Raw genomic sequence first — 243,793 nt, forward strand, 5'->3', positions numbered from 1 at the left:
TGGGTGCTATGAGAAAAGGGTTTAAATCCTCAATATTTCCTCCAGTATCCCTCCACCTAGTCTAGAAAGAAGAGAAGGAAAGGAGAGAAAAGTCAGCCAAAGTAAGTGGCAATGTACTTTGGAGACATCATCAAGCTCAGTAGACAAAGAGAGGATAAGACAGAATAACTTTGGCAAGACATGACTTGCTGATAAAGCTAACAAAATCACTTTGCTTAATGTTAAGTCATAGGAAGAAAAAGCTAAGAGGAGCCACTCAGCCTGCGTTCTCTTCCTCTCACCCTTCCCGAAGGAAAGGAACAACAATCATCAATGGTAAGTAACAACTGCCGACAAGCAGCGTCACAAACCAGCTTCATGCTCAGAAAAGAACACTGCAGCTCCTCCTCGTGGTTACCTCCATGATACACTTTCAGCCACAATTCTCTAGCAACATACTATAGAAACGATCCCTGAAATCTCCCAGACCACAACACTCCTTGTTCCCTGGCTCGGGAAGATGCAGCAACTCTCAAGTACTGCCAGTATTAAGTACCAACTCCCGTCTTTGGCACATCTAGCACGACATGAACAATCCTGCCTAAGCCTCCCTTTCCAGCCTGATTGCAGAAGGCTTGCCCCCATGCTCTCCACAATCAAGAGAAAACAAACTTCACAAAACTCCATCTCTCTCTGCCTTTGCAAATGTCCCCTCCTCATCTCCTGCAATGAAATGCTGTCCCTCTTGATTGCAGCCAGCCTGAAAGTGACTCTGTGTGTGTGTGTGTGTGTGTGTGTGTGTGTGTGTGTGTGTGAATTTCATGGTCGTTTTGGACTGTGCACCTCCACCTAGGTTCTACACACATAGTAGGCACTTACCAATACTTGCTGATATATTGATTGTGGTAGGTTTAGACTGTGTACTTTCACCCAGGTTCTCCTTTGACCTTGTCAAAGGTCAGGGTGTGTGTCTGAATAAATCAATTTCTCAACTTCCTAAGGTGACTGGCTGGAGGGAGGGAGTATGTAAATGAGGAAGAGTGTGGCTTGAAGGATTCAGACAGAGGTCTTCCCGTTGGGAGAATGGGGCTGCCATTGACCCTTGGCTGTGTGTGCAGGGGTTGGGGATGCCTGTGGTGTGGATTGGCTGGTGCTGGGTGTCCTTTGGGTCAAGGCAGTCGAGTATGTCCAGGTGGGCGTGAGTGGAAGGGTGGTGGGCTTGGCAGCGATGGGGTGAGGTTGGCTTAGGTGGTTAAGACTATACTTTCAGGGATCATTTCTATAGTATGTTACTAGAGAATTGTGGCTGAAAGTGTATCACGGAGGTAACCACGAGGAGGAGCTGTAGTGTTCTCTTCTGAGCGTGAAGCTGGTTTGTGACTCTGCTTGTTGGCAGGTGTTACTTACCATTGATGATCGTTCTTCCCTTCCTTCGGGAAGGGTGAGAGGAAGAGAACGCAGGCTGAGTGGCTCCTCTTTGCTTTCACCTGGTGACATGAATTTTAGACAAATGGCTTTATGGGATCTGAGAGGTGAGGTCTTGTCATAGTTCTTCCGGTCCTTTTTTTTTTTTTTTGGTGTGCTGTGCTCTGTAATGTCTCCAAGCTGCTACTGCAGTTTTGCTTTCATTGACTTTCTCTACTTTTTCTCTGGTCCAGATGGAGTGATGCTAGGGAAAATGTTGAGGAAACCCTTTCTCAGACTCAACACCCAGTCAAAAAATGTTAGTCACATACAGAAATCTCTGTGAGCTGCATGAAGGAAGGAAGTTCAGAACCACATGTGTTCTTGACTGTCTTATCGAGAAAATGTTGCCCTTGGTTCTGTTTATAGGCAAAATATCGTCATGCAGATTTCTGTTTTGTTGATTTTAGTTCTGTGGGGTGGGTTTAAATCAGTATCCTTCTACCTGCTATAGAGAGGAAGGAAAGATAATCACACACATCCCCACTCCACAGTGACGGTTGTGTTGGAGAGGAACAAAGGGCTTTAGACAAGGAGGAGGGACTGTTTAAGGCATTGGGAGCAGTGGCTGCATCTAGGACAGTGTCAAAGAGCTGGGGCCCACTGAGGCTATAAGCTCCCTTCACTGACTGACCAGAAGAGAGGCTGAAGGGTTTAGAGCCCTAACTGGCCCACCGCACTTCTAGCAAATAGGGATGATGGGAGGATCAGAGCGGTCAAAACACCAGATGGTCTCCCCCCTGTCATCCTGAATTTCAACAGAACCCTTTTACTCGTTTTGGACAAGCTCTACTGTAGGTGAGAGAGGGCTAGAAAGCCAAAACCAAACTCTCCTCTTCCTCAGGAACATCATAAACATACACATAGATACAAACATACACACACGTTACAGCCAAATGCAGACATACATAGATGTATATGCTTCCCTTCAGGTTCCAGCCCTGCTTCTCTACCTCACCCACTGTGAACCTTTGTAGGAAAAGAAAAAACTGGTTCGTCCACTGAACACTGTGGACTTGTTGAGGTTAGGGATTCTGGGGACCCCCAAAATACCAACGTGCCGGGTCCTGCTGGAATTCATTCGAGACAAACCTTAAAACCAAAGAACAACAAAGTTTATTAAAGATTCTCCATAGTGGGTTGACTCTTAAGGAGCTTAACCATTGGTAAAGCTCATATTGATAAGCGGGCCAGATAGAATCTCAGCCAGACAGAGTCTGTGCTGGATTCTATCTGAGCCCCTTCCTGGAGGCGAGATGGAACTTCATTATAGAGAAAGACTGAGGGAAGAATCCAGGTGTGGCCAAGTAGTCTGGGGCCCCAAGGATGGTCTTGATAGGGAAAGTCAAGGTGGAATGTAGATCAAGTCCAGGGAGGATCCTGATGGGAGTGGTCAGTAGTCCAGACAATCAGGACTGGGCCATATGGACCTCATGAGAATGCTAAATCAAATAAGGGGAATCCAAGGAGCCCCCCAAAGGCCAGACTCTCTGGGGCCCTTCAGACAAATGGGACCAAAACCCTCCTGGTCCAAGGGACAAAGGTCTCGGTTTGGGCTAGTACACCATCAGGCTCACTGTCCTCCAGCTCTCCAAAGAAAGGGAAGAGGTCACCTCTCCCCATCTCCCAAGCAGACATTGGTCATCTCAATGATGGACAATCCTGATCTTTAAGAAGCACTTTTGGAGAACCCACTCTGCACAGGGCACTGGTTAGAACCCAGGAAGAGATACACAATCCAAAACTGACACAAACACGAACACACGCACACACACACACACACACACACGCACCATCCTGTGTCTTTGAGAAACTTCACTTGTATGAGGAAAAATACAAACCAATGGAATAAAGTGTCTGGCTTTGTCTCCCCCATCCTTTCATTCACCTGGATCTAAACATGATGGGCCCCCTTTTCCTACCCCTGCTTCCCTCACTTCCCATCCCCTCCCTCACACAGCTCCCCTCATACTCCTCCCCTGCCAACCACACAGTGCATCTTTACCATGATGTTAGGGCAAAATGCCATCTGGGCCCTCCCCTTAAACCCTCCCCCTTCCCATGCTCTTCTCCATTTACAGCAGGACTATTAGGGTAGGCTTCTGTTTAGTCCTTCTGCCCCACTGATCACTCCAAGAGGCCTCCTGTCACTCCCCTCCCATAGTATGGGGTACTGTCCAGTGGAAGCAAGGCCCCTGCCTCCCAAATTGGCCTCAGGGGCTAAAAGATAGCAATGGTTTCTTCCAAAAAGGAAATGAAAAGAAGGAAATGACTGTGATGAGAGTTTGACTCTGACTGGCCAGCACCTTGCCCCACTGCATCCCTGTATATGTGCTTCTACATGTACTGGGAGTGAGGTGTGTGTGTCTGGGGAAGTGGCAATGGGGAGAAAGTGAGTGGCAGCCTGGAGCAAAAGGGGACAGAGTAGATGATGGAGCCTTGAAGGTATTGGGAAAGGGACTCCATCTGAGGTGCTGAATGACTTCCTAGGCTTGCTTAGGATCAAAGCAGGTGTTGGAGAAAGAAACCTAGTAGCTGTGAAAGATGAGAATAGTAAGAAAGCACAAGATTTTCTCCTGATATGACTGACAATCAAGAGGCACTCTTGCTCCAGAGTTCGTACCTGAAACCAGAAAGCCCTGTTTCTCAAGCTCTAGTACAGTCTGCCACATGGCAGAAAAAGAAGGTAGCTGATGGGCAGAAGAACTTGGTCTGATCTTTATACACAATATGAAAAGAGAAGGAGTCACTCAGCCTGTGTCCTCTTCCTCTCACCCTTCCCGAAGGAAGGGAAGAACGATCATCGATGGTAAGTAACACCTGCCAACAAGCAGAGTCACAAACCAGCTTCACGCTCAGAAGAGAACACTACAGCTCCTCCTCGTGGTTACCTCCGTGATACACTTTCAGCCACAATTCTCTAGTAACATACTATAGAAATGATCCCTGAAAGTATAGTCTTAACCACCTAAGCCAACCTCACCCCATCGCTGCCAAGCCCACCACCCTTCCACTCACGCCCACCTGGACACACTCCACTGCCTTGACCCAAAGGACACCCAGCACCAGCCAATCCACACCACAGGCATCCCCAACCCCTGCACACACAGCCAAGGGTCAATGGCAGCCCCATTCCCCCAAGTGGAAGACCAAGTCACACCCTTCCTCATTTACATACACCCTCCTTTCAAGTAGTCACCTTCAGGAGTTGAGGAATTGATGAATTCAGATTCACACCCTGACCTTTGACAAGTAGAACCTGGGTGAAAGTACACAGTCCAAAACCACCACAATCAATCAATTAATCAATCAACATTGTTAAGTGCCTACTATGTGTCTAGAATGTAGGTAGAAATGCACAACTCAAAACCACCATGAAACACACACACACACACACACACACACACACACACTGCTGCGTCATTGGAAATCCTCCCTTCTACAAAGGGGAAAATGGAAAGCCATAGATCACTGAGAATCAAAGCACAAAGAAGAGAAGAGAGCTCAGGTTTACTCCCATGGGGAAAATGGGGAAAGGCCTCTTGTGAACCTTGCACTTGGGCTGAGCCTTTGTGCGAGCTTGGGGTTCCAAGTTGGCCCTAATCAAGAGGGGTAGCATTGAAGGAGATGAGGAGGGACCATGTGCAAAGGCAGGGGGAGATGGAGTTTTGTGATCAGGGAAGGTCAGGCAGGTAGTTTGTTTTGTCTGGAGTGTGGAGAACATGAAGGGAAGCCTTGTGCAATCAGACTAGAAAGGGAAGCTGAGGTAAGATTGTTCATGTCATGCTAGATGTGGATGAGAAAAGGCTGGAGTTGGTACTTGATACTGGCAGTAGTTGGGAGTTGCTGCATCTTCTTCAGCTAGGGAGAAAGGAGTGGTAGGACCTGGGAGCTTTCAGTTATCATTTCTATAGTATATTGGTTGGTTGGTCGGTTGGTTGTTGTCCTTCGTCTTTGAAGAGGACCAAAATGACATCACCACTGTAAAATGAAATTTCCGTGTATCTGAGTGCGGCTGATCAGACCAATATGAGCTTGGAATGCTCTACCACAGGTTGGGCACAGATAGTTCATGTGAATATTTGGGTTGAATATCCCAAATTTGTGCATCCTGTGTTTACTTTGTGCTGTCTCAATTCTGCTTTGCTCAAACAGCACAGTACCATTTCTTATGTGGGCATGCCATGCTGAGCGGTCCTGTGCCAGTATCTCCCATGTTGCACAGTCAAATCCAAAGTTCTTGAGAGAGACCTTGAGAGTGTCCTTGTATTATTTCTTCTGGCCACCATGTGATCGCCTGCTGCATGCAAGTTCTCCATAAAATAGTCTTTTTGGCAGGCATACATGTGGCATTTAAACAATGTGGCCAGCCCATGAGAGTTGCTCTCTCTGAAGCATAGTTTGAATACTTGGTAGTTCAGCTCAAGCATGGACTTCAGTGTCTGGTACCTTATCCTGCCAGGTGATCTTCAGAATCTTCCTAAGACAGTTCAAATAGAAACGATTCAGTTTCCATGTCACTGGTAGACTGTCCATGTTTCACAGGCATGCAATGAGGTCAACACAACAGCTCTGTAGACCTTCAATTTGGTAGTCGGTCTAATATCTCTTCTCTCCCAAACTTTTCTTCAGAGCCTCCCAAACACTGAACTAGCTCTGGTAATGCGTACATCAACCTCATTGTCATTGTGTACATCCCTGGAAAGTTCTCTATCAAGGTAAATTAACTTATTCATAGTATTCAAAACTTCTCCATTGTTGTAATTGATGGTTCCACATATGGATGGTGTGGTGGTGGCTGATGGAGCACCTGTGTTTTTTTGGTGTTAATTATTAGGTCAAAATTAGCACAGGCAGCAGAGAATTGATCCATACTTTGTTGCATTTCAGCTCCAGAGGCTGCATTGAGTGCACAATCATCTGCAAACAGGAAATCAAGCACCAGCACTCCTTCCACTTTGGTCTTGGCTTGTAGCCTTTTCAAATTGAAGAACTTGCCATCGTTATGGTACCTTCATGCCATGTTCATCCTCATTGAAAGCATTTGTCAACATGGCTGAAAACAACATGCTAAAAAGCATGGGAACAAGAACACAGTCCTGTTTCACTCCTTTGGTGACTGGGAAGGCATGAGAGCTTTGTTCATTATCCAGAATCTGGGCAAACATGCCATCATGAAATTGACATACAATATTGATGAACTTCTCCAGGCAACCAAATTTTGACATAATTTTCCATAAGCCCTCACGACTAACAGTGTCAAAGACCTTGGTCAGATCTACAAACATTGTATACAGACCTCTGTTCTGCTCCTGGCATTTCTCCTGGAGTTGTCAGGCAGCAAACACCATATCAACTATTCCTCGGCCCTTTCTGAAGCCACACTGGCTCTCAGGTATATGACCATCTTCCAGGTGAAGGATCAGCCTATTAAGGAGGACTCTAGGAAGAATTTTGCCAGTAGTGACTAAGAGAGAGATCTCCCTGTGATTGTTGCAGGACAACCTATTTCCTTTACCCTTATAGAGATGGACAATGGAGGCATCCTTGAACTCCTGGGGGATAACCTCCTCTTGCCATAAAACCTGGAAAATTTCAGTCAGCTTTTGTATGAGCAATGGTCCCCCTACCTTGTAAATCTCAGCTGGAATAGAATCAGCATGAGGTGCTTTGCCACATGAAAGGAACCTAATGGCCCTCAAAACCTCTTCTTCAGTTGGAAGTTCAGCTAAGGAAGGACTGACTTCAACCTGAGGTAAATAGTCAATGGCCTCAGCACTGATTGATGATGGTCTGTTGAGAACACTATGGAAGTGTTCAGTTCTCTAGGATCATATCTTTATCACTAATCAATGTGGCTCCATCAGCACTGAGTAGTTGTGATGCATCATAGGTTTTTGGTCCATAAATAGCTTTCAGGGAATCATAAGAGTGCTTTGGATTGTTACAATTAGCATAAAACTGAATTTCATCTGCCTTCTTACTGAGGCAAGAATCCTGCATCTCTCTAAGCTTTCCTTGTACTTTGCTTTTGATGGAATTAAATGCTGCCCTCTTAGAGGTAGATGAACTATCCTGCTGGTAAATCCTGTGGAATTCTTTTTTCATTTAGCAGCTTCTGAATTTCCCCATCATTTCCATCAAACCAGTCTTGATATTTGCGAGTGTTCTGACCCAGATGAGCAAATGCAGGGCTGTACACCAAATCTCTGAATGCTGCCCACTCCTTTTCTGCTCCACTGTTGCCAACTATGTGTTGGCTCAACTTTCCCTCCAAGTCAGCAGCAAACTGCTGCTCTAGTATATTACTAGAGAATTGTATCATGGAGGTAGCCACGAGGAGGAGCTATAGTGTTCTCTTCTGAGCGTGAAGCAGGTTTGTGACGCTGCTTGTCGGCAGTTGTCACCTACCATTGATGACTGTTCTTCCTTCCCTTTGGGAAGGGTGAGAGGAAGAGGATGCAGACTGAGTGGCTCCTTTTTTCATATTGGGAACAAAAATTACATCTTATCCTTTTACCAACTATTTTTCTTCTTTTTCAACCATGTTTGAGATTGTCTTTGATTTGAACTTGAGAAGTAACTCTTTGATTTCAGGCATGAGTACTTCCAGCACCACCTGACTTTCAGTTGTGTAAGCAGAGAATTCTGTCCTTTCTCATAGATCTTAATCTACTAAGTTTTTCTTGCTCCAAAACCTGTTTTTCCACTTGATTCTAAGATAGCTAGGAAGTCATTCAGCCCTTCAGAGAAAGTCCCTTTCCCGATGTCTTCAGGGCTCCATGCTCTACTCTGCCTTCCTTCTTTACTTTAATAGCTCTTTTCTTCACCCCCTTTCTCCATGGTGCCACTCATGCCTATTGCCACTTCCTTGGAGACACTCACCTCACTACACCTAGTGACAGTCCCCAATATACACAGAACCCATTGGGGACAGAGATGCAGGGACAAAGTGGTGACCAATTGTAGCCAAAATATAATCATGGTCATTTCCATCTTTGAATTTCCTTTTTGGAATAAACCTTTGTTATCTTTTGGATTTTTTTCACATCAGTTAAGTGTCTGGAAATTGGACATCTCCTCCCCGTAAAGGCCCAAATGATGATTTATTGAGTAGTTTGCTCTCTAGCTACAAGGAAAAGGGCAACATGCCTACCCAGTTGCTAGAAAAGGCTCTCTAATTGTTTAAATTTTTTTTCCTCCCCCAAAAAGTCTTCTCAGAAACAGGGAAATCCTGACTGGTTGGACACAGGAAACTAAGTGTTTAGCCTTGGTGGTGAAAGCTCTTTTTTTGACTCCTAGATCAGGGTGCAGCAACATAATTTTCTGATTGTAACCTTATTACAGAACACCCTGACCTGTAAAGAGGCTCAGCAATGACAAGAATTATTGAGGGCTGATGGGCTCTGTTACCCCTAACCTAGTACCCCCCCTCCACTGTCTGTTCCCTCCAGACTCCTCGCTTCTTCCCACTCTTGATCCTATCTAGACCCCATTCTCCCTTGGTCACATGGTCCAGGTCCCTAGCATTCCTGGCCCTTCTCTGTTACCTCCCACTCACCCCAGCCTACTAGTCGCTTCTACCAAGATCCTCCCTAGACCCCTTCTCACACATCTTTTTCCTACAAGACCCACAGAGTTTTAGAATCATGCCCACCCAGTACTGGTGTTTTAATAAACCCTGTCTTTGGCTGAAAGAAGGCTTGGGCTGAATTCATTCAGGCAGGACCTATGTATTATTATTTTGGGGTTCCAGCACCCCTCAACCTCAACAGTATCATCATCTTCAAGGCAGCCCAGTTTCTCTTGCTCCTGCTCACCTTTTCACATCAAGATTCCTAAATTTAAAATCTTACCATATTCAAGGGTCTCTTTTCACTTTCTTCGGCAGCCTCTCCCTAACTTCATCCTTTGGACAGTACTGCTCTATCAACCACTGGTTCTTAGTAGACTTCAGATTAGAAGAGGAGAAGGAACTGTCTTGACCCCAACCTGACCTCCCAGGAGTTACAAGTAGGACATTAGATTTTTTTTTCTTTAAATGATCAAGGTACCTCCAACTACAAATTTACAAACACTTTTGTTGAGTAATTCTACAGATATAATGCAGGTTATCCTAGCAAATTAACATTCTTCAAAGTCAAAGTCACACACAGATGATTTAATTATGGCACAGGAGCTCTTGGGGCTAAATTTGTAAAGACTATTTGTATGAACTATTAGAAAATGGTTATGGCGATTTTTATTCAACTCTTCCTTTAGAGTTTGCTCCTCTAACTTGGGGAGACAGCATGCCTCTACTCCACCCACTGTCCTACATGTGCTCCATGGGCTATATCTTCACAACTCGCCATAGTACTGAAAAATCTAAAAACCACTCTGCCATTTTGATTGCTCTGCCTCTTGGGCAAGTCTTGATTTGCATGCCTGGCCTGCACCAGGAGGCCAAGAGCTGCCCTGCCACTGCAGGCCATAGGTCCCCAAAGTGGGCAATGCTGCCCCCTGGAGGGGGCTAGAATGACCCAGTGGTATCGTAGTTGCCTCAGGTGCAATTGGTGGGGCATTGAATAAAAATAAGGGGGCTAAGGGAGCAGTGGAAGCATAAAAAAAAAAGAGAAGAAAATTTTGAAAAGCCGTTTGTTTGTATTCCATCTGTTCTGCAACAGTTAAAGGGGGAGTGATTACCTTCTTTTCCAAATAAACACACAAAACACAAATTATGGACCATCAGTGGTCAAGGCCCCACTTAACAAGCAAGTGTTGGCAGGCAAGCATTTCCCGCATTTCTGGAAAGTACAGCATGCATTAGCAGGAATATCTGGTTCAATGACTTGTTTACTATAAGATTCTATTGGCTACATGACGCAACAGTGCATCATCAAAATTTCAATGCAGAAAAAACCTCCATAAGTCTAAATTAAAGATTTATCATTTTAAAAATTTTATATTTTTTTGAAAATGACACAAATTTTAAAAAAACTGTTAAAGGGTTCAAGAAAGTAGATTTCCAGGGGGAGTGTTAATTTTTTTTTTAAAGAGGATAGTAGGCCAAATAAGTTTGGGAACCTCTGCTTAGGGTTTCCTCATCTTCATTCCTAGCTAGATAGGGGGAGAAGGACTCAGATGCCAGAGACTTGCTCATCTTTTCTCTTCATGGGTATGGAAGCACAAGGCTCTAGCTTCCACTTCCTCAGGGCCACAAGAAAAAGAAAAGACTGGAGAGGAAAAGAGTGAGGATACAGTATGGCTAAGATAGCTGCTCAGAAGTAGAAATTGGTGGAGAGGAGGTGTGGGTCCGAAAATATCTGGGAAGTCAATGACAACAGGCTTCAATGAAAATCTTTATAATTATCCTAATTATACCTATAAACAAGGCTAGTTTATAATGAAAACACGTCTTTGCCCTGTCTTTCCTTCTGCCCTCTCCAGGGAACCAAGGCTAAGGAGCTTTCTTTTCCAGCTCACTAAAGGCTCTTTCCTGGATTTCATGCTCTAAGAAATCGAGTCTCTCTGTTAGTAGGATCCAGCTTGATTTCTTCATTTTCTCTCCTGCCACAAGTGCATTCAAGAAGCCATTAGTCTACTCTATTCTAGGGAGTGAATGGGGTGTTCAAGGAGGACTAGAATCTCTGGTGTAAGGGCAACTTGCCTTTTTCACAGCTGCTCATCCACCTCTGGTGTCTACCTGGCACTTGACTCTCACCTGTGGCTCCAAGAAGCTGGAGTATGCACAGAGGTCACACCATAGTAAATCAGCAGAAGCCAAACCAGTTTAAGAGTAACTAAGGAGCCTCAAACCCATCAGTGAATTGGAGGGGTGGAGTGTCTATCCCAAGTGAAGACTTCTCCTGGTAGAATGGACCAATGGTCATGAACGTGGCTAAAGCAGGTAGTATGGAGCTCTTAGAACGTGGTCAGACATGGAAGATGTCAAAGTCATCCACTGCCTCATAAGCTATGGCCAGTCAACCTGACTTTTGTCTTGTCACTGGACTTTGATGCCTGGAAGAGAGAGGTTGACAACTTCATGAAATTCTGCTTCTCTTAAATCCAATTCATCCCCGAGTTGAGACATCACTCTGTGATGACATTGATCCTCTCCTAAAGGAAGGACAAACAATGATCTGTGAAAAATTGGGCAGGATATGCAAATCAGGTATTGACCAAGAGGTATAACAAACCCAGTTACTGTTTCTAGGTCCAGGTAGCACTGGAATTGAGGAGGGAATCCATTTAATTTGTATTAGCTGGAAATCTTAATGTGCTCTGGTACAGAAATTAGCATCAAGAGAAGTAGAAGAAACAGTAGAAGGTGTTATGGGAGACTTCTCCTTTTTAATCACCCTGTCTTATAGAAGAGGCTTGATTCAATCTTCTTTCTTAAACTGAACTATTAAGATTTAAGCAGTTCCAGGTGTTTTAAATTATTTAGTTTACATTTAAGAAGTATCAGCTGTTTTACCTGGAGTTTAGAGTGTTTTGACTTCTGTAAGCATTCTACAAAATGAAGTTGGAGCCATTTTACACAGACTCTCTTGTGAAGAGCAGATTTGATCTTGGAAGCAGTCAGGCCTAAGGTCTTGCCAAAGTTTCTTAAGCTGTGGAAGGAAGGAAGTAACAGGTTCTGGGGCCAACTTGTGAGGTATGGGCCTTTCCTTATGGAGCAGTTGCCTTCTGGAAGACAGCATTACCAGGTACCTCCCAGGGTGTATCGTGAGGAAAATGCCCTGCTCTCCTTGTTAGTGGCAACAGGCAATACCTAGGAGGCTAAGGAAAGATTGTATAGGCTTTGAAATGTCAAATAAGGCTTTGTATTTGACCATCCAAGCAGACAGGAGCCAAGGCTGAAGTTTCTTTTCAATTCATTTTTTAAAATTTCTCTTTTCTTTCCCTCTCATCTTCCCCTCCCTGCCTCCCCGAGAAAGGAAAACAAAACAAAACAAAAAACTGTTACAAATGTTTATAGCCAAGAAAAGCAAATTCCCATGTTGGCTGAGTTAAAAAAGCTGCCGCCTCAGTTTGTCATCTATCCATCTGGAGGTAGGTAATATGTTTCAACATGAGTCCTCAGTCCTCAATTAAAACTTTGTAGAGACTCTTTGTCTCTGCAAAACCAACCCATCCAACATTCATGATTGGAAGTATGCTGGACAAGCAAGTGTCCATGTGTTGTTTTGGTAACAGAACAGAATATCGGGAATGCTCCGTATAATTCCCCTGTAACAAGAAATTCTCTCACACCCTTAAACCCTAGACTCTCACTAGTCAGTTCCCCCATTACATTAACACACCAAAGCTCAACTAAGCATTAACATACAAACTACTATCATTGTCAGTACTGTCAAAATCCATATTTTATATATGAGATTTTATATGAGAAATATCTATAGAAAAATGAAAAAAAAACCTCCCATAAACATGTCTCCAATGTCCTCAGTGTTGAGAAGAAGTATTAGCTAAATAAACTGATGGGGTCTGGGCATGTGCCAGACCCCCATTACATACATATGTACAGATATACAAATATATTTATATATATATATATATATATATACGTACATAATGTATTTTCAATACTTAAGCATTTTATTGCTTGAGTGTATTTTACACAAGTCATTTAACATTACTGAAAAATTTATGATGTTTTTCTGATGGACTGATTTTTATTAATATTGATTAAGATTTTTAAAAATTAGAGCCTTACCACTGTGGTAATTTTAATCTGCTATGTGGTAGAATTCCTACCATGGTACTGTCAGATTATGCTTTCTTAGCTATGATTTAGTCATTATTTTCAAAATGTGTTACAAAAGTCATAAATAGATTAATTCATAACAGTTTGATATGATATCTCTATCTCTGGACAATAATGGATTTTAGGAACAGAGATGTAGAATAAGAATTTGCTTCGTACCATTTAGCTATTCATCTGTCTGTCCAGTGGAAGCAGGGTAGCATTTTTAGCATAAGCATTTATACCTTGGAAATTGACAAATGCTACAGATCAAGGCTCAGTTGGCTGCTTTGTTGAATTCTAGACTTAAGAAAGTGATGGAGAAAATGTCAATAATGAGAATTATACTTAAAAGTATGTCGTATACACCCTTTCTCCCAAGAGCTGGCTGTTAAACATTTACCAGCGCACCACTGGATATGGAAGTTATCTATATAAAACTGTGTATTGGCAAGCATGCTAGCACACCCAGGATGGCCAGCTAGCACAGCTTCTTAGATCTACTTTGCTAAAGGAAAGCCAACTTTGAAAGGGAACAACAACCTTACTTTAATTACATTCACCAGTTCAGGGGAAAGATCAGCACCTTGACCGTGAAGAAAATACAAACAGAGAAAATACAAGTGGAGAAATTAGCACAAAGATCAACAGACAGGGTTCCTACTGTCTGAACAAAGTAGTACAAGCACATACATGCCCCACTGGTCTTGGAGAGCACAAACCTCTGTGGGGGTTGGGGGTGGCTCAGAGTCCAATCCAGGGAATCAAAAGGTCCTTCTCATAAGCAAATCTCCAAAGCAAAATGCCAACCTCCTGGAAAATGTAACGAAGACTTGACCCTTGATTAGTTCAGAGTCAGTAGGCGTGAATCTACATGATTCAGGACAGTTATGAATTATCAGAGTTCAAAGGAGATCAATCCTTCCAATGTTTTCAATGAGCCTGGGAAACTGAACTCCAGAAAGAAAACAAACAAACAAAAAATCCCACTTGAGTTTACAAACTGCTAACTGGATCCATGAGAATTGATGAAATCATACCGAGCAAGGGTTATCAACCTTTTTTTTTTTTTTTTAATATATCATGGACCCTTTTGGCAGGCTGGCAAAGTCTGTAGTGAAGTCTGTCCTTAGAATGATGTTTTTAAATACTGTGATTGAAGGAAATATTAAATTTCAGTTAGAGGTTACTGAAAATAAAAAGAATTTTTCTTTTTCATTCAAGTTCACAGGCCCTTTGGAATCTCTCCCTAGATTAAGAATCCCTGACCTAGAAAAAGAGTAGAGGAGTGAGAAGAGGTGCCAGGACAGAGCCTTGGGCTATACCCACACTTTCTGGCAAAGATAATGATCCAGCAAAGGGATGGGGCAGCTGGGTGCAAATTAGATAGAGTGCTGGGCCTGGAGTTAGGAAAACTCATCTTCCTGAGTTCAAATCCAGCGCAGTGACCCTGGGCAGGTCACTTAGCCCTGTTTGCCTCAGTTTCTTCATCTGGAGAAGGAAATGGAGAACCACTCCAGTCTCTGTGCCAAGAAAACCCCAAATAGGACATGAAGAGTTGGATACCACTAGGGGAAAAGGAGTAGTCAGACCAGTAAGATGAGAAACAGGAAAAAAAAGCAGCGCCCTGAAAATTTTTGGAGTACAGAAGTCAAATACTGTGGAGAGGTCAGACATATATCGGCTTGAATAGATCTGTGCTTTAGGAAAATCATACTGACAGCTGTGCAGCAAATGGATTGAAGAGGGTATGGAAAATCATTAACTGCTGCTGCAAAAGTCCAAGAGATAACCATTGGGGGTAGATAGCTCTAATTAGGGTTCAATTAGAGCTATGCCAAGAGAATCATAGGATGTTAGGGTTGGCAGAGACTTTACTGACCTTCTGTATCAACCTCTCTATTTTATATAACAGGTCAAACTACTGCCCAAAGAGGTCATAGAATCATAGAATTTGGAAGGGCAAATCATTTTGTTCGTATCTCTTATTTTATAGAACAAACTAAGAGTTTGGAATTGGGATTGAGTTTGTTATTATCAATACTGTTCTGGTTTAGGGTTAGTGTTGGGATTCTAATTAAGGTTATCCTGAAAATGCAGGCATGAGTGAAATCTACTATCTAGGTTAGGCTAGATTTTCCTTAAAAGTTACTGAAATTGTCCGGAAGACTTTAACTCAGTATTAAGGCTCTTGCTTGAACCTTATGTCACTTTCCTGTGGCCTAAATCTAAGTCAGCCTGGGAGGAGGCAGGAAGTTGCTTCTCTCTCTCTGTCTCTCTTTCTCTGTGTCTCTGCGTCTGTCTGTCTAATCCTCACATTGTGGGCAACAAAGAGGCAAGGAACCTGAGGTCAACCAAATCAATGCTGTGTCCTTGCCGAGTATCCTTTCTATGACATAACTAAGAAAAACTCTGAACCCAAAGAACAGACCAGCCTGAAATGGGTTTATGACAGCACCTATTTTACAGATGAGGAAAGCAAGACTAAATTTCCCCAAGTCTACAGAAGCCACAACTTGTAGTTCATGTTCCACTTCTCATCTCCTACTCTCCTCCAGGTAGGTAGGCAGGTCATGTAATTTAATTTCAACTAGCCTTAGTTTCCTCATCTGTAAAATGAGGATGATAGCAATATCTACTTTAGAAGGTTGTTGTGAACATCCAATAAGATACACACACACACACACACACACGCAATCTCTTACCTCCTGCTTCCTCACCCACCTTGGATTTTGGATGGGGTTACAATTAGTATTAGGGTTGGGGCTGAGTTTGAGGTCAGGATTCACTATGGAGTTATCCTTAGGTTTGAAGTTAGGATTATAAGGGTTAATATCAGGGTTAATGCCAAGTTTAGGGATGTTTTTGGGTTAGGACTGAGGTTGGAGCTGAGACTGTGTTTTTGGTTGATGCTGTCCCCAGAGGCAAACAGTGCAAATAAAAATTATGTACATTTTAAAGCTCACAAACCTTATTGCCTATAGCCTACCTCCTATCCTTTACCTCCACCCCCCCCATTCCATCTCCCATAACACTTTGCAACTCTGCTCCATTTTGATGTTTATTTTTATCATATTTATATGTATATGCATGCTATCTCCATGTAATAGAATGAAATAAGAATATGCTCCAAGCAGCATATTAGCGTGCCTGACTTCTTCCTATAGCCTCACCAGAACTGATGGTTGTATATTTTATCATCTTGGCCAACTTGATGTGAAACCTCAGCGCTAATGTAATTTACAAACTGAAGTTGTGAACCTGCTTTTTACTGAGACTGAAACTGCAGAGCTGGGAAATGAGTCACAAAGAAAACTGAGAAATTACACACACACACACACAGAGTCCAAAATGAAACTCAGTCCAGGTAAGTTAGCGACTGGGAGAGCAGAAAGTCAGCTTCAGAAGTGGCTGACGGACTGAACAGAGTGCTGCCCCCGGAGTGTGGAAGCCCAGGGCTCAAGTCCTTCCTGCCTTATCTTCTTAGTATCTTGGCCAAGTGTGTAAAAGTATAAGTTGTAAATGGATTGGGAGAGGGAGAGGGAGAGGGAGAGGGAGAGGGAGAGGGAGGGGGAGGGGGAGGGGGAGGGGGAGGGAGAGGGAGAGGGAGAGGGAGGGGGAGGGGGAGGGGAGGGAGAGGGGGAGGGGGAGGGAGAGGGAGGGGGAGGGGGAGGGAGAGGGAGGGGGAGGGGGAGGGAGAGGGAGAGGGAGGGGAAGGGAGAGGGAGAGGGAGGGAGAGGGAGAGGGAGAGGGAGAGGGAGAGGGAGGGAGGGGGAGGGGGAGGGGGAGGGAGGGGGAGGGGGAGGGGGAGGGAGGGGGAGGGGGAGGGGGAGGGAGGGGGAGGGGGAGGGGGAGGGAGAGGGAGGGAGAGGGAGAGGGGGAGGGAGAGGGAGGGAGAGGGAGAGGGGGAGGGAGAGGGAGAGGGAGGGGGAGGGAGAGGGAGGGAGAGGGAGAGGGAGAGGGGGGGAGGGGGAGGGGGAGAGGGAGGGGGAGAGGGAGGGGGAGGGGGAGGGGGAGGGAGAGGGAGAGACAGAGACTGACGCAGAGGGAGTTGCACGCCTCCGAGAAACCACGTGAAACCATGTGATAGGGACCCCCCGAAGTTGCCCACAGTCACGTGAGCGTGTGCGTGAGTGGGGGTGGTGAGGGATCCGGGTGTCTGCGTGTGAACGTGCAGACGTGCGGACGTGTGACGGGGCGCGTCTCTTCTCAGCCCGCGGAGGACCGTACGGGGTCGGGCTCGGAAGCCCCCTGTACTGCCCCGGTCTGGCTGGGCTCCGCCCTCCGCGCCAGGGCTCGCTGGGGCCGGGCTGGAACTGCTTGGTTGCGGGGATTCCCGCCCTTCCCGGTCAGTCTGGCCATGGGCTCCTTGCTCACGCCGCTCCTGCTGCTGCCGTCCCTGGGACTCGTGTTCCTGAGCCTAGGTCCGGAGCCAGGTCAGTGCCGGCTCCCCAGGCTGCGGCAGGCTGGAGGGAGGGCAGGGGGAGGTTTAGAGCCTCTATGCGAGAGGTGCCTGCGGACCCCGGCCCCGCCCTGGACTCCCCAGCTCCTCTCCCGACTCCCCTCAACCCCCAAATTCCAACTCATACGATCCTGAAATTGGGAGAAGCCTTGGATCATAGGATCTTGGGTCTAGAGCTGGAAAGGGACCTTAGAGGTCCTCAAGTCCCACTCCTTCATTTTACAGATGAGGAAACTGAGGCCCAGAGAGGCACAGTCATTTGCCTGAGTCCGCACTAGTTGAGCCAGATTCGAAATCCTAGCCGCAGAGTCCAAATCCAGCCCTTTTCTTCGCTGTGCCTTGGCTGCTTCCCTTGAATTTGCCTGAAACCCTCGTGTAAAGGAGCTCAGCCCAAACCCGAGCTCAGGCACAGCTAGCAGGGTGACTGGCCAGGTCGAGTAACGTCTCAGTTTCTGAGTCTGAGAATGGGGATATTACTAGCGCCTACCTCCCAGGGTGGTTGTGAGGATAAAATGAAATAGATTTGAACCTTAATGTTTGCATGTTCTCCTTTTCTCTCACTTAAAGATACTGTCGCTTTGGATATTGTTACTTTGTATTTAAGAGAGGGACTAGAACATGGAGAGAGTTTAAACTAGGGTTATAGGTGTATATTCAGACTCCTTTGCTTTGGCATTCGAGGTCCTCTACCGAACCCTTCCAGGGACATCTCACCTTACTCCTCTTCTCCCTAACTGGTTTTTCCATGTCCCCAGAACACTCCCTTTGCTTAAACTGTTCCTTCCTTATGCCTGGAATATCCTTCTTCCTTTCTCCCTACCCCTTTGCATGCTTTAAAGTACATGTCAAGAGCCCCCTCCTCCAGGAAGTTTTTCCTAATTTCCTTTCTCACTTTCACCTTTACTTTCCCCCTATCTCAAATAACATTTTTTTTTGGAAACTCTCAAGGCAATCATATAAATATGATCTATTATAATTATCTGTTTGTGCTTTTTGGGTAGTGAGTTCCCTGGTACATGTCTGATCTACACTGTGTATGTATTTTTCTTCTAAACAACATTTTTTATTGATAATCTCTCATACTCCTGCCTGTCATTTCCCCATGACTCCTTCTTCCATAGAAACATCCTTTGTAACAAATTTTGTTGTTTCAGTTGTGTTTGACTCTCTGTGTGCCCACAAATAAGTACAACTATGTATAATGGATATTATATTGCTTGCCTTCTCAGTGGGTGAGGGAGGTAATGGTTAGAGGGAGGGAATCTGGAACTCAGAATAAAAAAAATGAATGTTAGAAAAATACACAGAATTTTTTTTTAAAAAGTAGGGACAAATAGAATTAAACTTTGTACCTCCCCCAGCACCTAGCACAGTACTCATGTATACTGTAAGCATTGAATAAATGTTTAAGAATGTATGAATGAATAAGTGAATTGCCTCTTGCATTATATTTATTTGATTATAGCCCAGGTTAGCTCTGTCTTTCATCTTGCAGGCAACGGGCAAGATAACAGCATGGTCCACCTGCCAGGTGGGACATTCCAAATGGGGACAAATTCCCCAGATGGCAAAGATGGGGAAGGACCTACTCGGCAAGTAACCGTGAAACCCTTTGCCATTGACAAATACCCCGTCACCAACAGAGATTTCAGGTACGGTGCCCACTCTCCTGGTCAGAGTACTCCTCTCACTAATTCTCCTCTATTTTTTAACCTACACATCTGTCAGCAAAGGACACTTAAGATTTTTTAAAAGCACTTCCACATTTACCATTTTATTTTACCTTTATTTTCATAACAGCATAAGGATGCTCTTGTTTTCCCCTTTTTATGAGACAAAAATATAAACTCAGGAAGGATAAAGCAAAGAAGGAACTATAGACCATTATCATTGATGCCTACAATTCAAAAATTTTAGGATTTGCATAAGGAAGTTGGAAGGTTTAAGGGACTTGAATGAATACATGAATGGAAAAAAGTATTTCTTAAGTGTTTGTTGTACCAAGTGCAGGAAAAAACTTCAAAAGTGAAAATCTTGTCATCTTCCAGCTTACATTCTAATGGGGGAAACGACATAGAAAAGGAAAGGATGATCAGGAAAGGGAGTTTTGATCTGAGGAATGACAGGCATACTAAGTAGAACCACAGGACATAGCCATTTTCAGAAGCAGTGGTGACAACAATTCACTGACTCTTCCTGAGAGCAGGAGATGTGAGAGAGGGCATGTTCCACAGTGGCAAAATAGGTGGCAAGATGTCCCAGATGGATGGCTGGGTGGGATGTGAAATATTGTCTGGTCTGGTGCCTTCTGGGTAGAGTCGGCAAGGTGAGTTTTCACTTATTCACCAATCAACACAGCTTAACCTCCCAAGGTGGAGATTCTGAAACAGTGGATTAACTGCCATAGGGTCTGGAGGTCAATTTGGATTTGCCCACTGTCACGTAGAGAATTCTTAAGAGAGAAGTCAAGTGTCCTGCCTGATTGGCTGGCACTGAGGGACCAGGGCAAAGGACAGTCTGCCAAGCAGAAAGTCCCTGCTAGCCCAGAAGTCAGGTGGATTGAGAAGGAATACCAAGAGAGACTAACTTCTGGACTGAAGGGTTGATGGACTTTGGCTTCATCAGAAGTTTGTCTAGCTTTCGGAAAGCCTCTCTAGGAAGAAGGAAAAAGGTCACCTCAAGATTATACAAAGGATTCAAAGATGGATCAACAGAAGGTAAACCAGTAGCATATTTAATCATAGTAAAAATAAAAATATACAAAATACCCTCATGCTTTCTGTTTCAAATAATACCCCTCCCCACACATATATAGTGCCTAAAGGTTTACTGAATTCTTTCCTCTTCTTCTATTGTCCAGATAATGAAACTGTTTAGCTTAAACAGGGGAAGACACTTGCCAAGGCCAAAAACAGCTTACTAGGTTGGAGCTTGAATCTAGAGTTTTCCTAGTGTTCAGTCTAGCCATTCTGTCCACCAGTAATGTCTTAATGGAGTGCTACTCAGCCTTTGAGAATGAGCTCAAATGTTACCTCCTCCACGGAGCTTTTCCTAATCCCCTTTTCTGTACCCCACCCCTAGCAAACATGACACACAGAGTAATGGAAAAAGAGAATCACAGATACTCCCCCTTCCTCTCAAAAACAGCTTTGTTGTTGTTCAGTTGTATCTAATTCTTTGTGACTCCATACACCATACTGCACCAATACTAGTCCATGGGGTTTTCTTGGCAAAGATACTGGAGTGGTTTGCCAGTTTTTTCTCCAGAGGCAAATGGGTTAAGTGACTTCCCCAGGGTCACAGGTGTGTAAATAAGTGTCAGAGGCCAGATTTGAACTTGGGGCTTCCTGACTCCAGGTCCAGCATTCTATCCACCACAATACCTAGCTGCCTCTAAAAAACAAACAAACCTAGTAAACTTTATGGTCTTTAAAATGTTTTGTACCTCTTATGATTCTTCTGCTGTGTCATACATCTCTTTTGCTCCTATGATCCCTTATATTGTGCTATAATCATTTATGTACATATCTCCTGTACCAGACTATAAGCTACTTGAGGGCAGGAACCAGGTCTTAATCATATTTGGATACTCTCGCCAGATTCAGCACAGTACCTTACATTTAGAAGGCACTCAGGAAATGTTTGTGGAACAAATGAATTCAGGAATGTGGATGATGAGCCAGGCAACATTTCTCCTCCTAGGGAATTTGTGAGGCAGAAGAAGTACCAGACAGAAGCTGAGTCATTTGGGTGGAGTTTTGTCTTTGAAGACTTAGTATCTGATGAGCTGAAAAAGAAAGTGACCCAGAAGCTGGAGGTAAGATGGATTAGTGGTGGTGTGGTGGGTGAGTGGGTGGGAAATGGGGCAGGACTCCATGAGCAGAGCAGGAAGTGGGGAGGAGAATGGCGGCAGGGCTGGGCCTGGAACTAGCCCATCATGAAGTGTCAGATCTTAGAATCAGGTACAGGGGCAGCAGCTGAAACCCTAGGCCTCAGTTCTTCATTTGTGCATCACATCATGGGAGGCCAAAGGTTACAAAGGGAAATCACACGTATACCCAAGAGCTTCCTGAGCCCATCCCTATTTTTTTCAACTTGGAAGGGAGAAAGTAGCTCAGTGAGAAGCAAAGAATTCCTTGGGATTTGAAAATGACAAGGCCTCTTAGTGTCTAGACCCTTTATGTAAACAAGCCTGTCTTTAGGGAAGCCTATACAAATGTAGAGAAGGAGAAGCTGACTTCTTTAAAAGATCTTCAGGAAAGAGGATGCTTAAGCCTTGCTCAGCACCATCAGCACTTTCATATTGAGTTCTCATGATTTTTGCCCCATGTCCTTGGTTTTGAGATAGACAGGGTCAGGGGTGGGGATGGGAGGTGGGAGGCCAGTATGTTGGGAACCAGGTCAGCTCAGCTTAGGAGTGGGACACTTTGTAGCTCAGCTGCTCCTCTTGTCTGCTTGCAGTCTGCACCTTGGTGGCTCCCAGTGGAGAAGGCATTTTGGAGGCAGGTGAGCTTGGTTCCTGAGTTCCCAGCCTTCTAGCCCTTGCCCTTTGTGGTCCCATTCTAGAGGCCTGACTTTCTCCTATCCCTGGAAACAAAAACCAAATGTGGATGACAGAATAATTCAGGGGACGCATTTCAGCCAAAGGATCTGGGTTTGAATCGTAGCAGGTTGTTGATTAGCCATGTGATCTGAGGCAAGGAGGTTGGAGCAGATGGTCTTTACGGTCCCTTCCAGCTTTAAATCCTCTTATTCTCTGCCTGCATAGCCAGAGCTTCCCTGAGACAAACATTATTCTTTCTCATCCTCATCTGGTATCCTAGTTTGGATCCCAGCTGTGCCACTTGGTGCCGGTGTGACTTTGGTGAGTCACTGCGTTTTTCGAGGTCCCACATTCATCATCTGTCAAATGAGAGCACTGCTCTCAGTGTCCCCTAAGTTCTGAAGCTTCAGCGCTGTGATGCTTGCTTTTCTCTGTTTCTTCATCTGCAAAATGGAACAGAATATTCTCATGGCCTGCTAGCAACCGAGAAAGAATATGGAAATGGCTTCTTAGTATCTCCTCTCATCCCCCTTCACTGTTCTCTGGGATAGGGAAGGTCATCCTAGGGATCCTGTCCATCTCTAGGTGTCTCCCCTTCCCCTTCCTGCCTAATCAGCCTGCAGGTCCAGGCTCTGGCATCCGAGAACGACTAGACTTCCCTGTGCTGCATGTGAGCTGGAATGACGCCCAAGCTTTCTGTGCCTGGCGAGGCAAGCGGCTGCCCACAGAGGAGGAATGGGAGTTTGCTGCCCGGGGAGGGCTGAAGGGTATGTCAGTAGTCTCTCCCTATACAGTGACAAGGCCTGACAAGGGATGAGAAGTGATGGAAAGAGGATGGGGTTTGGGTCAGAGTAGCTGTGTAACCTCTCTGCAACTCTTGTCCAGACGATTGTAATAGCCTTCCAATTGCTTCCGTTTGCTCCCTCTCCAAGCAATCACAAACAGCTGGCAAAAATAATCTTCCTAAGGCACCAGTCCGAGCATGTCACTCCCCTACTCAAACACTTTCACTGACACCCCGCTGCCTACAGAAAAAAAAATCTACTGCTTAGCCTGGCAGTGAAGGCTCTCCACAATCTCTAGATGAAGTGAATGAAGAACCAGGACAGATAACATCCTCTCTCCCCTTCCCTCTTTTTCTATTTCTCCCTCTCCTTCCTTTTACCTTCCTGTCTCCCTCCCTCTTCTCCCCATCTTCTCCCCTTACCCCTTCCTTCCCCCACTACTTGCTCATTACTTCCCCTCTGACTCTCACCTTTACTTCTGTTTCCTCTTTCCTTCCCCCCTTTTACCATTTCCTTCTCTTGCCCTCTGCTCTCTTCCTCTCCTGATTTTTTCTTTTGTCCCTTTCCTCATCTCCCTTCTGACAGGTCGAGTGTACCCCTGGGGGAACCAGTTCCAGGTGAACCGCAGCAACCTGTGGCAGGTAAGGCTCCCAATACTCCCCTCTCCTACATCAGAGGCTCCTGCAGCCTGGGGTCAAGAAGGTCTCCCCTTTGGTTCTCCTTGTTCACTCCCAGCACATCAGGGAGGTGGCAGCCAAGGGAGTACTGAGGTGTGAACAGAGGAGTTCTTAGGTCTGAAATCTAAACTTAACCCCCCTCCCAGGGAATGGCCGGCTGACCTGGTCCTAACCTGTCTATTCACTCATGGGAAAGCCCTGATCCTGACTTCTTTCTTCCCAGGGCAAGTTCCCCCAGGCTGATACAGCTGAGGATGGTTTCCATGGAGCCTCGCCTGTGGATGCTTTCCCTCCTCAAAACAACTATGGTAAAGCCAATCATTATGCCACTGCAGATCCTGGCACATTGTACCAGAGAGTCTTAAGCTTTTCTCCCCACATGGGTTAGGCTTACTCTTAATCTTAGGGCCCCCAAGTTATTCCAGGAAGAGAAAATCCTCAAACTTTCTTTCCTTTCCCTTTGTCAGATGGTGGGTTGGGGGTGGTATTGGGCTGTCAGACAGTCTTGACCACTGAGCTGAGTCTGCCACCATTCATCAGGACTCTATGACCTCATGGGCAACGTGTGGGAGTGGACAGCATCAACATATGGATCTCCCATCCCTGGCCAAGACAGGAAGGTTTTGAGGGGAGCATCCTGGATTGACACAGCAGAAGGTTCAGCCAACCACCGGGCCCGAGTCACCACCAGGTAAGAACATGACCCCTCTTCCAGGGAAAGAAGGGGCCAGGAGTTTCTTGTAGGGAGGTAGCGGAAAAGGTGCTAAACTTGGAGACAAGAAACCGAAGTATGAACCTTGGATTAGTCACTTACTACCTGGCTCACCTCTCTGGGCCTTGGTTTCTCTCATTTGCAAATTGAGCGGCCTGTGCTGGATGATAGCTGCTGAGGTCTCTTCCGGCCCCAGAACCATGATCCTGGAGAGCTGGCTTCCCTGGTCAGTCTAGTGGGCACCAAGCTCCCAGTGAAGTTGGGGAGAAAAACAGTTTTACAACCAGCTTAGAACGCAGGGGCTGTAGGTCCTATGTTCATGTTATTCAGCCTTTGGCTTTTTTTTTTTAAATTGACCTTGGTGGATTTTTTTTTTTAATTCCACATCACTGTGAATCAGATAAAATTCACTCTATTGTGATAGTACTCTTGTGCTTAATACCTAAGCAGCCAGCATGTTTGAGAGGGAGGTTTAATTATCCCTATACAATAGTGACACATCAAATGTGGTCAGTGAGAGACAACGAGGTCCTTGGAGTCCATCTTGAGCATTTCACATATGTGTATGGTCAGGACCCCAAGAAAAGCATTCCCCAAAAAGTCCTCCATCCCTAGACCATAAGATTTAAAAAATAGCTTGTCTTTCTTAAATTTGCCATTGGTATTTGGCACTCAATCCAGAATCAGACACCAGTCGGTGGCCCAAACTAGCCCCACGGCACCAAGAGCACCCCATGTGCCTGCTTCCTTGTAGTATGGCTCCAGGAACTTGTTCAGCACTGTTGCCCCACTTGGCTCGGCCTGCTTGTTAGGCTGTCGATGGGTCTGCCTCAGGGTCACCCCTGTCCTCAGCCACAACAGGCTTTGGCTTTTTGTCTTGCCTTCTGATTCTCCACTTTGCTCTTGTACAAGACAAGGGTGAGGGAGGGAAAATCCCACAGCAATATGTTGAGGTAAGTCAGTGGTTCCAGTAAGGGTTTGGTTTGGTTAGTGGTCATAAAACCATCAAAATCAAGGTTAGAAGGAGCCTTAAGAGCATTTAGTTTGACCTCCTCATTTTACAAATGAAACTGAAACCTAGAGAGGTTAATGTGATTTATAGGATCTTACATCTGTAGGGGGAAGGGGAGGGACCTTAGAGGTCATCTAGTCCAACCTCCTTATTTTACAGATAAGGAAATTGAGGCCCAGGGAAGCCAAGGAATTTCCCTAAGGACAGACAGAAGTGGGATTTGTTCCTAGGTCCTCTGACCTGAAGTGATTTGCCCAAAGTCATATGGTTAATTCTCTCTTAATACACTGTGTAATATTTCACACTTTTCTAAGCACTTTTCCACACTTCTATTCTGTGAGGCATTTACTCTTGATCTCATTTTATAAATGAAATGAGTCCTGGAAAGAGGAAAGGGACTAGTCTAAGGTTGCAGTTAGTGATTGAACCATGCTTAGGAACTTGTGGAATCCTGACCAAGGCTCCCACTCCCGATCTCCCAGCTGATGGATTTCCTTTAAGAGTTGACCATTTCTGTGACCCCATTATGTTGAAGTTTTTAAAAATTCCACCTACCAAAAAAAGTCCACAACCTCCACAACTTCCTAGTGGATCTTAACTCTTTCAGCCTGAGCCTGTGGAAGATAGCACTTGTCCCTGGGAGGCCAGAGAGTTGGGTTCTAGGCTTGACCCCACCAAGAACTAACTGGGTGATCTCAGGCAGGGCTTTGGGCTTCTTTATCTATCAAATGGGATGAACATCTGCCTCACAGGGTGGTTGTGTGGGTGTGAAAATATAAAGAGTATTGTTACTATTTCATAGAATATCATACCTCAGATGTTATCTAGTACAACTGAGGGAAAATGAGGCCCAGGGAAAGGGCTTGCTGAAGTCATAGAAAAAGCAGTTGAGTGTGGTTTTTTGAACACCTTGAGCTTAAATGAATTGAATGACAATCTCTCAGTGCAGTCCCTCTTTTCCTGCTCTCACTGTTCAGGTGAGAGGGCAAGTGCTATCTCAGGTCTTGATCCATTGACTCTTCTTCCCACTCTCTCTGGTGGCAGGATGGGCAACACTCCAGACTCTGCCTCGGACAACTTGGGCTTCCGCTGTGCGGCTACCCCAGGCCGGCCTCCTGGGGAACTGTGAACAGAGACCAACAGACAAGGGGGAGAATCCCCTGTGGCCCTGCCCCCGTGGCCAACCGGGACTCTCGACTCAGCCAATGTCTTATCAACAACACATCAGGCTGACAGAGGTTCAGCTGGAATAACTCCAAACTCTACCATGACCACATCAACCATTCTCCCTTTCTTGATCCCCACCCCCCCCAGTCCTCCACTGAGTCCTACTCTGTCAAGAATACTGGCTGAGAAGGTGAGAATAATCAGGACCTAAAGAACAGGACCATCATCAGCTCAGGGAACCAAAGCCCTCAGTATTAATTACAGTCTAGGTGTGGCAAACACACCCACCTGCACATTAGATGGAGAAACAAAGCTTTTACAAGAATTATGGATTGTTGGAAATGGGATGGACTTTCAGTACCACAGAGTATAGAAGTTCACAGAATACTAATTTGAACCTTGAAATGCATTGTTGGAACCCCAAAACACTGGTCCAGAGGATGGGGGTAGGAGGATAGGAGGCTGTGAAATTGCTGTATATTTTAGATACTTTATAGTTTACACTAGTATTTTAGATCAGTATAGCCTATTTCAGAGGGAAGAATAATGCTATTTCTGATGGAACGTCTAATAGCATCGTGTCATTTCTTAGGTTCTAGCATCTACCTCCCAGGGTTGTTGTGAGGACCAAATCAAAGTGCTTAGCACAGTTCCTAGCACGCAGCAGGCACCATATAAACACTCATTCCCTTCCTTTCCCTTTCTGTGGAACCCATTGTGGGAATCACTGGTCTTGTACAAGCTCCTCATTTGATAGGTGTAGAAGCTGAAGCTCAGAAGAAGTGAGTAGCCCAACGCCACACTGTCAGAAGCAGCCAGGACTAAAGCTTGCCTTTTTCATTCACTCCAGGGCAGTTTCCTCTACTAGGCAATAGTTTCGAAGCATTACTGCAGAGACTGGAGGAGGGCAGAGGTTGGCAATGCCTGGGCATACAGAGAGGCCAGGGCAGGAAGCACAGCCCACACTTCCCCTTGCTCACCCTCCATCTGGGACCTCAGGTTGAGCTCCTGATTAGCACAGAGATGACACCCTGCCCCTCCCCTGGAAGACCCAACAAGAGGGTGCCTGGAGTTGTTAACTGAGACAGGGACTTAGAACCACTCTTAGTCTCAAATGTATCTAGCAGTAAAAAGTTCTGCTCTGAAAAACAAACACTTTCCTCTAGGCACGTCCTTAGACTGCAACGTATTGCTATCATTGGGGAGGTAAGAGGCTGCCAGGAGATGCCTCAGAGCCCTTGATAGGTAAGTGGGTAAGTGATGGTTAGAATCACTTTCGAAGTCTAGGCTTGGAGCCAGGAAAACCTGGGTTGAAGCCCTGCCGCTACCATTTTTTGGCTGTGTAACCCAGAACAAGTCACTTAACCTCAGTGCTCTGAGCAACTCTGAGACTGGAAATCACAGAGAAGATGCTGACCTGCATTGGTAGAAGGATTTTCCTTGCCAGAATTCTCAATTCCACTAAAATCACTGATCCAATCTCTCCCTTACCTGAGTTTCTATGATTTCAGGAGCCCTGTGAGTTTGGAGCACTAAGTATCATTATCACTGGTTTACACATGAGGAAGCCAGAAAACTAAGTCGTACATAAGGGAAATAACCTGCTCATATTCACCCAGCTAATATGTCACAACTCTCAAGAGGTGCAAAGGATCCCAGAGGCATCTCTTGTGTTCCAGCTTGTACCTGATCAAGGCAGCAAGCTTGTACCTTGGCAACATCTCTGAGCAACAGGTAAGGCAAATCCAGCCTTCATTCACCTGGAGTTCTCTGGTCTTCCACTGTCACAAATGGGCACAGCCAATTTCACTCTGAGACTGCTCTAACTGGCAAGTTTTTTCCCAGCAAAAACTTAAATTTGCCTCTTGGCAAGTTCCACAGCTCCTGGTGCCATTGTCTAGGGTCCAGTGCGGCCCTACTTCAACAGGTCAGCCCTTTAAGCATTTGCAGACAGCTCTCTTGTCCCTCTTTCTCTGGTTTCAAGGTGCTTCACTATCCTGCATAACATATACCTTGTTGATGGCCTTCCTAAAATGTGTCCAGAAGTCAAACATAATGCACCTACTCTGTGCCAAGCACTGTGCTCAGCACTGGGGATGCAAAGAACAGCACAAACAATCCTTGCCCTGAAGGAGCTAAAGAGCCATGCACAAATAAGAGAGATACTGGATAAGCTGGAGATAATTTCAAGAGGGAAGGCAGTAGTATTAGGGAGACTATGAAAGATGCTTTTTTAAAAAGAAAAAAAAGTGTTTTTTGGTGTTTACATCACCACTTTTTCTCAATACCTTCCTTATCTAAGGGAGCCATTCCACATAACAGTATTTTTTAAAGACAAAAACGGAAAAAAATTCAACAAAACTGATAAATACTGAATAAAACACAGTTAATTTAAAAAGACTTGAAAATAGATGGGCTTCCCATTTCAGTCAAGGGATGGGAGTGTCTTTTTCTATCTTTTCTTTTGAGCCACTTGTTTTTTTCCCTCAACATGCATTTTTTTTCTGGTGAGCTATTTCCATTATTATAGTTGCATATATTGTTTTATTGGCTCTTTATTCCCTCTGCATCAGTACAAGCTGATTTTTCGATGCTTCTCTACACTTTCTTATACCACAAGTAATATTCATCACATTAATGTATCATCATTTTTTGGGCCATTCCTCAAACACAGGGAGTCTGCTTTGTCTCCAATTCTTTGCTATCACAAAAATGCTGCTCTTTACATTTCAGTGTATATGGGCCATTTTTTCTTTTCAGTGGGGGTATGAACCTAATCTCTGGGTAGACTATGGACATTTTAGTCACTTTATCTGCTAATTCCAAATTCTTTTCCAAAATGACTGTTCTGATCTGCAGTTTCACTAACAATGTACTAATACCTTGAACACTGACTATTCCCATTTATCATCTATGCCAATTTGCTGGGTGTAAGAAAAATCCTTGTATTTTTGATTTGTATTTCTCTTCGTGATCTGGAGCATTCTTTTATATAGTTAACAGTTCTTTTGAGAATGATCTGTTCATATTCTCTAACTACTTATTGGGGTTTTGGTCTTATTTACCTACATATCTATGCAGATTGTCTCTCTATACATCCTAATTTTATATCGTATACCAAACTCTTATCAGAAACTGGGTAAAAACATTTTTCAGGAAAGGCTTCTTGCAGAAGTTGTAATTTTAGCTGATAATCAAAGGAAGCCAGATAACTATATAATACAGATGTAATCTGACTGAAGCAAGGGTAGGAAACCTGCAGCCTTGAGACCTTAATAAAAAGGATTTATTCTGTGAAATTGGATTCAGCGAAAGGCTGCAACTTACCTGACCCTGGCTTTTTAGCCCCTCCTGTCTCATAGTCTGTGAAGTTTACTTTTTAGATACTGGTGTAGGATATCATATTTATCTCCATTCCATTTTGCCCTATAGTTGGGCCCATCATTCTCACTTTTTGAAATCATCTATTTCAGCACTCTCACTTTCTAGATGAAGAGAATGGTACCTGAGGAACCCTGAGGGGTTACCTGACTCACCTAAATTCACCCATCTTTTCAGTTCTGTACTTGGGTCCTCTGTTAGCTAGCCTTGACAGTTTCTCATCTGTCTGTAATTTTGACAAGCATAGCATCTATGCCTTTATCCAGCTTATCCAATTAATTGATTTTAAAAGATTGAATAGCACAGGGCCAAGGCTTACAACTGGGATTCAAACTTGTTTGACTCAACCACTGTGTTGTTTTTGATTTGTTTTTCTGTCATTTTCATCCCATTCCCCAAACTTAGTAATAATAATATTCATCACTAACATTTGTATACCACTTACAGGCACTGTGCTAAAGTGCTTAATAAATTAGAGCCTCACAATACCCTTGGGAAGTAGGTGCTATTATCCCCATTTTATAGTTGAGAAAATAAGCAAACCAAGGTTAAGTGATTTGCCCAGTGGTGTCACATAACCATATAACTAGTGAGTGTCTGAGGGAGGATCTGAACTCTTCCTGTCTCCAGGCCCAATGCTTTATATACTTCACTAACTTCCTTCCCCCTAAAATTCATATATCCATCTCCTCATAGTTGGGAGTCAACAAACCTCGTGCAGAGGCAGTTAGAGGAAGGGATGTTAAGGGAAAAAGTCCACAGTTGGGAGAGGTGGAAGAAAGACTTCAGAAACAACATAGTTGGAGCAGAAAGGAAAGGTTGGTCCTGTCTTAGCCAATGACTAACTCCACAGGAGAGTAGGGAGGCAGGAAGCTGATTAGGTAGCTCTGTTCGGAGTAAAAAGGGGAACCTGGGGCCCAGAGGAGTCAAGGGAAGGGTTGTAGGACATTCCTGATTATTGATAATCCTATTCCCTGACATCTCTATCCTTATACCTCACCGTCCTAGACTGTCTGGAATATAATATGTAAAGAAGAGGGAAGGAGGGAATAAACATCTTTGTTAGAGGAAGTTAAAGCTATGACTTCCTTAACAGACCTGACGGTTGTGTAGGTGGGGTGCAATTCCATCTTCAAGTGGGTGGTAGGGGATTTCTGGCTTCTAAAACAGCTGACCTTAATGATAACCCTATTCATTAAGCCTAACCCTATCCATAACCTCAACCTCAGATGTTGTAACTAAGATGGTAACCTTGGTAAATTCCTTATCATGAGAGCTGTGGAACAGGCTTCTTTGAAAGACCAAAGATTCCCTTCATTGGTTGAAGTATCATTTTCTTGGTATGTAGTTGATTCTGTTTCAGGTGTGGGTCAGACTAGCTGGCCAATGAGACCCACTGATTGGTTCTGATTCTTTGGGACATTTTTATGACGTGTACAAAGTGGATTTGTCGTTAATATGTATATTGTTCTCTGGGCTCTACTTCCTTCACTCCCCCTTCTTATTCAAGGAGTAGCTTGCAGGGTTCATAGTCCAAGCCATGGCTCAGAAGGGGCAGACCTTGAAAAGTTTCTGACAATCCTAAGTTAAGGGTCTCTGTCCTTTCCAAAAGAGCTTGTTGGCATTCCAGCCAAAAAGAACTCTGTACTAACACCTTAAAGCTGAAGGCACAAGTTAACATCTAGCTGAGTTTAAGGCCTAGGAAAGGTGGACTGCACTTGTTCACTGTCAATGGACCCCAAAGAGTCCATCAGATCAATACCTTATACTGAGCCCTGGGAGGAGCTAGCAACCCACTACTGATGCCACAACTCACATGAGCTTGATGAGGACTCTCCTGAGGCACTGTAGTCCTAGAGCTGTAAATTGCCTGGGCCGCATGTGTCATGAGACGGTATGTCCCAACATTTTAGGATAGGGCTGGTCATGGTACCTTTTTTTGTGTGTGTGAGTAATTCCCTTTGCTGAATGGTAACTAAGACAACTGGATGACTGTTTATGGAAGCACTCATGGGCCAGTGTTGGGAGGATGTCCCTCAGGGTTACCCTTAGACCTGGAGCTAGCAATCACCTCTGTGGAGACCCAACCTTTCAGTGACAGATGGCTGGGGGAGTATTCCTAGAGGGGATGCTGTACCTCTTTTAGAATATTTCCTGCTTTGTCTTTTTGTTACTAGTACATATCTTTTTCTCTTATGCAAACTTCTCTTTCTGTGAACTTGTTGGGGTCAGGGACTACTTTCTCTCCCCCATGATTCCCCCAGAAGATTCATCAATGTAAGAATGGCCACAAGGCAAAACATTTTGGGGGGTCCCATGAGTGCCTGTTTATGGATTCATGTCTTTAGCTAATGTTCCAATAACACAGCTGTATAACATTACTTGCCTAAAACCCTTCTGTTTATTTGGTACTCTTATAGCTACCGTCTTTGTAGCATCCAAACTTTGGAAATTCTATAAATCTGACCAACTTCACAACTCAGTTGTTATAAGTGAAGTCCCACCACTCTTTCATCAAGACAGTTATCAGGTGGCTATCTAGTCAGTGCTGTTGACAGCTTGTATTCAAACGTAAAGGGGAAGCAAATCAGGAAAATACCATCCTCTAATAACATGTACCCAGGCTAACCTCCCAGAAGGGTGAATTACAATATATGATGGAGATGTTAGCCTTACCCTGCATATCATTCATAAGCTCACTCCTTTGACATCAAACATGAGCTATACAGTGCTGAAATACATAGTCTCACTAAATTTCCTTTTGAGGAGCTTGTACCCTTCCCTGTGAAACTTCTGTCCCCCCACATCCCCATACTCCAGTCTACATATGGAATAACACTGAGCCTTTTTCCTTGTTAAATGGGTATCAACCAGAACTTGAGACAAGCAGTGTGAGAATAGGAGCAATAACTCAAAACAAAAGCGATGTCTCAGTTATAAAATGCTGATTCTCATTTTCTATGTGAGGTAGTGACCAGATATTGTTTTCACTTGACAAGCTCCCAAAATACAAAACAAGTGTTTTCTTTGTGTTGGAGTCCTTGAAAAGTCCAGGTGTTCACTCTTTGGTACCTGGAGTAACTAGCAGGCACAGCAGAGCATCTTACACAACTGAAACCAGACAGATCTAACAAGGAACATTTATTACACATCAACCAACAGTAAATGTTTTATTCATCCCTTCATAATAAAACCATAAGCCACTGGCCAGGCACAGCATTGAAATTACAGACCCACAAGAAAACTTTCATGCTCCAAACTCTTTCACCAGTAAACTGAGACTAAAGAACAAGGCTCTGTGCACCAGTAAATGGATCCAGGCACATCCCTCATGTCTGTTATTATAGTGAAGACAGAAGTCCAAGGACCACCAACTGCAAGAGGATTCGATGAAGGTCGTAAAGATTATGGCCAACCAGTGGCAGGCAGCATGTAACAGGGAGAACACAAGAACATACTTATCTATTATCTAATCCAGGTTAGTCTGAGTTGTTGCTCTGATCCAGAACGATTATCCTGCATTCATTTTTTTTAAGGAGAGAGGGGATTAAAAAAAATAATTACTTTAAAATAACTTACAAATGGAATTTGAGATAAATTCATTTGAGATAAAAAAGAGATGTGCATTATTAGGGAAACTTGGTTGGTGGGGTATACCTGTCTTGTCCTTTGGAGAACATCAAGAGAACTACAATTAAAAGCACTCTCTATGATGCACTTAACCCATGCTGAACTCAACGGTCAATTTTCATTTTTATCAGCCCTCACCACAGAAACTTTAATTATAATACAATGCTGAAATCTCCACCTGTATGCAGGTGATATTTGATATTTCTGTTAATGTTGTGTGAAATTGGGGGAGCTTAACATACAAATGCATCTGATGCCAAATTACCTGGATGGCTGGGTCCAACCCAGGCAATGCCACAAACCAGGTTTCAGTTCTTCCTGATCTGGAACAAAAATCCACAAGTAAATTAGCAGGTAATCCCAGTCAAAGCCCCTAAACATTTCTATATTCAACATAGGGCTATGGCAACTCAGCCTCCCTAGTTTTGAGTCAGATTGTTTAGTTTGTAGTTGGTGCTACAAAAGCTTCCCTCCCTCCACCCGGGAGATATTTTCACTTTTGAACTATAGGGAACGGACTCCAGCCCTTAGTTTTTATGTCTATTTGTAGCTGCTCCATGCTATTTTTAAAGGGCAAAACACTTCAGGGTCTCATATGATGAAAACTAGATCTATATGCATTGACTGAGAAAATATATGATGACAGAAAACTGCTATGAATTCAATACAATTTTAAGTGAATTTGTATTTTATTCACTTCAACAGCAGCTCCACACTTTGGAAAAACTGTAATACTTGTATATGTGAGCCACATCATTTATTCAGTCAACAGAAGGTCTGTTTATTGATTAAACCAATTAAGTAATGAAATAGATCCCTTGCAAAACCTCTTCTGTGCTCCCTGGGGTATCTGAAGCTCACAGGTTGTGGATCCAACAAATTAACTCATAACCCAAACCCAGGCAGACCATTCTTGTTAAGATTCACGAAAATGCTGGTCAGGTCTCTATCCTACACAGTACCTATCATTCCTTTGAAGGAGCATTGGGCTATAAGGAATCATGTGGCCTGAAAAAAATGAACCTGCCTCCAACCAAACAGTTAATATTCTGCCAGGGAGGAATCTATGTATGGAAAGGAGTCATCTGTGAATGCTGTCACAGGCATGCAAAGCTTTCTAAAGCAGTTTTAAAGTCAAAGTTAGTTGAAGACTTCCCTATAACATGTGCCCCCCATTTTAATTCCACAACCAGTTGTTTTGATTGATTCTACAACCCTTTTACGAGCTGCCAGACCACCAAAAAATAAACCTTTGTTTTCTGTCAACTGTCCTTATCCAGATGCAAAAACAACCTAGTAATTTTGGACTGAAAGCTTACTTTAGAAGCAGAACTGGGTGTTAATGACAAGCCTTTACCATAAACTAGAGGGAAAATAATAAGTTAACAAAAGTAACAGAAATGAGTTTGGTTATTGGTAGGTAACCACTTCTGAATAAACTTACCCCTTAAGACACAGGCCTACAAAATAAATATACTGTAGATTCATTAAGTAGGACATATTAAAAGAAAAATACCTTCAGGGCTCCCAGGAAAGCTGTCTGTTTTCCTTTTCTCTGTCTTGGCCCCTTCCCCCTTTTTCTTCTTTTCACCAACTTCTTGAGCTGTTACACTTGTCTCCCTTCAACAACAAGAATTTTGACAGCAGACCATGAGGAGAGGGGTCCAAAGGGCAAAGTATATAATGTCAGGCTATGGGTAGGAGCCAGTTTCTTGTTCACAATCTCATGTTACGTGAATACTTAAGATTCCCTCCTAAGATTCCTTCTAAATAGTTACAGATTAGACTGATAACTAAAGTAAGAATATTGAGGTTAGGGGCTTAGGGGTGCTCAGGGCCCCAAAATACCAATATACTGGGTCCTGCCCAAATGAATTCAACTCAAGCCTTCTTTCAGTCAAAGAAAAACAAAGTTTATTAAAGGTCAGCTATATTGGGTTGAAGCTTGCATTGATAAACAGTGCAGACTGAATCTGAGCTAGTTTGAATTTGAGCACCTTCATGGAGAGGGGAATGGGTCTTATATACAGAAAGAATGTGGGAGGGATTTAGGGGTGGTATAGTAGTCTGGGAGGAGGGGTCCAGGGAGGGCCTTGAGGAGGAGTCTAAGGAGGATCTTGATGGGACTGGGTGACTAGAGGTCAGACTCAAGAGAGTAGAAAGCAGCCTGAGGCAATCAGGAGGTAACAGACAATGCAGGGGTAGGCTAGTTTAAGGGGCATAGATTTGGACATAGATATTTTGATAGAATTAAGGATGGGAAACAGCCAGATCAAGTGGGAAGATTCAAGGAGAGTAACTATGTATGTTCAGGGAGATTGCTATTGACTTAGCTGTTTGCCGACCAGAAGTGTCCATGCTCTCCAGTCTGGTGCTGTGTATAAATATTTGTGTTACTCTGTTAAGCTTTGTTTTTCTATATTTCTATAATGATATTTTATATTGTCCTAGTGTGCAGAATAAATGTTCTGATGATTTAGTTTTGAGTGAAGAGTGCTTATTACACTATGTGATTCAATCCCCAAAACATATATAATAAGAGCAACTGCTCACATGGCATTGGTGATACACACAGCCCTAACACGTTGGCCACTATGGATAATGATAAAGGAACAATGGGCCTCAGCTAAGGAAGGAAGGGCTGCCACTCTGAGGCCTGAGGACCTAGAACAGAATGGAGTCACAGTATATTCTGGCTAAAATTGGCCCTATGTCAAGATTTCACCAAGTATCTACTAATCGCTTACTAACCAGCTACTGCTCACCAACCACACTTTACCAAAAAGCATTTTGTCAGTCACTCTTCCTCTTTTCTCTTATTCTGTTTTTCAGCTTTCCCTCTGACTGGCCAGCTGTAGCCATAGCCAGCTTCTTCTCTGGGACCAGACTGAATACTGACCATGAAATTTGTAGCCAATTGAATCTAACATTAAAGTTTCTCACAGAATCCTTATTCATATCACACAAAATACCACAAAGGTTGAGAAATGCTGTTTTCCCTTTTCCCTCTCACAGAAATTATTTATAACTCTATGAGAATTTCAATTTTTAGACCTTTCCATCCTTCTTAAACCAAATCTATTTTAGTTATAGACAGAATCACAGGATTTAGATCTAAAATGAATATGTATAGTTCATCTAGTCCAATCTCCTCCTTTGATTATGAAATCATACCTAGCTTTTCCCTAAGTCAAAAAGTTTAAGGTTTTAACCAATGGGTCTAGCATTTGCTTCCTTCATCGTTACACACTCCAGGATGACACATCTTTTTTCTCCTAAGATCCACATCACTAACTAGTTATCCCTTTTTGGTCAAAACAATAAAAACATTTAATACTATCACTAATAAACACCACTTTACATCTGTATAGCATTTTCAACTTTTCAAAGTCTTTTTATGCTTATTTATTTGATTTTCATAATGGCCTTGGAAAGTATGTGGGAGGAACAGTATGGTAGAGCAGAAAGAACCTACTGTGACCTGCAGTCAGACAGGTTCCACTACTGGCTATCTGGGCTAGATTACTTAGCAGCCCATTATGAAAGGCTTTACCTGTCCTAAATCTAGGGTCCCTAGGAAGGGGAGGTGAGGACAGTCAAGTCCACTTCACAGAAGTGAAGCATCTTGCCAATATTATCTGTTAGTTGACAAACCAGGACCCGAACTCAATACCACAAACCTTTATTAAACATCTGCTGTGTGAGACACTGTACTCAACTGTACTCAATGGGGAGGGCATAATGACAAAAATAAATAAAAATGATCCTTATTCAAGAGGAGCTCACATTCTACCTGTGACACAACAGGTACCTAGTCAAGGACATGATACCAAAACTGCAAAACCTGATGCCACTAAAATCAGGATTCAGCACACTATTCGACTTCCAAACTTGCCCCCATCATATCCCAATCAAATCTCAAAGACATTCTTATTCTAAATGGCAACTCTGAACTTAATTTAATCTGCTCATTTCTTCTTATCTTCTATAAAATCATTCTGGGGCTGACATCTGCTCACTTGCAACAATGCAACCTTATCACTAGACGAGTTTTCCAAAGATCCCAGATAACCTTAGGTGGAAAATGAAAATCAGACCCACTTCATATAATAAATGAATAATCCCTTAGTGGGGAACAATGACCTTGCAGAGCTCTCTGTAAGGTCTTCTTGAAGCTTCTTCTTCTCAGATGAGTCACACAGCCATCTTTCCAAGTCCTCATCCAGAGTAGAGTGAGCCCTGCCCAGAGATAAAATGACCAAGTTCAGGTTCAACTTTTACATTTTCTTCTGACTTCATAATGGTTCAACTCATTCACTTTATTGATGAAGTGACTAGTCTAAGTCCATATAATTTTAGAGTTCAAAGAAAACTTAAAGTGTCATAGAGCCTAATGTTTCACCTGGTGTAGGGATCACTTCAACATTATTCCTGGTAAGATGGCCATTACTCTCTGAATACCCCCCATGACAAGTTTCCTCATCAGTAAAATGGTAAAAAAAATAAGGGAGAGAACACCAGATCTGAAGTCAAAAGACCTGGGTTCAAATCTTGACCCCTATTATTTGTGATGCTGGGTAAGTCACTTCTCTCTGAGTTTCAGTTTTCAGTTGGGTCATGAAGAGAATCTTCTAATAAAACAGAGAGCCTAACAAGAGGTTTTGATTATTTTAAAAGAAAAATTTTAAAAAATGGAGAGGGAAGAGAAAAGGAATACATACTAGAGGGAAAAATGAAGAGAAAATTATTTTATACAGTATATAAAAGTAGAAAACCAAAGAAGGAAGGAGGAAGGGCAAACTGGCACCCTTGAAGAAAATAAAGCTGGTTAAAGAAATATGTTTCATTCAAAAGAGAAACAGAAGAGAAAGGCGAGATGTGAGTAAGAAGAATAAGAGAGGAGGCAGGTTAAGGAACAGACTAGTCCTAAGTGGTTGGATCTTAAACAGGGTTTTAAAAAAAAAAAGATAAGGACTTGTGATTGGGTTCAAGGTGAAGGAAAGAGAAGGGCAGGGGAGGAGAAGCAGCCTGAAGCAAACCTCTAATACTGGAGCTGAGCTCGCCACCTCTCTCATCACTTTGCTTTTTTTTTTTCTCATTCACATAGAGAAAGAAAAGTATGAGAACAGGATGAAGGGAAATGCACAGTTAAGAATCATAACTATGGATGTGAATGTAATGAACTCATTCGTAAAACAGAAGAGGATAGTATAATGTATTAGAAAGCAAAATCCAAGAAGAAGTTATTTACAAGAAATGCACTTGATCTCAATTGATAAATGGTCAAAGGATATGAACAGGCAATTTTCAGAGGAAGAAATTAAAGATATCTATAGTCATACGAAAAAATGCTCTAAATCACTATTGATTAGAGAGATGCAAATCAAAACAATTCTGAGGTACCACATCACACCTATCAGATTGGCTAACATGACAGAATAGGAAGATGATAAATGTTGGCAAAGATGTGGGAGAGTTGGAACACTAACACACTGTTGGTGGAGCTGTGACCTGATCCAACCATTCTGGAGAGCAATTTGGAACTATGACCAAAGGGCTACAAAAATGTGCATAGCCTTTGACCCAGCAATATCATTTCTAGGACTGTATCCCCAAGAGATCATAAAAATGGAAAAAGGTCCCACATGTACAAAAATATTTATAGCAGCACTCTATAGTGGCCAAAAACTGGAAATCAAGGGGATGCCCATCAACTAGGGAATGGCTGAATAAACTGTGGTATATGAATGTAATGGAATACTATTGTGCTATAAGAAATGATGAACAGGAAGACTTCAGAGAGGCCTGGGAAGACTTATATGAACTGATGCTGAGCGAAAGGAGCAGAACCAGGAGAATTGTGTACACAGCAACGACTGCAGAGTGTGAGAGTTTTTTCTGGTAGACCTGGAACTTCATAGCAATGCAAGGACTTAAAAAAAATTCCCAGTGGTCTTCTAAAGCAAATTACCTTCCATATCCAGAGAAAGAACTATGGAATTCAATCACAGATTATAGCAGATTGTGTGTGTATGTGTATATGTGTGTGTTTTGCTTTCTTAGATGATTTTTCCCACCCATTTTAATTCTTCAACACAGCATGACTATAGTAAAAATGTATTTAATAGGAATGTATGTGTACAACTGATACAAAATTGTATGTTGTCTCGGGGAGGGAGGGAAAAATAATAATCTAAGTTATATGGTAGTGATTGTAGAACACTGAAAATAAATAAAATTAATTTAAAAAAAAAGACAAACACACTTGAAACAAAGACTGACGCAGAGTTAAGATAAGAGGCTGGAGGAAAATCTAACATTTTTCAGCCAAAGAAATGATTCAATGCCTGATCAAGCTAATGACCAACCAGGATCCAGGAGCATTATGATGATAGAGAGGTGGGATATTACCCACCTCCTGAAAGAAAGTACAGAAGAGATGTGTATCTTTGGACAATGTGAGGATTTGCATTGCTTGACTATACGTATGTAATATAAGAGTCTGGTTTTTCCTTTTATTCAATGGGGAGGAAGAAAGTGGAAGGAAGATAAAAGTTAGTATCATTATTATAGCATAATGATAACTGATAGATGATGCTTCAAAGTTTACAAAGTGCCTTCTATATATATTAACTCATTTTACCCTCCCAACAATACAGTAAGATCAGTACTACAGATGTATAGTATAGTATAGTATAGTATAGTATAGTATAGTATAGTATAGTATAGTATAGTATAGTATAGTATAGTATAGTATAGTATAGACTTAATGATGAAAGATGCTGAGGTTCACGATTATAGCCAGACTTCTCATCCACAGCACAAAAGTAGAAGGCAGTGTTCCTTCTCCATGAGTATGTGCTTTAAGACTGCATTCTGCTATGGAATGTAAGCACAAGTACATTGCAAACAGCCCCAAATGGGGCAGACTGGGCACTGGAGTCAAATCACAGAATGTCAGAACTCATTTAGTCCATCCCCCTCATAATACAGATGGGGAAACTGAAGTTTAGAGAAGTGACTTGACATAATAAGAAAGTCATAGTGTTGAAACCAAGTCCCCTGACTCCCAGTTCAACATTTTTTCCATTATATCCATTATATTTTAAATAATCCTCAAAATAGTCTATACGTTCACTTTTGGCCAGTCAACTAGTACCTTCCATTTATTAACTTCTCATATTTTAATTTGACTTATATTTATTACTACCGGGTATACCTGGGAAAATTATTCCCTTCTCCCTTCATATGGGTAGAGTTGTAGAGAATTCTTTGATTCTGTGAGTTCACTCCCCTTCTGGAACACAGCTTTCCTTTAATCTACCTCTATCCCCACCATATAGGCAAGGAAAGTAAAAGCCGCCAACTTGCTCCCTTAACTACTCCATGGTTATTGGCTCACTTATTATGAGCAATTCCTGGAGAATGTTTTCTGGATCTCTCAATTTGGTTTTATGAAATTTCAGTAACTTAGATCTCCTTTCGAAAAGATGTCATTCAAAAAAGTAAAATTGGCAAGAATTTGATATTTGGTTTCAATATAGTTTCAAACACATAAAACAAGCAACTAAAAATACCATTTAAAGAGAGAAAACTTCTAGATGCTCAGTCAAGAGGGGCTTTCTCTCTTTTTAGGAAGGATAAAAAGCTTGAAGTAGATGAAAGCAGATGAAGAAGTAGGTTTCTACTCTAGAATACAGGGAGAATATTCTTAATCTCACCATGAGCCACCCCAGTACCTGAGGTTGGCAGATTGATGCTCTGTACTGTTTCTTCTATACTAACTATATCCCTAGTGCCTGTACTATCTCCCTTAAGAAATTATAATCTCCTCAAAGGTCTATGTCTTAGGCATTTTTGTTTCTCCCTTAGCTAAGAAGACTAAATCACAGAATCTCAAGAGTTTAAAGGGTCCATGGAGGCAAATTAGTTCTAACCTATACTTAAAAAAGAATCTCTTGTATAGTATACTCAATAAGTGGTAATTCAGCCTCTGAATGTTCCAGTGAGGAATAATATAGTTACTACTCCCCCGCCCTTCTCCTTCCCCCAAGCAACCTTTAGAAAAGTTCTAATTGTCAGGGAATTTTCCCTTAAATCAAGCCAAAATTTACTTCTTTGCAGCTTCCATCTACTGTTTCCAGTTCTGTTCTGTGGATTCTACAAAATAAAATTAAACCTTCCATGTGACAGTTTTTCATTTATTTGAAGACAGAAACTCACATTCCCATTAATTATATTCCAGGCTAAATATCCCTAGTTCCTTCAACCAGTCTAATGACTTCAGGTCTGCTCAGAGTCTTTTGCTTTTACATCCAAGTCCCCAGAAGAATGTCTTCACTCCCCAGCTCCATATTCTTATCTCCCACACTCAGTTCTCAGTCTCCAGCAATCTGACATCATTCAGATGGAAGCTACATTCTCTGAAGCTACCAAGATCTCTCTCTCTCTTTTTTTCTTTTTTGATTCTAGATCTGATTTCAGTGGTGTGGTTTTCTATTTGGAAACACCCTTCACGAATACAGATGAGCAACACTTCCAAACCTACAAGACTTAAGAGTTGCCTGGGATCATCAACAATTTATAGCTAGTTCCCAATTAATGAATTCCCTGAAATGATCCCATTATTCAAATGTGGACTATTTCCACTGGATTGACATGGAACTAATTACCATATTTTACAAAATTATAACTTCAAATACTGTAAATCTTCATACATGCAACAACTTCGAGGAATTCATTATTTGCACTAATCAGGACACACCTGCCCAAGGATATACAACTGATGTCAGAGGCATCTTAAACCTAGGATTTCCTGAATCCAAGGCTAGTCTTCTCTTCACTAAATCCTATTGCCTTTGACTACCAATAGATCTCTTAATGGCTAAGGCCAGTGTCTTTTTTTTTTTTAAGTCCTCATTCTTTGTAACCTCCCTCGAGTATTTGATACCGCTGACCCCATCCTCCTTCACACTCTCTTCTCCCTGGATTTTGGTGATACTGCTCACTTCTGGCTCTCGTACTTCACTGGTATTCCTCATCAGTTCACTTTACTAGATCCTCATCTAGATATTATCTCCAACATGTGGGTATATGCCAAGGTCCTATCCTGGGCTTTCTTCCCTTCCTTCTCTGCACCTTCTCCTGGAAATCTCAAAAGGTTCCCACAGTGTAGCAGGGCCAGCAAAACTTTAACTGCTGTGATGATTTCCCTAATGTCTTGCTTGGTAGTTTACAGGAATGTAAATGAATTAATATTGCTTACTCTAGAAAATACACACATTCATACTTAGCTATATTAATAAGGAAGGTCTTTCTCCCTTGTAAACATCTTTGTGTACATAAGTTTATGCCCCCTCCCCTATGGAATGTGAGTTAGCATTTCACACGTATAATCCAAAGAGAGAAAAAAACCATAAGCACATGCAGGGGGACTTGATTTTTTACATCAGAGAATAATCCTAGACCATTCTCTTGGCATTTTCCAAGTATACCCACATATAAGGAAAATGCTTTTTGCTTTCATCCTTAAAGTCAACTGAGAAGGTTTCCATTCTTTTCCCAAAGATAAATTCCATGAATCTTTATTCATCAGTGTGGGTCCAGAACTGGTACCTCCTCACCCCCGTGTTAGGGAACTTGGAGTGAAAGTGAATAGTGAAACATTCAACCCTCATACTCCTAACCCCCTTCACCAAATTGTTCTAGCCCTACTAGCCTACTTGTGGTTTCCCCTATAAATGACATGCCTTTGCCCATGTCTTTCATGTCTGAAATGCACTCCCTCACCACTTCCATCTCTTTAGAATCCCTAACATCCTTCAAGGCAGAATTCAAGTGCCACCTCTTACAGGAAACCTATCTATCTTGATTTTTCCATTTGCTACTACTTTCCTTTCTCTAACCCCCAAATTACTTTGAATTTACTTTTCTGTATATGTATTGTTTTCCTCTGAATGTAACCTCTGAGGAAAGGGATCATTTTTTATCTTTGTATTTCCAATGCCTTGAACAGGGCCCAGTCCTTAATAAGTGACTGTTAAATGAATTAATGAATCCTTGATGACCTCCTCTGGACACTCTCTAGCTTACTGATATCCTTCATAAAATGTGATGTCCAGGATTTAACACAATAGTACAGATGTGTTCTGGGCAAGGCAGAGTAAAAGGACCATCATTATTTCTCTGACCCTGCTTCTAGACATACCTCTCTTAATGTAGCCTAAGACCATATTAGCTTTCTAGGTCCACTTTGTACAGTCTTCTGTCTCTCTAAAATGCATTGAAAGAAGCCCATCAAGCCACTGTACTATAAGGACAGAATATGTGGTGTGTATGTAGTGACAAGGACACAAGTCCTCTGGAAAGTCCAGTTTCTTCACTAACCTGTCTGTCTCTTCTGTTAGGTACAGGGTTTCTTTGGTCCAAAGTATGCTGCCATCTTCTGCTTTATTTGGAATTAGCTTTTCTTCTAAATGCCTCTGATCTAGAGTTAATTAATAAGATTTACTTAAGCAGAATAGCAAAAGATTTAAGAAGACTATTGGAAGACAGGCTAAAAAGACTGAGTTAGTTCAATCTATTGCATTTAACACATTGCTTTCTAATCCTTCTGTCCCAGGAAGGTATTTCTTATTCTTCAATTCAATTTCTAGAAAATCAAACTGTCCTCTTTAAGCTCATTTTCCTGATGGCCTTTTTAAAAAAAAGATATAGGCAATATCAAAACACTTTGGAAGCATGAGAGTTTTGGATCATGTTCAAAGGGTCTTGCAGAAAAAGCACTTGTCACTCACTCACTTGAGTGTTAGTGATGCTTAATACAGCTGGGGCTGCCTCATGCTTTGGCATCTCCTTCTTGAATGTTCCAGGCTGCAAACTCAACTCATTCAAGAAGATGAAGAGCATGTTGCAGAACCCCTTCAGGTATCAATAGTGGCATCAGCCCATGGGGCAAAGACAGCTTTATATTTTAAATACTGATTCTTGAAGTTGTCCTAAGACAACGAAAGACAATGGGGACTGGGAAGGCATTTCAATTTTACTCTCGGTCCCAAGGACACAAAGACCTCTCATACGGTTCACTGATTTTTTGAGAACATAATTTAAGTTCTGGTGACCTTTTAGGGCACAGTTAGTGCAGATGCAATGAGGTCTGATCAGATCACATTTGTGCAGGGCAAGTCTACCCACTGGAACTTCTCTCTCTCAGACTTTTCCAGAGAACATATCATGTGCTATTTGTTCTTAGACTAAAATACTATGAAAACCATGCTGTCTCTCAGTCAAAGGCCAGATTTCTAAGTAGACAGAGTTGGCAGCCCCATCCACAGTGGGACTTTGGGGAAGGTTTCTTTGATCACTCTCCTCAAAATCTCTTCTACAAGTTCAACCATAGTCAAGTAGAAAAGAGAAAAGACTGAAAATACAAATGCCTTTGGGAGAGGGAACACCTTGACTTAAGTTCATACTAAAGTAAAATGACTGAGATTGACTCCTTTCCTGAGAGTATACTTTGACATGGCAGAACTAATGTATCTGAAAGATGGGGGTGGGACAAAGAGAAGAGAACAAAGAAGCTAAGAATTTCAAAAATAAATTTCATGATCACACTTTAGTTTAGGCCACCTTGACTTCACCTGTGAGAGGGCTCCATTGTATAGACTTTTAAAACAGGATCACCATATTGTAGAAAGGTCTTCAGGACAATCCACTTACCATTTAATGTCAGATCACAGTAACTCGACCGGTTCTCATCAAACATTGAGGAAGAAGCACTTTGTTGCTTCAAGTGCTCTGTCAAAACATAAAAGCAAGAAGATTCAAGGCAGTCTGCCTCTCTGTGGCTGTTGTACTACTTTCTAGAAGACCAGGCCCTGAGGAGAGATTCTCTAACCAATCCATTCCACACAGCATCATCTCAAGACAAGTGTGGCCTTCTCTTACCCTAATACATTCCTCATCTTTTCACCTCTGGGTTCTCAGGGGAATGGATTTTCAATTCCTAAATAACTGATTTCTAGACCACTAACTTAATTTGATATGTTACTTCTCATTCAGAAATTTGACACAATTAGTTACTGTAATGGTGAAGTGAATGAAGTAGGGCATCTGTATAGTGATTGCGATTACAGATGCACTATGAGAAATGAATGGAGTACAGGCTAACCCTGCAGGGGAGTCACCATGTGGCATACATAACTAGACCTAGTTCATGAAAAAAATGCCCATCTACCATGAGGTAAAGCCCCCAAAGAGCAAGAAGATCTCCGAGTATATGCTATGATCCAAGACCAAGGAAGAAACTTCACTATCTATATGATCAGTCTTATCAACTATATTTCTGTCCAACTCCTCACACCACTCTATCAACAGCAGCCTTTTCAAACAAAAAGTGGTCTAGACAGAGTCTGCAAGGATGTTATAATTGGAAATATGAATCTTACTATATCTGGTGCTGCCACTTCAGGGCTCAACAATTGTAATATGTGTAGGAAGGACTGTACAGCTGAGCTACAGGGGTGTGAAGGCATCAGTAAGCTCTTTCCCCTGCTGAAGAGGGGGTCTGACTAACAGTCCCACACCATACTCTAGATTCCATTTCCCTTACCTATTTCATCAAGGAATTCCTGGGAAGGTGGAGGTAGTTCATCAGTACATTCTGGTGAAGGAGAATCTCCTATCTCTTAAAGATTAAAAAGAAAGGGAAAGGGGAAAGAGTGATTAATTTAATCTGCTGGTCTGAACAGAGAATGAAGAGTCAAGCTGAAATGATATTCCTATAGGCACTAATCCTTCAAAGACTGGCAGACCTATACTCTATATTCTCCCTCACAATGAATGACCCAACAATGAAATCACGAACAATAGAAAAAGAGTTTCTTTCTCAAGATAGCCTAGCTGAGGCTCAGATAGACCAGGTGGGAGTGGTTATTATACTCCAGAGCAGATACTTTTGCATTGTCAGGGTGTAGTAAAAAGAGTAACAAATGAGAGCCAAGAAACCTGGGTTCTAATCCAGTCTCAACACTTAAATTTTATTGTCTGTGTGATCAAAGCAAAGTAATTTAACCTCCCAAATCCTCACTGTACTCATCAATAAAATGGGGATAATAATACATTCATGATTTAACTTACAGGATTGTCATGAGGAAGGACTTTGTGTTGGGGTTGTGTTTATACAAGTAGTGGGAGGGCCTAGGTCTATTACTTCTTGTAGGAAACTCCTACTAATGCAGATTAGCACTTCCTCTGCAACTTTAAGAGTCACTGGACATTGAAAGGTTAAATGTTGTGGAGGAAATGGACAAAACCTGGATGCTGGGAACTTAGGGAAAAAAATCTTCCAAGAAATAGTAGCCCTGGAGGTCAAAGAACAGTGGCCTGTAGGGCTACATAAGGCAAACTGATTCCATCCTTCATTATCTTAGGCCTCAACCTGGCAAGAGGGTTTGATGAAACTGACTACTGGGAAACACTCATACCCCAATAAATCTGATCTTGGGCAACCTCAAATTTCAGAGTTCTCCCTCTCTTTACCTCCAGTTATCTGACATCTTGTCCTTTTTACTCAGCCTCCCACATAAAGGAAAGCAGTCTCACCTGAAAGCCTGCTTTTGTTGTCTGTCCTAGGGCTGTTAAAATCCTCTATGTGCTTGTATCTCCCTCTGCTCTGCTATCCGCCTGGCAACTGCCCTTCAAATGATGATAATTAACCTTTTTTATCATCTAGTCTTGCCTCTTGATTTATCGACCTCCAGTCCAACAGACCTGGGTAGGAGAAAGTCCTCTGCAGGAGGATCTCAGGATCTCTGGGCTGAGGAACTCTGCTTAGTGTTACCTAGCCAGTATATGTCAGAGGAAGGGCCTTAATCCAGGTCTTTCTGGCTCTGATGTTAGCTCTTTTCACTACATAAACTGCTTCTACAGAAATATGAGTTATTGAAATTTACATGAAGAGTCTTAAAAGAGTGAAACACTGATTATGTGGGAAGAAAGTTCTGTTGTCCACATTCCTAGGTGATAAGCATTGTGACCTAGTATGGACAGGTGAGAGGTCAGAAACTAATGCGCAGGCCCAAGGAGCTGTGTGAGGAAGGGCCTATCAGAGAGGAGAACATGGAGTCACATGGCCAGGGGACAGTATCACAGGACATCCAAAGTTAGCAAAACAGTATAAGAAGCCCCATTTTTCTGCATGTGTTGTAGCCATCCTGTAACCTTACTGGGGAAGCTACCTGTCCATTCAGGGGGAATGGACGTAAAGATTAATAAAAGCTTTCCTGATTTCACAACAGTTATTGTTCTTTGTTTAAGGTGAGCATGTTTCTCACTGTTGGCAGCTTGTTAGATGGGCTCACTTCTAACAGATTATAATTTTAGTGTGATCCTTCTTTAATTTAGTTGCTCAAGAACTTGTATTATTTTTAGGAAGAAGGATCTATTTCCAAAGGAATATTACAGAAGAACTAAACAGAGATGAAGAAACTGAGGCTGAGAGAAGCGAAATGACCTACTCAGGAATACAGAGTGACTATGAGAGATGGGCTAGAAAGAAGATTCTCCTGACTCAGAGTCCAGCACTCTATAAAATACACAAAACTGCCTCTTCACAGAAGTGGAAGGCACAAAACAAGGGAAGAATCTGAATAGTGCTTACTTGAAGTCACAAGAAGAAATAAAACATAAGATGCATACTCATTCAAAACTGGCAAAAATAAAGGAAGTCCATGGATTCTACTTTTCTCTAGGGTCTAACTCATTCCTTTGTAGTAAAATATATGTCTGTAATCATTCAGGTCACTGGGGGTAACAATAATGCTGTAAAATCCTGCAACTATGGATGACTTGTAGTGATTCTAGAAATTATATTGAATTATACGACCCAATCAAAAGATAGAGAATATAAGTAAATTACATTTATTAAATTTATTTAATTTATTAAATTACATAAATTAATGTCTCAACCATATTGAGTCATATGAATAAAATATTTTCTGCTCTTTTCCTCCCTTTTTTAATCTATTTTTTAATCTATTAATCTAATCTATTTTCTCCCTTTTTTAATCTATTTAATCTATTTGAGGAAGATTTTGTTTACAAGAAACATATCACAGATAATGCCAGTCAGTGACATGTTTAATATCTGAGGCCCTAGGAAAAACCTTCGAAAATATGCTAGCCTTCTCACAGATGGTACTTTAATTTCCCTTTTCATGCCTTTAAACTGGTTATTCTAGGTGCCTAGAGAGTTCATTTTTCCTCTTCATCACTGTTCTTAGAATCTCTGGAGTTCTTTAAGACTCAGATCTAATGTCACCTTCAGCAGCAGAACTTTCTCAGTAATCTCACTCCAACCCACTCAGATGCTAGTCTCTTCTCCTATAAGATTACTCTTCTTCTACTCTATACATATATGGTATGTACCTATTAATGTATAGATCATCTCTCTATTAGAATAAAAGTTCCTTGAGGTAAAAAAAGAAAAAGAAATATGAGTTATTGTTGTCATTCCCTCCTTGAGGATGTTCCTCATACACCCAGGTTCTAGGTGCCTCTCCCTCCTGGAAATTCACTCTCAGGGGTTTCAGGGAAAGAGAAAGGAATGTTTGCTTTGAAATTAAGGTTGGATCTGAGGTCAGGACGCTAGAGAAGTAGACTAGCATAAATTGACAAGGGCATCAGCAAGGACTAGCAAATACTTAACAGGTCATTTTTCTATGGGGCAATTCCAATTAAAGCTGACTCACAACAATAATAAAAAAAATCTCTAAAGGTCACAAAAGCCTCATTCTTTCCAGTAAACTTCTAAGCAGCTTTACCAAATACTCTAATCTTTTAAAGCAGAATATTGTTCTAAAGGACATGCAATATGAGAACTCAGTATTCTTTAATACTTTGTCTTGCATTTGTCAGTCAACTAGCATGTGCCAGGCACTGCGCTAGGCATTTCAAGTTTCAGCATAATACCTTTCTGTGGTCTGCTTTGCTGAGTATCAGGAAGTTTCCTAGATTCAGCTTTGGCCTTGGTGATGGAAGAACCAGGTCCACTGAATGTGGACAAACTACTCTGTAAATGATCAAAGAAATACAGCATTGGCTTCATGCATACTAAGCTAAATAAAGTAAAATAAAATAAATAAACTCATGTAGGACACTTCTGAGATTTAACTCATATTACCAGAAGTTTAATAGGATAACCTGGAAGCAGACCAGTCTATCCTTTGTCTCAAAAAGTAGCCTTCTCAATGCCAAAGGACCAGGGACGCATTGGTGACAACACAGTCAATACTGTCCTATCATGTCTGGTTTCCCATAGCGGTGAGTCCCCACAACTCTTATCAAGTACATAAGGATAGTTTTGCCATCTAGCATTTTTAACTTGGCAAGTGCTATCCTTCCTATTTAAATGTAAATAGACACATATTTCTGGTTAAAGAATGAAAGTATGCATACGCATCTATATACAATGAAACTGCCAAATTGAGGTCCCAGTTTCCCTAACAATAGAATATTTGTGAAGTTCCTTCCTCTCCTAATCTAGGTCAATACTCATATATAGACTCTAGGGAAAGTTGCTCCCAACCAAGGAGCAGCCTCCCAGTCAGTTCCTTTGATGAGGGAAAAAATCCATTTGGAAGACAAAGAAAAACATAACATACTCTGAATGGTGTTCCCTCCCCACCCCACTACCCCAAGTGCCTATCCCTATTTTCCCCAAAATTCTAAACTACTGGGAAGATCTCTTACTGGTTCCAAATTATACACAGAACTGATCTCAGGCTGAATGGAACAGCTTTTGATTGCATCCCAGTTCCTAGGGCTAACAGATTTTCAAATGGTTGAGAGAGAAGAAAGATGAATAGTCTCATTCCAGGCTTGCCATGTCATCTAGCCAGTCCCTACTCTAAAATTACTAGGAACAAGAAACCTGAAGCATGACTATAAGCATCTGAGAAGAGGATAATTTTTTATATAGAAAGGGAAAGTTGGTGAGCTTATCTTTGGTGCTAGCACTCTTTCTGAGGTGCTTAGAAGGTACCCTCTGTAGTTCTGCCACTTTATCATTGGTACTGCAACCCCAAAAACCATCTGGGAGTTGACAATTCCTGCAAGACCAACCAAGGGCTTCTGAGCTGCCTAGATAGCTGGTGGAGGAGAACTCAAGTACTAGAGGAACCAAAGCACTCCTGTAGTATCTCCAGCCCTCCCTGAACCTTTGCTACCTGCAAAGAATATCCTTTAACAAGCCTCATTAGGATATGTAAGTTTGATGTCTGCAGTTTATTTCTTTCCTTTTTGTGTATGATGGTTAATTAACCACAAAATCAGTCATTTAGAGAAAGAATGACTGTAAATGTGGGCAGATAGAAGAACTGGATCAATTTCTCTTTTCAGTTCTTTACTATGGACCCCCAAAATAACCCTACCTAATATGGTTTAATAAAATAAGGAATCAATGCTGATTTCTGGAACAATACAGAAATAAATACCCAGTGAAGAAACATGACAAAAGAATGCTTAAACTACCAAGTATAAAGTATATGGCCTATAATTTAATTGGGAGATATGGAAGAATAAGATATGAACTCTGCCTTCAAAGAACTCATAATTTATTGAGGGAGACCCAACTAGAACACATGAATTAGCAGTAAATGACAGAAGTCTATATGACTGTAGCCAATCACCATTTGTGGTTTGTCTTCTGTCTCACATGGTGAGGCAATCTAGCCCCTCTAGCTGTACAAGGCACTCCATTCCATTCTGTCTCTTCCAACAGACTGGCCACTCTGTTATCCCCATTCTTTCACTTATTATCAATCTCTCCCTGTCTACTGGCTCATTTGATAATGTCACAAACATGCCCATCCTTCCCCCCTCCTCAAAAAACTCTCACTCAACCCCTGAATCCCTACTATTACATCTCTTCTTTGCAGCTAAACTCCTTAAAGAGGCTGTCTACAATAGTTGCCTCTGCTATCTTTACTCACTCTCTTCTTAACCCCTTGAAATTTGGTTTCCAACAGAAACTGCTCTCTCCAAAGTAACTAATGATCTTTCAGTTGCCAGCCAAATCCAATGGCTTTTGTTTAGTCCTCATTCTCCATGACCTCTTTGCAGTCTTTGACATTGTTGATCACTTTCTCCTCCTTAATATTCTCTTCTCTCTAGGTTTTTGGGACACCCCAGTCTCCTGCTTTTTCTCTTATCTATGTGACCACTCCTTTTCTCTGTCCTAGGCTGGACTCTCTTCCAGAGCATACCCTCTAACCACAGGTTTCCCTCAGGGTTTGATTCTGGGCCCTCTTCCCTCTCCCCTCTATATTACTTCACTTGGTGATTCATTAGCTCCCATAAACTTAATGACCATCTTTGCACTGAGGATTCTCAAAATCTAACCTGCCTCAAACTCTCCGCTGACCTCCAAACCCACATCTCTAGTCCAAAAGATATCTGGTAGACATTATAAATTTATCAAGTCTAAAATCAAACCCATTAGCATCTCCCCAAATCCTTCCCTATTGCTCCCTTCACAGTTATTGTACAGCCCCTCAGGCTCACACCCTAGAACTCATCCTGGGATTCTTTACTATCTCACACCCTCCACCCACACACCCAGATCCAAGGCCTGTTGATTTCACCTTTGTAAAATCTTGAGTATACACTCCCTTCTAGCCACTGCCACTACCACCAGTCTAGTGAAGCCTCACTCTCATCACCTCACAACTGGATTACTGCAATAGCTTAGTGGGTTTGCCTGCTTCAAGTGCCTTCCTACTCAAATCCATCCTCTAGTCACTAAAGTGATTTTCCTAAAGCACATATGTGAATATGTCATGCACACCTTCCCCTACCCCACAATAAACTCTAGTGGTTCTCTATTGCCTCCAGAAGCAAAAACAAAATGCCCTTCATAACCTAGCCCCCTCCTTACCTTTCCAGTGTCCTTGTTTCCAGTCTACTTTATTCCCAGAAATATACTCCTATGCAGTGACATTGGTCTTTCAGCTATTTCATGAACAAGATAATTCATCTATTGGCTTTGGTGTTTTCTCTTGCCAATTCTTATGCCTAGAACATGCTCCCTCTTCATTTATGCCTAATGGCTTTCCTGGCTTTCTTTATGCCCCAAGTAAAATACCATCTTCTATAGGAAAGACTTCTTAATTCTAGTGCCTTCCCTCAGTTAGCTATTTCTTATTTATCCTGTATATGGTTTGCTTTGTGTATATTTGTTTGCACATTGTCTCCCCCGTTAGAGTGTGAGTTCTATGAGGGCAAAGATTGTTTTTTGCCTTTTTTTATATCCCCAGAGCTTAGCACAGTGCCTGGTACATAGTAGGCACCTAATAAATGTACACTTATTGACAGACCTTTCTAACTAACTTGCAGCTGAAACTTTGGGTATGTCATCTTCCAGGAGAATGTGAGTAAGGCCTGTCTTCCTCTTCTATTAGTATTCCCAGCACTTAGGACACTGCTCTGCAGAGTATTTAATAAATGCTTCATTCATTCATTTCCCTGAGGAAGAATGACTGGCAGATAATTGCTTTATTAATGTTAATTTTACTTAAAGGCAGGATTTCTAATCCCTAATAGGAAAAAAAGCAGGAACCAGGTTTGACTTTGGCATAAGAATGTACAATAAATACACACTCTTCCTACTTACATGGTCTGTCCATCCAAAGGAAGGCATTTCAGAGGGGAAGGAGAAGGAATCAGTTCTCCTGCCCTTTTTATTGCTGGCTCTCGTGAATACATTTGATATTGTCCTAATGGACTTCTGACTGTCCCAGCAAGAGGTCTCCCCTGCTACTGAAAAGGAATCATAAGAGTTAACAGAAGATCTTCTCACAGGAGGTTATGATGGATCTAGAACCCTGGCTAGGGGTTGTTTTTTTTTTTTAAATTAAATATACCAGATAGTTTCCATTTTGTTCGGTATTCAGATCCATTAAGTGTCTAGTCTGAGCCTAAATAACACATTTTAAAACAAGAATCAAGGACTAAGGCCATCAGACTAAAGGAAAATCATCTGATGTATGCTATGCTAAAAATGCAATATTTAGCAAATATTAAAAAGCATCTAACCCTAAATGTTCCTAAATGCAATAACATCACCTTTTGCAAACTATGAAAAAACCTGACATTTTCTCATCACACCAGGCAGGTCTCTATAACTGCATTTGTAAAACTTGCACTGGAAGCTTCATGATCTACTTCCCTCCCCAGAACACATATTTTTTTTATTTACTATAATCATCTCTGCATGCTTTGGCCCAAATGAATACTCAAACATCAGAAACAAGATAGCAACTGAGCTCACTGGCCAGGTATGGTTAACTCTTGACTTTCCATGGGTGAAATGTCTTGTAGTTACCTGGACTGAGTGGAGTGCTGACACTGGTTGGTCCATGGCTTGTTCTAGGTGTTTTGCAGGGGATTTCCTTACAAGGGCTTCCTTGTTCCCATGAAATACTGGACAATTCCTGAATATCTGTCAATGATCTAAAGAATTGAAAAGGAAACAATGAATTAGGAAAGGCTATTAAAAAAAATAATAACAAATCATCAAAAAACTCCTATGATTTTTCTGGAAATTTGAAAGTACATTCATTTACTTATTTATGATACTCTTCACAGTATCATTTTCATCATATTAAAAAGGACCCTCCTCCTAACACTTTCTGATATAATTCCCTAAAGGTGATAGATTCACTATCATATGGTCCAACATCACTTGTAGATAACTAATTCTTTTTTGATTATGTCCTTATGATAATTATTATAACACACATATGAAGATTTATGATTATGGATTACTTTCATTACAAAAACCCTAAGCAGTATGTAGTGTAAACATTATATCCCCATTTCACAGAGAAGAACAATGAGGCACACAAATAGCTAGAAGACATCTGAGCAGAAATTAGGAACTCAGGTTTTCTGGTTCCAATCTCAGAATTCTATTTTACCAGTTGTCAAGGATAATCACAAGAGTAATCACTTGTTCAATAATGCTTCTTAAGCTTAGAAGAGTGGAGTACTTCCCTCTTGTACAGAGGGCTGAACCTTGGGCTTTTGAGTTCCTTCTTCACTTTCTTCTGCAGCCTGGCAGAGTTTGAACCCCCCTCCTTTCCAGCCTGCTTTGTATGCTGTCTTCCCCCATTAGATTGTTTGCTCCTTGAAGGCAGGTATTTTCTCTCATTTGTATTCTCAGCCCTTAGCACAGTGCCTAGTACACAGCAGGTGCTCAATGTAAGTTTATTGAATTACTGAGCTGAGTAATGTTGTTATAACTATTTTAGAGAAAGGAAAATGAAGCTCAAAGAAGTTTAAGTGACTTGAGTGTGGTCAAGCAGATAGGTATATAGGACACTTTATAAAACCTTGAGTTATCAAAATACCACAATCTGTTGAAGAAGTAGCTTAGAATCAGAGAAATTCTAGCACTAAAAATGATCTCCACAAATAAAAACAACTACCTTCCATCACTATCGAGGTCTTCACACCAAAAATAGATTTTACTAAAAATCTTTTCCTACAATTACGCCACACTAAGTTCTTATCTGATCAAAAGTCTTTGAAGTCTTTTTGTCTGTTATATACAGGATAAAGTCACTTAGACAACTGAAGAATGTACATGTGAGAATGCATGAAGTAATTATGTGGCAGTAGAGGCTCCAACTTTCTAAGTGAATAATTGTAAAAATGACTTGCACGAGTGTGATCATGATTCAATGTTTTTTCTTTTCTTAATTTTTATAGACTGCTTTTATTTTTAATATTACCTGTATTTCCCAATGTGTCCTCCCTCCCCTCCCAAAAAGCCATCCTTTACAAACAAAGAATAAAAAAAAGGAAAAAGAAGTTCCATATTATATGCAGTTTGATATTACTGATAATGTTTAATATAAAATTTTGGAATAATCTCTTTGTTCTCTCTGAAGCAAACTCAGAGAACGCCTCTTCCTATGTCAGCAAAAGCCAACCAAGGCTGACTCTACATTCCTTAGGAGACCTTTAACCTAAGACACTATATCTTATTATCTATAGACATATACTATGTTTGTTATGGCATATTAGTGGTAAAGAAAATATAGACATCTTAGGTCGTAATTTCAATTGAAACTTTGTTTACCCTTTCCTGTGTCAGCTATTTCGAGTACCTGTTTAGGACAGGAAGCCTGGTGAGATTTTCTTATTGTATGTCACAGAGACATATGTTTATACAGCCTGGAATCGCAAGGCCCAACCGACATTACTTTGTTAATTGTCTTGTCTTACTGAATTTATGATTTGTTCAACTAGGAGAGTTCCTTTCTCACGGCAAAATGTATATAAGCCAGAAGATTTCTGCACTGAGTAGCCAGAACATTTCTGGCTCCATAATGCATTATGTTACCGTTTTCTTTAATAGGGAATTGATTAATTAATTAATTAAATCATAAAATGTATGCATTTAGCCTGTTGCCTTTTCTTTAACAAAGTTTTCAGGTCAACATTACATACAATGTTTCATAGTGATGGGATTTAATGGTTTTGAGACCATCTTAAGGCTTGACCCTTTATGTTCATATGTTAGAGAACATGGGTTGGAATTAACTATAAAATATTCTCATCTTAATCAAGAATTGAGACTAGTCTCTCTATGGAAAAAAAGTACTCTAACATACATATCCTTTTCTTTCAATTCTTTTAAGAATTCTTTTAATGTTTCTTCTTTTTCTCCAAGACTGAGGAGAAAAGATTACTTGAATTAAATTAAAATTAAATTAAATTAAAAAGCATTAAATTCACTAAATCAAAAGTACTTGGATTTTTTCAGGTTGATCTATCAAAATACAAGATCTCAGAGCATCTTAGTAGTTGTCTATTCCAAATTGTACAAGAATCACCATGTGACACACTAGGCAAGGGGTCAGCTAGTCTTTCCTTGAAGACTTCAGTGAGGGGAAATCTACTGCCTCTTGAGATAACCAATCCCACTTGGATACAATTATAATTGTTAGAAAATTTTTCCTTATATTGAGCCTAACTTTGCCTTTCTGTAACTTCCACCCCTGTTCCTGGTTCTGCTCTCTGGAATTAGACAGAACAAGTCTAATCACCCTTCCATGTGGCAGTCCTTCCAAATCTTGATGACAGCTCCTATTCCTTTTGTTTTCCCCTCAATGGCCTCACTTCTTCCTTAGTTCAGGACATTACACTCGCAGCCTAAGATCACATTAGCTTTTTTTGAATGCCATATCATACTTGTAAAGTTGAGTTTTTAAAACCAAATGTAAGACTCTCCATTTATCCCTAATAAATTTCATCTAATTCTCTATGAAGCCATCATACTAATCTGTGTCGATCCTTCTGGGTCCTAACTTTGTCACCCAAAGCGTTCCTTGTCCCTCCTGGTCCTGTTGGCTCTGGAGAAGAGATGATGCTATAGGAACATGATAGTATGTGAGGGCCATCACGTGGAGAGGGGAATCAAACGTGCTCTGCTTGAGCCAAATAAGAAGCAAAGGGAGGAAGGTGCAAAGTGGTCAATCAAGGCTTGATATCGAGACACACTTCTCAACAATAAGGCTATCCAAAAGTGGAATGGACTGCCTGGAGAGGTGATGGGTCCAAGCAGAGGCTGGAGTATGTGAATATGCTACTGGAGGGAGAGGAGGGCAATCCTCACTTATAGGGTAGACTTCCAAATTCTATGATTCTGACCTGAATGTCCTCTATACCTGTATTTGTCCAAGTCATTAAGAGAAAGTGAGTTTCCCTATGATGTGAATTTCTCTAAAATACAGTTCATCAAATCCCAACCCATTAATACCTTCTCATCTTTTACTGAGCTACCCGTCCTCTTCATTTCTTTTCCCTTCTGACCTGTACAGACATCCATATAGAGGTAGTTAGGTGGCAAGCGGACAGAGTTTGAATCTGGACTCACTTATTAGTGGTATGTCCCTAGGAAAATAAGTCCCTTTATCTGTCTGCCTTGGTTTACTCATCTGCAAAATGGAGATAATAAATAATAGTACCTACCTCCTAGTGTTATTGAGCATAAAAAAAAGTATTTGTAAATCACTTTGCAAACTTTACAGTGCCTTATAAATGTTAGTCATGATAATGATGAGAAAGAAGATATATCCCCTAGGGTTTAGGGTTCAGCCTGTGCTCATGTATGGGGCATAGTGACTGGTAACACTTTCCACACTAGGCACCATAGCCAGAAATCAGTCTATTTCCTAATAATGCATAGTAACTTCCCTTAACATCCAAGGTGAAAGATATCCACAAGCAGAGACAGTAGTAACTAAGACTCCAGAATTGCTAAGGGATTTGCTGACTGTCTGCTCCTTTTTCCTCTGCTCTTCAGGTTGAAAAGCGCCTCTGTTTTAAAGAGGGGGAACACCAAGAATAGATTACTCAACACTCCTTTCCATTCTTATGTGCACAGTATCTAATGGGATGATTGAAATGATATCACTCAGAGGTGGAGACTATACAGGTCTTACAAGTAAGCAGAGTAGACAGTCAATTCTATGAAGGGTGAATTGAGGAACCTTGAACAAAAGCTTACTGAAAAATCTCCCCTTGGCCTGCCTCAGAGGCTGAAATGGTCACCCTCAGGCCTTCATTACTTCTTGGTTAAACTCCTTCACCAGTCACTTGACTGATTTCTGTCTCCTGTCATCACCTACACTCCTTCTAATTTTTCCTATAAACTTCTATCAGAATTCTTTTCTTAAAGTAGGAAGCAGCTCTTAGGCCAGAAGCCAAAGCAGTTTTCTCTGAGATCAGCCATTCCAGGAAAGACCTATCCTCTGTACAGATCTTGGTGCCTCTTTCTGAAAGGAAACTGGAAGGAAGAAATCTGGAGCTTGAAGTGGTGACTGCTATTTCTGGAGCCCCAGACAGGCTTCACTCTATTCCCTACTCTTCGACTACCTCCCTTACTATTTCTTCATAATTGCCTCACCAGCATACCTTTTTCTCTAACCTCCTGGATGGGTTGTGTCATTCATTCACTGTCCAGGTTAACTTTCTGAACCACAGTACCCCTCCCCTGGCCACTACTCCTTTATGTCACTTGTTTCCCCCATTACAATGTAAGCTCAAAAGAGAAAATTATTAATAATGTTGGATGGGTTGTGGGAAACAAGTACCCTGGTGCACTGTTAGCGGAGCTATGAATTCCAGAGCTTCTGGAAAGCAGTTCGGAATCAGGTCCAGAAAGTTACCAAATCATGCATACCCTATAAGCTATTTGTACCACTACTAGGTCTATACCCCAAAGAAATCAAGGAGGAAAAGGATCCATATGTACAAAATTATAGATGGCAGTTCTTTTCGAGGTAGCCAAAACCTAGAAATCAAGGGAATATTTTATTCCAGAATGTTGAAATAAATTGTGCTATATGAATATCACAGAATATTCCTGTGCCAAATAAATGATGAAATGGACAATTTTGGAGGAAACTGGGAAGACATATAAATTGATGCAAGGCAAAGTAAATAGAACTAGGATAACAACTTACACAATTACAACAACATCATAGAGAAAAAAACTTTAAAACTCTAAGGAATACAATGATAAATCAGAGTCCAAAAGAATGAAGATAAAACACTCCACTTCCCAAAAAAGACGATGAACACAATGCACAGAGATATAAAATTTTGGACATGGCTGATGTGAGAATTTGTTTTGCTAGAATATGTTGGTAATTGTTTTTTAATTTGCTTAATGGGGGGAGGAGTGGGAAAGCTAAATGAAAAAGATAAATGAAAAAGCTCTTGCTACTTTAAAAAAAAAAAGAATGGTAAGATACTTGAGAGCAAGTACTATTTTTGCTTTTGTATTTTGTCTCTGAAGCACTTAGCTAGGGATGTAGTGCTTGAGATGTAAGTGCTTAATAAGTAATTTTCATTCATTTACAGATCACTCCACTATTCAAAAACTTTCCATGGTTCCCCACTGCCTTCTGAATAAAGACTACACTTACTACCCTGACAATAAAGGCTCTTTACAATTGGATTTTCACCCAGTCTGACCTTGAAAAAACACCTACACACTCGATGCTCCAGTCATAACGGATCATTTGGTGCTTCCTTAGTGCTTCCATCTCAGTGCCTTTGCTCATGCCATGCCCTATTCCCAGAATGCCCCCTGTATACCCGTTAACATCCTACCCATACTTCAATGTCCAGCTCAAATGACATTTCTTCTAAAAAGTCTTCCCTAAAGAATTTTTTACTAAAGAAGAGATAGAAAGCATTATGAAATGCAAAATGGATAATTTTGATTACATTAAACTGAGAAGTTTTTGCACAACCAAACCCAATGTAACCAAAATCCGGAGGGATGTAGTAAATTGGGAAAGAATTTTTACAGCTAAGCTCGGAGATAAAGGCCTCATTTCTAGAATATATAGAGAACTGACTCAAATGTATAATCATACAAGTCATTCCCCAATTGATAAATGGTCAAAGGATATGAACAGGCCATTTTTGGAAGAAGAAATTAAAGATATCTATAATCATATGAAAAAATGCTCTAAATCACTATTGATTAGAGAGATGCAAATCAAAACAACTCTGAGGTACCACATCACACCTATAAGATTGGCAAACATGACAGAACAAGAAAATGATAAGTGCTGGAGAGGATGTGGGAGAGTTGGAACACTAATTCATTGTTGGTGGAGCTGCGAGCGCATCCAACCATTCTGGAGAGCAATTTGGAACTATGCCCAAAGGGCTACAAAAATGTGCATACCCTTTGACCCAGCAATATCGCTACTAGGACTGTATCCCCAAGAGATCATAAAAATGGGAAAGGGTCCCACATGTACAAAAATATTTATAGCAGCACTCTTTGTAATTGCCAAAAACTGGAAGTCAAGGGGATGTCCATCAATTGGGGAATGGCTGAATAAATTATGGTATATGAATGTAATGGAGTACTATTGTGCCATAAGAAATGATGAACAAGAAGACTTCAGAGAGGCCTGGAAGGACTTATATGACCTGATGCTGAGTGAAAGGAGCAGAACCAGGAGAACTTTGTGCACAGCAACGACCACAGTGTGCGAGAGTTTTTTCTGGTAGACTTGGAATTTCGTAATAACGCAAGAACTTCTTTAAAAAAAAAAAAATCCCAATGGTGGTTCTCTAAGGCAAAATGCCTTCCACACTCAGAGAAAGAAACATGGAAGTCATTCGCAGAATGTAGCAGGTCATGTTTGTGTATGTGTATGTTTTTGTGTATCATGTTTTGATTTGTTATATGATTTCTTCCATTTATTTTAGTCCGACTACATAGCATGACTATAGTGAAAATGTACTCAATAGGAAAGTATATGTAGAACCTATACAGAATTGTATGCAGTCGTGGGGAGGGAGGGGGGTAGTGGGGAGCAGGTGTGGGGGGGATAAAATCTCAATTGTATGGCAGTGATTGTTAAACATTAAAAAAAAAAAAAAAGTCATCCCTAATCCCCTCTAGATTGAAATGATCTGGTTACATTACATTTATGTACTACTATAAAAGAAACAACCAATACACTAGTGTATTAGTATCATATTTAATTGCATATATGTTTTATTATTCCTACTGGATTAAACTTATCAGGGACAGGGGCCAGTCATTTATCTTTGAATCTCCCTCAGTAGTCTTGAACAGGGTTATATATAATATGGCTTAGTATTTGTAGAATGAATGAATGAACTGGGTAAAGCTATTATATCATCTGGGAGGAAAAAAATATACTTGTTATCTAAACAGATCAGCAGATATTTGTTTATATAACACCAACTATGGAGAACAAACCTGTGACCCTGAGGAAATGGGTTAAGTCCTTTACTGTTAGAGACAATAGCTTCAGAAGAATGGAAGGTAAGTATTACTCAAGGTAACTCCTAATGATACTATGTTCTTCTGGGCCAAGTTTTGACTAAGTGGATGGAGAATTCTGAACACAAGCACTTCATCAATGTGGGATATTACTTTTGAACCTAAAGGAACAACTAAGGCATTAATAACTCAAACCTTATGGGTGTGAACTGAAGTTCTGTTACACACTCAAACTTATTTCCAAGGATTTTTTCAATCACTTGATACCTTTCTCCACCTGAAAGAAAAAGAAGTGTTTAATCACTGAACTCTATGAACATAAATTAATATTTTTTTACACTTAATTCTTTTTTTATTTTCAGATCCACATTCTCTACCTCTCATCTCCCCCTTCCCCTTTCATCATGAATTCCCTAGAACTGAGAATGGTCATTGTGTTGATTAGGGTTCCTAAGTCTTTCAGAGTTGACTGCCCTGACAATACTGTTCTTATGATATAAATTATTCTCCTGGTTCTGCTCACATCACTCTGCATCAAAATTCATTCAGGTCTTCCCAGGATTCTCTGAAACTATCCTCTTCACCATTTCTTTTAGTATTCCATCACATTCATATACTATAACCTGTTTGGCATTCTCCAAGTGACTGGCACTCCCTTAGTTTCCAACCCTTTGCTACTACAAAAAAAAGCTGCTCTAAGTTTTTTTGTACACAAGTTTTTGGTTTTTTTTTTCTTGGTTATCTTCCTCTTTCTTTGTTCTTTTTAGGGTACAGACCTATTAGTGGCATCATTGGGTCAATGGCTATATACAAGTTAATACCTTTTGGGGCATAGTTCCTATTTGCTTTCCAGAATGACTGGGGCAGTTCACAATTCTACCACCAGTGTATGTTCCTGTTTTCCCACAGTCCCTGCAACATTTGACATTTTCCTTTCTGTCAGTTTTGCCAATCTGATGGGTGTGAGGCATTATAATTTGCATATTTCTAATTATTACCGATTTAAGGCATTTTTTAATATGGCTATTTAGAGCTTGTATTTCTTCCTCTATAAATTGTCTATTCTTGTCCCTTGACCCTTTATTAATTGGAGAATGGCTTTCTTCTTATAAATTTGAATTAGCTTCCTATGTATTTTAGAAATGAGATCTTTATCAGGAAAACTTGCAGTATATGCTTAAATTATATTATTTTGTAGAAAAACTCCTTGAGCCTGACCCTGAGACAAAGAATAATTTCAACAAGCACTTTTCAGTGTTGAGTAGTTTAAGTGTTAAATAGATTCCATCTGTCTCTGAGGTACTTTCCAGATCTAATATTCTTTGGTTCTAAAATTCTAAGCCAAATACTACCCAGGCCAATGGAGGCAGCAGCACAGTGTAGGACAAAGAACTTTGGATTTGGAATCAAATGACCAGAGTGTAAATCATGGTTCTTTCACACAATTCTATGGGTGATAAAAGTTCTACGCTTCAATTTGCTCCTCTGTACAATGAGGGAAATAGATTAGATGCTGTCTAACGTGTCTTCCACGGCAATCTTATGAAACCAATGAATATTCCAGAAAAAGACTTGAGAGATCATTGATTTTTTACAGATGTAGGAACTGAGAACCAGAGAGAGAAAGTGACTTGCCTAAAGTTATATAAGTAATCAGTATCAAAGCCAAGATCTAAAAGTAGGTCCCTTCACTCCAAATCCACCCTTGTTTCCATTGCACCATGTCTTCACATAAGCATATAACATGCAAAGATAGTTTGGCTGGGTCCAAGTCTAACCCTCTTTTAATTATGCCATGCAGCAGCTGGAGGATCTAAGCAACCCAATATAACAATCTACTCTCATCCTTGGTTATAACTACTTGAAACCAAAATTTTAGGATTTAGAGCCAAAAGAGGTTCTTTTTTCCCCACCCCATGCCCCAATTTTACAGAGGAAGAAAATGAAGCAACAGTACCTTTGTGACTGTCCACTTGTCATATGTTATACCGTACTACTATGCAATTTCTCAGATAAAAGATTTTCAATTAGAAAATCATTTAAAAGCAGACCATTCAAAGATATGTCAGTCAAAGTACGTCATCATTTCTTATGAGTTTGCTTTTTCTGCGATGGTATTTATACTAAGCATGGAGAAGGGGATGATAAATCAAACAATGACTTCTCCCATTTCACATACCGTATTTTAGAATGACTTTGGCATGGATGTCTCCTGAGAAGTATTTAAAGAACATTGAGAATGTTCTTCCTAAAATATCTCCCCTACCCAGGTACTTAAAATTTCATTGCTGGATATTTATTTCTTTGAGTTCTCCTCCTTCAGAACCTATTTTAAAATCCAATTGTGGGGAGGGGAGTTGTTTTTAAAAACTGGTTTACATTAATATATTTAGTGACATCAGAGAAATGGATGCCTGGAAAAGGTAAAGAATGAAAAAAAGAGGAAAAAGACATAAAGGAAGGAGTGGCCCTGGCTTTCTGTTTCTGCTTGCTAGCCTCCTTTGCCTTCCAATCAGCACAAACAAGTGGTGGCCTGTGGAAAGGTATGCAACTCAGGACTAAGGGTCAAAATTTTTAAATGTCTCATTCTGGGATAGAGGTAAGGGAACTGTGGGTGGAAGGAAAAGAGAACAGATTCAAAAACTACATTTTACCTCCTGTTCAGGGCTACTGAAGCATGATCCTGGGTAGTTCTAAGGGTTAGCAAATGGAGACACAAATATACACACACACATACACGTATATATTAGATATATCTAACATATATATTTTTTAGTAGGCAGGGTGCATGCCTTTGAAGGATTTTAATATGTAGTGTTTCAGAACTTGTATTAAAACCAATAATTCATGCATGTGACACAAGTTCCATGCTCTAAGCTGCTGATTGTGGAGTAATTGGAAGCAAATTTCAAATAACCTTTGGAAAGGGAACCAAATATTTGGATACGCAGTTTTGTTCCTAGTTCTCCTAATTGTCCCTGTAGCCTTGGACAAGTCAATGAATCTCACTGAGAGGAGGGTTGGACTAAATAATTCCTAAGTGTGATTTTCCAACCCAAAGACTCAGACATAGAAGTTGATAGAGGGCTGTAGAATTGCGAAAAAAAAATAATGGGCCTGGAGTTGGAGGACCTAGGATCCAACATCAGCTACACAACTGACTAGCTGTGTAACTTTGTGTGCCCTACCCTAGAACTAGGGAACTGGACTTGGATTTTCAAAGTCCCTTTCTGCTCTAAATCCTATGAATCTGGGATATTTCTTTCAAAAATGTTAATTAAAAAGTGTGTTTTCTTTTCATGCAATCTGTATCATCCAGGTATGTTGGTCACTCTTCTAACCTTCCTTTCAGTTCTAACCTTCTAGGATTTTATACAGGAGGAAAGTAAGTGATTTCTGACCTGACCATATATTACCAGATTCTTGTTTTTGGACACCACAGACTTCCTGTGTGATTTCCAAATCACCTTTTTCATGACTTAAAGTCTGCAAAGGAAATAAGACGATTAAAAAACAGCAAATACATGGCACCTAACTCAACTAACTCTAATCCAATTCAGCAAGCATTTAATTCTTCAGTCAATCAAGCATTTATGAAGCACCTCTTCCAGGAATTGTGCCAGGCATTAGAACAAAGACAAAAATGGAACATTCTCTTCCTTTAAGGAGTTTGTATTCTATTTAGAGAAACTAGACATACACATTTTTAAGTATAAACAAATATACTCAGATATGAAAATACATCTGTGAACTTATGGATTTAGGCATTCTTTCCAATAATGCAAATTATGACCCATCCCTGCCAGCTATCTGGCTCAACTCCTGTCCATCTCCAATGATGTTTGCCACAAGGTGTCCACACAAAGTGCTGAAGGCCCCCCACAAAGCCTCTTGACATTGTGAGTAACAGCGGACAGCTGGGATGTCCACTCTTATCCCCCACCCTTGTCATAAACTATCCTATCATTCCCTTCCTTAATGAAATCTTTTATTCTGTTCTTCTCATTTCCTCACTGACTGCTTATATGCACAATATATTTCTCTATTACCATCATACAAAAGATAAGTCATGTGAATGAAGCATGTTTATTGTCTAGATTATGACATGCATTTAGATGGCTACCCTTTATTCATCAGTATGCGTACCTGGGACAGGCAATTTAGGGGAACATGAAAATGGAACAGGAATTGAACTGGAGGAGGAGAGTGAGCTGAATTGCCTTCAGGAAATGGCAAAGCTCTTTTGATTATCTGCAGGCTTCCCACAGGTTGAGTGTTGTTGATAAAAAAAATACCATGCAAATCTGGTTTTCTCACAATTCCTGAGGCAAGGCCAGTGCAGTGGATAAAGCCTCTGGGTTCTAGTCCCACTAAAGTAGCATGACTGAGACAAGCTGCTTACTGCTTTTAGTTCAGTTTCTCCATGGGGTTAAGAAGTGAGATGGGAGTGAAGGAAGAGAGAATTACTTTTCTTTCTTATTTCACAAGATGTCAATAAGGTTGTTGTTGTATTTGTCCTTCATGGATCACAACATCAAGATGATGACATGACTTGCAGTTTACTTTGATTTGAGGGAGGGAGGGCTGTGCAAGGTCACTAGCCTCACTTTCTCCTAACTGGGAGCCATCTGGGTCTAGTGGCCTGATATTCATCAGAACAACTGGAGATAGCCCAGGATACAATGTGGAACCTTGGCCATTTTAGGCTAAAGAGTCTTATTAGACTCTCACTTTGAGTGAGATACACCCATTCAATGAGTAGACCTCTTTAAGTAGTTACTCAAGGGATGGCCCCTTTTAAGAAAAGAAAAAACAATAAAAACAAACAAAAAATTCAACTAGGAGGGGAAGACCCTCAGGGTTCCTGGGTAAAAGAGAAACAAGTTACTATTTAGTCAATAAGAGAATGTACATGAAAGTGAGATATTACTCTTAGAATGGTAAATTTTTGGAGAAAGACTCACAGCCTTCAATTTTCAAAGACTTTTTTTCCCCGAAACATGTACTACCCAGAAGTCATAAATGCAAAAGAAGCTCTAGGGAAACTATGGCTGTAGAATGTCAAAATATACATTACCAGGAACTTAACTTTTACCTTAACTTCTGAATGCTCTTGAACAGTTGGAGTATAAAAGTAATCAGGATCAGGGGTTAGAAATTCATCTGTTACATCTTCAGAAGAATCTATTGAGCAAGGTGATTCCACAGAATGCTCCTATTAAGGTAATGGTGTTAGAAAGGATTTTTCTCAGAAAATTAAAAAAATTGAAAAGTAACAAATATTGCATCATAATCACATGCTTAAGGTAGTTTTGCTTAACTTTTTTTTTTTTAAGAGAAGGCACTTATAAGATAATTGTTTGCTGGGAAATGGCTAACATGTCAAATCAAAACAAAATGTATTAATACAAATTTTTAAAAAGAAATTATTTTACATTGTCATTCGGCAAAAAAGAAGACTATAATGAGAAAGCTTCTGTATTCCTCAGGCTTCTCCTCCCAATCTCCTTCCATACTTGGACCCAGTACTTCTAACAGATGAGAGGAGTTCACCACATCTAAGTTCCCCCAAACTCACTGTGCTGCCCTCCAGTCACTGTAATATACCCCACCCCATTCCCCACCTTCTACCTCTTGCTCTATGAAGAATAAGGTGACTACCATGCCTAGAAAAGACAAGTCAATCAACTGTCTTTGAGTCCACCCACTAGCTCTGTGACTTTTCAGATCAAAATACCACTCTCCCTAAATGTGTCTTCTGAGACTTTTTTTTTGTGGTTTTTGGCATTCTTAGTGCTTACTTGGCACAGTGACTAGCACGCAGTCAGTCCTTAATGTGTTTTCATTCATTCCAGCAAAAGCTACTGTCAAGATGTTATTAAGAGATGCCCTATTTTCCACAGGTAAGGTCAGCAAGTAAACTGTGCCCTGAGCTTGGCATAAAAACAATTCTTTTCACTCACTCTCTGGATGAACACTGTTGCAACACAGAACTGATAATCTCTGAGTTTGGGCAAGCACCAATAGGCCCAGACATGAAGCCTGGCTATGAGTGGACTTTTTTTCTCTAGACAACCTTGCCTCACTGTTACTGCTTTGCCTCACTCCTGTTGCTACATGACACTGTTTGACTCTTTGTCTAGCAACAAATACAAAAATCAAGGCTTAGCCACATTAGAATGGGTTCTTTCATGGCATGGTTGTGGTGGGCATAACATATGTGTCTTGTTCCCTCCCTCTCTCACTTTGAAATTAAACTTCTATTTGATTCCTGACTCTCCTGTCTCTAGCCTGCTCTGTTTGGCTCTGGCCATCCAACAGGTTAGAGGCCAGTTCAGTCCAGTTGTACTCCTCTGATAATGGTGGAAAGTCAAATTTCTCTTCCCTTATTTTTCTTTAAGAAACAGTAAGTATACATTTTAAAAGTATCCTAGTTTAAGCCTCTGCACTAATCTGGAAGAAAAACCTTTATCAGTCTTTCTTTAAGTATCAGTTCTCTATCAGATTACACCAAGAAGGATATCTCCCTTGAAGTTACAGTGGCAGTGAGGGAGGCTTATTAAATGGGGGCAAACAGGTGAGCCTCTAAGTCTTTGGGACCTTGGGTAACTTCTGGTGGGCCATGGATGTTCTGGCTTTTCCCTAAAAGTCATGGAACTTTGGAAAGATGTGGTAAACTTTGGGTTGGTCCCTTCCTGCTCCACTCTCATCAACAGGAGAGGCAAGGGGAACAGGGAAGAGGTACTGCATCAGTTTTAAAAGGGAGTTAACTGTACACTCAATTTGTTTTCCCTTCCTTATTAGGCAGCCAGGTGGCACAGTGGACAGAGTGTTGGACCTGGAATCAGAAAAATTGGAGTTCAAATCCTGTCTCAGATGCTTACTATGTGACCTTGTGTAAGTCACTTAACTTCTCTCTGTCTCAATTTCCTCATCTGTAAAACAAGGATAATAACAGCACTTACCTCCCAGAGTTGTTGTAAGGATAAAATGAAATTATATTTTAAAAATACTTTGCGAACGTTAAAGCACTATATAAATGTTAGCTGCCATTATTATTCCTCTTGCCAGAATATGAAGTATGATATTTACACATGGCAGAATGCCTGTCAGTCAGTGAAAAAACATTTATCCAGAAAACATTTATCAAGTCCCTACTATATGCCAGCCACTGTGTTAATAAATTGAGATACAAAAAGCTCACAATCTAACGAGAGAGGCAACAAGTAAACAAATACGCACAAACAAGCTAGATATAGGAAAAACAGGAAATAATAGAGGGAAGGCACTAGAGGGGTTGGGAGAGGCTTCCTGTAGATGGGATCTCAGTTGGAAGGAAAGAAGCAAGGAATGCCAGTGGTGAAAAGGAGAGAGAACATTCCAGGCATGGGAGATAACCTGAGAAATGAGAGATGGAATGTCTTATTCATGGAACAACAAGGAGGCCAATGTCACTGGATCAAAGACTGTGTGATAAGGAGTAAGGTAAAAGAAGTCTGAAAAGGTAGTAGGCTAGGTTATGAAGGGCTTTGAATCAGAGGATTTCATATTTGAACCTAGAGGTAATAGGGAGCTATTAGAGTTTACTGAGGTGGGGTAGAGAACAAAAAGATGGGGAGTTGGGGGGGAGACAGACACATGGTCAGACTTGTGCTTTAAGAAATTCACTTTGGTGATTAAATGGAGGATGGATTAGAATGGGGAGAGACTTCAGGCAGGCAGGACCACTAGCAAGTTATTGCACTAGTGTATGTAAGAAGTGATAAGGGCCCATATTGGAGGGGTGACAGAGTCAGAGGAAAGAAGGGTGTATCAGAGAGACACTGAAAAGGTAAAAAGGAACGGCTTTAGTAATAGATTTGATATGGGTTGTGAGAGACAATGAGGAGTCAAGGATAACACCTAGGTTGACAGCAGATGCTGTTACTCTGGAGAGTAACAGGCTAGGCAGGAGTTTGGGAGGGTCTAAGGGGAATGATAATGAGTTTGATTTTAGACATAATGAATTTAAGATATTTAAAATCTCACATGGAGATGTGAGATTGGAGGTGAGAACATGAGCTTTGTAATGAGTATTCTGTATGTTAGAACTTCCCTTCTTCCTAGAGGAGCAGAACAATGGAGTCACACAAAAACCAGCCAAGTAGAAGGATTTCTGAGGCTCAAGGCTGTCTGACATACCAGTGATCCTTTGTGAGTGAACTCTAGCCAAATGTGGAGGTGCCTGGAGCTGCCAGAAACCACAAAACAAGCCTTGATCAGCTCAAGCTGCAGACTTGAGACCTTGCTTGGGAGTTTCTAAACATCCTGCTGCCTGGCTTATTGTGTCTACAAAAGACTTCTCCCTTCCCTCCCTCTTCCCTCTCCCCTCCTCTTTTTGCCCCATTTCTCACCTGAAAGCCTCTAGAAACTACAATATCTCACCCCTTTCAGGAGGTGAGAACTCTCTCTCCCTCTCTGCACTCCCTTGTAGGATCTTCTCTCCCCTGCAAGTCTTTTCTCAGACAATGAATGCTTTGTAATCTGTATTGGACTCTGTTTCATTTCAGGTCCCTTTATGGACTTGGCGGGGGGGGGGGGGGCGCCTTTTGTTAATAGAGATCAGCTGAGAGTTAAGGCAGGATACATAGATTTGAGAATCATCAACAAAGAGATAATAATTAAAGTATTATAAAAGAAAAAGAGGGTCCAAGACAGAACCCTGTGTGACAACTATGCTTAAAGGACATGATCTGGATGAGGACTTAAAGGAAGACAAACAAGTAGTGTTCAGATTGCTAGGAAGAGAACCAGAACAGTGGTGTCCTGAAAACTTAGACAGGAGGAGAGGGCAATCCAACAGTGTCAAAGGCTGCAGAGAGGTCAAGGAAAACAGACAGAAAAGGCCACTGGATTTGGCTATTAAGAGATCATTGGTAATGCTAGAGAGAAAAGTTTTGGTGAAATGATACAGTCAGAAATTGGACTGTAAGGGGTTAAAAAACAGAGAGGAGAGATAGTGGAGCCACCTATTGTAGATGACCTTTTCAAGGGATTTAGCTACAAAGGACAGATGAAATATGGAATGATAGCTACTGGGAAAACGGAAGAATCAGGTAAGGATTTTCTGAGGATGGGGGGGGATGAGTATATTTATAAACAGAAGGAAAGGAGCCAGCAGAAAGACAAAAATTGAAAATAAGTGACCTATTGGGATGATGGGGTTGGGGGCAATTTGTGGAAGGAGATGCAACGGAACTGAACAAGCACAGAGGTTAGCTTTGGTAAGGAATAAGGTCATTTCATCATGTGAGACAGAGATGAAGGGGAAGACAGTGGCAGAAGACATCTGAATGACAGAAGATGAAGAAAGGAGCAAAGGGGGCTTGTGGTGAATGGTCTCAATTTTTGTCTATAAAATATAAGGCAAGGTTTTCAGCAGAGAAGGTAAGGATAAGGGTAGTAAGGAGAGTAATTTAGGAAGTTTGAAAGAGCTGACATGAAAAATGGGATAGTGAGTTGATAAGGGGTGAAGAACAACTACTTAGAAGCAGTGGGGTCCCAGCTGAGGTCATTTAATATCATCCAACATAAATCTGTAGTGGACCTAGCCAAAACAGTTACCTACTTTTCTTCATCTTTGTTCAGCACCATGTGTATAATAGGAATGAAGGCAGTAGAGGGTAGAAGTGATCCAAGGTTGAGACTTGGTAGGGTATAATCAGTGAAATAAGGGTCACTAGAAATTCAAGAGAGGAAGATAGTAAATAATTAAATTAGTTCATTAAGGGATCAAGATGGGGAAAAGAAGAAAGAGTGACTAGTGCAAGGAAGATGGCCTGGGAGAGAATTAGGGTCAGATAAGGGGGATCACAGTGTGGAAAAAGAGTAGGGCTTGGTAAGAGAAGGCAGAGGTTGAGGTAGAAAGTCAATGGTTGGACAAGTGGACTATGGAATTCTTGAAGAAGGAAGTGGTACATTTATAGGTGATCATAAGATCAAGGGTATGACTATCTTAGTGTTGTGACTGAGGTAGTTTGAAGTAGTGGATCATAGAAAGTGAGTAGGCTGAGGAACTGAGTAATTAGGGTGTTTGAGGGAGAGGTAATATTTACAATAAGTCCTCTAGTATGAGGGCACAAATTAGGGTGAAGAGAAAAATTGTGAACCATGTACTGAACTCACTGAGGAAGAGAGAGGGGTGACATGCGGGGGACTGCTACAGGGATTCTGACTGGGTATAGAGATGAAAGCATGAAGGAGGAGAGTGAAAGAGGCAGGGTGGGAGTGGCAATCGGGAGCAAGAAGTATTCCGATTCTTTTGCCTTGACCAGTTTGCTGAGGAGAATGAGTGAAGATGTAGCCAATACTGAAAAAGGTAGCCAGGGGAGAATATGTTATCAGGGAGAAGCAGGTTCTAGTAATAGCCAGAAGATGGAAGGACTGGGAAAAGAAAGAATTTAGTAAGGGAAGCTTGTTGTCTATGGAACAAGAATTCCAGAGGGCATAACAGAAATGGAGAGTAGCATTTGGTTGGCACTTTGGGGTAAGAGGGTTAAGGTGGGTAGGAATAAGGAATATAGTGGTGTGGAATGGGGTTTGGAGGATGACCTACAGGGGGAGCCTGAGTCTCAGGTCTCCCACTGCCATTGATGCTTTGTGCTTTCCTTTTTTTAATCACAGACGATCCTGAATAGTGATTCTTAAGATGGCAATTTCCAGTTCTGGAAGAAACCTTGTGAATTCAAAAGACTGGGAGCTCCTGAGTCCCTCAAAGAGTTTTACGAACAGTGTAAAGCTGAGGTGAAGATGAAATTACTGTTTAATAGGTCCTCTAAGGGTTCTATGTTTTAGGTTTAAATGTTGATCTCCTGGGAAAAGTATGATAGCAATTTTAGGTCAATCTTCACGTTTAAGTTTTGTCAATGCACACTTGTGACTATCTGTGTTTTAATCATTTCTTTCAAGTGAAGCAAATAAAGAGCTGCTCTATACTTGACGCTTACTGCAGAGAATATCCTTTTACTCCCCTTTTAGGGAAACCCTAGATGTGAGCTAAACCTAAGCTTTACGTGATTTTCTCTACAGCTCTAGAAGTCAGTGTTGAAAAAACAAAAGCCTACCTCCTCTCTTTAGGGGTTAGGGTCCCCTACTCCAAATACATGGATTTGCAGTTTAGAATCCCTTAGAAAGAGAAGATAAGTGCCTTAGCCTCCCTGGGATTGGTTAGTTATAGAGTAATGTATCATGGGCATGGTTGGTACAGGATAGCTTTGTGATTCTTAGGGGAGATAGAACCATCAAGTTTATTTTCCCTTTAAACTGGAAAGTAGTGTGGCAGAAACTAGGTATTGAACAACATTACACACTATCATATACCAAAACAAGGTCTAAATGGTTATATGATATAGACATAAAGAGTTATATAACTGAACATGTATAACCTATATCCAATTGCTTTGCCATCTTGGAGAGAAAGGATTGGAAGACAGGAAGAAAAATTTGGAACTCAAAATTTTACAAAAAATAAATGTTTAAAGCCATCTTTACATATAAGTAGAAAAAATAGTATTTACTGAAAAAAAAGATACACCATAAAAATATTAGAGGAGCATGGAAGAAATTACCCATCAGATCTATGCATAGGTGAAGAATTCATGACCAAGCAAGAGACAGAGAGAATCATAAGTGGTAATTTGGACAATTTTGATTAAATGAAAATAAAAGAGAAGCAGGTAAGTGGGGTAAAAAATCTTTGGAGCAAGTTTCTCTGATAAAAGTTTCATTTCTAAGATATGCAGGCAACTGAAATTGCTAAGAAAGCCATTCCTCAATTGATAAAATGAACAGGAGGAAAAATGATGTGAATAGGCAGTTTAGAGAGGAAGAAATCCAAGCTATCAATAGCCATGTGAAAAAAATGTTCTACATGACCAATAACTAGAGAAATAGAAATTAAAACAACTCTGAGGTTTAACCTCACGCTCATCAGATTGACAAAGTTGACAAATATGGAAAATATCAAATGCTACTGCGGATATGGGAAAACAGGTACATTTATACACTGTGAATGGATCTGTGAAATGGTCCACTTATTCTGGAAAGCAATTTGGAACTATACATACATCCAAAAAACTATTAAATTGTGCACTTTTGACCCATCTTTATCCAACAAACAGATCAAAGAAAGAGGAAAAGTACCCATATGTACAAAAATATTTCTGTCAGCTCTTTTTGTGGTGGGAAAGACTTGGAAACTGAGGAGTACCCACAAAATGGGGAATGGCTGAACATGTTATTGTATATAAATGTGTTGAAATACCACTGTTGTGTAAGAAATTAAGGAGATGGTTGTCTGGGAAGATTCATATGAAATGATTGGAGTGAAGTGAGCAAAACTAAGAGAAGGATGTATACAATAATAACAATATCATAAAGACAAACAACTCAGAAAGACTTAGGAACTCTAACCAACACAGTAACCAACCATAGTTCCAGAGGACTCGTGCTTAACCCATCTCTTGAAATGGAGGTGACAGATTCAGAGTGAAGATTAAGATGTTTTTTGGACATGGCCAATGAAGGAAAATTTGTTTTGCTTAATTGTAAGTGTTTGTAACAGGAGTTTGTTTATGGGGGAGGAAGGTTAGGTAGCTTGGAGAGAGACAGAGAACTTGAACCTGAAAATAAAATAAAATTGAATTGAGAAAAAAAAAACACCTCCAGAAAAAGGTCTCTTTCTCCCCCATTAGAAAACAGGTGTGATCTACAGACTAAAAGAATGTTCGAAAGGATCTTAGTAAAATCCAACCTCCTCCTAATTTAACACATGAGGAAGTAGAGGCCTAGAAATGTTAAGGGATTTGCCCAAAGTCACAAAGCCATTTGTTAAGATTGTGTACATAAGGAGGGCAAACAAAAGCTTTCTTAGCAAAGTGGGACCTGCTTGATTGCCTTTTCTATGCTACTTACAGTACAGAGCTTCTCAGTTCCTTCAGGAGAGTCAGAATGCTCATGAAAGTCTCCTCCATGTTCTGGATGCTTTTTCTTTCTTGGCAAGTGATGTCTTGTGTCTAAGAAATAAACAGAACATGCTGGAGATCAAACAAAATCATTCATCTAAGGAGCAGACAAGCTTCTCTATGACAAAACTTTTCTGTGCCCCATCAAAGGTAGATTAGAATGGACATCTCAGCCTGGTTGAGATTTTGTAGAGGATAAAGCCATTTTGGACTAGTCTACAAAAAAACGCATCCCTAGGTGTGAGAGAGATGAAACAGTTAAGTTTCCATACTGCAAAATCATCAGTCTTGGGGAAAACAGAAGTTGTTTAGATAAGATAAAAGCTATCAGTCAGTTAGCAGCAAACCAAGGAGGCTCAGAAGTCATACACTTAGGGGTCCTAGGCCAATCAGATCAAGTCAGTTTGGGGTCATGAACAACCAGCCGTTCTCTTACTACACTGCATGCTTAATTAATCTCTTGCATGTAATGGGAAATTCCTCAAATAAAATTAGAGCTTCATTAGAGCATCATGTGACACATGATGGAGGGAATACATGTGAATGGCAAAATGTAAGGGGAAAAAAAATGTAACCCGGAAGGATTAGGACCAATTCTGATCCAGAAGGGAGGAGTTAGGATTATTAACCCTAAAAAGCTTGTTCTCATTTTTTGAACATGACACACTCTCCCTTTACTATGAGGGTAGGTCCACTTCTGGAGAATCAAAGGGGAACGTAATTCAACCTTTCTAATAAACTTTGAGACACCAGTCTTCTGAACTGAATCTAGGGTCATTCTTTATAACATTAGGTAATAGCTTTTTCAACCACCACTGAAGGAAGGATCAGATTCTGAACACCAAAATCCTAAACCTGTGGTTTTTTCTGCATAAGGAGGACAATTTTGAAAATATTCTTCTTTGACTTACAAATGATGATGATGCCACTTTGTATTTCATAGAATAATGGTAGGGAACGTATCTAGGAGGTATTCAGGTGCTTGGGAATTTAGCTTACAAACCTATAAAGAAGAGGTTGTATTCTTAGCCTGAGTTTCACAAGCTTGTTCTTTGTAATCTTTTGTATTTTATTTTATGTATCTACAAACATTTTGAGAAACGGTCCTTAGTCTTCACCAGACTGCCAAAGATGTCTATGACACAAAAAAGGTTAATAATCTCTATAATATAAAGGGAAGACCTTATATTCTGGCCTTAGCTCTGGGAGAATGAATGTGATTTGTTTAGAGAAAGTCAAGACCGTGTGCAAAAATATGAGTGGTCATCTCCTCGGAACATGAAGTGCTTAGGTTCAAGCTGAGTTTAAAGTACAATTCAATTCAATAGACCCGGGGTTATCCAGCTACCCTTTGAATGGAAATGAATGTCAAATCCTACAGCCTCAGAGTTAGAAGCACACTAAAGGTCCTGTCCTCTAAATGTTACACCCCATCTCCTCTACCATATTTCTTGCAGATGGTTATTCATCCTCTGCTTAAGAGTCTTCAGTGACAAAAAACTGATCACCTCAAAAGGCATCCTATTCTATTAAAATAAAAACCCATATTACTGATACCTTGTTTTTACATCACAGTTATTACTACTACCCCACTCCAGACTGAACCTGCCCTTGTAACCAATGAAAACGATTAAGCAAAAATATCTGATATAATGACTGTCCCATCCTGGTTTTTGCAAAACTTGATGGTTAGAAGTTCTCATGTAACACAATTTTCACAGTCCATCATCGTGGCAGTCTTCTCCACAGAATTATATGTAAAATGGAGGAAGGTCAGAAAAAGTGGTGGGATTTGGCCAGTGAGGCCCAGTTCTCAGGAGAACGTACACTATGCACATGGTTGGAGGCTGTCCTATCCCATATCATCATGGAATTCTATAACAAGGGTCCCCAAGGCTCCATGTGGGAACTGTGTCAGGCAAAGCACCATGTGCATGTTCCTGAGGACTAGGTTCCCACTGGCCAGTCTACCCATTACATAATCACAGATCTCAGAGTTGAAAGGGACCTCAAAGGCTACCTAATTGAACTCCTATTTTAATAAGAATTCCCGTAATACATGCAAGAAGAGGTCATACAATCATTGCTTAGAGAACTCCCAAAATGACCCATTATATTTTTGGAAAACTGTCATTGTGAGAAAATTTTTCTTTACATAAACACTAAAATCTGCTTCTCCACAATTTTCATCCATTGCTCCCAATTTTGTCCTTTGGGGACAGGGAGAATAAATCTAATCCCTCTTGAAAAATATTTGAAGTAGACTGATATGTCACTGCTGGCTCTTTTCTTCTTCAGGCTGGTTATATATTCCCAGTTCTTTCAACCAATCCTCAAATGCCATGATCTCAAAGTCCTTCACTATCCTGGCCATTCTCCTTTGGTCAATTTATTGATGTTGTTCCTAAAATGCGACACCTAGAATTGAACCCCACACTCTTGGCTGTATTCTGATTACTGCACGGTACTGCTCTGTCCCAAATTACTAACCCTTCTTTTTTTAAAAAAATAATTCAAATATCTAATTTCCTAAAAGACACAGCACAAGCAGCTGAGGGCCTGGGAGGTAGGCACTCACTGCTCTGCAAGGCTGCAGCCTGGTACTCCCACTGGCAGTCACTGCCCATGATTCTGTGCAAAAGCTGCCCTCCTCCCCCAGGCCTCAATGGTACTTTGCTAAGCCTGGCCCAAGGGGCCTACAGAACTTCCAGGATAATGGCAAGAAATTCTTCTTTCAAGAGGTAAAGGGGTGATTTGGGTTAAGAGTTCAAGGGAAGCAAAGGGAGGGCCAAGGACAACTAGCGTTGTCCTTGCTCTAGCATCCAAAATGGCCCAGCCCTTCTTGGATTTCTTGCCAGTGGGCATCAGGATGGGAAAACTGGCCAAGCTGACTGGGTGGGAGGTAGTAGCTCCATGGATTCTGCTGAGCTGGTGCAGGGTTGGAACCTTTCAAAGAGTGAGAATTTCAGGGGGATAATGGGGACCTGAGGACTGCTGTTGATACATCAAGGGGACCGCAGCTTGGGCTGAAATAAGAAGCCTTCCTTGATGCCCTCTAGGATGGACAGGGCTATGTAGGTGAAGTCCAAGAAAGCCTGGTTAGCACCTTTATTGAGGGCCATGTTATCAGTCCTGTCCACAGGTGTCTGCTTCATGAAATGTGTGTCAAACTGGCTCATGTCCTCTTCAGAGTGCAAGTAGGGCTGGAACGGGGGGTTCTACTTGTCCAGTCAACCCATCTTCCTAATCAATATGGCAGAAAAAAGGGTGTTTCTGCACATCCACTGCATCCCCAGGTCCACCCCCAAGGTGCTGGCTGGGGTTTCTTTTCAGAAACTTCTTGAGGAGGTCTCGAGCATCTGGAGTGAGGTAGGGTGGCAGCACCAGCTTCACCCTAAGGATTCTGTTGATTCTCTTCAGTGAAGGGCAGCATTCCTGTGAGCATGTCATACATCATGGCTCCAAGGCTAGTCCACTGCCTAGTTGTGGCCACTGTGTATGAGGATCTCAGGGGCCATGTATTCAATGGTGTTGCAGAATGTGTGACTGACTGAGCTCTCATGGACAGACTCCTTACACAGGCTGAAATCTGTTAACTTGATGTGGCCTTGGCTGCTCAACACGATGTTTTCAGGCTTAAGGTCCCACTAGATAATGCCCTAGGAGTGGAAGTGGCTCAGGGCCAATGTGATCTCCCTTAGATAGAACAGGCTGTATCCTCCATGAAGATGCCCTCACACTCCAGCTACATGAAGAGTCCTCCCCAACTAAGGCACTCCAGAATGAGACAGAGCTTGCCACAAGTCTGGAAGGCATGTACCAGCTCCATGATGAAGTGGTGCCTCATGGCCTCCAGGATGCTCTGTTCAGCCCATGTGTGCACTGTGTCCTTAGCGTTGCGCAAGATTTTTGCTTTTCTCAACATTTTCATGGCAAATATTTTCCCCGAGTTGGTGCCTTGCACCTCCCAGACCTGGAATACCTTGCCATAGCTTCCTTTGCCCAGGACTCAGAGGAGCTCAAAAGAGCAGGGGCCAATGTGTTTGGGTCCAGGGTTCACATAGGTCTCTGACAATTCCACCTCTTCATAGTGCCCCACAGGCTCCAAACCAACTGTTCTCAAATTCAGATCAACATCGATAGGGCTGAGCTCCCTCTCACCATCGCTCTCACTGCCCTCTTCAGTCTCCAAGTCGATATTGAACACAGCTGCCATGGCGGCCCCAGCCTAGGTGCATCCTGTGTCCCCCCGTCCCCTGTCCCCCCCACCCCCACCTGGCAGGTCTAGCTGAGCATGTACATCTGTCTTACTATCACTTTCTTAAGGAAGTCTGAGATCACAGTTTCGGGGGGTGCGTTGCAACACTGAAAACCTAAAATGAGCCTATAGTTCATTCCAGTTCTAGCCATGCCACTACTTCTCATATTATACTTGTTAAGTTGATTTTTCAATTGAAGTGTAGACTATATTTATCCTTGTTAAATTTCATCTTAATAAGGTGGTAAGATAATGATAAGATAATAAGATATACTTAGTTCATCATTCTGATCTGTCAAGATCTTTGGGTACTCTGATTCTGTCATAAAGTATGTTTGCTCTCTCTCCTACCTTTTGTGTGATGTGAAAGTTACTAGTATAGTAACACCATGTATTCCCTAGAGACAAGATATCCTATTCGCCCAATTTAATTTGCCAAATTGCCCTTTTTCAAATGTACTGCCTAGAAGCATACTCCAGATGTGACCTGACCAGCACAGAGTATAGTGGGACTACTACCTCCCTTATAGATATTAGCCTTCGATTTATGCTTAAGCTTGCTTTAGTTTTGTATGTGGCAATCACATTGATTTTATTTTTTAAGGCTGAGTTTGTGGCTGACTCAAATTCATAAATATTTTTCATATCAGATGCCACTGAGTCAAATGTCTCCAATCCTGTATTTGCATGGGGTAGAAATTACAAAAGTGGGCTCCTTAAGTAAGTACAAAAATTTCCATCTGATAAAATAAAAGACATAATCTCTCAATCTCTCTCCCCTTTCCCTATATAGTTCCTTGCCTGAGGGCAGGACCCTGTGGAAAAGAATCTGCTAGTTCAATCTAGCAGAAGAGGCTCTCAGAGACTTTCCTAGAGTTGAATAACAGGCTGTGTACTTTTCCTTTAATATGTAAATGTGGGTAGAACGCCTGTTTAGATATTATTTTCGCAATCAGACTTACCTCTTACATTTTGGAAGCTAGTCTTGCCCTCACTGTCCTCACTGTCAGAGACACTGTGGATGATTTTCTCACATTCATCCTTTCTTCCTGGATCATCATGATCTCTGGGAGGATCAGCCTGATGGCTGTCAGTGTTCGTTGGTTCCCTAGGAGGAGACTGCTGCACTGATTCAGATTCATTTTCTGTCTCACCATTTGAAGTGAGATGGCTCTGAGGAGACCAAAGAAGACTTCCAAGCTGTCCACTAGCTGCTTTTTCAGCCATTTCTTTCACTTCAGCTAGACCACAGAATAATAAAGTGCAATAAATCTTTTCATCATGAACATAACTTTACATGAAAAGAAAGAGATAAGATCAAAGATTAAGGGCAGCCACCCAGTTGAACTCTCCCAACAATCCCCTCCAAACTACTTTAAAAATAATGTCTCCAATCAAATTTTGGTATGGCAGAATCAACAAAAAGTCATGGTGAGGTATTTTTCTGGTCTAAGAAAACTTAAAGAAGTAGTCAGGAAAAGTCTGTAGCATCACGGTAGAGGGCTATCAGGAACCCATGATGGTGGCAACAGTAGACACTAAAGCAGCAACTTTGGGAGCTCTCAGTCCAGAGTGGTAAGGGGGTTAGACAACTAGTCAGAAAGAGATTACAGAGGATTTTTTACTGGCACTAGGTATAGCTGGTGCTGAATGGCAACTCTATCACCCATATAGACAGAACAAATTATGGTACAAAATTGTGGTGCCATATTATGCTATAAAGAAAAGACATGGGCAGGTGATTTCAGAAAAATGTGGCAAGACTTATATGAAGTGATGCAAAATGAAGTGAGAAGAACCAGTTCATTGTACACAGTGATAGCCATGTTGTAATGATAATCAACTATGAAAGACTTGGTTACTCTGATCAATACAATGATCCAAGACAATTCTAAAGGACTCAAGATGAAACAATGCTATCCATCTCCAGAGCGAACTGGAGAAACTCCACTCTGAGTGCAAACTGAAGTATAATTTTCTCACCTGAATCAAGGTTACAAGTAGAGGGCCTGGCCTTGGTGAGGAGAAAGAATATCTTCATCAGAAACTGGAGTAAAGGAGGAGAGACTAAGGGAGGATGTCAAGGAGTTTTCAGATATAGAGGGGGAGAAAAGAGGGAATTCACAGAAAATGGCTTCTAGTTTCTTAGTGAAGTATGAGGTTGGAAACTGCTGAGAAAGAGGGGTGCAGGAGAATAAAAGGGTCATAGATCTTAGGCTGGAAGAGACCTTAGATGGATTCTAGTTGGATTCTCCCACATTCATTTTTTTCCTAACAGATAAAGAAACTGAGACACAAAGAAGTTATAAGGTATAAGTAAGTTATATAGGTATAAGCATAAGAGGTCATAGTGGAACTCAAGTTTTCTGACTCCAGACCCATTACTCTTTGAAGACTGAGGAGAGAAGAGATTTGGAAACATGTGAGAGAAGAAAACAATAAAAATCTGCCTTGCTACAGTGAGGGTTCAATTGATACTAGACAAGAGAGATCTACATTGTTCCCAGCATGACTGGGTGCCTTCTCTACATTGTTTAGTAATATATGAGTAGGAAGATGGTGAAGGTTTCAGAGAGGAAGGAACAATGGCAAGGCACGAGACGATAAAATGAAGGAACAAGGGCTTTGATAGTAGACAGCAGTGTAAAGCTGAACTATGGAGTTGAAATTGGGAAAGGAATACAAGTGGCATAATACATAATACGCATACAGGCCTATACTTACAAATACATGCACATGTATATCTTTTCTAAATATGCCTATTTCTAAGTTCTAGAATGCAAACACAGGCATTAAACCCTATGTTAGTTTAAAAGACAACACTTCTTTACATTGATATAAAAGAATTAGGACCAGAGTATACCAAAGAGCACACTATATATTATTATTTTTTTTATACACATGAAAATATGTTAAAAACCTGTGATTTTGTTAGCATGGGAAATTCCGGGTATGGGAATACCCCATACCAATGCAGGTGACATTTAGATTCAGATTAGATTTAGATTCAGAAACTGTATTTGAACTCAAGTTTTTCCTAATTCTAAGTCTAGCTCTCTACTAGGCAGTGTTGTCCTGACAACACACACACACACACACGTATGTATATGTATTTGTGTGTGTATATATATATATATATATATATATATATATATATATATATATATACACAGAAGACTGAACATATACATACATATAGACGGTAATAAAATATTATATATTACACATTATGTTATGATACTTGTCCTATGAATTATATTATGTAACATTTTACATAAACAATAAACAAAATATAGAAAAGATATCACCTTTTCCATTTCATTGCCTGTTTATCTAAAAGATGATTTTCTTAAGATGAGATCTGGCATAAGAAAATAGCTTTTGGTCATTCAGAGTAAAGAATGTTGCTATGGTTATAACCATTTTAATACATGCCATGGAATCATATATCCTAAACAGGTATGAAAAAACAGATTGAATTAAATTCTGCATAAATCAGAGCTATGCTTTTGTACTCACTTGTCCATTTTAATCGTGCCTCTCTGTCATCATTTCTTGTTTTTGAATTATAAAATTCAGATGATCTTGATTCCACACCCATCCTAAAGGGGTTTAGAGTTACTGTAGTATGATTTTTAAAAAGAAAAACACCTGTTTTGTAACTTGCCAAATATAAAGGCTACCAGAGCAACTTGAGAAACTGTCATCCCTGTGTCACTAATTGTAACACTGGAAGTTTTATTCATGCTTTCCAATCACCAGAGGACATCCAAATCCCTACCACTTTACCCATTAGGTTCCCTTAGCCAACTTCAAGGTGGGTGTGGGGGGCATACTCTGGACTACAGACTGGGTTCCTGGTATTCAGGAAACCAGGCCACATTCAGTAAAAACCAAAGTACCTCGAGAGCTGCTGCTGTGATGGGCCCAGGTGACCCGGGCAGTCAAAGATGGGAGCAGGGTATAATGAGGAGGGTATAAAATCTATGAGCACTAAGTGATAATATTAATTCTATTATTAACTAGATATGCGATCTTTGACACATCATTGAATTCTACTATCAAGCTAATTGCCAGTTTTCTGAACACTGTGTTCTTTTAGATTGCTTTAACTTTTCATGTAACAATTCAATTTAAGTCATTTTCCCAAACAAGGGGCAACACATGAATCTAAAATGCTTGAATCCTTCATTCATATTGAATTCGTACTACTCAAAATTTTTATTTGAAAGCAAAAGCTTTATTTTCATTACTGCTAAGATCAAAAGAAATGAAAACTTTTCCCCAGCAGAGCTGATATTGTAGTTATAAATTAAAATGACACCATCTTGGGATTTTTAAGCAAGAAAAACTGGAATTGGTGTGATTATCCTATCTCAAAAGATATTCACTTTCCCCCTCTTTCAACTGGTCTTTCTTACTAGTCGGAAATATTATGGGGGCAGCTAGGTGGTATTAGAGGCTAGGGCTTGGACTCATTTTCATGAGTTCAATGTCACTTAGCCCTGTTTGCCTCAGTTTCTCATCTGTAAAATGAGGTAGAGAAGGAAAAGGCAAATCACTCCACTATATTTGCCAAGAAAAACCCAAAATGAAGTCACAAGGAGTCGGACATGACTTAAATAACACAATAATAAGAAAATATTATTAGATTTTTTTAATTTAAAAAAATTCTATATAATCATGACTTCAGTTGCTGTATTATCTCCCATGAAACCATTTTATGCCCATTTAATTTCTTTGGCTAATAATCACAGAGCACAAGGCTACAGTGATGGCTTTGAAACTCTCAACTCTGGCTTCCCTGTGGTTTCTAAAATCAGACTAACTGATTAGCTCACTTTCCTTTTCATAAATGGGGAATGGCGGGGGAAACACAGTTAAATCATTTTTTTGTGAGGGTAGATATTTTGCTTTTCACAAATTATTGATTACGCTTAGGTTGCTAGGATCAAACTTTTAATCTCTAATATCACCCAAAAGTTTTTCTTCAGATTAGAATAATTTTGGTTATGCTAAGTAAACAGATACTTAAAAGCTTTTGGGAGTAGACTTAACTCTCCCATTAGTCACAAGCCATCTACTTTCTGGGTTTTTAAAAATCACTGAATAACCTTAGAGTCACATAAATAACCCACCTGACTGTATCTTGGTTTCTGGTAGTAATTTCCAAATTCTCGTCATGGTACTGTAATTTAACATTTGTGCACTGTCTATTGGCTCCACAAAATGATGATGGCTGGGGGGGGAAAGGTAATACACTTTTACATTCTTCTTAGGCAATACTTGCTTCTTGTGACTACTACATTCAGTTTTTGTTTTTTAAGTATAGGGGTTCCTCAAAGGGCCCATCCCACTATGATCAGCACAAGAGCTTTAACCTGCTCCATTTCCCACTTGGGCTGGTTTACTCCTCTTAGCCCCTCCCGTGGAATCACCATATTGATGCCAAATTTAGTCCAGACTCAGTTTGACATGACCTCTGCAGCTCAGAACTGAGCTCACAAGATTTCTCAGCCTCAGCATACTTGACAGTTGAGAGGATAAGCATGCACCACGTGCTTGGTTACTATCTCCAATTTTAGAAAATTAAATATTTTATCAGAGACATCAAACATCAGTACTAATACCTACATTTGCTTTTGTAGCAATTTACATTTAACTGAATTAATTTCAAAGTATAAAGTATTCTAGCATTTTTTAGTGCTCTCTGGTAGGATTCTTTATCCATTTGTTCTCATTCCATTTTTGGTGCAGCTTCTTTTTTCACTTTGAATAATTTCATAAAGATCTTCCCAAATTTCTTCGTACTTCTTGTAACTGTCCATGTTAAACTGCTTTATATTATTCAGATTAATATACCACAATTTGCCTAACCTTTTCCCTACTGCTGAACATTTAGAATGCTGCCAGGTTTTTGCAATTACACATGATGCTGCTATGAAGATCTCTGAAGAGAAAATGTTTTGCTTATGATTAACACATCAGGATATATTCTTAACAATGAGATTTTTAGGTCAAAGAGAAGGATTGTTTTTGTAGCCTTTATGGATACTGCTACAGTGTGAAAGATTCTCAGTTTACCATGCCACTAGCAAGGAATAATTATAGTGGTTTCTCTATATTCTACAACATTGAATTCTGTAGCTTGTAATTTTTACCAAATTTGATGGGTGAGAGGTGGAATCTCAAAGTTATTTTATTTTGTACCTGTTTGATTATTAGTGAAGTTGAACATTTTTCTTTTTTTATTAGAATTTTTTCTCATTATCAAGCATTCATTTTTCTCTCTCCCACCCCTCTCCACCAGAAAAAAAGAAAAAAACCTCCTAACAAGCATAGTCAAGCAAAACAAATTCCCATAACGGCCATGTCAATATGAGAATGAGCACTTTTTAAAGTGATTATAAATAATTTATTTTTCCTTTTAAACTGTTCATATCCTTTGGTAACTTATGTACTATAGAGTAAGAGTTATGACTATCACCTCCATTTTAAAAGTCATCCTAAATTGGATAAGAAGTTATACCTGCCTGAAATAAATCTTCCTTTTCATGTTTCATATACAATAATCTCATTTATCTGTAGGTCACTTTCTAGACCCCTTAAAAAAAAAGACACAAAGGCCTCTGGATGAGTGGCCAAAAGGCACAAAGCCCATGTGCTGTGGTTCACATATTTCTTTCTTGAAAGGAAGCCTGGAGGAATTCTGTCTCTGAATTCTGGAACGCCCCAGTTGACATGATTTACTTCAAAGAGGGGCCTAAAAGGAATAGGTAAACTATGAACTGCTTATAAGAGAAAGAGGATTTCCCTGGGAGTTGTGTCTTTCAGATAATGGACAAGGAGAAAATGACTGTTTGTTGCCTCTTTCTCTCACTGGAATTTTAGGTTATAATCTGTGTCAAGCACTAAAATAAATATTGGGGACACAAATGGAAAAGTGTTCCAGTCCTTGACCTCAAGGTGTTTGGATTCAGGAAGACTTGAGTTTAAATATGACCCCAGACTAGCTGGGCTAGTCTGCCCAGTTTCTTCCTGTAAAATGGGGATAATAAGAGCACCTAGCACAGTGCCTGACACATAGTAGGCACTTAATAAATATTTGTCCCCACCCCATCTTTTGCACACTGAGTTCAAAAAGTTCTAAGGGAGCAAAGGAAGAATGGAGGAAGGAAAGGTCTGGGGGCTCTTAGGGACAAAGAGCACAGAACTGGAGGAGGTAGCTTCTAAGGGAGACTGTACAGTGGAAATGAAGGGATAAAATGGAAACAAGAATGGTGTTCAACTCTTCCACGCTTTCCTAGGCTGGCTGACACTTGGGCAATCAACGAGAAGCAGCAAGCAATGAGGAAGCAGAGCTGTCTGAGTTTAGGGTTGGGGGAGAGCCTCTGTCTCTTTATATGAGTATCAGTATCCTGCGGGGGAGGGGAGGGGAGGCAGTGCACAGATCCTTATGGACAGGCAGGAAGTCATCTCTGTGGTGGCTAGAGAACTGGGCTTAGAGTCAGGAAGATATGAGTTCAAATCTGACCTTAAACACTGACTAGCTATGTGACCCTGGGCAAGTCGCTTCACCTGTTTGCCTCAGTTTCTTCAACTGTAAAATGGGGATAATAATAGCATCTACCTTTCAAGGTTATTGTAAAGATCAAAGGATATTTTAATATTTTAAAAGCATTTGCCTTAGTGCCTGGCATATAATAAATTTAAGTAAATGTTAGTAAAGGTTAGTGAACAATAAAGTGATCCTCATACAGACCCCGAGAGGACTTCAATGTCATCCCTCCCTCTTGGTCTAGCCTGCCAAGAGCAGTGTCCAGGCCAGTGCATTGCTTGCTTCCATCTCCTTGCTCCCCTATTTTCCAACTTTACCTGGTGGTCCTTTTCAACCTGGTCTCCAATACTTTCTTCAGGGACAGACTTAAAAGGCTTCCAGCTGTGACCACCTTTTCTCTTGTGCCTTTGGCCAATGCTGCCAAGACCCATGCCCTGGAATTCTTTCACTGCCCGAGCTGTCTTCACCAAGTTCTGGAAATGGTCAACATGGCCAGCATGCTGTCCTGGCAGCTGTGTGGAAGGAGGGCTGTAGCACTTTGCTGGGGGCCCGAAGGCAGCCCACACAGCTGATGGGTCACAATCCCTTGCACAAGTTTTTAGGGCAGCCCATGAAGAGGACATCTGCTGCTCCTGTCGCTTCCTCATCATCTCTAGTTTGCCTATCTTCTGTTCTGCATTTTGCAGGGATTCAGTCAGCTGCTGCATTAAAGTCTGAGAGATCTTCAAGTTAAGAACACATTTACCAAGAGACTGTTCTGTTCTGGATTCGCTGCTCATGTCTGGTTTGGTTTCCCTGGTCACCTCTTGTACATGTGAATCGAAAGCGTCATTGAGGGGCTCCCAGTCCTCAGAGGATGACTCTGTGCCTCCTTCAGAAATAGCATCATCCTCACTATAATCTGAGTGGGAAGCTTTCTTTATTTCAGGACCCTCTCCAGTTATGGACTCAGTTTCCTTCCCTTGGTTTTTTCCATTTCCTAGAAATATATCTGATGTAATAATTTCTCCCACATCATTGTCACATGTATCTAAGTAACAAGAGTAGATTTCATTTATTTCAAAACTACGGAGGCTCTCATCTCCACAACTTGGGCTACATGCCCTGGTCAATTCAGATGCAATAGCTTGACTCTCAGTTTCCTTGGCTGTCATACTGTGATTCAAAACCTCACAATCCAGTGCTGCTTTTTCAGGTAAAGCTGAGTGACCTTGTGGTGAATCGAGCTGACACCCTGTGGGAAAGAATCAACACCATGATCTTCCAGAAGACTACCAACAGGTCCCACACTGAGTCAGAAAGGCAGCCAAGCAGCCTCTTCTGATTACTGAAATGGAATCAGAAACCCTGAAGCTGCCTTTCATTATTTACTCTACATCTCAGATGTGAGAATACAGAAATACATAATGCTACAATATAGGCATGAGTAGGACAGATTTTTAAGAAGCACTGGGCTTATTTTCCAGGGCTTGTAGCAGTAGCAGCAAGTGGCAAAGGCTCCTCAACCCATTCCACAGGAAAGCAACAAAGCCTGAGGCACCATGTGGCTTTATTTGGATGAGGAGACCTTCATTCAAATCCTGTCTCAGACACTTACTAGCTATGATGACTATGGGCAAGTCATTTAATCTAATGAAGCCTCAGTTTCCTTATCAGTACAAGAGATGATAACAGCCACAACACTGAAACTACAGCATTGCTGTGTATAAAGTGCTTTGCCAACATCCCAGTTCTGTAAGAAATGTTTAGCCTCTTCCAACTACACCTCTCCTTTTTCCAGTCCCTTGTTTCCTGCTAAGCCTAGCTCAAGCACCACCACATGCAGGAAGCCTTTCTGGATCCTCTCTTCTCCCAGCTGCTTGAGCCTCCTCCCAAATGACTTTCTATTTACTTCATATATACTTTGTTCATCTTCCCAGAACGATGGTGCCATTTGTCTTGTTTGTACCTCTAGTGCCTAGCACAAGGCAGGGGGCAGGGCAAGCAATTAATAAATGTTCACTGGTTGGCTGTTAATATCAAAATGTCTCACATTCCTTGCCACTCAATCTCTTCAAAGTCTGGTCACCTCTCCTGGGGGATGCCTTCCTTGATTAGAGTCTTGTACAACACTCAGTTTATTCTTTTAACCCTGCCTTTCCTTGGCATTATGTGCTCTTGGTACTGGATTAAACTTCCCCTTTCTCTGTATATCCTTAGACATGTCTCTCTTTAATCTCTCTCATGTGCTAACTTGACTTCTCCTCTTATACTGGAAACTCCCTTGAAGGCAAGAACTACAGTTAGGTGTTACTGGTAAGTCTGTGATGTGGAAATGCAGTTCTTACACAGATGTGGCCAAGGTCCCCACCCCTAGCTCTGGGAAACAAGACCACAGAGGCGATAGAACCAAAATGGCAGAGAGGCAGAAAGAAGTACAGTTGGTTTCAACCTCTCCAACTTCCCTCAAAATAACTCCTCCAAACATTTAGAAAATGCACCAGACTGCATATGGATGAGGAAATACAAGGAAAAAAAATCATAGCAAGTCATCTTTTCAGTTCATGAAGACAAGTATGCAGACAAGGGGATGGTCTAGCCAGGAGCCTGTGGCACTTCCAGGCAGGGATAGGCTGTCTCAGGGCAAGAAGAAGACCCAGATCTAGCACAGAGAAATCTAAACTAGTATAGAGTGGGTGCAAGAATAGCAGCTAAGTGTCAGTTTTATCACAGACTACACAGGATGAACTGAGAAGAGAGAGGTGGGGAGCCCATATGAATCCAGAAGCAAGTAGTAGCTAAGTGGCTCAGACTCTAGGAATGGAGATCTTAATTCCAGCTTCCAGCTGAATTGAAGCCTGCAGTGGAATAACCAGAGCAGGAACCCCTGACCAAAAGGAAACCTACAATTCTGTTACTTTGAACAGGCAGAACTTCCCAGGTGGTTAAGAGAGGATGGATCCAGCAGTAGTCTCTCAAACCTTCAAATGGCACAGGCCCACAGGCCCATTAGCTCCAAACCAAGCCCAGACAGAAATCTGCAGAGCTCAGATCAGGAGGCTAGCAATGAGACTTTGCCCTGGATAAGACTACTTTGCAAGCCCTGACAGCTTACAGGTTCCAAACCTGAATAGTCCCTGAGATCCTACAATAACATAACACTAAATACTCCAAGAAAGCAGCAGGATGAGGCCAGGCATTCCCTTCAGAAGTCTGGCCATAATATAAAGTCTGAAGTCAGGAAATAGTTTGAAAGAGTGAACATAAATCGAATCTACTATGAAAAGCTATTATGGTGACGGAGAAGAGAATGACTCCAAAACATCAACAAGCAAAGCCTCAAAGGAAAATACCTTGGGCATAAACTCAACTAGAATTCTTGAAAGAGATGAAACAAATTTTAAAGAGTTTTAAATATTTTTATAAATGAAATGAGAGTGTTACATGAAAAAAGAGGAAAGGAAATGAGAGTAATGGAAAAATTGGAAAGGAAATTATCAGCTTGGCACAAAATCTTAACAACAACCTCCCAGAAAATTAGAACGAACCAAATACAAGCCAATGATTACATAAGACAAGAAATATTAGAACAAAATTAAAAGAATGAAAAAACTGAAGAAAATATGTGGTATCTCACAACAAAAACAGACTGAAGGAAAAAAACCTTAAGAATCACTCAACTAACTGAAGGCCATGGAAAGAATCTAGACATCACATCTAAAAAAATCTTAAAAATCAACCCTAATATGAAAACTCCAAGAACATTACAGTTCAAATTAAGAGTTTCCAGATCAAAGAAAAAATACTACATGCAGTTAGAAAGAAGGAATTTAAGAACTAAGGAATGACACTCAGGATCACATATAATCTAGCAGCCATCACCATAAAGGGAGAGAGTGTTTAGAATACCTTATACTAAAAAATATTAGCTTACAATCAAGAATAGCTTATCCATCAAAAATGAGTGTCCCCTTATAGGGGAAAAAAATGGATCTTTATTAAAATAGAGGACTTTAAGCATCCTTGATACAAAGACCAAAGCTGTGGAGAAACTCTGATGTACAAACAGAGGAGTCAAGAGAAACATGAAAATGTAAATATGAATGAAAAATGATAAGGGATTAAACAAGATTAAACTGCTAACATTCAAATATGGGGAAATAGCACCTGTCCCTTCTGAACTCTATCATCATCAGGGGTCACACAGAGACTATAATTAGACAAAATGTTTAGGAGTGGTTCTATTAAGTCTTGCTTATCTTAAAAGAATGGAAAGGAAGGGGAAGGAGAATATACTAGAAGGGGAAAGGAAGAGAAAGGTAAGGGGAAAGGAAAAGAAAGGTTAGGGAAAATTATCTCACATAATTGGGATGTGTACTGCTGACCTCCAGTCTCACATCTCCAATTGCTTTTCAGACATCTACTTAATGTCCTATAGCTATCTTAAACTCAACATGTCTAAAATAAAACTCATCATCTTTCCCCCTAAACCCTCCCCTCTTCCTACCTTCCCTACTACTACAGAGGGTAACATTCTCCTCTCTATCTTCCAAGCTGGCAATCTACAAGTGATCCTGGATCCCTCCTTCTCCCCTTCCCTCATATCCAATCTGTTGCCAAGGCCTGTCAAGTTCACCACAATATCTCTAGTATTCACCCTGCTTCTCTCAGATGTAGCCACCCCTCTGGAGCAGACTCTCATTACCTCCTGTCTAGATTATTCCAATAGCCTGTTGGTGGGTCTGTCTGCCTGAATTCTTTCCCCTCTCCAGTCCATCCTGCATTTAGCCACCAAAATGACCTCCCCAAAGCACAGATCTATGAAATTGCCCCTACTCAGTAAACTCCACTAGCTCTCTGTCACCTATCACTCCTAAGACGAAACATAAAATTTCACTTGGCATCCAAGCCCCTTAATAATCTAGCCTTTTCCTACATTTCCAGTCTTTTTACACCTTACTCCCAACCACATACTCGGATCCAATGAAACTGGCCTCTGGGTACTGTCTCTAGTTGGCTCTCGTGACTAGAATTCTCTCCCTCCTCATCTCTGCCTACTGGCTTCTTTCAAGTTCCAATTAAAATTCCATTTTCTACAGGAAGCCTTTCCCAATCCCTCCTAATTCTAGTGCCTTCCTCTGTTAATTATTTTCTATTCTTTCTGCACATAGCTTGTTCATATATATTTGTTTGCCTGTTGTTTCCCCCATTAAATTATGAGCTCCTTTTTGTTATCCCAATTGATTAGCATAGTGCCTGGCACATAGTAGGCACTTAATAAATGTTTGCTGACTGACAGATTCTCATCTGAATTGTTGTCAAGGGAGAGAAGAACAAACACACACTGGGTCTGGAAATTATTTCACTCAATAGGGACATAGGAAGGAAGGTGAAGCAAAGGGGGAATGAGAGGGAGGATAGGTTGAAAGATTAGTTCTAATAGGTAAAGTTTAACTAAGGTCATACAAAGATATTTATATGTATATCTCTTTCTGTAGCAGCAAAGAATTAGAAACTCAGAAGGTGCCCATTAATTGGGGAACAGCTGAACTAGTTCTGATATATAAAGGTGATAGAATACTATTGTGCTGTACAAAATGATAATGGAAGGTTTCAGAGAAACCTGGGAAGATCTGTTTTAACTGATACAGAGAGCAAAGTGAACAAAACCAGGAGAACAATTTATACAATAACAACAATATTGTAAAGACAAATAACTCCAAAATATTTAGAAACTCTGATCAGCATAATGATCAAATGATTTCAGAGAATTAATCATCATTTAAACATGTTACCCACTTCCTAATAGGTAAAATATTCATAGAGCCAAATAAGAAAGATTGGAAGAAAAGAGCTAGGAGAACTCAAATGACTTCTTCCAAGTTAGAGCAGAGACTAAAATGGATGCTTCCTGGGTGCCTCATTTAATGTATTCAGTTCACTCTACACTGAATATTTCCAAAGGGTTAGGATGAATATTTTATAACTGAATAATGCAAATTCAAAAACATGCACCTTTCCAGAATTCATTATTTGTACTAATTATGTTTGTCCAAAAAGTTTAAAAGACACATTAGGATCTTAAATTTCATCTGAACAAGTCATTTTTCAAATTATGATTCGTTCATCAGTCAGTCAGTAAACGTTAAGTGCCTACTCTCTCCCAGGCACTACGATGGGCAATAGGAATACAAAGAAAGGTAAAAGATAGTTTCTATTTCTAATGAGCTCACAACCCAAGATTAATTCTCATCAAGCAAGCACTTATTAGTACATTCAATTAGCACATTCAATCTCTGTAAATTCATGCCTTACCGGTTTCCTTCAGCTCCCGAACTTCCAAATCCAGAGTCTCTCTCTTAGTTTCTGATGCCATGCCAAAGTAAATATTTATGTCATGATGCTTTTTATATTTCTGAACATTTGTGTTTTCAACTGGATGGGTTCTCTGGGTCTCAATTAAATCCTGTAACAGAGATATATATTTGCAAGAATGTATCAGCTGCCACATAAATGTAAGGGACAAGTCTCATCACTGGAGAGCTTCAAGGGAATGCAAGACAACCACATGCTGGGGTATTTTAGGGGAAATTCCTGTTTGAGATGGTTTGTATTACAAAGTGTTCTCCCACTCTGAGATTCCATAATTCTAAGATATAACATATAACAAATAGGACCCTGTTAATACTTTTAAGTAGAATGAATTTTAGATAAGAGTAATGTGAATATTGATATTTAAAGAAACAAACAAAATCTCCAAAGCTTTTATCTCCATCAGAGTGTGTTACCTTTAAGTCATTCTTTAGAATATATCGAATATCTTGAAGGTTCATTGTCCGGTCTTTTTGTTTGACCTGTATGCCTGTCTTAACAATATCATAGTAAGTTTTTGGAAGTCTGGCATCTGTCTCCAAATGATTCCCCAAAATTATTGCTTCCTTAATAACTGAGCCTTCTAGACCATTCCAGGGTAGGGTATCTGGAAGAAAAATATTACATGAGGGAACTAATCACAGGCAAATCAATCAAATGAAGTTGTGTAACCTTAGACAACTCATATCACCTCTTTAGACAACAATCCCTTCACTGTTGATGTGAAATACTTTTTCAAATTCTTGAATACTCAGAAAAATTCAAATCAAAACAAGTTTAAGATAATGCCTTTTGACCATTAAATTGGCAAAAACATGAAATAAAGCAAAATTCGATATTGGTTGTGCTGATAGACTCTTACATTGTTTGTGAAACTGTAGCTGGATATTTTTATCTTAGACCTTCAGCAACATATCACATAATAATAAAAGTCACAAAACTGATCTTATCCTCTGATCCAGTGATCTAATTACTGAAGTTCTACCCTAAAGATATCAAGAAAGGGAAAAAGAGACCTATCTGTCAAAAAGTATTCAATTCTAGCAACATTTATTCAGTGCCTTCTATGTGCCAGAGACTATGCTAGGGATAGTCCCTGCACTTGAAGGCTTTATATTCATAGCTGTTTTACTTGCCATATGTGAGCAACCTATTTGTTCAACAGAGGGAATAACTGGGTAAATTATGGTATACTCGTGCCATGGAATACTTTGGTGCTATTAAAAAAAAAATAAAGAATTCAAAGAAATATATAAAGATTTGTATAAACTGATGAAAGCCAGGACAGTAGAATAAGAAAAGTATACTCATTGATTAAAAACAAAGGTAATAGATTTCTAAAAGTAGTACATGGCTAGATTTAGAATTAGACATGGGATAAATATATTGTTTGTTTTTATTAAAATTTGTTTTGTTATTCTTTTCCTTAATCAAAATGTAAAAAAGTTTTACATTTTAGAGTTTTATTTGGAAACTTACTCTATATTTTCTTTGTTTCCTAGTATTTGTTGTTTATAACAATAAAAATCACGTACAATATAAAAATTAGAATGAGAGGGTGGGCCTACAAAGTCTTGAAGGTCCTCTAGCTCTAACATTCTATCTCTTCATGATTCTATGAACTATAGCCATGAGAATAAAATGCCTAGGAGAGGGATAAGGGATAAATGGAAAATAAAGAAATCTGTAAAAAAAAATTCAGAAAAAATGCAAGAGAATTTATGTGAAATGCAGACAAGAACTTTCTACCTTATTAATCCAAGCCTATGCCTTATAGAAAACTGGATACATATTTCCATGTAACAGGAAAGTGAATTATAGGAATTAAAATGAATTTAAGATTTTGAACAACTGTAATTTGATTCTAGTCTTAAACACAATTTCTTATTGGTTAAATTTTCATTCATACTTCATTTCTGACTTCTGGCATTCGTTCTGAGACAAATAATTCTTCATAGGGAAATTGGGGTCAGCAAATGTTTGCTTTACTTACAAGCTCAATTGTAGTTCTATTATTGCCAGTTAAAAACAGAAATACTTGCTGATCACAAAAAAAAGGGGGGCTGGGGTTGAGGGAAATGTGTGTGTGTATTTGTGTGTAGAAAATAGAACCAAAAGAAAAAAAGGCACAATGACTAAAACAACGTAAATAAAAACAAGAGAAAAAGGCAATAAAACTTGATTAATTCAACTATCAATATCCTACTTTCCTGTAAACTAATGGTAAATTACAAAAGTGAAAGGTAATACATAATATCAGTTCCATTTGTTTAAGTATTTTTGGAAAATGTATTTGGGGTAGTTGGTGGAATTATCTGGGTGTGTTGGTTAAGAAATATCTGCTGTACAAAGATAAAATGTATCCAAATTAATTCATTTTTTAAAAATAAAAAATAACTACTGATAGACTGGTAAATTACTTTCTTCACTCACACAGGGAAAAACAAAACTTTATGGGTGACCTTGCATCTACATGAGACAAATATTTGTTTTTCAAAAATTAAATCATTTTCCTTTTTTATATGAACTTTTTTCAGGTTCTGTTTTTAATAAATCTGAAGGAAAACAGGAGCACTCTGGATGATTTATATCTGACAATGTTAATTTCCCCCTTGATTTACCTGTTAAGATTTCTTGTATGATGATACAAAAGCTGTAGATGTCTGATTTGACTGTAGCAGCCTTCTGCAAAATTACCTCTGGAGCAGACCAACTGTATAGTAAAACTGGGATGGGAACACGAGTCAGGTCTTTCTGGGCATCTCTATTTTGACTAAAGCAGAGGCAAAGAAGACAAACTTCATGTCTGAAATAATTATCCAACATGAGTGCCCTGTCTCACTCTTACAGGAGACAGAATCACAGAGCTTCAGGATAACAGAGGTTTTATCTACTTTATCCAGTTCAAATCTCACTTTTTCTACAAAGTCCTGCTGGATGTGGAAGCACATAAAAAAAACAAAAAAAACCTTAATTATTTTAGTTTATCTGAAAATATTAAGAAATAAATATTTCTTCAGTCTACAATTCTTTCTAGATCTTTCTGCTTTGCTTTAGGCCTAACTCCTTTCTCTTACAAAGTGTGTAAAAGAACAAAAGGAAAAACTCCCCCAAATAAATTTAAGGTAGGTAATTGGCAAAAACTGCAGAAATACCTCTTGTCTGGTTAAGAGAAATTGCTTTTTCTGTCCCCAGAAGTGAAGAACCGTGACTCTTTCAAAGGCAGTGCCTTCATTCCTGATTCTGAAGGAGTTAGGGTACTGACTACATGATCCCTTTGATTACTCCAGAATACCTGGAGTATTTTGGCAATGGTTAATGAAGGAATTGAGTATTTCTAGAATATTAAGTGATTTTTGAGAATTATTAATCCCAAACTGTACTTTATTATATTTGTGACCTCGCTTGCTCTAGATTCCTATAAATGTTACTGTTGAAGTCTAGGGCTTCTAGGATCCCAAAATTCAAGGACAAGTGACACAGATCCTACATGGAACGAATTCGACCTAAACCTTCTTTCAGTCAAGGACAAAACTTATTACAATATCGGGGCACTAGTGTAACACTTGTATTGACAATGAGGGCACAGTATGGATAACTAGGCCAGAGAGAATTCCACCCCAGAGCTGAAAGGACTCAAACGATACCCCAGTCTACAAGGAACCTAGACCACTCTAGAGCACGTAAATAAAATACCGATCATAGCAAAAATGTTGACAAAAGTAATACAACACTAGTTTCTTAAAAATCAAATAAACATTCAACACACAAAAACCTCCACATCTTCTCTTCCAAAAACACAGAAGGCCACTCAGCCTGCGTTCTTTTCCTCTCACCCTTCCCGAAGGAAAGGAAAAACGATCATCAATGGTAAGTAACAACTGCCCATAAGCAGCGTCACAAACCGGCTTCACGCTCAGAAGAGAACGCTACAGCTCCTCCTCGTGGTCACCTCCGTGATACACTTTCAGCCACAATTCTCTAGTAACATACTATAGAAATGATCCCTGAAAGTATAGTCTTAACCAGCGCTCTCCCGACGCGCCCGACACAGCACACCCCGCACACTGTTACCTCACGGCGACTTTTCCATACCCTCCCCGTTTCCACCCCAAAGCGAAGCGCCGCGTCTCCCCGAACAAGCACGCCAACGCGCAAGCCCCACACAGCTCGTCCCCCCAGCCGGACGCGGTTCGGGACCCCGAAAGCCTCCCGAGTGCTCATTAGCATACTGCCTCCCGACAGCCAATCACGTGCGCGCGGCTGATCGGAGCCGAGCCCCTCCCCCACTTTCCCCGAACTGAGGGAAAACTGCCCCGCTTTGACCCAGACAGGTGTGCTGGGCTAGCTTTCAAAATTAAACCACCCCAAAAATAAAATAAACATTATGCATGTTTTTGTTTTTCTTACACATTTCTAATTCCCTGAACATTTTTTTAGTAGTCTGGAAAAAGCCGCAAACAGGAATGCTGACGAAGTCGGCCGGCCATTCAAAGAGATGCAGGAGCGACCTGCAGAGGTCCAACCAGGGCCGGAACCTCTCAGTCAATCAGGGGGCTGAAAACCGAATGGAGCACAAGTGGAACGGCATCTAGGATGATGCAATTACGTCGGAGTGGGCACTTCGCCCACCCCCGGAAGGGCAGGGCAGCCTGGTTTTAGGCTTGGCCGGGACAAAAAATGTGCTCCAGGGTAGACCAACGGCCAACCCCCTCAACTCGGGGCAGCCCGAGGGTCACCCGAGGGCAGTGGCCCTCGGGTTAGGGAGGCCTGGGTGGCTCTTCTCACAGACGCAGAAGGCGGGGCTTTGGCTGAGACTTGAAGATGGGGAAGGGCATGGAAAAAGCATTGCTAGAGTGCCTGGAGGCAGGACAGGGAGGCCGAAGGAGCACCAGGAGTGTGTAAGGGGTAGGAAGGGCCCAGCTCATGAAAAGCTTTAAAAGCCAAACTGAGGACTGGATATTTTACCCTAGGGGCCATATCGAGAGGCAGGGATTTAATGAATAGTCAGACCTGTCCTTTGGAGCTATTACTGAGTGGAAGAGGGTCCATGGACCAACCAGAGGTCTACAGACATAGAAACTGAGGAGGACCACCTGCTCTTGTCCCAGGGGTTTCAGAGGAGAGCAAGGACGTGTAGGTGAGGAGCTTGGGAATGAGAGGATGGTGGCGTTTTTGGCAATAATAAGGAGGTTAGGAAGAGAGGAGAGAAAGTATGTCCCAATTTAGATCTGATGAATTTGAGATGTCTAAGGGTCATCTAGTTTGAGATGCTGAAGAGACAATTAGAGATGCAACGTTAGAGGTCAGAAGAGGTCAAGGATGAATAAATAAGTAGATCTCCATGGAGATGATCACTGGATCCAAGGGTGGTGATAGGAAAGGAGACAGCAGAGGGAGAAGAGGGCCCAGGACAGGGCCTTAAAGGGCACCTAGGATTAGAACGAAATCTGGATGAAGATCCATATCAAAGAAGCCTCAAAAGGAACCGACAAGTAGGAGACTCCCTAGAGAGCAGAATCACAGACTTAGAGAAGAGGCTACAAAGAGGTCAAGGATGAGGACTAAGAAAAAATCATGAGATGTGGCAATAAAGACAAGGTGGGTAGTTTCTGTGAAGTGATGTCACTGGAAGCCTGACTGTACAGAGTGGAGAGGCATAGAGGGGAGGAGGGAGAGGCACCGATGACACACAGGTGGCCACCTCACAGATTTAAGACAGACACCGCCACTCCACCACCTGAAGCACACATATACCTATGAAGTATCAAGCTACAAACTAAGAGCTAATGTCATGGGTTTTTTTTTCCTTTTGGAAAGTATGTTTCTTTAGTCTGTGATTCTCGGCTTCTTGTGGCTCTCAGTCTTGATCATCATGCTTACTGCTTTAATTTATCCATCTGCTGAAATACAGGAAGGTCTGATGCATTTCAGTAGTTAATGGGATAGACTATTTGAAAATGGAAAAACCAGGGACATGGGGTCTCTATAGTCTTCAGTCTCCTCATGTTGCACTCCCTACTTCTCTATCATGCCTGGACAGACCTCTCCCTCTTTTACTTCACACCTCAGAAGTACCTTTTGCCCCTGTCCTCTCAGAACCTCTAACTAAGAAGGTGAGCAGGGCAGAAGCATTTATGAAGCATCTACTCTGTCAGGTACTGTATCAAGCACTTTAGAAATATTAATGCATTTGATCCCCACAAGGGCCCTGGGAGTTAGGTGTTATTTTTATCATTATTTTACTGATGAGGAAATGGAGTAAGAGAGAAAGGGAGACTCAGTAACTTGCCCAGGGTCACACAGAGAGTGCCTTCCTGAGTCCTGCACTCTACCCCCAGCCAACCATCTCTTCAATTCTCACCAGCCTACATTGGGGACTTTTCCATCACCATCACCCCTATCCACTTCCTTCCTCTCTTCCTCATCTCCTTTTATGTGTGGTCTTCCTCAGTTAGAATGTAAGCTCCTTAGGGAAGGAACTGTTGAAGTTTAGGGGTGCCGGGACCCCAAAATAGTGACACCCCAGGTCTTGCCCACATGTATTCGACTCAAGCCTTCTTTCAGCCAAAGAAAAACAGTTTATTAAAGATACACCATACTGAGTAGATTCTTAAGGAATCTAAGCACTTGTGACACTTGTATCGACAAGGTGGCCAGATTCAATCTGAGTGCCTTCATGGAGGCAAGATGTACATTATATACAGAAAGACTGTGGGAGGGATCTAGGGGTGGTCAAATATTCTGGGGTGACTGGAGGAGGGCATTAGGGGAGGGTCTTGAGGAGGAGTCTAAGGAGGATCTTGATGGGACTGGGGTGACTAGAGGTCAAACTCCAGGAACCAAGAGAATGGGATTTTGATCCCATTGAGCCTATCGTCTCTTCAAGGGTGGGAGACAGCTGGAGGAAATCCCAAGGTAAGAGACAATGGAGGGCTAGGCTAGGTTAAGGGTAACAGATCTGGCCATGAAAGACCAGATCAAGTGGGAAGATTCAAGTAGAGTTCAAGGTGGGGTTTTCCAGGGCCTATGGACAAATGGTACTCAAATTCTTTCTGAGTAAGGAGTGAAGGTCTCCTCTTGGGCCTATATTTGACTATATAAACCTTCTCAAGATCAAATATCAGCTAGTAGACACACTGGAGCCAGGCAACACAGAAGTACTATGTCAGGCAGTTCCTGACACTGATGAACTTTCTTGAAGAAACTGGGAATTTAAACCAAATTAATTAACTACACAAATGTAACCAACACACCCTTTTCAAATGTAGGAAGGTAGTTACTCCTCACTTTTGCATCCTACAAAATGGCATGAAAAAAATGTGAATGTTGATACAGGGTTCCCATGATCACCAAAGACTAATCTTTTGCTAAAGATTGCTGAAAATACACTTCTCAGTATACAATATAATGAAGCAGTAATTCTAACAATATGAACTTTTGAAATAACATATAAAATGCAAGGGAGAGGAGAAGGAACACTAAATTGGATGGGGGAAGGAGGGGATTTCAGAAGAACACTGAGGCAAAAAAGGGAAAGAGTCAATCTGCCATCTCTAATCTTCCTTTCAGTTGAATGGTTAAACCATTCCCCAAGAAAAGCACATGCCAGTTGGGGTGAGTCCCTAGTCCTGCCTGGGGTCTCTTGTGCACAGCTGAGCAGGCCAGAAAAGGTAAAAGGGCAGAGGTGACCACTATCTCATTTATCCACAAACTTAGAAGCTTTTCCTTTACCCCCCCCCCCCAATTCCCTCACTATGCACTTGAGAGGTTACTTTTACCACTTTGGGGAACATACTCATGAATACCTTTATAAATACTTTGCTTCTTTTTATGGATATAAGAATAGATTTGTTAACACCAAACTCACAGGCTGACAGTGGCTGCAGACATTCCATAAAAGTTTATCTAACACCTTTATTTTCTCATTAAATTGAATTCCTTTTGGCTTAGAGCTTAAAGACTTGCACTACACTTTAGGGATAAAATTGCAACATAGAATTTAAGTTTTAAATGAAAACGACGAAAATATGCAACAAATATATATGGATTTTTTACAACAGTAGGATCAATAAGACCGGTGAAGTGCCTAGCACAGGGGAACCTGTGGCTTCAAGGCCACATATGGCCCTCTTGGTCCTTTGATTAAATCCAAACTTCACCAAACAAATCCCCTTAATAAAAGGATTTGTTTTGTAAAACTTGGACTCAGTCAAAAGGCAGCACCCAAAGACCCAGAAGGCCACATGTGGCCTCAAGGTGGCAAGTTCCCCACCCCTGACCTAGTAGGACACCAGCTGCTACACAGAATTGTGTATGGCATTTCTCACTTTTTTCCTCTACTGGGCACAGTTGCCAACTGGAAAGTGAGGTTCCTAATAAAATCATGAGAATTCCTGAAATCACACTCAAATGTTGAGGATTGACTATACTTAGTATTTGTGGCAAAGGGCTTTTTGATGGCTTTGCGATATTAAGTTCTATATAAACACATTGATTACCTTATTAATAATGGAAAATGGCTCAGTATACAAACTAAATCTTCAAAGAAAAAAAGCCATTCTAAATATGACCTGAAAGATGGCCTCTTTTAAAGTAACAACACTGGTTTTCTGTACCTTTCTATCATATATTCCAAGTTGGTCAATCTTGCTTCACCTGCTGACACGATATGGATGGCATAGGAACTAAGTGAGCGGTGAACAAATCCTCTGGAGTGCAAATATCTTAGTGCATCATTAATCTGGAGGAGTAAATGCACAATCATCTCCATGTGCAACACAGGAAACTGGGAACGCTGGAAGCAACCAAATAGTATAGTTGTTAAAAAATAAAAGTCATCACAATCTGATTATTAAAGAGAGTACATTTGTTTTTGAGAAGCAGGATGGCATGATGGGATCCTATCAACAGTTAATTTTAACAAAGGATATAAAATTCATCCAAACCTCTCAGTGAATAACAATTTAAAGCAACAGTTGGCAAACTGTGATTCAAGAAGGAAGCCATCTCTTGAAGATTCCTCCATACTAGAAACAATGAATCAATAAATGACCTTAGGAACAAGCAGAGCCTCCTCCTCCTTAGTTGCTCCCACTGGTCCCCCAGACCTGTTGCAGCCCTCCCTCCCTCCACCTTCTCTTCCAAAAGTCAATGAATTAGGGCTAGTCTTCTTCACTTGCAAGTGAAGATAAACTGGCTAAACTCACTGGACTGATGTTCTAATTAAACTATTTAATGAGGTTACAAGCCATGGGCCTTTGTCAAGAGGAGTTCTTATATTTTTTTGTGTTGTGGATCTTTTGGCAAGCTAATCAAGTCTAGGGCCCTTTTTTTTCAGAATCATGTTTTAACTGTATCAAGTAAAATAAAAATACATAAGACTACAAAAGAAACCAATCATATTCCAATAAAAATGTAATCTTTCCCCAAATTCTTAGACCCCAAGTTAAGCACCTCTGGTCCATGCACAACTGAAAGGCACCCCCAGGGAAGTAGAAACAATGTGGCCTTCTTGCTGGGAGGTTCAAATTGCTCCTCTGATTTATTCCCAGGAACTGAAACTCAAACTAGCCCATATGAGGTTAGGGTGATAAAAACTCTCTCATATCATAATACATATTTATATCTGTATCTATATAGTACTACTCTTAACAAAGTTATATTAAATGATATTATTTTGAAAATGGGCTCTTCTCCCTTAAAATATTGACAACTGGCTTAAAGCATTTAATTCAGTAATTCAACACACACTTTTTAGTCTGATTGAATTTGTGAAGTTTTCTTGTACTCCATTCCCTGAAATTTAGGGGTTTTGAGTATCAATGACAAGAAATACAGAACAGAAGGAAAAACCTAAGAGGTACACTTCTCAGATTCATCTTTCCTTTTTCTTACAAAGATAAAGGACAGGAGACAGAATCAAGAAATAAAAAATGTCACTTCTGTATTTTACTTGATTAAAAAAAAGCAGAGCACTTGAGTGTCTAACGTCTGTCTGAAGAATTAGCAGAGCTAGGTTTGAGTTCTGGCCCTATCTCATTTAGGTGTTTTAGGTGTTTAACATCACAAAATATATGGGGAATTTTAGAAGAGGAAACATATCCCAAGTAGGATGTGACATGCCTAGACACATAGTTTAAGTGGCAGAGAAGGAATTTAAAGAAAAAAAAGTCACCCTCTGAAATGAGAGCTAATGGGGATCAGTACAAATGGACATCAGTCAGTTGCAAAAATAATCAACTTCAAGAGATGATGTATAAAAAGGTTGTTAATGAGGGTAGGATATATGAGGTGAAAACGTAGAGAGGAAGGGGGTCCTAGATTCTGGAATCAAAGTGATGAGGTATAAGCTCTGGGAACCCCCTTGAATTCTCCTTCCCATTTGATCTGGCTTCTACTTGAGGGCATAAGCCTTTCATTCATTCGCCCAATTGCCTCTGGTTGCTTCCCATTCTTGATCCTGTGAAAGTACCCTTAACTTAGCCTAGCCCTCCACTGTCTGTTACCTCAGGATTGCTCTCTTGCTGTTTCCCACCCTTGATCACATCAAAATCCCACTCTCTTGAGTCTGACCTCTAGCTACCCCAGTCCCATCAAGATCCTCCTTAGACTCCTCCTCAAGTCCCTCCTCCAAGACCACTAGACCCTCCCTACATCCCTCCCACAGTCTTTCTGTATATAAAATCCTTCTGGTCTCCATAAAGGTGTTCAGATTCAATCTAGCTCAGATTTTATCTGGCCCATAGACAAGCATCACAAATGGTGAGGCTCCTTAAGAGTCAACCCAATATGGTGCATCTTAAATAAATTTTGTTTTTCTTTGGCTAAAAGAAGGCTTAAGTCAAATTCATTTGGGCAGAACCCAGGGTTATTCTGGGGTCCCAAGCACCCCTAAACCTCAACAAGAGGATATGGATTCAAGCCTGGCATCTGTCACCTTTATGTTCTTGAGCAAGTCACTCAAACTGGGCCTTAGTTTCCTCATCCATAACAGGGGGATAGGTGGAATTAAATGGCCTCTAAGGTTCCTTTCAGCTATAAAGTCTATGAAACTCTCCAGGTATGGCCCAATAGAAATGTCAAGTTCCCTTCAGGAGCATAGGGTATTCTAGGCTATATAGATTTCTCCTTTTTTGTTCCCCAGAAGCCTGAAATAACAAATGTAACTAAAGTAAAATAAGCTCTGATTCACTAAACTATTATTTGAAAGGAGATAATGCTATTTTATATCTTGGTGCATTATATGATATCTCCCCTAGTATATGGGGAGCTAGATGGCTCAGTGAATATAAGGCTGGGCCTGGAGTCTGACAGACCTGAGTTCAAATCTGACCTAGGCACTTACTGGTTGTGTGACCCTGGGCAAGTCACTTAACTTTTGCTTTAATCCACTGGAGAGGGAAATGGCAAACCATTCCAGTATCTTTTCCTGGAAAACTCCATAGGCAGTACTGGAGTATTATGGTCCATGGGATCATGAAGTGTTGGACCTGACTGAGCAACTGAACAAATACTATTATAACAGAATTGTCTTACGGCAGCAGACTGGCCCTGTTGGTGAGGTCACAGCTCCACCCAACCCTCAAGGACATCATGACCAAAGTGGAACCTTTCTTTGAAGTTGGGAGCTTCTGTAGAACATCAGTGATAATTGCCCAGGGAAGAGCGAATCCTGACAAGCCAGATCAAGGAATGGGATCCTAGGAATGGGAGATGGAGCCAAGATGGCAGAGAAAAGGCAGGAATTCTCCCTACAATCCCTCCAAAGACCTTTAAAATAAAGCTCTAAAACAAATTCTGGAGCAGTAGAAAGGACAGGGTGAAACAATTCTCCAGAGAAGACAACTTAAAAGGTCAGCAGAAAAGGTCTATCATACCAGGGTGAGAGTGGAGCGCAGTCTACTTCAGGCCTTGCCCATGTACACTGGGCCCCAGCAAACCAGGAGCAGGCTCTGGGAATGACTAAATCAGCAGTGGTAGCAGCCACTTCTGGAGCTCTCAGCCCATAGACAGTAAGGGAGTTGAGTAACTGGTCAGAAGGAGATTACAGGGGTCTCTTTGCTGGCACTGGCAGCAGGAACTCTGTTGCTTTGCCCATACTCAGATCCAGGTTGCAGTACCAGGGCAAGGAGGAGCACTAGCACACCAGAATTTGTAGCTGCATTGGAGCACAGAACCTTATCATAGTCCTAGGGCAGAAAAGAATGCTTGCACAAGCCAGGAGAGAGTAAACACCTCTCCTTAGATCATACCAACTTGGAAGAACTGGAAACTTTTAGGTCCCTCGAAGTATATCTGAAAACAACTGCACAAACCCCCTGAAGCTTGGGACAGTGAGCTCTCCACCCTGGAAGCCAAGCCCTACTTTAGCAAAGAGTTAAAAGTCAAGAAATAGGCTAGAAATATGAGCAAACAACAGGAAAATACTCTGACTATAAAAGTTACTATGGTGACAAGGAAGATCAAAACACATAGTCAGAAGAAGACTGCAAAGTCAAAACTCCTAAGTCCAAAGTCTCCAAGAAAAGAGCTCAAAATGGAAAAAAAATCAAGTAAGAAAGGTAGAGGAAAAACTGGGAAAAGAAGTGACAATGATGCAAGAAAATAATGAAAAAAAGAGTCAACAGCTTGGTAAACGAGGCACAGAAAAATACTGAAGAAAATAACACCTTAAAAAACAGAATAGGTCAAATGGTAAAAGTAGTACAAAAATTCAATGAGGAGAAAAACTCTTTAAAAAGCTGAATTGTCCAAATGGAAAAAGAGGCAAAAAAATTCACTGAAGAAAAGAATTAATTAAAAAATAAAATTGGTCAAATGGGAAAGTACAAAACCTTACTGAAGAAAATAATTCTTTAAAATTAGAATTAAGCAAGAGGAAGCTAATGACTCTATGCTACAGCAAGAAACACGAAAACAAAACCAAAAGAATGAAAAAATAGAAGTCAATGTGAACTATCTCATTAGAAAAACAACTGACCCGGAAAAATATCCAGGAAGGAGAAGAAAAATTTGGAACTCAATTTTAAAAATGAATGTTGAAAATTATTTTTACACAATTGGGGAAAAACAAAATATTAAATTAAAAAAAAGAATCCTAGGCAACTCTCTAGAGTGAAGAAGGGTACCTCAAACTCTCATCCCTTGATGGGGATATCCCTTAAAAATCACTGGACTATGACCTGCTCATTAGTCAACAATCTATTATTATTCCTAAGTTTCCTGCAGGCATGTGGCATGCATTGGTGAGCCTAGAAGAGTTCTGCTGTTTTGTAAATTTAAAAACTGGCATTCTGATTTAGTAACCTCCCTTTTGGAAGTTTGGTTACAGTGATTTTATTCCCTAGAGAGCCTGATCTCCTCTGGGTAGGCTGATAAAATCAAGTTCCTGAGTTAGCAGAGCTGAGCATCACACCCTGGAATCTAAAGGAGGCCTCACATGAGTGAGACCAGTTGCTCTCTCTCATCATCTTTGACAAATACAAGTCTTTAAAAAAGTTTTAAGACAACAGAAAAAACCCCACAAGAGATGGCACAAAGCAGGGCATAATTAATTATAAACTAGTGAGTGCTTCAGAATTCATTGGAGGATCATAAAGTGTTCTTAATGTACCTCCAGATACAGTCAGTCAAGTCTAATGATAGAACAGAAAGTTCCTATGTACCTATTGGGAACTAAGGGGCCCTGAAAAGCCCATCTACCCCTAAGACTTGTCCCTACCAGTCTATCAAGGTGCCTGACATATCATTCTTAGAAAAAAAATTCTTAAGGGCCTTCTGGGCATGTGTGTGTGCATTCTAAATGGTATGGTGCACTATTTATCTGGACATGTTAATACATTAGCCAGCAAACAAAGGGAGATTAAAATCATTTTATCTTATAAAGTTACTCAAAACTCATTTTCCCCTATCCCAGATGAGTGTTCAGGGTATTGGATAAAAATAAAAGTGAAAGGTCAAGGAGAGTTAAAAGCATTCGGCATTGCTAGGCAAAATGGGTAGCGGGGGAATCATCTTCGTACACAGCATTAACAGGCATTCACTACTACCCAGGGCACTGTGTTAGGTACTATGGAAGTAGTGACAAAGAGATCACGTACAGAGCAAGTGGGTAGCTACAGAGAAGTAAAAGATAGGATCCCTGCCCTCAAAGAACTGATAATCAAGGATAAGAGATAAAACCCACACTCTAGTACATTACCCTACAAATGAATATATGAAAAGGTGAGTATCATAAGAAAACATCAAAGTTCTACATGAGTTAAAAAGAGAGAAAGTACTTCCAGCTGGCAGTATCAGGACAGGCTTCCCAGATCAGGTGGCAATGGTGATGAGTCTTGGTGGATAAAAAGGTTTTCAACAGCTGGAGATATAAGGAGGGAAGAGGTTGGGATTCTAGACAGAGGGAAAGCATAAGCAAAGGTTTGGGATGGGAGCAGAGTCAGGCATCTTTAGGGAGTAAACTAAAATAGGAATCTAGAAGACAGAGGGCTCCCCTGGACCAGGGCACAGTATATTAGACCCCTTGGGCAAGCAGAGGTAGGAAAGAGGATGAAAGAGGGCCAAGGGACCAAATAAAAGCTAAAAAGGGGAAGGACAGCAAAAATAACCTTGAAATCTGCTCAGGTATACCAACAGTCATTGTCAAGAATATACAAATAAAGTTTCCTTGAGGTAAGGGTGGCAATTTTGCTCTAAGGTCAATCAAAAGACACCTTCATCTGGCTGATGAAAATAGTGGGCTCCACCAGGACTGGTCACTGAAAAGTTACAGAAATGAAAGGAGGTTCTTCAGGCATCTTCCCATCTTCTTTCTGAGTACAAGCTTCACTTCCTCCTCCAGGTTCCCTGTACCCAATATGGCACCCTCTGGTAGCAAACTGGTCCTGACTTATTCTTCTGGGTAGGGCTGGTTTTCTGACAATCTAAGTTACTTTATTTCTAAGGGACCAGGAAGAGAGCTGAGAATTTGGGGTGCTGGTGAAGTTGGATCCTTGGGATCCTTTATCTAAGGTTTGACAAGGTATAACATCAAATAAACTAAGTGATTAGAGTAAGGGAATTTGAACTTGCATTTCTGTACCTTGTGATCTACAACTAGATTAACACACACAATGAAAATGAAAGGAGAGCTCATTGTCTTCCAAACTGTACTCAGCTAAAATGGAGTCTAGATGGGCACGAGGGGTCAGCTTAGCTCTATGTTGTGTGTGTGACAAAGAATGAGATTGAACTGGGTAGTTATAGTCTATATCTGCTCGGTCTCTTGCTTTAAGCATGCAGAAGCCAGATGTTACCATGGATAGAGAGCTGTACCTAAAGTCAAGAAGGCCTGAGTTCAAATGCAGCCTCAGTCATTTAACCGCTGCTTGCCTCAGTTATCTTTTCTGTAAAATGAGATAATATCACCAATCTGTTGTGAGAAGAAAATGAGACTTTTGCAAAGTGCTTTGTAAACCTTAAAATGCCATATAAATGCTATTATTATCAATAGCATCATACACACCTACCTAAGTGGTGACTTTCCAAATATGCATAAATGAGAATTCTTTTTTTTTTTTTTTTTGAAGGAAGGGGGCAAAGGGGAAAAGACTGGAGCTGGGGGAAAAAAAAAGTAAAGAAATCAGAGAAAAAAGTTCTTTACCCTTTCATGAAGGATGCTGTATAAGGAGCCAACGTTTATCCGCTCATACACCAGACGAGTTTTTTCTAGATCCTGAGACAAACACACGGCCATCAGCTGCAGCAAATGGGGATGGCGTAATTTACTGTGAGGGAGAAAAGACTTCAAAGATCAGGTGTGTGAAAGGAAGTGCAAAAGGGTCTCTCCTTCCTTCCCCTTCCTGGCAGTATTTAAACCACACAGTCTCAGCCCCTTTCCTACTCTGAGAAGAAGTCCAGCCCTGCCTGCCATCTGGGCCTGCTCTGCTGCCTTTACAGAAACCAGTGTACATCTAGATTGACCCTGGATGAGAAATTTTACTTCTTTTTCCTCCTCTGTGAAAGGGTGAGAGGAGCATGACCAAGAGTTCTTCCTGTTCTGATCCAGGAACAGATTATGTCTGGACAAAACCTATGCAGCTCTTACTGACTGTGCCCAGAGAATATATATAATACTATTCAAGGGGAAGAATATGAAACCTCTGAAATTTTTTTTACTGATCATCCCTACCATTTATACAATAAACATCTTTACTGTTTCAAATAATTTTCACAATACATTATAACAATGAATTCCCACAATAAGCCCATGAGGTAATAATAATAATAGTCATCATCTCCAAGCTGTACTCTGGACTCTTTTAGACTTTCTCTATATGTCCGAGAAACTTCTTCCACCCTCCACCCCTCTCTTTGGCCTTTCCTCTGATTGGCTATTTCTTTCTTGAGCCTCCATTTCAAGGCAAGGCTCAGGCCATCATGTCCTCACTTCTCTCCAGGATGCATTTCTGACTCTTGGATGTTCTCAACCTGGTTCTCAGTACATTAATCTTCCCGTCCCGCCAAAAAACAGAACAAAGTAAAACCCACCCCTTCTTCTAAGCTCTATTTTATGTGCTGTCTTCTCCTTTAGAATGTAAGCTCCTTGTGGGCAAGAACTGTCTTTCTTTCCTGGTACTTACTAAGAACTCAATAAATGCTTGTTGACCTCATTTGACTATGAAGTAAATAAAGTTGGTATTGTTTAATCCCACTTACAGATAAAGAGACTAAAGTTCAGAGAGGTGACTGTCACCCAGAAAGTAAAGGGCAGAGCAGGGATTCAAACTCAGACTTCTTGACTTCCAATTCAGTGCACCCTTCTACTGTGTTACAATAATGAGGAAAATCAGGTGACTAGTCCTCTGAGGCTATTATATAGCTAGTGACTAGAGAACCTAGACTCAAAACCACATTTCCTGAGCACCAAGTTGGGTGCTCTCTCCATGACATGACCACATCTTTCTTTTAAGTTACCAAGAGAGAATGCCCCTTTGCATTCGCACCAATTCCCCTTCCTGGGGTTTCACATGCTCTCTTGGGCTTCCTTCTAAGACTCACTCAGAGTTTCTAAACAGATACACCCTCCTTTCCAGAGGGGATAACTTTGAGCTGCCCAGATACACTCATCTCATACAAATGAGGGAATCAACATTCTGAGAGAATCCAATCCCCCCCTTCTGAGTTCAGTTATGGAAAGTCAGCTCCCCAAGGCCTGATCAACCCTGGTCAAACTGAAAGTTGAATTCTTGACCTGGAAAGAGCTAAGAGAACTGACCTTACAACAATGACTAAACCTCCTAAAGATCCACAGAAGCACCCTGAGTAGAATCAGTGCAGCACCAGTGACATCATGGTAACTTTAGAAGCATAAGAACTTGGATGCATGGAGTTCACTAGCTCTGACCACTAGAGCTGGAAGAGAACTCCTATTCCAGGAAATTGAGGTACATGGCAGTCAAGTAACTAGCACCAAGGGCACATCAGTACTTAGAGTCAGAGGTAGAATTTTAACCCAGACCCTGACTTCATAGCCAGAGCTCTTTCCATTGCACCATGCTGCCCCCTTAATCTCCAAGTTTCCTACACTATCTGCAAAAGTCAGAAAAGTAACATGCCTTTAACTATGGTATTGATAAACTGATGTCATGTTAGAAGGCCTTTTCTAACTTTCTAACTTGCCAAAAAGACTTGACCAGAGTCACTCCTAAGGCACAGGCTGAGTACGGACACCATGCTTACTATCCCAGTTGCTGGTACCTGGACAATAATTTACTCAGGGAGATAGATGGGAAAGGAGGAAGTTCTGCCAGCTGGGACTAAAAGAGATTTCAGGCTTTAAATTCTCCCACTCCTATGCACTAAGGCAAAGCAGGTGGGATTTACCTTCCCTATTTTTCAATTCAAAATTAAAATTAGTCCTATCTCAAATTCTATATTTCTATCCCCACCCTCACCTTCAATGCTTTTCAAAATCAAATATATTTTCTGCTTCAGTGACACCTAATTTCACCTGAATACAACTGTTCATACCCAATTTGCTCCAGGTCTACGTTTCACTAGAGATAGTCTTGAGCCTTGCATACCTAACCCCTTATAAGGAGCAAGTTCATAGATCTAGAGATAGAAAGGAAGTCACTTAGTTCAACCATCACCGTTTTACAGATGAGAAAATTTGAGGCCCAGGAGGTAAATAATCATAGCAGTAGCTGATATTGATATAGCCCTTTAAAATTTGCAGACTGTGCATTGTATGCACATAATGTTGTCTGATCCTCAGCACAGTCCTTTGAGGTAGGAAGTTTGCGTACTACTATATTCATTTTAGATTGTAGATCAGAGGACTTGAGTTCAAATCTTGGTCCTGCCATTTTTGTGACCCTAGGTAAGTAAGTCCACCCTGGCCCTCTTGGTTTCCCCTTCTGAAAAATGAGGGAATTGAACTAGATGACTTTTAAGGTCTCTTCCTCAATCTAAACAGGCAGCTAAGTGACACAATAGATAAAGCTCTGGGATTAGAATCACAAAGACTCATCTTCCTGAGTTCAAATCTGGCCTCAGAATACTAGCAGCGTGTAAGTAAGTCACTTAACCCTGTTTACCTCAGTTTCCTCATCTGTAAAATGAGCTGGAAAAGGAAATGATAAAGCACTCCAGTATCTTTGCCAAGAAAATTCAAAAAGAATGTGACTTGACTGAAATGACCCAACAACAATGACCCCACAGTAACTCCATGATCCTAAGTGGATTATTCCATAGTGACACAGCCAACATGTAATCGAATTATAGCACCGCCCCACTGAGCAGTGTGACCTGTTCTGGCTTACTGACCTATCTGGTCTGAGGCAGACACAGAGTGGTAGGTGAAGTACACACACACAGACACACAGACACACAGACACACACACACACACACACACACACACACTCTGACAGTTGTCTCTTACCTACTATGCTCCTGTTCTGCAATCAACAAGTCAGCAAACCGAAGCTTACTGCAGTTTGAGTGAGTTGCAAAATTAAGCTCCTTCACGGTGACTCTACTGCCATTCCACACCAGACTAAACAAGGAGGGAGAAAGCATTTTCAGTCAACTTTCCACAGACCAAAGTGTTTCCTGACAGATATATCTCACTCAGCACCCAGAGTGGTTCAGTAGGTGAACAATGATGATGACTAGTCACATCGATCCCTTCCTTCTTCTTTAATGAATATTTGTACTCGCACCAACAAAGGGAAGGAAAATACAACTCATTCTATCCTTCTGAAAAGCAAGGTCATCTTTGTCACCAATCACCAAGTACAAGCATTGTCCTGGGTGCTGAAGGAGACACAAGTTTCTTCAAGAAGATGGTGGAAAAAGGTTCACAGCCAGAGACCAGTAACAACACTTGCAGGCAGAGGAAAGTCTTTAGGCTAAAAAAGTCTGACGCAGCCTCGACACACATTAGGAGTCTGGAGAAGGGAGAACCAAGTGGGCTAGCAAGTCACATGACTTCCTGAAAGAGGCTGGCTGTATGTGGGCTAACCCTAGGAGGGTGGACAGGATCTGAACAGGAGATGGGGAAGGCAAAATGTAAACTCTCTGCCATCAGGGGATGTCTCCTGTTGTTTTCTTGTCTTTGTATCCCTTGTGCCTAGTACTAATGCCTTGGATTGATGTATGGTGGGAGCCCAAGCCTGGAAACAAGATCTATGACTCCTCGGAGAATGTAAATTACCTTGAATAATGTAAATATAAACAGCAAAAGAAGCTCCAACTATCTCAAGCGAGAACTTGCACTTGATCCTCAGCCATTCCTGCACTATGCCTTCTTTGTTCTATTTCTATATAAATACATGGCCTGACCTGGGGTTCATGCAGGGATTCACTATTTTGTCCCGCTGCCACCCAGGATGACTGGCCTCTTGTGAGTAAACTCCCCCAACTGACCTAATTAACCCTAATAAAAACCTATTAATAACCAAGTTGGCCTAGGCTCCTCTTTCTTCAGTATCTCAGTATTCTCTACAATTGGCACAATCAGGGCAGAACAGATCTACCCCCTTAAAACAGATCAGACACCCAACAGATGCTTTTCAAAGGTTTTCTAGATTCAAGGAGTAGTCCCAATGGTGCCATAAGCATACTCTCTAGGTTCTTGTTCTATTTCTATTCTGACTCACCTTAAAAACAGAAGATAACCCAATACACACAGTACTGAGAAAAGCCTTGACTGAATGAAAACCAGTTTGCTGAAACACCTACTTAGTGTGCTTTAAAATTTGGTGACTAGCTTGGGAGAACTGAGTTGTCATGTATTGAGGCTGTGGACAGACTTACTGGGATCTTTAGGATTTTTTAGCTATTTGCTTATACCTTATATTCCTGACCTGTCTAGGCTTCCCCTTCTAAGGGTTATAGGAATATGAACAACTAATATGCAAGACCAGCCATAAGCTCAGAGAGTTATCGAATCCTTTTCTCTTCATCCTTTCAAACAATTATAACGGTTTAATACCTCCAAAGCATACATGTAGGAATGGAGGCAACAGAGGTAGTTGTTTCCCCACTAATTAAAATGCCAAGAAGTCCAAAGTCAGGTAAAGAGACAGAGAAGTAGATACCTCAAAAAAAAAAATAGGCCTTCTAAAGCTATAAAACCCTAGGAATCAAGACATCATAATAGCTGCCTGCCCTTTATGTATTCAGGAAGAATATCAGAGGCTGATAAGGCTTCTATTTCTTTCATATTGTCACAGGACTCAATCAGTTTTGCTCTGCTCCTACATAAGCCTCCTAGACACACAAGTATAGTGAGGAAATTGTCTTTTCACTTATCTGGCATGCTGAGAAACCTATCAAAAACACATCCATTTGGAAAGCATTTGCTACTAAATGCTAGTGGTTGAAGAGAAGAGACTTCTAGCTTCTGAAAATTAGCCCCTCAAACTCAGAACAATGAACAGAAGCAACAATGTGTTTTTTGCGTGGAGAGCAGAGGCAGAAGGACAATGAAGAGACCAGACAGGTTAATAACAGAAAATAAATAATAGAAACATAAGAGTATAAGGCTGCACAAGAAGCATAGGACCAGATCATAAAAGAATGATGAAAACCAGGCAGAGGAGTTTTCTGGACTAGATACTACCAATGTTTCTCCCAAGTCAGAGGATGATGAGAGTTCTTTTAGAATCAATGGCAATAAAGTTACTGTTTGTTGTTCCTATGAACATGGTGCCATTTGGTAAGGGAAAGAGCTGGCCCAAATGGTGCTGCTATTTTATGTTTGATGTTGGTGGCAAAAGGAAAATAGTCATGTCAGTTCTCTAGTTACAAATAAAAATACCCCTGAGATCTTTCTTAGAGACAATATCTTGACTTATTTCACCATCACAACTTGTACTGGATTTAATAATTGACAGGATGATTTGGGATGCTACAAAACAAGAAAGATAGGGCTTTGCCTACAGAGATAACAATAATGTTTTCATAAGGAATAAGATTTCTTATGGTTGGGTAGAAACATCCAAAGTTTAAGAAAGATACATGTAGATAACTCATCTACAATAATCTTAATATTCCTACAGTTCAGGAAGCAAATGTTCAGAGTGGACCCTAGGCACATTTTGACTTACTTTGTCATGACCATGTAAGGACCACTACAGAAAGAGAAGGTTGGTTCATCATCTGCTTGAATTACTTCCTTTTCTCCAACGACTGGAAGTGATCCCAAATAAGCCAGCTGTGTCCCTCCTGTGAGATAAAACTGAAGCCAAAACTTTCATTATGTGAAGAGGAAAAGAAAAAGGACTAAGTGACATAAGAGTTACAAAATTACATAGTTTAAGGACTAGTACAATAAAAAATACAGGATCAGATTTAGAAATGGAAAGGACCTTCAAGGTCACCTTACAGTTGAGGAAACTGGGAACCAGAGATGGATGTGACTGCCCAAGGTCTCATAGCTAGTAAACAGCTTAGTCAAAATTTGAACCCAGCTCCCTGATTTCAAACTCAGCCCTCTTTCCACTATACCACACTACCTCATTATACTCCCTCTATTTCTTTTTATCAGTGTCTTATTTCTTACATCATCATAGTTATCATGTATGTCCTTCCCTTTGCCCTTCCCAGAGAGTCATCTCACAGAACAAAAAGCACTATTAGAGGGGAAAAAAAGTCAGCACAAATTGTCCACATGCTTAAAAAGGCTGAAAATATGTATAATGTGTGTCCAAAATATCTTCTCTCATGTGACCAATGATTGTTTTCTGTAATCCTTGATTTAGCACGTGAAAATTCATCACTGAACGATTCAGTGCCTATTGTAAACAAAGTACTGTGTGAAGAGCTAGACATAAAAAGACAAAAATGAAACCTCCTTACCCTCAAGGGACTTGTGCATCCTGGGCCTAAATAAGCACACAAAGTACTATATAAAGTTATTTCAAGGAGGAGGGGGAGTGGTCAGGAAATCTGCTTTGAAGGAGCTGAGGATCCCATGAGGTGGAGGGGAACAGGAAGTCCACTACAGAACGGAGGACCACTTGGGTAAAGGCAAGGAGACAGGAGAAGGAATATGACATATATGTGTGTATACAAACACATACACACATACACATATATACACACTATATATACACACATACACACACACGTGTGTATATGTGCGTGCGTGCATGTAGCCAGCATGTGAATTTCAATGGAATGGAAAGGACATGAAAGGAAACTAAGAATGGAAACATGAGGGCAGGGTGAGGCACAATGAGGAAGGCTTTCTATTTCAGGCTAAGGATTTTGTATTTTATGCCACAGTAAAGGAGTTCCAACATGCTGTGGAAAGCTCCAAATGGATGAAGACTGAGAAAATGTCATCAAATTGGGTAATGAAAGAGTCACTGGATACTTTGAAGAAGTAAGTTTACCCACAGAGAGAACAGGTGTGTAAAACAAAATTCAGGGAATTGAGGAGATTGAGAGGTGAGGAAGTAGAACAACAGGGGTAATTATTTTTTCCAGGAACTTAGTAGTAAAGGAGAACAAAAATATAAGACAGAGGTGCGGAGCCAAGATGACGGAGTAGAAAGACACACATATGCATGCTCTCCCCACAGAGCCCATAAAATACCTGTAGAGAGGGACTCTCAACAAATTTTGGAGCAGCAGAAGTGGAGAACAACAGAGTGGAGATTTCCAGCCCAGGGTGACCTGAAAGGCCCACAGGAAACGTCTGTTGCACTAGATGCAGAGAGGAGCCCAGCCCAGCCTTGGCCGCCCAGCACATGGCTCACGAACAGCCCTCAGGGCGGGAATCTCCAGTCTCAGCAGCAGATGAGGCCCTCCACAGATCCCTCAACCCACAGGTGCCAAAGGTCAGTGACAGGGTTTTTTCAGCTGGTTGGAAAGGGAGAAGGGCCTTCCCATAGCTCTGGCCTCAGGCAGCAGCTGCAGAGGCCACACTGGGCGGGCAGCAGAGGCCATGGCAGTCCCTGCAGCAGCCTGCATCCATTGTTGGATCAAAAGACCCCTGGTGGGGCAATGAGGAACTGATTCTTGCCTCAGCCTTGTGTAGAGGCCCTGAGGGAGCTGATCTTTATCTCACACTGAATGGCAGCCCTGCCCATTCAGCTTATCTGAAAATCAGCCCCCAGTGCTAGCTTGGCAGAACTGGAGGCCAGGTGGCTGTGGAGAGGAAACTGCTAAGATTCTGGACACACAAATCTCTCTCTGCTCCCAGACCAGCGTACATGCTTGATTGTGCCACCTTGGAGGAACTGAGATCTTACAGATTCCCAGAGTATAACCTACTCTTGACAAAGGACACAAAAATCAAGTAACTGGTTGGGAAAATGCCCAAAAAAGGGGAAAAAAAAAATAAGACTATAAAAGGTTACTTTCTTGGTGAACAGATATCTTCTCCCATCCTTTCAGATGAGGAAAAACAATGCTTACCATCAGGGAAAGACATAAAAGTCAAGGCTTCTGTATCCCAAACATCCAAAATAAACATTCAATGGTCTCAGGCCATGCAAGAGATCAAAAAGGATTTTGAAAATCAAGTAGGAGAGATGGAGGAAAAACTGGGAAGAGAAATGAGAGAGATGCAAGAAAAGCATGAAAAGCAGGTCAACATCTTGCTAAAGGAGACCAAAAAAATGCTGAAGAAAATAACACCTTTAAAAATAGGCTAACCCAATTGGCAAAAGAGGTTCAAAAAGCCAATGAGGAGAAGAATGCTTTAAAAAGTAGAATTACCCAAATGGAAAAGGAGGTTCAAAAGCTCACTGAAGAAAACAGTTCTTTAAAAATCAGAATGGAACAGATGGAGGCTAATGACTTTATGAGAAACCAAGAAATCACAAAACAAAACCAAAAGAATGAAAAAATGGAAGATAATGTAAAATATCTCATTGGAAAAACAACTGACCTGGAAAATAGATCCAGGAGAGACAATTTAAAAATTATGGGACTACTTGAAAGCCATGATCAAAAAAAGAACTTAAGATATCATCTTTCATGAAATTATCAAGGAAAACTGCCCTGATATTCTAGAAACAGGGGGCAAAATAAATATTGAAAGAATCCACCGATCTCCTGAAAGAGATCCAAAAAGAGAAACTCCTAGGAATATTGTGGCCAAATTTCAAAGCTCCCAGGTCAAGGAGAAAACATTGCAAGCAGCTAGAAAGAAACAATTCAAGTATTGGGGAAATACAATCAGGATAACACAAGATCTAGCAGCTTCTACATTAAGGGATCAAAGGGCATGGAATAGGATATACCAGAAGTCAAAGCAACTAGGACTACAACCAAGAATCACCTACCCAGCAAAACTGAGTATAATACTTCAGGGGAAAAAATGGTCTTTCAGTGAAATAGAGGACTTTCAAGCATTCTTGATGAAAAGACCAGAGCTGAAAAGAAAATTTGACTTTCAAACACAAGAATGAAGAGAACCGGGGGCGGAGCCAAGATGGCGGAGTAGAAAGATGCACATACACATAGCTCCGAACCCACAACCCACAGAACGGCTAGAGGGGACCAACTCACGGTGAATTCTGCACCCAGAGGCCACGGAACATTGAAGCGAGGGAGATTTCTGTTCCGGAGAGACCTGCAAACCTCTCGCGGGGGGTCCTTCGCGCTGCGGACTGGGCGCTGGGACTGGGAGCAGAGGGCAGCCCTGCAGCGGCCGCGACACCGTGAGGAAAAGATCAGAGCGGGCTACGGGGACGGGATCTCCAGTGGCCACACGGGTCCCTCCACCCACAGAGGGACCTGCAAACCTCTCGCAAAAGGTCCATCGCGCTGCAGACGCGGAGCCCAGCCCAGACCTGCGGCTCCGAGAGGTACAGATCCGAGCAGGCTTCAGGGACGGGATCTCCAGCGGCAGCACAAGCCCCTCCACCCACAGGTGACGGGGGTTGGTGAGAGAGTCTCTTTGGTGGGTCGAGAGGGGAGTGGGGTGCCCCCATGGCTCGGGCCCCCCCTGGGAGATAGAAGCTGAGAGGCGGCTGCAGATAGGGGCTCCCCAAGCGGGCGGGAGCCTGGATCCATTGTGGAAGGTCTGTACATAAACCCCCTGAGGGAACTGAGCCTGAGAGGCGGCCCTGCCCCCACCTGACCACCTGAACTTAATTCTCACACTGAATAGCAGCCCTGCCCCCGCCAAAAGCCCTAAGGCGGGAAGCAGCATTTGAATCTCAGTCCCCAAACGCTGGCTGGGAGGACCAGGAGGCGAGGTGGGTGTGAGGAGAATATTCAGAGGTCAAGTCACTGGCTGGGGAGAATGCCCAGAAAAGGGAAAAGAAATAAAACTATTGAAGGCTACTTTCTTGGAGAACAGACATTTCCTCCCTTCCTTTCTGATGAGGAAGAACAATGCTTACCATCAGGCAAAGACACAGAAATCAAGGATTCTGTGTCCCAGCCCACCCAATGGGCTCAGGTCATGGAAGAGCTCAAAAAGAATTTTGAAAATCAAGTTAGAGAGGTGGAAGAAAAACTGGGAAGAGAAATGAGAGGGATGAAAGAGAAGCATGAAAAGCAGATCAGCTCCCTGCTAAAGGAGAACCAGAAAAATGTTGAAGAAATTAACACCTTGAAAACTAGCCTAACTCAATTGGCAAAAGAGGTTCCAAAAGCCAATGAGGAGAAGAATGCTTTCAAAAGCAGAATTAGCCAAATGGAAAAGGAGATTCAAAAGCTCACTGAAGAAAATAGTTCTTTCAAAACTAGAATGGCACAGATGGACGCTAAGGACTTTGTGAGAAAGACAGATATCACAGAACATAGCGAGAAGATTGGAAAAATGGAAGATAATGTGAAATATCTTATTGGAAAAACAACTGACCTGGAAAATAGATTCAGGAGAGACAATGTAAAAATTCTGGGACTACCTGAAAACCATGATCAAAAGAAGAGCCTAAACATCATCTTCCACGAAATTATCAAGGAAAACCGCCCTGAGATTCTAGAACCAGAGGGCAAAATAAATATTCAAGGAATCCACAGAACACCGCATGAAAGAGATCCAAAAAGAGAAACTCCTAGGAACATTGTGGCCAAATTCCAGAATTCCCAGGTGAAAGAGAAAATATTGCAAGCAGCTAGAAAGAAACAATTCAAGTACTGTGGAAATACAATCAGGATAACACAAGATCTAGCACCCTCTACATTAAGGGATCAAAGGGAATGGAATAGGATATTCCAGAAGTCAAAGGAACTAGGACTAAAACCAAGAATCACCTACCCAGCAAAACTGAGTATAATACTTCAGGAGAAAAAATGGTCTTTCAATGAAATTGAGGATTTTCAAATTTTCTTGATGAAAAGACCAGAGCTGAAAAGAAAATTTGACTTTCAAACACAAGAATGAAGACAACCATGAAAAGGTGAACAGCAAAGAGAAGTCATAAGGGACTTACTAAAGTTGAACTGTTTACATTCCTACATGGAAAGACAATATTTGTAACTCTTGAAACATTTCAGTATCTGGGTACGGGGTGGGAGTACACACACACACACACACACACACATGCACACACGCACGCATACATAGAGACAGAGTGCACAGAGTGAATTGAAGAGGATGGGATCATATCTTAAAAAAAAAAAATGAAATCAAGCAGTGAGAGAGAAATATTGGGAGGAGAAAGGGAGAAACTGAATGGGGCAAATTATCTCTCATAAAAGAGGCAAGCAAAAGACTTATTAGTGGAGGGATAAAGAGGGGAGGCGAGAGAAAAACATGAGGTCTACTCTCATCACATTCCACTAAAGGAAAGAATAAAATGCACACTCATTTTGATAGGAAAACCTATCTCACAATACAGGAGAGTGGGGGACAAGGGCACAGGCAGGGTGGGGGGGAGGATAGAGGGGAGAGCATGGGGAGGAGAATGCAATCCGAGGTTGACACTCATGGGGAAGGAAAGGATCATAAGAGAATAGAAGTAATGGGGGACAGGATAGGATGGAGGCAAATATAGTTAGTCCTATACAACACAACTAGTATGGAAATCATTTGCAAAACTACACAGATTTGGCCTATATTGAATTGCTTGTCTTCCAAAGGGAAGGGGTGGAGAGGGAGGGAGCTAAAGAAGTTGGAACTCAAAGTGTTAGGATCAACTGTAATGTTCTTACCACTAGGAAATAAGAAATACAGGTTAAGGGGTAAAGAAAGCTATCTGGCCCTACAGGACAAAAGAGAAGACGGAGACAAGGGCAGAGAGGGAGGATAGAAGAGAGAGCAGATTGGTCACAGGGGCAATTAGAATGCTTGGGTTTGGGGGGGGGGAGGGAATAAAAGGGGAGAAAATTTGTAACCCAAAATTTTGTGAAAATAAATGTTAAAAGTTAAATTAAAAAAAAAAAAAAAGAATGAAGAGAACCATGAAAAGGTGAACAGCAAAGAGAAGTCATTAGGGACTTACAAAAGTTGAACTGTTTACATTCCTACATGGAAAGACAATATTTGTAACTCTTGAAACTTTTTTCAGTATCTGGGTAGTTGGTGGGATTACACACACACACACACACACACACAGAAACAGAGAGCACAGGGTGAATTGAATGGGATGGGATAATATCTTAAAAAAATGAAATTAAGCAGTGAGAGAGAAATATATTGGGAGGAGAAAAGGAGAAATGGAATGAGGCAAATTATCTCTCATAAAAGAGGCAAGTAAAAGACTTTTCAGTGGAGGGAAAAAGAGGGGAGGTGAGAGAAGAAACATGAAGCTTACTCTCATCACATTCAACTCAAGGAAGGAATAAAATGCATACTCATTTTGGTATGAAAACCTATCTTACAATACAGGAAAGTGGGGGAGAAAGGGATAAGCAGGGTGGAGGGGATGATGGAAGGGAGGGCAGTGGGAGGAGGAAGCAATTAGAAGTCAACACTCTTGGGGAGAGATAGGATCACAAGAGAGAATAGAAGAAAGGGGGGCAGGATAGGATGGAGGGAAATATAGTTAGTCTTACATAACACGACTATTATGGAAGTCATTTGCAAAACTACAGAGATATGGCCTATATTGAATTGCTTGCCTTCCCAAAGGGAATGGGTGGGAGGGAGGGATGAGGAGAAGTTGGAACTGAAAGTTTTAGGAACAACTGTTGAGTATTGTTCTTGCAACTAGGAAATAAGAAATACAGGTAATGGGGTATAGAAAGTTATCTTGCCCTACAGGATAAAAGAGAAGATAGGGATAAGGGAAGGGAGGGATGTTAGAAGGGAGGGCAGATTGGTGATAGGGGTAATTAGAATGCTTGGTGTTTTGGGGTGGGGGAGGGGAGAAATGGGGAGAAAATTTGGAACCCCAAATTTTGCGGAAATGAATGTTGAAAACTTAAATAAATAAATTTAAATACAAAAAAAATTTGTCTTGAAACTCAAAGGGTAGCAGACAGAGTTCAGGGAAAGTTTTTAATATTGAGAGTGCTGAGAACATAAGGAGGGAGAAAGGGGATAAAGATGAAAGGGAGAGTTTGAAAATGAGACAGAGAAAGATAGAATAACTCAAATGATAGAACAAGATCTCAGAGGAGGGTGACAAATCAAACGATCAAGCAAAGGGGTTAACCTAGGAAAGGAGAAGGGTCACCTCATCCTATCAAAAAAGATAGAAGAAAAGAACAGACGAAGACCAAGAGAGGTTTTCAGGTGTAGAGAGATTAATGAGGACTTCTATAGTGGAGACACAGTCTTTTTCTAAAGAAAGTGAGTGAACAGGTTTGGGAGTGGGACTGGGAGCTTGAAGAGTCAGGAGATTTTAAAAAGCTGCTGTCTCCTTGTATAGCCTTTTCTAGCCTCCTGGAAACTGCCTGCTGGTCTGGCTCATAAATATAAGACATTTAGATATATGAATGCACTCCACAAATGTGCTAAAATAATTTTCCTCAAGTATAGGACTGGACAGAGAAAGAATGGAAGCAGGAAGATCAAGATTCTATCACTGAATACAAAATTAAAAATTTTTGTGTTTGTCAAATAATAGAACAATATATGTAGAAGAAGATCAGGGAGTAAAGGAACACATAAACCTAGTCTAACTGATTAGGAAAAAAGAGGGTGCAAGAAAAAACAGAAGCCAGTGATTGTTGTCATTCACCGTCAGAAGGTGCTTGATTGTGTTTGATTCTTGAGCTCTCACTGATAACTGAAGGACTGATTTATGAAATGCCCAAATAAATCACATACTGGAATCATTTAGGGGAGTGCCTGTGGAATCTCTACTACCCAAACTAAGGAATTTCTTTTCTTGACGTTAAAAAAAAAAAAAGGAAGAAAATTCCCACTTGATATGTTGGGAGGTAGATGGGGCAGGAAGACAAAGGAGGAAGGAGAAATTAAGCATTTATACTGACCAGCAGTTAGTCATTTTTAACAACTTACCTTCCCAAAACCAAAGCTGTAGATGTTTTTGGAAGAAACAACTCCATGTTTGAGCAGGCGGTTAGGGGAGCTGTCAGGGTTTCTAAAAATGTTGGAAAAAAAAAAAAAAAGATTAGCTCAGATCTGCATCTGAGAAATGCTCCAGGAAGTTTCCTGACAATCTAATTCTAATACTATTTCTCATACATACAACTCACTTGGCACACAAAATGATCCACCCATTCATTTGATAGGACCAGGATAAGGCCATTCTTCTATCAGAGACGTGCTTAAGCTGAGGGTTATAGATTTAACAGGGTCAGTGAATTTGGATGGGAAAAATGACAATTTTATTTTCATTGACTTTTTATTTCTTTTGGAATCCTATGTATCTTATGCATTTAAAAACATTGTTCTGAGAAGGGTCCATATGCTTCATCAGATTGCGAAGGGGGGTTCAGACAAAGAAAAGGTTAAGGATCTCTACTCCACTGCCATCCCTTAAAAACTTTTCCTTCTTCTAAGTCCATGTAATCTCTTTATGTCACTTTTCAGAAAGACTTCTTTGCTGTCATCTACCAAACTACAAGTCACTTTCCCAGCTTTCTCAATGACTTTAGCACCTGGCCCATGGTCTTCCACTTCAGACTATCCTTTGTCATCATTCTCAGACATTTTAAAATTCATGCTGACAAGCCCTGTCATATCAAGACTACAAATTCTTCATCTTCCTCAACTCCAAGATCTTTCTTCTCCATCATTCTTCAGCCACAAACCATGGTGACACCCTTGACCCTGAACTGCCCCATCTCAAATATCCTGAATGCTGAAATTCTTCAATTTCCTAAACTTCCTCCCTCTACTTCTTCTCTGACACTGAATGAGTTCTTTGCCCTATTCTTGACCTCTTGTCACTTAATGCCTTCCTATTCTCAAAGGTTTCATTTACCACCATAGCCATTCTTGATGCCATGGTTATCCACTTTAATAATTCACTGCCATAAAAATTCTTGCCTTTCTTTGACTACTTTTTTGCTGTTACTAACTTCAATAAACCTCATCATCCAGCTTCATTCCTGCTTCCAGGCTGAGTATAACACAAGGAAGTCACATAATCAAGATCATTTCACCCTCTATAAATTTATGGTGACAGGAAAAGAGATAGAGCAGATGGAAGACTCACCTTCATCACTTAGCTGCTCACTGTCACAAGAAACTCTAAGACTACAAGTTGTAGACAAGCTGCTAATTTGCATTGGTAGAGGGTATTTCCACTTTGCAAGTTATTTACATTGTTGAAATAACAGATTTGGAAAAACCCCACAAATTTCTGGTGTGTAACCTTATCTGGGCCTTCATCATTGCTAGGTAATTCTTTCATTTCACCCTTACTGACTCCCTATCTCATTCCCCACAGCAATGATTTCAAAGCTTTTCCTTTCTCAAGCCTCAAACAGTAACCCCTATTTTGACAGCAGATGACTTAGAGAGGAGTTTCCTCATATCCACTCCTCAAAACTTCTCAGTATCACCATTCAGTCTTTATTCCTTCTCCCATGCCTCAGAGGAAAAAACATTCCTGAGTATAAAGGAGAGGCCAATAGGAGCCCAGTCTTAATGAACATAAACATCTTTCTCTAATGAAGATAATGACTTTAACCCTTCTTTGTGTGCTCTTGACTTCCTCCCCTCCAGTACTCCGGCCGTCACCTCCTCTCTCTTTCTTTCGGGGCTCTTCTCCCTCTGCCTAATGAGCTTGTCAGTTCCCTCTCCTCAAACTTAAAAAAAAGCTTCACTTCACTCTTTTACTCCATCCACTTCCTGCTCTATTCCTTAATGCCCTTTCACTGTCAACTTCTTGAAAATGTGATCTATGACTGACACTTTCATTTCTGTACCTTTTACTCTTCCCCAAGTCTCTGCAACCCTGGATTATGTCCCCACTACACTACTCAAATGGCTTTCTCTAAAGTCACTAATGACCACCTAATAACCAGATCCAAGGGCCTTTTCAGTTTTCACCCTCTCTGGAGCTTTTGACAGCTGACCATATCCTCTTGAACATTCCCTTTTCCTTTACCTTGGTCCTACTACCTCTATAACTCTACCTTTTCTGTCTCGTTCAATAGATCTATGACATCATCCCAACACTGAATTAAGCACTGTTTGTACTTGGCCCTCTACTCTTTTCTATGTTCTCTCCCCAGAGAGTCATTTTCTTTTCCATGGTTTCAATTATCACCATTTTGTAGATGGTTTCCAAATCTGTAGCTCCAGTTCTGACCCGCACTCACATTTCCAAGTTCCTATAGTACATCTCCACTGGACTCTCCCTCTGGCACCTCAAGCTCAGTATGTCCGTAATAATGCTTATTGTCTTCTTCCCAAAATTTGCTCCTTTTTCTGACTTCAATACTTCTGTCATTGGCACCATAACTCACCTTGTCTCCCATGTTAAAAACTACTGCTATCTTTGACTCTCTTTTACTTCTCACCTCCAGTCAGCAAATCTTCTTAATTCCTCCTCTGCAGCATTTCTTGTATCTTTCACCTCTTCTCTACTCCCACTGCCAAAAATCTCAGAACAGGCCCTCATTGTCACTTGCCTAGATTACTGTAAAAACCCCCTATCAAGACTTCTTCCCTCTATCTCCCCTCTCCAATCCAGGCTTCACACAGCTGTATGCTTATCTTTCTTATGTTAAGAAGTGGTTATAGTACTCCTCTTCTCAAAAGCCTTCCCTACTGAGTAAAACTCAAACTTTATTTAGTCTGGTAATCACAGCCCTCCTTCCATGGTCTGGTCCAGTACAACTCGATTTTTATATTATTCCCCCCTCCATGAATCTAGGCACTTGCTCTCCCTTCACAGAGGCCACCCTCTTTCCCACTTCACGCCCTCATCCACTGTGCCTGGAAGTTTCCTCCCCCTCTCTCTTGACCTGCCCTTTCTAGCCCAAATCAGATGCTGCCAGCATCATCCAGTCTTTCCTGAGGTCCCTCAGCTGGTAATGATTTCTTCCCCCCTCAGACTTCAGACAGTACTTTGCTTTACACATCTCTTATGTATTTATTTTTTTTATGTCAGTTATTTTCCTATGGATCACACTCCTCTCCTTAAACTGTATGCTTTGTAAGGTCAAGAGCTATCTTATCTAGCTAAGCTTGGCATTTCTTTCAGGACCTGGTACCAGCAGCTGCTAGAGCTGTCTACTGAACTGAATTATTAAATTTAGAGAATTAGCTAAGCTTCTTAGGGTACACTGAATTGTTCAAATTCACACAGAAGGTTAGAGGCAGAGCTGGGGCTATCACAAAATTAATTTTCCAATATACCATAATATACTTCTTCATATGTCTTGTCTTTCCAACTAGACTGTTAAGCTCTCTTGAGAAAAGAGATGAAGACTTAACATTGCTTTAAATTATCAATGCCCAGTTCACTGTCTTGCATATTGTAGACACTAAAAGAAATTTGTTGAATGACATTTGATGAATAATAAACAAGAAGATTTGAAAAGGGAAAAAAGGCTGTTTTTGGAATGCACGTATTTCTAGATGGCAGTATCATTGCAAATAGTAAAGTTTTACTTTTGCACTTCCCTCATGGATCAGGAAGAAGTAATGCTTTCATCCACTTTCCCTTTCATGGTGAATGGCAAAAAAACCAGAAATGATGTATTATTGCTAGAAGGGCAGAGCACACAATACAGTGCTGCTCTTTCTAATATTCACGTTTTGTTGCACTAATGTTTTGCCAGGTCTGCGTACTGTCTCCTCATAGCCACTTTAAGTTGCCACATGGTTCGCAGCTCAGTCTGCTGAGGCTGGCTGGTGACTGCCATGACCCTAGCGGTGTTGAGGAAGCTCTCCTGTAAACCTTTAAAGCCAAACAAATTTCCTGTTCTGCAGCAATATTCACTGGAAATAAAACCCAAGCAGCTGAACTGGGTTCCTAATTACAGTACCACTGCATTTATTTCCAGCTCGGCTGTCTCATAACCCCAGGTACCAAGAACACAGCCAGGGAACAAGAAATAACAGAAAAATAATACTAGATCACATTTTAACCTCACAGAGGGGCCTGATCCAAGCTGTGAACAAAAGAAAGACGTTCGTTCATTCAGTCAGTCACTCAAGAGAGACTTATCAAGTAACTGCACTAATTGAATTACTGTGATCACAAGTATTCATTTACTTTTTATTAGATCTTTCTTGGGCTCTGGACCTTTAACGTCATTGTTGTAAGGAACTCCTGATGAGGAAACTCCCTCTTTCAAAGCCAGTCCTCAGTTGCCCTGTAAGTTCTAATCTCAATTTTTAGCTGCCTGGGCACTAAGAGGTTCAGTCATTTGCCTAGGGAAGCATCAGAAAGAAGACTTGATTCTGGGTCCTTCTTCCAAGACTGACTTTGTAGGGGTAGTCCTGCCTTGTTGGCCAAGTCTGGTAATTTGACAGGGTGGCAGCTATTACAACCAAATGGCTATTACCTTCTTGTCTGACCGTTACGGTTTAATGACTAGATACTTGGCCATTTATGTCCTTGATTGGGCTTCCTAGCTAGAAAGGCACTTACCCATGTATCAGGTTGCCAAATTTGGATGGGCTACAGATGAGTCTCTGTGGAGAGTCGATCCTTTTCAACAGATCATAAGAAAATCCCTGAATGATTGCCTGCATATGGGAGGCACAGCGGTGCATGAACTCCAACATCTACAATAAATAATGCATAAATTCTCAACATCAGACACCCATACATCCGGTCAAAAGAATACTTGAGGAAGGGCAAAGTGGCAAGGGGAGAGGGAGACAACACTTCAAATCTAAACTCCTGCCTCCAAATCTTTGAACAGGTGGTCTCTCATACGTAGAAGGCTCTCCTTCTTCATCTTCAACCAGCAGAATCCTCCTCCTTAACTTCCTTCCTCCAAATACAGCTAGCTCAGGGGTCATCTTCTCATGAGACCTTTCCTGGAGATGCCTCCCAGTTCTTGGGGCTTTCTCCCTCCTGAAGTTACTCTGTATTGCTTTGAATATATTTTGTATTTGCTTACCCATGCACACACTGTATTCTTCCCATTAGGATACAAGTTCCTTGAGGGCAGGGACCATTTTGGCTTTGTCTTTGTGTCCCTAGAACCTTGCAAGGTGTTCCATTGGAATTGACTCGAAATGATGTTATAACCCTATAATCTAAGATGTGAGAATATTCATTGGATTTGAGTTGAGAGAGGCTTTATTTCAATAAAAATAGGGAAAGGAATAAATAGTAGTATTCCCTATCCCCCATGCTCTAAGCCTGAACTCTGACCACTTCCCAAGAGACATATAGCTGGCCACTAACAGAGCTTATTGCTTTGGAATGACATAGGAAACTCCAGGTGATTCCTTGGTCCACTGTCTCTGTTACCTGGCCATAGCTGCCGGGTAAGGTGAGGAACCTAGACAGGAGAAGACTGATCACTAAAGCAGGAGGGGTTACTCTGCCCTCTGGGTGTCTTCATTTGTCTCTAGAACAAGGAACATGGAAAATTCTTTTCTGGGACTTTCCCACCCTGGTAGGGGGCATAGACCCTGACTGGGAGAATCTGAACCTGGGTCTTAGGCTGCCTCTTCTGTCTCATTTCTTCTTTACATCTAAGTGTCTAAGTAGGGCTCGTGAGATAGAATTTTATACCCCTAAAGGCAACCTTGTGAATTCAAGAGACTGGAGCTCCTGAGTCCTCAGTCAGTACCAGTTTTATGCTGGGAAAGGAATTCGCTACAGACCTTCTTGAAGATGACCACTGAGAGGAGGATAAGCCCAACTCCTGGCCTGGCCTGTCAGAAGATATGGACCTGGAGGTAACTGCATAGTGTAGAGCCAAGATGAAAGCTACAGAAACCTATAGTAACAGCTAGCATTGAGGGGACAGAACCAAGATGACAGAGTGGCAGAAAGCATACAGCTGATTTCCTGCCCTGCAAAAACTTCAAACATATCTAGGAAATGCACCAGTCTGAATTTTGATGGGAAAATCCAGAAAACAGTCACAGTGAGTCATCTGTCCAGATCAGCTTGGCATACAAAGTCAGAAAGGAAGGCCTGTGAACACCAGGGACAGTGTCAGGCCAGAGGCCAGAGAGAGGCTATTTACCTGGGCAAGAAGAGATCCCAGACCCATACCAGAGTACCACCAGACCCATACTGATGCACTGCTATGGAAAAAGGGGTAACTGGCAACTTTCTCACACACTAGACAGTTCCTGGGTCACAGATACAGGGCAGATTGAGAAAGAAGACCTACAAGAGGGGGTAACTTCCAAGTACAGAGACCCTGGGGAGTGTTGAAAAAAGAGAGTTCATCAGCAAACAGAAACTGTCTGGTTCAGATCCTAGGAGATAAGTTGGATCTCAGGTACAGCTTCTAACGCAGGCTGCAAACAAATAACCAGGGCAGAAATCCCAGACCCAAGGACAACCTATATCCCTGTACCAACGGAAGGGCTCAGTCCAGCAGCATCTACTATTGCTCAGACCCAAACCCAGTCCAGAAACTTGCAGAATTCAGATTAGGGGGCAGCAATCATACTGTGCCCTAGATCAGAACACTTAGGAAGAACTGAAAGCCTGCAAATTCCCAGCCTGTACCTGAGATTCTGAAATTACACAAAACACTTAATCCTCCAAGAAAGCAAGAACAGAAGCCCAGACCTTCCTCCCAGGAATGTAACACAGCCAAGCCCTAACATCAAGTATGAAATCAGAAAGTAGATTGGAAGAAATGAGCAAATGAAAGAAGAACCCCACCATAAAAAGCTATTATGGTGGCAGGAAGCTCAGGATACAAACTGAGAATGAAGACTCCAAAACACCCATAAGCAAAGCTTCAAAAAAAAGCTTACCTTGGTCACAAACTCAACTAGACTTTTTGGAAGAGTTCATGAAACAAAGGTTTAAGAGTTAATGTTTTTATAAATGAAATGAGAGAGCTTAAGGAAAAAATTAGAAAAGAAATGAGATACTGAAGAAAGAATCAAAAAGGAAATTAATAATAGCACAAGAGCTATAAAACCTTGCCTAAGCAACAAACTCATAAAAAAAATTAGAAAGCACCAAATAGAAGTCAAGAACTTTATGAGACAAAAAGAAATACTAAAACAAAGTTAAAAGACTGAAAAAAATACAAGAAAATCTATGGTATCTCATAGTTAAAACAAGTTAACTGTAAAACATAACAAGGAGAAAAAATTTAAGAATCATTCAACTATCAAGCCACACACAAATAAAAAAGGAACCTAGAGCATATTTCAAGAAATCTTAAAAGAAAACTGCCCATATTTCTTAGAACTAAGGGGCAATGTAGAAAAATCCATCAGTTACCTCCTAAAAGGAATGCTAAAATGAAAATTCCCAGTAACGTCATAGACAAAATCAAGAACTTTCAGGTCAAAGATAAAATACTTCAAGAAGCCAGAAATAAAGAATTCAAGTACCTACCAGCCACAGTCAAGATCACGCAAGATTTAGCAGCTACTGCTCTAAAGTAATAGAGAGTTTGTAATATATTGCAAAATGTTAAGGATATAGGCTTACAACCCAAGAATAACTTGCTCAGCAAGAGTAAGTATAATACTACATGAGGAAACAGTTGCCAATTAATGAAATAAAAGACTTGTAAGTATTTCTGATAATTAGAACAAAGCTTCAGAAAAACTGAAATTATAATAGAGAAGTTAAGAAAAACATAAAAATGGCAATATGAACATAAAGGATTAAACAAGGATAAACTGCTTATATTCAAATATGAGGATCTGTCCCTAATAAATTTGTTCCCTCTGAGCCCTGTTATCATCAAGGGTCATAGAAGGAGTCTAATTAGACAAGGCCTGGGAATGGTTCTGTTACATCTTTCCCCACTCATGTTCCAAATACTCTCCCCTCCCTCCACCATCCATTGAGAAGGTAAGAAAAATAAAGCCTACTGCAAATACATATAGTCATACAGAACATTTTCCTATATTAGCCATGGAAAGAAGGAAGGAAAAGAGGAAGAGAGGGAAGAAAGAAGAAAGGAAGGAGGAAAGAAAGAAAGAAGAAAGGAAGGAAAGGAGAAAGAAAAAGAAAGAAAGGAAAAGAGAAAGAGGAAGGAAGGAAGGAAAGTGGAAGGAAAGAAAGAAAAGAAGTAACATGATAAAAATTACTAAATCTTTCAGAATTGATTATCTTTACAATATTGTTATTAATGTGTAACCTATTCTGGTTCTGCTCAATTCAGTTTTGCATCTGTTCATGCAAGTGTTTCCAGGTTTTTTTGAAACCATCCTATTCATTTCTTACAGCACAGTATTCTACCACATTGATATACCATAACTTGTTCAGTCACTCACCAATTGATAGACATCCCCTTAGTTTCCAATTCTTTGGTACCACAAAAAGAGCTGCTATAAATATTTTTGTACGTAAGTCCTTTTTCCTTCTTCTTTGATGTCTTTGCTGGGTTCTGTTATGTTTTGGTGATCTTAAGAGAAGAAAAGGAAGAGGAGAAGAATGCACTGGGATGTGGGGTAAGGGAAAGAAAGGTTAGGGAAAATCATTTCGTATAATCACGGTGGAGCAAGCAGACATCTATACAAACATGGAGGAGGGAATCACAGGTGGGGTTGACACTGAACCTTCCTCATCTGAACTGGTTAAAGGTGGGAAGGATACACACACTGACACAAGACACACAATGTATTGACATACATTTCACTCAAGAGGGAAAAGGAGGGAAAGGAAAAAGGTGGGAGGAGGAATTACAGTGAGGACAGGTTAAAGAAGGGATTAGTCCTAACAAAACAAATCATCAACTAAGGATGTATAGAAATATTTATAACTCTTTTTGAGGTGGCAAAGAAAGGTAATCTGAAGAGACATCCATAAATTTATGAATGGATAAACAAGTTACAATGTATTGATGTGATGGAATTCTATAAAGTTATAAGAAGTGAAGGGCATGGTTTCCGAGAAACCTGGGGAAACCTGTATGTGATGAATGAGGGAACAGAATTAGAAAACTTATACAATGACAACAATATGGTAAAGAAGAAACAATTTTGAAAGAACTAGGAATTCTTATCAGCATAATGACCAACCACGATTCCAAAGGACGAAGATGAAACATGCTGCTTATTTCTTGACAGAGAGATTAAGGATTCAGAGTGCAAAATGAGATAAATATTTTCCAGTGCAGAAATTTCATCTGTTTGACCATACATGCTTGTGAGGGGGAATAAATGTGTGTGGTTGGGATGGGAGAGTAAGCATGTGGATTTTTGCTGACTGAAAAATATAAACTATAATTTAAAAAATTAATGTCGAGCATTTATACAGTACTTTAAGTGATACAAAGCACTATATATACACATACATATATGTATATAATTATAAGTATACGTATACATACATAAAATAATTTGATCCTCACAACAATCCTGTACAATAGGTGCTATTATTATGCTCTTTTTACAGACGAGGAAACTGAGGTTGAAAGAGGATAAGCAACTTGCCTAGGATCACACAACTAAGTAAATATCCAAGATAGAATCTGAACTCATATCTTCCTGATTGCAAATCCAACACTCTATCCCCATGCCACTTAGCTTCCTCTATTAGGGCTTCAGCTGAATCATAGATATTAAGAAATAATATTATTTCAATGATCTGTCTTAAACATTTCTTTTGGATCAAAACCAGGAATGGTTCTTGTAACAGAAGATTTAATTGAGCTCAGGGCTGCTTCCTAGAAAGCACTCCACCTCATTCTGGGGCACAACCTTACCACAGTGCTTCTCTCTTTCCCTGCAGACAATGCCCAGATCTGAGGGGTTTTGCCATCTTCATCATGAAGTCTCAGATCACCACCTGCATCCAACAGTTTGCCGAGGATCCACTGATTGCCTGAAAATGCTGCTGCATGAACAGGTGTACTTCCATCAAAGCAGCGACTAAGGAACATAAGATTCAATGTTAGACTATAAATAGCAAATGGAAACTCCCCCACAACAAAGAGCAAATGAGAAAAGCCTTTGGAAGTTGCTGGCTAGCTCTCCAAGTGTCAAAAACCCACAAATTCAGAAAGCTTAAAAAAATAGAGGCCCTTTATACCCATGGCTTGTCACAAAGTACTAACATGCCAGGGTTGCAACCAAAATTCTGGGCTATGAATCCCGAAGTAGGTGCTCTTTTGAATTAACTAAGCTATTCTTCACTATATCTCTGTGATAGACCTCAGTTCATTACTCTGCTAACTAATGTGACAAAAAATAAAACAAAACATATTTAGGGTTGAAAGATGCTACCACATTGTTTGTACTCCTCTTTCCCTCTCCCTCCATTATTTAGAGACTTTAGGGCCTGAGCCTCAGAGAAGTGATCTGCCCAGGGTCCCATGCTTGCAAATGACAGAAATGTGGTTTATTACATTTTGTTGTTCACACATTTCAGTCGCATCCCCATTTGAGATTTTCTTGGCAAAGACACTAGGGAGATCTGCCATTTCCTTCTCCAACTCATTTTACAGATGAGGAAACAGAGGCGAGCAGGGTTAAGTGACTTGCCCCAGGTCACACATCTAGCAGGTGTCTGAGGCAGAATTTGAACTCAAGTCTTCCTGACTCCAGGCCCAGTACTCTATCCACTGTGCTAGCTGCACTGCCTCATAATGTATCGATAGAACACTGGTCTGGAAAGCCTTGTAGTGTGGGGCCATCCCTGGGATGCCAAAAAATCTGGGAACAAAATAGATGAAATTGGGCTTATTTCCATAAAATAATTTGCCATATGTAACAAGTATTTTTGATTCAATAAATGTACATTAAGTGCTTACTATGTGCCTGGTACCAAGCTAAGCACTGAGAGATACAAAGAAGTGAAATAGTCCCTGACATCAAGGAGCTTATATTCTAATAGGGGACCATATATACAAGTCTACTGTTCAAAGATGAATAAGTTCATATTAAATAAATTAGAGTGAAATAATCACTGGCATAACAAATTCAAATTATGTAGATAACCAAAAAACAGATTCCCAGACTAAAATACAGGGTTGGACTACAAGGCTCTGAGGTCTCTCTCAGCTATAGCTACTACATTATGACCCATCTTACAAAGGCACACTACTGTGAAACTCACTTCCACTCTGTGCAACTGCAAACAAAAACACAGGTGAGAAGAGCTGGGATCAGAGCCTACCGTCTTGAAGGTTTCATTTGTCACAGTCATAAGATGATTTCTAGGCTAGACTGGCAGTGAGAGGGGAGAATTTTCCAGTGGGAACTACACAGCAGAGAAGTTCTGAGAACCTGAATAAGTTATAATTGCACAAGGGGAAAAGTCAGGAGCTTGCCCACATGCTGGAGGTGGTAGACTAGGGGAGTATTGGCAGAGAACGGGTGAAGTACGGATGTGGTTGTATTGTAAACAAGTCCCACAATTAACTACTGCCAGGAGAATGCAATTATAGTCATCTTTTCATACTCCAACAGAGCAATCACATAACTTTTACAGCCCTTCTTTGCAAGGACCCCACTTTGGAGACCACTAATTTATAAACATCTTTATCATGTAATTGTATACTGTCTATAAATAACTGTATTACATGGCTCAGTATAGCTTTATCTTCTAAATAAAAGGCAGGGGATTCAGAGGTGGGGAACCTGAGGCCTCGAGGCCACATGCGGCCCTCCAAGTCTTCAAGTGTAGCCCTTTAACTGAATCCAAATTTCACAGAATAAATGAGGTTTGGATTCAGTCAGGGCCGAACTTGAGCAACTACAGGGTCATACGTGGTCTCAAGGCCTTAGGTTCCCCACCCCTGGATTAGATGATCTCTGGTTCTTTCCAGCTTTCAATCCTATCATCTCTATGATTCGGGTCTGTTATGAAGGCCTATATTTATGCATAGTTTAATTATGCCATGTAAAATGTATACACTACCAGGTAATGCTCTGGAGGCCTCTCTGATTGTACACATTTTTGAAGTACTGTCACAAATCCAAGTGGCAATACCTCACCCAATCCACTCCTGAAAAAAAAATCTAGTCAGGTTTAAAAACTTAAGGATTTGGATTTTGCTCTTAAGTCTCATTAATGTTAAGGAATGAAAAATGGTGTTTTATTGAAAACTGAACTCCAAAAATTAATCCAGGAAGGCATTATTGTACTAAATTATTGGTTCTAAACAATGACTTCTATATTCTCTCTAAAGAAGAGATTTATTAAGTAAATTAACACTGCAAATGACTAGGTAATGAAATTTTTAAGAAATAGATTTTAATATATTAATAAAAAATGTGCAAATGATAATGTTAATTACAAATGTCTCATCTATTCAATTTAAACAAGCCTGGAAGGGCTTACCTTAGAAAATTTTGATGAAAATTCTGTAAAATTGCTTCTTAATAAATAAATATTTCATAATTCAAACTGGCCTCCAGAGGTGAAGATTACTAGTACCATTTTCTAACATCTTTAGAGACTACCAGCAATCTTTTGCATCATAATTACAAGATACTTACTGATTTGGGTCTGATCCATAATCCACCAGGACATCAACTAATTTGGGAAGACCTAACAATGCTGCAGTGAAAAGTGCCGTCTGGCCCAAGGAATTTACAGTGTCAACATAAATTCCTGCCAAGTAAATGAAAGAATGAATGGAGGCAACTTTCTTAAATTTTTCTTTGCTACTCAGCTATAATTCTAAAGTTTTAGATCAACTCTTGTCATGTGTATTCTGGGATTCAAGTTTTATTTATTTTTATAACTTTCCTTTGTCATGTTATCCAAAAGATGAACAAGAGTGCAGTTGAATTTAACATGTAAATTGAGTTAGGACATTTCCATCATGAAGCCTTTAGTCTTTTCCCTATAATGCCATATGGTAATTAAAATGAAATCATTAAGTGATTTTTTTAAAGCTCAACAGAAAAAAAAAAATCCTTGCTCAAAAGAATCAAAATCTCAATTCTCATCAACTTTAGAATTCATGGTTAGAAAGAATGCTACTTTTGAAATTCAATTTTATTTTGTTTTAGTTCCAAATTTCCTCCTTTCTCCTCCCTCACTTATCGACATAAGAAAAATAAAAACTTTTAAAAACATAGACATGCAAAATAAATTTTTGCATTAGCCATGTTCCAAGAAAAAGAGAAATAAAAGAAAATATTCATCAATCTTCACTGAGCCCTTCTCTTTCTGCGGGTGGATGGAATCTTTCATCATTGGTCCTTGGGAACTGTTGCTGGTCATTTTGGTCTTTCAGAACCGATAATCTTTACAATATTATTGCTACCGTATAAACTGTTCTGGTTCTTCTCACTTTGTATCATTTCATACAAGTCTTCACAGAGTTTTCTGAAACGATCTATAGTTTCTTATAGCACAATAGTATTCCCTCACATTAATATACCACAAATTGTGCGGTAATTGCCTAATTGATTTCCTCGATTTCCAATTCCTTGCTACCACTAAAATGGACTAAAGGAAGATGGGTAAAACAATGGACTAATCCGACCTCACACACTCACTCGCTGTTCAAACTTTTTCAGGCTATAAAAACAAGAAACCAACAGACCTACGCAAAAACATCAAGAGAAAAAAAACGCTAAACTCACAGACCTCCCCAACATCAACTAAAAATACCAAAGCTTTTAGAAACACAAAACGCCACGATTACTTTGGTACACTAATCATAGATAGAAAAAGCCACTCAACCTGCGTTCTCTTCCTCTCACCCTTCCCGAAGGAAAGGAAGAACGATCATCAATGGTAAGTAACAACTGCCCACAAGCAGCGTCACAAACCGGCTTCACGCTCAGAAGAGAACGCTACAGCTCCTCCTCGTGGTCACCTCCGTGATACACTTTCAGCCACAATTCTCTAGTAACATACTATAGAAATGATCCCTGAAAGTATAGTCTTAACCAGTACTCTCCCGACGCGCCCGACACAGCACACCCCGCACACTGTTACCTCACGGCGACTTTTCCATACCCTCCCCGTTTCCACCCCAAAGCGAAGCGCCGCGTCTCCCCGAACAAGCACGCCAACGCGCAAGCCCCACACAGCTCGTCCCCCCAGCCGGACGCGGTTCGGGACCCCGAAAGCCTCCCGAGTGCTCATTAGCATACTGCCTCCCGACAGCCAATCACTGCTCCGAACCCAGCCTCTTCCTCCCCCTCCTCCCCCGCGGTGGCTCTCCCAAAACAACCACGACCCCCTCTCCTTCCAACAATCGATCTATCACCTGGTCACGTTCTGAACACTGTCGAGACTTCAGCAAAGCTCCTAGATGCCCACTTTCCGAAGTACCGGGTACCTGCATCCCTGGAGAGCCCACACTAGCTGACCTCTTCCCAGACGGGCCATGAGCAAGTGTCTGAAGCGCTCATTTGTCAAACAGGCAAAATGTTACTGGTACTAACACCTAATTTAAGTACGCAATTATAAGGAAAGTCCTTCGTAAACCTAAAGGATTATAATAACCCCAGTTATTATTTTCATTGTTACTGTAATAATTTTTAAGAAGACACTGCCTCTGCCACACTGGGTGTCCCTTTAGGCTCTCAGGCCAGACACCACAACAACTATAATGTACTTGAGTCTATTACATTGTCCACTAGAAGAAAATGGCAAACCACTCCAATATCTTTGCCAAGAAAACTTCAAATGCGGTCATGAAAAGTCGAACACTACTGAAATGACTCAATAACAAAAAAGACTACTGTACAGATACTTTTTTTCCAGGTCCTTACTCTTGAGAAATTAAGGCCATACTCACATCCAAAGCTAAATAAAAGCACAAAAGAGATGATGACTGAGCTCTGGTCAATGCACCATGCCATCTGTGGGGACACAAAGTGACCAAGTCTCACCCCCCCAAGAAACTTACAGGGTAGGAGAAGATAAATCAAGCAAGTTAGATAAATATAAATTCTGCACAATGTAAATATAAAGTATTTGTATTTAGTGTCAAATGCCTGGTCTAATAACATGTACTCAGACAAAGGGATCAGTGGGGACTCTGTGGAGAAGTCAAAAAAGACTTCCCTGAGGAAGGAAGCCTTAAACAGAATCTGGAAGGATCTTTAGAGAGATGGAAGGGTAAAAGGGAATAAGGATTTATATAGCACCTACTATAGGTCAAGCACCCTGCTACAGAGGAATGGCATCCTGGAGTGAGAAGGAGGTGGAAAAATAAAATTCATATTTAAATAGTGCTTTTATAATAAATGGGCTTGTTATTTTTAGGGGATAATAGTCATATAGTAAGAGTGAAGAACTGGTATGATCCAAAGTACACTGACTCTAGAATCAGAAGACCTGTTCAATATCACCTCTGGCATTAAAGTGACCTTGGGGAAGTCACCAACCTCCCTGAGTCTGTTTTCTCATCTGCAAAATGAGTCTATTACACTAGATTGCCTCTCACGTCCCTCCCAGCTCTTGATCTATGATCCTATGACCTGGGTTCAAACACCACCTCTGACATACGTGACCTTGAGGACTGAACCGATTCCATGGTTTCTTCGTTTACCAGGAAAGTGGTTGGACTATATGACCTCTGAGATATCTTCAAGCTCTAGATCTTTGGGGGATGAGAGCAAACTGGGTGTGAATTAGACGGACTTTCCCCTCACTTCTGTGGCCATTGTTCTGACGAGAGTAAACTTCATGGAGTATGCCTGGCACTTGGTCCTTTCCTATGATGTTTATCATGGTCCTTTCCATGAGGCCATGTATATGACTTATGGCAGCCAGATTGGATGATGAGGCAGGAAGAGTTCCCCATGCAGTAGACCTTAAAAAGAAGTGAACTTTCCCTCTAGTCTTCTCCTTCCTTGTCTGTCCAAGAGTGTAAGGATCCTCTAACTAGAGGAGTGGGTAAGGGGCAACCTCTCCTTTGTCAGTAGTCTGGTGACTACAGTGGGCACATGTCCTGCCTTAGAAAGCCTAAGCCTAGGTCTTGGACCCTTGGTGCCTTTTCTGTTTTGTGATCTTTCCCTGAAGATGGACATAACAAAGCTTAAAAGTTGCCTTATGAATTTAAGAGATCAGGAACTCCTAGGTCCTGAAGTGAGTGCCAACTTCATTAGAGGAGGTACCTCCTAAAGTGCTCCTTAGAGGGAAAGCAACACCCCACAACCTGGTCTGGTTTTGCCAGAGAATATAGACACTGAAGAAGACAGTGCAGAGCTAAGGTGAATGGAAAATAACTGTTTTGCAGTCTTACTAAAAGTTTCATTCTTTGATATTTTAAGTATTTTACCTTCATGGAGATATAATAGTAGTTATGTTACTGCTGTTTCTTTTAAGTTTTTGTTAATTCGTACTTCTGAGTTTGTTGTGTTAAGCATTTCTTTTATATGGAGGAAATAAACAGTTGTCCCATACCTAATTTACATTGCATGTTGGGTACAATGAACCATTTTTCTTCCCTGCTCTTGAGGGGACTTTAAACATGAGTCAGAACTAAACTAAGTGATTTCCCCTGAAGATTCATGAGGGGTACCTAAAGAGTCAGAGAATCAGGAAGAAAGGCTCCCCCAGGGCTGAACCCAGTCCACATGCACAAGCTGTCAAGTAGAGGCTCATGTGCCAAGGGGCCTTAGTGCCAAGTACAATGGCTGGCACAAATTAGGTGCTAATAAATGCCTGCTGATTGCCAGGGAGAGGGCAAGCACCCCAATCCCTGTGGAATGTAGGAGCAGCTCTCTATGCTATTACATAAGGTTGGAAGCACAGCGAAGTATCAGAATATATAAAGTTAAATGAGTATAAAATTCATCTTTAAGTATTGGGAGCAACACAGTTGTTTTTTTTTTTATCAGAGAAATGTAATAAGGATTTCACACAGGCCCAGAAGGTCTCAGGTGGCATACTGGCATCTCTCCATGTGTATGAGGCTAGGAAACCTGCTTCTAGGAGGTTGGCCTATGCAAGATATTCTGTAGTTTGCTCTGGTTGGCTTCACAAGGTGAAGAGAAGGCTGTTTGGTTTCAGAGACCTTCAAAAAAGTCTGGCCTGACCTAGGCTTTTTGGCCATTTTCTCTTAAGCTGCTCTCTGGTAGTGGGACTCCTTTGCTCACAACCTCCAAGGGGAGATGATGGGATCTTCTGCTCTCTGAGTTCATGTGGCTCTGTCTTAGCCTTAGGCCTTTGCTTCTACTTTTGTTTTTTTCCATTCTGGGTGAAGGGAGTGGAGTCTCTGACCTTGTGAACTTGGAAAGGTTAGAAGAATGAGTCACAGGTATCTAGGGGACAAGAATCCATGTTGGGTTTTGTTGCCAACCCAGTACTACTGCCCCATAGAGCAAGAAGTAACCTTGAGTGACCTTCTGCAACTAGACTAACATTAAGCTTAGGATAGGTCTCATCCAACAGTCATGTTGCATCTGGACATGAACTTGGTGGGACCAATGCTACGTAAGAACTGAACTAGGCTTTGAGACTACTAGCTCCCAGAGGTTGAGATGGTACAGGGGAGAATGTCCCTTTGATGTATTAGAGGAAATAAAGAAATTTCCCTTTGTAAAAGATAATGGTTATAAAGTGGTTAAATGGAATTGCTGTGCTACTGAATGGTGGCCCCTAATACTGGGGGAAACTGCCAAAAGAGTCTTGAGCTGATGGGATTAGAGGAGATATCCCCAAAACTCCTCAAGGTACCCTAAAACCCTTAGAGGGCAGATATTACAAGCCTGGCTCTGGGAGAAAGAGCCACAGTATAGTTGCTACAGGAGTAAGGTAGAAGATGAGCCCCATGCTCAGGATTCATGGTTGGTTCTCGAATGTCCCCAGGACCAAGGACTGTGTTGCAGCTTATGGCTGACTGTGCCTGGAAAAGCTGCTTTCTCAGTAGGCTCACTGGGGCCCTGAATAGTTTGGAACATCTCTCCCTTGACTCTCATTAAGCTAGTAAAAGATTTCCAACCTCCAGAAGGAATATAGCACACAGCAGGCAAGACTGAGAGTTGACCTCTCAAGTCCCTGGCTGCTTTTTCTACTTTATGCTTCTTTCCATGAATGCAGGTGACCAAAGAGAAATTCTGAGAAATGAACTGGCTGCCTTGGCACCTACCCAAACGTGCTATGAGGAAAGTGTTTGAAGCCTTTGAAGTCTCACATAAATGCAAGTTATTATTATTATTATATTTTTGAACCTCTCCTTATTTTGTCTAGAGCTAGGCAAACCAAAGGGCTCAATCTTGATTCCCTATAGGCTGTCTCAGCATTATATAAACAAAACCATAGATAGTTCTGCCTTACAGACCTGAAAGGAAGGGGACTTTCTGAGTGAGAGACAAGAGGCCAACAGGAGAGATTTCTCCCAAAATTAACTGTTTCTCAAAAAATATGTCATCTCTCAGAGAAACACACCGGAGGATGCTTCAGCTGAAAGGATTAAGAAAACGTAAGCCTGTACTCACCTGTCAGGTCATCCAGGTTTTCCAGTTAAGAAAACAGTTCAGATCAGAGATAAAATGAAACACAGATATAGCAGTTCAGCTAAGTGTCTTTGCATTTATTTAAAGTACAGTTGGTTATTGTTTTATTACATTTTATGACTTTAAGCATCTCTTTTGTGGTAGAAGAAACCAATACCTTGTCTACAACTGATATTTTGTACTTCTAATTTAGTGGAAGCATGGTAAAAACTAAAAATCAATTTTTTAAGGTTCTCTAGAAATATTTTTAGAAGTATTTCACCAGTCTAAATCCTTTCTAGATCCCTTCCCTTTGGGAAAATGGAAAGAACAAAGACTACAGCTTTCCTCTGAAATGGAATGAGGATAATAATCAAATGACCCTTGTCCTGATAGCGACTTCCTACCCTTCTTTTTTAGAATTCAAGGTTGAGATACATAGCACAAGAAAGAACCCTTAAGAGATGTGGCCCAGGAAGGAACTTCATAGTGACAACTCTGGAATAGTTACCCACAACTCTATTTTAACATACTATAATCTTTTCCTTTTTCAAGATACCTAAAACTGTCTTGGGGTTATGTCAGTTATGTCACTGGGCATCAGGGTCTATGCTAGTTTGAATATCTCTCTCTCTCTTAGAAATGTCTTGGATATAGATTAATGTTAACTACAATAAAACCGTTTCTGGTAGATTTGGATCTAAATAGAAGAATAGAGTATCAGTATTAGTATTTTTTCCCTTCAACAATCCCTTTCAGTGACTATCCTAGATATAAGCTCTACTTATTTTTTTGTAAAGACTTTCCTCAGGGGGCGGAGCCAAGATGGCGGAGTAGAAAGATGCACATACACTACCTCCGAACCCACTACCCATAAAATATCTGTAAAAAAAGAACCACCGGGGAATTCTGGAGCAGCAGAAGCCACAGAACAACGGAGCGGAGGAGATTTCTGCTCCAGAGAGCCTGAAAACCTCTCGCAAAAGGTCCCTCACACCCGGGACCCGGAGCAGAGCCCAACCCTGCCTCGGTGGCACAGCGCGGAAAGGAGTGGATCCAAGCAGGCTTCAGGGACGGAATCTCCAGCAGCCACGTGGGTCCCCCACCCACAGGTGACAAGGGTCGGTGAGAGGGTCTCTTTGGCGGGTCGAGAGGGGTGTGGGGTGCCCCCATAACTCAGGCCCCCTCAGGAGGCAGCAGCGGAGGCAGGAGCAGACCAGGGCTCCCCAAGCAAGCAGGAGCCCGGATCCATTGTTGAAGGTCTCTGCATAAACCCCCTGAGGGAACTGAGCCTGTGAGGCGGCCCTGCCCCCACCTGAGCACCTGAACTTGATCTCACACTGAATAGCAGCCCTGCCTCCGCCAAAAGCCCTGAGGCTGGGAAGCAGCATTTGAATCTCAGTCCCCAAACGCTGGCTGGGAGGATCTGGAGGCCAAGTGGTGTGAAGTGAATATTCAGAAGGCAAGTCACTGGCTGGGAAAATGCCCAGAAAAGGGAAAAGAAATAAGACTATAGAAGGTTACTTTCTTGGTGAACAGGCATTTCCTCCCTTCCTTTCTGATGAGGAAGAACAATGCTTACCATCAGGGAAACACACAGAAGTCAAGGCTTCTGTATCCCAGCACACTCAATGGGCTCAGGCCATGGAAGAGCTCAAAAAGGATTCTGAAAATCAAGTTAAGAGAGGTGGAGGAAAAACTGGGAAGAGAAATGAGTGACATGCAAGCAAAGCATGAAAAACACGTAAACACCCTGCTAAAGGAGACCCAAAAAAATGCTGAAGAAAATAACACCTTGAAAAATAGGCTAACCCAATTGGCAAAAGAGGTCCAAAAAGCCAATGAGGAGAAGAATGCTTTCAAAAGCAGAATTAGCCAAATGGAAAAGGAGATTCAAAAGCTCACTGAAGAAAATAGTTCTTTCAAAATTAGAATGGAACAGATGGAGGCTAATGACTTCATGAGAAACCAAGAAATCACAAAACAAAACCAAAAGAATGAAAAAATGGAAGATAATGTGAAATATCTCATTGGAAAAACAACTGACCTGGAGAATAGATCCAGGAGAGACAATTTAAAAATTATGGGCCTACCTGAAAGCCATGATAAAAAAAAAAAAAAGACTTTCCTCAGGCCTCTGGAGAGAAAGTACTGTGAGTCAGGTGGTGTGAGAAAAGCCTGATCCTCCCCTGTCTTTGGGGCCAGTCTCACCACCTGGATGAAAATGATTGCTTGAGCCCAGAGTGATAAGTTTTTTGTGGCAGAAGACTCCTTCTCAATTCAGGCTCTGGGTGAGATCTTGGGGGCATCTCCAGGACTGGAAGGATCGAATTCAATCAACTACAGTGCTTAATACCTTTCTGGAGGCTGCACAAATGCTTGGAGTTCATATGAGTTCGATTTACTATTATTTTTTTATTTACTCTGCCTGTCTTATCCTTGAGCAGGTTCAGTCCTCCATCTGAAATGCCCTATAGTCTTGCAGGGATTCACTGGAAAAAAACAGGATGATGTTTTTGTTACAAGGACTCTTGGAGATTCTGCACAATTCTCCATCTACATACATTGCCAAGGATCTGTTTTATGGGCTGAAAGGATCCATGAGAAAAAGCTTCCTCCAAGACAATTTGGTTTCTTACCTGGTAGTGAAGGGTCATTTTCAGTCCATCCTTAATCCCTGGTGGGAGAACTAAATATTCTTGAGAGCTCATTTGGGATAAGACTTTCATTCTGAAACATTTTTTCCCTTTCCTTTTTCTTCCCTCCTTCTGTTTTACTTTTAATTTTATTTATTCTTGTTTGGCATTAGGACAGGCTCTTAAAAGTACTATGGTGGTGGTAACCTATTAAAACTTAGTAAAAAAAATATTGTTTGCTTCCTTATTTGCTTAATTTTGTATTTGGGTTGAGCATAATAACCCTTCTGGCCCATCAGCTGAGGTATAGGTGAACCCTCTCAAAATTAAGTGTAACTAGAGGCCCTGGTCTTTCTGCCAGTGCAGTTAAAAAGAAAAGTACTAAACACCTAGATTGTATTCATTCTCATTTAGATTGTTTTCCGGTCATATGTGATTTGGGGCTATAGGGTTGGTACTCTGAGACAAAGTATTTTAAACAAAAAGTCCCTTTACTGGTTGCAGAGGTGAAAAAGAAAATGGATTTGTAAGATGTACAAAAGGGCTGAAGTACCCCCATCTTCCTCTCTTTTCCTTTCCAGCTTCAAATTATGTCAGAATTGATTTGAGAGTTGAGTTGGAAGGAGGGATTCTAACTCTATTTCCCACCCTGGCACCATGTCATCTAAAGCAAATGCTCTACTTAGGCAAGTTTAAGCCTGGGTTTGGGGCTGCTTCTTTTGTATTTGTTCTTTCCTGATCACAGATGAACAATTACTTATCCTGAGAGGGACATGACGGGACTTGAAGGTGAGTTTGTGAATCAAGGAAGCCATGAAGGCTTGAGTTCAGTGAGATAAATGATGGATGGCAGCAGCTGGAGCTTGAACAGGCTGGTGACAGGGGAGGAATACCTAGCACCTACTTCAGCACTTTGGAAGAGGATGGTGGGGGAAAAGCTTGCTCTGTGCCTGACCACTATATTAGCAGATGTACAGTGTTGATCCAAGGTAAAACTACAAAATGCTTAATCAGCAGTTCTACAAACTATTTTGTTCTGAGGAAGCAAAAGTATCAGCATCCTAGCATCCTGGTACATCCATGTTTTGAATCTTACTTTTAGTATTTTTGTGTGTAGGAATAAATTACTAGCCCTTTACCTGATTTTATTGTACACTGAGTACCTTTTCTACCCCAAGGGAAGGAAGGTGAATGGACATCAAAAATGAACCAAAATATGTGGAAATAAAAGGAGCCCAGCACCCACTTCATTAGAGGCCCAGTTCTTCAGCACTGAAACCAATTCAAATTGCACACCTGGATACAAAGTACAGAACAAGGAGTAGGTACAATATACCAACAGTCCTGGGAGCTCAGCAACCATTCCTCAAGATCAGAAAAGTATAGTTTTAAGTAAGTTTGTCAGTCTCTACGATCAGATGAAAATGCCATAAACCTTCAGTCCACAAGTTAGTCTGTTCTTCTCTAAAATTCATTTACCACACTCCACAATGATCCCTTTCCAAATAAAAATAGGTAACCAAAGACAAAAATCCAAGGATATAAGGAATCATATTGCTTCTTCAATGAAGTAAAGCTCAGCAACATACAAATAAATCCCTGTAACAGGGAATTACATCATGTTCTTGCTTTTTTCTAAAAAGGAGCCCAATGCTAGGCTGAAATCAGGAGAAGCAGTATAATCTTTTAACTTTCTGTTTTTTAAAGCATTTGCTTTAAAGGTAAAGTACAAGCAAACCCAATAAGATTTTTAAAGTATGTGAAGAGTAGGCAAGACAAAAGAAACAGAAAGAAGAAGTTAATAAATCTTACTATTGTAGAATGAGTACCATGTTTAAAGTGAAAAAACTTATCACACCTAGGTTCAAATCCTGACTTTGTCGCTTAGTAGTTGTGTGACTCTATAAATCAATTCCATTTCTACACTTTAATTTCTTCATCTGCAAAATGAAAGGGTTGAGCTAAAAGATCTCTATGATTCTTTCAAGATTTAAGCACTGTGATTCAATGTAAAATAAAACTGTGTGTTCTATATTTGCTAAAATGTGGGTGATACCAAAGAAAAGATGACATTAAAACATCCAAGAACAGAGTCCTACAATTAATCTGAAATTATCCAAGGGACTAAGATCTTGAAATTGAGTTAATGTATTTCTGAAACCATGGAGACAATAAATTTGGATGGAAGAAGAGGAGAAAAATGGGGAAAACATTTTGTGTAGGTGGAGAGTGAAGTAAATTAAGTATAAACATCTGGGGATTCAAGAGCATCTGTTCAGGTAAACAGAAACTAGTGTGATGCTGAATATGAAAGAGAAAGAAAGAATAAATGGAGTGAGGTCCTGAATGAAACAAGAATGTATATACCTTGATGTTACCTAGAACATAGTTTTGTTAAAAGTTTGGCTTTGGACTAAAAGCTTTACCTTTTCAAACTTTTCTAAGTGATTTTACACGCTTTTCAAGACTTCTCAAACCAAGAACTAGCATTATTTATAAGGAAGGAACACTGGTAGTGTTCCTAAACTGGTACACTTTACCAGTGTAGTTTTCCTAAACATAACAGGAATCAAAAAAAGAATGCTCAACATCACTATTATTACTGGGAATTCTAACAACAGTAGCAAAATTAGAAAAAACTTAAGGGAATATGCATTGGCAAAGAGGAAGCAAACTATTTTTATAAATAACATGATAGTTTTAAAGGAAAATATACTAAAGAATCTAAAGGGCAGCTAGATGGCACAGTACGGGCCTTGGAACCAGGAAGATTTTACTTCCTAAGTTTAACTACAGCCTCAGACACTGAGTAGCTGCATCATCCTAGCCAAGTCATTTAACAGTTTGCCTCACTTTCTCAACTGTAAAATGAGTTGGAGAAGCAAACAGCAAACCATTAAGATATCTTTACCAAGAAAATCCCTAAACGGGGTCAGTAAAAGTCAGACGCCACTCAACAATAAATAGCAGGATACAAAACATAGCTACAAAATTAAACTGCAATTCTATATACAACTACACTAAATTCTATATACTACTACTACTATATATTAGTAAAAACAAGGGAAAATATAATGAGACATGGCCACTTAACAGAATGATAAAATGCACTAAACGCCTTTAGAATAATTTGGAAAGGCATATACAAACACTTAACACTACACCACACACATAACTAACGACATAGGACAAACAAAAATACCAAAATCTCTGTGGAAAAGAAAATCAAACCAATGACGATGCAAAACAAAATCAGAACAAAAAAAAAATCCAAAAATCTCCAAATGCCTAACGTAAAAAATGACCGCAAATTCCAACACCTAATGAAAAACTTACATAAACCGAACCAACCCACAAAAAAAAAAAAAAAGCTAAACATTTTTCTTCTTCTCAAACGAAAAAAATAAATAGGAGAGCCACTCAGCCTGCGTTCTCTTCCTCTCACCCTTCCCGAAGGAAAGGAAGAACGATCATCAATGGTAAGTAACAACTGCCCACAAGCAGCGTCACAAACCGGCTTCACGCTCAGAAGAGAACGCTACAGCTCCTCCTCGTGGTCACCTCCGTGATACACTTTCAGCCACAATTCTCTAGTAACATACTATAGAAATGATCCCTGAAAGTATAGTCTTAACCAGCGCTCTCCCGACGCGCCCGACACAGCACACCCCGCACACTGTTACCTCACGGCGACTTTTCCATACCCTCCCCGTTTCCACCCCAAAGCGAAGCGCCGCGTCTCCCCGAACAAGCACGCCAACGCGCAAGCCCCACACAGCTCGTCCCCCCAGCCGGACGCGGTTCGGGACCCCGAAAGCCTCCCGAGTGCTCATTAGCATACTGCCTCCCGACAGCCAATCACGCGCGGAAGCTGCTTTTCAACCCGGAACAACAGACAAAGGGAGGCCGGCCTTCGAGTTCTCGCGCTGTTCGGCAGAGAAAAGCAGGCTTTGTCACTGAATGGTCGCTCTAGGGCCCTGCCTAGTCCAGGCTTCTAGCTCTAAATCCGAGGACCCCTATATCCTTGAGTACAGACACACTGTTTAGTGTTTAAAGCCCTTCACAATCTGGACTTATCCTACCTTTCCAGCCTTATTCCACATTCCTTTTCATTCACTCCAAACTAGACTTTTTATATTGTTTCCCACACCTGGCACCCCATCTCTCATCTCCATGCTCTGCACTAGCTGATGAGAGGATTTCTCTCATATTAGTAACTAATTATTGAGATTAAGGTTTTCCCTTTCTATTTTCAGAAATAACCCCCTGTAGGTTACAGAGCCAATCTCTGCTGATAGATGAGATTGCCCTAAACCTCAGGTTACATACTCGGGTGGGACCCACCCAACTACCAAACCTTACCAAGAGAATCTGATCTAGGTGAATTCTGGCCTACTGTGTTCTACTCAGGCATGCTTGGGTGGAGGTAGATTCCTTTGTCTAGACTGCCCAAGGTGGAGGGGAGGTCTGGGTACATAGGAGTAAGTGTAACATAAAGTCAGGTCCCACCCCACCCCCCAGCCCCTCCTTAGAATCTGCCCACCTCATATCATAATATTTTTTCTCATTAATTGTTAACCAATCAGAGGTGAGTTCGGTCAGGAACACCCACTCGTCCAAGGGCCTATAAAATGTTGGCCTCCCTGATTCATCTCTGGTTTAGGAGAGAAAGCCAGATGACTATCATTTTGTTAATTACCTACTATTCATAATTAAGAAAATTGATTATTAAATACCCAGAAACTATGTCTTTTGAATTTTTCGTTTGTTACAGTTACTCTCATGCCTCAAATGAATTCCCTCCTCACCTACACATATTAGAATTCCTAGCTTTTTTTAAGGCTCAGGTCAAGTGCTACCTTTTCCACCAAGCATTTTCTGATTCCCTAGTTGCTATTTCCTTCCTTACCAAATTATGTTCTAATCTTTTCACTTTTGTTTTTGTATACTTAGCACAATGTCTGGCACGTAATAAAAGCTTAAAAAATGCTTGTTGACGATTCTAATTCTTCATGCTTTTCACACCTCTGTCTGAAGGAAATTTTTAGTTAATCACTGTTAATCATCATTGATCTTCAGGAAGACTAAGAAAACTAAACCTGGAAATTACAGGGATTCCTTATAGAGAAATTATAGCTTAAATTATAAAGTTAATAAAGATCAGAAGTGGAATATGAACCCAGGTCTTCCCAACTCTAAATCCTATATTCTCATCTATTAAACCATACTACTTATAAAAAGAAAAAAGAAATCAATCTTTTTTCCCAAAGTTAAAGGAAAGTAGTAATTCACTTTGTGTTTTGTGTTTGGTTTTCTTTTCCTCCAGGGAAAAGAACCATTATTAATAACAAATAGTTACGTGAAAGTGCCCTAACCCCAAATGACATCGAGTCACTGATCATTTTTCTCCAATGAACAAAGTGGGTGAAATGTCACAATATATCACTACATACATGTTTTATTATCTTCATGATTTTAAAACACTTTTACATCACCACAAATCTTCTAATATACCAGAGAACACTATATTAGAAATAAAATGCCTTGGGAATCAACTGCAGTATGATTTAGTTCTGCATGTCATTTTCAACTGATTTCAAAAATGAAATAAATCATATTTTCAGGATTGATGCGGACCTCAGAAGTCATCTAATCCATCTCCCTCATTTTACAAATGAAGAGACTGAAGACCTGAGGGGCCCATCATCACTTGATACAGGCTTGCCATACTTGGCAAAGCTTTGTTTAAAAACAATTCATAGCATGTCCCTTAAAACCTCTATTTGAATAATATAGATTTGGTAGTCTAAAAAAATATATCTACAACCACATTTTATAAAGGTTTCCAGTTCAGGACTTCCCAAGAAACTTCATAGTACACTGTCTCTGATTTTGCTTCCATAATTTTATCTATCTACTGATATTCTGAATCTTATTTATTAACATCTCTATATTGTGCTTACCTTTCTTCAGAATTTTTTTCACTTTAACATAGTTTCCTTGTTTGACATATTCATGGAACCTCTGAGCTTCCAGAGACTCATTCCTTAATGAACCAAGCTGTACAGGACAGGGAATTGAAAGCTGAACAGCTCGTGACATCCTGTTCTCACATACACACATGAAAGAAACAAAATTTTAAAAAAACTAATGAGAATATATCAGGAATAGAATGAGTCAAATTACTCAATTTATTAATGACAAGTCTTTCCCTTAATTTAATATTAGGACAAAAGCCTGAATGTTAAAGATCATACTATAAAAATTTTAGAAGCTATAAAAGGCAAATATAGCAATAAAATAAAAAAATATTAGGTGAAATAAAAAACTTCTCATTATAAAAAGACATAATTCCATAAATTGAAGGACTAGAAAATGAAGAGTACTTAATTTTCCACTTAATTTTTCCACTAACGTCCTTTCTGATACCTCATTATGGCATGAAATTGATCCTGGATTCTCTAATGCTCTGCCAAGTCCTACAAAGATTTGAAAGGCTTCCAGTATTAAACAGATACTGAGAAAATCAAACAAAGTTCTGGGAAAGCCACCTAGCCATATTCTAGAAGCTCATCAAATAAGTAAGGTGAAGTGGTCACTTTTGAAGTGCTGAAATAAGGCTTAAGTATCTGCAAATAAAATAGGAAACCATAATTTGGGGTTAGACACCTAAGTAAAACTAACAGGCTGCGATCAAAATATGACAAAAATAGCAGGGGAAAGAAAATATGGTCTAGCTCTCACACATAATTCACAGACAGAGGAAAAAGGATACCAGACTAAGCGTCACTGGTAAATCCAAAGAGAAACTACAATGGGTCTCCTTTTCCAGTCCAAGTTGAAACTGAAGAGATAAAAAAGTGCTAAGGGTACCAGGGAAGGGGTCTAACCAGGAAGGCTCAAAGAAACTTTCTAGGGTGAAGATAAGGGCTGAGGCCTGCAGCTGCGTACCATGGCCGAGAGTTCAAGATAGGGATGAACCTACAGCTGTGTCACAGATTCTGTATGGACTTACACAGCCTTCCATGTGAAGATGGAGAAGAGGGGAAAACATGGGAAAGACTATATTTCCTTCCCTCTGACTCTGAGAAAGCTTTTCTGGTGCAGAGAGGGACTGAATCCCAGAGTTCAAGTACCAAGGCACCAAAGTTAGTTTCATATAAGACATGGTAGCTACCACTGCAAAGGAAAGGAGAGCTCAGAATGTAATATTCCAAAGGGCAAAGATAAAGCTTTTTAAAACCAAGGATTATGTACCTGAGTGTAATCCTATAGGGGACAAATGGGCCTTTACTGTAACATAAGACTTACAAGCATTTCTGATGAAAAGACCCAGAGCTAAGTAGAAACTTCAAAATACAAACCAAATTACCAAGGAAATATTTTTAAAAAATCTACTGAAGCAATTGTAAAGGACTATAATTGTCATCAAGGTTCATAGAACGAGTTAAACAAGACAGAGGTCTGGGAATGGTTTTGTTCTAACAGTTTTAAAAGAGAAAAGAAGAAAAGAGGATAGAACTTAATGTCTCACATTATCAGGACACTAAAGAAGAGAAGCAGTATGGCAGAAATCACTTTTAGATCAATATCATACCACATGCCAAGGTAAGTTCCAAATGGATACAGTACTTAAGAGATAAAAAAAAAATCACATCACAAACCCATTAGAGGAGAAAGGAAGGGTAGTTATCATAACTATGGATGGGGGTAGAATTTGTGACTATATAAGCGGCAGAGAGGATCACAAGAAACAAAACAGACAATGTTGATTATGTAAAATCAAAAAGGTTTTGTGCAAACAAAATTACTGCATTTAAAATGAGAACAAAACAGTAAACTGTGGGGGTAAGAACTTTGCAGCAAGTTTCTCTGATAAAGGTTTCACTTCAAAGACATATAAGGAACTGACTTATGAGATATTCCCCAAATGATAAATGGTGAAAGGATATGAACAGTTATTTCTCCAAGAAAGAAATTCAAGCTATCAACAGATATTTTCAAGTGTTCTAAATCACTAATAGAGAAACACATATTAAAGCAACTCTAAGATCCCACCTCATTCCCATCAGATTGGCAAAGAAGATAAAAAGGAAAAGTGATCATTGTTGGATGGTTTGTAGGAAAATAAAATCACTAAAGTACTATTAATAGAGTTGTAAAATTGTCCAGACATTCTGGGAAGCAATTTGGTTCTATAATCAAAAACTCACTAAACTTTTGAGCCAGAAATACTACTACTAGGCCTACACTCCAAAGAGTTGTAAAAAAGGGCAACATGACCCACATGTAAAAAAATATTTATAGCAATTATTTTTTATAGTAGCAAAAAACTGGAAACCCAACAACTGTGTGATTGTTGGGCAAAATATGAACATAACAGAATACTGCTGACATGAGAAATGAAAAAAAGGACGCTCTCAGAGAAACCTAACGAGACTTCCATGAACTGATGCAGAATGTAGTATCCTGAAGAACAATTTATACAATAATAACAAAACTGTAAAGAAAAACAACTTTTAGTTGTTTTTAAGATCTCTTAATGTGATGATTAATCATTACATGATTCCAGACAATAGATGATAAAACATGCTATCCACATCCTGGTAGTGGGATGATGAACTCAAAGTACAAAATGAAGTTTATGTTTTCAGGTATGGCCAAAGTGGAGATTGTTTTGCCTAATTATGTGATGATGACTTGTGACCCAGACTTACCTTTTCTTTCTTTCAACTGGGGCGGGGGGGGGGGGGGGGTTAGGGAGGAAGTTATATGGGAAAAGAGGGCTAGAAATAAATTAATAACATCTTAAAAAACATGAAAAGATGGTCATTGATGCATTTAAAAATGCACAGAAGGTCAAAAGAAAACAAGCTTAACACCTTTGAAAAGAATGTTACCTCATTTACCTGGAGGGAGAAGAAAGCGGTAAGTGGTAAAGATTTGCAGCTGCATGTGCAATTCTTTTTTTCTGTTTTGCTTTGTGTATGGAAATAATCTTATTTGATATCTGTTAAGATCAGAATTTTTTTAAAAATAAATATATTTTTTATTGTTTGTTTTCAGTTCTTAACAATCACTTCTGCTTTAAATTTTCTCTCCCTCTCTTCCTTCTCCCTCCCCAAGACAGCATGCACTCTTACTTACTTATTAAACACATTTTCACATTAGTCATGTTGCATAGAAGAATTAAAATGGATGGAAGAAACCATGAGAAAAACCAAATCAAAACAAAAAACTGTCTGCTTCATTTTACATTCAATTCTATAGTTCTTTCTTTGGAGGTGGATGGCATTTTGCATCGAGTCCTTTGGAAATGTTTTAGATCCTTGCATAGCTTTGAAGGGCTAAGTCTACTGGAAACAGTCCTTGCACACTGCTGTTGCTACTATGTATAATGTTCTCCTGCTTCTGCTCATTTCACTCAGGATCAGTTCAAATAAGTCTTTCCAGGTTTTTCTGAAGTCCACCTGTTCATTATTTCATATACCACAATTTGTTCAACCATTCCCCTTCCAGTTCTTGGCCACCACAAAAAGAGCTGCTATAAATATTTTTTGTACATGTGGGTCCTTTCCCCATTTTTATGATCTCTTTGGAACACAGCCCTAGAAATCATATTGCTGGGTCAAAGGGTATGCATATTTTTGTAGCTCTTTGGGCATAGTTCCAAATTGTTCTCCAGAATGGTTGGATCAGCTCACAGCTCCACCAGCAACGAATTAGTGTTCCAACTCTCCCTTATCTTCTCCAACCTTTATCATCTTCCTGTTTTGTCATGTTAGCTAACCTGACAGGTATGATGTGGTACCTCAGAGTTGTTTTGATTTGCATCTCTCTAATCAATAGTGAAAAGTAAAGATTTTTTTTAAAAAAAGCTTTTCAACCATAGGTCTAGTATATCCTAAGGCAGAGGTAGGAAACCTTCAGCCCTGAGGCCACATAGTCCTCAAGTGCAGCCCTTTGACTGAATCCAAACTCACTGTTCTGTGAAGTTCGGATTCAGTAAAAGGACTGTATTTGAGGACCTAGAGGGCCACATGTGACCTTGAGGCTGCAGGTTCCTCACCCCTGTCCTAAAGTAATTATTAGGGAACACTAATTTTTATTAGAATAAAAAGAACAGACAATAAAGGAAATTTGAGAAACATTTTAAAACTTAATCTATCATTCCCACTAAAGAAAGGTGATCAGAGAATAAGAAGAAATAGTTTTCAAAAGAAGAAGATATCGGTAATAAATAAAACTGAAAAAGTTTCAGAATTACTAACTGCTAAAAGCCCCCAGAAACTGTTTGTTTAATGCCATCTGCATAACACTGCAATATAGGAAGTACTGAATAAAATCATCCATGAGTGAATATTAACCTATTTACTGAACCTATAAATATCAGAGTCTGCAGACTGGTTTAGTTAAGGGTTAAATAAGAAATTCAGGAAATGATGAACAATGGCAGCTTTATTTTTTGTTTTGCTTTTAATTAACCTTGATTCCCTCATCCATGAAGCCTCTAATCCAAATTCCTAATGAGCTAATAATGGTCATCAGGGTAAAGGGTAAGCCCATATGTTCTGAGAAATCTTCTCAGTTAAAATCATTAAGAGCAAGCCCCAAAATCTGCGTAGTTGGCTAAAAAGAGTCAGACTCTTTCCCAAACAGTCTTTTCTCCCTTCAACTGTTCTCCATTACTTTGTTCAAAGATACTAATCTCAAAGCATACATCTGGGAATTTAGGACACATAACACCCTTTTTGCCCATCAATCACTGCCCCCAAATCCCTATAGCACTGAGGAAAAACTGGTGAAACATCAATGGCATCACCAGAGATGAGACCTTTCCAATATGTAAAGGGAAAACTGCAGATTCTTAGGTGGACATTGCAACTCCCCCAAAATGATTTGATTCTGTAGTCTCTTGCCATACATGACCAAGTCACCTGCAGGTCCAAAGTTGGACTCATGCTAGAAGAACCAAAGCATCTTCCCACCCCCCACCTCAAATTTTGGTTTGTTATAAGAGAATATCCTTAAATAAATCTCATAAGGATACAAACAAATTCTGCGCATCTTTTATTTCTCCTGTGAGGAACTCTGGCTTCAGCACAAAAGCACCCATTTAGAAAGTATTACTGTTAAATAAGGCAGAAATGGGATAAGAGGGTCTGATTACTTCTTGTGAACTACTAAATAAAAATCAAAGAAATGCTAAATAAAGTTAGTTCACTAATGAAAAGAAAAATAAAAAATTTTAAAGCCTCGAGGTAACCCTTTTCTCATCAGGAAGGCAAAGGTGGAAAACTCATTGTTGGAGGGGTAAAGCTGTGAGATGTTCAAAATCCATTCTGGAAAATAATATGGAATTATACAAGAAACAATACTAACATGTTCACAGCCTTTAACTGCTAGGACCATATCCTAAAAAGTATAACAAGAAAAAATCTATGTGCACAAAACTGTATATAGCAACAATTTATAATAAGAAGAACCTGGAAACAAAAAGGATTTGATAATTGGGGAGAAGCTGAACAAATTATCACATATGAATGGGGCAGATTGCATTATTGGACTATAAAGGAGTACAAACATGAAGATGTCACAGAAACATAGGAAAATTTGCTAACGAAATGATATAGAGACAAGACAAAGACAAAAGAACAATGACTCAACAACATACAACTAAATATTGAGAAGGCAATAAAGTTTCAGTCAAATAAGAAAACTTAAGGCTAAATAATTCTTTCTGTTAACAAGCAACAAACTGTTTTTTCTTAATAATTACTTTATTTGTTTTCAGTGTTCTATAATTACTTCCATGTATCTTAGATTTTTTTTCCCCTCCCTCCCTCCTCTCTCCCCACTCCCTTCCCAAGACAGCTTGCAATCTTATATAGGTTCTACATATACATTCCTATTAAATACAATTTCACCATAGTCATGCTGAATAGAAGAATTAAAATGAATGGGAGAAATCACAGAAAAAAAAAAAAAACATTACACAAAAGAAAATGGTCTACTTCATTCTGCAATCCAATTCCATAGTTCTTTCTCTGGATGTGGAAGGCGTTTTGCCTCAAAAGTCCACTGGGAATTTTTTAGGTCCTTGCATTGCTATGAAGGACTAAGTCTACCAGAAAAATTCCTCTCACTATGGTTGTTGCTGTGTACAAAGTTCTCCTGGTTCTGCTCCTTTCACTCAGCATCAGTTCATATAAGTCTTTCCAGGCCTCTCTGAAGTCCTCCTGTTCATTATTTCTTATAGTACAACAGTATTTCACTACATTCACATACCACAACATGTTTAGCCATTCCCCAATTGATGGACGTCCCCTCTATTTCCAGTTCTTGGCCACCACAAAGAGATTTGCTGTAAATATTTTTTGTACATGTGGGACCCTTCCCCATTTTTCTGATGTCTTTGGGATACAGTCCTAAAGGCAATATTGCTGGGTCAAAGGGTATGCACATTTTTGTAGCATAGTTCCAAATTGCTCTCCAGAATGGTTGGATCAGCTCACAGTTCCACCAACAATGAATTAGTGTTCCAACTCTCCCACATCGCCAGTGTTTATCATCTTCCTGTTTCGTCATGTAAGCCAATCTGACAGGCATGATGTGGTACCTCAGAGTTGTTCTGATTTGCATCTTTCCAATCAACAGCAATTTAGAGCATTTTTTCACATGACTATAGATAGCTTTTATTTCTTCCTCTGAAAACTGCCTGTCCATATCCTTTGGCCATTTATCAATTGGGGAATGACTTGTATTCTTGTACATTTGACTCAGTTCTCTATACATTTTAGAAATGAGGCCTTTATCACAGGCACTAGTTGCAAAATTTTTTTCCCAGTTTTCTGCTTCCCTCCTAATCTTGGTTGTATTGGGTTTGTTTGTGCAAAAACTTTTCAATTTAATGTAATCAAAATTATCCACTTTGCACTTCATAATGTTTTCTATCTCTTGCTTAGTCAAAAATTTCTCCATTCTCCATAAATCTGACACACTGTTCCTTGCTCCATTAATTTGTTTATAGTATCAATCTTTATACCTAGATCATATACCCATTTGGACTTTATTCTTGTGTATGGTGTCAGGCATTGGTGTATGCCCAGTTTCCACCACACTGTTATGTTATCCTGTTTTCCCAGCAATTTTTGTCAAATAGTGAGTTCTTATCCCAGAAACTGGGGTCCTTGAGTTTATCAAACATTAGATTGCTATATTTATTGACTACTGAAGCAACAAACTGTTAAAACTTTATGGGGGAATACTTTGTAGGTGCAGGAGGGGCAGTTTGACTGGAATAATTTTTTAACACAAAGGGTTACTTATAGCCCCAAAGAGTCTGACAGTTAAATGTTTACAGAAACTTCATAACAAGATCTATTTTTTGTTACAAGATTAGAAGAAAATGCAAACATGGTCCCCCCACTACTAACACAAATTATGCAGTCTAGTTTCCCACATTTGAGAAATCACAGGAGTTAACTCATGTAAACTATCCAATGGATAAACCTCACCCTGGGAAAACTACCTTCATGACCAAGGCATCTCCCCTGTCAGCTAAGTATGAATTACAATAACCACACACATCAACCCTTCACAAGCAAATCAGTTTACATCCATGATCACACCTTCCCAAAATCTGAAAAGTTTTACTTATACATAGTATAAATACTATGAATAATATTCAAATGTTGTGGTTTCATAGATTTCACCACCCCACCCCACAACATACGCTTCCTGAGTCTTTCCCACAGAGAACTAGAGACATCTGTTTTACATATTACCAGCCTCCCTTTCAACATCATGCAATGTCAGGAGCTTGTTCTGCCTCCAGTAGTTGGCTGGTCAGCCCCTGCTGCCCCTAGTCTGCAGGATGAGATATGTTCCCTCCCTTTGGCATGGCCTTCACACCTCATAAACCACTTTCTTAGGGGAGTCATTTTGTTCAATTCTCATGAACATTCCAACAAAGGCCAAAGTCATTATATCCTCTAAGGAAACTTCATTTCAAAAATTTCCTCACGCACAGAAAAAAAGGAAAGAGCAGACTCCAACCAGTGCTCTTCTATCTGATATCTCTAAAGAACCATTATTTTTGCACTTTTTGTAAAATTAACTAAAATCTGTCTTGTATTATTACCCTCAATGGGAGGCCTTTTCCATTTTCTGTAGAGGCGTTGAAAAACCCACTTAGGTTGTTCCTAGTGAAAATCTTGGGTGGAGGCATGAATTAGTGAGATTTTTTGTGAAAATGCTCTCGAGCCTGAATTCAATCCTGTAAACCCTAGGACTAAAGCTTTGGGCTCCAGTTTTGGCACTTCATTTTAGAAAATTCTACCAAACATATGCAACCCTAAACAGGAAACAGATTATATTGCCTTTATTTTAACCTTTCTTCCAGGAAAGAATCTTTGTTAAAATTGTACCACATTCTGATCTGATAACTCACAACTAACCTGTCCACCCAAGACACCAATAACTTTTTCTATTAAAATGTTTATTTCCTTGAAAAATACAAAAATAAATTTAAAAATCACAAAATCTATCTTCTTGTTATAAAATATCAACAGAGGAGCACAGCCTTTTCCTACCACAGAACATAGAGCTGAGTTTGTTTTATTTTAGGAAAATCATATGGACTCAGGACATCCAATGTAGAATGGATAAACCTTAGTCCTGGGAATGCCACCTTTATGACTATAGCACCTATTCTACAAGATAAATATGACAGGCCTCTCTCTGTTCCCTACTACCATCTCTGCCACCAACATCTTTGAACATTTACCACACTAAATTCATGGTCACTCCTACAAAAACTGACCTCTGGAGACACTCCAGAATAGCTAAACACACCAAGGGAATAAAACGCTACCACAGTGTTGGAGGACTTGAGGAAACATCTTCCAGGCAGCTGTGTATGAAGCAAAAAGGACAGTTATTTTATAGTCCAAGGAATCTTACTTCATTTACTTACTCCACACCCCTATAATGGTAATTTAAATGGGAAGAGCTTTCCCATCCATTAATAGGCCCATGTGACCTGCTTAAATCACATGGAAGCCTAAGTCACATACGGTGAGAGGAGCTTGCACCAAATAGGCAGAACAGGAAGAGTAGAGCAGAACTGGGAGGAAGTTGGCAAGAGCAGCTAAGAGTGGAGGGAGGAGAAGAAACAGGCAAGCAGACAGCTAGGCTCCTGAGTGTTTGTTTGTGGGAAGGCCCCAGCAGGCAAGGTGGGAGGGGTTGGAGAAAGCTTGGGAATGGCTTTGTCCTTTGCAGTGCTAATATGTATTGACTTCTTGGTTATTATGACAGATTTGGTTTTCTGGCGTTGGGATTTGGCTTTCTGTGTCTGAAAAAATGTTTTTCTTCTGCCTTCTTTGTGGAGAATCTGTTATACTTTGCAATTCAGAACTACACCAGCACATTCAAAAACATATTCATAGTCCCCACTGGTGCTATGAATATTGCCTCAGTGATACAACCCCCTATAATCAATCAATTGCTGATTTACTGAAGGTTCCCTTTCTGAAAATTTCATCAGCCTCATATTCTCTAGATAAGACATTTCTATATTGGTTTCTCAACCCTATGCAGCAATAGAATTGGCTACCATCTTGATAGTGAATGTGTCATTACAGCTGCAAACTTAACTTAAGGTAAGCATAACCAGTGGCCTCTAGAAGTTTTGAGCTGGTCATGGTGATCCAGATGTACTGACCCCAGAAATTTTCCCAAATGTTACAAAGGCTGGCACATAATTTGTGAGTGTGGATAAAATGGGAGGCGGAAGGGGGTGTGAGGAACTGTCCATAACATGACCTCAAGTTCAAATTCTAGCAAGCTGCAATCTCTCAGATTATCAGTTTTCTTATCTATAGGATATAGTACCTATCTCCTGTGAATAGTAACCACAGGATTTTGTAGAGTACAAATACAGCACTTTCATTTTGATACCTCTCCTACACGTTCACACTTTGAGCACTGTTTGCACATGGTCACCAATAACTTATTCTTTCAGGAGCAACTGACTCCCTGGACAGGACAGAGTACAACCTTCTAGATACCTACTAGAACTTTGGAGACGTAGAACACCCATAAAGCTGAGCCCTGATCAACCTACATGCTACTTCTTGATATACATATTCTATAGCCTTACTGTCTTTTCATTTACATTCCCTATATTCCTATTCCATTATAAAAGGGTATTATTCCACTATAAAGCACAGAACAACTGACATCATAATTTACCTTGTGATGAAGTAGAGGTACACCTTGTATTAAGATATTAGGTACCTGGCTAGATCTTTCCATAGAACTAAATATGTCAGTACTTTTTGTGATCTGAAATTATTCAGTTTCATTTCTGATCACCCTGTTTTATTGTAGATTATCTTCACTCTACCCCTATTCTTTGGCAGAGCTAATCAGCAAATGCATCCTTGTGCCTTTTTTTTTTTTTGTGGAGATAGCCTGGCATAGTTTTGCTGGAGTGACAGATAATTATGACAGTTTCAGTAAGACCCAGATTCAAATCCTACTTCAGATATTAACTAGCTGTGTGGCTCTGAGCAAGTCAATTAACCTCAGCCTCAATTTTCTTAGTATTAAATGATTTAAATTTTATAAACTGCTGTTGTCAGCTATTATTAATGTTCCTTTTATCTATAAAATGAGGATAATAATAGCTGTAGTTCTTAAGTCCAAGGGCTATCATGAGGTTCAAAAGAAGGAAAGATGTAAAGTGCTCTGCAAACTTTAAAGATATTGTCCACTCTTTATCAGTGTGGGTAATTTTCAGGCTAGAAATTCTTTTCATCAATGTATATCAGCAGCTTTTCTCAGAATGTTGCCTAGGATTACCAAGAGAGAAAGTGACAACACAGGCAGTATGGATCAAACGTAGACCTTCAATCTATCTAGGTCTTCTCCAAAGCTTACCCTCTATCTACTATATGTTGCTTTGCAAAGTGCTATATCAATGTTAGTTAATTATTATTAACCATACTGGGCTATTATTATTCCCCCAATTTAACTGATATTTCATCTTCCTGCCTCCATGAATTTGCTTAAGCTGTCAACCTTGTCTGCAATGTCATTCCCTATTCATCTGCACCAGAATCTTTATCTTTCTTCAAGGTTTAGTTTAGGCTTCAACTCCTTAGAAGTTGAATGTTGAAAGTTGAAGCCTTCCCTAACAACCCTTCCCCTGCCCTCAAATTACTAAGGATATCTTCCTCTTCAATTTTTCTGGGTCAGCCCTGATCCTGGCAACCAAGTCTCCAGGCCTTTCTCATTAGAGGCTATGTCCAGATGAGACCCTCCTCAAATTGCCAGTACCTGCCTAAAATCACACTTTGACTTGCTTCTACCTGCCATAAAACAGACCTCCTAGGGCCTCACAGTTCACATCATCATTTGTCATGTGGAGACCTTCAATCTCTCCACTCCTCAGTTCTTTTCTAAGTTCCACCATTCCCATTAACTCCCTTTTATATTTTGTCTTCCCCTATCATAATGTAAACTCCTTGAGATTAGGGACTATCTTGTTTTGTTGTTTCTTTTGTGTCCCCAGCACTTTAGACAGTAATTGTCACATTAGCAGCACTCAATAAATGCTCTATTTTCTCCTGTCTGATCTCATTCTCTTTTGATGGATCTTCATTCAGGTCAAACCTACCAATCATGGGTATCCCTCAGGTGTCTGTTCCGCATTCACTTTTCTCCTTTCTAAATTATTTCACTTGGTGATTGATCTCATTAAACTCTTACATGGATTTAATTATCACCTCTATACACATGATTGCTAAATCTATAGGACAGTTTTAATCTGGCTCCTGAGTTTGTCTCCCATCACCAGTTGTCTCTTGGACATCCTGAATTCAATGTCTAAAATAGAATTCATTATGCTTCCTATCTTTCAGTCTTGAGCCTTATCTTTCCAAGTTCCTATTTCTGTAGAGGGCACCACCATCTTCTTGGTTACCCAGGCTCATTAACCTCAACATAATCCTTGAGTCCTTGCTCACTCAACTCATAAGTCCATTCTTCAACTCAAAACATTCAAAACCACTTTAGGGTTACACCACATGTAAATAGAAGGTATTCTAAGAGGAAAAGATCTAATATCAAAGGGGACCAGGGAAGGCTTCCTACAGAAAGTAAGTTTAGAACCAAATCTTTAAAGTCAGGAAAGAGAAGAAGCAGAAATAAAAAGGGGAGAGCATTCCAGACATGAACAACACAATCTCCTCAGCGAAAAATGACCCTCTTCATCACAGTATTTCCCTATCAGGTAAAAAAAAAATCAAAAAGCATTGTAAAAAAAAAAAAGTTCCAGTCATCTCCATAGCCTCACATATGCAAGCTACTTAGCACATTCTTACCTATTTAAAAAAAAAAAGCACCATTTGAAAGACCACATTTGTGTGTGTGTGTGGAAAAAAGAACAAATTTCAAAAAATCATTTTAAAGACTTTTGAAAGGCTTTCCTCTTAAACGTGTATTTACCAAAGTACTCCTTTCCCAATGGATGTTAGAATAAATTTTATTTTAATGTATGCACCTCTTTTTAATCATAATTTCAGAATGGGTTTTCTAGTTGCTTTTAGTCTTCTAGGGGGTTACAAGTCCTTCCCATTGCTTCTTCCTTCCTACTTTGTGTTTGCCAAATGTGCAATAAAGCTCCTTATCCATCAAGTTGCAGCTGTTTAAACTATTATAGAACAAAATATCATCTAAACTGGGTGGCTTCCCAATCATGGTGACTGACCGTTGTCCTAAGTGACAACTCTACTGAGCACAATTAGAGTTCAATGAAATACAACAAAATTCTGTGTCCTGCACTAGAGACACAAGGATAGACACCTTCTGTTGTAGTTAGAGAGCAGGGGGATTTGGAGAAAGTAACTTGTATACTTTACAATGTAAGATCTTGATATAGCCATAGCCACCAAATTCAGTTCAAATTTCCTGATCCTTGGAGGGACCTAACAATATTAAACATTACCTCAAGTAAATACAAGTAAAACCTTATCATTGTTTCTACTCTACCCCCTTTTTTAGTTCTAACTAGTTCTTCTAAAACTTAGGGTAAAATTCCTTTGTGAAAATGCAGTTTCTAGACATGCAGTATATTTATTACATTACAATATTTATTACTGTGTAGTATTTATTAAGTATATGCTACACTTTCAATATTCTTTAGGTATACTTATCAATCAATCAACAAACATTTAGTAAAGTACTATGTGCTAAGTAATGAAGATACAGTGACAATTTTAAAATAGTCCTCTTCCCCAAGGAGTTTACATCCTTAATGGGGAAGCTTCCCTTAAAACCTACAATTCTTAATTGGAAGATAGTGTTTAATTAATGACTGTGTTGATGGCACTGAGATTAACGAGCCTGAGTGATCAAGAGGATGATGGTACCCTCCACAGAAATAAGAACTTGGAAAGAGAAGGCTTGAGGATGAAACGTAGGAAACAGGATGATATTCCTGATGAAAAGCTCTTGTGTGGCCAAAGTGGTCATGATTCCAGTCCTGTTCCTGACACTAAGAAGTGTCCTTGAATAATAATAACAGAAGGTCCAAAGGAATATACAGTGGAAGTGGTAGTGGAGGGGAGAAACAGGTATATAAATAACTAATACAGGAGGGAGTTTCACAAGAAATCCGTAGACAATTACTGAATTTGGGGATAGGGAAAGTTGTGAAAAGGTAGCACCTGAATTGGGCCTTGAAAGAAGTGAAAAATCTAGAGTGCAAAGGCATGAAGACAAGGGAAGACAGGATGAAAATGAGGAAAGTCCATTTTCTGCTGGAATTCAAGAATAAGAGAAGGGAAACAATGTAAGACAAATAATAATTAATAATAAAAATGTTTGGCTCCAAAGAAAAGATGTAAGAAAACATCTCCCCTGTTCCTCTGCAGAGGATGGGGTTCACAAGTGTGAATATAACATTAGAATTTTTCAAGTTGTTGATCAGTCTTATTAAATTTTGTCCTTCACCTCTTTTCCTTTCTTTTAGAGAAATACTTTTATGTATAAAGGTTAATTCTCTGGGATAAGGGAGAGAGTACAATACAGGAAGAAATCTAAATTTGGAAAATGTAAAAACAAAAGGTATCAATAAAATCTATTTTTAAAAACAGGAGTTTCAGGAAAGTGGTGGGAACTGAAGATAGATTACAAGGAGTTGAGAAAATGACAGCTTAAAAGTACAGTAGGGCCTAGAGAAATTATTTTTAGGATAGGGAAGAGCATGTTTGCAGGAAGGAACCAGCAGATTTGAGAAAGCCTGAAGCTATATGTCACATCTATCTAGTACACTTCCACAAACCTTATCTTTTGCAATCTAACAACAATCCTTTGAGATAGCTTTTGCTGGCATTTCATATTAAGAATCATGAAAGGCCTAGAATAAAGAATTTCCCTAAGGTGACCCAGCTAATATCCTACAAGGTTGACACAAATGAGAAAACTGACAGGCAACCAGGCAAGATGTGGCTATTTAACATGTTCTAAAAGTGCTTCATATATATTAACTTGTTTGATCAAGCATATTAAGCTATTCAAGCAAGCCTACCGACACTGAAAGTCTGTATGTACGTGTGTGTGTATGAAGAGGCATTTTAGTTTAGTGGAAAATGCACTGGAATTGGAATCTGAGGGCCTGAGTTTAAAATCTTATCTTTGTTACTACCACATGATAATTGGTACTCTTGAGATATTAGGTTAGAACTTGACAGACTACCTTAAAATTTTCCAAAATGAACCCCCCTTTTTATTTTTAAATTTTAATTTATTTTCAGTTTTTAACATTTACTTACATGAAATTTTGCATTTCAAATTTTCTCCCCATCTCCCCCCTCTCCCCACCTCAGGACAGCATGTATTCGGATTACACTTTCCTCCAATTCTCCCTCCCTTCTATCCCCTCAGTCCTTTTTCCCCTTCCCTTCTATTGTCCTGTAGGGTAAGAGAGATTTCTATAACATATTGCCTATATATCTTATTTCCTAGTAGTATGTAAAAACAATTTTTAACATTCATTTTTAAAGCTCTGAGTTCCACATTTTCTCCCTTCCCCTCTCCCCATCCACCCTCATTGGGGAGGCAAGCAATTTGATATAGGTTATACAGACATATTCATGAAAACCACTTCTATAAGTCATGTTGTGAAAGACTATATTTCCCTTTATCCTTCCCACCCTCCATTTATTCTATTCTCTCCTTCCACCTGTCCCTCTACAAAAGTGTTTGTTTCCAATTACCAATCTCCTGTCCCTTCTATTATTCCCCCCCTTCATCCCCTTCCCTCCTACTTTCCTGTAGGGTAAGATAAACTTCCATACGCAATTGAGTGTGTATGTTATACCTTCCTAAAGCCAAATTCAACGAATGTAAGACTCACTTATTCCCTCTCATCTTCCCCTTCTTCCCCTCCACTGCAAAAGCTCTTTCTTATCTCTTTTATGTGAGATGATTATTACACTCTTCCTCTCCCTTTCTCTTCCTAATACATTCCTCTCAACACTTAATTTTCTTTTTTAGATATCATCCCTTCATATTCAGCTCATCCTGTGCCCTCTGCCTCGCTCTCTATATATATATTTATACACACATACACATGCATACATATACACACACACACACATATTCCCTCCAACTACCCTAATATTGAGAGAGGTTTCATGAGTTACAAATATCATCTTTCCATGTAGGAATGTAAATAGTTCAATTTTAATGAGTCCCTTATGGTTTCTCTTTCTTGTTTACCTTTTCATGCTTCTCTTCATTCTTCCATTTGAAAGTCAAATTGTCTATTTAACTCTAGTCTTTTAATCAAGAATGCTTGAAGGTTCTCTATCTCACTGAATATTCATTTTTTTTCCTTAAAATATTATACTCAGTATTGCTGGGTAGGTGGTTATAATCCTAGCTCCTTCTGTCCTCTGGAATATCATATTCTAAGCCCTCTGATCCTTTAATGCAGAAGCTGCTAAATACTGTGTTATTCTAACAGTGCCTCCACAATACTTGAATTGTTTCTTTCTGGCTACTTGCAATACGTTCTCCTTGACCTGGGAACTCTGAAATTTGGCTATGTATTCCTGGGAGTTTTCATTTGGGGATCTCTTTCAGGAGGTTATCAGTGAATCCTTTCAATTTCTATTTTACCCTCTGGTTCTAGAACATCAGGGCAGTTTTTCTTGATAATTTCTTGAAAGATGATGTCTAGGTTCTTTTTCTGATCATAGCAGATAGTTCAATAGTTTTTAAATTATCTCTCCTGGATCCATTTCTCAGGTCAGCTGTTTTTCCAATGAGATACTTCACAATGTCTTCTATTTTTTCATTCTTTTGGTTTTGTTTTACAATTTCTTGATTTCTCACAAAGTCATTAGCTTCCATTTGCTCCACTCTAACTTTGAAAGAATTATTTTCTTCAGTGAGCTTTTGGACCTCTTTTTCCATTTGGCCCATTCTGTTTTTTATGACATTCTTCTCCTCATTGGCTTTTTGGACCTCTTTTGCCATTTGGATTAGTCTAATTTTAAAAGTATCATTTTCTTCATCATTTTTTTGGGTTTCTTTTAGCAAGTTGTTGACTCGTTTTTTATGATTTTCTTGAATCACTCTCATTTCTCTTTCCAATTTTTCCTCTACTTCTCTTACTTGATTTTCAAATTCCTTTTTAAGCTTTTCCATGGCCTGAGACCAATTCATATTTTTCTTTGAGACTTTGGATGGAGGAGCTTTGGTTTTGTTGTCTTCTTCTGGCTGTAGGCTTTGATCTTCCTCGTCATCAATGGTGTGAGAAAATACCTCTTTACCAAAAAGTAAGAATGTATAGTCTGTTTCTTTCTCCCCAGTTTGCTCATTTTCCCAGCTAATTACTTGACTTTTGAGCTCTTTGTTAAGTGGAGGGCTCCAGAAGCAGCCTCTGTTTCAGCAGTGGTTGCTGTCACCCTGGGACTAGGGCTGGGGTCGGACCACACTCCCCTCTCAGTCAGGTGAGAGTCCCTTCCCACTGACCTTTGAAGCTGTCTTTAGCATTTGTGGGTTGAGAAGTCAAGAAACCGCAGCAGTTGCCAGTGAGTCAGTCCCCTAAGGCCTGCTCCAGCTCTCTCTGCACTAGCATAACCCACACCAAACTGCAGTCTCTCCCAGCCTGGTGCAAGGACCCTTCCAGTCGATCTTCCAGATTGTCTTGGGCTGGAAATTTGCTTCAATCTGTCATTTTGTGGATTCTTCTGCTCTAGAATTTATTTAGAGTAATTTTTTACAGGCTTTTTGAGGGGTTTAGGGGGAGAGCTCTAGCAGGTCTCTGCTTCTACTCCACCATCTTGGCCCCCAACTTCCCCCTCCCTTTTCAAAAAAAGGGTCACATAAGTTATTTAACCTGCTCAGGCTCAGTTTTCTCATCTATAAAACAAGACATAAATTCAGAAGAAGACACTGAAGTCTGCATGTAAAAGCTGCATGCAAAGCCTCAAAGAAAAATGTGAATTGGTCACAGGCACAAAAAAGAATTCCTGGAAGGGCTCATATAGGATTTAAAAAATCAAATAAGAATGAGAGATACACACAAATATAAAATAAAGATCAGGAGTAGAATTTATTATGTAAAAAAAAACAACAGGGATAGTAATCATAATCTGAAACAAAGTTAAAGCTAAAATCAGATTTAATCAAAAGAGAAAAAGAGGGAAGCTACACTATGTTTCAGCCATATTAATCAATAGTCTTGGACCATATAAAATAACTAGACAGTACCAAAAATGAGAGTATACCTGCCAAAACAGACACAGGAACTATATAAATATAAACACAAAATATATTTTATACAAAGTTAGATCTTAATAACTGAAATAACATTTATTGTGCATGGGTAGGTAAAGCTAATATAATTTTTAAAATGACAATTTTACCTAACTAATCTACTTATGTAATACCACTCCAATTAAATTACTAAAATAAAAAGCTTACTGAGTCAGAAGAAATAATATCAGGGTTCATCTGGAAGAGCGAAGGGTCAGGAACTTCAAGGAAATCAGGGGAAAAAGATATGAAGGAACTAAATTCATTAGCATTAGACCTTAAACAATATTACAAGGTGAGAGAAATACTGAAGTATATTTAGCCAAAAATAGAGGGAATGCAGAAGAATTAATGGGAAAAACTCTCATAGACTATCTCCCAGATAGAATGTGATTGGATCAGAATATTGTTGTGATGTAGAAAATGACGAACTGGTAGAATTAGAAAAATATTGGACTTGGACTTATAAAGGAAATTGCTGTCCACCTACAGAGAAACAGATGACAAGTGGAAATAAGCACAATGCAGTCTTACAGATATGTGTTTGAGTATGTATGTAAATGTGTATGTTTATGCATATCGGTGTGTATGTGAGTATCCATGCTTAACTGTGGTCTTCTTGGGGGGGGGGGGTAGGAGGCAGAAGACAAAAGAAAATATACAAGAAAGTAAAGAAAAGATGGACAGTTTTGAAAATAATGTGTAGTATTTATTATATTGCTTTTTCTGAAATGCAAATTTATTGCTTTATATTGAATTCTCTCATATTCTGCTGTGTACATGGCAATGGCTTTTTTTCTTTATTTTGTATTTAAGTTTAAAATAAATGCAAACATAATGAAAAATCAAATAAAAGAGATATAGGAAAAATTGGGAAAAGAAACAAGAGTGACACAAGAAAATCATGAAAAGAGAGTCAACAACTTGGTAAAAGACATACAAAACTACTGTAGAAAATAATATCTAAAAAACTAGAATTGACCAAATAGTAAAAGAGGCACAAAAAACAACTGAAGAAAAGAACATCTTGAAAAGTAGAATTGGTCAAATGGAAAAAGAGGCACAGAAGCTCACTGAAGAAATTAATTCCTTAAAATTAGAATTGGACAAGTAAAAGATAATGATTCCACAAGAAACCAAGAAACAATAAAACAAAATCAAAAGAAGGAAAAAAATAGAAGAAAATGTGAAATTTCTGACTGGAAAAACAACAGACCCAGAAAATAGATCCAGGAGAGAAAATTTAAAAGTCAGTAGATTATCGGAAAGTCATGATCAAAAAAAAGACTTCATACTTCAAGAAATTATCCAGGAAAACTGCCCTGATATCCTAAACCAGAAGGTAAAATAGAAATTAAAAGAATCCACCAATCACTTCCTAAAAGAAATTCCTAAATGAAAATTCTCAGGAATATTATAGCTAAATTCCAGAGCTCCCAGGTCAAGCAGAAATACTGCAAGAAGCCAGAAAGAAACAATTCAAATACCCTGGAGCACAGCCAGGCTCAAACAAGATTTAGCAGCTTCCACATTAAAGGATCAAAGGGCTTAGGGTATGTATTCCAGATGGCAAAGGAGCTAGTATTACAACCAAGCATAACCTATAAAGCAAAACTAAGTACAGTGCTTGGGGTGCTGGGGGGTGAGGAGGGGAATGGAGATTTAATGAAAGTGAAGACTTTCAGGTATTTTGGATGAAAAGACCAGAGTTGAATAGAAAATTTGACTTTCAAACACAAGGCTCAAGAGAAGCATAAAAAGGTAAACATGAAAGAGAAACCATAAAGGAATCAATAAGGTTAAAATGTTTACATTTTTACGTGGGAAAATAACTGTAACTGCAGAAATTTTATCATTTTTAGGAAATTTAGAAAAAGTATACATGGACAGAGAACACATATGTGAGTTGATTATGCTGGGATGATGTCAAAAAATAAATTAAGGAGTGAGAAAGAGGGATGCACTGGGAGAATGGGGAAGGGAGAAGAATGGGGTAAATTATCTCACATAAAAGAAGCAACAAAGGAAGAGCTTTTATAAAATGAAAGGAAAGACTGAGGTGGGAGAGAAAGCTTGACCCTTACTCTTATTGGAAGTGGCTCAAAGAGGGAATAAGGTATACATTCAATTGGGTACAGAAATCTATTTTTACTTTACAGGGAAGTAGGAAGAGAAAGGGATAAGAGAAAAGTGTGGGGACTGATAGAAGGGAGGGCAGACTGAGAGAGGCAGGGGTCAGAAGCAAAATTTTTGAGAAGAGCCAAGATGAAAGAGATAGGGGAGAAGGATAAATAAGAGCTGGGGGGGGGGCAGAAGGACAGAAGGAACTACAAAGTTAATAAGCGTAACTGTGAATGGGTGTAGGATGAACTCACCCATGAAACAGAAATGGGTAGCAGAATAGACTGAAAAGCAGAATCCAACAATATGGTGTTCACAAGAAACGCACTTGAAACAAGAGAGACACACACAGTGTAAAAATAAGGAGTTGGAACAGAATCTAATATGCTTCAGGTGAGGTTAAAAAAAAAAAGCACAGATACTAACCAGGATCTCAGACAAAGTAAAAGTAAAAAACAGGCAAAGAAGGAGTCTTACCAAATTCCTTTTATGACACAAATATGGTGCAGATATCTCAACCAAGAAGAGTAGAAACAGAGAAAAAAAAACTATTGACCAATTTCTCTAATAAATATTGATGCAAAAATTTTAAGTAAAATACTAGCAAGGAGATTACAGTAATCTGTCACAAAGATCACATTATGACTAGATAGAAAAACTACTAGTATAACTGACCATGTCAATAACAAAAACAAAAATCACATGAGTTAGCTCAGATACAGAAAAAGCTTTTGACAAAATACAACATACCTTCCTAGTAACAACACTAGAAAGCATAGGAAATAAATGGAGCTTTCCTTAAAATGCTAAGTAGTATCTATCTGAAACCACCCGCAAGCATCATCTGTAATGAGGATAAGCTAGAAGAAATCTTCCCAATAAAATCAGGGGTAAAGCAAGGATGCCAATTATCATTCAATATTGTTCTAGAAAGGTCAATTAGGGCAGCTAGGTGGTACAGTGGATACAGCACCAGTGCAGGACTCAGAAGGACCTGAGTTCAAATCTCACCTCAGATACTTGACACTCACTAGCTGTGTGACCTTGGGCAAGTCACTTAACCCCAACTGCCTCATTCTGGGCCACCTCCAGTCATCCTGATGAATATCTAGATTCAGATGGTTCTGGAGAAGTGAGGTTGGTGACCTGCACAGCCCTCCTTCCCTCAAAACAAAGTCAAGCGCAAGTCATGTCATTATTTCTCTGATGGCATGGTCTTCTTCAGCAACAAAGGATGAACACACACACACACACAGAAAAGTCAATTATAGTAATAAGACAAGAAAAAGAAATGGAAGGAATTAGAATAAGCAAAGATGAAACAAAACAATCACTCTTTGCAGATGATATCAACTAAAAATATAGTTGAAATAATTACTTTAGCAAAGTTGCAGGATAAAAAATTAACCCACACAAATGATTAGTGTTTCTATGTATTACCAATAAAGTTCAGAAGGAAGAGATAGAAAGAGATTCCATTTAAAATAACTGCAGACAATATAAAATAGTTGGGAGTCTACCTGACCAGACAAACCCAGAAACTATTCAAACATAATTGTAAGATACTTTTCACACAAATAAAGTCAGATATAAACAATCAGAGAAATGTTAATTGTTCATGGGTAAGCTGAACCAATATAATAAAAAAGACAATTCTATCTAAATTAATTTATTTATTTAGTGTCATAGCAATCAATAATTATATCTGTTGAAGCAAGGCCATCATAAAAAAAATGTGAACAAGTGGGAATAGGAACTTGTGGCACATCCTATGATTAAGAGAGAAAGAATTCATGCCAAGGAGTCTGACACAAAGCTCAACCCAACCTGTTACTGAATTTTATGGAAGACCTTTTGTAGTTACGTAACCCACAAGACTTAAGTGTATTATCTACTTCTACCTGAACCAAAGTACTATTCTTTAGATCAAGTTTGTTTAGAGCATGGACTATAGTACTAGCTAAACCAGTGATCTATACAAATAACAAGGATTGCAATCTAAACTCCAAATACTAGAGACTGAAATCTTGCAATTTATCATGGGAACACCCTGATATTTATTTTGTAACAAGCCACAAGTTTTATTGCAACATGACCAGTTTTGTGGGGGTGGGGATCTTTCTCAAAAACAATGTTCTATTTAAGGCTCTTTTCATATAGAAATTGCCATTATAACATTATTCAAAATGTCTTTAGTGCTGTAAGACTCTCACATGATAAACACTTAACTCCTACTCCTGTAGTGTACATTCAATGGAAAAAAAAGGCATTAACAGCTACTTCATTTGAGAAGATACGTAGATAACAAGAATGAGTACTGAGGTACTATAGGTGCTATAATAATTTGATGACAATTATGACAACTTAATTGGCATTCCTTTTTGAAAGGGACAACTTATCACACAAAAGTACTTTCAATGCATAGTTACACATATAAATATGTATACATATGCACTGTCATGCCACAAGAGGCACGTTAAAGGCAGGTTAGGTATACAAAACACAAGAACTTCAGGAACTGCAATCTAGCGCAACTCTAAGTAATACCGAATAAAGTTTAGCATCTGACCAAGGCATTCAATTAGCTTGACCCTTGGCAGTTTTCTAAGCTATTCATATTGATTACCACATCCATCTCTTCTGCAAGGGATGCATATAATGCCATTTGTTTTGGCAAAAATGTGATGTGAAGGCATTCCTTGGGTTCTACATAGGAAATCAGGATGAAACAGTCTAATGGCAATTACTGGTAGGTGGCTTAAATTACTGATTTCTTTATGCTTTCTGGGAAGTTATGGTAAAAGACAAAAACCTAACACTATTTCAACTGATGGAGCTACAGAAATGAAAGCTACTTCCAGATGGCACTTCACTGTCATTTTATAAAGGTCTTCCTTCAAGTGAAACTACTACATTGCCTCCCAATTTCTCTCGAAGCATTGAATGATCCTTAATATCATCCAAGCCATTTACCAGTCACTTGTGTTTAATACCTGTAAATTTCTTTTTAATGGCATCTTTAAAATCAGCATAAATCATCGTGCTTTTTAAAGGAGCACATTCAGGAGCCCACAACATAAAAACTAGGTCTTCTTTCTTAGACTCTTTTCTCTCATAGGTGGCATCATACAAAGTATATCAGCAATCATTCAGAGGTAGCAACTTCACAAAAGATGTGTAGGAGTCCTCTACTGTATTACCAATGTCACTGACCAAGATCTGCTTTGCTTCCTCTACATTTGTTTTTTGTCATCACTTAAAGCAGAAGAGAATTGGTTTCTTTCTTTCATCTCTTCTTGTATAGAAAGATTTCCTTACTTTCATGTCATTAAAAACTTTGATTACTTCATCATTCACAGTTACTCCAGAAGCCATGGTTCCAGGGATGGTAAAGGCTGCAGCAGTGGATTCTCACCCAGGGGCACTAGAGGAAGAGGAGAGGAGAGAGAAGGAGGAGGAGCAGCAGGAGGAAAAGGAGAAGAGGGAGGAAGTACAGGGGGAGTGAAGGCTGGAGGCGGAGTAGGGGCAGTGGTGGCAGCAGCAACAGGAGGGCAGTGGCTGTTGGGAGCTCTGGGGCCAAAACAGGAATGCCCTGGTATTTAAGCCTTTGTTGTTTTTTCTATGTACTAGTTAGTTGTGGTGATTGAAACAACTCATAAAACAGCTCATAGTTTACATCTGTATTTATTTTCTATCCTTTACTCCATCTTTCCCTACCATCACCCCAAAATCTAGTTCCCCTTTTAAAATTAAACCTTTTAAATTTATGTTGACATTTTTAAAAGAGAGAAAACAGTCTATTGCCATGATTTTAATAATTTTTCCCCATTTTTTTTCCCTACTAGCTGTTGTCCTTCCATTTTCATCATTTTAAGCCCATGGGATGACTCTGCTTTAGCCAGAAATCTTGCCAGGGGAGACAACATACAAACAACTATGTACATGCAACACCTGTACAGGGTATATGACTCTGTCCTGTACCATCTTTCTTTTTTCTCTAAACTATTTCATCACTAAATTCTCATCAATTCCCATGACTTCAATGACCATCTCTAAGCTGATGATTTTTAGATTTATCTTGCCCTAACCTCTCCCCTAATATCCAGACTCACAGCTCTAACTCCTACTAGACATCTCAAACTGGGTGTTCTGTAAACATCTTTAACTCACCAAGTCCTAAACTGAATTTACCTATTCCCCAAAATCATCCTCCTCGTCTGAATTTCCCCTTAACTGCTGGGGGTGCCACCATCCTCCCAGTCATCCAGGCTCAGATGTCATCTTCCACTCCTCATTCTCTCTCATCTTCCATATCCACTGTTACCAAGACCTGTCAATTTTACCTTTGTAACAACTATCTCTTGTGCTCCCACTTCTCTCCTCTGATAAGACTACCACCTGACACTGACCCTCATCACCTTGTACTTGAATAGCCTATTGGTTGGATTCCCTGACTCAAGTCTCTCCCTTCTTTAATCCATCCTCTACTCAGCTGTCAAATTAGTCCTCCTAAACTGCAGATATGTCCATGTCACCTCCTGTTCAATAAACTTCAGTGATCTCTTCCAGGATCATATATAAAACTCTTTGTTCAGTTTTCAAAGCCCTTCACAATTTGACTCTTACCTTTCTAGTCTTCTTCCATTCTTTGATACAGTGACAATGGCCTCACAAGCACAAGATACTCCACCTCCAAACTTCATGCATTTTTTACTGGCTGTTCCCCACACCTGGAATACTTTTATTCTTTATCTTTACCTCTTGGCTTCCTTCCTTTCTTCAAGTTTCACCTTCAACAAGAAGCCTTTCCTAATCACCTTTAACACTACTGCTAAATAATGCTCTATTGATTATCTCTAATTTGTGTCATATACATCTTGTTTGAACATAGTTATTTTCAAGTTGTCTCACCTAACAGACTGCGAACTCCTCGAGAAAAGGAACTGTCTTTTGCTTTTCTTTGTATTCTAAGAAATAAGCACAGTACCTGGCATAGAGTAGGCATTTAAAAAATACCTAATGAGGATAACTGAGGATAATCTCAGTGGGAAGGGACTAACATTAAGACACACAGGAAAGGTCTCCTACAGAAGATGGGATTTTAGCTTAGACTTGACGAAATCAGAAATCAGAGATAAAGGAGGAAAACATTCCCAGCAATGGGGACAGCCAGTGAAAATGTATGGAATTGGGAGATGGAGTCTTGTGTAAGGAACATCAAGGAGACTAGGATGTGGAGGGGAAGAAGGTTTAAGAAGACTGTATGAAGGGGTTAGGTTATGAAGGACTTTAAAACCTAAACAGGAATTTATATTTGATCCTAGAGGTAATGAGAAGCTACTCAAGTTTATTGAGTAAGTGGGTGATACAGTCAGACCTGTGCTTTAGGAAGACCACGTTGAGAGCCAAATGGAGAAAGAGATTTGAGGCCAATCAGAAGGTTACTGCAATGGTCCAGCCATGAAGTGATGAAGGCCTACACCAAGGAGATAGAAGTGTCAAGAGAGAAGGGAGTATATATACTGTAGCTATTGCTAGGCAGACTCAACAAGATTTAGCAGAAGACTGGATATGGGACAAAGATGGGGAAGATGGGGATGGATACCCAGGTTGCAAGCCTCAGTGCCTAAGAGGATGATGCAGCTCTAGATAGTAATAGGGGAGTATAATTTTATTACTTTTATTATTCACTAGTAAATTTAATTACACTAATTTAAAAGTTATCACTACCTACTCTATTAGAATAAATAATACCAAGTGTTCAGTGCCTTGAAAAAATTGGAGGTTCGATACATTGATTCACAGATTCACAGATTTAGAGTCCAACTCTCTCATTTTACACATTAGAAAACTGAGGTCCAGGGAGATGAAGTGACTTGGCCAAAGTAACACAAATGGGTCACAACTAGAACTTAAGTCCACTGACTACAAACCTAGTTATTTCTGCCCAAACATCACACCTGTGGGACTATTTACACGACAAAGTTATATAAAGGCAGTATTGTAGAGTGGGAAAAGCACTAGATTTGAAGTCAGAAGACTAGGAGGTTTGACTTCTGAGTTTATCACTAGCCCCTAAGGCTCCTTTTTACCTCTATGGGTCTCAAATTCCTAATTTGTTAAATTAAGGGTTAGAATCAATTTATAACAGGATCGGTAAACTTTAAAAAAAAATGGTAACTATTTCAATATAATTAGTTTCCTTTCTTTCCTTGGCATTTTATTTCACACATTTAAAAACCTTAACTCTAGAAGAAATCCATATGCTTCACTAAAATCACCACAGGGGTTCTTGACACTCAACAAAAGGTTTAGAACCTACAATTTAGAAGAATCCTTTCAGCATGAAATCCCATATGTCCAATAAGATCACTTTTGTGTCTCCTATAGACCATTTCTACTTTTTGTAGTCATTACCATGTGCTTGGATGACCATACTGGAAACCATGCAATCGATGTAACAGTTGGCAGAAAGGTCAAATGGTGCCCAGACTTTTTAAGGGTTATCTTTGCTCTAAGATTTAAAAATTGTACCTGTTCAGTCTACTGTTTTATACAGGGAGCAGCTAGGTGGCACAGAGAAAAGACAGTGCTGGACCTGAAGTCCAAAGACCTCGGTTCAAATCCAGCCTCAGATTCTCCCTGTTGTGTGACCCTGGGCAAGTCACTAACCCTAACCTTTGCTCTGCTCAATTTCCCCATTTGTAAAACTGAGATAAATAAATATCCCCTATCTCCTAAGGTTGTGAGATTAAAATGAGAGACTTGTAGAAGGAGTTACATAACTTAAAGCAATTACAAAAAACACCAAAAAAACCCAGATGCCCCTGTCTAGCAAACTTAACAATAGCACTGGACACAGCTCCTGAAAGGCCGCTTATGGGCGCCAGGGCGTGACCTAGCACCAGAGGCCTAGCGACGCCCTTCGGCTCCTCCGCCATTTTCCTGGCAGGAACCTGCTTCCCTCCCACCCCCCCGCTCCGCCCCAACGGGTCCTCTTTGGGGTCCCATCATCCCATCATACGCCCTCCCTCTCTGGGTTACTCGTTACTTGCATTCTCTTCCGGTTACTCCTTTTCCTACACTGGGACTGGCGAGCTAACGCTTGTGGAAACCTCCATTACCTCCCGCATTTGGAGATTTGGAGAAGGTGGAGGCGGCGGGGACCGAGAAGATGAGAACGAGGCAAAGAACGAGGGCGACGCGCGAGCGTGACTCCTGGCCCACAATCCCTCGCGAGGGCGGGAAAGGGGTGAGGGGGACGTGGAGGCGGCGTTGCCGAAGGGGCCCCAGGGGATGCCGGGAGCATCGAGGGAGGCGAATCAGGGACCTAGGCTAGCGGTCTCGGCAAATTCGGCCTTCCGGACTCCTGGAAGCATTGGGGCACGGGAAGGGGAGGGACAGGTTTCAGACCAGCCAAAAGTGCGGTCCACGTGGGCTAACACCGCCCCCGACGACTGTTTGGAGGTGTATGTGGAAGAAAAAAATGGGTCCCCGCCTTGACTGCCCGGTCACCCCCACCCGGCAGGCCCGAAGCCGCTCGCCGTTGGTGGCGACGGCGTCACCGTAGGCTTTCTATCCCCCGAATTCCCGCTTTCGCGGGAGAAGACAAGACCGGGCCGCCCAGAGCCGGGCCTCGAGGTTCCCGCCCTCGAAGGGAGGGGACCGTAAGGCCTCGCTCCGCGGCGGTTTACGTCTGACGTCACGCTAGGGGGCGTGGCTCTCTGCTTGGGCGCCTAGCCCGAATCCCGGATGCTGGTGACAGGGTCCGGCGGAGCTCCCCAGGGCTGCCATGCAGCGGGACTTGGGGAGCTACCCTCTGGCCTCTAGCGTGCGAGTAAAACTGGTGAGTGCAGGCTTCCGGACAGCCGAGGATCTCCTGGAGCTGAAGCCTTCGGAGCTCAGCAGAGGTAGGCGGGAAGCGGCAGCCCAAGCTGCCCAGCCAGTCCTCCCGGGCACCCGCGGGTGCCACGGAGGCCCTGCTCTAACTTTGTCATCTCTCTCACTTTTATTTCCTTTTCCCTTCAAATGGTAAACTCTAGTTCGGACCCGGTCATCTCATCCTGGGCTATGCTTAATCGTCTCCAGCTGTGTATATATACACACATAGACCAGTCCGCCCACGTGTCATATACACATATGTGTAGCTCGTTTTCCTAGCTGTTTGCATGTTTTCCTTTAGACTGGGAGCTTCTCTGGGGCAGGGATTGTTCTTGCCTTCTTTCCTTTGTATGACCGAAGCTTAGCACAGTGCCTGGCACGTTGTAAGGGATTATAAATACTTATTGAATTCACTGACTGACAACAGGGAGAATGAGGTGATAAAATTGTGCACATAGCCTTGATTTGATGTTAAGCTGTTGTTTTTAACAATTTTTTTTAAACAAAATACTTTTACAAGTATTTTATTATAATTTGTAATCTTGTGTATTTTTTTTATACATTTAAAAACATTTTCAGAAGGGATTTGGCTTCACCACACTGGTGCTGAAGAGGTTTAAAAATAAAAAATGGATAGAAAGCCTTGGTATAAGGGATAGAGTACTGGCCTAGGAAAGCCAGGAAATTTTGAGTTCAAGTCCTATTCTGATATGAACAGTTAGTGTGACCCTAACATAAGTTGCTTAACCTCTCTGCTCCAGGCAGAGCTCTAAGGTTACAAGAGTGTCACTTGGTAGTATACTCTGTCAGCCAAATCACAGGTGGCTGATGGTCCAGTCTCTTTGGAATTTGCATTTTCTCCTACAGGTAACTGGAAGTCACTGAATATTTTTGATCAGGGGAATGACTTGCTTATGTATGTATCCTTAGGAAGATGATTTGGGCAACTCTGTGGAGGATGCGTTGGAGTTTGGAAGTGGAAGCTAGGAGGCCAGTTTGGACACTGTTACTGTAGTCCAGGATGAGGAGATGAAGGCCTAAACTAGGAGTGGAGATTTCTTTTCCACTTTAAGTAGAAAGAGGGAAATAGAAGTGAGAGATATTAAGAAACTAGAATTGAGAAAACCTGGCAACTATGGGATGCGTTGTTGAGAGAGAGGTAAGAATAAACGATAAAGGCAAGGTGACTAACCTAACCAGAAGAATGGTACTGGCTTTAGTAGAAATAGAGAAGTTGTTGGGGATGTGAAGGAGAAAAATAGTTTATGGTGCTAGCAGGTTATTAATGTATCAGTGTTGGCCAACTGGCAGTGCAGGACTGAAGATTAGGACGGTTAGAGCTAGATATATAGATTTGGGATTGTGTAATGAGGGTAATTTAATACCAGGGAGTAAATGAGGTCACCAAAAGAAAAAATGTAGTACACAAGAGAAAAAGGGAAGAGAGGATGGGGGGGGGGTGGAATTTATGCTTAAGGGCTAAGAGGTAAAAGGTGCTCTAGCAAAGGATGCTGAGAGATAATGGGCATAGAGGTAAGTAGTGGTGTCGTGGAAGCCAAGAGAGGAGAAAATATGTAGGAGGACAGGGTTCAACCAGAATGGACAAGTATAATGTTCATTCATTTTAGTTGTATCCGACTCTTTGTGACCCCATTTGAGATTTTCTTAGCAGAGATACTGGAGTGGTTTGTCCTTTCCTTCTTCAGCTCATTTTACAGATGAAAGTGAGGTTGGTGACCTTGCATAGCCCTCCGTCACTCAAATCAAAGTCAGCTGCAATACATGTCATCATCATTTTTTTGATGTCATGGTCTTCTTTGAAAATGAAGGACAAACACACAACAAATGAGAAAACTGAAGAAATCAAAGTTAAGTGATTTGCCCGTGGTCACACAGCTAGAGTCTGACAGCATATTTGAATTCAGGTCTTCCTGCTGCAGGCCTGATGCTCTATCTGTGCCACCTAGCTGCCCACTAGATTAAGGCCTGGGAAAAGGCAATCAGATTTAACAGTTAAGAGATTGTTGAGAGTTGAGTGGTAGAATTGGAAACCAAAACCAAGGGTTTAAGAAGTGATTAGAAGGTAAGGATGTAGAGGAAACAAATATAGTCTACTCTTTGTATTTCCTTTTAAAGTATTTTTAAACAAATCTGTCCTTCCTACTATTCCCCTCCCCATTAAGCAAACTTTCAGAAAAAAAACCCCAAAACAAATCGCTTTTGCCATAAAAAGTATATCCTTTCTGACTTTTAAGTACATTATCTCTCTGCTTGGAGGGGTGTGGTATGTTTTGTTCTTTTGAACTCCTGATTTTATCTTTGCTTTTATCAGAGTTCTAAAATCTTTCTAAGTTTTTCTCTATAATCATTGTGTAATTGTTCTCCTAGTATTTTTTTTTCCACTTTGCTCAACATCAGTTCGTAAAGGTCTTACTAGATTCCTCTGAAATTGTCCATCATTATGGTAGGAGAATATTCCAGTACATCTGTATACCACAGTTTTATTTAGCCATTCCCAAAGAGAACACCTCCCTACTTTCTTATTTTTGGCTACTATGAAAAGAGGTGCTATAAATATTTGTGTCTATCTGGATCTTTTTCCTCTTGTTTTTTGGGGGGGTATTGGCCTAACCATAGTGGGTCAAACAGGATGCAGTTTGCTAACTTAATGGACATAAAGAAAAGAGGCAGAGGGAGAGGAGAAATGAATCCCAAAGGTCAAGCCCTACAGAGGAAATAGGATTAAAGGCACAAATAGAGGGGTTGGCCTTTAAAATTTTATTAATACCTTTTATTTATACAGCATCTTTATTTTCAAATATCCTTTCCTCTTTTCCTCAGCTGCTCTTCCAGTATGTACTATGAGAGCACTGCTGGGCAAAAGTAACCAACATATCAGTCAAGTCTGACAGTGTATGCAGTGTTTCACACCCATAGTTCTTCATCTTTACAAAAAAGGGAGGAAGATGTACTTTATCCTCTTTGGGACAAACTTGGTCATTATAATTACATAATGATGTTTGGTTTCTTTTATTCTTCTCACTCGCATTCTTACAGTCATTGTTTTGTTATACTTTGCATTTGGTCATTTTAGGCTTCCCATGCTTCTTTGTATTTTTTCTATTCAATGTTTTTTTTTTGTTAATATTCCATTTCATGCATGTACCATGATTTGTTCAGCCATTCTGGGTCTCTACTCCCCCCTAACCCCCCAGTTCTTCGCTACTACAGAAAGAGGAGCTATTAATTTTTTTTAATGGGGCCATTCTAGTTATCATTGACCTAGCAATTGATTCCCTAGGAGCATTAACATTTTAGTCACTTCCATGTTATAATTCCAAGTTATTTTCCAGAATGCTTGGACTAATTCACAGCTCTGCCAGTATTGCATTTGTGCCTGTGCACAAAGGGCAATCGCTTTTTTAAGAAGAGCCATCTGTTCCTTAGAGAGAGGGGTTTTGATGCCTAGATAATGAATGGCCTCAATTTTCTCAGTAAAATAGGAGTCAGTTGCCAAGTCTGAAACAGGATGGGCTGGCAATGACAACATAAGGGATTTGAAGGAAAAGCTTTATAAAACTGATTTTGGGAAGATAGTGATAGAGAATCACTTGGTGAGTAAGAAGGAATTGCTTTTCTATGGTGAAGTTCCAGTTGAGATGAGATAACATAAACTTGACTGGCCCCAGGTTTACTGATTTGTTGTACAGCTTGAGATCTAATACTGCTAGCCCCTTTCCATTGTATACTTTTTTTTTTATTTCCCTTGGGATTCTTAACTTTTTGTTCCTTCAGAGGAACTCTGTAATAATTTTTTCTGGTTCTACAAAGTGATTTTGATAGTTGGGTTGGTATGGTGTTGAATCTGTACATTAATTAGAGTAGTATTGTCATTTTTATTAAATTGTTTACTATGAACAATTAATCTCTTGTTTATTTCTGTAAAGAGTGTTTGTAATTATCTACGTAGAAATTCATATGTATATCTTGGGAGATGATTTCCAAATACTTTATATATTATTCTGAATGGAATATCTCTATTCCTAGTGGACTTTGTTGGTAATTTACAGAAAGGCTATATCTTGTTATTTTTCCTGATGTTATTATTTCAACTAATTTGAGTTGAATCTCTGGGATTCTCTAAGTAAAACAAAACATCTTCCAAAGTCAGTAATTTTGTTTCCTCTTTGCCTATGTTTATTGGCTCAAATTTTTTTCTACTTTTATTGCTATTGATAATTGTTTTTGAAGTATATCAGAATTAGAGTGGTCATAATGAACATCTTTGCTTTACTCTGGTCTTATTGGAAAGGCTTCTAGCAGTTATCCACTATAAAAAATTCTAACTCTTAGTCTTAGATACTATTTGCAATATGAAGGAAAAGTCTGTTTATACCTATTCTTTTCAGTATTTTTAACAAAAAGAGTTGTTGCTAAAGGCCTTTTCTGTATCTCTTAATAAAACATAATTTTTATTGTTTTTGTTATTAATGGGGAAAAGAATAAAATATTTAATAAATGCCTGATGTAATGATAATAAGTCACAGCACTTAATCCTTACGATAACCCTGGGAGCTGGATGCTATTATTACCCTCATTTTATAGTTGAGGAAACAGTCAGTTAGAGGTGAAATAACTTGCTCAGGGTCACATAGTTAATTTAATAAGTGTTTGAGACCATATTTGCGCAGGTTTTCCTCACTCCAGGACCAGCACTATCCTCTATACCACCTGTCTGCCTAACTGTCTAACATGGTCTGTTTATGGTTTTCCTACTATTGATCTATCTCTCCATCCCTGATATATAGATATGGTCTTTTAATATGTTGTCATAACCTATTTGCTAATGTTTTATTCAATATTTTTACTTCAATAGTCATTAGAGATAATGGTCTTTCGTTGTTTTTGTGTTTTTTTTCTTCTGTGCTTTGTCTTTTCCTAGAGATGAGGTCCATAGTAGTCGCGCAGAAGGAGTTTGGCTAATAGGATGCCTTCTTTCCTTATTTTTTGCAAACTATGTAATATCATAATTAATTGTTATGTTGACATTTGACAGAATTCACTTTTGAGTCCATCCATCTGGTCATGTTTCTTTTTTTCCCTTTGAGAATTTATGGCTTGTTAATTTTTTTTCTGGGATTGTGTTAATTAAATTTTCTATTCTGTTGATCTGAGTATTTTTATCATTTTGTAAGCATTCATCTATTTCATTTAAGTTATTAATTTTGTTGGCATATAATATGGGTAAATAATCTCTAATTTCATTTCTTATGAGTCTTTTTCATTTTTTGTATTGGTAATTTGGTTTTCTTATTTTAAAATTAAGTTACCAAATTGTCCATGAAAAAAAACAACTCCTGGTTTTATTTATCAGTTTAGTTGATTTTTAAATTTCTGTGTTGTTTATCTCTTCTTTGATTTTTCAGAATTTCTGTTTTTGTGTTTAGGGATTTTAATTTGTTACTTTTCTAGTTTTTTTAGTTGAATGCCAAATCTAATCTTTTATTGGTAAAAAAGTCTTTAGACATACAAATTTTCTCCTAAGTACTTGTTTGTATCCCCAAAGTTTAACATATTGTCTGCAGTAGGTTTCTTTGAGATTATTGTTTCTATGATAAAGAACACCAGTTCTTTAGGATGAAATTTTTTGCTTTTACTTCTCAAATTTTTTTTGAAATTTCTGAATTTAAATATGAAAAAGAAAGAGCATTTCTAGACATCCAGCAGGATACAAGAAAGGATACATATTTTCTATGAAACTGGATCTCCATTTTATGTTGCTTGCTATTCCTCATGCCCTTGACTTTTCCTAAAATCTTGAATTTTCTATTTTTTTGAGGCTGTTAACCAAAAGTCACAACTCCACAAGACGTGAGTAGTAACTTGAATTTATTACAAGAGAAAGGTATCTGCATGTGGGAACTCCTTATACTAAGGAGCTCATCCCATGTACTGAGCCTTAAATATTTATGGGTATAACAAAAAGGGGAGGTCTCATGGGAGGAGTGGAGGACAGTTCCCTCCCAAATGGAGTGGAATGCAAGGAGGAAGGGAGCAATAAGGGAGGAGGAGTGAGAGGCAGCAGGTTTAGGGAACTTTGGACCTTGGAGGGCGAGTGTTCTGTTTATCTGAAAGGTTCCAGTGGCAGAAACTTCATTGTTTTGAGTAGACTGGCCAGAGCCAGACTTGTAGGTGACTCAGCTTCAAGGACACTGAAAGTTTAAGAGTCCAGATGCGAAAGGTCACTGTTATGTTAGTTTAGGGAGACATTGTCTTTGGAAAATAGAGCAACTAAAGAAAACAAGTTCACAAGGTTAAACCTTGTATTAAACCAAATAATTCTTATTCTATTCCTTATTAGCCTATTTCAGATATCTGAAGATTAACTGTTTTAAGATCACCAATCTCCCTGAAATAAAAAAAAAAATGCTCATTTTAATATACACAGATGAAGAGGGACTATTGTCTAAATAACTCATGAAATTTCATAGGTTTTTAGAATTTTATAGCTGAGATGAATATTTGAAATCATCTAGTCCAATCCTTTCATTATACAGATGAGAAAAAGGCTCAGAAAGGATAAGGTTACTTGCCAGAGGTAACAAGACTGATTATTATATTTATGTACTTCTTTTCTTGAGCCCCCCAGTTATGAGAAATAGTGAGTTCCTAATCCCCTTCTTCCTTATTTTCCCTAGTGTATTCTTTTTTCTCTTTTGAAAATAAATTTTTAAAAAGCACCAGAGCCTGTATTTGTCCTATTTAACTCCCTTTATGACCTTTAAAGGGAGTAGGATTCTGAAGGAACACTTACCTTCTCTCCTGTGTTTAGGCTATAAGCACTTTATCCTTTAACCCTTTACAATTGCTAAAATATCTTTTACCTTTATAGGTTTCTCTTACTTCTTGTGTTTTGTCAACAGGCAATCACAATTTCACAAAACTTATATGAAAACTAGGTTTATTACAAAAGAAATGAGCATGCATGTAGAACCCAAATAGTTCACAATCCACACAAGTTTGCATTTTTATAACAGCAGGACAAAGGAGGGGATACCAGGAATCTCCACCTGAAGGGGCATGGCATGAGAGGGGTAAAGGTGCAGAAGGTGGGAAAAAGTAAAAAACCCTTCCCAAAGGGGAGGAGCAAGGCAATGGCAAAAGCTACATTCTTTTCCCTTAGGAAACTGCTGGACTGTGAAAATAGGACAGTCTGCTCATCTACAGGGTTCCCAGCTGCACACACACACACAGTTTGTCAGCTTAGTGCAGACAGACTGATGTCTGTTCTGACTCATATGGACACATAGGGAGTCCAGGTTGGGATACAAACAACACGTTATATCAGCTCAGGGTGGGAGCTTCACCCTGCTGTGGGTCCAGAGCCGTTTCTGAAAAATAGGGCAACTCAAAAAGACAAGTTCAAGGGAACCCTTAACAGTTTGAACCTCAAAGTTTCCTCTCACCTTTAGGCTTTTTATCAAGTGTGATGGAAAATTCTGTTCTATTAAAAATCCATTAAATGTACTCTTTAAGTTTTTACTCAGTTTTGCATGGTAAGTTATTTGTGGTTGCAAGCTTTTAATCTTTCATCTTTTTGCATATTGTATACTAGAATTTTCTTTACTTTATAGCAGGCTGCACAACCTACAGCCCACCAAAGGATTTCAGGCAACCTGTATCCTCTACATTTTTTGCAGGCCACCCAAAATTCTTCGGCATACTGTAGGTTGTGCAGGGCTACTGCTTCTAAGGATTTAAGATTGTAAGTGTAGTTCCTTGGTACTTGAATTCATTCTTTCTGGCTGTTCATGATATAACTGGGCAGTTTCTTTTATGATTTCTTGAAATATGGTACCCTGGTTTGGGGTGTTTTGTTTGGTCATGGTTTTTAGAGAGTGATTCTCAAATTATATTTTCCTGACCTGTTTTTCAGGTCAAGTCTGTCTGTTCCTAATAGTAGATATCATAAAAGTTCTGCTTTTTTTTCCCCAAAAAATTTTAGATATCTTTTCCAATTACATGTAAACATTTTTAACATTCACTTTTTAAAATTTTGAGTTCCAAATTCTTTCCTTCCCTCCCACTCCTTCCCCTTCTTTGAGACGGCAAGCAATTTGATGTAGATTATATATGTACAGTCATGGAAAACATATTTACATATTAGCCTTATTACAAAAGAAAGCACAGATCAAAAAACCCAAGAAAAAATAAAGTAAAAAGTGTGCTTTGATCTGCAGTCAGATTCCATCAGTTTTAAGCATTTTGTTTTGGTGTGCTTGTAGGAGAGCTGAGCTCCTCGAGAACTTACATGTGGCCATCTTAACTGAAAGTTTCTTTTTATATACACACACACATACCTACATACATACATGTGTGTATCTGTATAAACACACATACACACATGCTTTTTAAGTTCAAACACACATGTTTTTTAAGCTCAAACACACTGGTCCACTAACCATTACCAGCTCTCATCCTTCTACTTCTCTCTCTCTATATTCACTTACATATTGAAGGAATTCTAGGCATCGAACCTAAGGAAATTGAAATCCTCTTATTGAAATCCTACTTAGCTATGGTGCCATTTGTTCCATCATGTCTTTCTTGTTCCACTCCACCCTTCTTCATGAATTTGGGGGGAATAAAACCAATATTTCACAGAATACATAGCCAAAGATTAAATTGAAGTTAATACTTTGCTGTGTCTTGAGGATGAAACTTGCTCAGGGTGCTTTCATTTATTCTCTTCCATATCTATTTGGGGAAGAATTGAAGGAGCTACCAGAATGTCAAGAATTTTATAGTTAGTATGGTTTTCATAAGGTCCCTGAACATAAAGTTCCTTTCAGACTTGTACAAAAATTCCACATAAAAGATAGCAGCTGAAATAACACTTCTTTTCTAATTACTGCTTTCACAGCTTGTAATCCTCACCAACAGCATAACATGCATACAGCTGGTTAGGTACAGCTGCTTGATCTTTTCTGGACATATCCTTTCCTGTAGCAAACCTCATTAACGGGGACTAGGAGAGCAACACATTAATTAAGTAGTTGTGCAAGCTCCCCATCTACATGAATGTCCTTCTGTAATATGTCAAGTTAAGGACAGAATGATTGTTATCATTGGACAAGATGAGAATGGAGATTTGAGTAATTGACCCATTTCTACTTTCCACTTGGTCAATTCACTCATATGTCAGGGCTAAATTTGTGTATGTATAACCTTGAAGCCCCAATGACCAGGAACCTCCTGAGACCTTTCAGAAGAGATTCTGCATAAGAATTCATATCTGTGAGAATAACCAATTCATGCTTTTCACACCCAAAGGCCAAGAATGCTGATATGCTTAGAGTCAGACAAGGAGTGATATACTCTGTGATAGAGTCCTCGACCAAGTTTATTTGTTTTGTTTTTAAAGGAAAGCTTTGTTGGATGAGATTTTTTTTTTTCCAAGTCAGATTTGAAGGATTGAATGGTTTTGTTGTTTATACCTCTAGCAAATACAGTGACAAAATTCTCCTCACTATAGTTCACACCATCTTTGGATTTAACAAACCAGTCTGATGACAGATCTGAACAGCAATATCTCATTGTGGGGTGAGCCAGCAGCGTAGAAGATGGAAATTTTGTGCCTCTTAGCAATGCTATTTATGCTGTCTATTGCTGAAATTCCCATCTGAATAATTTCTTCATGGTAGATTTGACATTGAGGGTTGTTTGGCTATTTTAATAATGTCAAGAAAATCATCTTGGGCCTCTGTTAATAGGGTTTCTGGATTCAATGAAAATTCTACTAATCGTGTTCAAAAAATATCTCACATAAACTCACATTTCCTTAGTTTCAATGCCTAGAATTTCTTCAAATACCTGAATTCTTGCTTTGCTACTCCTAAGTTCTAGAACCTGACAACTTCTTTTTGTGCCATCAGATAATGTCAAGTGAATAGTCTCAGCATCTCTGGGAAACAACACAATCTAATATTATCAAAAGACTATTGATTAATGATTTTGTGCTGTATGTGAGGTGAGGCTGGGACAAGTATTCTCTGCTGATGACCAGTGTCACTGACCTTACACAGGACTTAGCAGCCTAAATGCGGCCCCATTCATGTTTTCCAAGATTAAGTGCTACGTTATCTCCTCCATCCCATTGGACCTCATACATATTTAGTTGGATCAGTTTTTCACTTGAAGAAATACATGCCATTCTTATTTGATCACAACAACCCTGTGAAATAGGAAGGGCATTAATATCCCCACTTTATAGACGAGGCAGCCAAAGCCTAGGTAGTTCAAGGTTAGTAAATGACAAAGTCAGGATTCTAATTCAGCACTTTTGTTTCTAATCCAGTGTACTTTCCACTATATATTGTTGCTACTTGTCTGGTACATGAATGTGCATATAACCTCATAAAATGATGTTTCATTTTACAGAAATGAAAGACACCCTGAGGAATTGAAAAATGTGTTGAAACAAAATAGTTCTGAAGTCATTTGACCAGCAGGGGGAGACAAGAGACCCATTATTGGGGTAGGGGTGGGGTTGCCCTTTTTTGTTCCTGTGTAAAATCTGGAAAATAGTGATAAATCAGTTGACACCCTCTCTAAACATTAAGGAAGCATAACATAGAAAAATAGCTTTAAAATGTATAATAAAAAGTTTAATGACATTAAATACTATGTATGGTGTCCATATAATTTTTATTGATCTCATTTTCTTTTTCACTTGACCATCATTTCCCTCAGAATTCCCCTTCCTCCCTCTTCCTTTCCCAGAGAGCCTCTAATATGACGAAGAATTTTTTAAAGAAAAAAAAAGGAAATCAGTAAAAATGCCAAATGTATAAAAAAAAGTCTGAAAATATATGCGTTATACCAAACCTGTAGATTTTTACAGTTAGGGCCAGGGAAGGAATATCTCACATCTCTTCTTTGGAGCGATGACTGATTGTTCTTTGCAGTTTCATAACATTCACTTTTGATTGTTGTGTGGTCATTTCCATTGTTTCAGTATATTATATAGTATATTGTTTTCTTCCCTCTTGATTACTTGACTCTGAATCAGATTGTATAAATATTTTATACTTTTCTGTATCCATCATATTTGTTGTTTCTTTTATCACAATATTCCATTACATTCCTGTTCCACAATTTGTCTAGCCATTCCCCAATCAATGGGTATCTACTTTGCTTCCAATTCTTTGCTGTGACTAAAAAAGCTGCTATTTTGGTGTATATAGGGCCCATCTTGTTATCAGTGACATCTGTGGAGTAAAAGTCTGGTAGTGGAATGTCTGGCTCAAAAAGTATGGAAATTTTAATCACTTTATTTGAATAATTCCAAATTTCTTTCCAAAATAATCACCCTGATTCACAGCTTCACCACCAATTCTCTAGTATGCCTATTTTCTCATAACCCCTCCAACATTAACTATTATTTTTTTCTCTTTGCCAATTTGCATGGTGTAAGGTGAAACCAGGGTTGTTTTGATTTGCATTTCTGAATATTATTAGTAATTCAGAGCATTATTACATATAGTTAACAGTTTGCAATTCTTTTGAAAACTGTTCATATCTTTTGAACACTTACCTATTAGGGAATGCCTTGTAGTCTCACATTTATCTGTTTATTTACCTTGAACACACAAACTCTTGCCAGAGAAATTGTATACGAAGATATTTTCCCATTTGATCACTTCCCTTTTTATCCTAGGTGCCTTAATTTTGTTTGTGCAGAAGTACAGTTTCATGTAATCAAACAGTTTTGTGTAATCAGAGTTCCCCATTTTATATTCTGTAATTACTTCTGTCTCTTTACATCTTCTACCCAGGTATTATGTGATCAACTTCTCTTCCAATTTTTTATGATGTGTCTTTTAATAAGATAATATATCTATTAATATTTATTGTGACATGTAGTATAAGGTAATAATTTTAAATGAAAGATGAGATCCAGGTTCATAATCAAGTTATATTGATGTTTCTGCATGCCCAGGACTTATCCTTGATTAAAATGAGAGAAGATAAATACATGATTATTTTACAGGCTATTGTTATACTCTTATCTTAAAATAAAGTCTTTTTTAAAAATTATATTTAATTTTCTTTTAACTTCCAGAAGTTGGAATCTCTAAAGAAGATGCTCTAGAAACACTGCAAATAATAAGGCGGGAATGCCCCCTGGATACATCAAAATATGCCTCTGTGTCCTTATCAGGCAAGAAATGTACAGCATTGGACCTTCTTGAGCAAGAACACACCCAGGGCTTTATAATTACTTTTTGTTCAGCGCTGGATAATATTATGGGGGGTGGAATACCCCTAACCAAAACGATAGAGATTTGTGGTGCACCAGGTGTTGGAAAAACACAATTATGGTAAAAGAAAAATATTATTTTTTAAAAATGTGCATAGTAACGTGGAATTATTTAAAGAGCTTCTGAGTTGTAGCTCTGTGTTCAGTAAAAAAAATTTAAACCTAGAAGCTTTTATTTTTATGTATGTTTAGAACAAAATTAAGGGTTGCTCTTTTATTTTTATTACTAAAGAGCCCCATCCTAATAAATATGCATTTTTGTTTTAGTATGGAAATTAGACCATAAGAAATGCTTTAGTGGATTTCAGCATTGTTGGAAACAACCTAATATTCTGCTGGCATATTTTCTAAGAGAAAATATTCAGTCATTCAGTCAGTTAGCATTTAATAAGCCTGCTATGTTCCAGCCACTGTGCTAGTCAATGGGGATACAAAGAAAGGCAAAAAACAAATAATCCTTCCTCTCAATCTACAGTCTAATGGGGGAGAGAGACAGCATGTATAGGAATTGTTACTCATTATATCATCTTTAAAAGGTCAGTCTTAATATCTTTAATTTGCATTTATACTATTTTAATATTCTTCATGAATATATAAAGACATAGTACAGTATTGTACCAAAGGCATGGTACAGTAAAGGCCCAGCCTTGGGTTCAAGTTCTATCTCTGGCATGGACTAGCCTGTCAATGCCCCCAGGTAAATCTCTTAAGTTACAGTCTTAACAATCTTGATCTAATTTGGTGAAAGACATTTCCATGGTAGGAGTTCCTCATGCCAATGAAATCATAGGTTCTCTTCTCTAACTTCCCACCAAAAATAAAGTGTTATTTAATAGTACTCCTCAACCTTTCACCCTATCTGTTATCACATTATTTAGTGCTGGTGTAGCTGTTATCTTTATCATTTCTTCTTATCTGCCCTGGGGTCCTCTGTGGTCATCTGTGACCATGATCAGATCGTAGATGAAGTCTGCCAATGTACTCTCTATGGCACATTTACCATCCCAATAACTTTGCTGGCCAAAGTGCCCCTTCCCTAGCCATCACTCCTCATTGTGTGTCAGAATAGTAGAATTAGAACGAAATTTTAATTTTAGAAAAGAATATAAGCTCCTCGAGGGCAAGAGCTGTCTTCGTTTTTGTATCCCCAACACCTAACATTGTATTTGGCACATAGTAAACACTTAGTAAATTTTTTTCTTTAATACAGGAATTATTTCTCTGTTTAATTGCAAATGTTGCCTATAAAATATTTTATTCTCTAAGATCTCATTTTTATATTTAAATAAATTTGTTTTGTTGTGATTCTAGTTAGAAATGATTACCAGATATAGGTTCATCACTTGAAAGCCATGCCCTGCAGCCGCTAGCAGGGTAAATTCAAAGAGATGAAGTTAAAATTTCTGTTCTGTCCCAGCCTGGCCCAGGTAGCTCCAAGGGAATCTGGTTGCTAGGGTCAAGCTTACCCCTCCCTGAACTTGACAAGTTTGCCTCTGTTTTAGGCTGAACATGATATTTTGTGGCCATGGGCCATGAGTGACTCTCACTTCTTTTGACTTTTGCTTCTCTTCACAGCATGCAGTTGGCAGTAGATGTACAGATCCCAGAATGTTTTGGAGGAGTAGCCGGTGAAGCTGTATTCCTTGATACAGAAGGAAGTTTTATGATTGACAGAGTGGTAGATCTGGCCACAGCCTGTGTTCAGCATCTTCACCTTATTGCAGGATCACACTTGGAAGAAGAAGGTAAGTTTAGAAGAGACGTTCTTTCTTATAGGACAGAAGATGGAAGTAAACTTGTTTCCTAGAGCCTACATATACTCGAAATTAAAATGATTATATTTAGGTGCTGAGTCTTAAAATTAGTTGGAAAGTAAATTAATGGTTTTTAAATGGCTCTCTCCCCCTCCTCCATTCTTTCATGCTTTTAGATGTTTTGATACAAATGAATACTTTTCACAAGTCACTTATTTTTCCTTGAATAAGCCTGGGGGGAGGGAAGGGTAAGTACCCTGTACCCCACTAGGAGCTATCTTTCTTAGTTGCCCATGGCCTAGAGGACCCCAGCTCATTAAATGAGCAGCTTTCCCATGCTCTAAGCCATCAAGATCTTCATGCTCAATTTTTTTGTCACTGTTCCTTTTCTCTTTTTACCCTCCTAGCTGGACAGACCTCTATCCCTATTCTTGCCAGAGGGAAACTAGAATCCCTACTTCCTTCCTGCCTCTAGACCCCTGTAAGACTTCCTGTCCTATTTACATACCCTTAGGATTTTTTAACCTTTTCATGTATCTCAAAACTGAACTAGCCTTTGTATATTGTTTTACCCAAGCAGAAAGTGAGCCTTTTGAGAACAGGAACTGACTTTTCTTTTTGTATCCTTAGCAACTTAAAATGGTGTTTAGTATATTTTGTGGTTGTTGTTCAGTCGTTTCAGTTGTGTCCAACTCTTGGAGACTCCATTTGGAGTTTTTCTTGGCAAAGATATTGGCGTGTTTTACCATTTCCTTCTTCACTCATTTTACAGATGAGGAACTGAGGCAGACAGGGTGACGTGACTTGCCCAGGCTCACACAGCTAATGTGTCCAAGGCCAGATTTGAATTCAGGAAAAGGAATCTTCCTCACACCAGGTCTAGTACTCTATCCACTGCGCCACCTAACTGCCCCACATAATACATAGGTAGTGTATAATAAATGTTTTTTATTCGTGGCAAAATATACACTGAGAAAATTTATTTTTAAAATCCCATTCATTTGCTATGTAGAGTGCACTATTGCCTGTTGCTTTGAATAGACAGTATGAAGTTCAGTTTAGCATTTATTCAGCACTTGTGCTTTGTGCCAAAAGCATACAACACTTGCTGTACTAGGCATATATAAAATATGGCATAGCACCTGCCTTCATGGAGTCTGATAAAATGATGACAAATGCACAAAAATGTAAAGCAAAATATTTTATTGGCCACTATTAAAATATTTAATTTTGTTATTTGTTGAAAATATTAAACAGATTTAGTAAGTATTTAAAGTAATAACTGTTGGTATGATCCAGTGGAAAGAGTGCCAGATTTGGAGGCAAAGGACTTGTATTTAAATTCCAGCCCTGTACTAAAATGTAAAGATGATTTGAGCAAGTCACTTCTCCCTGGGCCTCAGTTTTCTCATATGTAGAATGAAGGGTTGCATTAGATGACCTTTGAGGACCCTTCTAGTTCTTAATCTTTGAATTTTTCCCTTCTTAAGTGTATCTGTTCTTAATGTATCAAGCTGCCGACCTATGTCTTTGAAACTTAAGAATTTCATTTTCAGCTGATCTATTTTGAAGAGGAAGAGAATGTTGTGTTTTTATTTTTCATCATTTTCTAATTTAATTTCAAAGTATTCTACTTCAGTTAGCAAACATACTCATAAATTTTTGCCCTTGAAATGCCTTGGCAGTTGAGGGAAAAATGTATGTTGAATAAACTTGAAAACATTCCTTCTGTGTTTGTAAAACACATGGAAATCATGATCTGGCCATATTAATAATAGCTTATATTTCTTATTAGTAATACTTTAACTGACATTTTTATTACCTTTTCAAGGTTTATAAAATATTTTTCTTGCAGCAACCCTGTGAGGTAGGTGGTGCAGGTTTTATTATTTCTATTTTGCAAATGAGGAAAAGTTCCAGAGAGGTTAGATTTATTCAGCCTTACATGTATTTGTAAGTGATAGAGTCAGGGCCTAAACCCTGGTCTTAAAGCGTGGACACAGTATACCTCTTACAAATGTAAGGGTGAAGTAGATCATAGACATTAAGTGATTTTTCAGTATCCTAGTATTCAATAGAAAAGCTGAAAATAGAACTCAAGACATAACTCAAAGTTTAATATTTTAGCCAATCAGTAGCATAGTCCAGAGAAACCTCAGTCCCTTACATTTTTGTAACTTTTTTCAGATTTAATAGTAGGTATAACCTTTTCTCTTATTTGTTATTCAATTTGTTTTTTCCCACCCTCAACAAAATGGTAAGAGATTATAAATAAATCATTATCTAAGGACCTGTTTTCGTTTGTTTCAGAGTACCAAAAAGCATTGGAGAACTTCTCCCTAGAAAGCATACTCTCTCATATTTATTATTTTCGTTGTCACCACTATACGGAGCTACTGGCACAGGTTCATCTCCTTCCAGACTTCCTTTTGGAACATTCAAAGGTATGGGACCTTTGGATAGATTTGAAAATTACAGGCCATATGCATAGTGACATCAAGTTAAGATAAAAGCAGTCTTTCTTAATTCTTTAGGCAGTCAGAACATTTTTTTCTTTTCCCCCTTGCCATCATCTAAACATTTAATTTTTTTGTTCTGGGTGATGTAAACCACCAGTTGTTCACATTTTCCTCCTTTGCCTTCTCTCTTGCCACCCCCACAACCATTTCCCTCTTTTCATTTATTTACCCCCCCAATAATAGTCATACTGTCATTTTGCCTCCTGAGGTGCTTCATGCTGAAAATAGGTTTACAGTATTGCCTTAATTATGGAGAAGTATGTGTTCTGCAAATTAAGGCTTTTAAAAATGCCCCTTCTATTCATAGACTTAGTGAAAGCCTTCCTCTCCATCTTTTGCCTTTCCTTGTCCAATTAGGACCTATGCTACTTGGTGCAGGTGGTCATGTAGGACAATATACTTTGGAAGCTGCCTTCTATTCAGATAGGGAATACAATGGAGATCTAATTCAGCATACTTTGGGAACTGCATTTTGACTTTGGTTATGCCTTAGGGAGGCTTTGTCCCTTCTTTTCCAAAGTCCCACACAGTAGGGCTAAGTGACTACTTATTATGTGAGCATTTATTTTAAAAAGCTGCAGAGGGCTATAACAAAAGAAGTTTGGTAGATTAATATACTAATCCCCAAATACAGGCTGTCTCTACTACCTTACCATGTGATTCAAGGTTTTCATAGTTAGGCTTCTTTGCTGTATTTAATTTTGTGGACACCTAACAAATCAGAGGAGTTAAACAGCAGGTAGCATTTTCCCAGAATCCTACCAGGTTGCATACAACAGCCACACAAATGATCTAGAGTTAACTGCCAAGGTGGAAAGTAGTGACCACCTGAAAACACTTTTGTTTTTTTGGGGTTGTTGACACAGAACTTTTTTTAAAAAAAATTGTTTTTCTTTCTCTGGAGGTGGATAGTATCTTCCCTTTATAGGTCCTTTGTTTTTGATTTAAGTATTTATAATACTCAGAATAACAGTTGTTCAGTTATCTTTTTTTAACAATATTGCTGTTATGTGTACAATATTCTCTTGGTTCTGTTCATGTCACTCTTCATTATTTCATGTGTAAGTCTTTCTATGTTTTTCTAAAATCATCCTGTTCCTCATTTCTTACAGTATAATAGTGTTCTATCCCAATGATACCTCAACTTGTTTAACCATTACCCAGGTGACGTGCATCCCCTCGGTTTTTAATTTTTTTGCCACTACAAAGAGAACTGCTATAAATATTTTAAAACATATAAGTTATTTTCCTTTTTCCCTGATCACCTTGGGAAACAGACTTAATACTGGTATTGCTAGGTCAAAAGGTGTACACAGATTTATAACTCTTGGGCATAATTCCAGATTGCTCTTCCAAAAGGTTCAGTTCACAGTTCCACCAACTATTAGTGTCCCAATTTTTCCACATCCCCTCCAGCATTTGTTATTTTCCCTTTCTGTTGTTTTAGCCAGTCTGATAAGTGTGAGGTGATATCTTAAAGTTGCTCTAATTTGCATTGCTCTAATCAGTAATGATTTAGGGCATTTTTTCATATCACTGTGTAGTTTTGATTTCTTCATCAAAAAACTGCCAATTCATATCCTTTGACCATTTATCAGTTGGGAAGTGACTTGTATTATTACAAATTTGACAGAGTTCTCTATGTGTTTGAGATAGGAGACCTTTATCTGAGGAACTATAAAAACTTTTACCCAATTTTCTGCTCTCCATCTAATCTTGGCCACATTGGTTTTATTTATACAGACTCTTTTTAATTTAATGTAATCAAAATTATCTATTCTACATCTCACAATGCTATCTTTTTATCTTTATTGATAGATTCTTCTCCTGTCCATAAATCTAATAGGCAATATGTTCCATGTTCTTCTAATTTTTTTTATGATATCTCCCTTTACATCTCGGTCATGTATCCATTTTGACCTTATCTTGGTAAATGATATAAGATAATGCTCTATACCCATTTTCTGGCAGACTACTTTCCAATTTTCCCTACAGTTTTTACCAGATAGTGAGTTCTTATCCCACAAGCTTAAATCTTTACATTAGTCTAACACAAGGTTGCTATAATCAATAACTATAATCAATGTATGTTTTTTATATATATGTGTGTGTATATATATGCATATATATATATATATATACTGTGTTTTATGCACACACACACACACACACACACACCTGCACTGATCCGCTGATTCTTTTTCTTAGCCAGTATCAGATAGTTTTGATAATAACTTTCATAAGATCTGGTACTGCTAAACTTCCTTTCTTTACATTTTTTTTTCATTAATTCCTGTGATATTCTTGTCTGTTCTTCCATATGAATTTTTTGGGGGAAGAGGGGAAGGCAAGGCAGTTGAGGTTATGGAGCTTACCTAAGGTCATATAGCTGGTAAGTTTGTCAAGTGTCGGAGATCCAATTTGAACTCAGATCCTCCTGACTCCAGGGTTGGTGCTCTCCTCACTGTGCCACCTAGCTGCCCCTCAGATAAATTTTGTTGTTATTTTTTTCTAGCTGAATGAAATAATTTTTTGGTAATTTAATTTTAAGAGATGGCATTGAATGAGTAGATTTGTTTAGGTAGAATTGTCATTTTTATCATATTGGCCCTAATGAATCTATGAACAATATTTCTTCAGTTATTCAAATCTGACTTTATTTTTATAAAAAATGTTTTATAATTATGTACACATAGTTCCTGGTTTAGCCTCACTGGTAGACTCCCAAGTATTTTATGCTGTCTACAGTTATTTTAAATGGAATTTCTCTTTCTGGCTCTTCTTGTGGGATTTTTTGCATCATATATGGAAATGCTGATTATTTATATGGTTTCATTTTATATCTTACTACTTTGCTAAAATTGTTTCAACTAGCTTTTTAATTGAATTTCTAAGATTTTCTAAGTACATCATCATACTGTCTGCAAAATGGGCCTCATTGCCCATTCTGATTCCTCCAATTTCTTTTTATTCTCTTATTGCTATTGCTAGCATTTGTAATATGATATTGAATAATATTGGTGACAATGGCATCCTTGTTGCACTCCTGATCTTTTTGGAAAGGTTTCTAGTTCATCTGCATTACAAATAATGCTTACTAATTGTTTTAGGTGGATGCTTCTTATCATTTTAAGGAAAAATCCATTTATATCTATGCTTTCAAGTGTTTTTAATAGGAATGAGTGTTGTATTTTATCAAAAGTTTTTTCTGCGTCTATTTCTATAATCATATGATTTTTGTTACTTTTGTTATTCACATATTCAGTTACATTAATAGTTTTCCATCTTATTCCTGGTATAATCTTACTTGATCAAAACACATGATCTTTGATACATTGTTGTATTCTCCTAACTAGTATTTTATTTAGGACTTTTGCATCCCTGTTGATTAGTAAAATTGGTTTATAATTTTTTCTCCATTTTTGCTCTTCCTGGTTTAGATTTCAGCTCTATATTTCTTTCATAAAAGGAATTTGATGGGATTCCTTTGCCTATTATTCCAAGTAATTTATTTAATATTGGGATTATTTGATCTTTAAATGTTGATAGAATTCACTTGTAAACCCATTTGATCCTGATGCTTTTTTCTTAGGAAGCTCATTTATAGCCTCTTAATTTCTTTTTCTAAAATAGGTTTATTTAGATTTACTATTTCTTGTTCTGTTAATCAAAGAAATTTATGTTATTGTACATATTCTCTCATTTGACTTAAATTGTTGAATTCATTGGCATGTAATAAAAATTGCTTTGATTTCATTTTCATTAGTGTTGTATTCACCCTTTTCATTTTTGATACTAGTGATTTGGTTTTCTTCTCCCTTTTTAAAATAATATTAACCAACAATTTATCTATTTTATTGGTTTTTTAATAAAACCAACTCCTCATTTTATTTATTAACTCAATGATTTTCTTACATTCAGTTTTATTAATCTCACCTTTAATTTTTAGGATTTCCAATTTTGGTATTTAATGGGGAATTTTAAATTTGTTTTTAATTTATTTTATTTCAATCTATTTTAATTAATTTTAATTATTTGTTTAATTTGCCTTATTTTAAATTAATTAATTTTAATTTACTTTTTATTTTTGTTTTAAAATTTGTTTTTAAAACTGTTCTTTAACTCACTCATTTTCTAAGAGTAGGTTATTTAGTCCCTAATTTTTTATCTGTGTTTCCATGGTCCTGTATAAAATAAGATTTTATTGCTTTGTGATCTGAAAAGTATACATTTAATATTGTTTTTCTGCATTTCACTATAAAGTTTTTATGCCTTAATATGTAATCAGTTTTTGTGAAGGTACCAAGTACTGCTGAAAAAAAAGATATATTCTTTTCTATTCTCATTCTGTTTTTTCCAGACAGCTATCATATCTAGCTTAACTAAGATCCTAGTCATCTCCTTGACTTCCTTCTTCTTTGTATTTTGGCAAGATTTATCAAGTTCTGAGAAGGAAAGTTGGAAGTCCCCTGCTATTATAGTTTTGTTATCTATTTTCACATGTAATTCATTTAGTTTTTCCTTTAAAAATTAGATATTGTAGTATTTGGTGTGTATAGGTTTAGTATTTTTACTTCATTATCTATGGTACCTTTTATCATATTTCCCTCTTTATCTGTTTTAAATTAAATCTGTTTTAGCTTTAACTTTGTCTGAGATCATGGTTGCTATACCTGCTTTTGCATCAGCTGAAGTATAATAAATTCTGCCCTAGCCCTTTATTTTTACTCTTTGTGTATCTCTCATTTTAAAATGTATTTCTTGTAAACAGTGTATTGTCAGGTTCTGGTTTTTAATCCATTTTGCTACCTATCTCTCTTTTATGGGTGAGTTCATCCCATTCACATCCAGAGTTATAATTACCATTATATATAAAAACTAATTACTAGTTGTGTGTTTATTTACCTCCATCCTATTTTTCCTCACTGTTTATTATTCTCTCCTTCCATTTTTATTCTTTCCTCAGACATTTAATTTGCTTCTGACTACTGTCTCCCTAATCTACCCTTCTAAGAGACCCTCCCTTATCCTCTCCCCTTGCCCTCTTATTTCTTGATCTGCACACCCTTCTAAGAGTCCTGATCTTATCCTATCCCCTTACCTTCTTATTTCTCTGTAGGTTAAGAAGACTTTTATACTCTTCTAGATGTATTTGCTATTCCCTCTTTAACCCACTTCTGATAATAACAAGGTTCTAGCACTATCAGCCCTCTGCTCCCCTCCTACCCTCTATTGTAACAGTTTTTCCATTCTCAGCTAGTTTGTATGAGATAATTGCTCCATTTTACCTTTCCCCACCCTATTTTATTTTTTAGGATCATCCCATCATACTCAACTCAACCCCAAGCCTTTTATCTAAGTATACTCTTTCAAACTACCCTAGTAATGATAACATTTTTAAGAGTTATAGATAACATATTCCCTTATATTCTTATATGAAGTAAACAGTTTGACCTTATTAAATTTAAATCCCTTATAATTAGTCTTTCATGTTTACCTTCTTATGTTTCTCCTTATTCTTGTAGATCAAATTATCCATTCAGTCCTAATCTTTTCCTGATGAATACCTGAAAGTCCTTTAATTCATGAAATCCATTTTTTTCCAAGCAGAATTATACTCATCTTTGCTGGGTAAATTTTTCTGTGTTTCATACCTAACTCCTTTGCTCTTCAGAATATCATGTTTTATGTCCTTTGCCCTTTTAATGTAGAAGCTGCCAAAGCTTCTGTAATCCTGACTATAGTTTCATAGTATTTCTTTCATAGTGTTTCTAGTTGCTTGTAGTATTTCCTTCTTTATCTGGGAGCTTTAAAACTTAGTTATAATGTTCCTGTGAGTTTTCATTTTGGGAATCTCTTTCAATAGATTTTTAAAAATTTCTATTTTACTCACTATTTTTAAAACTTAGAGCAATTTTCCTTAATAATTTCTTGAAGTACAATGTTTAGACTCTTTTTTTGATCATAACTTTCAGCAGTCCAACAATTTTTATGTTGTCTCTTCTTGATTTGTTTTCCATGTCAGTTGTTTGTCTAATGAGACGTTTCGCATTCTCTTCTATTTTTTCACTCTTTTTATTTTATCATTTCTTGGTGTCTTATGAAATCATTAGCTTCCTCTTGTCCAGTTCCAATTTTTATCCATTTATTTATTTATTTATTTAACTTTTAACATTCATTTTCACAAAATTTTGGGTTCCACATTTTCTCCCCTTTTGTCCCCTCCCCTCACCCCAAAACACCGAGCATTCTAATTGCCCCTATCACCAATCTGCTCTCTCCTCTATCATCCCTCTCTGCCCTTGTCTCCATCCTCTCCTCTGTCCTGTAGGGCCAAATAACTTTCTATACCCCTTTACCTGTATTTCTTATTTCCTGGTGGCAAGAACAGTACTCGACAGTTGTTCCTAAAACTTTGAGTTCCAACTTCTTTTCCTCCCTCCCTCCCCACCCCTTCCCTTTGGAAGGCAAGCAATTCAATATAGGCCAAATCTGTGTAGTTTTGCAAATGACTTCCATAATAGTCATGTTGTATAAGACTAACTGTATTTCCCTCCATCCTATCCTGTCCCCCATTACTTCTGTTCTCTCTTTTGATCCTGTCCTTCCCCATGAGTGTCGACCTCAAATTGTTCCCTCCTCCCCGTGCCCTCCCTTCCATCATCCCCCCCACCCTGCTTATCCCCTTATCCCCCACTTTCCTGTATTGTGAGATAGGTTTTCATACCAAAATGAGTGTGCATTTTATTCCTTCCTTTAGTGGAATGTGATGAGAGTAAGCTTCATGTTTTTCTCTCACCTCCCCTCTTTTTCCCTCCACTAAAAAGTCTTTTGCTTGCCTCTTTTATGAGAGATAATTTACCCCATTCCATTTCTCCCTTTCTCCTCCCAATATATTTCTCTCACTGCTTTATTTCATTTTTTTAAGATATGACCCCATCCTCTTCAGTTCACTCTGTGCACTCTGTCTCTGTGTGTGTGTGCATGTGTGTGTGTGTAATCCCACCCAGTACCCAGATACTGAATAGTTTCAAGAGTTACAAATATTGTCTTTCCATGTAGGAAGGTAAACAGTTCAACTTTAGTAAGCCCCTTAAGATTTCTCTTTGCTGTTTACCTTTTCATGCTTCTCTTCATTCTTGTGTTTGAAAGTCATATTTTCTTTTCAGCTCTGGTCTTTTCATCAAGAATGCTTGAAAGTCTTCTATTTCATTGAAAGACCAATTTTTCCCCTGAAGTATTATATTCAGTTTTGCTGGGTAGGTGATTCTTGGTTTTAGTCCTAGTTCCTTTGACTTCTGGAATATCCTATTCCATGCCCTTTGCTCCCTTAATGTAGAAGCTGCTAGATCTTGTGCTTTCCTGATTGTATTTCCACAATACTTGAATTGTTTCTTTCTAGCTGCTTGCAATATTTTCTCCTTGACCAGGGAACTCTGGAATTTGGCCACAATGTTCCTAAGAGTTTCTCTTTTTGTTTTGTGATTTCTTGCTTTCTCATAAAGTCATTAGCCTCCATCTGTGCCATTCTAATTTTGAAAGAACTATTTTCTTCAGTGAGCTTTTGAAACTCCTTTTCCATCTGGCTAATTCTGCTTTTGAAAGCATTCTTCTCCTCATTGGCTTCTTGAACCTCTTTTGCCAATTGAGTTAGCCTATTTTTCAAGGTGTTATTTTCTTCAACATTTTTTTTGGGTCTCCTTTAGCAGGGTGCTGACCTGCTGTTCATGCTTTGACTTCATGTCTCTCATTTCTCTTCCCAGTTTTTCCTCCACCTCTCTAACTTGATTTTCAAAATTCTTTTTGAGCTCTTCCATGGCCTGAGCCCATTGAGTGGGCTGGAATATAGAAGCCTTGACTTCTGTGTCTTTGCCTGATGGTAAGCATTGTTCTTCCTCATCAGAAAGGAAGGGAGGAAATGTCTGTTCACCAAGAAAGTAACCTTCTATAGTCTTATTTCTTTTCCCTTTTCTGGGCATTTTCCCAGCCAGTGACTTGACCTCTGAATATTCTCCTCACACCCACCTCGCCTCCTGATCCTCCCAGCCAGCGTTTGGGGTCTGAGATTCAAATGCTGCTTCCCGCCTTAGGGCTCTTGGCGGGGGCAGGGCTGCTATTCAGTGTGAGATTAAGTTCAGGTGCTCAGGTGGGGGCAGGGCCGCCTCTCAGGCTCAGTTCCCTCAGGAGGTTTATGCACAGACCTTCAACAATGGATCCAGGCTCCTGCCTGCTTGGGGAACCCTGGTCTGCCGCTGCCTCTCAGCTTCTGCCTCCCGAGGGGGCCTGAGTTATGGGGGCACCCCACTCCCCTCTTGACCCGCCAAAGAGACTCTCTCACCAACCCCCGTCACCTGTGGGTGGAGGGACTTGTGCAGCTGCTGGAGATCCCGTCCCTGAAGCCTGCTTGGATCTGTTCCTCTCAGTGCCGCGGCTGCGGCAGGTCTGGGCTGGGCTCCGCGTCTGCAGCGCGACGGACCTTTTGCGAGAGGTTTGCAGGTCCCTCTGGAACAGAAATCTCCTTCGCTCCACTGTTCTGTGGCCTCACTGCTCCAGAATTCGCCGTGAGTTACTTTATACAGATGTTGTATGGGTTGTGGGTTTGGAGCTATGTGTATTTGCGTCTTTCTACTCCGCTATCTTGGCTCCGCCTCGAGTTTCTCTTTTTGGATCTCTTTCAGGCGGTGTTCTGTGGATTCCTTGAATACTTATTTTGCCCTCTGGTTCTAGAATATTAGGGCAGTTTTCCTTGATAATTTCATGAAAAATGATGTCTAGGCTCTTTTTTTGATCATGGCTTTCAGGTAGGCCCATAATTTTTAAATTGTCTCTCCTGGATCTATTCTCCAGGTCAGTTGTTTTTCCAATGAGATATTTCACATTATCTTCCATTTTTTCATTCTTTTGGTTTTGTTTTGTGATTTCTTGGTTTCTCATAAAGTCATTAGCCTCCGTCTGTGCCATTCTAATTTTGAAAGAACTATTTTCTTCAGTGAGCTTTTGAATCTCCTTTTCCATTTGGCTAATTCTGCTTTTGAAAGCATTCTTCTCCTCATTGGCTTTTTGAACCTCTTTTGCCAATTGAGTTAGCCTATTTTTCAAGGTGTTATTTTCTTCAGCATTTTTTTGGGTCTCCTTTAGCAGGGTGTTTACTTGTTTTTCATGCTTTACTTGCATGTCTCTCATTTCTTTTCCCAGTTTTTCCTCCACCTCTCTAACTTGATTTTCAAAATTCTTTTTGAGCTCTTCCATGGCTTGAGCCCATTGAGTGGGCTGGGATACAGAAGCCTTGACTTCTGTGTCTTTCCCTGATGCTAAGCATTGTTCTTCCTCATCAGAAAGGAAGGGAGGAAATACCTGTTCACCAAGAAAGTAACCTTCTATAGTCTTATTTTTTTTCCCCCTTTTCTGGGCATTTTCCCAGCCAGTGACTTGACTTCTGAATATTCTCTTCACACCCACTTCACCTCCAGATCCACCCAGGCAGCACTTGGGGTCTGAGATTCAAATGCTGCTTCCCAACCTCAGGGCTTTGGGCAGGGGCAGGGCTGCTGTTCAGTGTGAGATTAAGTTCAGGTGCTCAGGTCAGGGCAGGGTGACCTCACGGCTCAGTTCCCTCAGGGGGTTTATGCAAAGACCTTCAACAATGGATCTGGGCTCCTGCCTGCTTGGGGAGCCCTGGTCTACTCCCACCTCCACTGCTGCCTCCCGAGGGCGCCTGAGTTATGGGAGCACCCCACTCTCCTCTCGACCAGCCAAAGAGACCCTCTCACCAACCTTTGGGGCCCGTGGGTGGAGGGATCCACGCGGCTGCTGGAGATTCCGTCCCTGAAGCCTGCTCGGATCTGCTCCTCTCGGTGCCATGCAGCCAAGGCACGGCTGGGCTCAGCTCTGGGTCCGTAGTGCAATGGACCTTTTGCGAGAGGTTTTCAGGGCTCTCTGGAACAGAAATCTCCTCCACTCCGTTTTTCTGTGGCTTCTGCTGCTCCAGAATTTGTTGGGAGTTCTTTTTTACAGATATTTTATGGGCTGTGGGTTAGGAGCTAGTGTATGTGTGTCTTTCTACTCCGCCATCTTGGTTCCGCCCCCCCCCCCCCCCAGTTCCAATTTTTAAGAAGATATTTTCTTCTATAAGTTTTTGTATCTCTTTTTCCAATTTGTTGGCTTACTTTTCATAATTTTTCTTGCATTGCTCTTATTTTTTTCCTAATTTTTCCTCAGCTTCCCTTATTTGATTTTTTAAAGTCCTTTTTAAGCTCTTCCAAGAATTCCTTTTGAGTTTGTGATCATTTTACATTTTTCTTTTAGGTTGAAATAGCTATTTTGACTACATATTCTTCTTCTGAGTTTAAACCTACATCTTCTCTACCAGTATAGTAGCTATCTATGATTGGGTTCTTTCTCTTTTACTTACTCATTTTTTTAGCAGCTTATTTCTTTGCTATTAACTTCGTATTAGAGTTGCGTTCTAGTCCTTAGGTGAGGGGGATAATGTCTCAATTTTTTCATGTTGTTGTTTTCTAAGCTCAATTCACAGTGGCCTGACCTCAGATATTCCTCTCCACCCCTAAGCTTCAATCAGGGCCCCCAGTAATGATGTCACTACATACAAGTCCCACTCCCTGCTGTCCCTCCCCTCCACCAACCCCTACCTTCCACCCCTCTACCCTTGCAAGCTTAACTTCACTATTCTGTCCTATAACCAAAATCAGGGACCCCATTCCCCTGCAAGTGACCACAGCCAGCAGGGCCCTTACCCCTCTGTGACTGCACTCAGTGATATGTACTCGCTCCATAGCCACAGGCTGGGACTTCATCTGTTCAGCACACCTAGACCTCAGGCCCAATACCAGCAGAGGGCCCTGCATGTTTCCTCTGATCAGCTCTCAGACCACCATGCTCTCCTTGGGGTGAAAGTTCCTGAAGCTGAGGCTGCTATTGACTGCTGCCCTGGGGTTTGTTGTTGGTTAATTTATCTGCCTAGAGGCATCTGCACTTCGGTTTAGCCAGACCACCACCCAGGAGGTCTAGTCTTTTCCTACTGTCCTCCCAAGTTGTCTTAGTCTGGACATCTGCTTTACCCTGACTTTTATTTCTGCCATTCTAAAGTTCACTTTAAGGCATTATTTTAAATTATCTGTAGGAGAATTTGGGAGAGCCAGGCAGTTTCCTGCCTTATTGTGCCATCTTACCCAAAACAGAATCTTTATGAAAATTGTAGCCTTAATGAATATTTAAGGATGTCCTTATACCATGCTACAAAAAAAGAGCCAGTTGAGCATAGTGGATAGAGAGTTGGTCTTACATCCAGGGTTCAAGTCCTGCCTCTGACACGTACTGGCTTTGTGCCACATAATCTCCCAGTGCTCTAGGCCATTCTAAGAATATAAGTTACAGAGAACGATGTATATTGGAAGACAACGTTTCCTCACCTGAGAGTTCTGTAGTCATGAAATCATAAGTTCCATCCTGATTCCTGTTCTACAAAAGACCTTCATGTATTTCTCCAGCAGCCAACCTCATGTGATGGTTTCTTAAAGAATTCAATAATATATAACCTCCTTGCCATTGTCTGCCTAGACAAGAACACTTGTCTTTCTCATTTTCTTGGGAATTACACTTCAGCTTCCTGATTGAGATGAGAATATAACAAAGTTGTTTAAAGTTGCTTTGCTTCTATAATTTTCTGTACCTCAGTGTATCTGTGTTCACATCTAGATACTGCCTCCTTTGGAGCAGTTCAGTACCCACCCTTGTTTTCTCATTCTATGTGATGCTTGTCCTTGTTCTCTCATAAATGCTTCAGAGAAGATCTGCCCAAGTTACTTGGAGGCTTTCCTCTATTCTTTTACATTTTGGGGTACAGCACTTGGGTTGTTCATCTATCCTCTTTCCTTCCACTTTTAAAATCCACTTTTATTTCTTTTCTTTTTCAAATACACAACTTAAAGTATCTCTATACAACATAGTTCTCATAGAGTTTATAAAATCATTTTAGCTTGGTTAGGTACCTCTCTAAAATCATTTGATTCCTAAAAGTATGTTTATATTGAGATATGATAATTAAACCAGCAAAATATGTTAAATCAGTAGTTTTTACATTAAGCTTTATAGACATTTGGAGATAAAACCCCATTAAAACAGGACAATACCACTTTTCAATCAGCTATTTACAATTCCCTGACATGTCATGTACATATGCACGCTGGTGCATAGGGGCAAACAAACAACAGGCAGTTAATTACTTTGAGGATATTAAACATTATAATCTAGAAGCCCATTACTACACAGTTTCATATACCATCCCAAATTTCTCCAAGGTACTTTCATATTCGAGAATGGTAGGTTTAGCTCATACAAAATTAGGACAGACAATACAATGTTTATTTGGTGGAAATGTTTTACTTATGTTATTGAGTCAGTGCTATTTTGAAGGCAACTCAACTTAAGAACTTGTCGCGATCATACTAGTTTCTTATGTTGGATGATCCTTCAATTTTGCATTCTCTTGACACATATTGGTTGGTGTTCAGAAGTTACCTGGAGAGCATCCAATAAAGTTGAGACTTCCAGTTTAGGAAAAGTTGCTAGCCATACTGCTTTTCCTTTCTTAGCAGTACTTGCTATCCTTAAGTGTTAAAATAAAGAGGTCTCACAGCATAGCCAAAAGAGCAGTTTGTCGGTGTACAGCACTTTTTCAAGCTTATCAAGAAAATAATTCACATGCCTTCTTAGGAGAGGGCTTCATTCTGTTTAAAAAAAAACATTCCATTAGGACAGAGTAGGTATTTTTCTTGTTTTTTATGTTCATATTCCATTAGAAAGTTTTTTGTGGGCTCTACATAATCACTGTAGAATTCTAAATTAATGCTCCTTATTGCAAATGGCAAAGTATTGTGTAGTTTTGGTATAATTTTAAATTATGAGTTTAGCAGGAATCTTCTTGAGGGATTTTGCAATTTCATCACTCAACATAGGAAAGCATAACTCTCATTGTAAATGTGAAGAGTACAGCTAGGAAGCCATAAAGGCTAGATGAAAGAACATCATCAAACTCTTAACTCCTTGTGGTCTGCCCCCAAAACTTAAAACTGCTTACTGGTGAAGCACTTTCCCTTGGCTGCATCTAGTTTTTCCTTGTCTGTGGTTACAAAGTCCATTCATATGGGGGTGGTGGTGAGGGGAGTAAGAAGAAGGAGCCTCAAGAAAGGGAGAAAGGAAGATTGAATGGAGAAAAGAGAAGGAAGGGGGAACAGGAAGGCTAGGCCTTTGTCTTGTTGCATGACTGACACATTTCCTTTACTGACCATACTTTTCTCAGTGACATCCCTGTACCACCATCTCTTGTTCATGGGTCAAAATTGGAAATATATTGGTTTTTCTGTGCCCACCATCCTTATCTCTGCTGACCTTGAGTGCCCATACTTTTTATCTTTGGAAATTATAATGTTCTTATATTCACAACTATACAACATTTCTGTAAGAACATTTGTGTTAAAACTGATAGGTGCAATTTAAGATTTTTGAGTGCACTGTGCAAATTTCTAAATGCAGTTCAACTCATTCTCTTCCTCCTTTGCAAATATGAGTCCAGATCATAACACTTCTGGAGTATCTGTCCCCGACATTTACATACACATACATTCATACATGAGTTGGTTTGTTGGTTGTTATCCTTCATTCTCGAAGAGGACCAAAATGACATCACCATGATAAAATGAGGTTTCAGTGTGTCCAACTATGACTGATCAGACCAATATGAACTTGGAATGCTCTACCACAGGTTGGACACAGATAGTCTGTGTGAATATTTGGGTGGGTACTCCAGATTTGCACATCCTATGTTTACTTTTTGCTGTCTCAATTCTGCTTTGCTCAAACAGCACAGCACCCTTTCTGATGTGGGTACACCTTGCTGAGGGGTCCTGTACCAGTGTCTCCCATGTTGCACAGTCAAATCCAAAGTTCTTGAGAGAGACCTCGAGTGTGTGCTTGTGTCACTTCTTTTAACCACCATGTGATTGCCTGCCCCATGCAAGTTCTCTAATAAAATAGTCTTTTTGGCAAGCGTACATTTTGCATTCAAACAGCGTGGCCAGCCCATCAGAGTTGCACTTTCTGAAGCATAGTTTGAATGCTTGGCAGTTCAGCTCAAGCAAGGACTTCAGTGTTTGGTACCTTATCCTGCCAGGTGATCCTCAGAATCTTCTTAAGACAATTCAAATGGAAGCAATTCAGTTTCCTGGCTCAGTGCTGGTATACTGTCTGTGTTTCATAGGCATACAACAATGAGGTCAGCATAACGGCTCTGTAGACCCTCAGTTTGGTAGTCAGTGTAATACCTCTTCCCTTTTACCTTACTCTTAATTCCTCTCCAAACTTTTCTTTGGAGTCTCCCAAACACTGAGCTAGCTCTGGCAATGTGTGCATCAACCTCATTGTCAATGTGTACATCTCTGGAAAATACACTACCAAGGTAAGTGAACTTATCTATGGCATTCAGAACTTCTCCATTTGTTGAAACCAATGGTTCCATGTATGGATGGTGTGGTGGTGGCTGATGGAGCACCTGTGTTTTCTTGGTGTTAATTATTAGGTGAAAATTAGCACAGGCAGCAGAGAATTGATCCATACTTTGTTGCATCTCAGCTTCAGAGGCTACATTGAGTGCACAATCATCTGTAAACAAAATCATGCACCAACACTCCCTCCACTTTGGTCTTGGCTTGTAACCTTTTCAGATTTGAAAAACTTACCATCAGTATGGTAGTTGACCTTGATGCCATGTTTATCCTCATTGAAAGCATTTCACAACATGGCTGAAAACATCATGCTAAAAAGCATGGGAGCAAGCACACAGCTGTGTTTCTCTCCACTGATGACTGGGAAGACACGAGAACATTGTCCATTATCCAGAACTCAGGCAAACATGCCATCATGAAATTGACATACAATATTGAGGAACTTCTCCAGGCAACCAAATTTTGGCATAATTTTCCATAAGTCCTCATGACTAACAGTGTCAGATCTACAAACGTTGTGTACAGACCTCTGTTCTGCTCCTGGTATTTTTCCTGGAGTTATCGGGCAGCAAACACCATATCGATTGTTCCTCTGCCCTTTCTGAAGCCACACTGGCTCTCAGATATATGACCATCTTCCAGGTGAAGGATCAGCCTATTAAGGAGGATTCTAGCAAGAATATTGCCAGTAATGACTAAGAGAGAGACCCCACCCACCCACTCCCCACCCCCGTGATTGTCACAGGACAATCTATTCCCTTTACATTTATAGAAATGGACAATGGAGGCATCCTTGAACTTCTGGGGGATAACCTCCTCTTCCCATATAACCTGGAAAATCTCAGTCAGCTTTTGTAAATCCCAGCTGGAATAGAATCAGTGCCAGGTGCTTTGCCACATGAAAGGAGCCTAATGGCCCTCAAGTTCGGCTGAAGAGGGATACATGAGTGCATATATAATGCGTATGTATGTGCATGTGTGTATGGGGGGAGGGAATTGTGGAAAGAAGAAAGAAAGGGTGAGGGAAGAGAGAGAAAGGGGGAGAGGGAAAGGAAGAAAGAGAGAAGATGCGGAGAGACAGGGAAAGGGAAGAACAGTTTTCAGTGACCTGGCCATCCAGCTGCTTGTCATAGTTTGGAAAAGAGGCATTTTCTATCCATTCTGTTTTTAAGTAATAGATCTCACTGAAGAGGCCCTATAATATTCTTAATGTTGCTATATTCAGAACAACATCATCTGCAAACAGGAGCACTTAAGGACCTCTTCCATTTGGAGTCTGTACACCCTTCATGACTTGGCAAACATTGTCAAACCTCTTTTATTTCTCAGACTTTAGCCAACATGCTTTTTGCCATCCACCCCTGTGTCTCCTCTTAGAAAGAAGTCAGAGCATTAAGGTACAAAGTGTCCCAAAATGTCTTAGTGCATTTTAAAGCTACTCGAGCTGAAACCACTAGGACTTTTTGGGACACCCTGTACATGCTGATTCCTTTTGGAGGATCTTGTCATTCTTCATATGTTTTAGTCTCTTTATGATCTGCAGCAGATATTGGTAGATAAGCTGTCTTCATGGTCTTCTTTTTCTTATTCAGGTCATTAGTACCTTGCAAGTCAAAATGACCAAATTCCCTACAAAATGATATAACTACTTTAGTACCCAAAACTATTGGTTAAGTGAGACTACTGACTTTCTTATGGTTCATTTTTCCAGATAATTTGTCAACATGTTGGTCTTTAGATAAATTCTCATATCTAGAGTTCTAACAATTAATTTCATATTTATAGATAATTTTAAAATCATGTGAATTTTAGTACTCTTTGCTCCCTTTCTAGCATTTAAGCCACTCTTCAAGTAGAGGTTTCTATGAAATTAAAATGAAATTTAAGTTATTAAATAAAGTAAAATTAAAACTTAATTTAAATTAAAATAATTTTTTTTTTAGCACAGTAGTATTCATTGGTGCAGCTCAGCCCAGACCCTTGCTTTCTCATCCTCAGCCATTCCCCATTTGATTATGTCAAAATAGCCTTTCTAATGAGTTGATCTGACTATGTCACCCTACCCTACCCTAGTCACTCCAGTGGCTCCCTGTTACCTCCAGATCAAATATAGAATCTTATCTTTGGCTTTTAAGGATCTTCATAACCTACCTTCTTCCCTGTACGGTCTTCTTACACCTTTTTGTATTCTGTTATCCAGTAACACCAGCCTTTACCTCAACTCTGGGAATTTTCAGACTGTCCCACATTCCAGGAATGTTCTTCTCTGCTCCTTAACTTCCCTTGCTTCCTTCAAACCTCAGCTAAAATCCCGCCTTTTACAAGGAGCCTTTCTTGTTCCTCCTTAACCTTTCTTTAGTGCCTTCCCTCTAAGATAATCTCCAATTTGCTTTTTATATCCTGTTTGACCATGGTTGTTTGCATGTTGTCATGAGACTGCGAGCTCCTTGAGAGCAGGGATTGTTTCTGCCTTTTTTTTTAATCTGCAGTACTTAGCATGGTGCCTTGCACAGAGTGAGTGCATAATAAGTGCTTGTTGATTTGATTTGACACAGGACTGAGAGCTGTTTTTCTCTCTGTGTTTCATGGATTGCCATGGAGAAAGAATTCAGCACTTAGTGAATAGCCCGTTGGTGATGAGACTCCTTATTTAACTGAGTTCGTCCTCAGACAGTGAACTCAGTCTGTAAACCTGCATGGTAAAACCTGTCAGTTTTCACTCCATCTTTCTAGCTTTCAAAAACTTATGGTCACCTTCACCCTACAATTGAAGCATCGGTAGGACTTGGTGGTTTGTTGCTTAAAAAGTTAAACAATTTTTTTCTCTTCTGGTAGTTTATCCAAGATAAGGTAACTTTCAAAATCCAGTAAGTCCTTTCAAAAAATCTCTGGGTAATACAAAGAATATAAAGAAAGAAAGTAAAAATAAGTCACAAATTTTATAGCTGAACTGTCAGCTAGACTACTAATTCAGTAACTGATTATTAGTATGATGCCAGTTGCTCTTAATCATTACCTCTGAGCATAAGGTTGCTCACTTTAAGTCTACTTTTTAATAGCTTCTTCTTTGACTAACCTGCGTGAGGTAAGAGCACGTACAGCCTAAGATTAATTTTTTACACTATTCCTGGAGGTCAGCAAATACTTTTGTTGTTCACTTGTTTCAGTCATGTCACTTTTCTTGGCCCTATTTAGGGTTTTCTTGGTAAAGAGGGTTAAGTGACCCAGGGTCACATAACTAGTATCTGAGGCTACTATTAAGCACTATTATGTACAGACCGTTCTCTCTTAGTTTAAGTGGACCTTTCTAAAGACCTTTTATGTAAAGCATTTTTACATAATGTGAATTTGCCTGAGGATATGGGGAAAGGAAGGAGGCAGGAAGAAGGTTGGTGCTCAAGGAGGGAGAAGGCTAGCATATACTGTTCAAGGACATGGAGCTGGATACAGAGAATAGAGAACAGAAGGAGGAGGAACACGTGGAAAGTGGGGCCAGTCATACGTGGCCCTGGAATAGAGGACATAGGAGAGAATGGGCAACACACAAGCTCTGGGGACAAACACATGGTACCCAAGTGTGGACAGAGGGAAGATAGACATGGAGGCGGGACACAAGGCTAGGTGGGCAGAGTGGGACAAAGGTCTCTTCTCCCAGCGCTGGAGGGTCTCAAGCCAAGCTCCTGATTTGGAGGCAACAGGCAGGCAGTGGTGGTCTCTCCATTCTTTAGTTTTCACTTGGAGGTTTTTATGGGGGGATTTTTTTTTTTGTTTATTTTAGTGGAGGAATGGGAGACCCCAGAGCTCAAGCCTAGGATCAGGAGTGAAGAAAAAGAGCATAGTACTGTACAGTAAAGTTAACATAGGTGTTTATTTTGGAATGCAGATGTCTTTCAAAATTCTTTATATCAATTCAAATTTGCATAATGCAAATTTGTGTGAAGCTGGAGCTGTCCGTACAAGATAGTTTGCTAGTACTTTGCCCTTGTAGTAGTTCCTGCCATCAAGGAGCTTATAGTCTAGTAGGAAAGATAAAATAGGAACAAAAGCAACTATATTTAACAATTATACTTACTGGGGACTTAACAAGCTGAAGCATCGTGCCCTTTCCACTAAGGTACCCTCTGCTATGTAACCAGTTGTGGTGTATCGCTGGGTTTAGTCCTAAAAGACAAGTTAGGTTCTCTTTCACCTCTTTCACTTTTACCTCCTCCTCCTCCCCTTCCTCTCCCCCTCTCTCCCCCCCCCACTCCTCCCTCAATTATTGGGGGAAATTCTTTAAACTTAAGTTTTGGCATGTATCCATGGTCTCCCCAAAGTGGAGATTAGAAAGCCACTCGGCGTGCTACAAAACACATATGGGTGAGGTATCTTATTTCCTACACATAAAAGAAGCATGACATGCTAATCAAGGCTTTTCCACAAATACATATTGACAGTGTCACAGAAAAAAACATTAATTCTGTATTTTACACCTGTCTTCCATAAATTTATTTTAAAAGTTTCACATTCTAAGTTCAAGGATTTCTAAATTAGAGAAATGTCCAAAATGCTACACACACACACACACACACACACACACACACACACACACACACACACACACACACACACACACACACACACACACACACACACACACACACACACACACACACACACACACACACACACACACACACACACACACACACACACACACACACACACACACACACACACACACACACACACACACACACACACACACACACACCCCTCCATGCCCTCAGAAATCTTTCTAACAGAAGACAATTTGAAGTGACATTTGTCAGAACCTTGAACAAGGAAAAGGTCACATTATGCTAAAATACAGTTTGGCCTTAATGTTCTGTTCCATCTAATAAAACAATAAAGACTTAATCCTCTACTAAAACTACTCGTTTTCTTTGAACATTCCCCCTCAAAGGTTCAAAGGGACCTTCTCCCTAGAAGAACTTTACTCACCTTTAAAAATCCATTGAATCATTAGCTCTTTCTTCACAGTGGCCAATGAGGGAGGGGTATTTTTTCATTATCCCTTCAGTCCTTCAGCTCTGACTCCCACATGATCTACTAGAGGGAGTGAGTCATCCTGAGTGCAGGAGTGCTGACCTAGTGGTTGACCAGAAGTGGGCATAGCAGTTCTTTTATTTACACTTTATAAATCCAAATGTGATAAATAAATAGGAAAGATTTGGGCAAAGTGACTTTCCTGACTCTTACTTGCTTTTGTATTTCAGTGGTGCAGTGCTTATAAATTGTCTTAAAACCTCCATGCCTTGGGGCTCTCATAGATGGAACTTAAAGAATTTCCATTATCCACTAATCAGCCTATTTGGTGCTTAGGGCAGATCTACTTATATACTGAATTTTGTATTATTATAGTAAATTTCTGATATATTTCAAACAAAGCAAGATTATACATTTAAAATTCATTAAAGCTTCATAAGATGTCTTGCAAATTTTTGAGGATTTTGTGCGTGGTTTCTTTTCAGCAAAAGCTATTTCTTTTTTGAGGCTTGTAGAAATAAGACCTCAAAAAATTAGTCCAAGACTTGGTTATTGCTCTCTACAACTCGTTTTCTCTATTTTTCTTTCTTTTCACAGGTAATTGGGACTAATCAAATGACAACAAAGATTGATAAAAATCAATCCTTGCTAGTCCCAACTTTAGTTCCTGCTTTATAAAGATAAGCAATTCAGAATAAAATCTATTGGACAGAAACTTCAAATATGCTATAATCACCTTGACACTTCCATAAATGCTATGTTGTACCTTGATGGTAGTGTGGTATATTTATGTGATAAGTATAAAGTTAAAAGCTTAAGATGTTACAATTTCTCTTACTCCCATAATTAGGTGAATTACTGTCTTTAGCACAATGAACTTGACTAATAAAGTTCAATATCTAACAATTTCTTACATGAATCTATAGTTGTTTCGATGGTTAACTTGTATAAACTTATAACAAATTAGTAAAAGAGTTATTCCAGGGAAGTTTCTGGATTTCAAGTTCAGTCCTAACAGTTGACTAAGTAAATTTTTAAAAACTGAATGTTGACTTCATACTTTTACCTCTTATGTATTTAGGTCCAACTGATTATAGTGGATGGGATTGCATTTCCATTTCGGCATGATTTTGATGACCTCTCTCTTCGAACACGGTTACTGAATGGACTAGCACAGCAGCTCATCAGCATGGCAAATAATCACAAATTAGCTGTAAGTTTATGGATCAAGAAAGTTTCATAATAAACTAAGTACTTTCCAATGCCAACAAATTAATGAAGCAAATTAGACTTCATATTTGCCTTTGTAAGTAGTATGCAAGATGAGCATTATGATAAAAGTGAGGTAGGGTTTTTTCTCCTTTATGTGAAGAGTCATTGCTTCATTATAACAGTGTCAATTCTAGTTGTTTAGCTTTGACTTTGGGATTTCTGGTAAAAAATTTTCTCATGTTCTCTCTGCCAGTACCTGAAATAGAGAATTCAGCTGATTGTTAATGATTTGTTGTTATCTTTGATGTGGTTACTAATCTTCCCTGACAGTAGTGTTTAGGAATTTTCTGTCACCCATAGAAATTGATAGTACTCTGTCTTAATTACTTTCTCTGTCATTTGCCATAATTCAGAAATGGCCAGTAGGTGGCATCCTCTACTTAGGGCTATTTATAGTTCCTTAGAGCAAAGCTTGAGAAATATTCAGCCAGTATGAAAACTTGCGATTCTAAAATGGTACTTCATGCTTCTCTCTTGCAAAAATGTTATTCCATAGGAATTTGAGTCATTATTCTCAGTATTTTTCTTTTATAATAGAAGTTAGTATTTCTGGTCATTTCTTCCATGTGCAGTGTAGTGAATAAAATAATGAAAATTTTTAAAACAAGAATTATACTTACAAAAGAATTTAGACATTTGTGACATAAGCTCAAATTTGTTATTGTTCAGTCACTTTTTTTGTTGTGTCTGACACTGTGACCCTATTTGGAGTTTCTTGGCAGGAATACTGGAGTAGTTTGCCATTGCCTTCTCCAGTTCATTTTACAGATGAAGAAACTGAAGCAAACAGGGTTACGTGACTTGCCCAGGGTCCCATAGCTAGTAAGCCTCAAATCAGATTTGAACTCAGGAAGATGAGTCTTCCTGATTCCAGGCCTGGCACTGTGTCAGCTGTGTCACTGGCTCCCCATAAGCTCAAATAGCTTCAGCAAAAGTTGTTTGTGTTATCAACTCTGGGCGGTCAAACATCCATTTAACTAAGACTTATCTTACATGTGAAAGGAAGCCAAAGGACAGAAGTCTTATGGCTATTGTTGACCACCACACAGTGATCTGTTGACTTCTCTTCTGTAGCTAGGGTACTTTACTGCCGCATAAATAAAGCAGCCATTTCTTAGCTTTTTCTTCATGATGTTATCTTTTGAGAGAAGTGCATCTCTAAGATGGGAAGTTCTTTATCCATTCCAGTTGGATGCAATATAAATCTCACTTATTAAAAAAAAGATTGGCATTGGGAGGATATCAGAAATTCAGATTCTTGGAGATTTTGTTTGCCTTTGCCAGATGTATGTAGTTTTCGCTATTTTAAGTTATTCTTACTTACGTTTGTTTTTCCTGTTCTAGACTACCTTAACTTCCTTTTTCCCTTCATGCCATTAAGCTGTTTAAATGTTATTCTATCTTGTTATCTTACCAAAATCTGTCCTAGTATCCATCTCTCTTCCCCTCTCAGGGAGCCATAAATAGATAATATTTTTAAAGAGAAAAAAAATTGATAAAACTTAGCTTTCAGAATATAAAATCTTAACCATATACCACTGTTTGACCAAGAGATTATCCATCTTATTAGCTCTAACTGCCACCAATGGCCAAAAGCAGTAAACTATGAGTGCTATTAGCAGGTGTAAGGCATGAACAGGAAATTTTTTTATTAAATTATTTTATTTGTTTTCAGTGTTCTACAATAACTTCCTTATATCTTAGATTTTTTTCCCCTCCCTCCCCTTCTTTCCCCCCTCTCTCCCCACTCCCTCCCTGAGACGGTGTACAATCTTATATAGGTTCTACAGGTACATTCCTATTAAATACAATTTCATCTTAGTCATGTTGCATAGAAGAATTAAAATGAATGGGAGAAGCCATAAAGCAAAACATAATACAGAAGAAAATGGTCTGCTTCATTCTGCAATCCAATTCCATAGTTCTTTCTCTGGATGTGGAAGGCATTTTGCCTCAAGAGTCCATTGAGAATTTTTAGAGTCCTTGCATTGCAATGAAGTACTAAGTCTACCAAAAAAATTCTTCGCACACTGTGGTTATTGCTGTGTACAAAGTTCTCCTGGTTCTGCTCCTTTCATTCAGCACCAGTTCATATAAGTCTTTCCAGGCCTCTCTGAAGTCTTCCTGTTCATCATTTCTTACAGTGCAATAGTATTCCATTACATTCATATACCACAACTTGTGCAGCCAATTTCCAGTTTTTGGCCCCCACAAAGAGAGGTGCTATAAATATTTTTGTATATGTCGGACCCTTTCCCATTTCTTTGATCTTTTTCAGATAGAGTCCCAGAAGCAATATTGCTGGGTCAAAGGGTATGCACATTTTTGTAGCCCTTTGGGCAGAGTTTCAAATTGCTCTCCAGAATGGTTGGATCAGCTCACAGCTCCACCACCAATGAATTAGTGTTCCAGTTCTCCCACATCTTCTCCAACATTTATCATCTTCCTGTTTTGTCATGTTAGGCAGTCTGATAGGTGGGATGGGAAATTTTTTAAATGACAGAAGAGGAGGAAAATGAGGAAGAGGGGACAAGGAGAGAGGGAAGGAGGAAAGAAAGGAAAGAGAGAGAGAGAAACTAGAAAAGGAAGATCATTGTGTTGGAGATAGTACAGTGCTACAGGTACCTCAGCTTTTAATTTGATTTTCTGTTTCCTTCATGAGTTTTTTTTTAATGACTTAACATTTAGAATTTTGTTTTTTCGTTTATAACCATATGCATATTTACATAGTAATTGGCCTACTGTGTTTATTATGGATAGATTTTTGAGTAAGAAAACTCCAAATATTAAAACATGAGTTTTTCTGAGTTATTGAAAACTCCTTAAGTCAAGAATTATTTTATTGATATGGTTTCTTTTGAGCATCAGCTTTTTTTTTTTTTTTGAGCTTTGTAGACATAAGACCTCAAAAAATTGGTCAAAGACTTGGTTATTGCTCTCCACAACTCATTTTCTCTATTTTTCTTTCTTTTTACAGGTAATTTGGACTAATCAAATGACAACAAAGATTGATAAAAGTCAATCCTTGCTAGTTCCTGCTTTAGGTAAGTAATTAATAATTTTTTAAAATTTCATATGCCTGTCGAGTTTTTTAGTATGTAAACATAGGTTATTCCTATTTTCTATAATTCTTCTCACTGAGACATGAAGGCGAGAGCAGCAGGATTATTTTTTTTTTCAGCAGAATTATTTTTAACTAAATGCTTCTTGGCTATGGCACTGTTCTGCAAAAGACAGGAAATAAAGTACCACCAGACTTTTGTTATAAGCCTACCCTTTAACTGTTTTTCCAAAAATCTGAAATGCAATGTTTGTGCCCATTTATATCACTTTCGAGAAAGAATCACAAGAAGTCATCCTCAGAAACCTCTCCAATAGAACACATGCCCCTCAAGCACCAGTAGTGTTTCTTTGGGTTGGCATTCCAGCTTCTGGCATTAGTAGGTGGTCACTCTATTCAGTGAATTGTTTCTTGAAAAGAGTATATGAATCTTTTTTTTTTTTTTGAAGTAGAATTATTTTTTTAATATACTTGGAGGCCTGCTTGGTAAAAGAACCCATGGAAAATTCTTTTTGTAAAGCAAAAAATCATCCCTTAGTTTATCTTTTTTTTTATGTGAATTTCCATATGTTGGGCTTGCTTGAAGCAGAAGTTACCTCTATTATTAGTCATTTGAAACTCCGAGATGAGACATTATATGGAATTTTTGGTATTATAAGTTCAACCAAATATTTGCAAAACCACTTTACTATTTTCTCTTCTTGTTCTTTTTTTTTTTTCACTCCTGGATTCTACTCTCTGTTTATTTTGGCCTTAAGCAAATCTATGAGGTAAAATCTGAGGGGATGAGGAGTGCCCTCCATACAGCATCTACCTGGAATTCTACTGTTAGGGGCTCATTCCTTTTTATTATGGGATAGCTCTTCTGTTAAAACCAAGCATTCTTGGTTGGAGTCACATGCTAAGCTACTTATTTATCATGTGGTGTGGTAACTAAAAGCTTTCAAGTTTAAGACTTGGACATGGAGGATGGAGAGAACTAGAGGATTTGAGCAGGTGGCTATAATTACACTGAGACATAATGAAAACAAACTTGGGAACTCTACGCAAATGGTAGGTACCTGACGAGTCTCAGACGTAACTTACTGTACTTGTTGAAAACTATTCTGAAGGAGAATTCTGTTACAGACATTTTCCAGTACACTTTTCTTAATTCTGAAGAAGAAAAGAGAGCTATACACAGATGCAAATACAATTGGTAACAGGAGGAGCAGTGTCAAGATATTTCTTTAGGGAACATTGGATTTTTAATTATATTCATAGATAAAGCCCTTTGATTATCTTTATATTCTACATCTTTCTTTATCTCTGATTTTTGGCAGCCTTTCAGAAAGTGTTGAAGTATAATGTAACAGTAGTTTGCATTTTCTGAGTGGAGAAGCTTGTAAATGTTGAGGTGTTTGCATTTTAAAATATCTAGTAACTGAAACAGGTGTTCTGCATCAAAGGGAATTCTCCAGCAAACAAAAAGTTTGATCGTTTGTAATTAGATCACTTACATCTCAAAACATCAGTTTTTGTCTTCTGGGGTTTTTGAAAACGTAAAGTTACTTGATTTTCTTGTTCCTTCTTATTTTAGAGGAAAGACTACCAAAGAGAACATATAGAGGGAGTTGAATGAGATGTCTTCATCTTCAAAGAACTTAAAACCTATTAAGGAAGATCAGAGGTGTACAGAAATACAAATAATAATACTGTGTAATCTCTCTCTATATATAAATATATAATCATAAAGCAATAAGATAGTTACATAAAGGAGGCACAAAGCAAATGATACGAGAATGCAGAAGCAAGTGAGAAACTCTTTCCCCCTGGAGGAGATTAGGGAAGGCTAGAGAGAAGAGTAGGCATTTGACCCTGGTCATGTCAGCAGTCTAAAGTGAGAGTGGGAACAAGTTGAAATATACCAGTTTTAAAAAATGACGTGAAGCTGGAAATTACGAAGTACCTACAGACATTCACACTTGTAGAATGGTCCAGTTAGTTTATGAATAATAACAATAATATTTCTTTAAGGACCTGTGCTTTCATCATGCTGGGGACACTCTCCATTGAATACAGATTCCAATTTCTCTCTGTGTTAGCCAGTAGTATTCACAAACTGCTTGCTGTTCCTGAAAAAAGTCTTAAACTGGTTGGCAGCCTTCTAGGGGAAAAGCATCTCCATACTTTATTAGGTTAGTTCTCAGATATCAGATACTTAGGCTGTTGCTGAGTGCACATTTGAAGTCTTTCTAACTTCGTGTAGGGTCTGCCTGAGCTTGTATCCTGCTGGCAGAGCCTTTGGAAATCCAAAGGTACCTCTGTGCCATGATGAAGCATTACAGTCAGTGGAGAAACAGCTACTAGAATACCTCATGTTTATACTGATAAGTAAAGTAATGGGGCTGGAAAATTCAGTTGGTCCCAGACTGTGTAGCTAGGCTAAGGAGTTAATAATTTTTATCCATTAAGCAATGGGGAGAGGCTTTTTAGTAGAAGATTGGCATGATCAGATTTTTACATTATTGATCTGACATATGTGTGTGTGTGTGTATACATACATACATACATATATAATGGATTGGAAAAGAGAAAGTGGAGACAGGAAGATCTATTAGGAGATCATTACTCAGACCATGCATTTATTAAATGCCTACTATATGCCAGATTACTATGCAAGGGATACATAGACAAGTGAAACCAAGGAGCGTGCATTCTACCTGGAAAGGTCAACATGTACACATAGAGGTAGATATAAAATAGATAGAAGGTTTTGGGGGAGGGGAAATATTAATAGCTGGGGAGACCAGGAAAGACTTCAGAAAAAAGTGACACTTGAGTAGAGTTAAGCTAAAAAGAAACTAGGGATTCTAAGAGGTGAAGGGAATTCATTAGTATTGCTAGAATATATTGGCAAAATGTCTCTGGATTCCTCTGTTCAGCTCCTAAATGTAAGAATATTATGTCAGAGTTTTTAATTTTTTCTTTGTGACAGAAATATGTGAGTGGGTCTGGTGATGGGCATGGAAGATTGACTGGCATAGTGCCTGATAGACTGTAAAGTTAACAGAGAAAAACCTATGATACGCAGTACCGTATTCTCCTTCTTCATAATGCAGCATATGTCCTAAATTTGATGAAACTCAGTGGACTGATTATACTGTATTAAATGAGCATGTGGCTGGAGATTGTTCTAAAACATTGCTCTCCACCTAGTAGATGAAACAAGATACTCATAGTGATTGTTATATTCTTTTCCTTAGGGGAAAGTTGGGGACATGCAGCTACAATTCGCTTAATCCTTCATTGGGACCAAAAGCAGAGGTCAGTGAAGAAGCTAGCCGGTGACTCATGTTGTGTTCAGTAGATGTCATAAGCTGGTCCACCTGGGAACTGGTCTCATGGTTGAGCAGTGCAGTATCATTTGAACATGTCTCTACGTTGTTTCTGTTTTTCATTTTCATGACTGTGTTTTGGTTTTATATCACCTTCATTTCCCAACTTAGCCCTTTTTCCTCCCTTTTACAGTGATACATAGTTTTTTAACAAAGAATACAAAAGAAGTGCATAGGGGAGAACACACCAAACGAGGTTATCCGTAGAAGCGGTGCTGCACACCCAGAGCCCCCCACGTCTGCAGACCTGGGAGGGAGAGGAGATACATTTTCTTCTCCTTTTAGGGACAGACTTGGTCATTCTCATCATGCACCTTTCAGATTGACATTTTTCTTCTTCCTTTTTCCATTGTTGTAGTCATTGTTGATATTCTTTTTCTGGTTCTGTTTATTTTCCTCTGCAGTAATTCATAAGCCTTCTCAGTGGGCCTTTTTCTTTTATTCACTGGCTCCATGTGAACAGCTCTGTATTAAATCACAGAATTTCAGAACCTTTAGTCTTTTAGCTAAAGAGAAAATTCTTCAGAATATTTAAACAGTAGGTTATGCCTGAAAGTGTAGATAGAAGAGAAATGTTGTCTCCTCTATACCTTTTTGGAATCAACTGCCATTTTCAGCTAGCATCCTGAAAGAAGCTTGGTACCTCTTGTACCTAGAAAGGTTTAAAAGCATCATAGATAAGACTGTTTTTAAAGGTTTCCCCAGGATTCTTTTGTAGAAAATAGGGTCGTTTTTCTTAACTACTTAATATGATACTCTCTAATGTCACCTATGCAAAATTTTATGCCTGTCTTGTTTGCATTTCCTTGTGTTCTTGTTCTGTTCTTGTTACCTAGTTTTCTACCTGATAAATAGCTTTCTGTGTATAAAAACTACTAGCATGAATCCTTTTCTCCTGCTTTTGAAGCCTTTGAGCAAATGAGCAAACTAGCTTTCATTTTCCTTAAAATGAAAAGAGAGAAGTTATGTTTTTTTAATGTACTTTATAGAAGAATGCCAGAAACCTGCCAGCCTCTCCACTTTCAGATTAATTGGCATAACCTCATGAACTCTGTCCAAAAGCTGTTGTGAAGAGGGAGGCTAAGACAGCATGTAGGCTGCAAATGGAACAAAGGGTTACCCTAAATACACTTTGGATCCGGTCAGTGACGAGATCTCTCACTTTATGTTCTCTTATTAATTGATGAAAAGTCAGTACTGACCCAGCTACTTTTTTTTCACTCTACTTACTCTCTTAAGTTCATAAGCAGAATTAGACTCCTTTTTTCAGTTTAAATGATATATTTATAGCACATCATTTATTTGGCCTGTACTTCCGTTAAAGATTGCTATTTCCAAATGGCTCAAGTAACTCAGATTTTCCATCTGTATTTCCTTTTTTAATAATTGTTTTGGGTAATGTGAAAACCTTTTCCATACCTGTGATTAGTTTTTGACCTTCACCAGCTTCATTTATTGAGACCTATTTTCTGGGGGACAACCTGGAATGTACTAGTTCTTGTAAATAAAATAATTGCTTTGGCTCATTTATTCCTAGCCATAGAATTGTTCTTCCCCCTTCCTGTGAATGTGACATTGTGCTCAAAAGAAAATCCATTTCCGACAACATGCTCTGTTATAAAGTCCTGGCAGCAGATCTCCTACTGAGAGACTCTTAAAACATTGCTTATACTTCCTGAGATGTAGGCTATTCTGCAAACTGCAACCTGCTGTTTAAATGTTCTAAGGAATTCCCTGTGTAGCTGCTGTGTAATAGCAATCTACCTCAGGCTATAATTAAATGTTCTCTAATAGAATAGTACCTAAGAAAAACTAAAAATAATTAAGAGGATCTTTGGCAGGGTATCTCTTCAACCAACTATAAGGCTTAGATTATTTCTAGTATCTAATTTTGGAAGTTATTGTTGTGTGGATAGGTGTAGATATAGGGGTAAGTAGATGCTTTTGCTTCTTTAAGATGGGCTTACTCATGAAAAAAATATAGCCTATAAAAGATACAAGATGAATCAGAATAATTTTTTTCAATTATTTTATTGATTTTTTTTAACATTGGTCTCAATTTCCGGTTCCCTGTTTTAGGTTCATAGGACTTATTTCTAGTGTCAGAGAAGAGCTCTTCTGCTCGTTCCTCAGCATTTAACAACTTATGTTTTGCTCTCTAAATCAGTAGTTATGTGGTAAATATTACCATTGCACTATACAACTCACATAAATTCTGGTGAGATTTATTGAATGATATGAACTGTTACGGAAATAAGTTCAAGCTAGCTAGATTGCAGATGAATAGCCAGTAAAGGGAAAATGAATGAACCAATTGACTCCCTTAGGTATTTTTGGACGAAGAACATCTTCTAGGCTGCAAAATTTGTCTTACACCAGCCTTCTCCACGTGTACCAGTATCCACATAAGGGTCATAGGATGAGTCTTCTGCAGCAATGCAGTTTGAGGTTAGAGTGCTCTGATTTATGCCTTTATTGTACTTCTGCAGTTCACCATCTCTGCTAATCCTCAAATTCAAGAGTTGTTACTGCATTAATCTGATGTATTTCAATGTTCTTTTATTTTAGCATTATTGTAGCAAACCTTAGAAAGGTTGAAAAGGGATTAGAAGATTGTAGTGGTATAGTTATGTTTGGGGAGAAAGAAAAATCCCTTCTTAGTAGGTTCAAATCTAACTTTTCCTACTCTTTCCAGTGCTTATCCCTGTAATAACATCAGTTCCTTGGTGTCAACAGTTTTAAAAGTGTGAATCATTTTCCATTTTAATAATTTTTAAAATGTTATTTCCCAGGGGTAGAGTTTTTTTTTCCTCCAGTTTTTTCCACCAGTTTCTTTTGGACTGTGGTCTTGTGTTGCATCAGCTATTTAAGTCATTATTAAGTTGAACAGTTTTTAAAGAATTAAATATTATGCTAATTCTTTACTGCCTTGTTTTCTGTGGCCAAAAAGCCTTCAGGTCTTTAAGATTATGTAGATACTTTTATGTTTTTAAAAAACTTACTCCACAGTTTTGAACCCTGTACTTGGGCAATAAATTATAAAGTCTAATCAGAGAAACAGACTTAAAAAATGAACCTTTCTAGGTTAAGCAAAGAATTTAAATTTCTGAAAGTCACAAATATATAAGTTTATCTTGCCTGGTTTGGGATTTAGATTGTCCAATCTTTTAAAATGTACTTTACCTAAAGCAAATTTTTGTAGTGATTTTTTAAAATTATTTTTTATCTTATGTGCCTTGTATACTGTGGGTTTTCTTACTATTTGCATATTCATGATATGAAGCAATGATCAGAATTTTACCTCTTTTTGCCAAGAGTATCAGGTGGTAGTGCTGGGTGATAAATCACACCCCCACACAGTATTTCATATGTGTGCTGTGCTTTAGAGCACAAACTGTGCTTCTGACTTGTTTCTTCCTGACCTAAACTATGTAGTTTAGCCATATGTTGTGTTTCATCCCAAATGTAGCCATTAGCCAAGAGATGCCTCTGTTTGATTTTTAAATTGCTGAAATTCTGTGAGATTCCTGAGATGCAGACACCAAATATAAAGCTGTTTTTTCACCATCATGAGGATTTACCAAAGATTTTCACCCCAAATCATTGTATTGTTTGATTTCAAGTTACATTTATAATCCTTTAAGACACATTTATGTGTCTGTTTATGTGTCTATTTACATTTTTGTAGTAATGTTTACATTTTGTAGTAAATTTAAATTGGCTACAGGTAGCCATGAAAGCTTAGTTTGAATTCTGTTACCCTAACAGTTGTGTGAATATGGGCAAAGTCGTTAATCCTCAAGTCCATTTTTTCTTCTGTAAGATATTTTTGCTACGTACATTTCAGGGTTGTTCTGGAGGGTTAAATAAAGTCATGGATGTGAAATCACTGAAAACTACAGTACTTACTGATGTAAAGTAGTGTCATTATAAGAAGGTTTAAGCAGTGCTTTTTCTTTTTTACATTTTGGTCTGAAGGTGAACTGCTTTGAGTTTTCCTGAAGATTAATAAAGAGATAGTTTAAAAAATAAAGAAGACTTTGCAAAAAATATCTTGTTTTTAATATTCTTCAATTAGAATATGAGAATATTTAACTAAATTGTCACGTTCTGATTGATCATTGTGAAGGTGCATGTGGAAAATTATGTTAAAGGTAAGCAAGTAATTTGTTACCCTTAATGTCAGTTATTTAATCTTGATCAATTTGTACATATCTAATTAAAGGAAAGACTATGTTAATTTTTTTCATTACTATTCACTTTGACCCAGTTTAGAATTTTAATTTAGCATAGTTTAGAATTGTAGCAAAACCACTCTATACATTGAAATTGTTATTTATCCTTAATAATTGAAAATGTTTGTTTGTGTCCATTATTTCTAAGCAGGTTAGCAACATTGCACAAATCACCAAGCCAGAAGGAGGCCACAGTACTGTTTGACATAACGGTTAGTTCAATTTGAAGAGGATTGGAAATTGTACGTTGAATGGTTGCTATTGTCTAAAGGAAGCTTTCAAAAATTTGTTTCTCTTAATTTTAGAAGACATCAGCCTTCTTTAGAAATAGGCTTTGTCCGTAGCATAGTAATTCTTCAAATAATGTTACTGTTGTAGAATGTTCCAGTATTTCACAATTAAATGAGTTTAGACATTTATTCTTCAGGTTTATAGAAGAAATATTTCCCATGCTTTTAGAGTAATGTGTTCTACTACAAAATTAACTTTATCATATTAAGGTTTTTAAAGTAAACAACTTAAAATACCAGCATTAGTAATATTAGTCTGTATATTAGTCTGTATCTAGGCAGTAGATCTTTGAATAACCATCACTATAGCCACATTTACTAATATAACATTATTTGGGAAAGTATTTATTGTAGGATTTATATTTTTGGCCAAAGTATACATTTTTCCCCATGATGTAGACACAAATATTGATAAATTACTAGATTCTCATTTCTACAAGGGTAAAGAAAAATGAGAAAAATCTGAAGCTTACTAATGAATATATATGACAGTAAACTGGTGTGTTCCAACATACTCGTTGAAAAACACTATTATAGGATAATTGTCTCCCAAACAGGGTAAGGTGCACAGGGCAATTCATTACAGCACACAGCACAGAAGGAAAACGAGACCTTTTTAATCTAAAAAAGGAAAAAAATTGAGCTTTTAATACTTAATTTATGGTTCAAAACTGATAGCTTCACTCAGTCTGCATATCGCTTCCAGTATTTGGTATATTTTTAGGGAAGAGTGGGAATCCACAATGAGATGGGGCTGACGATGGCACCCACACTTGTTCGTTTGCTTCTGGTGTATTGTAAGGTACTGCTGTTTGTATATGCCTAGTTAGGTGGACTTAAGTGTGATGTTTATTCAGCTATTTGTATTTCTGTCAGAGCAGAGTGGCTGTTATCTCTGTTCCAAGTGTAAGCTGATCTCCCTCCTGGGGAAGGTGAAGGGATTAGAAAAATGCTTCCTTACACTCCACAGTGTAAGGGGAAATTTGAGTGTTCCTAAAGAAAACAGAATGGAGACTTCACTGGGGCAAAAGGGATCCAAAGTCAAAGATCTTGTCAAGATGTTGGAAATGGAAGAGTATAACACAGGAAGAGTAGAAGAGGAAGGGAAGGGAAAGGATAGTTGTCAGGTTTAGAGCTTAAGACAGATTTGAGGCTCTTCATGAAGAGGAGAGAGCTGGATGCTTTGAGAAGGAAGTGGCTATTTGCACTCTTCTTCAAAAAATGGCTTAGTAGAGCCATAGAAGCTTTCAGAGGAGAGATCATCCAAGAAAGACCCAAGGAGGAATAGGTGATCCATGGTAGTACCTGGTGATGCTTTGCTCAGAGGTTCTGAGGCAGCTTTTTGTCAGCTTGGTAAAAACTGTAGAGAGATCTGCTGTCTTCCTGGGTCTAGTATCCAGCACAATAAAGAACCTCCCAAGGTTTATCAAAACATATGACAACTACACACTTCAGAGATTCATGTAAACAATAAATAACACTTTCAGAAGGAATCTAAAAAGTATTTATTGCCCACAGTTATGAAATCTTGGGCAAGAAACTGCAGACTATATGAAGAAGCTGAATTTTCTTCACTATTGTGCACTGTTGAGGGAAAGGAAATTTGAGGAGGAAACCACCAATTAAAGCTTCTAGGTGCTGCAGGGTTGGACTTGGAGTAGAAAGACCTAAGTTTGAATCCTACCTCAGACACTAGCTAGATGACTCTGGACAAATCACTTAACCTGTCTCTGCCTCAGTTTCTTCATCTATAAAAAAATAAGGATAGCGCCTACTGGACCAAGAAATAGAATGTAGAAGTGACATATGCCTGGCAAGAGTTGGAGCACACCAGCACAAGGCCTGGTAAGAATGTATTTGCCATATGACTTACAGATTACTCAAAAGGACTTTAAAAAGGAGAAAAGAAGAGGACTGCCTTTATATGCATCTCAAGTTAGAAACCATAGAGAGTAGCTACAAAGAATGAAGAAGTAGAACAACTGAAACTGTTAACCTCCTAGAGTTTGTGACAGAGGGGAGGAAATCTGGGCATAGTCTGATATATACCCTATATTTTGGGAAAGCAGATTTCAAGGGTTCAGAGGAAGGATAGAAAGGTTCCCATGGACTAAAGTGTCATAGAGGAAGTCAGCCAGGAGGGTAGGGAGGAACTCAAGAATACAGTACTGAAGACACAAAGGAAATCAATTCTAATGAAAAGGGAAAATTGTATTTGTCTGAAGAGAATGATGTGGATACACAGGAAATGTACCAACCAACTTTGATTTAGAAAATATAAGAGTATCTGTGCCTTGTAAAAATAGTTTCAAGTGCTAAAGCTCAGAATGAGCTGAGGCTGGCGAGGAAAATGAGGGACAACAAAAACGCCTCTTTACTCAGTGTAGATGGGACTGAAACCTGATAGCAGAAAAAAGTGTCCAATTCATATGTTCGAGTGTTTTTTTTTTTCTCTCCACAAAGAATAACTACCTATAGCATGGAAATGACAGCCCCAAAATAACCGAAAGGGAGCATGTCCCAGATCAGTGAGGAGGTAGAAAGCGTAAGTCTTGCTGCAACTGCCCTTGGTGCATTCAGGCCATCCAGCTCAGAGAAACTGCATTTGCAGGGCCTGAAAGAACTGGCAGATGGGATCACTGTTTTGGTTGCAGTAGATATTTGAATGCTCATCAAAAAAGGAAGAGTTTTCATGATAGGAGAAGAGGAAACGTCCTGATTTTTTTTTTTTTAAGGAAGAAAAGAGCCTGGAAACAATACATAGTTTCATTTTGATGCCTGAAGTTTCTAGAATGAATCATTAAAGAGACAGTAGATGAACATCTAGATAGAAAAGTAGTGATTACAAAGAGCCCTCTTGATTTCATCTAGAACAGGTTCTGCCATGCCAACCTTATTTCCTGTTTTGGAGATTACTAAACCATATATGCGGAGAATGCTGTCTATAATTTACCTAGATTTTGGCAAAGCTTTTGATAAAATACCTAATTCTCATGGACAAGATGGAGAGATGGATTAGAGGAGAATATACCTAGAACCATTTGAATGGTTGAATTCAAAGAGTTGTTGTTAGTGGTTCAATGTAACTGTGACTCAAGGCACCAGTAGAGTATTCTAGAGCTCTGTGCTTATCATTGTGTTGTTTTAACATTATTATTAATGATTTATTCAGGCATAGATGTATATATGCTTGTCAATTTTTCAGATGACACAAAGCTGGGAGAACAGTTAACACACTGGATGACAGTGTCAGGATCCCAAAAGATCTTGAAAGGCTATATAGCATTCTGCTGAAGCTAATTAAAGTGGGAATTCCCTAGGGACAAGTGTAAAGTCTTTACAATCAGGTACAAAAAAATTAATTGTGCCACTAAAAAGAAAAGGGTGGTATGGTTAAAAAAACCAGGTTGTTATGAAAAAGATCTGTGGGTTTTAGTGGACTACAGGCTTATTGTGAGTTGGCAATATGATGAAGCAACTAAAAAAGCTAACATAATTTTGAACTACAGTGGAGATACTGAGCTTCCAGGAACAGAGAGGTGATCGTCCCGCTGTACCATGTCCTTGTCTGACTTCATCTGGAATATTGTATTTATTTCTGGGCTGCCTGCTTTAAGAAGGGCCTTGGTAAGCTGGATTGTCCAGAGAACAGCAACAAGGACAGTAATGGGCCTTAAGTCCATGTCACATCAGGATAGGTTGAAAGGACCAGGCATGTTTAGCCTGAAGAAGAGACAACTCAAGGGGGATGTGATAGTTGTGTTCACATATCTGAAGGGTTGTGATGTAGAAACTTGTTACATTTGGCCCTGGAAAGCAGAATGAGGAGCAGTGGAAGTTACAAAGAGACCAATTGAGGCGGGTGCCAGAAAAAATTTCCCAACAATTTTAATTGTCCAAAAGTGGAATGGGCTAACTGAGAGAGGCTTCATGAACTTCATAGGTGACCACTTGTCAGGAATATTAAAGCAGAAATTCCTTTTGTGTATGGATTAGTCTAGATGGCCACTGAAGCCCCTTCCAACTCTCAGATTCTGTGATTCATAGATTATATTACCCAGTGTTAATTAAACTGACACTCACAAAGTAGACAGGTGATTTAAGAAGATTCCTGCTAAGAGAATGCAGATTAGGATAATGCTAATAATGCTATTAGTGTAAGTACAAGAAAATGGCTAATATGACACTTCTCGCATTATGATCCCTTTGTCAGCCACATTAGAAGACTGATCTATTCATATCTGACAGGTCAGCCAAAAACATGTTTTAATGTACTTTATTTATTTTGTTAAATATTTCCCAATTACATATAAAAATTTTTAAACATTCGGTTTTAAAAATTTTGAGTTCCATATTCTCTTCCTCACTCCTGCCCATTGAGAAGGCAAGCAATATGTCAGCTACACATGTGAAGTCGTGCATTACATTTCCATATTAGCCATGTTGCAAAAGAAAAATACATACACACACAAAAAAAAACAAAAATAAAGTTTTAAAAAGGTATGCTTCAATCAGCATCAGTTCTCTCTGTAGGGGCTGATAGCACTTTTCATCATCTTTGGAATTGTCTTGAATCCATACACAAAAGGAATTTCTACTTTAATATTCCTGACAAGTGGTCACCTACGAATTGCTTGATCAGAGCAGCTAAGTCTTTTACAATTGGTCATCCTTCGAGTATTGCTGCTTTGTACAGTGTTCTGATTCTGTTCATCTCACTTTGCATCAGTTCATATAAGTCTCCCCAGGTTTTTCTCAAACCATCCTGCTCGTCATTTTTTATAACAAAATAGTATTCTATCACAATCATATGCCACAATTTGTTCAGTCATTCCTCATTGGATATGTATCCCCTCAATTTCTAATTTTTTGACACCACAAAAAGAGCTGCGATAAATACTTTTGTACAAAAGGGTCCTTTCCTTTTTCTTTGATCTCTTTGGGATGCAGACCTAGTAGTGGGATTGCTGTATTAAAAGGGTATGCAGTTTTATAGCTTTTTGGGTGTAGTTCCAAATTATTCTCCAGAATAGTTAGACCAGTTCACAACTCCACCAACAATGCATCAGTGTTCCAACTTTTCCACATCCCTTTCAGCAGTTGTCATTTTCCTTTTCTGCAGTGTTAACCAATCTAATAGGTATGAGGTAGACTCTCAGTTGTTTTAATTTGCATTTCTCTAATCAGTAGTGATTTTGTGCATTTTTTCATTTGACTATTGACAGCTTTGATTTCTACTGAAAATATACTGTTCATATCTTTTGACTATTTATCTACTGGGGAATGATCAGCCAAAGAAGTTTAAATTATCAAGATTACATTGAATTTACATCCTCTAAGTTAACAATGAACTTTTAAGTGTAAAGTATGCCTTAAGATAAATGAGTGAAAAAGTCACCCACATTATAAAGAATATATGTTTTAAAAAAGAAATCAGCAAAACCAATTACATCTAAAAAGTCTGAGAATTTATGTAATTTTCCATCCTTTGGAACACATAATTTTCAAAGGCATCTTCTCAGTCTCTTGGGGCAGTGCATGTTCTTTTTTGTAATGTTTACTTTCAGTTATTTTCTGGTAGTTGTTTTTTCCATTTATGTTATCGTAGCCATTATTTATATTACTTCTTGGCTCTGCTTACTTCACAGTGTATCAGTTCTTGTTGGCCTTTTTATACCTCTCTTTTCATCATATTCATCATTTCTTATGGCATAGTAATATTCCTTTACCTCAGTTTTTTCAGCCATACTTCAATTTTTTCAGCCATTTTCCAGTTGGTGAGCATTCCAATTTTTTGTTACCAAATGAAAGTAGTGAGATATATAGATATAAATGTGTGCTTCTTATCCAAAAACTCCTTTGGGTACAGGCCTCGTAGTGGAATCTCAGGGTCAAGAGGTATGTATATTTTAGCTACTTTATTTGGATAATTCCGGATTGCTTTCCAAAATGGTCATATTATTTCATAGTTCCACCAACAATGCACTAGTGTGCCTATCTACCACTCACCCTTCCAACTTGATTCTCAAAAGATTTCTCTTCTTTTATCATTTTTGCCTATTTCCAAATATGATGTGAATCCTCAAGATTGTTTTGATTTGCATTTCTCTTATTACTAGTGCCTCAGAATATTCTTTCATATATTGTTGTTAATAGTTTACAATTCTTGTTTTGAGAACTGTTTGTTGATATCCTTTGACCACTTATATATTGGGGATGAGAAAGCATTTATTAAAAAGCATTTATGTTTAAAGCAGATATTAGCTAATATAATAATATGACACTATAAAATTAGCAAAGACATTTAAAAACAAAGCCTTTGGTTGCCAGAAGTGATGTAAGCATGTCATGTAAGTGATGTAAGGCAGCTAGGTGGTGCAGTGGATAGAGCACCAGTGCAGGAGTCAGGAGGACCTAACTTCAAATCTCACCTCAGACACTTGACACTAACTAGCCACGTTGACCTTGGACAAGTCACTTAACCCCAACTGCCTCATCCTGGGTCATCTCCAGTTATCCTGATGAATATCTGGTCACTGGATTCAGATGTTGCTAGAGAAGTGAGGCTGGTGACCTGCACAGCCCTCCCTCACTTAAAACAAAGTTAAGTGCAAGTCACATCATTATTTCTCTGATGGCATGGTCTTCTTCGTTAACAAAGGACAAACACACACACACAAGCGTGTCATTCATTTCAGCATGCTTAAAGTTGGAGACAAACTTTTCTACACCAATTAAAAATCTTGCATTGTGAATCTATTTATTAAAAATGTAAAAATGCAGTAATTTTGGGTTCTCCTGCAAGAACAACTGGTTGACATCAAAGAGTGAAGTTTACTAGCCAAATTTTTGTACAAACCTTGTGTAATTGGTGAGTGGAAATGTAAAATGAATATCTTGTGTTAGTAAGTGCAGTTATTCATGCACTTCTGTATAGCTTTGTGAGATATAATTTGACTATGGTAGTCATTAAAACCATAACAATATAAACCACATGTTTGGATTGCGGCATGAGAATGAAACTATGATTTTCAAAAATAATGAAGCATGTTTAATTATTCTTCTTCCTAAAAAATATTATTAAGCAAAAAGATTTGTTTTGTTCCATTTGTAAAAATAAATTTTAACTTGCTTGTTTCATATCTCAGCTTTTTAAAATTTCTGTTTTTGTATGTGTTAGCTGATTGCAGGTTGAGACTCCTCCTAGGTCACACAGTCAGGATGTGTCAGAGGCATAACTTGAACCCTAGGTCTTCCTGATTTTGAGGCTGGTTCTCAACTGTGCTATGCTACTTCTCCAAAACACAGTTTACAAATAAATATGCATCTACTGAGAGAATATGATGAGTTTTCTTTTACTGAGACTACTGTTGTATATTTAATTTCAAGCTTATATTCTTTTTCCCAAGCAGAACTACTTCAGGTGTTTGAAACTATCAATTCCTAAGAAACAAAAAAGGACAATTAATATAATCCTAAGTAATACTTCTTAACTTACTTGAATTTCCTAGGGGATTTTATTGAAAGTTTTACTTAACACTAGCTCCAGTGCCTGATCACAGGATGAAGAGGACTATGAATTCTCAAATACTGTGCCCCAGAATAAAAGCTCTGGGCAGGTTGTATAGACTATCAGCATTTCCCAATTACATTTTAAACTGATTCAGGCTGTACTTGGGAGTTTTGTGAGCTGCAAGTTTGAAACCCTCTTTAGTAAACCATCAGCACAGTTGCAGTCTGCATCAGTGGAGGGAGTACTAACCATTCAAATCAGGTTTTTTAAAAGTATAAGTATTTATCAGGTACTGTGGTAGGTGCTGGCATATAAATACAAAAAATAAAGCAATTCTTAAAACAAACATGAACCTACTCTGAACTGAGACAGTAAGAACCACTAAGTACATGCAGAATAACAATAAAGAGAAAACAAAGCCATGTAAGAGGAAGGGTACTAGCAGTTGAAGGGATCAAGAAAAGTTCCTGAAGGTTGTGCTTCTTGAAGAAAGAGAGGGTTTCTGTGACGTGGAGGTGAGATGAGTGCAGTCTAGCCATGGAGGAGAGCCAGGGAAAAGGCATGGGTACCGGAGATGTAGTGTCTTGGGTGAAGAACAGCAGAAAGGATGCCAGTTTGGCTGGAACACAGTGGGAAAAGGAGAATAATTTACAACGAAGTCAGAAAGATAGGTTGTGAAGACTTTAAAAACTAAACAGGAAAAAGTTTTATATGTGAATAATGGAATGCTGTTGTCATAAGAAATGAGGAAATAGATTATTTCAAAGTGACACAGAAAGACTTGTATGAACCGATGATGCCGTGAAGTGAGCTGAACCAGAACAATTTATACTATGACATCAGTATTATAAAAATAATTTTGAATACTTGCATAAAATTGATGAAGTTTGAAATGGGCAGAACTAAGAAAATAATTTATTTAAAAATAGCACTTAAAAAACAAATAACTTTGAAAGCTGTAAGAACTATAACCTTCCATGATTCCGGGGGACTAGTGATATAGCATGCTGTCTACCTCTTGACAGAAAAAGGATGGATTCAAGGTGCAGGATGGGACATTCATTTCTATCCATACATATACATACACACATACGTACATATGTATTATATATACATGTATATTATATATATACATTATATATATGCTCATTTATAGAATTTTAATAAATGCATTTATTTAACATGGCCAGTGAGGCAATTTATTTTGCCTGATTATGCATATTTATTACAAGGCATTTGTTTTTCTTAACTTTTTCCTCCAATGGAGTGGGTAGTAGGAGGGAGAGGAAATAGATTTCTTTAATAAAATTTAATTTGAAAAAAAAGCTAAATGGGAGTTTGTATTTGGTAAGAGGCTACCGAAGTTAATTCAATAAAGGAGTGACGTGGTCTTATCTGCACTTAAAAGAAATCATTTTGGTAACAGTGCAGCAGATGGATTGAAATGGGAAAAGATTTGAGGCAGGAACAGTTAGGAGTCTGTTTTACCCTACCTGAGAGATAAGGAGGAACTGAATTATGGTAGTAACTGTGGGAGTTCTAAGGAGTCAGACGTAAGATGTTATGGAGGTAGAACCAACAAGATTTGGCAACTGAATGACTGTGGGCTAAGGAAGAGTAAACAATGGCACACTGAGTTTAATCTTCCATGAGTAATTTTACTGTTTTGAAGGTTGTTGAGGTTTTTGTGTAGTTTGTGTGTGTGTGTGTTTTGCATTCTCTAGTGAACTGTGAAACATTGTAGGAGAGTGGCATTAAAACTTAAATATTTGTCTTAATATTTGGAGGGAGTCTCTGCAAGTGTTGTACAAAGGTCTTACGGAAAAACCATTCACAAATAACAGCATTTTTAGATTAGAAGGGATCTAATTCAACCTATTTCCACTTCCATCAAAGAATCCTATTAATGACACATATGCTAAACAGTCATCCGTAGAAGACCTCCTTTGAGTGGGGAACTTGCTAACCCCCTAGGCATTCCACTTTTATGTAACTCTAATTGCCTGGAATTTTTTTCCTGTTTCCTGTCTAAATTTTCCTTTTTAAAATTCCCCTCTTTGCTCCTGGTTGTACTCTCTGGGGCCAAAAAAAAAGAAACAAACTAAGATTATTCTCTCTTCCACATGATGGCCCTTCAAGAATTATTTGAAGAAAGATGTCAGGTTTTGAGCCAACTCTTTTCCAGGCCAAACATATCTGCTTTCTTCAAATGAGCCTCAAATGGCATGAACTTGAGTCCCTTCATCATCCTGGTTGCTCTCTGAACAATCTGCAGCTTCTTTATGTCCTTAAACTCTGGTGTTCACAATTCAGCACAGTACTCAAGATGTGGCGTGACCATGGCAGAATAATTCTCAATATAGCCCCATAACTCATTAGTTCCTTTAGCTGTCACATCACACTAGTAACTCATAATGAAGTTGTAACAGCAAGGACCACGACATACACATGAGGGCCTGCTATCACAGGATCTTTGATCTGCTTTTCTAAAAGGAAAGCAACTTTTGAGAGGTCAGCTGTCACTTTACTCAAGAACATGTATCATTTACTTAGTTCAGGGGAAAAAGTCAGCACCCTGAACTTTAGAGAAATGAAGATCACCAAACAGGGCTTTCAACTGTCTGACCATAAGCAATACATACATAGTTACCAGAGAGAGAAGCACCAGCATCTGGGTTTTCAAAGCGAGGGGTGGGGGACTCCTTAGCAGCTGTCCAGAGTCTCATCCGGCCAAACAGACACTTCCAATGAGTAAGCCCCAAGATAAAACCACCTCAGAGGATTTATACACTTTTCAGAGCCAGAGGGCATAACAACTCTTGAGAACCAGCCCCTCCTTAGAAATTAAGAAAAGGTGTGGGCCTCCCCTAATCCAGCTTCCCATAAGGGCAGGCCCAAAAATGGATGGGGAAGATTTTTAACTCTTATTAGCATTACAGTTGTCCACCAAAACCACCAGATCGTATTCAGATAAACTATCTAAAAATGTCTTCCACATCATGTACTTGGGAATTATGTTTTTGGAACACAAGTACAAGAGCCAGTCAAGATCTTTTTGGTTCATGGTTGCCATCCAGTGTATTAACTATCCCTCTCAACCTTTTTTGTTAATTTGATAAGCAAATTCTGGTCTGCCTACTCATTGAATTTATTTAGTTAGTAGGAAGCAAGAAGAAAAAAGGATTTTTACTTTTTTCTAATTTTTGTGTTTGATTTTTATTACCTAAAACTAGAAACTTACCCACAGTTTTAAAGAGTTGTATTAAATTTGTTTCATCTTGGCATTTAAGGACTTTTCTGGAAATTGTAATGTTTTGAAGACAAAATTTCAAGAAATTAATTCTGTTACATTATGTTTTATGTTCTACTTCTTTAGTTCCTAATACCTTATTCAGTCTGTCATTCTTTTTTCATTTCACTGGATTATTTAATCCATTTACATTTTTTAAAGAAATTTTTTTAAAATTACTTATTTTCAGTTTTCAGCATTCACTTTTATAAAATTTTGAGTTCCAAATTTTTTCATCTCCCCGGTCCCTAAAACTGCATGCCATCTGATCATATTGAACATATTTCCACATTAGTCATGTTGTGAGAGAAGAATCAGAACAAAAGGAAAAAAGCCACAAGAAAGAAAAAAATAGTACGCTTTGCTCCACCTTGAGATTCCATGGTTCTTTCTCTAAATGCGTTTAGCATTTTCCATCATGAGTCTTTTGGAATTGTCTTAGATCACTGCCTTGCTCAGAAGAGCTGAGTCTATCAAATTCAGTCATCACACAGTGTGGCTGTTACTGTGTACAGTGTTCTCCTGGGTCTGCTCACTTCCCAGCAACAGTTCATGTGGGTCCAGGTTTTTCTGAGATCCACCTGCTCATTATTTCTTATGGAACAGTAGTATTCTATTACATTCATCTACCACTTTTTCAGCCTTCCCCAGCTGATGGACATCCCCTCAGTTTTGAATCTGCCACCACAAAAAGAAGTGCTGTAAATATTTTTGTACATGTAGGTTTTATTCCTTTTTATCTCTTTGGGATACAGACCTAGTAGTGGGGTTGCTGGATCAAAGGGTATGCACAGTTATATAACTAAGCCCTTTGGGCATAGTTCCTAATTGCTCTTCTGAATGGTTGGATCAGTTCACAACTCCATCAACAATACTTCATTCACATTTAAAGTTATGAGAGTTAGATTCATATTTTTCTGTATTTTTAATGCCAGGTTTTTCAAGTTATGGTTTTTTTCCCCTCTTCTGTAAACAGTATTCTATACCTTCAATTACCTTACCTTAGTCTTTTTTTTTAAGATTTCCCTTTTCCCACTGGCTCTCTTCCCCTCATTCCTGATCCCCTCCTCTCATTTGGTAACCCTTTCTCTTTGGGATTTTGCTTACTACTTCATTTTTCTTTTCTCCTAATTATGTAATTCTTCCCCCTTTTTTTCTCTCAGTCAGGTAGGTTCCTCCTTCCTCTCCTCCCTTTCAAGTCTTGATCATTAGGTTTTTTTTTTAATTTATTTTTCTGTGTGTGTGTACTCTTTTCCAAAAAAGAATTCTCTCACTTTCTTCATTATGTATATTCTTTATGTTCATTATATCTCTCTTTTTACTCTAGACCCTCATTCTGATTCGTGACCCCTATAATTGTCTAGTCTCTCTGTTCTCTGTATTCCTCATGCAATCAAAACTTCCAAAGTAACCATTTTAAGCTTTCTCATCTAGGCAATTTCTGCCACTGCCTTGTAGAACTTTCCTTAAGGAGTTTTCCTTTCCATTGTGCCTCACACTTGGAACAATGCCAGCTATTGCAGCTGTCCAAGAGGACAGGTCCTCATGGTAGGAACCGTTCCCATGCCTCCCTGATTATGTAGCCCACTACCGATATATACCCTCCTTGTTACCTTTTTTTTTCTGATTTGCCTCAAGATCGCCTTAAGTCCATGCTCTTCTGCTTCTCCGGGATCCACTTGCACCCAGGAGGAGTTCCAGGTTCCCCCCTCTCAGGGTAGGTAGTCTTTTCAAGCATCAAATCCCCTAGCAACATCCAGCAAAAAAAAAACAAAAAAAAACTATCTCTTAACAGACTATCTCTTTGCTCATAGGAGCATTCATCAACAGAAATCCCACCACCAAAGCAAAGCCTCCTTTCTTCCCCCACCCATTTTTGAACCCTTTTTCCTTTCTCCTGCAAGCTCCTTTCTTACTAAGACCACAGGGGTCACCGTCTCCATATTGCTTTGATTTGATCCAGTTACATAATTGATTCCTCTTTTATAACCCTGCTCTGTCACCCTTCTCCACTTCATGTATCCTTTCATGTTGTAATGTAGGCCCACAAAAAAAATTGATTCACCTGTAGTCAGGGTGTTGCTCAGTTGTCCATAATCTTCCAGGCCTACCTCTTCACTGTTACCTCTACCAAACTCTTCTCCACATCTTTTGTACATTTAGAAAGAAGTGTCTTACTGGTCTCTTTGCTATCTGTCATTTTTGTTGTCTTTAACCACATTTCTGTTATTTGGGGTATTTGAGAAGAAAATGTCTTCAGTTTTGGTTTTTTTTCTGAGAATGTTTCAAAATCCTCTTTGTTACTGAATGGTCATCTTTTTTAAATTTATAATTAAGCTCACATTTGCAAGATAGGTCACACTGCTCTGTATCTTGAGCTCCGTTGCTTTTCTGAACATCCATTCTCTCCTATATTTTTTGGTGGTTTCAGAATAGTCTTGTGTTCATTTATTTTGCTGTGTTGGTTTTTTTTTTTTTCTGGAAGTAATCTTTGAATTCTTTACGCTGTTATTTCATTTTCCATGTTCAGAAGTTCTAGTTCTTTTCTATTATTTTATGCATTACGATGTTATGGGGTTTTTTGTCATAGTATGTTCTTCTGGGAGACGTATGATCCTTAGGTTGTCTTTGGGAGAAGTGTGTTTTACTTATATAGTGAACACATTCTCTTTTAATGTTCTTCTTGTTACATTCTCCTCTAGATAGTCCTTCACTTCTGTATATTTGCATTCTGAATCTCTTGTTCTCTCTTGTTTCTCTGTTGAGACAGGTCACCAGATTCCATTTTTTCTATTCTACTTCTCTGTTCTGTTATATTTGCAGTGTAGGCCATAAATTTTGCTTTCAGAATTCTCGTTTCTCTTAGGGAAAAAAAATGTTACTGAGTGGTCTTAGTAACAGTACTGTGGTTCCATTTTCTCACATTCCATAGATGTCTGCATTTGTTTACTAAACCTGTAGGGCACATTTCCTTTTTTTAATGATTTTCCTACATAATGTGCTTATGTTCAAGGTCTTTTGAGTTTTCTTCTTCCTGAGATATGTGGTAATTTTGGTCTTTTTTCCCCTGTCATTTTCCCCTGTTGCTCACTTTCTGACTCTTTCCTTGGGGAGTTGCATCTCAAAGCATCTCATCCTCTTTACATGCTAGGCAATTCCCAGTTTGCCAGTCTTGGTCTCTGGCCCCAGGTGACTTGGGTGGATAGAATTGGCCCAAACTAGATGTTGAGCTCTTTCTCTCAGGCTTAATGGAGTATCCTGCAGTCCGTGCACACAGTGTGTTGTCTGGGTGGTCTGTTTCACTTTCTCTGTTTCTCAGCGCTCTGTCCTGCACTGGCAGTTCAGAGCTCTGTAGCCCTGGTGCTCCAGATTTGTCTGCTGCAGTACTAGCTTGCTTCAAGGCCCTCAGCAGGTTTCTGTTCCTGGAGGGCTGCCACTGCACTGGCTATATATCTTAGCCCAACTTCCATAGCCTGCAGCTAGGGTCTCCACAGCTATGAGCTTAGTACGTCCTTTGGTCTGTTAGTGCAGCCTCATTGCTGGAAGTCTTGGAGCTGGAAAGGGTATGCTGAGTGAATTCAGAGTAGGCGTCATTTCATGAGTTTGGAGGTTTTTTCCTCTTCTTTTGGATTTTGGGTGTCCTAGACCATGGCAACAGCTAAAATTGTTTTATCTTTGGAGCAAAATTTCTGTTTTGGGGAGGTTTGAGTGGTTGTGGGGATGAGAAAAAATGTCAAATCCTCCATCTTGCTGTCCCTAATAGTTTCCAAAACAAAGCAGTTGAATGGAATGGAGGTGAAAAGTCTTATTAAAATTTGCCTTACAATATTCTGTTTTTTCATCTCCATATTTCTTCTAAGTGGCTTAGTCCCAATGTTTAGGAACTAGAGCAAAAGTGAGGAAAATAATTCACTGCTATAGTAACAGCTAAGGTCTCTTCTACTTATAATGCCCTCTGACTTCTGGTACTATGAGAGCATACATAGACTAATTTGAAGTACAGAAGACTTGTCTTTGTTTCAGATGTTTTAAAAACCAATGTGTTGTTTTCATTTGCAGGCCCAGGGTTTTCGAGATGTAGCTGTTCCTTCTCCTTTATCACCCCCAGTGGAACCTTCAGCAAACCCCCAAAAGCGGTCACGAGAAGCAACGGAAGAACAATAGTATTTTAAAGATTTTGCATCTTGTGTAGCATAAAAATATTTTATTTTTGTAAATGTAAAGACCATTAAGTAATCGTTATAGTTTACACAGCAAATATTTTAAACAATTGTAGATTGTCTCCAGTATCAACAATTACCACGGTATTAAATTGACAATTTAAGAAAATCACATCAGTTATAAAATGACTTTACAAAATACTCATAAATCACTTATTAAAACATTTGTATAGAGTACACTCAAGTAATAAAAATGATTTTAAATATTAAAATACACAAAAACATGTATATAGCAAGTTAGTATCATTAACTTGGGGCTTTTATGAAATACTTCATACTCTACCATTTCATTATTGATATCCTTATTGTTTATTAAACTCTCATCCCGGTGATACATTGTACATAAATATCTCTAGCGCACCTAATTGCATTACAAACCTTCTAATTATGTATGATTTGATAATACTTCAGCCTAATTTTAACCTTGACAGCACAGAATCATTACAGGATTCTTACCTTCTGAAAGCACTCACAATCATTGAGTCATAATAGATATTAAAATCTTTTTGACCCTCATGTGTTACCACTCTCTGATACTTAGATTTCTTTCTTGTTTTGACAGTCTTGGGCATATGATATTATGTTTGTTGAATCGAATCGTTGTGGCAATGTGTCATGGCTGTTGTAGTTAATGCTAAGTTTAAAAGTATAGTTGTAGTGCTTCTTCTAAACCTGCAGCTGTGATTAATACAGGTTTAGGTGAGGTCAGGCACTCTTGGATCATGTCTACAGGTTGTGGCACTACCTGGATGACAATGGCAGTGGGAAGTTTCTGTTCAATCCTCTTTTCCTTCAACATTTATTTGCCATGTTAACTAAAGTATTAGGCACTATTTAAAGGAACAAAAAATCACCTTGTTTAGTTTGTGAATCACTAGTCAGCAAAGGGAATAAAAGGGATCTCCTTCAAAAACAAAATATATAGACAGGTAGGAGTCATAAAGTTCATCAGCAGGACTAGTGGATCACTAATTTCATTAAATGCTTCACTGTGGTGCCAGGAGGTAACCACTCAAAGCTATAATGACATTCATTGCTTGATTTCTATTCAATTAACTTTTATTAAATTGTAGATAGCCACATGTAATAATATTGCTGTTTGCATTGCAAAGTTACCATTGAGCCATTAAGTTAAAGAACCTCCCTGAATCATGTTTCTCTATTTTTCACTTATTCCCAAACAAAATTCAATCTTCTCTACCTCCCACTTCCATCTACCTCCTCTCCCCCTCCCACTTCAAACTGAGAAAGCAAGAAAAACAAAACCCTGTTACAAGCATGTGTAATCAAGCAAAACAAAATTTCTCATTGGCCACTTTATTTTTTAAAAATCTTCTTGACTGCCCCCGCCAAAAACCCTAAGGCGGGAAGCAGCATTTGAATCTCAGTCCCCAAACGCTGGCTGGGAGGACCAGGAGACGAGGTGGGTGTGAGGAGAACATTCAGAGGTCAGGTCACTGGTGGGGGACAATGCCAAGAAAAGGGAAAAGAAATAAAACCGTTGAAGGGTATTTTCTCGGAGAAAAGACACTTCCTCCCTTCCTTTCTGATGGGGAGGAACAATGCTTGCCATCAGGCAAAGACACAGAAATCAAGGATTCTGTGTCCCAGCCCACCCAATGGGCTCGGGCCATGGAAGAGCTCAAGAGGAATTTTGAAAATCAAGTTAGAGAGGTGGAGGAAAGACTGGGAAGGGAAATGAGAGGGATGAGGGAGAAGCATGAAAAGCAGATCAGCTCCCTGCTAAAGGAGAACCAAAAAAATCTTGAAGAAATTGGCACCCTGAGAACTAGCCTAACTCAGTTGGCAAGGGAGGTGCAAGGGGCCAATGAGGAGAAGAATGCTTTCAAAAGCAGAATTAACCAAATGGAAAAGGAGATTCAAAAGCTCACTGAAGAAAATAGATCTTTCAAAACTGGAATGGTACAGATGGACGCTAAGGACTTTATGAGAAAGACATATCTCAGAACATACCGCGCAGATTCGAAAAATGGAAGATAATGTGAAATATCTTATTGGAAAAACAACTGACCTGGAAAATAGAATCAGGAGAGACAATGTAAAAATTCTGGGACTACCTGAAAACCATGATCAAAAGAAGAGCCTAGACATCATCTTCCATGAAATTATCAAGGAAAACTGCCCTGAGATTCTAGAACCAGAGGGCAAAATAAATATTCAAGGAATCTGCAGAACACTGCATGAAAGAGATCCAAAAAGAGAAACTCCCAGGAGCATTGTGGCCAAATTACAGAATTCCCAGGTGAAAGAGAAAATATTGCAAGCAGCTAGAAAGAAACAATTCAAGTATTGTGGAAATACAATCAGGATAGCACAAGATCTGGCACCCTCTACATTGAGAGATAGAAGGGAATGGAATAGGATATTCCAGAAGTCAAAGGAACTAGGACTGAAGCCAAGAATCACCTACCCAGCAAAACTGAGTATAATACTTCAGGAGAAAAAATGGTCTTTCAATGAAATAGAGGACTTTCAAATTTTCCTGATGAAAAGACCAGAGCTGGAAAGAAAATTTGACTTTCTAACACAAGAATGAAGAGAACCATGAAAAGGTGAACAGCAAAGAGAAGTCATAAGGGACTTACTAAAGTTGAACTGTTTACATTCCTACATGGAAAGACAATATTTGTAACTCTTGAAACATTTCAGTATCTGGGTACGGGGTGGGAGCACACACACACACACATGCACACACGCACACATACATAGAGACAGAGTGCACAGAGTGAATTGAAGAGGATGGGATCATATCTTAAAAAAAAATGAAATCAAGCAGTGAGAGAGAAATATTGGGAGGAGAAAGGGAGAAATTGAATGGGGCAAATTATCTCTCATAAAAGAGGCAAGCAAAAGACTTATTAGTGGTTGGATAAAGAGGGGAGGCAAGAGAAAAACATGAGGTCTACTCTCATCACAATCCACTAAAGGAAAGAATATAATGCATACTCATTTTGATAGGAAAACCTATCTCATAATACAGGAGAGTGGGAGACAGGGGCACAAGCAGGGTGGGGGGGAGGATGGAGGGGAGGGCATGGGG

General features: G+C 39.4%; 3 protein-coding genes, 1 long non-coding RNA gene, 7 other non-coding genes and 3 pseudogenes across 20 annotated transcripts; 5 read left to right on the plus strand and 9 right to left on the minus strand.

The window, feature by feature from the left end:
- Positions 1–251: 251 nt before the first annotated feature.
- On the minus strand, positions 252–465 carry LOC140530487 (small nucleolar RNA U3). Its single transcript, XR_011975926.1, has one exon. It is a non-coding gene; the product is annotated as a small nucleolar RNA U3 (small nucleolar RNA).
- Positions 466–1,233: 768 nt separating this feature from the next.
- LOC140530479 (small nucleolar RNA U3) lies at positions 1,234–1,450 on the plus strand. The gene has a single exon (XR_011975918.1). It is a non-coding gene; the product is annotated as a small nucleolar RNA U3 (small nucleolar RNA).
- A 2,738-nt stretch (positions 1,451–4,188) lies between these two features.
- LOC140530486 (small nucleolar RNA U3) lies at positions 4,189–4,405 on the minus strand. The gene has a single exon (XR_011975925.1). It is a non-coding gene; the product is annotated as a small nucleolar RNA U3 (small nucleolar RNA).
- A 3,320-nt stretch (positions 4,406–7,725) lies between these two features.
- Positions 7,726–7,918, plus strand: LOC140530488 (small nucleolar RNA U3; annotated as a pseudogene).
- A 9,418-nt stretch (positions 7,919–17,336) lies between these two features.
- Positions 17,337–27,099, plus strand: SUMF2 (sulfatase modifying factor 2). Of its 2 annotated transcripts, XM_072646865.1 has the most exons (9): positions 17,337–17,613; positions 19,135–19,291; positions 21,342–21,456; positions 22,101–22,145; positions 22,799–22,949; positions 23,553–23,608; positions 23,868–23,952; positions 24,185–24,335; positions 26,413–27,099. In XM_072646865.1, exons 1-9 carry the CDS (start codon positions 17,538–17,540, stop codon positions 26,495–26,497), a joined length of 921 nt encoding a protein of 306 aa, XP_072502966.1. In that variant the 5' UTR covers positions 17,337–17,537; the 3' UTR covers positions 26,498–27,099. The 2 variants fall into 2 exon arrangements, with proteins under 2 accessions (XP_072502966.1, XP_072502967.1); XM_072646866.1 differs by lacking the exon at positions 22,101–22,145 and having other exon boundaries at positions 17,400–17,613.
- A 1,081-nt stretch (positions 27,100–28,180) lies between these two features.
- Positions 28,181–36,503, plus strand: LOC140528750 (uncharacterized). The gene is made up of 2 exons (XR_011975290.1): positions 28,181–28,269; positions 36,379–36,503. It is a non-coding gene; the product is annotated as an uncharacterized lncRNA (long non-coding RNA).
- TEX14 (testis expressed 14, intercellular bridge forming factor) lies at positions 33,045–176,761 on the minus strand. Of its 5 annotated transcripts, none has more exons than XM_072646846.1 (31): positions 176,577–176,761; positions 149,460–149,599; positions 134,951–135,065; positions 132,214–132,379; positions 126,987–127,123; positions 122,432–122,513; positions 114,162–114,292; positions 111,491–111,604; positions 108,208–108,331; positions 101,180–101,358; positions 95,183–95,334; positions 92,978–93,168; positions 92,505–92,655; positions 86,528–87,444; positions 83,791–83,891; positions 82,172–82,254; positions 79,615–79,893; positions 74,345–74,445; positions 66,489–66,608; positions 64,795–64,879; positions 61,589–61,670; positions 53,927–54,054; positions 53,216–53,358; positions 49,516–49,615; positions 46,157–46,231; positions 45,265–45,342; positions 43,933–44,032; positions 37,690–37,785; positions 35,063–35,166; positions 33,812–33,869; positions 33,045–33,432 (listed from the first exon to the last, which is right to left on the minus strand). In XM_072646846.1, exons 1-31 carry the CDS (start codon positions 176,759–176,761, stop codon positions 33,396–33,398), a joined length of 4,554 nt encoding a protein of 1,517 aa, XP_072502947.1. In that variant the 3' UTR covers positions 33,045–33,395. The 5 variants fall into 5 exon arrangements, 4 of the variants coding, with proteins under 4 accessions (XP_072502947.1, XP_072502946.1, XP_072502948.1 ...); XM_072646845.1 differs by having other exon boundaries at positions 53,216–53,361; XM_072646847.1 differs by having other exon boundaries at positions 53,216–53,361; positions 176,508–176,705.
- LOC140528746 (ribosomal protein S6 kinase beta-2 pseudogene) lies at positions 77,010–78,610 on the minus strand (annotated as a pseudogene).
- Positions 96,368–96,584, minus strand: LOC140530484 (small nucleolar RNA U3). Its single transcript, XR_011975923.1, has one exon. It is a non-coding gene; the product is annotated as a small nucleolar RNA U3 (small nucleolar RNA).
- LOC140530482 (small nucleolar RNA U3) lies at positions 136,139–136,355 on the minus strand. Its single transcript, XR_011975921.1, has one exon. It is a non-coding gene; the product is annotated as a small nucleolar RNA U3 (small nucleolar RNA).
- Positions 146,912–147,128, minus strand: LOC140530481 (small nucleolar RNA U3). Its single transcript, XR_011975920.1, has one exon. It is a non-coding gene; the product is annotated as a small nucleolar RNA U3 (small nucleolar RNA).
- Positions 156,896–157,064, minus strand: LOC140530476 (U1 spliceosomal RNA). The gene has a single exon (XR_011975916.1). It is a non-coding gene; the product is annotated as a U1 spliceosomal RNA (small nuclear RNA).
- On the minus strand, positions 171,496–176,375 carry LOC140524049 (cofilin-2 pseudogene; annotated as a pseudogene).
- A 337-nt stretch (positions 176,762–177,098) lies between the features above and the next one.
- RAD51C (RAD51 paralog C) lies at positions 177,099–241,248 on the plus strand. 5 transcript variants are annotated; one of them, XM_072646859.1, is made up of 9 exons: positions 177,099–177,362; positions 189,458–189,716; positions 191,231–191,400; positions 193,720–193,853; positions 214,557–214,688; positions 217,725–217,791; positions 221,054–221,114; positions 225,569–225,632; positions 240,572–241,248. In XM_072646859.1, exons 1-9 carry the CDS (start codon positions 177,245–177,247, stop codon positions 240,674–240,676), a joined length of 1,110 nt encoding a protein of 369 aa, XP_072502960.1. In that variant the 5' UTR covers positions 177,099–177,244; the 3' UTR covers positions 240,677–241,248. The 5 variants fall into 5 exon arrangements, with proteins under 5 accessions (XP_072502960.1, XP_072502961.1, XP_072502962.1 ...); XM_072646860.1 differs by having other exon boundaries at positions 225,572–225,632; XM_072646861.1 differs by lacking the exon at positions 240,572–241,248 and adding an exon at positions 232,891–232,954.
- The last annotated feature ends 2,545 nt before the right edge of the window (positions 241,249–243,793 follow it).

Source organism: Notamacropus eugenii, chromosome 2, assembly GCF_028372415.1.
Source record: "Notamacropus eugenii isolate mMacEug1 chromosome 2, mMacEug1.pri_v2, whole genome shotgun sequence".
NCBI lineage: Eukaryota > Metazoa > Chordata > Mammalia > Diprotodontia > Macropodidae > Notamacropus > Notamacropus eugenii.

Bases quoted from the DNA above. Each gene is read 5' to 3' on its own strand.
- SUMF2 (XM_072646865.1), top strand. From the start codon at position 17,538: ATGGGCTCCTTGCTCACGCCGCTCCTGCTGCTGCCGTCCCTGGGACTC. The intron at 23,609-23,867 runs GTAAGGCTCCCA...CTTTCTTCCCAG, and splicing joins ACCGCAGCAACCTGTGGCAG to GGCAAGTTCCCCCAGGCTGA. The intron at 24,336-26,412 runs GTAAGAACATGA...CTCTGGTGGCAG, and splicing joins CGGGCCCGAGTCACCACCAG to GATGGGCAACACTCCAGACT.
- TEX14 (XM_072646845.1), bottom strand. From the start codon at position 176,761: ATGCTCCCGGCATCCCCTGGGGCCCCTTCGGCAACGCCGCCTCCACGT. The intron at 108,332-111,490 runs GTAAGAGACAAC...TCTCCCTCACAG, and splicing joins GCAGAACAGGAGCATAGTAG to TAAATTACGCCATCCCCATT. The intron at 79,894-82,171 runs GTGAGTACAAAA...TCTGTGGTCTAG, and splicing joins GGCACGATTAAAATGGACAA to CTGAAGTGAAAGAAATGGCT.
- RAD51C (XM_072646859.1), top strand. From the start codon at position 177,245: ATGCAGCGGGACTTGGGGAGCTACCCTCTGGCCTCTAGCGTGCGAGTA. The intron at 217,792-221,053 runs GTAAGTAATTAA...TCTTTTCCTTAG, and splicing joins CTTGCTAGTTCCTGCTTTAG to GGGAAAGTTGGGGACATGCA. The intron at 225,633-240,571 runs GTTAGTTCAATT...TTTCATTTGCAG, and splicing joins CAGTACTGTTTGACATAACG to GCCCAGGGTTTTCGAGATGT.